This window comes from Cervus canadensis, chromosome 5 (genome assembly GCF_019320065.1).
Source record: "Cervus canadensis isolate Bull #8, Minnesota chromosome 5, ASM1932006v1, whole genome shotgun sequence".
NCBI classification, from domain to species: Eukaryota; Metazoa; Chordata; class Mammalia; order Artiodactyla; family Cervidae; genus Cervus; species Cervus canadensis.
The window spans coordinates 14,030,445-14,318,802 of NC_057390.1; the positions used below are offsets into that span (position 1 = coordinate 14,030,445).

General features: G+C 37.3%; 4 protein-coding genes across 15 annotated transcripts in view; 2 read left to right on the forward strand and 2 right to left on the reverse strand.

Annotated features, from left to right (window-relative positions):
- Positions 1-36,240: 36,240 nt before the first annotated feature.
- Positions 36,241-152,336, reverse strand: MEMO1 (mediator of cell motility 1). Of its 5 annotated transcripts, none has more exons than XM_043468260.1 (10): positions 152,319-152,336; positions 151,476-151,553; positions 101,494-101,575; positions 89,548-89,616; positions 82,565-82,677; positions 80,218-80,329; positions 56,514-56,656; positions 48,500-48,576; positions 38,332-38,436; positions 36,241-36,913 (listed from the first exon to the last, which is right to left on the reverse strand). In XM_043468260.1, the coding sequence occupies exons 2-10, from the start codon at positions 151,534-151,536 to the stop codon at positions 36,782-36,784; spliced, it is 894 nt and encodes a 297-aa protein (XP_043324195.1). In that variant the 5' UTR covers positions 151,537-151,553; positions 152,319-152,336; the 3' UTR covers positions 36,241-36,781. The 5 variants fall into 5 exon arrangements, 4 of the variants coding, with proteins under 4 accessions (XP_043324195.1, XP_043324196.1, XP_043324193.1 ...); XM_043468261.1 differs by lacking the exon at positions 152,319-152,336 and adding an exon at positions 152,248-152,310; XR_006269385.1 differs by lacking the exons at positions 36,241-36,913; positions 152,319-152,336 and adding an exon at positions 51,604-51,903 and having other exon boundaries at positions 38,391-38,436; positions 151,476-151,938.
- A 6,985-nt stretch (positions 152,337-159,321) lies between these two features.
- Positions 159,322-169,326, reverse strand: DPY30 (dpy-30 histone methyltransferase complex regulatory subunit). 3 transcript variants are annotated; one of them, XM_043468272.1, is made up of 5 exons: positions 169,228-169,326; positions 168,917-168,988; positions 168,784-168,831; positions 161,349-161,491; positions 159,322-159,680 (listed from the first exon to the last, which is right to left on the reverse strand). In XM_043468272.1, the coding sequence occupies exons 2-5, from the start codon at positions 168,950-168,952 to the stop codon at positions 159,608-159,610; spliced, it is 300 nt and encodes a 99-aa protein (XP_043324207.1). In that variant the 5' UTR covers positions 168,953-168,988; positions 169,228-169,326; the 3' UTR covers positions 159,322-159,607. The 3 variants fall into 3 exon arrangements, with proteins under 3 accessions (XP_043324207.1, XP_043324206.1, XP_043324205.1); XM_043468271.1 differs by lacking the exon at positions 169,228-169,326 and adding an exon at positions 169,089-169,165; XM_043468270.1 differs by lacking the exons at positions 159,322-159,680; positions 168,784-168,831; positions 168,917-168,988; positions 169,228-169,326 and adding an exon at positions 164,633-165,025 and having other exon boundaries at positions 161,452-161,491.
- An 18,639-nt stretch (positions 169,327-187,965) lies between these two features.
- On the forward strand, positions 187,966-239,782 carry SPAST (spastin). Of its 4 annotated transcripts, none has more exons than XM_043468262.1 (17): positions 187,966-188,698; positions 203,110-203,196; positions 204,905-204,988; positions 211,146-211,241; positions 214,114-214,295; positions 215,310-215,443; positions 215,758-215,851; positions 221,586-221,660; positions 222,605-222,676; positions 224,844-224,919; positions 225,206-225,297; positions 225,439-225,518; positions 227,505-227,547; positions 228,711-228,790; positions 231,375-231,445; positions 232,819-232,859; positions 238,395-239,782. In XM_043468262.1, exons 1-17 carry the CDS (start codon positions 188,290-188,292, stop codon positions 238,515-238,517), a joined length of 1,839 nt encoding a protein of 612 aa, XP_043324197.1. In that variant the 5' UTR covers positions 187,966-188,289; the 3' UTR covers positions 238,518-239,782. The 4 variants fall into 4 exon arrangements, with proteins under 4 accessions (XP_043324197.1, XP_043324198.1, XP_043324199.1 ...); XM_043468263.1 differs by having other exon boundaries at positions 203,113-203,196; XM_043468264.1 differs by lacking the exon at positions 211,146-211,241.
- A 9,486-nt stretch (positions 239,783-249,268) lies between these two features.
- SLC30A6 (solute carrier family 30 member 6) overlaps positions 249,269-288,358 on the forward strand; it is a 45,217-nt gene continuing 6,127 nt past the window's right edge. Inside the window, exons 1-13 of one of the 3 annotated variants that reach the window (XM_043468267.1) lie at positions 249,269-249,413; positions 253,443-253,529; positions 258,504-258,588; positions 259,565-259,607; positions 261,067-261,132; positions 266,841-266,921; positions 267,415-267,450; positions 268,153-268,247; positions 270,461-270,509; positions 270,821-270,940; positions 273,904-274,006; positions 274,921-274,968; positions 276,344-276,412. In XM_043468267.1, coding sequence (XP_043324202.1) covers positions 249,411-249,413; positions 253,443-253,529; positions 258,504-258,588; positions 259,565-259,607; positions 261,067-261,132; positions 266,841-266,921; positions 267,415-267,450; positions 268,153-268,247; positions 270,461-270,509; positions 270,821-270,940; positions 273,904-274,006; positions 274,921-274,968; positions 276,344-276,412 — 885 coding nt within the window. In that variant the 5' untranslated portion in view covers positions 249,269-249,410. Of the gene's footprint in view, positions 249,414-253,442; positions 253,530-258,398; positions 258,589-259,564; positions 259,608-261,066; positions 261,133-266,840; positions 266,922-267,414; positions 267,451-268,152; positions 268,248-270,460; positions 270,510-270,820; positions 270,941-273,903; positions 274,007-274,920; positions 274,969-276,343; positions 276,413-288,358 lie in introns of those variants that run through there. The other 2 variants (XM_043468268.1, XM_043468269.1) reach the window with 2 other exon arrangements.

Below are 288,358 nucleotides of genomic sequence, written 5' to 3' on the forward strand. Positions count from 1 at the left end.
ATTCATGTCAATGTATGACAAAAACCACTACAATATCGTAAAGTAATTAGCCTCCAACTAATAAAAATAAATGGAAAAAAAAAAGAATTATTGCTCTATGTCCATCAGTATCCAGCTGTTAAACTTTGGCTTTGTCTAAAAACTTACTTAGAAAAATTGCTAACAAGAGAATATGACTGTGTCATTTGTGTTGAAAAGAAAATAGGATTAGCTAAGAGAATATGAAGTACAACCCTTTAATTTACAGCAAAGTCTCTAGGTCTACTAAAACTAAAAGATAATATATGTAAGTTTATGAGTCTGTGAATGCAATTTTTAATAAATTTTTATTTATTAATAGAAGACAATCAAGAGTTTATGATAGATAGATGATAGATATCCAACTGTGTTCTTGTACAAACTGTAAAGTTAGGTGAATATGAGTAACCTGGAAAAGTTAGAAATAAACTGAATAAAACTAATGATGAAATGTTAAATACATATCAGTTGAATTCTGTTTCCAGCCCTATGGAATCAATAAAGGTCAGAAAAATTCCTTTTGTACTGAACATTTTTTTTTAAAAGCTGGAATATACATTATTCATGGCTGAGCTGAAAGGAGAGTAAGAGCATATTGAAAAGGCAGAAATAACTGTACAGTGAGGTAGCCCTAGAACCATACCTCTGCAGAGAAGCCGGAACAGCTCTCCAATTTTAGCTCTGAGATACAAAGCTGCTAACTCACCATTCCTATATTTAGTATAGTCTTTCAAGTGAGAATTATGTAATGTGACGGAAGTATAAACTAACACTACAGTGACAATCAAATGCAATATGTAAATGTATCAACTCAACATGTTGTACACCTTAAACTTATACAATGTTATATTTCAGTTATATCTCAGTTTTTAAAAGAAGAATTCTGGGTCACGTCTTCCACCATGTCTACTTCCATTTACTTTTAACAGGTAAAAAATGTACAGAATAATAAGGATTTCCTGGGACTTCCCTGGCGGTCCAGTGGCTAAGACTCCATGCTCCCAAATGCAGCGGGCCCAGGTTCAATCCCTGGTCAGGAAACTAGATCCCACACGCCACAACCAAGAGTTTGCATGCCACAACTAAAGATTCCACACACCACAATGAAGACTGAAGATCCTGTGTGCTGCAACTAAGACCCGGCACAGTCAACTAATTAATTAATTTAAAAGAAAGAGTTTCTTACATTTCAGTAAAGCTTTTTTGAAAATATTTGTTTCAAATGTCACTCTGATGACCCTGTGTAGTAGGTAAGGTAGAGATTATCATTATCTACATAGCTAGTAAGTAGTAAAGGCAGGATTCAAACACAGTTCTTCCTGAAAAATGACTCCAACACTTAAAGCCTAGATATGAGAAAATGTTAAGATCTTAGACAAAGAGAAGATTGTTTAAATTTCTGATATGCTGAGTTTATGGAGAGAGCAGGAGTCAAATAAGATAGGCAGATCTCTCATTTTCAACAGGCTGCCAGTCTGAAAGATAATTGGTGTATAGTGGCCTTAGCGAGTACATTCTTATATCCTTTTCCAGTTTTAGATCTGAATTTCCCAGATCTGCCTATGTATCTTTCTATTCCAAGCCAGTTAGGCTTAGATAGCCTCCAAATAAAACCAGTAGGCATTTTGTATACATGACTATTTGAAGCACAATGCTGACACCTAGTGTATTACCTGATTTTTTCTTTCATTATTTTCTACTTCATTCCTTCATTCCTCTCTCCCATCCTTCCTTCTTTCCCTCCTTCCTTCCTTCTTTCCTTCCTCCCTCCCTCCCTTCCTCCAAGAATGGCTACGAGGATATAGGCTTTTGCTTGTGGGTTTTTTTAGCTGCACCACGCAGCCTGTGGGATCCTAGTTCCCTAACCAGTGATTGAACCCTGCCCCCTGGCAGTGGAAGCCTGGAGTCCCAACCACTGGAATGCCAGGGAATTCTCTAGGGTATAGTTTAATAAAAACAAACATTTATTGAGAATTTACAACATATTTATCTTAATCAGCTACAAATAATTCTTTACCATCATCCCTATTTCATTAAAACAAAAGGCGGCAAGTGGGAGAAGTTAAGAGAGTTTAAATTTGATGGGGAAATTTCTTTCTGGTGACAAAAGGTCTCCTCACTTTAACTAACAGTTTCTCAGTTCTAGTTAGTTTCTTAATTAGTTCTAGTTAGTTAGTTTCTTAGTTCTAATTAGTTAATTTCCCATCCAGGGGAGACCAACCTGAAAATTACCTTGGACAGGACAGCTCCAATGGTAATCACAGTGGAACTCACGGCCATTCTTTCACATCAGATGCACCTTTTTTGTCAGATAATCAGGATAAGGAGATCAAGCCCTGAGCCTTTGGAGTGGGAGCACTGACTCCAAGACCCTAGACTACCAGAGAACTAACCCTAGGGAGTATCAAATAGTGAGAACTCACACAAACGAAACCACTTGAATACAAGACCCAGCATCACCCAACCATTGTCCTCTGCACCCTCTGCAGGACACCTCATCTAAACAACAAACAAAGCAAAAATACAAACCCAGTCATCAGCAGACCACCTCACTCAGCCTTGCCCATCAGAGGAAAAACAAATAAACAAACCAAAAACCAAAAACTCAGCACAAATCTCACCCTACACAAAGCTTACACAAACCACTGGACCAACCTTAGGAGGGTGGAAACCAAAAGGAAGAAATAATTCAACCTTCTTCAAGGAAAGAATTCAACTTTCCTTGAAGCCTGGGAAAAGGAGACCTCAAACACAGTAACTTTAAAATAAATAATGAAAAGGTAGAGAAATACTACACAAAAGAAGGAACAAACTAGAAACACAGAAGTCCAAATAAATGAAGAGAAAATGGGCAAACTACCTGAAAAAGAATTCAGAATAATGACAGTAAAGAGGATCAAAAGCCTTGAGAACAAAATGGAGAAAAATGCAAGAATCAATTAACAAAGACCTAGAAGAATTAAAGAATAAACATACAGAGACAAACAACACAGTTAATGAAATTAAAAATACTCTAGAAGGAATCAATAGCAGAATATCTGAAACAGAAGAATGAATCAGTGAGCTGGAAGATAAAATGGTAGAAATAACTTCTGAAGAGCAGAATAAAGTAAAAAGGATGAAAAGAACTAAAGATAGTCTCAGAGACCTCTGGGACAATAACAAACACACCAACATTCAAATTACAGGGGTCCCAGAAGAAGAGGAGGAAAAGAAAGGGTATGAGAAAATTTTTGAAGAGATTATAGTTGAAAATTTCCCCAACATGGAAAAGGAAATAGTCAATCAAGTCCAAGAGGCACAAAGAGTCCCATACAGAATAAACATGCCAAGACACATACTAATCAAGCTCACAAAGACTAAACACAAAGAAAGAATATTAAAAGCAGCAAGGGAGAAGCAACAAGTAACACACAAGGGAAACCCCATATGCCTAACAGCTGATCTCTCAGCAGAAACTCTGCAGGCCAGAAGGGAACTACAGGATATATTTAGTATACTGAAAGGGATAAATCTACAACCAAGATAACTGAACCCAGCAAGGTTCTCATTCAAAATCGATGGAAAAATTAAAAGCTTTTCAGACAAGCAAAAGTTAAGAGAATTCAGTACCACCAGACCAGTTTTACAACAAATGTTAAAGGGACTTATATAGTCAAGAAATACAAGAGAAGGAAAAAGACCTACAAAATCAACCCTGAACAATTAAGAAAATGGCAATAAGAACATATATACCAATAATTACTTTAAATGTAAATGGATTAAATGCTCCAAACAAAAGACACAGACTGGCTGAATGGATACAAAAACAAGACCCATATATATGCTGTCTATAAGAAACCCACTTCAGACCTCAAGACACATATAGACTGAAAGTGAGAGGATGGAAAAATATATTCCATGCAAGTGGGAAGCAAAAGAAAGCTGGAGTAGCAGTCTTCATATCAGACAAAACAGACCTTAAAATAAAGAATATTACAAGATAAGGAAGGACACTACATAATGATCAAGGGATCAATTTAAGAAGAAGACATAACAATTGTAAATATCTATGCACCCAACACAGGAGCATCTCAATAACAAGACAAACACTAAAAGACAAAAAAGGAGAAACTGACAGTAACACAATAATAGTAGGAGACTTTAAGACCCCACTCACACCAATGGACAGATCATCAAAACAGAAAATTAATAAGGAAACACAAGTCTTAAATGATATATTAGATGAGATGGATCTCGATATCTTCAGGAAATTCCATCCAAATGCAGAAGAATACACCTTCTTCTCAAGTGCACATGGAACATTCTCCAGGATAGACCACATCTTGGGTCATAAATCAAAACTCTTAAATTTAACCTTTCTTAAATTTAAGAAAATTGAAATTGTATCAAACATCTTCTCTGACCACAATGCTATGAGATTAGATATCAATTACAAGAAAAAAACTGTAAAAAACACAAACACATGGAGATTAAACAACACGCTTCTAAATAACCAACGGGTTACTGAAGAAATCAAAAGGGAAATCAAAAAACTTCTAGAAACAAATGATAATGAAAACACAACCCAAAACCTCTGGGATGCAGCAAAAGCAGTTCTAAGAGGAAACTTTATAGCTATACAATCCTATTTCAAGAAACAAGAAAAACATCAAATAGACAACCTAACTTTACACCTAAAACAACTGGAAAAAGAAGAACAAAAAAAAATCCCAAAATTAGTAGAAGGCAAGAAATCATAAAGATCTGAGCAGAAATAAATGAAAAAGAAATGAAAGGAACAATAGTAAAGATTAAAAAAAATTAAAAGCTGGTTCTTTAAGAAGATAAACAAAATTGACAAACTTTTAACCAGACTCATCAAGAAAAAAGAGAGAAGAATCAAATCAACAAAATCAGAAATGAAAAAGGAGAGGTTACAACAGACAATGCAGAAATAGAAAGGATAATAAGAGACTATTATGAACAACTATATGGCAATAAAATAGATAACCTGGAAGAAATGGACAGATTCTTAGAAAAGTTCAATCTTCTGAGACTGAACCAGGAAGAGTTAGAAATTATGAAAAACCTAATTACAAGCACTGAAATTGAAGCTGTGATCAGAAATCTCCCAAAAAACAAAAGCCCAAGACCAGAAGGCTTCACAGGAGAATTCTATCAAAATTTAGAGAAGAGCTAATGCCTATCCTTCTAAAATTCTTTCAAAAAATTGCAGAGGAAGGAACACTTCCAAACTCATTCTACGAGGCCACCATCACCCTAATACTAAAACCAGACAAAGACAACACAAAAAAAGAAAACTACAGGCCAATATCACTGGTGAACATGGAAGCAAAAATCCTAAACAAAATTTTAGCAAACAGAATTTGGCAACACATCAAAAAGCTCATACACCATGATCAAGCTGGGTTTATTCCAGGGATGCAAGGATTCTTCAGTATACACAAATCAATCAATGTGATACACCATATTAACAAATTGAAAGATAAAAACTATATGATAATCTCAATAGATGCAGAAAAAGCCTTTTGACGAAATTCAGCACCCGTTTATGATTAAAACTCTTCTAAAAATGGGCACAGAAGGAACCTACCTCAACATAGTAAAGGCCATATATGATTAGCCTACAGCAAACATTCTCAATGGTGAAAAACTTAATGCATCCCCCCTAAGATTAGGAACAAGACAAGGGTGTCCGCTTTTCCAACTATTATTCAACATAGTTCTGGAAGTCCTAGCTACAGCAATCAGAGAAGAAAAAGAAATAAAAGGAATCCAGATTAGAAAAGAAGAAGTAAATCTCTCACTGTTTGCAGATGACATGATACTGTACATAGAAAACCCTAAAGATAGTATCAGAAAATTACTAGAGCTAATCAGTGAATTTAGCAAAGTTGCAGGATACAAAATCAATACACAGAAATCACTAGCATTTCTATATACTAACAATGAAAAATCAGAAAGAGAAATTAAGGAATCAATCCCATTCACCATTGCAACAAAAAGAATTAAATATCTAGGAACAAACCTACCTAAGGAGACAAAAGAACTGTACACAAAAAATTATAAGACACTAATGAAAGAAATAAAAAATGACATAAACAGATGGAGAGATATTCCATGTTCCTGGATAGGAAGAATCAATACTGTAAAAATGACTATACTACCGAATGAAGTCTATAGATTCAATGCAATCCCTATCAAATTACCAATGGCATTTTTCACAGAACTAGAACAAAAAAATTTCACAATTCATGTGGAAACACAAAAGACCCCAACAGCCAAAGCAGTCTTGAGAAAGAAGAATGGAGCTGGAATAATCAACTGTCCTGACTTCACACTACACTACAAAGCTACAGTCATCAAGACAGTGTGGTACTGGCACAAAAACAGGAATATAGACCAATGGAACAAGATAGAAAGCCCAGAAATAAACCTATGCACCCATGGGTACCTTATTTTTTACAAAGGAGGCAAGAATATACAATGGGGCAAAGACAGTCTCTTCAATGAATGGTGCTGGGAAAACTGGACAGCTACATGTAAAAGAATGAAATTAGAACTCTTCCTAACACCATACACAAAGATAGCTCAAAATGGATTAAAGACCTAAATGTAAGACCAGAAACTATAAAACTCTTAGAGGAAAACATAGGCAGAACACTCGTTGACATAAATCAAAGCAAGATCCTCTATGACCCACCTCCTAGAGTAATGGAAATAAAAACAAAAGTAAACAAGTGGGACCTGATTAAACTTAAAAGCTTTTGCACAGCAAAGGAAACTATAAGCAAGGTGAAAGGACAACCCTCAGAATGGAAGAAAATAATAGCAAATGACAAAACTGATAAAGAATTAATTTCCAAAATATACAAGCAGCTCATACAACTCAATACCAGAAAAACAAACAACCCAATCAAAAAGTGGGAAAAAGACCTAAACAGACATTTCTCCAAAGAAGACATACAGATGACTCACAAACACATGAAAAGAAGCTCAACACTGCTCTTTATTAGAAACTGCAAATCAAAACTACAATGAGATATCACCTCACACCGGTCAGAATGGCCCTCATCAAAAAGTCTGCAAACAATAAATGCTGGAGAAGGAGTGGAGAAAAGGGAACATTCTTGCACTGTTAGTGGGAATGTAAATTGATACAGCCACTATGGAAGATGGTATAGAAATTCCTTAAAACACTAGGAATAAAACCACCATATGACCCAGCAACCCCACTCCTAGGCATATAACCTGAGGAAAACAAAATTGAAAAAGACACATGGATCCCATTGTTCACTGCAGCACTATTTACAATATCTAGAACACGGAAGCAACATAGATGTCCATTGACAGATGAATGGATAAAGAAGTTGTGGTACATATACACAATGGAATATTACTCAGCCATAAAAAGGAATGCATTTGAGTCAGTTCTAATGAGGTGGACGAACCTAGAACCTATTATACAGAGTGAAGTCAGAAAGAGAAAGATAAATATCATATTCCAACACATATATACGGAATCTAGAAAAATGGTACTGAAGAATTTATTTATGGGGCAACAGTGGAGAAACAGACATAGAGAATAGACTTATGGACATGCAGAGAGAGGAGGAGAGGGTGAGATGTGTGGAAAGAGTAACATGGAAACTTGCATTACCATGTGTAAAATAGATAGCCAATGGGAATTTTCTGTATGGCTCAGTAAACTCAAACAGGGGCTCTGTATCAACCTAGAGGGGTTGTTGGGGAGGGAGTTTCAAAAGGGAGGGAATATATGTATACCTATGGCTGATTCATATTGAGGTTTGACAGAAAACAACAAAATTCTGTAAAACAATTATCCTTCAATGAGACATAAATAAGTTTTTTTTTTTTTAGTTTCAATTTTATGACTGCACATGTTAGGATTCAAATGCAGATGTCTGACTCTGGAGCTGAAGCACTCAATAACTATTCTTAAAATGAGTTTTTAAAATAGATTGTTTCATTGGATGGTTAACTTACTTCATATGTTATTCACTTGGAGTACAAATTTACAACAGACTTCATTAAAGACTATTCATAAGAGTTGAGGCAGAAAATATGACAAATCTTAGTTCTTCTATAACAGGAAGTCAAGCCTAGAATCACCCAGGTCTGTTGCCCTTTCATTCTCCCTTTGAGGGCGTAAGAAGACTCATGGAGGCCTCCATGTAAGTTCTGGTTACCTCTGGTTTTTCAGAAAGGACAACACTTTATGCCATGAGCAATATACACTGTAGTATAGTTCCTGATAGGGAGAGCCTACATTTCCTCAGGTTAACTCATTTCTTCTAGACTGAGTACCACAAGAGGCCAGAACATATGCTTTCTCATTTTCAAAGGCATAAAACTTGGCATATAGTGGGTACTTGGTAATAATGTGCTAAATAATATTAATGAAAGGTTGAGATTCTGTTATTTCTTATTTCAAGTTATTTTCTTTGCGCCTTTTATTTAGAGTATCCATTTCTCTGAGTTCAGGTGCCTGGTGCTACAACAATGGTTCTAAGTACAATCTCCAAGTGAGCTGCTTAACTTGTCTCAAGAAAACAAGGTCCGCAGGACTCGAAATGTCTCCAACCAAAGACTTATTCAAGAGTTTATTTCCCTTTGCCGTCTCCTCTCCTCACAGTTCTGAAACTAACATGCATCAACTGTTCTAAAGCAGTGGGAATAAGATGGTTAGAGAAGTAACTGTTAACATGTGCAGTGTCAGGCTCTCCAGTTAATCTGATCAAGCATAACTTTGCTCCTTCTAGGGTTTCCCTTTCAACTTTCTTTGATGAGTCTGTCACTAAAAATCTCCGTAATTAAACTTGAAAAGAATCTGTCAAAATACTTCTAGCCTATTTCTTCTAGACTAGTTTTTATCCCTCCCCTCAGGTGTCTAGCATACAATGCATTCTTGATGAAAGTTTAGTACTAGAGGAAATAAAGCTACCATTGATCAAATACTTGGCACATACAAGTTCCTTGCTTAACAAAGCACATACATTATATCATTTCACAATACTAGGGAAAAAAACTGTCATTATTGCTTCAATTTTACAGATTAGGAAACACAATAAGAGAAATTAAGTAATTCATCCAAGGTCAGGCTCCAGAGTAATATCTGACTCAAAATCCAACACTTTACAACTACGAATCCCAAGTCCAAAACTCAGTGTTCCTTTTGTTCCTTTTGCATGAAAAAAACCAAGTCTTTCCTGTCAGGCCTGGACTTCAGTTTGAAACAGTTATCCAAACACCCATCTGAAAACAGCAGTGCTGACCTTTTACTTTACTAAAAATTACCTTTTGATACAGAATATCTCAAATACTCTGGATGCAGAATATCCCATAATCCTCTTTCTGGGAAACTCTGTAATAAATTCATCCAAATTAAAATGTGTGAGATTAATGACTATTGTTTACTTGATGTAAGGACCTTTAGATGAAGTAGAAATTTAGACCTGATTTAATACCATGTTATTTCTATTAACACAAAGTTGGACGAGTCCATATTCAACAGTTTTATCTCGTTTTCCAGAAAATCAAATTCATTTGTATCAGTAACTTACAGTCTGTTTCAGTAAAGTAAATGCCACTGTCTAAAAACTGTAGATATTAAAGGTACTCAGACTTTCCTAGTGGTCCAGTAGTTAAAAATCTGCTTTCTAATGAAGGTGATGCAGATTCGAACCCTAGATGGGCAACTAAGCCCACATGCGACGACTACTGAGCCCATGTGTCACAACTAGAGAGCCCATGAGTCAAAAGTAAGACCCAATGCAGTCAAATAAATAATTTTTTTTAAAAGACGGTATTTAACAGCTGATAGAGTAACATTACTTCCTTCAATGTGCTAAGCTACTTCACTCATATCTGACTCTTTGCGACTCCATGGACTGTAGCCCACCAGGCTCCTCTGTCCATGAGGTTTTCCAGGCAAGAATACTGGAGGGATTTGCCATTTCCTTCTCCAAGGGGTATTCCCGACCCAGGGATCGAACCTGCATCTCTTATGTCTCCTGCATTGATAGGCGGGTTCCTTACCACTAGCACCACCTGGGAACCCCCTCACTTCCCACAGGCTCCCAGTTATACACATTTTATAATCATTTCAGTAGTTTTCAAAATTCAGTGAGTAATTCTGACAGGAAGATGGCTAAGAGTTGGGTTTCCTAGACTATCCTCAAAGAATTCTAATTAATGGCTCAGGTTTGAAGCCTTTAAACACCTAAGGGAATTCTCTTTTAAGAATTTCACGACATTTAATTATACCAGTATATCAACAGTATTATCATTTCATCATGTAATCAATATTAGAACTATTGAGTTACTTTACATTTTGCACCAAGTCTTTGAGATATGGTATATATTTTACATTTACAAGATAGTACACATTAAATATTTATTTTATCTTGTAGTTGACTAACTATGTTGAGTTAGTTTTAGGTGTACAGCAATGTAATTCAGTTACACATACATGTTTCTACTCGTTTTCAAAATTCTTTTCCCATTTAGGTTATTACAGAATATGGAGCACAATTCCCTGAGCTGCACAGCCTTTGTTGGTTGTCTGTTTTAAATACAGCAGTGTGGACATGTCAATCCCAAACTCCAAGTCTGTCCCCACCCCACACCCTTCCCTTATGGTAACCATTAATTCATTCCCAAGTCTGTTAATCTGTTTCTGTTTTGTAAATAAAATATCTGGATGCAGAGTTCCAGAGAATAGCAAGGAGAGATAAGAAAGCCTTTTTTATGTGAACAAGGCAAAGAAATAGAGGAAAACAATAGAATGGGAAAGACTAGAGATCTTTTCAAGAAAATTAGAGATACCAAGGGAACATTTCATACAAAGATGGGCACAATATAGGACAGAAAAGGCATGGAGCTAAGAGAAGCAGAAGATATTAAGAAGAGGTGGCAAGAATACACAGAAGAACTATATAAAAAAGATGTTAATGATCCGGATAACCATGATGGTGTGATCATTCACCTAGAGCCAGAAATCCTGGACTGTGAAGTCATGTGGACCTTAGGAAGCATCACTATGAACAAAGCTAATGGAGGTGATAGAATTCCAGCTGAGCTATTTCAAATCCTAAAAAAAGGATACTGTTAAAGTGCTACACTCATTATGCCAGCAATTTGGAAAACTCAGCAGTGGCAAACGGACTGGAAAAGGTCAGTTTTCATTCCAATTCTAAAGAAAGGCAACGCCAAAGAATGTTCAAACTATGGCACAACTGCATTCATTTCACATGCTAGCAAAGCAATAGTTAAAATCCTTCAAGCTAAGCTTCAACAGTATGTGAATCAAGAACTTCCAGATGACAAGCTGGATTTAGAAAAGGCAGAGGAACCAGAGACCAAAGTGTCAACATCTGTTGGGTCATAGAAAAAGCAACAGAATTCGAGAAAAACATCTACTTCTGCTTCATTGACTACACTAAAGCCTTTGACTGTGTGGATCACAACAAACTGTGGGAAATGCTTCAAGAGATGGGAATACCAGACCACCTTACCTGCCTCCTGAGAAATCTGTATGTGGGTCAAGGAGCAAGTTAGAACCGGACATGGAACAACAGACTGCTTTAAAACTGGGAAAGAAGTACATCAAGGCTATATATTGTCACCCTGCTTGTTTAACTTATATGCAGAGTACATCATGTGAAATGCTGGGATGGATGAAGCACAAGCTGGAATCAAGATTGCTGGGAGAAATATCAATAGCCTCGGGTATGCAGATGACACCACCCTTATGGCAGAAAGCAAAGAGGAATTAAAGAGCCTCCTGATGAAGTTGAAAGAAGAAAATGAAAAGCTGGCTTAAACCTCAACATTCAAAAAACTAAAATCATGGAATGTGATCACATCACTTCATTGTAAATAGATGGGGAAACAATGGAAACAGTGACAGATTTTATTTTCTTGGGCTCCAAAATCACTGTGGATGGTGACTGCAGCCATGAAATTAAAAGACAGTTGCTCAGTGCTCGAGCCTGGTACACTGGGAAGACCCAGAGCAGTCGGGTGGAGAGGGAGGTGGGAGGGGGGATCGGGATGAGGAATACGTGTAAATCTATTGCTGGTTCGTGTTAATGTATGACAAAACCCACTGAAAAAATAAATTAATTAATTAATTTTAAAAAAATAAAGTGCAAAAAAAATAAATAAATAAAAAATAAAAAAAAAGACAGTTGCTTCTTGAAAGATAAGCAATGAAAAACCTAGATGACATATTAAAAAGCAGAGACATTATTTTGCCAAGAAAGGTCCATATAGTCAAAGCTATGGTTTTTCCAGTAGTCATGTACAGTTGTGAGTTGAACAGTAAAAAAATGTTGAGTGCTAAAGAATGATGCCTTTGAACTGTGGTGCTGGAGAAGACTCTTTCAGAGTCCTTGGATAGCAAGATCAAGCCAGTTTCAACCCTAAAGGAAATCAATCTTGAATATTCATTGGAAGGACTGATACTGAAGCTGAAGCTCCAATACTTTGGCCACCTGATGCAAAGAGCCAACTCATTGGAAAAGACCCTGATGTGGGGAAAGATTGAAGACAGGAGGAGAGGGGACAACAGAGGATGAGATGGTTGGATGGCATCACCAACTCAATGGACATGAGTTTGAGAAAGCTCTAGGATATGGTGAAGGACAGGGAAGCCTGGCATGCTGCAGTCCATTGGGTCACAGATTCGGACACAACTGATTGACTGAACAACAACATATATTTCCCTGGTGGCTCAGATGGTAAAGAATCCATCTGCAATGTGAGAGAACTGGGTTCAATCCCTGGGTTGGGAAGATCCCCTGGAGGACGGAATGGCAACCCACTCCAGTATTCTTGCCTGGAGAATCCCCATGAACAGACAAGCCTGTTTGGCTACAGTCCATGGGGTCCTAAAGAGTCGGACATGACTGAGGGACTAAGCGCAGCACATATAAGTGACATGATACTCCTCTTTCTCTGACTTCCTTCACTTATTATGATAATCTCCAAGTCCATCCACATAGCTGCAAAGGACACGATCATTCTTTTTAATGACTGAGTAATATTCCACTGTACATGAGCACCACAGTTTCTTTATCCATTCCTCTGTCGATGGACATTTAGGTTGCTTCTGTGTCTTGGCTACTGTGAATAATGCTGCAATGACCACTGAGGTATACATATCCTTTTGAACCATGTAATTCTCTTGAAATATGTCCCAGAGTAGGATTGCTGGGTCATATGGTAGCTCAATTTCTAGCTTCTTAAGGAACCTCCATACTATTTCCCATAGTGGCTATACCACTTTACAGTTCCACCAACAGTGTAAGAGGGCTCCCTTTTCTCCACACCCTCTCCAGCATTTATTGTTTGTGGACTTTTTGATGATGACCATTCTAACTGAGGCTTCCCTGGTGGTTCATATGGTAAAGAATCTGCCTGCAATGCAGGAGATCCAAGTTCAATCCCCTAGAAAAGGGAAGGGCTACCCACTCCAGTACTCCTGCCTGGAGAATTTCATGGACTGACATACCACAGACAGGCATTCTGACTGGTGTAAGATGATATCTCATTGTAGTTTGGATTTGCATTTCTCTAAATTAGTGATGCTGAGCATCTTTTCATGTGCGTCTTAGCCACCTGTATGTCTTCTTTGGAGAAATGTCTATTCAGGTTTTCTGCCCATTTTTAATTAGGTTGTTTTCCTGGTATTGAGCCACATGAGCTCTTTGCAAAATTTGGAGATTAACCCCTTGTCAGTCACATCATTTGCAAATTTCTCCCATTCTGTGGGCTTATTTTATGGTTTCCTTTGCTGTACAAAAGCTTTTAATTATGCCCTGTTTAGTTTTGCTTGTATTTCCATTACTCTATATTGTTGTGATTTATGTCAAAGAGTGTGCTGCCTATGTTTTCCTCTAAGAGTTTTATAGTATCCAGTCTTATATTTAGGTCTTTAATCCATTTTTAGTTTATTTTGTGTATGGGATGAACATCTAAGGTAATTCTAATGCAAATGGTCCTTAACCACATTTCAAAACTTTCAATTAAATGCTTGAAATTAAAAATTCAAGTAAATATTTGAAAAATGTTATACAGTAGTAAGTGAAAAAAATATATAATGGAGATATAAATATTTATGAAAACTTTATGCATTACTGCCCTCTGAGATGGAGGCCTTTAGTCACCTTATTCAAATTTTTGAAAGACTTGCCCCTTTTTTTTTTTGCCCAGCCAGGTAGCCAAGAGTTTGTTCTTTCCTGAAAGCTTGGTAGAAAAATTGGTATAATTATTTATAAGTAATATATTGGTCAAATGGTAAAACTTCCAACAGTAAGATGATTAAATTCTAGGGCTTTAATGTATCAATATAACATGGTGACTATAGTTAATAAGTGTATTGTATACTTGAAAATTGCTATAGAATTAGATCCTAAGTGTTCTCACTACAGACAAAAAAGGTAACTGCATGAAGTAATGAATGTATTAACTAACCTGTGGTATCATTTTGCAATATATACATGTATCAAATCATCATGTTGTACACCTTAAACTTACAGAATGTAATGTCAACTATATAGAGAGAAAGCTAGGGGAAAAAAACAAGAGATATTATTTTGCTGACAAAGATCTGTATAGTCAAAACTATGGTTTTCCCAGTAGTCATGTATGGATGTGAGAATTGGACCATAGAGAAGGCTGAGCGCTGAAGAATTGACACTTTCAAACTGTGGTGTTGGAGAAAACACTTGAGAGTCCCCTGGATAGCAAGGAGATCAAACCAGTCCATCCTAAAGGAAATCAGTCCTGAATACTCATTGGAAGGACTGATGCTGAAGCGCCAATACTCTGGCCTCCTGATGCAAAGAGCTGACTCACTGGAAAAGACCCTGAGGCAGGGAAAGATTGAAGGCAGAAGGGGACAACAGAGGATGAGATGGTTGGATGGCGTCACTGACTCAATGGCCATGAGTTTGAGCAAGCACCTGGAGATGGTGAAGGACAGGGAAGCCTGGTGTGTTGCAGTCCATGGCGTCCCAAAGAGTCAGACGTGACTGAGAGACTGAACAAGAAAAAACAAACTCTTCTTGGATACTGATTGAAAATTCATTGATGCAAAACATAAATTTGGTTATAATTAATCTTAATAATATTGAGGTTTTTAACTCAGTAATACGGCATATAACTCCATTAACTGGCATTAGTTTCACTAAGCATAAGTTTGGAATTTTGAGTATACCAATAATGTAAGATTTTTACAGTTTACTTCTAAGTAGTTTATGTTTTCTTTATTTTTTTAAGATCTATTTTTTGGCTGTGGTGTCTTCATTGTCTCACACAGGTTTTCTCTAGTTGTGATGAGCAGGGGCAGATTCTTAACCATTGGACCACCAGGGAAGTCCATGGTTTATGTTTTAATACTGCTTTGGGTGGTATCATCAACTTCAATTTCCAATCATTAATTACAAGTATGTAGAAATAAAATTGAATATTGTATATTAACTTTGAATACTGTAAGCTTGCTGAATTTATTATTCTCAATGAATTTTTAAAAATATTTTTAAGGATTTTCTAGACAATCATACAATTAACATAGAAAACAACTTCATTCTTTCCTTTGAGATCTGAATGCTCTTTGTACCTTACTGCACTGTTGAAAACCTCCAGTACAAAGATGAATAAAAATAATTAAAGCAGACATCCTTGTGTTATTCTCAATCTTGGGGGTAAAGTATTCAATCTTTCACCATCAGGTATGACATTAGCTGTAAGTTTACTGTAGACATCCTTTATTAAGCTGAGGAAGTTCTTAATCTATTCTTTGCTCATAGAAGACTTTTTATCTTACATGGGTATCAAATGTGTTTTCCACATCTATTAAAGTGTTTATATGATTTTCTTCTTTATTATGCCATGAGTTAAATTCTTTTTTTATTGTTGGTATAGTTTACACATATATTGATTTTAGGTATACAACATAGTAATTCAATATTTTATATAGTATAAAAATTTACAATGGTAATCTGTCACCATGCAAAGTTGTTACAGTCTTACTGACTGTATTCTCCACGTGTTAATCACTGTGACACTTCTCTTATAACTGAAGTTTGCATTTAATCCCTCTCATCTGTTTCATTCATTCCCCACACCACCTTCCTCTCTGGCAACCACGGTTCTCTGTATCCGAGTCTTTTTCTGTTTAGTTTTGTTTGTTCATTTGTTTTTTAGATTCCACATACAAATGAAATCACACAGTATTTATTTTTCTCTGACTGATTCTTAAATGTTAACTAAGCCTGCATTCCTGAGATAAAATACAGTCAGTCACCATAATAATATTTTCATGTTGTCAAACTCAATTTGTTAAAATTTTCTCAAGAATTTTTGTATCAGTGTTTATCAGGAATATTGGTTTGCCATTTTTCTATTACTGGGTTTTTCTGAAATTTTTTCAGTTGTATTTCGTCTTGGTTTGGTATCAGGATAATGCTGGACTCAAAACCTGGGGAATGTTCCTTATTTTATGTTCTATATTTTATATAGATTTATTTATATTCATTTATTTTTATTCATATATTTTATAACTGTTCTATATTTTATGAGTTTGTATGAAATTAGTATTGTTTCCTTCTTAAATGCTTGTTAGAATTTACTAGTGAAGTCATCTAATTAAGACAGAAGTTTCCTTTGTGGAAGGTATTTAACTTTACTTCCTTTAAAAGATGTCACTACTTTCCCAGTTATCTAGTTTCTTGAATGAGCTCTGGTAGGTGTGTCTACCCATTTCACCTAAGTTGTCAAGTTTATTGGCATAAAATTACAAGTTTCTTTAATTATTTTGATATCTAAATGGTCTGTAGTGATGTCCCCTCTGTCATTCTTACAAGTTATTCATGTCTTCACACTCTGACCTACTTGGATAGAAATATATCTATATTGCTTTTTCACAAAATCCATTTTGATTCCATTTATTTTTGTTTGTTTTCTGTATCACTGAGTCTGCTCTTATCTTTGCAGATAAGATCTTTATACTTTGGGTTAAATAGTATAAAGTACAATGTATCTATACTTTGTGTTACTTTGCTGTTTCTTTTCTAGTTTTGAAAAGTAGTTTAGATTATAAACTTGCAACCTTTTCTATTTTCTAAAAAAGCATTCAAATTTTTCTCTAAGCATTGCTTTAGCTATCATTCAGTCCAAAATATTTCTTGACTCAATATTTAAAAGCATGTTTTAAAATTTTAAAATATTTGAAGTTGGTCCAGAAACTTTATCATTAATTTTAGTCTAATTCTACTGTGATCAGAAAAAAAGATTTTTTAATGACTACCTTTAATCTACGTTTTTCATAGTTGTTTTGTCTTACGTGGTCTTTGTTCCTTTCCTCTTTCCCTAACTTCTTCTGGGTTCACCTGGTTCTTTTATTTCATTTTAATAATTCAACTTTGTTTGCATTATTGGTTAATCAGCTATAACTCTTCATTTTGTTATTTTGTCTTAGTAGTTGCTGGAGTTTACAACATATAGCCAATCTTCAAATAACATTATACCACTTCACACATACTGTAAGAATCTTACAAATGCATACTGCCCATTCCCCATTTTCACACTGATATTATTTTTAGACATTTTACTTCTATGTATGCTATTGGCCCCAAATACATTTCAGTTTTATTCTCTTGCTGGCTCTGATGAAGTTGCCATGTTCGGGAAGCCTAGACAACAAGGAACTTCTGGCCTGGCAGGAAGCTACAGATCTAAACTCTTAGTCCAACAACCCTAAAAGACTCAATCCTGCCAAAACCACACACATGAGCTTGGAAACAGACCTTCTTCAGTCAAGCTTTCAGATGAGACTCCAACCCTGAATGACACTTTGAATCCATATGAGATACCACCTATGAGGCAGATGACCAACCACTGAAGCTGTGCTCAGACTCCTACCCCACAGAAACTGTGAGATGATAAATAGGTTTAGCTTTAAATTATTACTTTTGTAGTAGTCAGTTATGCAGTCGTAAGTAACAATACATCCTAGTAGGATTACCTTGGACAAACATCATGGGTGTAGAACATTCAATTGAGTCAATGTTTCCCCCGCCAAGAAGCAAGTAACTATAAGCCAGAATACTCTAGCATTCTCGAGAAGACAACAGTATTGTCATGGCAAACTGATAAAGTGGCCTTATTTTAGGAGGTAAAAGATGAAAGTAACCTAGCCTAGGACTTCATTATAATATGTTTCCATTATCAAAAGATGATAAAGAAACACCTCAGGTAAACAAAACAACCGAGAAGATGATGAAATGGAAGCAGTCAGTGAAGAAATATGCAAGGATAAGAATGAATTAAGCCAAGGAAGAGTAGTTGGGGTTGATAGGTAAGGAAGTTGAAAATGATTTCAAGTACACAGAGAAAAATGAATACATACGTATTGTTAGGTAAAGTTATAAAGCTTCCCCTGGAGATCTTACAGAAATAAAGAACAGGTTATTCTCCACAACCCAGCTAAGCTCGATGCTTCCAGAATCTACATACCAATTCAAAACACCACAAAACAGTGATGTCACAAGTTTGAACACTCTCACTTGGCAAAAATATGAGAAGTAGCACTGAACAAGCACGGCCACGTGTCCTGATACTCCATAATGGAGAGAGTATGGGGTAGCAGATGCAGTCAAGACTATCCAAAGGAGTATTAACTACTTCGATTACTGCTGCTATAATCTTTGGTTGTTCAGACAGCTGTAGTATCTTGACTCAACAAATACTGTATACAGATTTAACATAAATTTAAATATCACAAGAAAATCTTCCATTTCACCCACAAGTTAACTCTGCCAGGAAGGTACTAAGGAAAACAAGTGAGTGAATAAATGGTCACCACTCAACCCTTTACTGTATAGCATGAAATATACTGTGCTAGAATACCAACAGGTTGTTACTACATTAACCACATAAATGTACTAAATCCCCCAAGGACCTTTAGAAGACTCAGCTTTTCTCAAATCAAACCACTGCAACCACAGTCTTGAAGAACCAGAACTTGTTTCACTTTTTAAGAGAAGCTTTAAGAACATAAAAAGAAAATACAGGAAAAAATACTATAGATAGCCTGAGTGGGTTCTTTAGTTTTTTTACATAGTCTAATTCCAGGTAACAGTCGTATTCCAGGTAAGTCTCACAGAGAGGAGTTTAACTCTTCAGAGTTCTAAGTAAACAAAAAAAAAAAAAATAACTTTACAAGGTTTTAAAAAAAATTTTTTTCTTGGCCAGTCATCGCTTTGGTTAAGGTCTTAACATAGAAGCACCATATAGCAATGGTATCAGCGAGATGACAAAATAGGAAGCCTTCCCCAACAAACACACCAATTCAACAATTTATGGATAAATCCCCCTTGTGACAAATTTAGAAACAAGCAGCAAAAATCCAAAACCAAACACTGGGGAGGAAAGGAGCAACAATAACTCTTATTCACTGCTGCTGAAAATGCAATAGGAACAGTAAAGTCACATATATTAAGCTAACCTTAAAAATTCATTCCAATATACAGTAGGTGCAGACAAGTACTACTTGATTCCACTTATACGAGGTACCTAGAATAGTCAAATTCGTAGAGTCAGAAAGTACCCTGCTAGATGCCAGGGGCCAGGGTGAGGGCAGGGGCTGGGAACTTAAGTGTTTAATGGGGACAGAATTTGTTTAGAAAAGTGAAAAATATGGGAAATGGATGATAGTGGAAATTGCACAAAAATGTGAATGTACTTAGTACTACTGAACTGTAGTTAAATGTGGTTAAAGTAGTATGTTTTATGTGATTTTTACCACAATAAAAAAAATTAAATAATAGTACAGTCACTTTGGAAAACAGTTTGGCAATTTCTTACAAAACTAAACACACCCTTACCAAACAATTCAGCAATCACACTACTTGGTACTTATCCAAATGAGCTGAAACCTTACATTCACACAAGAACCTTCACAAAGATGTGTATAGTAGCTTTATTCAAAATTGCTGAAACTTGGAAACAATCAAAATGTCTTTCAGTTGGTGAATGGATGAATGAACTGTGGTACATCCAGGCAATGGAATATTAGCACAAAAAAGTAGTGAGCTATAAAGCCATAAAATGACCTGAAGGAAACTTAAATGCACATTAGTAAGTGAAAGGCGCAAATTTGAAAATGTTATCATAGCTTATGATCCCAATGTATGACATTTTGGAAAAGGCAAAACTATGACAACAGTAAAAAGATCAGTGATGGTCAGGAGTATGCAGGATGGTGGAATGAAGGGAGAGGCATACAAGACTTTTTAGAGCAATGAAACTATTCTATATGATACTATAATGGTGGACACGTGTCATTACACGTCTATCAAAACCCACTGAAGGTACACTGCAATGCTGTAAACTGTGGGCTTTGAGTGAAATGTGTCCGTGCTGGTTCATGGATTTTAACAAATATACCGCTCTGACTCAGGCCATGATAGTGGGAATGGTTGTGCACATGTCAGGAAATGCGGTATACGGGAAGTCTGTACTTTCTCATCCATCTTTCTGTGAACCTAAAACTGCTCTGAAAGTCTATTTTAAAAAAAAAAATGAATCAACTTAAATTTCAAAGGTACACGTGATCTGACAAAAACCTAATTTATTAACTACTCCAACATGCTTCATATCCTTCTTAAGGCTTAAGGTGATCACTGAGGAGAATAAAAATCAGTATCTCACAAGTCGTGAAACAGTTACAGCAAGTGCCAAAGTGCTGGTAAGCAATCGCTACCCAGATATTAGCACAAGGACAGCAGCTGTCTGTGTACATGAATTCTGCTCAGCTTGTAGAAGACAAAGGTCTTCTCAGTTGACTGGCATACCTTATTCTAGGGGATCATCACATTGTATCCAAATTCATTCTGACTCAAAGCCTACTTTTGTATACTGTTTCCATTGTTATTCAGTACTTTCTATGTTGAGATCTGATCTATAATATAGCTTCAAACTGGCTGAATATTACAAGGTTATGTTATCATTTTCCATTACGAGGTATATAATACACTCATAAGGCTCATCGAATGCTTTTACCGAAAAAAAAAAAAATTATTTAAATGCCATGTGACATTTTAAAAGATGGAAAAAGGCATTTTAAGAGTGTTGCCAAGAAAGAACTGTTTAAGAACACTGTTATTTTAAAAGCACAGCTAAGTTTTAAAATGACATTACGTCCCTGAGAATCACAGCTGCAGATGCCTTGATTCCTGTGCCAGATTAAAGAACATCAATTAAAAAAAAAAAAATTAAGGACTTCAAAACAGCTATCTCATAAATTTTAATGAAGTAAAAGATTTTTCTATATTAAAATTACTAATTCATATTTCCCCAACTTTCACAGTGGTTCTAAGAAATTCAGCTGAAAAAACTTGGAAGTTTCTGCATTTTCAAAAACTGCATTTTTATACCAGTTATCAATTTTCACTGGTCTAGGAGTTTTCACACACATAATTCTCTAATGATTTAAGTAATCTGTATTGTGTTATATGGGCTTCCCTGGTGGCTCAGTGGTCAAGAATCCACCTGCCAATGCAGGAGACGCAGGTTAGATCTCTGGTTGGGAAGATCCCCTGGAGGAGGAAATGGTAACCCACTCCCAGTATTCTTGCCTGGGAAATCCTATGGACAAAGAAACCTGAAGGGCTACAGTCATGGGATGGCAAAACAGTCAGACGTGAGTTAGCAAATAAACTGTTACATTATCTGTAGGCCATCCATCAAGTTAATATTTTGACTATCCTGCTCAGAGAAGTAAGTTTAGGGTAAAGCAATCCCTCGTGGCTCAGTGGTAAAGAATCCACCTGCCAATGCACGAGACGCAGCTTCAATCCCTGGATCGGGAAGATTCCCTGGAGAAGGAAATGGCAACCCACTCTAGCATTCTTGCCAGAATTCTGTGGACACAGGAGCCATGGGGGCTACAGTTTACACAGTTAACGGACTAAACAACAATTACTCAAAAACTTTTGTTTTGAGGTATATTCTCTTTTGCTTCCCTCCCTCCAACACACTCCCAATATATACCACACAAAAGGCCTTGTGGCATTACCCTTAATAATGAATTCTACAGCTTCCCTGGTAGCTCAGATGGTAAAGAGTCTGCCTGCAATGCAGGAGACCCAGGTTCAATTCCTAGGTGGGAAGATCTCCTGAGAAGGGAATGACAACCCACTCTAGCATTCTTGCCTGGAGAACTCCACGGACAGAGGAGCCTGGTGGGCTACAGTTCACAGGGTCACAGAGTCAGAAACACCCACAACATACACCACACAAAAGGCCTTGTGGCATTACCCTTAACAATTCATTCTACAATCTCACTTTGAACTAAGAGAAATTTCTAAAGGAACTTCCCTAATCTTTTTAATTTTTCCTGGGCAGAACCTTAGCTACAACCATTCTTGACGAATCCTGTTTTCTTCACCAAACCTTCCCGTGACTGTGTGTTCTGTTATGCTCCAGAAGCACCCAACTTTTTCCCTGGGTCTGGTCTGACTCATGACTGTTTAGAACTAGCTACTGACTGAAACAAACGCACATCATCATCCTCCTAGAGATGGTTAGATACTAGAGAGAGTCACTCATCCACATGCTACTAGTCAAGCCTGACTTCTTCACCCTCCTATTTAAGTTTTCTTATATCTTACTCCAATTTTTATTTCAATTATATGTGACTCCTTACTCTTAATTTTTCTCTCCTTTTTCCATGGGTGGAGTCCAAAATCAAGCACAAAACTCTTAAAAATGTTTAAACCATGTGTAAGGACTCTGCAAAACGGGTAGGATAGCCATTCTTCTCTCATTGTACGTATGATGTCGTCCTGTAAGTGGATGGCAATAAGCAGTTTCAACTTCCAGAATTATTTTTTGTTTCTTTTTGAAAACCCAGTGGGGGGGTGGGGCGGGGCTTGCATTCTTGGGTCCCTTGAAACTGAAACTGTCCAAGAGGCAGTTTTTTGTTTTTTGTTTTTCCCAAGAGGCAGTTTTAAGTAGCCTGCCACCCTCAGGGCACTTCAAGGACAGTCGGCTGAAACACACATCCACCTTCCAGAGAAAGAGGCCTATTTGCTTGTCCTGTAACTTCAGCCTGAGGGGCAGGCTTCTGCCTGCCACGCATCTAGACTACAGAGGTCCTCCGGGAACAGGGTGTCATCTCTGCATTCTCCATCTGCTTGCTAGAGCTTTTGGGTATTTTCTAGAAAGGAGCTTATACACTCGTCTGGAGCACACATTTGTGCAACTGTTGCCTAGGGAACACCTCCAGATTGCCCAGCTCTGGTCTCCAACAGGGCTTATGCTTGCAGTCCCATGGGGTTGTGTATGTTTACATGCTTCAAAAGCTGCAGCCTGAGGGTTTGGCTCCCAACCAGCCTGAATCTAGGTGCTAAAATACTCTGCTTTGGGACACTGACAGGTCTTGGCACACCCTCAACTATTGGAGGTTATTAAAAATAAAATAGGCTACATGAACAGTTACAAAGGCTTGAGACATAAGAGTTAGGGCAGGGCTGAATGAAAAGGTTTATCTCTGACACAAGGCTATTCCTTCAAGACTTGGAAGAGATGGCCGGTTTATCTAATGCACAGCAATGAGCACAGATGGAACTGCACCACTGTCTAACACCATACACAGAAACTAACTCACAATGGATTAAAAATGCAAATGCAAGACCTCAAACCATAAAACTCCTAGAAGAAAACATACATGGTAACCTCCTTAACATCAATCTTAGCAATGACGTTTTGGATCTGATTCAAAAAGCAAAGACAACAAGAGCAGAAATAAACAAGTGGGACTCTATCACACTGAGAAGCTTCTGAGCAGCAATTAACAAAATGAAACGACAGCACCCAGAGCGGGAGAAAACACCTGAGAACCACGTAACGGGTAAGGGGCTAGTACCCAGAATACATAAAGAGCTCACACACCACAAGAGAAAAAAACCCAATTCAAAAATGGACAGAGAATGTGAACAGACATTTTTCCAAAGAATACATGCTCATGGCCAACAGGTATGTGAAAAGATGCTCAACATCACTAATCATCGGGGTGATGCAAATCAGAACTACAGTGAAACCACCTCACACCTAGCGGAATGGCTATTATCAAAAAAGTCAATAAATAAAAAGTGTTGGAAAGGACTTGGAGAAAAGGTAACACTCGTACACTATTGGAGGGGATTTAACTGGTGTAGTTACTATGAAACAGGTCTCCATCTTTCTGAGAAAGAGGCCAACTACTGTATGGAGTTTCCTCAAAAAATTAAAAATAGAACTCCCATATGATCTAGTAATTTCACTTCTGGGTATTTATTCCATTTAAAAAATGGAAACACTAACTGAAAAAGATATATGCACCTCTGTTCACTGCAGCATTATTTACAGTAGCCAAGATAGGAAAACAATCTAAGAATCCACCGATGTATGGATATGACATAATGACATAAGAGTATTATTATTCAGTCATTTTTAAAGTATAAAATCTTGCCAATTGCAACAATGTGGATGGACCTTGAGGACATTATTCTAAGTGAAATAAGTCAGAGAAAGGTATATAATGTAAGATCTAACTTAAAGGTGGAATCTAAAAAAAAAAAGAAACAAAAATTTAAGCTATAAAACATAAATAATAGAGGTGGTAATGTACAGTATAGTTACGATAGTTAATAAAAATGTACTACATATTTGAAAGCTGCTAAAAGCAAGATCTCAAATGACCTAATCACAAGGAAAAAAATTGTATTACTGTATGGTGACACGTTAACTAGACTTATTATGGAGATCATTTTGCAATGTATACTAATATAATTTGTCAGTTATACCTCAATCAAAAAAAGAAAAATGACATTCTTTCTAAGATAAAGGGAAAACAGAGACAAAAGATGAAAAATGACAAAACAGAAAAAGCTGTGTCCCTTCTGATATCATGTGATACAAGAAACTCCTATTTAAATGTTGTTTTAGGCTTGCAAAATTTGCCCTACTATACACAAAGGAACCCCATTCAAGAAGAAACTAAAAATCCATTTTTATTAATGATTTTTGGAGGTAAAACAACATATTTACATACATGTTTACAAACATTTGCATAAAATGATTTTTTCCCTTATTGTTTAAAAGACTGTTTTTCATTTGGCAAAAGATTAAAACATTAAATACCATAAGCAACGAAACCCAGTGACGTTATAAGTTATTGTTTCTTCCCTTTATCCTTTTCCCTATGTTCAATACACTTAAAGGTGACCCAAACTGACACTGATATTTAGAGGACAATGAACTACAGGAATATGACTCATGGTAAAACTGCCTTGTTAGGAGATAATGCTGAAGTTATGACTGCTAATTAAGAACATGAAACACAGTAATTGCATACTTACAGGGTCCTATTTTCCTTGCTGTATTTCACTGAAGGAAGGAGGAGAAACAGAAAAGGAGAGAGAGGGAAAAGGGGGAAGAAGAGGGTCATGCTGGCAGGATGCTATTTTGGGGGGCTGGAAAGCTCCTTGGAGGGAACCATAAAAAAAGCATCTGAGACATCCCCTACAATGGAAGAAAATGCCTAACACCATTCTTGCACACAAACATGGGCTGCTGGATATTATCTCCTGAGTTTCAGTCTTCATTAAAAAGTCACGGCTAAGGATACAAGAGGATGAATATATTACCTATGAACAGAAGTCACAGGTTTTGAGCTATCTTGAAAAAGTTTCTCCTGGGTAAAAGCAGCCTCTTCAGGTCTACAGAAGTAGGCTGTTGTCATTGTTGTTGTTTTTTAATATTTGGTGGGGGGTGGAGGGGGAATACAATAGAGAAAAAAGAAGGATGGATATAGATCCAGTATCTTTTCTCTTTTTACCAGCATCTTTTATCTTGGAGGCAATGTCTTTTTAAATGTTAGGAGATAATAAGCATTATAGAATTAAACCAGTAATACTACTATTGAACTCCTTGGTTGGGTCAACCAACTAAAAGGGGAAGAGAAACAGATAAATCTTGGCATTTACTGTTTTGTTGCCAAATACATGAAAGATACCCTTTTCCTAAATTGAAGACAAAATTTAGTTTGTCTTCAAGAGTTTAGTTTTTTTTTTAATATTTTGACTAACCATATTATTTTCCACTTATAAACTTCATTATCTTTATTTGAAAGATTATTATTTTTCAGTGAACATGATAAAATCCCCATGATCAATAATCTCTGTGTCTCTATTTTCTACACAATCCACCTACTGCTTTCTTGAGGGTGTTCCTAGGCTGATCTGCAAATAAGTACAAAATTTGGTAAAGGTTTATTCTTTAAGAATATTAAGTGCTATAAACTCTGTTACAAGAGAGGGAAGTTAATTATATCTTCCTGTCAGTACTGCTTATTTCAGGCACAAAGACTAAAATTCAGTGAAAATAACTCTACTGCCAAATATCCAGTTTTCCTAAAGTTGTAGAGAAGGCACTGGCAATGTAGACTTTTTTTTTTTAAGGAGGGGAAATAATAGGATAGAAATAACAAGAAAGGCTAAAAATTCAAGCCAGATAGCTTTTTGTTATCATATAGTATTAAAGTTAATACTCAGTTTGCTAAAAAATAATTTTTCTAACTCATTTTATATCAAGAGTCACTTCAATCATATATGAATTGGTCACAGAAACCTGAAGCTATTATGGACAAACATCACTTCAGTTAAAGAGGTATTTCAAGTGAGAGAAAAAAAAAAAGGAACATGTAGTTTTACCACATAAAAGCTATTATTGCACACTGAACCAAAGTTCAAGTAATAAACTAGCAATAGTTTAAATACTACATATTTACCTAAATTTCTATTAGCTAAAAAAAATTTTTTAATCTTCATTTTAAAAACAAGCTTAAATGAAGGCAGAAATTTAAAACAACACTTACTAATAAAGTAGAATCTATACATTACACTTAAAATGCAAATTAAAATCAAGTGATTTGGAATCCATTATTAATTCTAATGCATAAATACCTGGGTGGAAACTGACATCCTTTAGATATTCAATAACAAAACTCCATGCAGAACACCAAATCTAAATTTCAGCCTGTTTTAGTCCTAACAATTGGTTCGACTTTCCTCATTCAATAATGTGAACATTTAGCTAAAAATTACTTCTGTTAAGAGATAATAAATGTGAAGATTTTTTAAAAACAGTAAAAAATACAAATCAAGTACTGCGAGGTACAATATTTTCCTAACACAAAAGCAACTACCAGAATCAGAATCACAAAATTATCTGTGGCAATTATGGAGATCTACTCATTAAACAGAAATTTTAAAATATTTTAACTGTAAAATATGCATCATTATTTTATCCAAGCTAATTTTCTCAGACACTGTACCAAGTAAAACTTTGAAGAACAGAATAACGCTGTAAGGTTCATCAAATTAACTAACATCCAGAAATATAACATTGCTAAATACAAGTACTTAACATTAATGTAGGCAGGGAGCAATTTTTAAACCTTAAAAAAGTCAGGCTGTACTTAAAGACTCAGTATAGAGGTACTGTATAAGTGGCCTACTGGTGATGGAAAATATGTAAACTCTGAGGAGAGAAATTTTTCAAGCTTGTTTTGCATCAAGTTGTCATGAGACTGTTCACATTTAGCACAAGGAATCAGCTTCCAGTAAAGACTGTAAAAAGATATTCCACATTTTTTATCTAACATTCCTTATAGAAAATATTTGGTCTTTAGGAAATGAGAATGCCTTCTTGATACATTTTAAAACCATCTCTGGTTCTTATTCCAGATTTTCAACCTATCATACTGAGATATTTCAAATGTCAAAAGCCTTAACTGGATTTGATAAACCAGGTAGTTGTTGGGATATAACATGACTAAAAAGTAACATTTTTTTTTACATAATTGAGCTTATACTTATAAAATGAGTAAGATTGATTTTTTTTTTAAACAGTCGAGTTTATAATTATAAATGAATAGTTACTTGTATTCTTGCCTGGAGAATACCAAGGACAGAGGAGCCTAGTGGGCTATGGTCCACAGGGTTGCTAAGAGTCAGACACTTAGCAACTTACCACACATGCACAAGCTATTCTAGTATGCCACTGCAGAGATTTTGAGCAATTTCCACTTTAGACCAGCTTGAGGTATCCCAGGAGAAAGTCAGGCTTATTTTCCCCTGAACATATTTTCCCCCTAAACCATACTACCCAATTTAATCACCCAACTGACCTTCGATCATTTGTAACAGAAAAATGCAACCTCACAGGTCAATAAATGCCCTGTCCTATATTAAAAAGAACATGGCAGAATGTGAAGGTATCACACGCATCTACATTGAAGGAAAATACTCTGTATACACTAGTATTTTTGCTTAAAAAAAATATAAATGTTTAAAGATGTTACTTTACAGTAAGGATATCTAAAATATATTCTTTAAATATTTTGTTTTTCCTATGGAAAAATATTGTGCATGCTAATATTAGGATGCGCCTATAAACAGAACTATAAACTTTGTTAAATTCATGCATGTTCCATCACATAAATCAAATAGATAATACATTTCAGACACACAAACATAACTTTTACATGGGGAGAAAAAAAGATTGATAATATGTGCCTAAAATGAATACAAATCTCTCAAATCAATTTTCAAAAATCATATAAAAATCATTATTTCTAATTTTTTAAAAGGTATCAAAGAACTACAAAGATGTACTTAAACAATACACTGGACTTAATGTAGGGCTTGTTCAATTTAAAAATGCCCTATTCCTTAATCCTTAATAAATCAAAAAGTTTTTTACTGAACAAGTACCAAAGAACAACCTTTGGGGAAATTAGCCAGGGACTAAATTTATCCTTACAATCAATGTTTGGCAAGGCTAACCGTGGTCCCTGCTGGAGAATAAACCAAGTAAGAGATAAGAAAGTTGGATTCAAGTAGACTATAATCTGTAATTTTGGCTGAACCAAATTCCATGTTAATCCAATTTCTACCAAAATAGATAACCCACTGTGTCCTTATAAAGCATCTGGAAAATCAGGCTATAATTTTTTTTTTTAGAAGAAAAGAACAAACAGATCTAGTAGAAAGCTTTCCACATAAGACATTTACCTTGAATTTCTACTTAAAGAGTTTTTTACCTTGAATCTTTCCTTTGTTATGAAAGAAAGCTAAGGAAACACATTTGAACATGGACATGATTGTGAGACTAAAAAAGTCAGAATATTTAATACTTGTTTTTAATTTTATTCAAAGTAACTGCCTTTAAAAAAATCTTTCATATCTAATGAATATTGGTAATGACTTACTTTTCATATCAAACATGTTTTTTAGATGACCCCAGAAACTGACTCTGAGACAGGATTCAAAGGCAAGAATCTCATTTGGGAGGTAATGTCAGAAAACACTGATAAATGAATAGGAAGTGAGACAGAGGAGGAAGAAAATAAAGAATACTTATTTAACAGTCCAGTCTTCCTGCTGCTGAGGACAGTGAGGTCTAGCCCCACTGGAAACTCTAGGAAACATGCCTCGAAGTATTACCAGAAGGGTAAGGAAGCTGGAAAAATTATTCTCCAATTCCCATCCGATCTGCCCTGCATGTGGGTGAGAAAATCCCAGAGTCGCAGGTACTTGCAGGACACTTTCATGTGTGAACTGGAACGGTGGGAGTCAAGTGTCTGCTGCAAAGTCTCACCATCAGAAAGCCTCACATACAAATAAATTTCATTTTCTGTCATGATCTCATTACAAAGAAGGAGTGCATTTTTAATGATGAAAGCAATGGATCAGAATTTTGAGGTCTAAAAGTAAACCTCCCAGGAAAGAGAAGTCTGCAGTTATTAGGAATATTTTAATCCACCAAAAGAAATCTATTTTTGCCAGAATTAATCAAAATAGACCTTTACATAAATGATTCCCATTTTTACTGAAGCCACACATCCACATTACTATTTGAATTCAATGTGATATCTCAAAAAGTGAGCACCAAAAACAAAACATAGAGTAATATTATATAGTATAACATTTGTAACACACAGGACTAAAAATTAGAACTGAATTCTTACACTAGCTCTTGATACTAACTAGCCAAACAAATTTATATGTCATGCTATTTATATGGGCTTAGGATTCTCTCAGTAAAAATACAGCAATGTATGGCCTTCTTAAAGTTGAGATTAAAAGAAAAAGCCGTGAACATATTTTTTAAATTAAAAGTATAATATGTTAAATAATAGGGTATCTTTATTATTGTCATAAAAAGTCAAAGGTGGAAAGGCCCTTAGGAGTCATACTATTCACTTCTAGCACACATTAATAAAGAGATAACCTCTGCTCTAGGAAAGACTGTGGTATGTTCCAGCAAATCAGTACCAACTGACTGGCAAAGCTGAAAATGGATTCCCGTTCAAAGCTTCTAGCACCCCATAGCATCTTTCAATTGAGAGCTGGCTGGACATGTTATTGGGCAAACAGGTAAATAACACATAAGTAACAGTAAACACCATAGGATATTGTAAAACATGAGCCAAGAATCGTAGGCCAGTGGTTTCAAATTTATCAGATCACTTATATTACCATTCACTTCACTGGCATTACACAGAATTCAGGAATATAAAATTCTATCATCTTTTAAAAATTAGTAAGAAAGCTGGTTCCCACATCAAAACCTGAAAATGGAAAAAGCCAGTTAAAATTGTTTCCAATTAAAAGGCTTATGATTTCCAGTGCTTTAAAAAACACTTCATATAGAGAATGAAGTTTTTGTTCTCCTTGCTTTAAAAATTCATCAGAACTGAACAAATATCAATTGAAGCCTCTTAGGTACTGGATTCAAATGGATAAATCTTAAATGGGAAAAAAGACTTCTCAGAAAAAACTGCCATTTAAAAAACTGTTAAGGTAAGAATATTTTATTAAATCTAGTATTTAATTTTAAAACTTACAAAACTCAGCCTTGTCATGTATATGACGTCATTCATATATCACTCTAATTTTCTTGGTTTTCATCTTGCTTTAATACTTTTTCCTTAAGTGCATATAATATCACATTCAGTAATTCAGAGAATATTCTGGTGAAAAAATTAAAATATTTTCCAAAGTTTACACTGGTAGGTTTAAAGACCAAAACTGATATACATGGCCTTCAATAGGTTCTTCATGGTACTTGCTTTCTCTTTGGTTTCCTTATTAGGCTGATAGGAAAAAAAATAGGACTACATCTAGTAAAGTTACAAACCTCAATTTATACAGTATGAGATATGCATTTAAATATAATGTGTAATTTATAATGAAAAACCAACTGCATTGTATTATGGCTTTCAAAATCAGGACAACTGGCTTTAAACTTTTTTCTCATTATTTTTATAGGGTGATGGTCAAAATCTTGTATTAGAATTAAACACATACAAACAAATACTGCAAATGTGATACACCCTAGGTACAAACCATCTGGGACCACTAGAGAACCCTTGAACAAATGACAAATAAATCTAAAACTCTTAAGGTTCTTCACTCAGGACCCAGCAAACAGAACATGTTAATAAACTCATGGCAGGCAAACAAACTCCATCCACAACAGTGACTTTAAAAAAGCAGAGGTTCCAGTTACTAGCATTACTTTCATCAAAGGTATACAGCACGGTCAATGTGATACTGTGACATGTCACTCAGTAATATTTTGACATTAAAATAATATAACATAAAAGGGGCAAGCTATTTCAATACCCTTTTCTGCTACTGATACAGCTCTGTTTTGGATTAAAGCAGAACCTCTGCTTAGGAAAAGCTAAGTCACTTTTACTAATAAATAACATCAGTTTATAATCTCTGAAAGTCAGTGTTAAAAATCAAAATCAGTGTTTACTTAAAAATGATTTCCCTTAACAGTTCCCTTAACAGTTTTACACAAATGAATTAAGTTTCATATTTGTACTAATTCCGTTACCTGTTTTTCAGCTTGGTGATCCATAATTTCAGGTCTACACAGGTAATATGCCCCAGTGATGCTGATAGTATAGGGATTCTACTTTGAAAACCACTGATTTGGCTTCTGTTTGAATACTTTCAATGATTTTATGAGGACAGGGCTGATTTTCATTTAGAAGTTCTCATATGGAACCTTAAATGTGGAACCAGAAACTTTCATTTCTTATAATTAATTTGTCTACCTAAAATAAGACAGAACAATTCTATTCCTTCTTATACATGGCAGTCACTCAAATGTCTGAAGAAAAACCCCTCCAAAATAAATATCACCAATATCTTTGCATTCCACTCAAGCCTTTCTACATTCTGTCTGCCTTCCTATGAACACTACAGTTCATATCACTCTTGATATGTGGCACTTACAATTTAACACAATAATATAAAAGCTTTAGTCTTAGTATCAGAGTGCATGTGGTTTATTACATCCTCTAGTCAATAATAATTTTATAATTACAGTAGACCTTTCAGCAACTGTATCACAGCACTTTTCAACTGAAAAGTCTGTAGACTGATACTACCCCTTGATGAAGTTTTCAGTGATCCAGAGTAGATGAGAAAAGAGTAGTGGAGTAATTTTTTCATCAGTCATTCAACTTAAGTTTAACTCTCTTTTATTCTAAGTTTATGTTTTTCCTAAATATGGAGGGAGTCTGAGGGGGTTTTAAAATGATAGTGATGGAAGATAGTAGTTATTTTTCCAAAACCCTTTCACAATTTCTCTTAACTCTGGTCTAGTGTCCTAGAATATGAAGGTAAAAAGGTTTATCTGTAAAAGGTTTATCTTATCAGGTAAAAAACTACCATCTAGGTAGCCAAGTGCTTAGAATAATTTATATAATTTTCAACAACCAATTACAACCTCTATTCTTCACTCTTTTGATTAATTATGGCAGAAAGGAAAGTTCCTAATCAGCTCTAGCAAATAAAAGGACTTCAAAATGCTTTAACACTAGTTCCTAAGAGTTTCTAAGTTTCCCTTACCTACTTCCCACTTCTGTTTATAATCCTATAACAACATTCAAACTCAGCAACCGGACCAAATATGGAAAATTAAGAGAGGGTTGGGATGACAGAAACTCACAACCATCTGTTGCAGCTTAAAATTACTAACCATCTAGGACAGAAAACTATGACCAGTGGACCAAATTCAGCTCACTATCTTTTCTGTGAAAAGAATGTGTCAGTGAGGCACAGACACAATGACTTATTTCCACATTGTCTATGGCTGTGGCATAGACATATTTCCACAGTGGCAAAAGTGAATAGCTGGGAAGTAACTATATGGCCTGAAAACCCCAAAATATTTATTGTGTGGCCCTTTACACAAAAACATTTACCAACCTTTAATCTAGGATAGGGCTTACCTGGTGGGCGCAGTCGGTAAAGAATCTGCCTGCAACATAGAAAGCTACCTGCAGCACAGGAGACCTGGCTTCAATCCCTGGGTTGGCAAAATCCTCTGGAGAAGGAAATGTTCAACCCACTCCAGTATTCTTGCCTGGAAAATCCCACGGACAGAGGAGCCTGGCCAGCTACGGTCCACAGGGTCGCAAAGAGTTGGACACGACTGAAGTGACTTAGCATAGCAATGTACAGTTGGCCCTAAAAGACTAATTTTAATCTAGGATTAAAGTGTTTGCTACCAAAGAACAATATGAGATTTCCAACAATAACCGTTAACTAACTCAGGACATCTACTTTCTCTATTGGAATATCTAAAAGTTGGAATCTGAATGATCCTTTATTCTTACTCTGTTGCCATAAAGATTTGTTGCCCACCCAAGACAGAAAGCACTTACTTACCTGCTCACTGAGCTAAACTCTAACATACATTTCTCAAGGACTCACTATGAGAATAGTGAAGAATCCATAAATATACTGCTCTGTGCAATCTAAGGTTAAAAAAAAGTTGCTGCAAATAACTCAAAAGTATATTATAAAAAAGAAACTATAGAACTACATAAAATTTCCTTTACATTTTGTATTTCAAATAAAAACACTTTTAAAGGCACTTAAAGTAGGAAAGTTCAATAATTTAGGTAATATTAACTGCATTAAGTAATGCAAATTAATTTCCTTTTGTATTAAAAAAAAGATTTTCATGTATGCAGAGTTGAAATCAAAAGATAATACCTCCAATCCAATTCAATCATGTAGTTTTTTAAACGTTAAGTGACATCGGAATCTCTAAAGAGCAAAGTCACAACATCAAAGAACTTTGAAACTGTAAAGTGTTTAACAGACTACCTCAGTATTTTACAGTTAAAGTTTCAGTACAATATGAAATATTTATGGTGTGACAAACAATTAGTGGCAGAGGCAGAGCCAGAAACCAACACTTTGCTATCAGCTTGGAACTCTTTCTACTTTGTGACTAAGTAAGAAAGATAAGCTCATTCCAGAAAAAAGTAATATTGAAGTACTTTGGATATTTAAATGTACAGTAAACATATTCAGAGGGCTATAGCCCACTCAACCTAAAAACCCTCTTGTGTTTTTTTATTAATCAATCAACTATAAAATTATAGAAGGGAAAAAAATAATTCATTTATAAAGCCACTCCTAAAAGAAAGATCAAAAGAACAACCAACTATTTGCTTAACAAATTGTCAATGATTAGAAAAAATAGTAATAGTGGAGTAGGGGCGGTATGATGAGGACTTATATATTGCTAATTTGGTACAATCTTTCTGAAGAGTAACTTGGTCATGTTTTAAAGGGCTTTGAAAGTTCTCACCTAAATAGAACTAGTCTAATATAGAATTCAAATTTCACATACAAAGATGTCCATCCCACTATTTATAACTGTGAAATATTAGAAACAACCTAATATCCAAAGAGAGAACCGGTTCAGTTATGTTATATTCATACAATAGAATAATAGGCAGCCATTTTTAAAAATCACATTTTCAAAACATGGGGAAGTACTTATGATGGTAGGTTATAAAAAGCAGGGTATACAACTATATGGTCAGCAAAATCTCAATTTTGTTATTATGCACACACACAAACACAATACACACCCATACATATAAATAGCATAGACAAAGATTGAAAGGAAATACAAAAAATATTAACAGTGTTATCTCTGGATAGTGAGATTGCAGATAATTTTTTTCTCTTCTTTATACTTATCAATATTTTCTAAATTTTCTGTAATAATCATGTATTAGTCTTATATCCAGAAAACATTAAAAATTTACTCTGTAGTCAATTTTGAAATTTTTATGGTCTATATAATAAATAAGGAATAAATATTTACAATACTCAAAAGTATATCTGAGTGATGGGAAATAAATCAATAACATGTAAGAATATAATTTCCATACATGTATAGGTGGGTAATTTTGAATTCAAAAGATTACAGTATTTCATCTCAGTTCTTGAGTATAGAAAGTTGGTATTTAGTAAGTAAGAAATGCAAATCTTTAAATAAAATTGGTGCAAGGCATCTAAAAATTGTGCTATTCTGGCATAACATTGAAGATATAAATGCTCTCCAATGTGATATAAATACCCAGTGTTATATTAAAATAGGTATAATCTAGTACATACATCATGGCCAATAATTAACTAATTGAGTTACATTTTTTTTTTGCCAAAGTGACTAGGATTGATCTAGGCTAAAGAAATACAACACCATACCATTATTTTAGTTGGAAGAGCCGCACCAAAAATCATGACAAAAAACACTGCAGAACTATAAGAAAATCCAGTGGTTTTCTGTTATTATTAATGACTTCTTGCTAAAAATTCAAGTAAGACAGTCAAATTGCTTGGAGCACTAAAAAAGCATAGCAGCAGTGTATGGTCTGCAATGATTTGAGAAACACTAAGAACATTCTTCACTGTTTCCTCATTTGCAGACTACTGCCTATCAAACACTATCTGAGAATTACGGAACTACATCTGTGTTCTTTACCAATCTTGAATTTATATTGTATTATAATATAGTAATGACACAAAGTGATGTCACACATAAAAATGCAAACTGTATGTAATTTTAAAAACTTTAAAATATGACTCTATTATCTGTGATAAAAAAATCACATAAATATGTAAAATATAAAAATACATCCTAACATACTTTTACATAAGAACTAAAGTTTACCACTTTTAACATAAAAATTCAGAAATGAACTAATAAAAAACAATTTTTATATGTACCACAGAGCAATAAGTTTAAATCAGACTATTTCGAGTTGTGTAGCCCTTTATTAGCAACTAAAATAGAAGGTATCTGTTGTACAATATGGGTAGTAATTGACTATAACTGGAGAATTTTATATTCTATTACAGATCATTTATAAATGCAACTTCTTTATTAAAAAGCTTCCACCCTTTTTGTTTGTTTGTGTACAATTTGCAAAACTATTCTGAAAGCAGAGTATATGTGCACAAGTCTGCAAAGAGTGCAAATTAGGATATGGTAAATGCTTTACAAGTTACTTTCAAAAAACTGACTGCCACAACTGTGCCTTTACATTGCCTGTTTTTTTTTGATCAAAATATTTTGATGTCAGCGTTCCTTCCACTGCTCTAAACTATAAAGCATTTTTTTTAATGAGTTGAAATTAAGGAAGGACTACACCTACTAGAAAAGAAGAGAAGAAAGTTCTATTAGTTTGAGGTTTCAGAATCCCCCCAAACCAGGACCAGTATCTTGGTAAGGGTTAGGCTGGGACCCTGGACAGAGTGTGAGTATGTGCAGATGGCATTCCTGAGGATTCAGAGCTTCAGTGAACCGTGAGTGCTCCAGCTGCATAACTCACTGAACTGTCTTGCCAGTTTCTACACTGGCTGGACTGGGCATAATTCAAAAAGGAAAAACTCATATTCATTCCATTCTTCTGCAGCTCTGTGATAGCCTAGGAAAAGAAAAAAACTGGTTATGACAGACATCACATAAAAAAGTGAGCACTCTCTAAACACACTGGTAGCTTAACTTTGTTCACTTTACAAACGAAGCCTAGATCCCTCCCACTCTACGTTTCTTGGATTTCTCATCACCTCATTTAAATAGGAAAAAGAAAGAATTCTTTATTTCATTCTCTCAAAGAACATATCCTAATCTAGCTTCTTGATAAATACCAGTCATCTTCCACTCTCTCTCTCCCTGTATTTAATAAAGCCACTTAAAAAATAAAAAAATTTTAAAGCATAGTATCTTTCTCTCCATTCGCTAAACCAAACCTTGGCCACTTTTGTCTTGAAATGTTAAAGACTCTTTTCTTTGTCTGACATTGATTAAATTTTAAACGTATATAAATTAAGTACCAAATCTAAGAGGTATACCAGGAATTTAATCTAACTGTAAATTGGTTCATCATTTATTTTACTAAAATTTTACTTTGAAAAAAAAAAAAATTTTTACTTTGAAGTTTTATTTGACCCAATTCAAACTTTAGTAAATTAGTATAGATTAGTCTTGTTTAAATTTCAGAGATCAATTTAAGCCCTTAACAGGCTCTTAGAGTCAATACTGCTTAAGAGGAGGCCTTTCCTAAAAATCCACAATGTACTATCTTTCAAATTACAGTACAGTAACACTAGACCTTTAGGTTCCTAAGTAGTCTAGACTATTCTAGACTACATTACCAATTCCATTATTTCTCTGCCTCTCCAAACAATGAACCCATTATTCCTTCCTCTTCCCATTCCTGAGTACACATTTTCTTCTTTTTGAGTCTCACATTTTCTTCCAAGTCCAGTCTTATTAGGGAAAAAATTAATGTTATTATCTCTTTAGAAAATCCAGCTAACCAAAAACTTCTGCCTCTTTACCAGTCTTTAAATGAAATACTATTGTCTCCATTATAAGAAGAAAAAACAAACCATTTGTCTTGCTTTATTAAATTATCAATATCTAAAACTCAAGCACAGAATCTTCCATTTATTTTTTATGGAGTCAAGAACACTAAGCAAAACCCCAAAATTAGAAAGACCATATCTCTTGAAAGCTTACTTTGGTTTATATTTGTAAAAAGCATACTGGAACTGGCTAAGAGTCAAGGAGAAAAAAAATGGGTTTCAACTCTAAAAAACTCTGTATTTAAAAGAAAATCTTGGCCAGTCATACAGTGATAAATAACCTCAAATAACCAAAACAATAAAATTTAAATTATCTTAAAGGTACTAGAAAGAAAACTGACTACATATACCTAAAACTAAAGCTAATAAGCTGTCACAGATGGTATCAATTAAGATATTCTGAAACCTAGTAAGATTAAATGTTTTCTTTAAAAAAAAAAAAAACAAAAAACCAAGGCTTCCTAAGGATACTCACATTTAATAACACCCCAATGGGATGTCTTCCACATATAGTATTATGGTATTTCTTCAAGTAATTGCTAAAAGATACAGGATCTAATTGTTCTATAATACTCATACCCTAAAAAAAAAAAAAAAAAGAATGAAAGAAAAAAGGACAACTTATTATTTCCTAATTAAATTTAATTACATTTCAAAACAGCTACTTAAAGCTAATGATCATAATTTTTCAATAAAGAAAACACATTACTTAGTGAAGTTAATACTTCACTCATTCACCCAAGGTAATCTTATTATAGTCAACTCTCAACAATATACACATTTTATTAACAAAAACATTTAATCCCCAGTTTAGTTTTCTCTAACCTCCTGGGATGTTTCTACACCACCTTCCCCAGTTGTCACTCAGCTCACAAATCCTCAAACATTTCAGGATTTTATATTTTTCATATGTGTGTGTGTACACACAAGATTTATACAAGTAAACCTGTTGTGAAAATTTTCATACAAAATCTAAAATTAGATTTGATATATGGTTATTTTTCTCATGTCCATTATATTACTCATACCACTGACATAAATAATCAAGAGCCGATTATAATTTTACTATTTCCATTACATATACTTAAATATCAACAGTGTGTAAGGCATTTTAATTATCAGTAATTATTTAGGTATGTGATAAATGAGACCACAAACTAAGAAGAGTTAATATATTTTTAATCAATTTAAAGCTCATAACAGACTGATAAAAGCTTAAGCAAAATAGGTTTTTATAAACAAGCTGAAAAAATAAAAGTTCTCTCTCTCTTATTAACTAGAATGCTTTGTTTTCAAATTTTTAACTGAGAATCAAAATTTTTTAGACTACTATTGAAACAATCACTATGATTTGGAAATTTGTTTACACTTAATTCTGTATTCTGCAAATGCCTTCAAATGTGTTCATAATACATTGACATAGAGCAACTTTAACTCATCTGAATCAAGCAAATAAACCAATGATTCTAAACTCATCCATTTACTGACTACCTGACCTTATTTTCTTACCCAGGTAAAATACTTTATACTTATATTCAATAACTGGATTAATATCCTCTGGGAGAAATGTAAATTGTGGTTTAACTAATGAATCAAGTGACATAAACTGTGTGTTTTTTAATTGTATTTCAACATATTTTAACAAGCACAATGTAAAAGGATCTATGATAATCAGATGAACACTCATCTGGAAAATGATAGCAATTAGCAAGTGACATAGTACAAATATTGCAGTGGCAACATTTAAATCAAAATTTAATTTTATAAAGAATCTTTCTTGAGAATATCCAAGTTTTTCATAAACATTATCATATTTTTCTACAAATATATCTGAAAGATAAGCCTATGTGTGTGTAGTCAACTTCCAACTTCTTGCACATCAATTAGCCACTCTCAAATTTATCCACAACCAGTGTTTAATGCTAAGTTGGTTTTCTCCTGTCAACTAGGAGGCTTCCAGGTCAACATCCTCCTAGAGAGAAATATGAACTAATTTAAAAGTTAAACCTAAGATAAATGATTAGTATTATGATTTTTGTACACAGAAAATCACTCAATATGTTTCTAAACCAAATAATAATAGAGAGATGGAGTTATAAATCTCTTCCATAAATACGAATAATCAAGGTATAACTCCCTAAAGATGAAGAAACTATACATTAAAAAGGTTAAAAGTTTGTCTCTAAATTTCTAATCCTAGGCTCCTTCTCATTTACTTACTCTGCTTCATACAGAATAATGAGAAATATCAATAAATCTTTAATACTTGCACATAGCTACAAGTTGTATACATCTTAGAATTTTCAAAGCTCCTGGATGAAGTCAAGGACAGCTTACCCTAAATCAAATTCCACTTTGTAATAAATTATGTAACATTAAAGGTACAATGTGTACCTTAATATTAAAATCTCAAAGCACACTGTGAATAAATATATCACATTTATATATATTAACATGAATAATTAAAAGAGAAAACTAATGATCATATTTGTAGAAGACAAAGAATTCAAAGTGGCCAAGAAATTTCACAGAGAAAATATAAAATTATAATGTAAAGAAGACACTACTAAATAAAGTGTTCAAAATGAAGATACAATAGTTAAATTACAAAACAGAAAGCAAAAAATTGAGGTAATGGAAGTTAAGAGATTAAATTTAAAATTTTAATTCCCTGAAGTGCGTTATATACCTACCAGGGCAAGAATCAATTTTATTATATTCAATTCTCTGACAAATACAACAGTTAAGAGGTATGCCTTTTTACAAGTAAGGGATAGAGAGAAAAATTAAGGCATTGCTCATGAGTGAACCTCTCCAATTAGAAAATTCATAAAGTATGCAAAAACAACAAAAATGATCAGTAAAACTGCAAAATGGAACACCCACTAATTAACACAGAACAGTGACAAATACGCTTCTGTATATATTTATGTTTTGATTCTAACAATTTTAAAATTACTATTACCAAAATTCAAAGATAAAAAATGCTAGTTTGATGCTACTGCCCAAATTCCAAAAAGATGAAAAATAAAAGTGCTCCCCAAATATGCCTAAAGAACTCTTCTATTTCTTAAAATACTGGAAGAGATGATCAGTAAATCTAATGTCCAGGTGATGGAAAGCTTGTTAGGGCCTGGTATATTGAGAATTTGAACTTAATCTAATGTGATTAAGAACTTAATCTAATAGGAAGTAGTGAAGTGGGTCACTACCCATTCAGCTCTAAGATACAAAAAGACATTATAAACACCAATAGCCTATCCATCACAATGACCATACGGGTTTCTGAGGAATTTAGCAGTTTTGGCAAGAAATCCTCCGACTGAAAGCTAACTTCTTACCTTGAAGGGAAGAAAAGCGAAGGGAATCTATCGTTGTGCTGACTTTCCCAGGAATCAGTGAAAGTTTGTAATGTCAAAGCCTACATGGTCATCCTAAACTCAACAGGCAGCTACCTAGCAGAGCTGCAATTTCAGGACTCTAAGAGGCTTTCCCCTTTTTAAAAGTCTACCTATATATAATAAATTACTTAAATTTTACTTAATTTTAAATACTATTACCTATAAATAATCTCCCTCTAAAGAAACAAACACCAAAAAGAGTAGCAAAACATTTTTAGAAGTCTTTGAGAAATAAGAACTGAACCGTATCTTTCAATTATTAACACATAACTAAAACTATATTATCATATCATTAAGCCTGTGGCCTTATTTTTTAAAATAAGGATACATATTTATGTTGGAGAGATGGGTACACATTTAGGAAGATGAGGTAGGAAAAGGAAATATTTTCGTTTCTTTAAGATGTACCAAGATAAAATCTTATAATGAAAGAAATTTTAGAGGGGGAAAAAAACACTCTAAACACAGCAGTGCTAAGAACAAATGTACTAATAAATAGCTACCTTAAGGAAGATATTGTAAAACTAGAAGCAACTACTAAAGAAATGATCAGGCTAAGTTCAAGAGAAAGAAGTGTGAGGGGACAAATATGAACAATTTCACTTTCAAAAGACTAACAAGAAGAAAAGAAGTTAAAAGTTCAAAATAAATAAATAAAGTGACTATTATAAATCTGGAAGGAAAAGAAGATAAAAAGATGACTACAATGACACGTTCAGATTCTCTTTGCCAAATCATAAATGCCAATAGTCATAAGGAAACACTGGTCTACATCAAAAGCAGTACGGAAAAAGAACCTACAATCAAATATATATAAAATATGTATAAATGTGGCTGCTGTTTCATGTATGTAATCTAAAAGGTTCACAGAAATCAACATCTTAAAATGTGCTCTGCTTTGGTCACTATACAAACTGAAATTGCAACATACTAATTACCAAAAAACATGGCCAGTAGTTAGTAATATTGTAAGGCTTTCAGAATCTACATGTTACAACTAGTTAGTTTTTTCTTCCAAACTACAACATTTGAAAGATTCAGCTTGTTTTCCTATATATTTTTCTTTCCTTATGTGTTTTCTTCACATAATTAATTTCCAAGATATCCAAATGCTAGACATAAAATTTCTCCCATCAAAAATCAGCAATTTTTCTTTTGATTTTGGAGCCTAAAACTTTATTTTCTAACACTTTATTAACTACATTTAAAAAGACTTTTCTGATAACAAAAAAGCCACCAAAACTTAACATAACTTTCAAAAAAAAAACTATAATTTTATAATTTCTTACTTAAAAATAATCTTTTCACTCTATCAAACTTTCCAAAGGTATAATTACAATTCAGAATTGCTAACATTTTTGCAATACTTGTGTAGAAGTATTCTACTATATTCTGCTCTGAAAAGATTGATTTATAGAAATTATGGTATTAATTCTTAAATGAAAGAAATTATTTACAATATAAAATGATACTCATAAAAAGGAATATACTAGGATATTCACCATTTGGTCACATAAACCAATTAGGAAAACACACTGTGTAAGAGCTGGCTATTACACACTGTGTAATAGTGAGTGTATTGATATACATACATGTATAAAATCGTATATACATGAGTATATATATAGAGCTAACCATTCTTATTATTTTCATCCATTTATTCTAACTCCCAGAATGGATTTATAACTTGAATTAACAGCATGCAAATAAAAAAAAAGATCACTTAAGAGCCCTTTAAAAATTATATAGACATATATTACAGAAGTGTTTCAACAAATGGACCACAAAAATCAAGTTCAAGTCAAATGTTATATCAACTATTAAATTCAAGCATATTAAAATGAAGCAAATACTCAATTTTATTCCAAAATTCTATTCCAGGCTATTTAAATAAAATTTTTAAAGCTAACCTCCAATAATTTTGGACATGTAAAGTAAGGTAGATTCGGAATTCAACCTAAAAGCTTATTGGTTCTACTGAACAAAAATTTCTAAAACTTTCAAAGCTTAAGAAGTGAGCAGGAGAGGCAAAAATTTTCAGAAGTTACAAGAATCATGCCAATGGGTAAATGTGACTCTTTTCGCTCTTCTTCAAAGTAAGAAACTAGGGTCTAGTTATCCAACTAATCATACACATCAAGAAAGACAAACAAAGCTAGTCCTTTTAATATAACCTAAAAATCAACAAAGTTAGAAGGCAGGCTAAAAGAAATGTTAAGTATAGATGTTTGTAATATGCAACATACACACAGAACAACAAATAATAATATTTAAATATGTCCTCTATTCTAGAAAATTCCAAAGGATGCTATTATGTTCAGTAACTTCAGAGCACCAGGTAAAGCAATGTTTTAGGGAAAACATTTCCCTTGTGCTAAAAGCATCAATTCACTGATTGATGACTTCTTCCATTTGCAAAATTAAATGTTGTCAGAGTAAGAGTCCACAAATTATTTACATAGCTGAGTAGAAAACAAAGGGAAAGAAAATGAATAGGAAATTCTGTTCTATTTCAACAGATCAGGATCCATAATAGGCTAGCTCCAACTCACCTTCAAAGCTGGTTTTGGAATTAAGTTGTTGGGACTTTCTCCATACTATTAAAAGGGGATCCCCAGGGGCAGGTATGGGCAAGTCTATTTTGAGAAAGTTCCACAAGAGATTTCAGTTGTAAAGATGGGGTTGAGAACTACTACAGTAGACAATCCCATCTCTGCCTTGGCTTTGATTAACAACTACATGTTGAAAACTCCCAAACTTACTCCAAATCTCTCCTCTGAGCTCCAAACCAATACCGTTAATCCATTAGCAAAGCCCTGTTGAATACAAGAACTTAAATCTATGAACTTCTTTCCGTCTTCACTAATACCACCCTGGTTCAAATTATTAGCACATCTCTCCCCCAAACTCCTGCCAATGCCTACTGTTACTACTTCTGATTCTTTTGTAGAATCCATTCTCTATACAACCACAAAGCAACCTTTAAAATAATTATTTTTATTATTCCATCATTTCACTTGCCACTGTATTCACATAAATTTCCTATCCTGGAAGTTAAAGCCCTACATTATCTGATTCCCTGCCCACCTCTCTTACCTGAGCTGTATCATTCTTATCCCTCTCTCCTATACTCCTACAACCCTGACATTTTTCCCTTTCTTCTAACACATGAGCCTCTTCCCACCCTAAGGCTGTCACAATGGCAGTTCTGTCTAGAATGTTCTTCCCTCTGATCTACTTAGTTTGTTCCTTCTTATCATTTATACCTCAATTTAATGTTCCTCCTCAGGAAGTCTTTTTCCAAGCATTCAATCTAAAGCAGCCTAGATTTATACACTTTTTCAAAACCCTGTTAGTATTCTCTGCATAGCACACATCACTTTTGGAAACTAACTTATATACCATATCCTTAACTCTTTAAAAAATATATATATATATGTGTCTCCTCCAGATAGAATAAATTTTCTGTGAGATCAAATGAGCTTATTTATTGACTTATTTTCACCAGTGCCTAGAACTTTAAATGCACTCAAAAATAATTGGTGAAAAGAAAATCCAAATGCCTACTTGCCTGACATCTCCACTTGGATGCCTTGCTATTTGTTATAGCAAATATAACATATTCATAATATTTGAATTTATGATCACCCTACCTTGTAAAAAAACTAGTCCTATCTTCTCGTGATTCTGACCTAAGTGAACAGAACGAAGACATAATCAGCAGCATAAGCCACATAATTAAGAAACATCCTTTTCTTTTTAATTTTTAAAAGATTTTTTTATAAATTACATCCCATATACAATTATTACAAAGTACTAACTCTATTCCCCATGTTGTACAATACATCCTTATAAGCCTATCTTACACCCTATAGTTTATACCTCCCACTCCCCGACCTATGTTGCCTCTCACCTCCTCCCCACTGGTAACCACTAGCTTGTTCCCTATATCTGTGAGTCTGCCTCTTTTTTGTTGTATTCACTAATTTGCTGTATTTTCTGGAAGGAATTACCCTTGACACTTCCTTCTCCCCCAAGTTTTATCATCAGTTTGTCTCTAAAATACACTGGACACATCCACTCTGTCCCTCTCTTCCCCATCACCAACCCAACCAAATTACCATGTCTCACTTGGATTATCAAACTAGTCTACTCATTTCTCTTCCAGCCTCCATCCAACCCATTTGCTGCAGTACAGCTATACGATCTATTCACATACAATCTGCTTGATCACTTTCCTATTTGATATCCTTTAAACAGCCTGTTCTAGATTCTCTAGTCTAATTTCTCACTCTCTCTCATCTACTCAGCCATTGATCTGACAGATATACATACCGAGTACCACAAACAGGCTGATACAAAATAAAGATCTTGATCTCATGAAGCTTACAATCTAATAGAGGAGGTTTTCACCAACAAATCAACAAATAAAAAGTCACACAGTAATAAGTACTAAAAAGAAAAATAGAACAGGGTAAGGTTTTACACTGAGTGACTGAACAATAAAAGGTCTTAGAATGGTAGATTCCCAGATCGCTCAGTAGTAAGGAATCTGTCTGCCAATGCAGGTTCGATCCCTGGGTTGGAAAGATCTTCCCTAGAAGGGAAGATCCCCTGGAGGAGGAAATGGCAACCCATTCCAGTAGTCTTGCCTGGAAAAATCCCACGGACAGAGAAACCTAGCAGGCTAGAGTCCATAGGGCTGCAAAGAGTCAGACATGATTGAGCACATCATAGAAAGGTCTTAGAATAACTGTTTACCTCAGGGGCCAAGTGGGAAATTGTGGGCATATTCCTAGGTGCTCAGATGCTCCGTCATGTCCAACTCTTTGCAATCCTATAGCCTATAGCCCGCCAGGCTCCTCTGTCCAAGGAATTCTCCAGGCAAGAATACTGAGTGGGTTGCCATTTCCTATTTTAGGATATCTTCCCAATCCAGGGCATATTTCTGGGTTGTGTCAATAATCAGAAGATGCTACTGGGGGGTTTAGTGGGTGGCAACCAGGGATGCTGACTGTCCTGCAATACAGGACAGTCCCACACACAAAGAACTGTTCTTATCCCTTAATACTTTCGTATGTCCACATACGAGAAAAACCTATTTATAATTATCTACACTCTTAATACCATTTACATACAAACACAAAGAAGTTTTGCATGATTTTAATATACAATAGATTTCCCAAAAATAAACTATCATATAAAGTAAGGGAAAACTATACCTTGTTTAATTTACAGTTTTCCTAAGAGTTATTCACCATTTTAGAATTGGTGAATTATTCACTCACCAATGCAACTTGGTGATGTAAGTCACAAATATAAACATCTTTAAATAGACGTTTGTGTGTAGCTGTTGAATTAATGATACTCTGTAAGCATCTAACTACTCCACTGTCTCCTCCTCTAATACAGCTACCTGGGCATGTACATTATCAAATAAACATATATTAATTTACTATAAATTACTTTTATTTTTATTTCTTTCTCAGATTACAATTAGGGTATTTGTTTAATTATGTACACAGAAAGAATATATTCACCAACTCAAATCATTTGAAAAATATTTGCTGGGCCCCTACCTACATTTCAACAGCTAGTCTGAGCACTTTGGATACATTAGTAAACAAAACATATATCCTTACATAATAAATAAGTGAAATAGTTTCTTAGAGGAAAAGTAAGGTGGACTGTGGATGCTGAAAGGGTGGAGTGTAAGATGTGCCAGTAGGCCTCAGTGGGAGGGTGAAAACTGAGCAGTCATAAAGTAAGTGAGACAGTCCAGTGCAAAGGGCACAAGCTCTAAGCTAGGGCACATATATGGCATTACTGGGCAACAGTAAGGAGACCGGTGTGTCCATAATGCCTCCTAAACATCTTATGTCTCTATATTGTAATGGTTTCTTTTCTAAGTCTACTTGATGATGAGACTGTAAGATCGATTAAATCAGAGATCATGCTTCCTCTTCTTAGTATCTTCAATACTTCATATAGTATTAGAATATAGTAGACACTCAATAACCATTTGCTTTATGAAGAAAATAAATGACATAGAACCAGAAAAGTTTTCTGAGGCAACTGAGAACTAAACCTCAGAATAGCAAGATTAGAATAGTAGCCAGAAAAGAATTAATTGACCGACATGACAATATAATAAAGCAAAAAAAAAAGTCAGTGAATTAAAATTCAAACAAAATTTCAAAGGCAAAAATATTAGGCTATAATCGGATTTAAAGTAACATGATAAATTTAAATATGATAAAATCTCCTGAGTAACTGCATTTATTCCATTTGGCTTTTAATAAAATAATATTACTCAATATAATCTACTTATAGCTTCAGATCCAAAATCCTTACTAAAATGTCTTTCTACTTTAGACTAAATATTCTTATATTAAAACATATCCATAAAGCTTATCACAAACAGACTACAGAGTTAAAGGTTGATAAGAGTTTAAAGATAATTTAGAGACTAAGTCTCTCCAAGTCTCTCATCTTAAGAGATGACAAATTGAGGACTAGAAAATTGAAACAATCTGTTGAAGATCAGAGAAAATTAGTGATATATTTGCTAGATCTAATATTCCATTATGAGTCAATACCAAAATGATCTGCATGTCTCTAAAACATTAAATATTACCTAAAATATTAAATACTAAATAGTAAAGCAAGTACTCTGACCACCCTACCTCAAGGAAAACTTGAGGTTTTGACTCAATAATCTGCAGGATATTTTGACTGCAGATTTTGACAATATCTGCAGTTTTGACTGCAGGATCAATGTCTACTGTATTCCTGGGCTAGTAAAGAATACAATAATGTTTTAAAATTCTAATTTAAAACAAATCCAAATTCCATTTAAGAAAAACCCAAATGGCCAAAAAATAGAATTAAGTAATAAAATAAACTTAGAATTTACTATGTTGTCTCTGCTTAACAGTAAGTAATGGCAATAGTATCCTATTATCCCTAAAACCAAGACATTCCCCAAATAGTATCTAAAATCTGTATCTAATTATTCAAAGTATAATTAATCAAAATTAAGATGAAGGAAATCTCTACTAATAGAACAGGGATTATTTTATAATCAATATTACATGATTACAATATATATTTTGCACATTTAAAGATAGGGAAAGAATTATCAGCCCACTGTATACCTTAACATAATAAATCTTGAGTCACTAATCTGAAATTAAAGAAAAAAATCTTACAGCAGTAAAACCCCACACCTGAAGGACTTACCATTTTATCTAGATGTTCAATGGATCTATAAATCTCCCCCTGGGATTCATCATAGTAACTGTAACGGAACCTTTGACCTTGAAACAAATATCATGTACAAAATAAAATAGGGAAAAATTAGAAGCTAAAAAGAAAGCAAGCGCTTACCAAATAATTTCAGTTCTCATGGAAGGCAAAGCACAGCTTAAGCCTCTGAGAGAATGATTCCCAAGAGCCCTTGTACGAAAAATAAAAGGCATATTTGGGAAGGTAATAAAGAAATGATATATCATCAGTGTTTTACAAGGTTAAAAACTATTTCAAACTGTAAAACCTTAAAGTCACAATCAATACAAAAGACTAAGGAAAAACAGTTTAAAAGTTAGAAGCATTTGTTAAACATATCATATCGGTCTATAATGGAAAGTAAACCCAAAGAATATGATTCAAGAAAATCTGGCTTAAGAAACTATCTCAATATAACAAACCAACGAAAGCTTGGCTTTTGTTGTACAAATGCAAAGATTTAATCTCTACTACAGAAAAAAAAAAAGTCAGTCAGAGATATATGTGGCTTGTATAATTTTTATGATCTAAATTTTAAAAATTTATGTCACTGTTGCAAATGTTAGAAAACGATTAATACAAGTGCCTTTAAGTAGGATACACCAAAGTATAAATTTAACAAGTAGTTCTACTCTGACAATAAAATCTCAGTAAGGATACAAGCACAGAACAGTCAATGTTTAGTTATTCTCCAAAGAACAGAGAGGGTAAATGGAAGAAGTTTAAAAAGAGAGAAACAAAAGTCTCAGGAAGTGAATTTTGCTTCCTACTATAGTCATATAAAAGCCAAAAGTTAAACATATTCATAATTAATTACAGATTATTATTCAACTGATTATGTTGTATTTCAGATATATCAAAACTTGTTTTTCAGCAATGCCTTTATTTTCAAGAACTCATTATTTTTATATTCCTTATTTTCAAAGATGCACCAGAGTGCAATTCTGAAGGCATTAGAGTGCACTAACCATGCTCACACAGGCTATGCGTCTTGTACTGAAATTTTACAGCAAAGTTCACATAGCCAATTATTATCCTCGCATCTGAGAAGATGGGTTTCTTTGACTGGATAATTATGATTTTTAAGTTCTCTATTTATCTCACTAAAAAATATCATCTTATAGATCACGAGCTATGTAAAATTATAAAACCCTTTGGATATAGTTTTTCAGAGAAACCACACATCACAATTTTTAACATTTCATTAACTGTTGATGCTAATCATCTCTGATAGTCACCTTTCTACAATATACCATATTTCCTTAGCTTTCACATATTCACTTTTCACATACGTTAACATGTACAACTACTCAATGTGGCAGTTCTTATCCCCCCACTCCCCCACTGAGCACCATTATTAAATCAATATTGCATCTTACAATTCATGATATCCTAGAATCAAGTAATAGGGTTATGAGACAATTACCTGCATTTTGAATATTAACAACCTTTTCTGGTAAACACTGGAGATTACTGTATGTTGCTATAACTATCAGATCTATTACAGTCCTTGAACTAAAAAAATTCTTAAACAGTGACAACTCTATCACTCAGCATCTCTATATTAAACAATTCATCAGACATTTCCTTCAAAACTGAGAGTTAGGTACAGCTTTGTTTTTCTTTAAAGAATATATGTACTTACTCCTACCTAACACGCATTATATAATTTACCCTATTTTTCCTATTTGCCAGGTTGCTCTCAGAAGGTTCAAAGCCAAATCTAAAGTCTATCGTAATAACTTACTGATTCAATTCACTGGTACTAAATTTCTACTTTTATTTCAAAGTTCTTTTGATAAAGCTGCCCCACATCTTCTGTGAAATGAATAAACAATCAAATAAACAATCCTGGACAAGAAAATTCTAACTCACTGTCACTGTAATTAGAGTAATATTCTTGGATGAAATCAAGATGAATATTCTTTGAACCTGAGCTGCTTCAGGTTTATACTAACACATTCTCTTTTTCTTACTTCTGATGATAACTGTTAGTTTTAGTTGTCAAGAATCCCTGTTACTGGGACATTACTGTCTTATCTCAAGATGGCCACTCTCAAGTGCAGAGAAAAATGTGTGTACTTTGTGACATTTGCTATTCAAAAGTCTTTTCTACTTATTTTCAACTTTAGAGCTGCTGTTTCAAATTGCTGAAGTTGGTTAAACCTGCCCTAACCATATGTCAAAAGTGTAACTATTTTTTAAAATGCTATCTTATTCATATGGACCATTTTCAATGTAACTTTCACTTAAAAATTACTTCTGAGGACAGAAGTACACAGAATGTTTAAAATAAGTTAAAATACTAAATCAACATGTGATTTAATAAGAATGACAAAATACAAAGAAAATCAATGAGCAAATGTTTTAATATTTTGCTATCTACTTTTTGCTATGTTTTAGTAGCCATCTCGAATTTAGTAGCTGAAGAACTGAGTAGAAATATTTGATAAGCACTAAAGAATTTCCATTAAGAAGCTAAATTCACACTGCTATAGCTACTACATTGAAAAAAGTATCTTACTTGTAACAGCTCAAACTGTCTCATGATAATTTAATTATACAAACATTTCAAAATTACTTCAGTAATTCATTCTGGTCAACATACTTAAAGCATCAAATTTAAAGTAAATAGTTGCCATTATCCTAGCCTAAATGAATTAATATGTACATATGTATGTATGCATATACATGTGAATGCACATGAGTACACACACATAACAAGTTTACTTAAACACCCTTTGGAATTTGAATTCAAAAGATTTTTTTGCTTCTAATTATAAAAATAAAGTTTATCAAGATTTTATTTACTAAGAAATGAAAGAAACAACACTAACACAATACACTGCTCATTAATGCACCTTCAAATATTATTCATTTAAAAATATTATGATTTCATGTACCTCATGAGTTTTGTTTTACAGTATTTCTAACATTCAGTAAAGCTTATGCATCTAAAGTGAACAAACACGGTTGCCTATGCGCCTGGAGAACTGGACATGTGAACTTTTATATAAGTATGAATTAAGCATATCACATAGTAAGAGAAAATTACTTACCTGAAACTTATCCTTTCAGAAGGTACACTGGGAAAATGGATTCTTTGAGCCCCTGTTTCAACTCCAAGTATGAGCTTTCTAGCTTTAAGAGCCATTGACCCTGCCCCTAGGGGCAGCACAAGCTTTGGAACTCCCCTAGTGAGTATGTCAGTAGTTTCTTCAGGTGCCTTCCCTCAGTTCTTTTCAAATTCAAAAGATGAGAGGAAAAATAACCCAAGAAAAAAATCCTGTAAAGCAGAAACCTTACTCTTTGAGGGAAGGAGGGTAGCTCATTTGTGAATCCATTCCAGAGCACGCTTTCTGAGAAAAAGAAATACAGGTAAGTAATTTTCCCATCTCCAAAGGTGACTGGTGATTAATGAGTGGATTCACAGAGTGTGGAGAATAAGCTCCAGGGATGTCTGTTTAACACACAACAATCAACTAATGAGGACAAACATAACAATGAATGGTACAAGAACCAACACTACTTTTGAAATACCTCAAAACAAAAAATTTAAAAAAAGTATTAACTATCTCAACATTAAGCTATACACTAGATTGCAGAAATAAACAATGAGCTTGGAAAGTTGTTCTATAAAGCCCCCAAAAGATCAGTGAGTAAGACAGACTTCCAGACGTATGTCCAGGAAAAACTGTACTGTTATACATTTACTTAATCACTTTATATGTTTAAATATTTGAGTTCAACCTCACAACACCTGTGAGATAAGACTATTAGATCATTCTACACTAAGGACCTAAACTAGGGGCATTTAATTGAAATCACTACCAAAGAAAAAATGTTTCATAAAGAAAATATTATCTAAGTAGCATCAACTAAGTTATTCATTTTTATAAGCAAAATACTATAATCCTTTCATTCTGAAGTCTTAGTTATAATGTAAAATTATTGGCTTTATCTCAAACCCACAAAAGATCAAAACCCTAAATATGTGAAATCACTATGTACCAATATTTGAGAAGACAAATATGATATCTTGAATATCTTGAATGTTTCAGGAATTAGCTAACTTAAATCAATTTAAATATTTAGAATATAGTAATACCATCATGCCCAAGAGACTAACAACAGAAAGGGAGAAGAGTATGAATAATCATATACTAATACATATTAAACTAGAAATGCCGATTTTAATAAGTAGCATATATTTATTAAAAATTACATAAATATACAAATGCAAGTTTACAGATAAAAATCCAAACCTGCTGAAGTGACTGTAGTATAAACCTTATTCATATTTTAACAAAATAATTTATCATTAACTTTTACCAAATAAATTTACTGAAACTGATTTGAAATTAAAACTATCATTTAAAAGGAAAATTATTTAATAAATAGAAGTGTGAATCCACTTTAAAGAATCAACTTCTGTTAGATCCAGTTTCATTTAGAAACTTCTCAGAAGTTAACTGAAAATTATGTTAACAAAAGCTGTCAATAATCTAAATTTGAAAGTATAAAGTTCGGGATGATCAGGAAAAAGCAAGTATTAACAGAATATATGGAAAAGAGCAAAAATAAAACTCAGGAAAACAGAATATAAATTCTACTAACTAGAAAAACTAAAAAGTCCTGACAACAGACAAAATTCTCTATGATGGAGCCATCCAACAGGATGTGGAACTTGGTAAGCGCACAATGCATGGGGACAGCATTACTTAACCATGATAAAAGTCATACTAGCAGCAAATGTCCTTTCGCTTATGTTACTCTTCCTGATATTTAAACGTTATCAGAGAAACACCATTTTGGCCTCCTAAAAAGCAGGGAGATCCAAATGAGGGGACAGAAAGACAGGGCACAATAGAATCCAGGTTCCAAACTGTCCCTTTGCTTGTCTCATTCAAAAAGAAAAATTGAGAGTATTTTAATCTATTTTTTTCTTTCTCCAATGTCTCTCTCACGTGTAAACAAGAGCTAAGTGGAATCAGAAAGATGAACCTCTTTAAAGCAAACCACCCCTTTAAAAAAATAATTTTTATAATGGACATTGGCTAACAAATAAGGTTGACAAGGCAAAATCCTTCTAGTTACACACATATAGGTCTCTCAACTGTCTCTATCATCAAGTTTTTCATTTTATTTTTCACAGTATAAAAAGAGAAACAACCACTAGAAATAAAGATGTCGTAACTACCAGTACCCTAACATATTATTCAACAAAAACGAAAAAAAATTCCACTGTATATATCTGAGCAATTGGTCAACTGTACCATAATCAAATGACTCCTCTTAAAAAAAAAAAAAAACAGCTATTCAGAAATGTGAAGTGTGTTAAAAGCCTAACTCAATGAAACTTTTAAGATCTCTGAGTACTTGAGAAAATAAATCTTTCCTGTGAAATGATTTTGAATTCAGTGTTATCATTACTTAAGTATGATAAAATCAATCTGCATAGTATCATTAAAATAAGAAGAAACTAAGTATTGTAGTCATGAGAAAAGGCTAGATTTTTGAGCTGGAAATTACTGTTCATTCATATAGGAAAGAGGACCAATGCCACTAGAGCATGAATTTGAAAAATATGAAATTTAATTTAAGTAAACACAGTTTAATCCATAACTAGCCAATGATTCATATTATTTCAGTAGGCATGTAAAGGAGAAAAGGAAGCTTACTTTACAAGAGTGGCCGTCACCATTACAGTGTAGAAAGGAGTCTACCAATTTTGGAATAGTGTCCATGTAACTCTTTCCACCTACACCCAAACCTCCATCAAATTTCTTAACAAGAATTAGTACAGTGCTTTCCATAAGTACAAAATAAGCATTTAATTAGTATTATTAGCGACAGTTATACTGAAAAAATAAACACTTGGAAAGGTTCTATTACTTAACCACTAAATGTAAATATAAATATGTTTTAGTCTCTTGACAATTTCAATAGCTAACATTTACCAGACTTTGGAAAGTTTGACTTCTTTTTTGTAATTATAACCAGAAAATTCGATCCTGCAATTTAAATTCCAAAATTTTCAAGAAATCAGTAGATTAAGTGGCCTAAACAATTTTCTGAAGATGTAAATAGATATAAAACAAAATTTGTTTTTCTCTCTCAACATTCTACTTAAATACAGTAGTGGACTAGGATTTTCTTTATAATCATCAATGAGGTAAAAAGGATGAGTTCAAATAAAAGCAACATTAAAACATCTACTTGTCTTTTAAGTGGATTTATGCTGTGATTGTACTATACCAACCTTGAAGGAGAGTCTAGGCCCTGAAGAATACTATCATATCAGGGAAGTGAATTATTTAAGTCACGAAGTGATTTTAAACAATTCAAAGAGCCTTAAAAGTGAAGAGGAAGGGACACATGCTTTAGGAACTTTAAATTTCTAAAACATGCTTTATTCATAATGCTGAGAAAATTGCTTTCCCCCCAATAATGATACTCCCTTGTTTTATTACTAAACTTCAAAATCCCCAAGAAAAGAACCCCTTCAGATCTAAGTAATACACTTATATCCATAAAAAATAACTTCTGTCAAAGGTAGCAAACCAACTAGCAAATAGAATTTGTTATTAAAGAACCCTGAGAGCCTTTTAAGGAATTTGGCAAGGTAGCAGACAGAGCTACCTGAGTACCCTAAACTAGGGTTTTCAACCTCAGCACTATCGACATGTGGGCAAGATAATCTTGAACATTATAGGATGTTTACCTAACAGCTTTGCTGGACTCTACTCATTAGATGCCAATAGCATCCCCACCTCCTTCCCACTCCAGCTATGAGGACCAAAACTATCTCCAGTCTTTTCCAAATGTCTCCTGCGGAGATAATCAGCCCCAGCTGAGAAATCAGTGATAAAATATTTATCTATACCATTAGGGAGAATGGTTCTCTTGAACTGAAATCTCAAGGCCACACACAGTGTAGCGTGACGTAAGAGAAGAAGAAACCAGCCTATCCACGCCTGATAAATGGTGAATCAACTCTGGCAATCAATGACAACACATGTAAAGGCCAGGGCTCCCTAGAGCTCATTAAAGGTGTTTTTCTGGCCATTATGTAGCTTAAAATTTATGGTGTTGTGCCTTATGTTTTCACCATAATCAAAGAAACAACTGAAGAATGAACAGATATTGACATCCTTAAACCATTAAATCAATGAGTCAAAGAGTGTCCTAAAAGGAATAGGATTCAGAAACATTCTATCACAGTAATGGATAAACAGAACAAACTGTATCCAAAGAATTCAAGAAAAAAAAATTTAACTAAAAGAGGCATCCATAAACATCTCACTTCCTTTATGATCTATTCACTGTGACGCTTCCTTATTTTTTTTAATTCATAATAATAACAAAAATCTCTTCGAAGTTCTTTTCCTTATGAACCAGTGAAAACCACAGCGCTAGTAACTAACATGTTACAATCTCTGGAGGATACTTTGGAGGTATAATCTTTGGAGGCAACTATGAGCAAAACTTAAGCACCAAAGGCAAAAAAAGAAAGAAGAAAGGACTAATTACAAAAAAAAAAAAAAAAAAGAAGAAGAAAAGAAATGTGGAGCAAGACTGGCATAGCACACAGTGCTCTTCTTCGTTCCAAAGAACATTTGTTTTATCTGCCAAAAAACTAACTTCAGAGAATCTATCACACAGCTCTACCTAGAAATGAGATTAAAAGATCTTAACTCCTACTAACCTAAGTATCTAAGCAAGGATGCCCTCACAGTGTGAATCCAATTATACCAGTCGCCTTTGGAAATGTATCTATAATCCCCTATTACAACCTCATCCTTTTTAAATGACCAAGAGTTTTTCATTCACCTTTATATATTATTGCTAAAAGTGTAACTTGCCAAGGAAAGTGATAAATAACTGAAGATCAGAGCTTAGAAAGAAAAGATACCTTTAACCACAAGTACATAATCTCTACCATGAAATGTTAAAATCTAGAACTTACCCCAATGGCAGAAATCAGAAGAAACCACAAAGAGATTACTAGGATCCGCTAGGTATTTACTGAAGAGTTTTCCGAATTCCTGTTCTTTTGACTCACTCAGAGCTCCAACCAATACAGGAATAATGGTAAACTCATCCTTATGGCTTAAAGAAAACAGAAGAAAAAAAAAAGTCATTTAAAAAATATAATAAAAATAGGTTTCCAATGCTTGGCACTAAAAAATAGAACATTTATTAACAGTGGTATGGATAATATATATAATGTTGTTGAATCCTTAAAATCTATAAATTAATATTTAAAGAAAACCATTTAAAAATGAGGTACAGAATATTAAAAATATCTGTTTAAATTACAGAAATGTACAATAGTTCTTTAGGTAAAGGAGCTCGGTAAACAAAGCTATTTTACTACTAACAATATCATCAAATATAAAAGTAAGCTCATCAAACCACTATCATCAATCTTCTCAACTACCCACAAAAGCTACAATCATCTCTGCCCAATGCTTCTGCAGTTTAAAAGAGCATTAAATTCTTCCTTACTTAATTCTGATTGTAAACACCACCATTTCTGGCACTAGCTCTATAAACCTGCCAAGTGAGACCCACAAAACTTATCTTGGCTCCCAAAAGATTCACCAGCTGCACCTCACACCTAAACTAATTAAACAGATACAGGACAGTCTGAAGATACAACTCAAATTTCACTGGCATCTAGGATGGACATAGAATTCAAGGAAATAGGTATTAATTTCTGGCAGCAAGAAAAAGATACCACGCCCATCCACAATGTCTACAGCATATTTACACTTTTTCACTCTAGAGATTGAAAGAGTATGGAAAAGGAACAAAGCGAATTAAGAATAACCTGATGGGCTACAGAAACAGACCTTTAACATTTTCATGTGGTGAAATTTAACTTACATATATTCAGTACTATTTATATTCTAAATGACCCCAGAGTTGACATTTTAGAAACATGACTCATGCTTATCTGACTTGTTCTGAACAGAACTTAACAAAAAAAGAATCTTATAATATATGGTTTTTAATATGATCATTTGGCACTTAATTGATGTAGGACAAACAGAACTTATAGAAGGGTCTGTAAAAAAAAACAAAAAAAACTAGGTTTAAGTATTACCAAAATAAATGTTAGCTCAACTTCATAAAGCTAAATTCAGGGCACCCAAGCGCCTCCCCCAAAAAGGCCCCCTTACCCTTGTCAATTGCGAAATAAACAGATCATACAGATCTCCAGTCCCTCTGCAATGCAGGGGCTTCTTGGGCAGAATCTGCATCTATGGAGTAAGAAAAAAACAGGAAGCTGGCAGAGGAAGCTGCCATGGGATATCTCTTTCTATGATTCTTACCACTGTGCTTCACAACTGCGTGAATGAATAGGGGCTTTTCAGTAAGGTAAGAATGATTATCAAATGAAAGAAAAGAATTTGTACTCTAGCAAAAAATTCAAGAAGATTATGAGTTGTTCTAACTTCAAGTACTACCTACATAAATAAAAACACTAAGATCATTAAAATGACACAGTAGGGAAGCAGAGTATAAAAACAAGAAGTCAGAAGAAACAGGTTCAAGTACTATTTCTATCACATACAGACAAATGTTGAGTGCAGAGGTAAGTTACTAACCTAAAAATTTATCTTATTTATAAAATGATCATAATTACAATACCTAATTCATAAAACTGTTACAAAGTGAGGAATACTGTAAGCAAAGTACTTCGTCAATGTTGGTTTACCCTGGAGAAACATCACAAGTCTACTCTGTAAGAGCCACCTAACCTCAGTTTGAGCTATCTACACAGGGGTAAAAGTCTCATACTATTGAGAAATTCAACCTCTGAATCAAGATCATCCATCCACCTCTTTGCCATTTCGCTTTTCAAAAAATTATTGTTACTATTGTTCTCTATCCCCACAAAGCATAAATCTAAGAAGACAGCATTTGGCTTTGAAATGTGATATTCCTATAAAAAGTCCAGAATCCAAGTTGTGAAGCTGGTCTTCCCTAGCGAAGGAGTATAAAATTTCGCCCTCAAACAATTATAAAACTGAATAAACCTGTCCAAAAAACAACCATTTTGTGCTCTGAAAATCAAGCAAAGACCAAAAAATACAATAAGAAGAGTTAATTCCTGAAAAATACAATGAGTTTTTGAGAACAGTGCAAGTCTGGCATCTTACCAGGAACTGCCTCTATCCTCCTTCCTCCAACATTACGGTAAACGCAAGGTGAGGCTGGCCTCGCTATGAAAAACCAGCAGCTTTGCTGTTGAAAGAGGTTGACTTTGACTTGGGGCAGAGAGCAGAATACCCACACCCAGCAGGAAACAGAAAATCCTGCCACTTTTGTAGCCTGAAATGACCACACCATTTGAGGCAAGCCACAAACCTGAGGACTACCGAGAAATCTAACAGGGAGGTCCTGGGAAGGAGAGAGCCATATAGGGACAGGATAAATTCCCACGTTCTGAGAAGATGCCCTGGCTGAACAGGAGGCAGCACACGTGTGCAGGGGAGGTCCAGAAGGCTGAAGCCCCCCCAAGTGCCAGGGAGTCGGGAGGGTGGGAGCAAGCACAAAGGCCAGGGGAGACCACGGACAGCAAGCTCTTCCGCGTCCCTGGCTGCCTGGAAACAAGGATGTACACCAGCACAGGGAGGCCAGAGAAGACCCAAGAGAAAGCAGAGGAGGCAAACGTGAAGACTTCTAGTGTTCTCCCCAAAACAGTCACGGCCCACCAGCTCATGGTGAAAGCTATATAGGCTCGACTTCCAAACAAACAGTAGCTAGCACTAAGCAGTGTAGACACCAGCGTGAGCTCTAGAAAGTCGAGGTAAAAACGAGTAAGAATGTTTTAAAAGCTGAGGAGATGCATCAGTAGCCAAACCCTGTGACAAAGATTCTGCAGACAGAGTCTATGAAAGGTACTGTTTTTAACAAATGAGGGCTTCCCTGGTAGCTCAGCAGTAAAGAATCCACCTGTCAGAGCAGGAGGTGCCAGTTCAATAGCTGGTCCAGGAAGATCCTACATGCCTCAGAGCAACTAAGTCTGTGTGCCACAACTACTGAGCCTGTGCCCGGAAGCCTGGGAGCTGCAACTATTGAAGCCCGCACACCCCAGAGCCTATGCTCCACAAGACAAAACCACTGCAATGAGAAGCCCACACACCACAACAAACAGCAGCCCCTGTCTGCTGCAACTAGTAAAGCCACGAAGACCCAGCGCAGCCAAAAATAAATAAATGAGTGAATGAAACCACCACCACCATCATCTGAAGAAAAACATTAATAAAATTACAATAAAGTTGTTATAATATACTGTACTATGTAAAAGTTCAGTTTCAAGGAAAAAAAAATTCTGAGTCAAAGAACAAAGAAACTGTAACCCATTCCTGGGGGCAAGGAGAGAGCTAGCAGAAGTTGTACAAGTGGAATCAGACAGACAGATTTTAAGAGTTATGTGCTCACTCAGTTGTGTCCGACTCTTTGCAGCCCCATGGGCCGTAGCCTGCCAGGCTTCTCTGTCCATGTAATTTTCCAGGAAAGAATACTGGAGTGGGGTATCTTTTCCTACTCCAGGGGATCTTCCTGGCCCAGGAATTAAACCCACATCTACTACACTGGCAGGCAGATTCTTTACCACTAGCATCACCTGGGAAGCCCCTAAAGTTATTATAAACATATTCAAAGAAATAAAGGAAAGTATGCTTTTAAAAGTTTAATGTATACATATATACAATGACTACAGCAAATATCAACAAAGAAATGTAAAACATTAAAAAGAACCAAAGGAAAATTTTGGAATTGAAAACTATAACTGAAATGAAAAATTCACTATATGGTCTGAAGAGGAAAATCAATATTACATAAAGAATCAATAAAATTGAAGACAAAATAAGTTATCCAATCTGAAGAACAGAGGGAAAAAAATGAATACAGCACTGGAGACGGGTACACAACATCAAATACATGAGGATGCACACAATGCGGGTCCCACAAAAGTTACAGGAAAAAAGTTAGAAAAAATAATGGCTGAAAACTTCCCAAATTTCATGAAACATTTATCTAAAGATCAAAAACACTCAACAACCCAAATTAGCTAAGTATAAAAAGATTCCCAACTTAGATATAGCATAATGAACTGATGAAAACCAAAGACAAAGAGAAACTCGTGAAAGCAGCGAAAAGAAAATGACTCGTTAGCTACAGAACAGTCTTTTCAACAAACAGTATTGGGATAATTGCATAATCCATAGGACAAAAAGTGAAATCAGACCTTTACCTCGTACCATACACAAATTGGATCATCAATTCAGTTCAGTTCAGTCGCTCAGTCGTGTCTGACTCTTTGAGACCCCATGAATCACAGCACGCCAGGCCTCCCTATCCATGACCAACTCCTGGAGCTTACTCAAACTCATGCCCATCGAGTCGGTGATGCCATCCAGCCATTTCATCCTCGGTCATCCCCTTCTCCTCCTGCCCCCAATCCCTCCCAGCATCAGGGTCTTTTCCAATGAATCAACTCTTCGCATCAGGTGGCCAAAGTACTGGAGTTTCAGCTTCAACATCAGTCCTTCCAATGAACACCCAGGACTGATCTCCTGCAGTCCCTGCAGTCCAAGGGACTCTCAAGAGTCTTCTCCAACACCACAGTTCAAAAGCATCAATTCTTCAGCACTCAGCTTTCTTCACAGTCCAACTCTCACATCCATACACGACCACTGGAAAAACCATAGCCTTAACCAGACAGACCTCCGTTGGCAAAGTAATGTCTCTGCTTTTTAATATGCTGTCTAGGTTGGTCATAATTTCCTTCCAAGGAGTAAGCATCTTTTAATTTCATGCCTGCAGTCACCATCTGCAGTGATTTTGGAGCCCAAAAAAATAAAGTCTGACAGTTTCTACTGTCTCCCCATCTATTTCCCATGAGGTGATGGAACCAGATGCCATGATCTTAAGTTTCCTGAATGTTAAGCTTTAAGCCAACTTTTTCACTCTCCTCTTTCACTTTCATCAAGAGGCTCTTTAGTTCTTCTTCACTTTCTGCCATAAGGGTGGTGTCATCTGCATATCTGAGGTTATTGATATTTCTCCTAGCAGTCTTGATTCCAGTTTGTGCTTCTTCCAGCCCAGCGTTTCTCATGATGTACTCTGCATATAAGTTAAATAAGCAGGTTGACAATATACAGCCTTGACATACTCCTTTTCCTATTTGGAACTAGTCTGTTGTTCCATGTCCAGTTCTAACTGTTGCTTCCTGACCTGCATACAGGTTTCTCAAGAGGCAGGTCAGGTGGTCTGGTGTTCCCATCTCTTTCAGAATTTTCCACAGTTTGTGATCCACACAGTCAAAGGCGTTGGCATAGTCAACAAAGCAGAAACAGATGTTTTTCTGGAATTCTCTTGCTTTTTCGATGATCCAGCAGATGTTGGCAATTTGATCTCTGGTTCCTCTGCCTTTTCTAAAACCAGCTTGAACATCTGGAAGTTCACAGTTCATGTACTGCTGAGGCCTGGCTTGGAGAATTTTGAGCATTACTTTACTAGCGTGTGAGATGAGTGCAATTGTGCAGTAGTTTGAGCATTCTTTGGCATTGCCTTTCTTAGGGACTGGAATGAAAACGGACCTTTTCCAGTCCTGTGGCCACTGCTGAGTTTTCCAAATTTCCTGGCATGTTGAGTACAGCACTTTAACAGCATCATCTTTCAGGAGACACAACTATATTATAAGCTAAAATCGTAACACTTAGAGAACAGGGTTCAGCAAACATGTTTTGAAATGGGCCATACTTTAGATTTTCTGGGCTATACAATCTCTTTAGCAACTACGCAACTGTTACTGTAAAGAGAAAGCAGCCACAGTCAATAGGTAAATGAATGGGTGTGTCTATGCTCCGATAGAACATTACAATAACAAGCTGTTGGCTAGATATGGTCTGCAGGTTGTGTTTGCTGAGCATGTTCAAGAAGAGAAAATCTATGTAAGCCTAGATTAGGCAAAGATTTCTTGATACCAAAAGTGGAATCCATATAAGGAAAAAAAAAAAAGAAATTGAATTCATCAAGAACATTTGCTCTTCGATAAACACCATTAAGAAAACAAACAAGACATACCATGGGAAGAAATCTTTGCATATCAATAAAAAACTTATATCCAGAATACAAAAATCTCTCATAACTAAGTAAAAAGATAAATTTTCAAATTAAAACCAGGGCAAAATATATGAACAGACAATTCACAAAAGAAGATACACAAATGACTATCATATGAAAAGTTGCTCAACTCACAAGTCACTGCGGAGATGGCAAACTAAGACCACAGTCAGGTTACACTACACATCTGTCAGAAGGGTTGTAATGTAAAGACTGAAATTACCAGCTATTGGCCAGAATATGGAGAAACAGAACCCTCATGCTTTGTTCCCTAGAATATAAAATGCTGCTATCACCATGAAAAACACAGACTTATCATATGACTCAGCAATTCCATTCAAGCACCTATTCAAGGGAAATGGAAACATATATTCATATAAAGACTTGTAGAAGAATGTTTATAACATTATTCCTAATAGCCAAAAATGAAGATGATCCAAATGTCCATCAACTGGTGAATGGTTAAACAAAATGGGGCATATTCATACAATGGAATATCCATTTGGCAATAAAAAATGAATGAACCATTAATACACAGTGGAACCTGGATGAATCTGAAAAACAGTATGCTAAGTGAAAAAGGACCGACACATGTTGTATGATTCCATTTATTTAAAATTTCCAAAAAATACAAATCTACAGAGAAAGAAGGTAAATGGATACCTGAGGTTGAGAACAGAAGCACAAACTGCCCTCAAATGAACACAAGGTTTCTTTTTTGGGTGACAAAAAAGTTAAAATTAGACTGTGAGGGACTTCCCTAGTGGTCTAGTGGCTAAGACTCCATGTCCCCAATGCAGGGAGCCCAGGTTTGATCCCTGGTTAAGGAACTAGATCCCATATGCTGCAGCTAAAGATCCCACATGCTATAACTAAGATCCAGTGCAGCCAAATAAATAAATAAAAGTAAACAAAATATCCTTTTTTAAAAAACTAGATTTTGAAAATGTCTGCACTCTATAAATAACATCTGTCATCCATAAAAACAAGGTTAATAAAATCCACCTTACAAAATACCTATGAGCACTTTAGTAATACAGATTAAAGTTTTAGCCCTTCTTTTTCTGCCGTACGCTTTAACCCATGCTGCAGAAAATTGCTATATCCAAGATGTGTAACAAACAAAAAAACTTAAATCACAGAACCAATAGTGAAGTACTTTCCTTAAAAACAAAAAATATCACTCTATCACCAATGCTTTTACTGGTACAGAGTACAAAAAAGTCTAAACTCTAATGTAAAAATTCTAACATAAAAATGTGAATTCTGTAGCTAACACAGTTCTATAGTTAATGTTATAGTTGATAATACTATATGAACATCTGAAACTTGGTAAGTGTAGATTTTAAAAGTCCTCATCAGAAGAAAAATATGAATTCTAATATGAATATTCTAAGTGATAAGAAAATCATTTCAATGGCAGTTTTCACTAAATTAGTGGCATATAAATAACTGAAATCTTAAAAGTGATGACATTTTAAACTAGATCAAATACTGTATACAAATAGTTATTTGCTTATTCTTTCCATGGCATTTATTTGAATATTTTTCCTCTGAACAACATTGATGAACACGAGAATTTTCTTTTCTATACAAATCCTTCCAACTTCCCAAAGATTTTAGAAGCAGTCTAGAGCATCTCAGGTGAGAATTTTTTAAAAATCATAACTAAGCCAGTCAAAAGAAAAGCTATTCTTATCTCTAAGATGCTGAAGCTGTTGCCACAATAGCACTATATAATTTATTCTCCTCTCCTCTTTTAGATAGAAAATATTCACAGGGGGAAAAAAGAGGACAGAACATATATAGATAAATACTAAAAGTCTACTCTGATAGAAATAAAATATATTACAATCTTCTCAAATGTCTTATGGTACCTCTTGCTCATCCTTTTCATGGTCACAGAAACAAAAACTGTTCCATTACAATCAAATATGAAATTTTATTTATTTCGGAGATACTCCATGCTCTGTAATTCTAAAAAATGCTCTCTTCCTGATATACATGTACTAACCCAAATGAATCTTCTATGTTCATGAAAAAGAGAAACTGAGCAATATACAAAGAAAACATGTTTGTTCTAAGATCTCAATAAATGAAAATAAAAAAAAACCAAGATATATGCAGAAATACACAACCAGGAGTATGAAAGTCATAGGGTAAGAACACATGTGAAAATCACACCACTCTTGTGGCTGTCATTTAAGCTGGATGGGGGTAGAAAATCTCAGGCTGTTTTCCATGTCCACAGACAAGTCATTCCACTCTGTTAAAGAGTAACCACACAAGAGCATACCTTACTTTTCTCTGATGATCATTTTAAATAGTTGAAGACCTTGACTGAGGCCAAATCAGAAAGGAAAGAAGAATCTTAAGACCTAGTACAAACCTAAACTATAATAAGGGTTAAAATGGTATTCAGGTGAGTCAAAAATTCACAAAGTTGGAATGGCAATATGGCAGCCTGGAACTGGGGAAGTGGAAAGGGAATTCTGCAACTGGGTTAAATTCAGCAGATTTGTTGCTGAAATCTTTAGACAGGTCTATGGAGACTGGCCTTTGGGTAGCTAGCAACTTGGCTTCTGCAATGTTATTTAGATGGATTAAAGCTCTTTTTACCCACTTGGGACACAGTACCAGCTTGCCTACATTGTTCATAAATTATGTGATTATGACAAACACCTACTTTCCTTCTTGGAGTCTGGAATTTCAGTATAGCTGTGAGTAGTTACATAGGCAGAGTGTGTCTATATGACTAGCCCCTAACAAAAATCCTGGATTTAGAATCTTAAAGCAGGCGTCCCTGACCAGAAACACTGTACATGTGTTACAGTGCTGGAGGGACCACGTTCTGTTCAGCCCATCCCTATGGGAGGGAGAATGTTGGAAGCCTACATTTGGATTCCTCCATATTCTGCGTGACATGTCTTTTGTCCCTTGCTGGTCCTGCTGTGTATCACATTTTTTCTAATAAAACATAGTCATGATACATCTATGAGTCCTTCAAGTGAAGCTGGTCATGGAACCCTCAAAAAAGGTGTTAAAGGCACAGAGACAGAAAAAAATCATAATGTGGAGTTTCACGGAGCCCTATGTGGAAGAACTTGGCTAATCTTTTCCTCTTGATCAAAATCTCCTTCAACGACAGGGACACACATACAGATTAAATGCAGAATACTCTGAAGAACTTGGCTAATCTTTTCCTCTTGATCAAAATCTCCTTCAACGACAGGGACACACATACAGATTAAATGCAGAATACTCTGACTCACTGTGAGAAAGAATAAACTAGAAAGACCCAGAAAACATCAGGCAGAGCCAAAGAAACTGGGGAAAAAGAGAGGGAAAAGAGAGAAGGTAAACTGTCAATGACAACTAAAATTAACATTTAAGTCATTATAAATCTTTACTGCTTGATCAGGTAAGGGAATACAATGAGATTATCAAAATTAATTTCAAAAGGGTATACCTTTCTGAATTTCCACCCCGATAGGAAAAATAGTAAAAAAGATTTCACAAGGGCAGGCATATTTCAGGTACCAGAGAATCTTACTGAACTCTATTATCGAAACTCAACTGTTTGAAGCAAAACAGTACTACAATGAACTGGCCCAAGTTAGCTTTCAGAATTATGGTCATTCCAGTATTTTGATAGAAACATTCCAGTATTTTGATAGAAACAAGTCAACATTTCCATGCCCTATGCTCTCCTAAAATTATACCTGGTTTACATCAAAAAGAACATCTTGACCATCTCTGATAACTGTACACTCTTAGACGTTAAATGTATTTAAAATTATCTTCCTCTCCCACACAGAAATATTTACGAAGTATTCTTCATTCTCCCATAATCTGCTCAGTTTGCTATCCTATCCATCATTACTTTAGTTCAAAGCCTCCATGATTTCTAAACTATTTCTATCAGCCTCCTCCAACTCTAATCCATCCTTCACAGTACCATCATGCCATCAAAGGGGAATACTCTTACACTCAAGTTCTAATCATCTCCCTCTTTTTCTGAAGAACATTTACTAGCTCTATAACAATCATGGAATAAAATACAAATATCTTAAAATGACATTCAAGGTCCTTCATAATCCTGTCGCAACCAATCGTTCCAGCTTTCTAATCTTGGCCCTCTTTCTCTATGCCCCTACAAGGTTACCTATTCAATGTCTCCAGCCACATGGTGGTACCATATATGTGTGAAAGGTCAGGTAAGGTATATGATAACAAGTGGCAGAATCAATATCAAACTAACAACATTCATATCTGTGAAAAAGTTTTTCTACCTATGAAGGTCAAACAAAAGTCATCTAGAGACAGACCTCAGTTACTAAACCAGACTTCTGTAATTTCCACAAGCTAAGTCAAATAGGTTCCCGCTCTTAAAATTAGCCCTGGGTTTTCTGACTTATGCATTTTATATTTACAGTACTCTGTTTTCAACAAAAAAATCTGCCTCATTCTGTGAAAATTATAGCCATCCTCAAAGTCCACTCAAACATCATCTTCTTCATAATCCCCTAATTCAGCAATCACCTTCATCCCTTTTTTCTGTTTCTATAAACTCTTCAGTTGTATTTATTACATTTTGAATTAAATTATTTATTAATATACAGTTCTTATCTCTCCCACTGGACTATATGCTGAGGAAACACACAATATTTACTTGTTTGTGCATCACTCATTATTCCATGCACAATTAAGCAACTCTACTCATATCTGAAAAATTCAGATTAACCAAATTTTTTAATTTTGAAGGTTAAATTCAGTTCAGTCACTCAGTCATGTCTGACTCTTTGCAACCCCATGAACTGCAGCATGCCAGGCCTCCCTATCTATCACCAACTGCCGAAGTCTACCCAAACCCATATTCACTGAGTCAGTGATGCCATCCAACCATTCACCCTCTGTCGTCCCCTTCTCTTCCTGCCTTCAATCTTTCCTAGCATCAGGGTTTTTTACAATGAGTCAGCTTTTTCATCAGGCAGCCAAAGTACTGGAGTTTCAGCTTCAACATCAGTCCTTCCAATGAACACCCAGGACTGATTTCCTATAGGATGGACTGGTTGGATCTCCTTGCAGTCCAAGGGACTCTCAAGAGTCTTCTCCAACACCACAGTTCAAAAGCATCAATTCTTCAGCACTCAGCCTTCTTTATAGTCCAACTCTCACATCCATACATGACTACTGGAAAAACCATAACCTTGACTAGATGGACCTTTGTTGACAAAGGAATCTCTCTGCTTTTTAATATGCTGTCTAGGTTGGTCATAACTTTTCTTCTAAGGAGTAAGGATCTTTTAATTTCATGGCTGCAATCACCATTTGCAGTGATTTTGGAGCCCAAAAAAATAAAGGTAAATATCTTAAAAGCAATCAGATCTTTACATCAATAACTAGTAAAACTGGACAGGAAGGAATTACCACGATGGAGCCAAAATGAGTTTTGTTTACCAGCCTACTTAATTACTCCCTATAATAAAATACATTATTATTAATTTGTGATTAACAGAAACACTGGAAAAGGAAACATCTCTTGTGTGTTCTTGAGGAGGTGGCAAAGATAAAAGAAATCCTTTCTCTAACCCAAAATAACAAGTTTTAAATAATAAAATCAGAGCCATGAACTGGTAAAAAGTCTTTCAGAGAGAAGGAAAACGACATAGTTCATAAGCTTATATCGACACAAAAGAAAAGAAGCACATTAGAAAGGAATAAAAGAATATAAAATATCATCTTTGGTTTATTTCATTTTATTTTTCTTATTCTTAATTGATCTAACATAATGATTTGTTTAAAATAATTACAGCAATAATGTGATGAAAATTATAGTCTATGAATGATAACAATGTTATAAGGGATAAGAAAAAAAATTGTGAATACTGTAACATACCTGCATTGCATGAATCAGTACAGTGTTACTTGAAAGTATACTTGCATCAGTTGCAAATGTATGTTGCAAACTTTACAGCAACAACTAAAAAAGGTAAAAAGAAGTGTAACCTATGCTGAGAGGAAAGAAAATGAACTCATATTAAATGTTCAATTAAAATCAGAGGAAAAAGAAAAAGAGAGTAAGACAAGAAAGAACAAGAGCACTGAATAGAAAATGGTAAAAAATATAACAGATATTAATCCAACGATATCGATAATCTGTTAATAGGTGAGTGGAAAGGTAAGCTTTCATTTCAATCCCTAAGAAAGGCAATGCCAAAGAACGCTCAAACTACCGCACAATTGCACTCATCTCACCCGCTAGTAAGTAATGGTCAAAATTCTCCAAGTCAGGCTTCAGCAATACATGAACCGTGAACTTCCAGATGTTCAAACTGGATTTAGAAAAGGCAGAGGAACCCGAGATCAAATTGCCAACATCCGCTGGATCATCGAAAAAGCAAGAGAATTCCAGAAAGACATCTATTTCTGCTCTGTTGACTATGCCAAAGCCTTTGACTGTGTGGATCACAATAAAACGCTGGAAAATTCTGAAAGAGATGGACATACCAGACCACCTGACCTGCCTCTTGAGAAACCTGTCTGCAGGTCAGGAAGCAACAGTTAGAACTGGACATAGAACAACAGACTAGTACCAAATAGGAAAAGGAGTACATCAAGGCTGTGTATTATCACCCTGCTTATTTAACTTATATGCAGAGTACATCATGAGAAACGCTGGGCTGGAGGAAGCACAAGCTGGAATCAAGACTGCTGGGAGAAATATCAATAACCTCAGATATGCAGATGACACCACCCTTATTGCAGAAAGTGAAGAACTAAAGAGCCTCTTGATGAAAGTGAAAGAGGAGAGTGAAAAAGTTGGCTTAAAGCTCAACATTCAGAAAACTAACATCATGGCATCCGGTCCCATCACTTTATGGCAAATAGATGAGCAAACAGTGGAAACAGTGGCTGACTTTATTTTTTGGGGTCCCAAAATCACTGCAGATGGTGACTGCAGCCATGAAATTAAAAGGTGCTTACTCCTTGGAAGGAAAGTTATGACCAACCTAGATAGCATATTACAAAGCAGAGACATTCCTTTGTCAACAAAGGTCCGTCTAGTCAAGGCTATGGTTTTTCCAGTAGTCACGTATGGATGTGAGAGTTAGACTATAAAGAAAGCTGAGTGCAGGAGAATTGATGCTTTTGAACTGTGGTGTTGGAGAAGACTCTTGAGAATCCCTTGGACTGCAAGGAGATCCAACCAGCCCATCCTAAAGGAGATCAGTCCTGGGTGTTCATTGGAAGGACTGATGTTGAAGCTGAAACTCCAATATTTTGGTCACCTGATGAAAAGCTGACTCATTTGAAAAGACCCTGATGTTAGGAAAGACTGAGGGCAGGAGGAGAAGGGGATGACAGAGGATGAGATGGCTAGATGGCATCGCCGACTCAATGGACATGAGTTTGGGTAACCTCTGGGAGTTGGTGATGGACAGGGAGGCCTGGCGTGCTGCGGTTCATGGGGTTGCAAAGAGTTGGACATCACCGAGCCACTGAACTGAACTGAATCCAACGATATCAATAATCTTTTAATAGGTGAGTGGAAAGACTGACACAGCCATAAAATGGGCTATTATTAAACAACAAAGAAAAATAAGCTACCAAGCCATAAAAAGACTTGGAGGAATTTTGATAATATATTACTAAGTTCAAGAAATCAACCTGAAAAGGCTATATACTACATGATTCCAACTACACGATATTCCAGAAACTATACGGCTATGAAAACAATAAAAAGATCAGTAGTTACCAGGGGTTAGATGGATGTGGAGTGAAGAAAGAAGATAAATAGGTAGAGCACAGGGGATTTTTAGGACAGTAAAACTACTTTACATGGGACTATTAAAGGTAGACAGACATGAAATGAAGCATTTGGCAAAGCCATAGACTATACTAACACAAAGAGTGAATCTTAATTAAACTATGAACTTTATTTAATAATCACCTATCAATATTGGTTCCTCAATTTTAACAAATGTATTATACTAATATGAGATATTAAGTACAGGAAAAACTGTTCAGTTATTAGTAATTAATACCATAAAAGGCATTTGATAGTAGCTTTCTCACTCAGGGAACTCAAAAATATAATTAATAAGAATAAACACAAGAAATTACAAGAGTTAGGCTTAACAATCTGGATAAACTATACAAAATCAATATTTTTTAAAATATATTTAATGGTATAAGTACTGAAGTTGTCAAATCTTAACCACAGTGAATTTCTAAGATTGACTTGAACCTAAAACCTAAGATGAAAGATTTAAATACACTGTACTGTGCTTTTAAGCCATCCACGTTACAAAAATATTAGCAGTTAACAAAAAGTATCATATGGCTAAAAATATAATCATGTTTTTACAGCGAACATAAGTATTTTTACAGAGCCTTGTTTCTCAAACACTTCAAAAGTTACTAAAGAATTCTACTACTTATTTTGCACATTTTTCTGAACAAAAAATTATTAAAACTGAAGCAAAGGAATTGTTCTATATCTTGACGGTGTTGGATATTTAGAAATCTACATTTATCAATATTCATAGCTTTCTATGTTATAAAGAATACATCTTACAGTGACCCAAAAATCAATTAAAATTTTTAACTATAAACAAAGAATAAATGGGAATAATACAGAGAAAGGAATAAAAGGAGGGAAAGATAACAGCGTAAAATGCAAAGAAAAAGAAGTGGGATCATGTTGTTAATTTTAGGAGTGTGTGTTAGTCGCTCAGTCATGTCCAACTTTTTGCGACCCAATGCACTGTTGCCTACCAGGCTCCTCCATCCACGAGATTTTCCAGACAAGAATACCGGAGTGGGTTGCCATTTACTTCTCCAAATTTTAGGAGTAAATAGCTTTTTCAAGAGAGATGATTTCTACATATCCCAACTTAACAATATCTCTCAAATGCAATTATATATAATATTAAAAATTATGAACTTCAATAGTAAAGATAATATATGGAAAAAAGGATCAGAATAAAATGCTTAAGATATGACCTCCTGTTTACATTTTAATTACACAAAAATGTGTATGTATAAGTCATATATATATATATATACACACACACACAAAAAAAAAACATATATGCATACATATATGTTAGCATTTCCATAATAATCTTCACTGTCAGTAAACACTGCTGAGGAGAATAAAAGAGGCTTTCAGTGCTCATTGTGTACGCTTTTAAATCAGGTACACTCATTTTTTAAAAGTCAACAAATTTAACTGAGCAAGGACATTATGGGTCATTTTATTTTCTCTTCTATATTACTCATTGTTTTTTTTTTAAGAAAGCTCTAATGAATATCACTTCTAAATCTGCTTAATATAAGAGAATTATAAACAATACACTTAAGATTTTTTTTAGCCCATAATAATTTTCATAATAGTGAAAAATGAGGGAAAAGTTTTAAAATTAGTCAACTGAAGTACTACATAGTCATATACTGTAAAGTCCTATGTATACCCAATTAAAAGGAGTTTAAAAAAAAAAACATGTAAATAGGTTCATGACATAAAAAGCAGCTAATTAAAAAAATCTGATCTCATTTTTGGGAAATATTTAATGAAAGTATTACAGATAGATTGCTATTAATTTATTCAACAATTAATTACTGAGAGCCTGTTGTTTGCCAGGTACTGAGATGGGTACAGAAGATAGAGTAGACCAGTTGCCCTAGAGTAGGGAATGGGTTAGGGAAGTACTAGAGAAGGGAAACAGACATATATACACATACAAATAATCTCCCGAAGAGCTATTTAACTGCAGGGCTACCGTGGTGGGCTACCTACAAACATAATCAACAGGATTACTCCCACCTCCGAATGCTCATGCCACTCCTCCCATCAGGTACAGAGTCAATTCTTCCTCCCCTTGAATCCAGTCTTCCAATTTGCGTTGCCAAGTAAAATACAGCACAAGTGACAGATACTGTGCCACTCCCAAGCCTAAAGATTAAGGGGCCTAAAACTTCTACTTACTTTCTTGCTACCCTGACTTGCCATGTACTTCAGGATAGATGAGCAGGAAACGGAAACCAATTGTAAAGAAAGGCCCTGAAGAAAAGTAACAACAAGTGGAGATAGGACCAAGATGAGAACTAAGGTGCCTAGTAGACAACCTACATTACAGCCCCAGACAGAAAGTGAGAGCACCCTGGAACCTCTAGCCTAAGTCAACCTATCTTAACTGACAGCAAATGAAATAGAGATGACTGGTCACCACTCATCCCTGACCACAAATTTCTAGCCCAAAGAATCATAAGGAATACAAAAAAAGGTACTTTAAGGTGATATGCCATGCTACAACTGATAACTGAGACCAAAAATGGGTGCCTGGAAAAGTGTATTACTAAAAGAGACACCTAGAAAAGATAATATTGGCTTTGGGGACAAGAGATAGGTAGAAGGTGAAAGGGCAACAAGGAGCCTGAAAAGCAAACGAGCAGGAAGGACACTGCTAGAAGGGTTATCCATGTTGCTTCCTGGCGGAAAACAATTAGCACGTAACTGTCACATGACATGACTTAGAAGATGAGAGAATCTATAACTCTAACTAACATTACCCAACAAAATACTCAGTGCCAATGGCTTCTTCACAGCCAAATATGAGGAGATGTAAGAAGAAAAACATGAGCCAAAGAACTATAAGCACAATTTAAAAGAAATGTTTCTAACTAGCAGTTTCTTGGTTAAAAAATAACTATTTCTCATCACTAGCTCCTATAGACAGCCAAACACTGTCAAGCAAACAGCCTAAGGACAAAGACCAAATACAGAGTACTACCAAGAACATGGGCTCAGAATCATCAAATCAAAACCGCACCTGTAAAAGCCTGTGTTAGGACCGCAGGAAGACTTCAGACCATGCTTGCATATTCTCTCAAAGAGGTAAAAGGGCTTCTGAGAAATTACACAACCCACGTTAGTGGGCTCCAAGGTGGAGAGAATCCTATCTCAGTAAGAAAGTGGAGAGAATCGTGTCTCAGTTAAGAACTGTGGATGTAACTTTTGTCTAATGGAATGCACTTCTAATCTTATATATAGAAAACCCACAAAGTGGTTAATGGAGTTCTATCAGTTTGTACTAAAACAAAACACTATCTCAAATGAAAAGAGGCCTTTAGGTTTTTAAACTGTCACATAATGCAGAATAAAACTACTACTCAGATGCAAACAAAGCTCACTTCTTATGGAAAAGTAAAAAGGACTCAGAGAATAGAGCCAAGAGCCAGAAGGACCCAGCCAAGAGCTAAGAATAATACAGATCTTCCTCAACTTACAATGGGGTTAAGTCTAAATAAATCGATTATAAGTTGAAAATATATTTACTACACCTAACCTACTAAATACCATAGCTTAGCCTAGCCTACCTTAAGTGTGCTTACAACATTTTCAATAACCTGCAAATGGGCAAAATTATCTAAAACAAAGTGTATTTTATAATAAAGTGCTGAATCTCTCATGTAATTCATTGAATGTGCTATACTTAGTCGATCAGTCATGTCTGACTCTTTGCGACCCCATGGACTACAGCCCACCAGGCTTCTCCGTCCATGGGATTCTCCAGGCAAGAATACTGGAGAGGGTTGCCATGCCCTCCTCCAGGAGATCTTCCCAACCCAAGGATCAAACTCAGGTCTCCTGCACTGTAGGAGGATTCTTTACCAGCTGAGCTACCCAGGAAGCCCAAATTATTGAATACTGTACTGAAAATGAAAAACAGAATTGTTGTCTGAGTACAAAAGGATGTTTAAGTGTATTGGGTGTTCACCCTCATGATCACATGGCTGACTGGGAGCTGCGACTCCCTGCCACTGCCTGGAAACATGAGAGAGTATCATACATATTGCTAGCCTGGGAAAAGATCAAAATTCAAAGTACAGTTTCTACTTAATATGTATCACTTTCACACAATCAAAAAGCCAAAAAATCCAAAGTGGAGCCAGCATAAATTTGGAACCATCTGTAATGAATTACGAAACCACTATCAGAAGATAGAACCAAGCCATAATCAAGGACATTTTCTGTTTCCTGGTTAGATTTCAGAACTGCTTTAGAACAGAGACCACTACACGCTTTTCATTTTTCCACCCTCCAAGAGATCTCTTCAAGAAAATGAGAGATACCAAGGGAGCATTTCATGCAAAGAGGGGCTCAATAAAGGACAGAAATAGTATGGACCTAACAGAATCAGAAGATATTAAGAAGAGGTGGCAAGAATACACAGAAGAACTGTACAAAAAAGATCTTCACGACCCAGATCATCACAATGGTGTGATCACTCACCTAGAGCCAGACATCCTAGAATGTGAAATCCAGTGGGCCTTAGAAAGCATCACTATGAACAAAGCTAGTGGATGTGATGGAATTCCAGTTGAGCTATTTCAAATTCTAAAAGATGATGCTGTGAAAGGGCTGCACTCAATATGACAGCAAATTTGGAAAACTCAGCAGTGGCCACAGGACTGGAAAAGGTTCATTTTCATTCCAATCCCTAAGAAAGGCAATGCCAAAGAATGCTCAAACTACCACACAATTGCACTCATCTCACACGCTAGTAAAGTAATGCTCAAAATTCTCCAAGCCAGTCTTCAGCAATACGTGAACCGTGAACTTCCAGACATTCAAGCTGGTTTTAGAAAAGGCCGAGGAACCAGAGATCAAATTGCCAACATCTGCTGTATCATCAAAAAAGCAACAGAGTTTCAGAAAAACATCTATTTCTGCTTTGTTGACTATGCCAACGCCTTTGACTGTGTGGATCACAATAAACTGTGGAAAATTCTGAAAGAGATGGGAATACCCAACCACCTGATCTGCCTCTTGAGAAACCTATATGCAGGTCAGGAAGCAACAGTTAGAACTGGATATGGAACAACAGACTGGTTCCAAATAGGAAAAGGAGTATGTCAAAGCTGTCAAAGCTGTATATTGTCACCCTACTTATTTAACTTATTTGCAGTGTACATCATGAGAAACGCTGGGCTGGAGGAAGCACAAGCTAGAATCAAGATTGCTGGGAGAAGTATCGATAACCTCAGATATGCAGATGACACCACCCTTATGGCAGAAAGTGAAGAACTAAAGAGCCTCTTGATGAAAGTGAAAGAGGAGAGTGAAAAAGTTGGCTTAAAGCTCAACATTCAGAAAACTAACATCATGGCATCTGCTTCCATCACTTCACGGCATATAGATGGGGAAACAGTGGCTGACTTTATCTTTCTGAGCTCCAAAATCACTGCAGATGGTGATTGCAGCCATGAAATTAAAAGACGCTTACTCCTTGGAAGGAAAGTTATGACCAACCTAGATATCATATTAAAAAGCAGAGACATTCCTTTGTCAACAAAGGTCCGTCTAGTCAAGGCTATGGTTTTTCCAGTAGTCATTTACGGATGTGACAGTTGGACTATAAAGAAAGCTGAGTGCAGAAGAATTGATGCTTTTGAACTGTGGTGTTGGAGAAGACTCTTGAGAGTCCCTTGGACTGCAAGGAAATACAACCAGCCCATCCTAAAGGAGATCAGTCCTGGGTGTTCGTTGGAAGGACTGATGTTGAAGCTGAAACTCCAATACTTTGGCCACCTGATGCGAATAGCTGACTCATCTGAAAAGCCCCTGATGTTAGGAAAGATTGAGGGCAGGAGGAAAAGGGGACGACAGAGGATGAGATAGCTAGATGACATCACCGACTCAATGGACATGAGTTTGGGTAAACTCTGGGAGTTGGTGATGGACAGGGAGGCCTGGCATGCTGCGGTGCACTGGGTCGCAAAGAGTTAGACATGAATGAGCGACTGAACTGAACTGAATGTGATTAACTGTCTTTGTCTCAAAACTGTATACTAAAAGATGCTCAACATCACTCATTATTAGAGAAATGCAAATCAAAACCACAATGAGGTACCATTACACGCCAGTCAGGATGGCTGCTATCCAAAAGTCTACAAGCAATAAATGCTGGAGAGGGTCTGGAGAAAAGGGAACCCTCTTACACTGTTGGTGGGAATGCAAACTAGTACAGCCGCTATGGAAAACAGTGTGGAGATTTCTTAAAAAACTGGAAATAGAACTGCCATATGACCCAGCAATCCCACTTCTGGGCATACACACTGAGGAAACCAGATCTGAAAGAGACACGTGCACCCCAATGTTCATCGCAGCACTGTTTATAATAGCCAGGACATGGAAGCAACCTAGATGCCCATCAGCAGATGAATGGATAAGGAAGCTGTGGTACATATACACCATGGAATATTACTCAGCCGTCAAAAAGAATTCATTTGAACCAGTCCTAATGAGATGGATGAAACTGGAGCCCCTTATACAGAGTGAAGTAAGCCAGAAAGATAAAGAACATTACAGCATACTAACACATATATATGGAATTTAGAAAGATGGTAACGATAACCCTATATGCAAAACAGAAAAAGAGACACAGAAATACAGAACAGACTTTTGAACTCTGTGGGAGAATGTGAGGGTGGGATATTTCAAAAGAACAGCATGTATATTATCTATGGTGAAACAGATCACCAGCCCAGGTGGGATGCATGAGACAAGTGCTCGGGCCTGGTGCACTGGGAAGACCCAGAGGAATCGGGTGGAGAGGGAGGTGGGAGGGGGGATCGGGATGGGGAATACGTGTAAATCTATGGCTGATTCATATCAATGTATGACAAAAAAAAAAAAAAAAAAAATTTGTGGCCAAAAAAAAAAATAAATAAAGTCACAGAGGGGGTAAAAAAAAAAAACAAAAACTGTATACTAAGTATACTGGGGGGGAGGGGTGGACAATGGGGTATCCAAATCAAAAAGAGCTGTACCCAAGGAGCCTCATCCACAATCTAACCAAATTCAGATGATAAAATAATGAACTCTGAACCTGATGTCATAACTGGATGAGATTTCTGGGCATCTTAGGAGATGTCCTCCATGTTGGAGAAACATGAATTGTCCACCACAGAAAGAACTGTGGTAGTCCATCAACAAAGAAGCCTGCCAACACTTCCTCCTAATCCTGTATACATATGCTACTCCTCCCATCAAGAGGTGGTATCTATTTCTCCTTTGGGAAACAAAATGCAGTGGAAATGATGATATGCAGTTTTAGGCCTAGTCCTTAATAAGCCAAGAAATTTCTGGTTTTGTTGTATTACCCAGAATCACGATGTAAAGAAATCCAGACCATCCTTCTAGAGACAGGCCAAAAAGATAGAAAAGCCCTGGCTGATAAAAAAAAAAAAAAGAAAGAAAGAAACAGGCAATAGAGAACAAGTGAGGTATCTCAAGTAACAGTCAGCACTAAAGTCATCTTAAATCCTCAAGGCCTATTCCAATCATCTCAGTCAGTGTCTTGTGGACCACAGCAAGGTGTTCCCTACTCAAATTCCTGACCCCAAAATTGTGAGCAATAAAAGAGTTATGATTTTAAGTCATAAGTTTTGAGGCAATTTGTTATTCAGTCAAGGATAACTGATACAGGTAATGGTAGGCTAAGTGACACAAGCAGTGCTTGCAGCAAAGGTTACAAGGGAAAAGTACTAGGTACTTTTGAAAGAGTCAGTATTAGGGATCCTAATGTAATCTGAGAGATACGGAAGGTTTTCCTGAGAAGTGATATACTTAAAAGTGGTAATTTAATGTTATTTAATAGGGAGGAAATTACTAACGTAAATTTTGTTCACTGGTTTCAAATTTCTATTTTCCTACACTTCCACATTACACCTGCTTTACTTTTGAAATAACATTTTAGCCAGGAACAAACGTCTTTTACTGTCCTGTTGCAGTTGAAGAATGGGATGCTCTGATGACACTAGCATTTCAAAAAGTAAACAGGCTATACACCTTTAAAATTTTCTGAATAATTAGAATGTATTAAAACACAATTAACCTAAAATTGGTAAAGAATCCACCTGCAATGCAGGAGACCCCGGTTCAATTCCTGGGTGGGGAAGATCCGCTGAAGAAGGGAAAGGCTACCCACTCCAGTATTCTTGGGCTTCCCTTGTGGCTCAGCTGGTAAAGTATCCGCCTGCAATGCTAGAGACCTGTGTTCAATCCCTGGGTTGGGAAGATCCCCTGGAGAAGAAAATGGCTACCCACTTCAACACTCTGGCCTGGAGAATTCCTGGAGAATTATATGGGGTCGCAAAGAGTCGGACACGACTGAGCGACTTTCACTTTCACAACCTAAAATTACACTGCTTATAATTTAATATCACTCTATTTTTAAAAACTTCTTCAGCTTATGTAATCCCTTATAGCTATTTTTGTGAAAAGATGCAGACAACATGAGACTGAGAGAAATAAATAATACTTTGATAACAGAATTAAGAACAGAAATGACTCCCAACACTGCAATAATGGAATAAGACCAACATGAAAAAATTAAAATTAATTGAAGAGACATTCACTTTTTAGGGTTAAAAAGAAATCAACCACTGAAGTACAAGAGGAGAAAATAATCTAGTTTAACAGTGTAAAAAATCCTTGGGGTTTCAGCTGACCGCAAATATATCAGACAATGGTAAGTAAGCCATATCAGCATAAAAATTGTTAATCTCATATTTCATTAACACATTTAATTAACAAATATTTACTGCAAACCTAAGACGTACCACTTATTTTCCTAGGAGAATACAGTAATGAGGACCAGAGAAGGAATAATCTCACCATATTTAGAACTAATCAAACTAAAAACATATGTAGTATTAAGTCCATATGACGGAAATGGCTGAAAAACTTACAGATATGTGACCTTCAAAAGAAAAATGTTCTAATTTGAATACTGCCCTAAAGAAGAAAGCTCTTAAAACAATTCTTTCATTTTATCAAAATAATGACTACTATGTGACAGGCATTGTGCTAGGTACTGGGGTGTAAGTGGAAAACAGAATGCCCCTGTCTTCACTTGACTGACAGTCTAGTGAGCATGCTGTCCTCAAAGACCTTTTAGCAGGTACCAAGTAGTAATGTCAGCATTTTTTATAACAGAGATCTCTTTTATAAGAGATGTATGTTATATATAGATTATCTCACTATATATTACTATATAATAATTGCTTTTATAATAGAGATTCACATACCTTGATAAAGGCTGAAATAAATTACCTCCAAAGTTACTCCCAAATCTAAAATTTTATGATTACTTACTTGGAGCACTATACCATGAAAGAATGTAATTGTTATTCTGAGATAAATAGATATATAATGAATAAGATAACAGGCAAACCAATACATACAAACACATAGATAGACACATGTGTTTTCTTTTTAATATTTCTACCTAATAAAACAACCATGCCACTTCATACATTTAACCTTCATAGGCAAACTACTCAAAACCAACTTCAATCCACATTCAGAAAAATCTAATCTCAAATTCTTTATTTCACTGTAACAAGAATTTTTAAATCTCTTTATCCTAGTGATCATCTTACCCTAGTTAAAATAATTCCAAAGAAATTAATATCCATGATTTCTCTGGGATTTCTTATATTAATTAGTATACCTTTCCATGGCTTTAGCTGTATAAGGCAAATGCATTTCAATACTGTGTTCATCTTCATCTGTCTGCAGAGACATGCGTTCAAACATTCCTGTCTTCCATAGTTCTCCGTAAACTAGAGGTTTCAAAATATAGTAAAACAAATGTATTAATGTATATCCTTAAGCTGTAAGACTACCCAGTAACACAAAACTACATGCTTTGGCGAGAGACAAAAGTACCACGTAATATTTTCCTTTGGTTTTAGTTTTAAAAAAAGGAAAAAACAACTAGCTTCTTATATAAGACAAAACAGTCAGACACGTAATGATTTTCGTATGTTACACAGTTACATAAAAAATAATAATTTAAATTTTCATCAGGTCCTTTCATTATATCTAAAATCACCTCTAAGTTTAAGGTTTTCCTTGACCTTAATCAACCAGTAGATAATAACAAGAACGGTTGATCAAAACTCCTACTGAAATATGGAAAAATCCCCGTCTACTTCCTCATGAGGTTTAATAATACAGTTTTTGAGTTCTGTTTTATTTTTAAATAAAATGTATAGGATTATTGTTTTACACCTCACGTTTTGTTATACCAAGAACAGAAAATTCCTATTGAAAATGCTATTGTCCTCAACATTAAGAATTAAACTTGTCAGGTAGACTGGAATATAAATTTACCACAGTACCATGCCTTAATCTTAAATTTTTAAAATGGTTTAGCAATTCAGACCCTTCTGATGGATTATACTTAAAACCAGATATTATATAGCAAGAAAATAATGAAATTTAATATGTTAAAAAAGACACAAGAGTATTTTTATTTTATCATTGAACAGAACCAGCATTTTTAAAACTACATCCTTAAATGGGTTTACCAATATCAAAGAAAGAAACAAATAACTGTATGACTTTTCTTCTATGAAACTGTATCTGATTAAAAATTCTCATTGTTAGGCTACCCAAAACCAAAATTTTCTGAATGCTCTAACAAGGTTTTACACATTAAGTGTGACCCAGAGGGTGGATGAAGGTAGTAAAAAGGTACAAACTTCCAGTAATAAAATCAATAAGTACTGGGGATGTTATGTACAACATGACAAATATAATGAACACTGCCGAATGTTATACCTTAAAGCTGTTGAGAGTAAATCCTAAGAGTTCTCATCACAAGGCAGAAATATTTTTTTGTTTCTTTAATTTTGTATCTATATGAGATGACATTCACTAAACTTATCATTTCATGATATATGAAGTCAAATTACTGCATCATACTTTAAAATTTATTGTGCCGTATGTCAATTATATCTCAATAAAACTGGAAAAAAAAATAAAAATTTTAAAAGCATTTTAAAAATTTAAGTTACATACCCTAAAGCCATTCCAGGGAGTAAGGTTAGAAATATTCCAGTTTTGTTAATAAGCTATATCCTAACAACAAAATTTAAGCCTAAAGTTTAAGAAGAGATGCCCATTTCCTTTGCAAACAACTTCTTTCATTCCACAAAAGAATTTGCTGAAAAATTTCTTAAAACAATAAACACTCAACATAATTAAAATATAATTTGATGAACTGGAAGGATATACACCAAGTTCATGAATGTGGTTACTTTTGGGAATGTGGGAATGTAAAGTGAGTTCAGTTGAGAGGAAAGTCTGAGTCAAGTGTGAATGATAAGTACATGAGTGTTTGTTATAGAAGTTTCCATATTGTTTGGCATTTTAAAAATTATGTTTACCCATTCCTCCAAAAATACTATTAAAAGTCAGAAAAAGTTTTACTTTACACATTCAATGTACAAAATGAGACACAACTAAATAAAAAATGTGGTGCCTGGAATCTTATTTTAAAAATCAAAATAACAGGTATGTTTTATAAATAAAATACACTTAAGATTTATGTAGCACTTTTCTTGCTGCGTTTCACAACTACAGTCTCATTTTTCCCCATAAAAACCATAAACAAGGAAATAAAATCATTATCCTCATTATCCATTTACAGTGAGGGAATTGTTACACAGAGAGGAAGACTAACATGCCCAAAATCTTTCAACAAGTTGTTGTGGGTACCAATTTCTTTTCTGATGGTACAATGAGTACATGGTACTTCCCTGATTATAAATATAACCACTACAGTTCAGAGACTAATGAATCTACAGATTTTTGTGGCTGGCAGAAAAACTGCAGTTGTCTTTTAGGCATATGGAAGATTTTCTTAGTTTTTGTTTTTTGCAGATTAGTTACAACAAATTTTCTTTTTAAAATTCAAATATTACAAAAGTAATACTTTTAATTTAAAATAAATTCATAATTCCTATTTTTTAAAACTTTGTTTACAAGCTTTAAGAGTTCTATATACTTACTCTTTTGGTCAATACGAAGGTCATACAGAGGTGTTCTATATATATCCACACTGGAAAGTGCACATCGAGAAAGGGGCACATGATGAGAAGGCCCAAGGATGAAAATTCTCCGGCTAGGAGATATACAACAAAAAACACAGGACAATTGCACTTCTACACAAACTTTATTAAATAAAAAGAAAAATAGTGATTTTTAAAAATTACGTGTAATACTGTTTTCCTTCTTGATTTCATCACCTACTGTTACATGTTAAACTGTGTTCCCTTGATATCATACATAAAGTCCACCCCCCTGTACCTTAAAATGGAATCTATTTGGAGATAAGGTCTCTGAAGAGGTGCGTAACTTAAAGTCATTACGGTGAGGCCTGAATTCAACATGACTGGTGTCCTGACAAGAAGAGGAAGAGACACCAAGGGCGCACACATGTAAAATGGTGACTGACCACACGAAGAGACGTCAGGAAGACAGCCATCTGCAAGCCAAGGAAGGGGCCGCCTAAGAAGCCAACCCTGTCAACACCTTCATCTTGGACTCTTCCATCATCCAGAACGAAGAGAAAATAAATTTCTGCTGTTCTAATCACCTAGTTTATGGTGTTTTTTTATGGCAGCACTAGCAAACTAGTGTACCTGATGATTTGCTTCTCAATTAATTAAGTTCAATTCCTTATCTCTGTCTTTCTGTTGACAGGGCTTTAAAAGAACCATGTTCAATACCTGGAAATACCAGTTACTAATTATCCACAGTAAACCAACTGACTATGCTTAAAATCGCCTCTGTATTCACAATGGCTAGAACACAGGTTTTCAATAGCTACATTAATTACATTCTAAATATTCCAGCTATTAAATAAAATCTCAAACCTATAACACATCCTAAACTTACTTACAACTTTAATAAAACGACATAACAGTATAAAGTCTGAAAATCCAAGGTATCACTACAAAGAATTACTCAGATAAAGCTATTTCCATATTTCTTCCATGTCAGAGAAGAAAGGCATCTTGTTGAGAAGAATTCAGTGTAATAAGCTTTCTCTGTTCCTATTCAAGTAGAAGTCATTCTCAAAAACAAAGAAACATAATTATGTGTTCTTTGCACTATAGGCTAAAGAAAAGAATGGAGCTAACTTGTAGCCTAAATCTTTACAATCCCTTTATCTTAAACATCAAGATTAAAATGGACGAATTCTCATTTTATCTCAAACAGCTCTACGATCTGAATTCCAAAACTCTCCATTTTCTCTATTCTCCCAGATTTATATGAACAAAACTTTCCCCACCACACACACACTCACAGACAGGAAACTGTAAGAAAAAAGAATATATATATGTAAGCTATATACCTAGAAAATTAAGAGCTACTCATTGCTCAATTAAGGGACAAACACTCAAAGACTGAGACACCAGAGCTCTATCTGCTTCACATCAAAAACTTGCAGGACAAGGAATGTGTGCTATATTGCAAAGTCTTTATTTTTATAAAATTCTATTACAGGTAAAAAAAATTAACCTATGGTTGGGTGTGTCTTACTTGCTATCTGAGGTGTTGGGAGGGTTGAGGGAGATAGGAAAGATGTGGGTAAGGAAAAGGTGATTCAATTTAGTCCCAAAATCTCCTCAAGAAACTGCAATCCTCAAAATGTCACTCACAGCAGACATGTTAAGACCACAAGGCATTTCTAGTCAGAAACATAATCCCTTTTCTCACCTCCCCTGCTAATACTCACTTCCTGTCATCATCTCTATGATCAAATCAGTAACATTTAAGGGAAAAAAAAATCAAATCCACAGATTCCTAAATGAACAAAAAGATATCACTATGTTCTCATACCTTAATGGCATATAAATAACACCACACTTTTTAAAATTAAAGTCTAATGTGGGACATAAATAATGGTATATCTGAGTGTTTAGGAAACTTGCTTAAGGATAGGTACTATATTGGGGTGGCAAAAAAATTCATTTGGGTTTTTCCACAGGACGTAAGCAGAAAACTCTAACAAACTTTTTGGCCAACCCAGTATGAATTAAGAATTAAGTAAGAAAAGAAAAGCATGTTTATGATTGAGGAATGTATTTCTAAGAAAAGAGGACTAGAATACTTAAAATCAGAGCACTCCTGGAAATTCAGGATAATTAAAACATGAAATGACTTTTATAATATCAATTGAGGCACAAATATATTTCATAGGTAAGTGTAACAAGGTTCTTCTGACAGAGACTAAAATTTGAGTATTATTTCAGAAATAAAGACCCGAGGTCAGAAAGTCTAACTGCTTCCTCTAATCTAATACATGGCTATTCACCTTGCTTGGGTTTCCATCAGACCCAACCGAGATGAAAAGATAAAGCCTAGGGCGGAAAAGAGCTCCCATCAGTCTGAATTATCCAGCTGGGTACCCCAAGGGTTGAAACTCACCCAAAAGCAACATAGTGAATGAAGTTCTACATTTAGTTAAGAGAGATACCAGGAGAAAAAAGAGATTTAAGTCCCATCAATACAAAACCCTTAAAAGTGATATACCAAAAAACAAACCAAAAAAGGCTAGGTATTGTTGAAAAGAAGGAAAAACAAAGTACACACTCAATGAGCACTAACCTCAGACTGAATTTCTGTGTTACCTATATGCTAAAAGACAATTAGTAGCATAAGTAAAAAACAACATCTTTTCTCTTTCTTCCCCCCTAGATTGCTAGGCCCATAAAACACCTAAGCCATACACATATTTTGGAGAGAAATGGATAATACAGGCATTGGAAGTAATGCCACTTTCTCTCCCTTTAATTAGTTACATGGTGCTTTGTTGTAAAGGGGTTACTTTTAAAATATCCGCATATAATCAATCACTGTTACCATACATATAAAGGAAATCTTTAATAGGAAAAAATAGGAAAAAATCAGTAGGCATTCTTTCAGAAATAATGTAGTTTACATATAATAACACCTCCAGAGAATCAACATTTGTGGAGTTACCAAGAGAGTAGAGTAGTCTGTGCACTCAACACAAGAGTTACCTAAGTGCCTGTTCTCACAGTCAACTACTCAACACAAGAGTTACCTAAGTGCCTGTTCTCACAGTCAACTATTTATACTAAATAATGGAACGCAAGTAATTTTTTTAATTTTTCATAGTAAGTGGAGATATTTTAACTGAAGAATAAAATGTCATGTGGCCCCAAAGAAGATTCCTTTTGGCTCTCTTTTTCTGTCCTGCAAGGTGTTCTGAAAGATACTAATCAAAATCACTATCTAAGTAACATTCTGAGTTTCAGTTTTTAAAAGTTTTACTAATAGGAAAAAACTTTGCAACTATAAATAAGGGAAAGAACTTAATGTATCACTTTAAAAATTCCTTAAACAGCCAGAGTACTCTTTCTAAAACATGAATCAGATCATATCACTCTCCTGCTTAAAACATCTTTCAAAGGTTTTTCATGGTCAGAGGATAAAACCCAAAATCCTTAAAACAGGTTCTAAAGTCTCAAATGAACCGGTCCCTTCAGTGTGATTCTCCCCCACTTAGATCACAGTACTTTATGCACACTGGTCTTCTTTGCAGTGCCCTGATGACAAGGATACCTTTGCCTATTTCAAAGCTTTTTCACATGGCTGGCTTTTTGCTGGCTTAAAGATCATCTCCCCAGAGATGCTGTCTCCAATACCTTATCCACAATATAAATCCAATCACCTTGAATTATAGCAGTTCTCAAAGTGTGAACTGTGGATTCCTCAATACCCTTTCAAAGAGTTCACAAAATCACAACTATTTTCATAATAATACAAAGAAGTTATCTGCCTTTGCAATGTGTTAATATTTGCACTTGTGGTACAAAAGTGGGACTGTGTAAACTGCGGGCTACAATAAAGAAAATGGAATCAAAATGTACTAGTAGTTATGTATTCTTCACCTTCACCCATGATGTTTTTTTTAAAGCCTGTTTCATTTAATTTCATCAAACGCTGAACTCTGAATACAGTTTTATTAAAATATGCTGTATGACAAAATGCATTCAACTTGTGGTGATAAATGCACACAGCACCTCTACAACATACAGAAGCATGTCTCAAGGAAAGAGCATTTGTGTGCTTTTGAGTTATGAGCTGAAGTAGACACTTTCCCCATGGAACACAATTTTTAGTTTTGTGGTTATTCCAACTTAGCTAACTGGCAGAAATTTTCTAGAAAACAAACAAAATGAGCCTGACACTTCATAGAAAACATTTGACTTATTTGTTGCCAATGATAAAACTAAAACTTTTAGGTGAAAGTTAGGACTTTTGCAAAACTTATATCACTGTGAGACTGACAGCTTCCCAATAATTAAAAATATTTCTAATGAAATTGATGGTGATATTAACAAATGTGATTTTTTTTTTACATTGTATGATGAAATGTCAACATTTGAAAGACCTGCCTAACTCAATGAACAAGTTATTTTCTAAACGTCATGTAAGATATCTAAAAACCATGCCTTCAAATCCTACACACAAAAGATGATCCTGGTTGACATGTAGAGAATGGGAAAGTAAGAATCGAAGCTAGTGGTATCAAGTTCAACCTTCTCTCTTGGACTGTTATTTTTTCTCTATACTTATTATTCCCAAAAGCATGTGTTCTCTACTTTCTCAAAGGACTCTGAAGACATTGCAAATCTCAGGGAGGGCCACTTTCAAGAGAATACAACTGTAACTGTCAATGATTATAACACTCAGACCTTCAAATTTATTTATTCAGAATTCAATTCCAATATACTAACTACAAGAATAAGGTGATCGCTCACATCATCCATCATTTGTCTTTCTTTTTACTGATCGCCTTTATTATCACCTTCTCAGTCCTTGACTCTCTTTCCCTTTTACCATTTTTTCCCTTCCATTCTTACTGTCAACTTATTTAACACACAATTTCCACTTATATCAATATACACTCTCTATGTACTCCTAGGTCAAATAAATTCCAGGGTACATCATCAAAAAAATTCTGCCAAACAGAAAAAGTTTTGGAAAAAGCTGTTATATGAACTCGCCTTGATTATAAATGGTTCACAAACCAGGGTCAAATAAAGGATGTTTCTAAAAAGCTTTACAATCTAATTTCTACTTCACTCTTATTCATGAAACAAGTTAAAATTATACATTAAATATGTATTATGAAATATCTGTTAAAGATGCTCCTCAAATCACCTGGCAATATTATAGTCTATTTATTATTAAAAATTTACTAAAAATAACTTTCAATAAAGGCCTGATAAAATGTGCAGGACAAACATACTACATAAAAACCAAAGAGAGCAGCTTTTTTAATAATTTGAACAAACTACTCAAAGGCAAAGAAGTAGGCCGAGGGCAAGATTCTCTTTTTAAACTCATGGCTACTGTGAGTTACTTCTACATCTCACCACAAGTGATTATACTTCATCTATGCTAGTACAGGTCTAACCAATCAATCAACATCTGACAGAATTAAAAGTTTCCAGCAGAAATTTTTGAAATTTCACAAGTTTCTTATTTTAGAGAGTGGTATACTAAGCTTTTTAAAGTTCACAAGTTTTTCATTTTATAGAGTACTATATGACTCAGTCTCAATTTGCCAGGAAGATTTTTTTAAGCTAATTTCAGAGCTGTCATTAAATTATTATGAGATAGTATACTTCAAACACCATATTAAATTCACTGTCAGATTCTAAAATAATTCAGGTACCTTTTCCTGTCAATGAGAAATTATTCTTCATTCATTAACCAGAATTTAACAAGTACAATAAAAAATTTTCAATTATAAAGTGATTAAAACAGAACAAAGGGCTTTGGATTTTTCTTTAAAAAGTGTTCAGGTTTTCAAAGAAAATTTTAAAAAGCAAACTATTTAACTGGTAATGTTCCTGGACCCACTTCCACTGAGTGCATTCATGGGGGCAGGAGAGGGGCACACTCAGTTCTGACAGTATCTACCTTGAGACAACATCAGATTCCACAGGTTAAGGGTTCAGTCCGACAAGAATGTCCCCACAGCCATCCCCTACCTCAGATGCCAGTCTCGAGCCCAGGCTGTCACTAAGGCTTTACAGATTAGCGATTCCAACAACCACCTCCCTGAATTTCAATTCAGATGCCAATCGTAAGTCCAGGTTATTACCTGTACTTCTGACAGACTGATAACAAGTCAAAGGTTCCCATGACCCCCTCCTTGGGTTCAATTTATTTGCCAGAGCGGCTTACAAAACTCAGAAAAACATTTCACTTACTAGATCATTGGTTTATTATAGAAAGATGTAACTCAGTAACAGCCAGATGGAAGAGATGCAAAGGGCAAGGTAAGGGGAAAGAGCCAGGAATTTCCATGCCCTCTCCAGGCAGGTCATTCTCCCTAAATCTCCACAAGTTCACCAAGCCAGAAGCTCTCCAAAGCCTAACCTTTGGGGGTTTAATCAAGATAGTGATTGATTCAACCTCCAGGCTCTCTCCCCTCCCCAGAGGAGGTCAGGAAGTGGGAAAGAAAATTCCAACCTTCTAAACACAGGTTGAATACTCTGGCAACCAGTCCCCATTCTTAGATGGGGTCCAAAAGTCACTTCATTAACATACAAGAAACCTTTTTTGTCAATGTCACCACTTAGGAAAGTCCAACGGTTTGGAGAACTATAGAAGAAGACTAAATACATATGTGAAATATATTTTGATCATCTAAATGACCAAATATATATTTCTTACAAAATCACAATAGTGTACTAACCATCTAACATTTCCAGAACTAAATATTTTACCATCAAAGGGAAGGTAATAACCAAATGTTCAGATAATGAAAAACAGTATTAAAGCTTTTTATAACCTATATATGTTATAATCAAATTGATAAAGTCAAATTCTTAATGAAATCAAATATATAATAAACATGTAAAACAAATTACTTCAGTGACAAAGCAAGTATGATATAATCTCCAATCACCTAATCAAAATGGAATCTAGCTATATTACTTACGTAATAGATGGATCCACTTGTTTGTAAGCATGAGCAGCACAAGACCCACAGTACGTATACCCTGCATGGCTACAAAACAAAAAAATGTTTAACTTAATGATCAGATTCAAAAGCAAATCATTCTGGGAGAAAAATAACTTCTGAAAGAAATATAGTAATTATGGTAAACATAACAGAATTATGTGTATAGATTAAAAAGCAATGTAGGGAATGATGCAACTTCTAGAATAGCACAGGGAACACATCATTGTTCTGTGTTCCAATTTTAAATGTTAAAAAGTATTTTGTAATTTTTTTTTTCTGATCTGAAGGAGAATTAGATTTGAAATTTTCTAGGCTTATCTGAAATTGCTAATGTAACACTAAGGGGCTTCCCAGGTGGGGTCAGTGGTAAAGAATCCGACTGCTAACGCAGGAGATGAGAGAGACTCAGGTCCGATGCGTGGGTTGGGATCCCCTGGAGAAGGGCACTGCAACCCACTCCAGTATTCTTGCCTGGGGAATCCCAGCGAGAGAGGAGCCTGGCAGGCTATAGTCCACAAGGTCACAAAAAGTTGGACACAACTGAAGCGACTTAACACGCAATGTAACACTAATAATAATACATGAGTTTTTAACATTCCTGTTCAATACCATCAACAGACTATTACATACACAAAAACAGTAAGATCAAAAGCAAGTCAAATCAGAGCAAAACAAATACCCTATAAGAAACAGCTCATGTCCCTCTGCATATGTAGAGGTAAGAGAACTGACCTGGCCTTTTATGTATTATGCCTTTTCATTTTCTCTCACTATTACGCATTCTATCCTTCTCACCCTCTGGTCTTAGCTTTACATTGGTTCTCTGATCACCCATACAATGACTTCGTTTCAGAACTTCAATTTTCTTTCTTGACTCAAGTTATGTGAGTCTAGAAATATTTTCTTTAATGCTTCTAGTGTGTGGCCAGTAAATGTTTAACAAATGGCCTTACAGGGAAAAAAAAATGTATACATATGTACAGAAGCTAAATTTTATTGAAATAAAAAGATATATATCACACAATTTACAAGCAATGAAAAAATATGTAATATCCTTTACTGCAAATTCCGCACAGGCAATTGACTGTCCCAGAATGCTTTCCCTGATTTTAGCTGACCTCTTTAATCATTAGCCAAATAATGACTGCAAATGACAAGAGTGAAACAATGAAGACATATGTCTGAATTTCACTCATTCAACAACTTGAAAAATGTCTTTGTTTATTAGACAGTAGTTTTTTAAATACTGGAAAGCATATTTCCTTCCTCATTTCTTTGTGCTAGTCACAATTGTAAAGCTTATAGACATAACATAATTTAAAGTTTAACCTGCATTATTAACCTTTCCCCATTTCTTGAGTATAGACATATAATCAACAAAAAATAAAGTCCTGATTTGTAGCAATCTGCCTATTAATGTGGAGTAAAAATCATTCCCATCATGGCCAATTTCAAGATGCATAGTAAACTGAAAAGACAAAACACAAGACTGGGAGAAAATATTTGTAAAGCATAAATCTGATAATGGATTTATATCTAAATATATAAAGAAAAAGCAAATATCTGATAAAAGATTTGTATCTGGTATACAAAGAAATTTCAAAATAACATAATGCTTTAAAAAGACACAGGTAACTATTTTACAAGACAAAAAGAATTCTGAAGACTGGTTGCACAATAATGTGAATGCACTTAAAACTACTATACAAATGGTTAAAAATCCTTACAATGGTAAATTTTATGTTACGTATATTTTATTATGATTTTTTTTAATTTTTAAGTAGAAAAATATCTGAACAGATAATTTCAAAAAGAACACATGGGATGGCAAAAAAGCATACAAGAGAAGGCTCTACATCAGTTAGTCATTAAGGAGAGGCAAATTAAAACAATGAGCTACCACTATACACCCACTAGAATAAGCTAAAATAAAATGAGTGACCATACCAAGTGAGGCAAGGATGCAGAACTGAAACTCAGTCTGTACTTGTGGAAATGCAAAATGGTACAACTACTCTGGAAAAAATGGTTTGGCAATTTCTTTTAAAAAAAAACAAAAACAGCTAAGCATACTTCTGCCATATAACTCCTGCCAGCTATTCCACTCCTAAAAAAAAAAAAAAAAAAAAATTATGTGCACACAAAGATTTATACTCCAATATGCACCCCATTTTTATTTGCAATAGCCAAAAACAGAAACAGTCAACCATCCCTCAAAAGGTGAACTGATAAACAAATTTAAAAATATCCATACAACAAAGTAACTTTTCAGCAGTAAAAAGGAACAAACTATTAACACACTCAAAATAATTATGCTTAAAAAAAGGAATGGCAAAATAAAGAAAAATAAATATGCTGTGTGAGAGAAGACAGACAAAAGCTTCATACTATATGATTCCATTTAAATAATTCTATAATTAAAAATGTTTAATTTTGAAAAAATATACACATATATGTGTGTGTAAAACTGAGTCACTCTGCTGTAGAGCAGAGACTGACACAATACTGTAAATCAGCTATACTGAAATTAAAAAATAAAAATAAATAATTCTAAAAAATAAAAACTACAGTGACAGAAAGGAAATTAGTGGATGTAGGAGGGTGGGGACGGGGCAGAGAGGTAAAGAAGGCACAAGGAAACTTCTGAAGATGAGGAGTATGTTCACTGTCTTAATTGTGGTAACGATTTCACAGGTATATACATATTTCAAACTTATATATAAAACTATACACTTTATATGCAGCTGAATGTTAATCATACTCCAATAGAGCTGTTTTAAAAATGGTACTCATCTTAACTAAACACAGAAAAAGAGAGTCACATAAGTCAGTCACAGTCATACAAGATAGCAATGTGCTTGCTTAATTAGGACTAAAGTAACATGGGACACATGCTAAGCACGCTGTACTCACTGAAGGCTTTACTAATCAGATTAATGGTGGTCACTCCATTCTCACATCTCTGTCAAGGGAGCCTATCAAGCTGCCTCCATATACCAATATTCTCACAACCCAGTTCTAATCTTAGCCAGAAGGTAATATAAATTGTCCTGCGGCTCAGCAAACTCAGTTTTGCTGTCATCCTGTACTAATCTTGACACTCTAGACTAACCAGGGGCTCTATTTGATCCAATTATAACCCCCATCTTTCAATGCCCAAGACACCAATACCAACTGCTTCAGATTCTTAACACCTGTTCCTCATCTTAACACTACTGGTTCCTTCCAATCAATTCAGAAATACACTGTCTTGCCCTGCCATGTGGACCTTAAAATTCATCTGATCCATCCGGACCTGTCCTGGTCCGTCTCAAACGTGAATGACATTCAGATTTTCAACACTGCTTTGCTCTTAGTTGTCACTCACTTAACATTCCTCCACCTCTCAATTCTTATATCTTAAACTGGTCTTTTCTTCTTAGATCTGCTTTTCAGACCTTAAGTTACTACCTGCTCTTCGTGAATTTAAAGGCCCTGAACCCCAATCTATGCTCCAATCTCTAAATCAACCTGTCTTTCTGAGTCTCTCCCAGTTTTACCAATGCTGTTACTACTCAAGCTTAGTTCTTTTTTTAAAATATATGTATTTTAACTTTTTATCACAACTCAGTGATTAAACAACATAGCCGATTAACAATGCTGTGATGTTTCAGATGCATAGGAAAATGACTCAGCCATACATATACATGTACCCATTCTTCCCCAAACTCCCCTCCTATCCAAGCTGCCACATAACACTGAGCAGAATCGCATGTGCTATACAGTAGGTCCTTGTTGGCTATCCATTTTAAATATAGCAGTGTGTATATATTAATCCCAAACTCCCTAACTATCCCTTCTCCCAACTGAACATCTTTTCATGTACCTCTTGGCCATCTGTATGTATTCTTTGGAGAAATGTCTATTTAGGTCTTCTGCCCTTTTTTTGATTAGGCTGTGTGTTTTGATGATATTGAGGCGCATAAACTACTTGTAGATTTTGGAGACTAATCCCTTGTCAGTCAAATCATTTGCAAATATTTTCTCCTATTCTGTGGGCTGTCTTTTCGTACTGTTTATGGTCTCCTTTGCGGTGCAAAAGCTTTTGAATTTAAATAGGTCCCATTTGTTTATTTATTTCTTTTATTTCCATTATTGTGGGAGATAGATTGAAAGAGAGATTGCTGCAATTTATGTCAGAGAGTATTCTGTCTATGTTTTCCTCTAGGAGTTTTATAGTGTCTGGTCTCACATTTAGGCCTTTAATCCATTTTGAGCTTATTTTTATGTACAGAGTTAAAGAATAGTTTCACTTTTTTACATGTAGCTGTCCAGTTTTCCCAGCACTATTTATTAAAAAGGCTTGTCTTTACTCCATTGTATAATCTTGCCTCCTTTGTCATATGTTAATTCGCTTTAAGTGTGTGGGTTTTTAAATGCCAGACTTCTTAGAAACACTAGATTCTTGAAGAACAGGTAGGACAGAAATAGTAAGAGAAGACGTGTAAGGGCATGCAGGAAGGGAATAAAGGCTGAAGGCAAAACATGAGCAAATGTCCAAATGTATGATGTAAATGAGAAAACATGAAATTGGCCTGAATGCAATAAGAGAGTAGTACTAAGACAGAATGAGACTCTGACTCATTATCAAGTCTGGACTTAATAAAACAAGTTTCTGAAAAACTGATGTATGCTCTTGAGCAGGGAAGTGACCATGTGAAACTGTTATCGTGTACTGAAAAACACAACCACAAAGGACATTAGGGACAGAAGTGTTACATGAAGCTCTCTTGGAAACTGTGGTTTGAGGTAGTAATGTCATGGTCTAGAATGGTGTCAGTGTCAGTAGGAAATGAGAAATCAATGCACTAGAGTCTAAAAAGAAAAACTGACATGTCTTAGGGACCAAGTAGGAGGAGGAAAAAGAGGACAGTTATGATTAACGGTGATAACTAACATCTACTAAGTGCTTACCACATGTCAGGCAATCTTCTATGTCAAAGCATTTCTTTTAATCCTAACAACTTCTGAGATAGGAGTTACTATTCTTCTCTTTCTATAGGTGAAGAAACTAAAGCAGAAAGGTTAAGAAACTTGCTCAAGGTCATACAGATAGTAAGTGGTACTCCAGAATTCAAAGCCAGGCAGTAGAGCGCCAGAACCCATTCTTAACCACCAAAGGAGACCTTCACATATTTGAAGGAAAAAGGGGAAGAGTCCGTGGAGTCGGAAAAGTAAATGTCTTAACAACTGAAGAATACTTCCAGAATCATATATCCTTTAAGACTACAGGGAAAGATCACAGCTTTGATAACATGATTAACTAAGGTAAACTTGTTTCATAATAAGAACTCAGAATTCACGGTTTTAGTCCTTTCTGAAGCTGAAGGCTTGAAATTATGCTTGAACTGAAAGACAAAACAGTGGCAAAGAAAGAGAAGTCTTAACCTGGATAAAGAACACATTGCAGTGTATCTTTTTTTTAAAAATCATGCAGTATACCATCCCTCTTATCCCCCATAGTAAGGAACTCTACTTATATGAAAGGACTAAGATCACAGTCAAAGAAGAGAATATCTATTACTTTCCTTTATCCTGGCCCAGATATATGGTAAAGAATAAAGTCATAGTAATTATCATCAATTCTCACCAGTGATTCTCTGTCCCTAGACCCTTCTCTTGCTAATAGAATCTAATTCTACATGTATGTAGAAAGAGGTTCCATTAAGAGATCACACACACAATAAAGAAGACTTTGCTAAGGGAATGACTATTTTCTTTTGTGCATGACAGCCAGAAAAGTAATGAAAATTTACACTCTACAGATATTTGACTATGCATCATAAAAGTGTGTCCAAGTCAGTCTTTTTAAAGTTTTTAAAATCCTTAATACAAAGACATCCTGCTAGCAGTTACAGGTCACTCTGATTCTTAATGTAACCTCTCATGAAAACAAATACAGAATTATACTCTAATATCTATGATCTGTCATTAGGCTAAAGCTATGCCTCTAAAAACTGATTCTTCTTTTAATGCAGAGTACTTCTGTTTCTCCCTTTACACCTACATAGTAGACCCTTTATATCAGCGAGTCCAGTTCCTAACCTACCAGAATTTGTGCCCCTTACAGAGCTGCTATTAAATGAGGATGCAACATCACTGTCCATGATCATTCACTGGTTAAGTGACAGTTTTCCATACAGCGACCTTGCAGTGTGATATAACTTAAATTCCTACATCAGGAAAATTACCAATCACTACATGGACTTTCACTTGTATCAACCATGAATGCCAAGAGTCTACAAGTATTCTATGAGAGGATAGAATATTCAAATCTACAAATATTCAAAGAGGATATAGGGAATCATAAAAGAACACTTATTTGACTTCAACAAAGTCAGAATCTAGTAGTCCTAGTTCTACTCAACAGCAGCAAAAAATGCAAAATAAAGACCGCACTAGATGAAATGAGAAGACTGGACCAGATAAAATGAGACCTCCTTTTTAAGAGATTTAAGAAAAGTTTGCAACCTTAAGTTATGATCTACAAACCTAGAATCTAAAGTTAAAAACCCCTGTGAACATACACACTACTATATATAAAAGAGACAGCTAATAACAACCTGTTGCAGAGCACAGGGAACTCTACACAATACTCTATAATGACCTTCATGGGAAAAGAATCTTTAATAAAAAAGAGTGAATATGTATATACATAACTGATTCACTTTACTGTGCACCCGAAACTAACACAACATTGTAAATTAACTACACGCCAACAAAAATTTGAAAAAACAAAACAAAAAAAACCAACACCGGTGAGCATACAGGATCAAGCTGAGGGACAACTAGCCCCAAACAGTTCACAGAAGCAGCAACCCCCATACTGCCCTCTCAATTTTATTCTGCTGCACCTAACTTTGTATTCTTTTCTTTCATAGGCACGGCTCCATGGCCCTAAAGAGTCCTGCTTCAATAAAAAATATCAGTAGATTGTTATACCCAAAAAATATCCAGGTAAAACAGCCACTATTCAGGATATTTTATTTTTACAATTGGAACTTCACAAATATTAAGTAAACAGTGTTAAGAGCTAAAAAGTCAAGTAAGAATAAACTAACCACAATGTTGCATATTGAGTTTCTTTTACTGCTAGAGTATATATGATTTGAGACACTGCCATGAATAGTCTACCACTTAATATTACCAAGGACTGCATATCTCTAGGAAATTAAATTAACTAGATAATTTATTAAGATTCACTGTCTCATGATATACACTGGTAAAGCGCTATATAGGTATGCTTCACTATATACAACCTGGTCTTCTATATAAATGTTTCTTGGCTTTCAAATTTTTCAAACTGGTTTTTACACTAAAGGTAATACATGTCCATAGTAAAAAAAAAAAAGAAAAAAGAAAAAGTCAAACAATGAAAAAAGGTACAGAATGAAAAGTAAAAGTATCCTTTATTCCATACTATTCCTACTAGATTAGCCACTAAGAAATCAAACTCTAACAGACTTTTCTGGTGGTCTAGTGGGTAAGACTCTATGCTGTCAATGTAGAATATGCCATGTTGTGTAGCCAAAAAATTTAAAAAAAAAAAAAAAATCAACTCTATTGTAAATGTCTGGTGGGAGCCTTCAATAGCCACTGTCTGTGCATGCGTGCTAAGTCACTTCAGTAGTGCCAGACTCTTTGCAACGCTATGGACTGTAGTCCACCAGGCTCTCTGTCCATGGGATTCCCCAGGAGAGAATACTGGAGTGGGTTGCCATTCCCTCCTCCAGGGGATCTTTCCGACTCAGGGATTGAACCCGAGTCTCTTATGTCTCCTGCACTGGAGGCAGGGTCTATGCTTTACAGCAAAATACAGCTTCATCATGTAAATTAAGCCCCTTCCACAATCATCGGCTTTTATTTTTATATTCAGTAAGAGGTTTCTTAAGTGATGCATACCTGTACAGCTCCATTTTAAGGGTTGCTGAGTTATTCAAGAATACTGCAAGATAAACAATTCTGGCATCAAAGTATCTGGCAGTCATGGCAGGAAGGCTTTTGGAACTCCTAGTTCATGAGATCATTTCAATATATATCCCTGGGCCACATACTGTCTCCTGTGCCTTAAGTAACCTGTAGTTCTGTTTCAATCAAAGGATAAGGATATTTTTTAGTCAAATTCTTTTGAATCCTTCTCCCAAATGTGCCTGCTTATATGTCACATAGATTAGAATTCTTTAAGACTGATCAACAGTTAGTTTACATGTCAATATTCTTCTAATAATGTCAATAATAAATGACATTATTCTATTTAATCTAAATCAATATAAAAAGGACCAAACGTTAAAGCATTTTTGAAAGTGTGCTACTTAGGTTCTGGGTTTGCTTTTTTAAGGTTCCCCTTGTATGATTTATTCTTATAAAGGCACAGTCTAAGAAAAGGTGGTCCCAGAGAGCTAGAATTTCTAAAATTTTAAAAATATGTTTTTTATTTTAAATAAATACAGAAATCTTAAAATTTTAAGTTGTCTAACTACTATATAAGTATGTTCTTACAAAGACCTTTTTGTGCCTGTGTCATGTCCGACTCTGACCCCATAGACTTTAGCCACAGCCACGCTCTTCTATCCGTGAGATTTTTTCAGCAAGAATACTGAAGCAGGTTGCCATTTACTCCTCCAGGGGATCTTCCCAACCCAGGGATCAAACCCAAGTCTCCTGTGTCTCCTGCATTGGCAGGCAGATTCTTTGCAATTGAGCCACCTGAAAAGCCCTTTGTGCCTATTTAACAATAAAATATTTGTTATTGCTTTTCTACCTTGAAAAAAAAAAGGTAACTCTGGAAAGGTTACCTCTGGAAACCATATAATAAGATGAACTTAACTATATTTAAAGTTTTCATATACTAACAAAGTAGAAATTATTTATATATAAGCATTAACTACAAAGTCACCATGTGGCAGAAACATGCACACCAAAGCCAAAACTATTTTCAACATTCATTTTGAAACCTCAGGTAACTTAGAAATCTTTTACAAATCAAAGTATTTGTAACTCAGGCCCAAATATCTCATTTTCCAGGCCACTTCCAAAGATTTCAACTTAAAACTAACTACAAGAAGGAAACAAGCATAGCTAGTTTTTCATGAATAACTAACCTCTAATTTTATGTTGACTCAGTTCAGTTCCCACATTTAGAACAGGTTTTATCTAGGAAGTTAGTATACCATAATAGTCAAATATCAGCATAGAAATGGGAATGACAATAGGACATATATTATGAGATACTATATAAAAAGATGATTACTAATCCATCGTTTCTCACCCAACCAAGGATCTCATTTATACAAACTTCCCAACTTATCCTTGCATCAATTTTTCTCTACTGGACTGTGTCATCAACATTATAAACACTTTAATAATTCTCACTTTAAACTGCACCATATTCCCATTGCCCTATTTCCTTGATTTATAGCAAAATTTCTCCCAAAAAAACTGTCTATATTCACTGTCTTTATTTCCCTCCTTGATTCTTTCTTGAACCCACTCCAACTGTGCTTTCATCCCTAACACTCCACAGAAATTGTTCTTACTAAAATAACCAGCCATCTCCACAGTATCCAATTATCAATTATCAGTCTGCATCTTATTTGACCTACTGGCAGAATTTGACACACCTGATCATCTTCTCCTCCCTGACACACTTTCATCCTTTTACTTCCCAGAAACATCACTCACTCTTGGTTTTCCTCCTTCTTCCCTGGTCCTCCTTCAAAATCTCCTTTGCAAATATTCATCTTCATCCTCACCTCTAAATAAAGTTGGCTTGCCTAAGGGCTTAGTCTTTGAACTTCTCCTATTTTACTCCCTAGGCAACTAAGTTCAATTAGACTTTAAGTGCAATAAGTTACACACTTAACTGTGTTAAGTGTGATATACCAACACAGCCTAGCCCTTCTTCCCTGTACTCCAGATTCACACATTTAGCTGCCCATTTGAAATCCCCACCTGGATACCTAGCAGGCATCTCAACATTAACACAGGGAGAATAAAATGATAGATTCTATACAAACACTTAAAATTCCACTCCCCACCTCCACCCTTGTTTTTTCCTTTAATTAATACAAACACAATTCCATCCTTTCAATTTCACAAGCCAAAACTTAAGTCATCCATGACTTTTTCTTCTATTTTATTGGCCCTACCTTCAAAAATACCCAGAATATACTGCTTCTCATCACCTCCACCACTAGCTCCCAGCCAAAGCCATTATGTCATCTCTTTTTGGTACTAGAGTAATAAGCCTCCTAAACAGATTCCTTTCCTCCACAAAACAAAAAGTCCAGACCACAGCAAGAATAATCCTCTGCAAACCTAAGTCAGATGGTATTACTTTTCTGCTCAAAGCTTCTCCTTACTTGCCATATAACTTGGAATGAAAACCAAAGCTTCTATGATCTCCCACGAAGCCTCCTCACAATCAAACCCCCCCTGCCGATCTCAGCCACTACTCTTCCCCACACATATGCCTCTCCAGCGACACTGGCCTTGCTTTTCCTCAAACACACTAAGCATATTCTGTCCCAGAGCCTCTGTCCTTGCTGCTTCTCAACCTAAACTCTTTCCTGGGTATCTGCATAACTCCTCTCTCACATCATTTAGGCTCAATTGCTACTTAACAGGGAGAGTTTTTCTTATTATTCTATATAAACTAGCAACTCCCAACCCATGCAGTCACTCTCAATCCTCTTATCTGCTTCATTTTTCTTAGCGCCCAACAGCACTTGACACAGAATTATTATTTACTGTCTGCATTCCCCACATACTAAAAGGCAAGCACTATGAGTAGTGATTTCAATTTATTCAAAGAGCAGCACAAAGAAGAGCACCTAGCATCTAGCCTGATAAACATCTGCTGAGTGACAAAATGAGTAATAGCAAGTCACTGTGCTAAAAGTTTCATAAAGATTAGCTCATGTAATCGTTAGAAAAACTATATGAAGGTAATATCATGATTCTAACTTTACCAGTAAGACAAAGGCACAAGAGATTAAATAACTTGTATGTCACACAGTTGGTAAGTAGTGTAGTCAACTTCTGAATCTTTTAAATGAGATCAAGTTAGATCTCATTTAACTAAATGTTTGGCACACAAAATACGTAACATTTATGTAATACTTATTATGTGCCTAACATTAATGTAAGTTCTGTATGTGTATTTACTTGTTAATTCTCATAGTGTTTAATAAGTGGTTACTATTATTATTTTCACTATTTATTATTTATCAAGTTACCAACCTGAACTTGAGAAGCCACATAAAAGATGCTGCTATGAGAGAAATAGCAGAAACTCCAACATTTACCAAATCAAAATTAATTGAATTCATACCATATAAACAGTTAACTGTGTTTGTTAGCTTGTAATTCTCAAAAAGTCCTCTAACAAAGACAATAGATTGCCTTCTAATAGGCAATAGACTGCCTTCATTTAAAAAAAATCTACCCATCCTCTAAAATCCTGGCTGCTATTCCATATTGCATTAAACATTATGTTTAATACACTTTTATTTGTAAGTTTAAAATTATGTGATTAAAGTAGATCTTCTTAATGTTTAAAATAGAACTTACTCATTTGTACCAAATACTATTGCAATCACCAAGCTTACCTAATGTTTAAACTGTTTCAACTAATGTTTAACTGTTTTAAAAGCCAGTTTTATTACCAAAAATAAAATTTGAAACTTCTGCATCTGAGAAAATAGTCAATTCCTTTATCCTTGAGTTAAAGTGAAAGCCACAGCAATCATGAAATTTAGTGACTATAACGTCTTCGTTTCAACACAGCATTTGATTTTTAATTTTTAATTCAATCCATAGATATTCATCCTTTATTAATAATCAACACATGAAAGATTCTGGGTAAAGACCCTTAAAACTTACGGTGCAATAATGGCTCTAGCAGGCCTTTTTGTAGACTGTACTTGTGAAAGCCAACCTTCTAGCTGGGCATTCAGCTGCGGTCCTATAAAAAGAGAAAGAGGGAAACTGCAGTGAGTAAAGCAACACAGCACCAATAACCATGCAGGACACAAAGTCCTCACTGAACTTATCTGGGACTAAAACAGCTTAATGGGCAGTGGATCATCATTTTAGATGTTAATGTCTGAAACTTAACCAATTATAAAGTTTCCAGGAGCAAGCCATATGACAAAGACAAGTACTGATTAAACAAAATTTGCTTTAATCCATCAACTTATTTATTTACAACCATCTTCGTTCGAGAACACCACCTCTTCCTCAATCCAAGGTACTGATCAAACAAAATAAAACAACAAACAGAAAACAACAGTATATGAAAAGAAAATAACTGAATATTTCTGGAGCACCAAAACCTGCCTTAATCACTAAAATCACATCCATAGTGTGATCATTACAATACTCAATGACTGTTTCTGCCATCCACGCCAGCCCCTATTCCCATATCATATCAATAACCAGGAACTATACCACCTCAAAAATCTCAGGTTCAGGCATCCCACTCTCTTTACTTCCTATCATTCCAGTTTACTCTAAAAGTCTGTTGGAGTCATTTTGCCAACAGTCCTTCATCCTCTCTTCTCCACTTCTTATACCTATCCTGAGATTTGATGATCCATCACTATAATCATTTCCTTGCCTGCGGCCTCCTCCTTTGTTCCCCTCTTCCTCCATCATAGTCAAATCATAATTAAAACCAGCATTCCACCTAACATGGCATCTCCACCTGAATAGCTGAATAAGACTGCAAAGAAATACAACCATAAGAACTTTGAAATTATCTTCATAAATTTCAGTAGACCCTTAGGAGACAAAGCTCAGAAATCATACCACAATAACCTAGTGAATTTGCTCCTCCATCTTTAAGATAAAGAATTACTTCATATAGCTTTTCCTTTTATCTTAAACTGTCATCCCCTCCCCATTCCCAGCAGATGATCAACCTTTTCACTTTGTTAAAGAAAAACAAGCAGCAGCAGAATACCCAACCATCCCGGTTTGCTCAGGACTTCGCCAGTTTTAGCATTGGAAGTCTGGTGTCCTGGGAACTCTCTAAGTCCCAGGCAAACCTGAATGTCTAGTTACCCTAAACTCAGAAGAGAACTACTCTTCCTCTTTTCCTGCTCCTAACAAAAGAAAAACAAACTACTTCTGCACTGGGTCCCAATTTGTCTTCCTTATTCAAAGACTCTGCTCTTCCAACTATCCTTTTCTCCCGCCCTAACTTGTCCCTTTGTATGAGAACATTATAATCGGCATGCAAATTTAAATTTTTTTAATTAAGAAAAAAGAAACACTAAACAAGCCTCTAACCAGCAACTCAGGACCATCTTTCTCAAGGACCCAGTAGCCATCTCTTTGAAATGTGATCATCAAGGATAGGAGCCTAACTTCAGAGGGTCACCTAGCCCCAAGTTGCTAAATTACTTTCTATCATAAAAATACATAAGTTTATTTTTCCTTTGGATAAAGCAACTAGCTAATCCATTATGGTCACCCTGATTACCAAGCAAATTTAGAATGAACTATGTGTGACAAATAGTTGCTGTCAAGTCCTCTTTCTTGAGCACTACTTATTATTTATCCTAAGAATATGCATGTAATGGATTTTACCTGCTTAACTATATAAAAGGATAAGTGTTCTTTAGGTCTTTGCAATCTCTTAGCAGACAGCTGGTGATGTACATCATATTCAAGCTTACTACTTGTCAAAAATAAAATTGTTTCCTTTCTCAGAATTTTTATACTTATTGAAAAAGTTCTTAAATTTAGATATGAATTTTCATAGCACTCGTGTTTATGTAAAAACAAAAGCAAAATGAATTCAAAATATTCTTAAAATTTTTTTCATATTCACAATCTGATTTCTAAATTTCTTTTTAACTCAGTCATCAATGACCCTGTTTTTCCATATCATCCTCTGTACCATTTAAGGAAGTAGTGATGTGATATTTCTTTTTAAAATGCTCCTCTACTGCCTCAGAATTCTCCTTCAAGCAACTGAAACACATTGTTCAAGTTGTGATGCTACACCTTTCCTGATGTTACCAAACCAAAAGGTATCACCAGAAAGTGCAACTAACAGGTTTCGGAAGACAACACAGGCATGTTCATCTCTTCCTTAAAAGATATGTTACCTGAAACACCAATGGGTTGCATTATCTAGTCATACCAACAGGATTAATTATTGAGTTTGGGTATATGTAGGCAGTGATAACCATTTCACAACTGACAATGATTTAAAGATGCCACTGATTGCAAAACACATTTCAATTTCAGAAATATTAAAATCTGGGGAAATCTACATCTTTAAATCAGTGAAATATAGTAGCACTGTGAAAACCACACTCTCCACAATGTTCTGGTATTTTTATTTCAATGGAGAACAGTGAAAAAAATCATCTAAGACTAGCATCTGGGAATGCTTCTCACTGTAACCAAAACTGTTTCTCAAAAGGCTTACTGAATATAATCATCTCATTTAATTTAAAAAGTAACATTTCAGCAGTTCTCCCCAAATCCTTTCCCTCCCTACTGTTGTCTTACCTTGATCATATACTTAGAATTTATTGCTATACTTTTTACAAAACTAAGTATCTTATTTTTAGATACATCTCAAGGGGTGCTATTTGTTTTTATGTATCTACGACAAGACTCCTCACACAGAAAATAACATGCCCTTAGGAACAGAAGAACTGTCTCAGGGAATCTGACCCCAAGCCCATCCAGAGCAGTACTATAGCAAACCATAAACACAGAAACATCTTCTCCTTTATACAAACCTCAAAGGGTCAGACCAAATCCAAATATCTTGGATTCTTTACTACCCACTAAAATTACAAACATAAGAATTTGTTGATAATTTTTGCTAAATTCTGTAGTTCAGAATACAATTCATCAGGGCAAATAACTATCCAGTGAACAATCTTCAGTGCATACCATCCAACTCACATCTAGCCAATCACATTCCTGCCCACTCATACAGTCTTCCAAAAATTTTCATATAGTTAATACCAATTCTGCTGGATTTCATACCTAAAAGGGATTCAAAATTTGAAGGATCACAGTGTACTCCTCTCTTGAGGTGATTTACAAAACCATAATCTGAATAATGGGTTCAGCACTGATTCCTTTAAGAGTCTCTTAACTTGGAATCACTATTCTGAATCTATTTATAAACAAATTTCCTATCCCTATCAAATGTTGCCACTGAATTCCTTGAGAGTGCATGGTTATAGTATCTCACCTCAACTCTTGTTAAACATCAACATCTTGATTTATGTCTGCTATTTCTTCATTATAAAAAAAAAATATGGGGAACACATATAAAGACAAGGGTAAAACAATAATCCTATAATTATAAAAAACACCAAAATTAATATTTTCCAACTTTTCTGCTAGTCTTTAAAATGATAGACAATTCTGTAAACTGCTTCTATTTAAATAACAGTACATAGGTATTTTCCTATATTACAGACACTTAAACATTTTATAGTTAAATAAGTAAATGGATCACTGGTTTCCTTAAATATTACTCTAATATGTTTAGATTATTTTCCAAGTTTTTGTGCAGTTATAAATAATTCTGTAACACAAATCTCTATTTTCATATTTTAAATTATCTCCTTTGGAGATTCTCAGAATGGAATTACTATGTAAATTAATGTGAATCTTTTTAAGATTTCAAAACATGTATTAAAAATGTTATCCAAAATTGCATCCCTTCATAATTATGCACCATGCATGAACAACACCTGTTTTACCATACCCTCACCTCATTTCTCTCATCTGATAAAAATTAAAATTTAATGCCTGACCTCAATTATATTTGGCATTTCAAAATAAATCATTCTATTTCTTCAAAGCAATTAAAATGACTAAAATATATATATACTGACTCTTAAGACATGTATTTTCTACTTAGACCATGGAATAGCAACATGATTGTTAATAACGGATAACTTGTGACTGGCAGGAGTACTTGCGGTTTAGCAAACAATTACTATCTGCTGGCCTTTACAGTCATTGCTGCTGTTCAGTCACCCAGTTGAGTCCGACTCTTTGCAACCCCACGGACTGCAGCATGCCAGGCCTTCCTGTCCCTCACCATCTCCCAAAGTTTGACCAAGTTCATGTTCACTGCATCGGTGATGCCGTCCAGCCATCTCAACCTCTGACGCCCTCTTCTCCTTTTGCCCTTGATCTTTCCCAGCATCAGGGAATTTTCCAATTATTTGTCTGTGCACATCAGATGACCAAAATACTGCAGCTTCAGCTTCAGCATCAGTCATTCCAGTAAATATTCAGGGTTGATTCTCCCTTAAGATCGACTGGTTTGATCTCCTTGCTGTCCGAGGGACTTTCAGGAATCTTCTCCAGCACCACAGCTCGAAGGCATCAATTCTTCTGTGCTCCGCCTTCTTTATGGTCCAGCTCTCACAACCGTACGGGACTACTGGGAAGACCATACCCTTGACTATATGGACCTTGGTCAGCAAAGTAATGTCTCTGCTTTTCAAAATACTGTCTAGGTTTGCATTGTAACTTGCTTACAGCTATCCTTGGATTTGGGTCAAAATGATCTTCCCACTAGAAATAACAGCCAGTGGAGAAAAGTTGGTTAGTTGTATAGTGTCCAGTGAAGAATATTACTGTCTTAATTTTGCAATATACTGTGTTTGCTGGTGCTATTTTTATACAGTGAAGCAACAGCCTTGCAGGAGAATAAACAATTTAATAATAAAATATTCAACTTCTTAAAAAACAAAAAAAATACCGTCTAGGGTTTGTCATTGCTTTCCTGCCAAGAAGCAATCATCTTCTGTTTTCAAGGCTGCAGTCACCATCCAGAGAGATTTTAGAGCCCAGGAAGAGGAAATTTGTCACTACTTCCACCTTTTCCCCTTCCATCTGCCATCCAGTAACAGGGCTGGATGACAGGATCTTAGTTTTTTTAATACTTAGTCTTAAGCCAGCTCTTTCGCTCTGCTCCTTCACCCTTATCAAGAGGCTCTTCAGCTCCTCTGCTTTCAGCAATTAAGAGTGGTATCATCCGCATATCTTAGATTGTTGATGTTTCTCCTGCCTATCTTGATTCCGGCTTGTAATTCATTCAGCCCAGCATTTCTAATGATATGTTCAGCATATAGGTTAAACAAACAGGGTGACAGCAGACAGCCCTGTCATACTCCTTTCTTGATCTTGAACCAATAAGTTGTTCCACACAGGGTGCTAACTGTTGTTTCTTGACCCGCATACAGGCTTCTCAGAAGACAGGTAAGATGGTCTGGTATTCCCATCTCTCTAACAGCTTTCCACAGTTTGTCATGATCCACACAGTCAAAGGCTTTAGCGAAGTTGATGAAACAGAGATAGATGTTTTTCTGAAATTCCCTTGCTTTCTCTTTAACTCAGGGAATGTTGGCAATTTGATCTCTAGCTGTTCTTCCTTCTCTAAACCCATTTGGACATCTGGAAGCTCTTGGTTCACGTAATGATGAATAGCCTAGCATGCAAGATTTACTAGCGTGGGAGATGAGTGCAACTGTCCGATGGTTAGCACATTCTTTGTAACTACCCTTCTTGGGAATTGGGATAAGGATTGACCTTTTCCAGTTCTGTGGCCACTCCTAAGTTTCCAGATTTGCTGACATAATGAATGCAAAACCTTGATGGCATCATCTTTAGGGATTTGAGTGGTTCTGCTGGAATTTCATCACACCCACTAGCTTTATTAACAGCAGTGCTTCTTAAGGCCCACCTGACTTCGCACTCCAGAATGTCTAGCTCTGAGTGACTAACCACACTATCATAGTAATCCAGTTCATTAAGATCTTTTTTACACAATTCTTCCATGTATTCATTCTATCTCTTCTTGATCTCTTCAGCATATACTAGGCCTCCACCATTTTTACCCTTTATTGTGTCCAAGTTATCCATTAGACCAGTCACAAGTTATCCATTACTGAAGTTTAGCAAACAGCTACCATCTACTGGCCCTTACAGGAGACAGGTCAAATTCAAAACCAAGCCTATTATGTTGCTGCTGCTGCTGCTGCTGCGAAGTCACTTCAGTCGTGTCCAATTCTGTGAGACCCCATAGACGGCAGCCCACCAGGCTCCACCGTGCCTGGGATTCTCCAGGCAGGAACACTGGAGTGGGTTGCCATTTCCTTCTCCAGTGCATGAAGGTGAAAAGTGAAAGTGAAGTCGCTCAGTCGTGTCTGACTCTTCGCGACCCCATGGACTGCAGCCTACCAGGCTCCTCCGTCCATGGGATTTTCCAGGCGAGAGTACTGGAGTGGGGTGCCATTGCCTTCTCCGGCCTATTATGTTGTATTATGCTAAAACTTTAAGTCACTCACAATCATAAATACTTTCATATTCTCCTACCATTAAATCTTTTTAAATAATGGGGTTTTTTTAACCTTTTAGTAAAAATAATTCCTTCTCCTATAATAGTCAAAAAGTGGTCTACAGACCAGAATATCAATGTGTTTATTTTAAAAAAAGAGATCACTATGTCACCACAATCTCTGGGGATGGTACCTACAGCTTTTAACAAACTTTTAACAAACTCTCAGGTAACTGTGATACACACTAAAATGTGGGGGCCACTGCCATAAAGGCATTCATGTGCACAAGAACATGCTATATGAATGAGTATATGAATGAACACAGCTAACATAACAGACTCTTGGTTATAAACTGTTTTCATTACATAAATAAATCACATAATCTATAAATTAACAATATAAAAATGCATGAATTTTTGTCTCTAAACTACTTGAATCCATAAGTGATCCACTATTCCTTAAAATATGCATAAGTTTATTTTTAATAGTGTTTCTAACCTTTCACTTCAATCAATGCCTCACCAGCTTTTCCAGTCAAACAACCCTCATGACAAAGGAAAATAAACTCAAGATTCATAGAAACTGGATGATAAACAAACTCTTTTACATCTTCTTAGTCCAAAAATTTATGTGAATGTAATAAACTAAGTGATAATACAATATACATAGTAATTTCAAACTCCCATGCTCATACCTGTGATTTAAATGGAGGCCCTAAGAAGATACACCACATTTACCCTCTAACACCAGGGTCAGTACTCTAATTAGGAAACATGAATCAGAATCATAAAAAGCAAGAAGCTAAAGCGGTACAAACGCTTAAAGTTGAGTCCACAATACTTCTTTGATGCATATCTAACCAGGACTTGTTATTTCCTCCCAACTGCAACTAACATTTTTTTTAAATGTTTCTTTGGGTTACAACCAACCAGTTGCTACTACCCAATCTGGATAATTTGATACCAAATGCAAACACACAATTTATGGGAAAATAAAACAAGTCTGTCTGAGTGGAAAGAATCAGAAATAGGATAAGACTTTCCACACAAGGAAACAATTTTCAGGTAACTGCTCAAAATAAGTTTCTGATACCAATGGTCAAGATAACAAAATAGGAAGACATGAAGTTCTCATCTCCTAACAGGTCAGGGCTTGAGCCTAAGCCCCTCTGGTGGTGGTGGTTATTGCACACTCAGTCATGTCCGACTCTGCCACCCCATGGACTGCAGCACACCAGGCTTCCCTGTCCTTCACCATCTCCCAGGGCTTGCTCAAACTCATGTCCATTGAGTCAGTGATGCCATCCAACCATCTTGTCTTCTGTCGTCCCCTTCTCCTCCTCCCATCAATCTTTCCCAGCATCAGGGCCTTTCTAATGAGTTGGCTCTTTGCATCAGGTAGGTCAAAGTATCTGAGCTTTAGCTTCAGCATCAGTCCTCCCAATGAATATTCAGAACTGATTTCCTTTAGGACTGACTGGTTTGATCTCCTTGCTGTCCAAAGGTTTCTCAAGAGTCTTCTCCAACACCACAGTTCAAAAGCATCTGTTCTTTGGTGCTCAGCCTCCTTTACGGTCCAAGCCCCTGTGGTAGGAGCACCAAGTCCAAGCTGCTGAACTTACAGAGTACTTCAACCCTAAGAAATATGAATCCATGTGAGCTCTTCCAAAGGTCCCCATCTCAGCACCAAGACCCAGTTCTACCAACTGCTTCCAAACTCCAGTGCTAGACACCTCAGGCCAAGCAATCAATAAGACAGGAACACAGCCCCACCCACCAACCAAAATGAGATGACAGAGAAATATGTTACCAATGAAGGAGCAAGCTAAAAACCTATAAGAACAAATAAATGAAGAGGACTAGGCAATCTACCTGAAAAAGAATTCAGAGTAATATTAACAAAGATGATCCATAAACTCAGAAATAGAATATGGAGGTACAGATTGAGAAAATATAAGAAATGTTTACAAGGGCCTAGAAGAATAAAGAACAAACAAATGGTGATGAAAACACTAACCAAAATGAAAAATACACTAGAAGGAATCAACAGCAGAATAACTGAGGCAGGAGAACGAATAAGTAAGCTGGAAGACAGGATGGTGGAAATAACTGCCAAAGAGCAGAGTAAAGAAAAAACAATGAAAAGAAATGAGGACAGTCTCAGAGACGTCTGGGACAACATTAAATGCACCAATCTTTGAATTATACAGGTTCCAGAAGAAAAAGAGAGTCTGAGGAAATATTTGAAGAGATTATAGGTGGGAAAACTTTCTTAATATGGGAAAGGATATCAGAAAGGCCAGAAAGAACTGGCAAGATATATTTAAAGTGATGAAAGGGAAAAACTTACAATCAAGATTACTCTACCCAGCAAGGATAACATTCAGATTCAATGAAGAAACTAAAAACTTTACAGATACGCAAAAGTTAAAATAATTTAGTGCCACCAAACCAGCTTTACAGCAAATGCTAAAGGAACTTCTCTGGGTGGGAAACACAAGAGAAGAAAAAAGACCTATAAAAACAAACCCAAAACAATTAAGAAAATGGTAATAAGAATATACATATAGGTAATTATCTTAAATGTGAATGGATTAAATACTTCAAACAAAAAACACAGACTGGCTGAATGGATACAAAAACAAGACCCATTATGTGATGTCTACAAGACACCCACTTCAGATTTAGGGACATACACAGACTAAATGTGAGTGGGTGGAAAAAATATATTCCATGCAAATGGAAGTCAAAAGAAAGCTGGAGTAGCAACACTCAAATCAGACAAAAAAACTTTAAAATAAAGACCGTTAGTAATGCAAGAGGCAAGGAAGGACACTACATAATGATCAAGGGATCAATCTAAGGAGAAGGTGTAACAATTATAAACATTTATGCACCCAACATAGGAGCACTTCAATACATAAGGCAAATGCTAACAGTCAAAAAGAGGAAATCAACAGTAACACAGTAATAGTAGGGAACTTTAACACCCTCATTTATACCAAAGGACAGATCATCCAGACAGAAAATTAATCAGAAAATATAAGCTTTAAGTGACACATTAGACCAGATAAACATAATTAATATATATAGGACATTCCATTTGAAAGCTGCAGAATATACTTTCTTCTCAAGTGCACATGGAACATTCTTCAGGAGATCACATCTTCAGTCACAAATCAAGCCTTGGTAAATTTGAGAAAACTGAAACAGTATTAAATACCTCTTCCAATCACAATTCTATGAGATTGGAAATTATAGGGGAAAAAAAAAACTGTAAGAACACAAAAACGAGCAGGCTGAACAACATGCTGCTAAATACCCAAGAGATCACTGAAGAAATCAAAGAGGAAATCAAAAAATACCTAGAGGGACTTCCCTGGTGTTTCAGCGATTAAGAATCTATCTGCCAATGCAAGGGACACAGGTTTAATCCGTAGTCCAGGAAGATCCCACATTCTTCGGAGAAATGAAACCCATACACCACAACTACTGAGCCCAAACACGACAACTACTGAAGCCCGTGAGCTCCCGAGCCTGCATGCTGCAACTACTACGTGTGCGCAAGCACACATGCCGAGAGCCTGTGCCCCACAACAAGAGAAGCCTCCTCAATGAGGCCTGTGCACCACAATGAAGAGGGGCCCTGCTCGCCAAAACTACGGAAAGACCATTCGCAGCAACAAAGACCCAGCACAGTCAAAAGTAAAACAAAGAAATAAAACAATTTTTTAAATCTTCCAATAAACAAAAGTCCTGGACTAGATGGCTTCACAGGTAAATTCTATCAAACATTTAGAGAAAAACTAATAACACCATCCATCTCAAACTCTTCTAAAACAAATTGCAGAGGAAGGAACACTCCCAAACTCATTGGACAAGGCCACCATTACCCTAATACCAAAAGCAGAAAAAGATATCACAAAAAAAGAAAATTACAGACCAATATCACTGATGAACACAGAAAAATTCTCAACAAAATATTAACAAATTGAATTCCAGAACATATTAAAAAGGATCATATACCATGATCAAGAGGAATTTATCACAGGAACACAAGGATTCTTCAATATACACAAATCAATCAATATGACACTCCATATTAACATATTCTTGACCAGAGACACATTAATACATCTTTTGTTACCCGAATGTTATTGACCAGAGACGTTATCAATACATTTTTAGTGATTGATACAATTAACATCACCATGCCAAGCTATTAGAGCTTAAAACTGACCAAAAGTTCATTATACAACTTGTGATTGTTATTATCATTCACATTCTGTTCATTCCCTTAGGTTTTGGTTCCAACCTTTTGTACACTATAAACGCAAGTTTATTACTGTAAAATTTTCAAAACTGATAAATCACAAAATTCTGAGTGAAGAATATTTCTGTGAGTTTTATGCAGATACTTTCTCTGATGAACCTACCCCAATACAGTAAGTACCATATACAGAAAATCCACAGCAAACATCATTCTCAGTGGTGAAAAACTAAAAGCATTTGCTCTAAGGTCAGGAATAAGACAAGGATGCCCACTCTCATCACTATTATTCAACATAGTTTGGAAGTCCTAGCTATGCCAATCAAGGGAAAAAAAGAAATAAAAGGAATCCAAAATGGAAAAGAGAAACTAAAACTGTCACCGTCTGCAGATGACATGATATTCACGCCAAGAAAATCTTAAAGATGCCACTAGAAAACTACTGGTGCTAATCAGTGAATTTGGTAAAGTTGCAGGATACAAAATTAATGCACAGAAATCTTTTCCACTCCTATAGACTAGCAATGAAAGGTCAGAAAGAGAAATTAAGGAAATAATCCCATTTATTTACCATTGCAACAAAGAGAATAAAATACCTAGGAATAAACGTTCCCAAGGAGGCAAAACACCTGTCCTCAGAAAACTATCAGTATAAGACACTGATGAAACAGATCAAAGATGACGCATACAGACAATGAGATACACCACGTTCTCGGATCTGTTTTCATATTCCAAATGAAAACGACATGTAAAAAAGCTTATAAACACTAAACCAAACAAATCATTGTTAAACCTAAAACAATATCTACATTACTAATCTACGTTAGAATAAATAAACCCAAATTGTTGAGAACTGCTATTTGACCAATAAAATATGTATCAGAGGGTTGGGATACATATATGTGGACCAATCTGACAATACTTCCCTGTTACCAAGAAGGGATTTCCCCCTTTTACTTTACTTCCCTACGTTTGACTGTTGCTGTTTAGTCACTAGATCATATTTGAATCTTTTGTGACCCCACGGATTGTAGTCTGCCAGGTGCCTCTGTCCATGGGATTTCCCAGGCAAGAATACTAGAGTGGGTTGCCATTTCCTTCTCCAGGGGATCTTCTGACCCAGGGATCAAACCTGTGTCTCCTGCATTGGCAAGTGGATTCTTTACCACTGAGCCACCAGGGAAGTCTTCCTAGACTTGATATCTATTATCAAATTTCTGGTAGATAGAATCAAAGAATAGAGAAACAATCTAGAAAAGAATGGTCCAGAAAAGAGAACATTAAGCACTTTAGTAGTATTTTTTTCAGTTTTTTATTGAAGTACAGTTGATTTTAGTATCTTTGTTTTTATAATTTTTCTCCCTGAAAATGCAACACCTTCAACAGTTTGTTTTTTCTTTTTTTCTTTTTTTTGTCTATCAGGTACTTGAGTTATTGTCCACTCTGACTTCTTCAGCAATCATGTACCAGACAATCTAGATAAGTCATTATTACTTTTTTTTGTCATTATTACTTTTTGAAGTAATTATTGATAATCTACCACAATTTTTGTTTTTGTACTTTTGCTGTGACATGTTTGAGGCCTCTTTCCTTTTTTCACAATTGTTGGTACTGCATGTGCCAGCTCATCAATCTAAAGACTGTTTCTTATTTTGCAACCATAAGATGCAAACAAAAAGAATCTCAGTAAGTTTTTCCTTGATAACTAGCCAAGAAAACATGCCTAATGTGAACAGAGATGGGCATGCCACGTATCAGATAAGAAGAAAAGAAAAAGATAATTGGTCAGAAAAGCCATCAAAATAAAAGGCTTTCTAAGGAGTTCTGAGACTGATGATTTAGGTTAAAACTAAGTTTGGAAACGAATGGACATGGTTGAGCAAGAAAGTTAAGGTACATGTGTGCATCCACTCTGCCAAACACTTTCCATATCATTTGAACTGTTTTCATCTAACTGCCTAATACTGAAACAAACCTGTTAATCTAAAAGCTACCCATATTGAAGAATACCTGGTTTAAACCAAAGTGGAACCTCTCCCATTCCCAGATCAAACCAGAAAAGTTCTGAGAGCCTCACAGCCATGCTCAGGCATTAGCTCCTTTAAGAGGCCTTAGATAATGTCCCTGGCACTTTCTTTTAAATTATAGCCACTACAAAAACTCTATTAAAGAAATAAAAAACGTTCTTTCAAACCCCTCTACACTTAGCCAATTTGAAAGACATACAGATAACTACTCAACCAATCAATTCTATAAACCAACATTTCCCAAATTTTGTCAGAAAAATTAGAATACAGACCTTTGTGCCTAAATAAATTGGAAAGGGTGAGTGAAAGAATCGATCACGACTAAACTTGGGGGGTAGATGAACGACAGTACCACTATCAGTGACAGAATTAAGACCATGAAGTTTGTTCCAAGATGAAGACTTTGACTCAGACACACCGAGTTTTTGGAGACAATAAGGCAACAGATAAAAACATCCAACTGGTAAAGAATAAGAGTCTTAACTGCAGAAAAAAAGGACAGGAACAGATTTTGGAGTCATCTCATTACGGTGGTGAAGTATGAACGTGTACATATCAATGCTGACAACACAAACGTTAAAAAACTGAGTCTTAGGACAGAGGCATGAGTACGCAGCTGAGCCAGCAAAGGTGGGCAAGGAGATCAACACAAGACTGGGGGAGACAAAGTACGCAGAAAGCAAACCTTCAGGACGACTAGCAGAATCTAATCCAATAGTCTGTAATGAACAAGCATGATGGGAACCAAAAAATGCCAAGCAACATATTTGGTGACTCTGAGAAATCAGTGATCTCAGAACAATTAGTGTCCAGTGCTTGGGAGTAAAACCTGCATATACAAGTAGTTACAGACAAGATGAATTACAAGAAAATGGAGTCATCAAATGAAAACACTCCAAGAAGATCTGAAAGCAACTATCATTGCCTTCTTTTTCATCACTTCTAGGTCTCCTAATTTGAAGTCTCCAACACTTCAAATACATCAATTTACCCACTTTATGAAATATAACCTTAACCTATAGGCATTAGCAATCATATTTTTATACGTCTCAATAAACAAAGCCATCTATTAATGTCATGGGAAAGTCAACATTTGAGTATGCTTTTGGAATATTATCCAAAATAGATAGCAAAAATTTTTGGAAGATAAACAGTTCTAAGACTTTTTTCTACATATTCACATTTAAACATGAATTACAGGTTTACAATCCTGTAGCTAGTTCTATAGAAATTCAAGCCAACATTTCATATTAAAAAGGAGAGTGATAATTAAAATTACTAACATTTAATATAGGTAACATAGCTTTCATCTAAGAACATAAAAGCAACGTTTAAACATCCATTAATGCTGACCACACAATCCTGCATGCTCCAGGAGCATACAAGCATCAACATGTTTAAAATCTACCCTAATGACACATAAAATAGTTTAAAACATTTGTGATTAATATTCAATAATGACAATAAATAGGAATATAACAACCGAAGTTATTCTGGATAAAATACTTCAGACTAAAAGTAAATCTTCTGAATGTGAACTTTAGTAACTGTCATTCAGAAAGTTAAGAAAAGGACCAGACCAAAATCTGCCTGCCAATGTAGGAGACATGGGTTTGATCCTTGGTCCGGGAGGATCAAGTTGCCACAGAGCAACTAAGCCCTTGCGCCACAAGTATGAAGCCCACGTAAATCATGCCTGCAAACCACAACTACTGAGCCTGGGAACCACAACTACTGAAGCCCGCGCATGCCTAGAGCTTCGCGTGCCTAGAGCCTGTGCTCTGCGACGAGAAGCCACCACAATCAGAAGCCCACACACTGCAACCAAAAGGAGCCCCTGCTTACTGCAACTGGAGAAAGCCCAAGCAAAGCAACAAAGATCCCATGCAGTCAAAAGAAATAAATAAAAAAGGCTTTTTTAAAAAAAAAAGGAAAACATTTGTTAAGTAAACACCATGAACAAGGTAACAAATGCAACAAAAGTATACTGTTTTCATTTACTTTTTTTTTTTCATTTATTTTTATTAGTTGGAGGCTAATTACTTTACAATATTGTGGTGGTTTTTGTCATACATTGACATGAATCAGCCACTTGTAAAAGAATGAAACTAGAACACTTTCTAACACCATACACAAAAATAAACTCAAAATGGATTAAAGATCTAAATGTAAGACCAGAAACTATAAAACTCCTAGAGGAGAACATAGGCAAAACACTCTCCGACATAAATCACAGCAGGATCCTCTATGACCCACCTCCCAGAATAATGGAAATAAAAGCAAAAATAAACAAATGGGACCTAATGAAACTTAAAAACTTTTGCACAACAAAGGAAAACTATAAGCAAGGTGAAAAGACAGCCCTCAGATTGGGAGAAAATAATAGCAAACAAAGCAACAGACAAAGGATTAATTTCATTTACTTTAGATACACTCGATGTTCACTTCAAAAAGAGACAAGAAAAGAACTGCAAACGAGGAGGACAGGAAAAACAGGGAGTTCCCTGGTGCTCCAGTGACCGACAGACTTTGCACTCCCAAAGCAGGGGACCTGGGTTCCATCCTTAGTCTAGGAGCTGATCCCCACATGCCTCAACTAAGACCTGGAAGAGCCAAATAAATAAAGGAATATTTTTTAAAGATTAAAAAAGGAGGAGTACAGGAAAAACCAGAGCTTATAGTGTACCGGAGATATCAAGTGGATTTCATGCAAAATAGGCATGATAAAGGACAGGAACAGTAAGGACCTAACAGAAGCATAAGAGATTAAGAAGAGGTGGCCAGAATACACAGAAGAGCTATACAAAAAAGGTCTTTTTTTATATTATTTTAATTGGAGGCTAATTACTTTACAATATTGTAGTGGTTTTTGCCATACATTGACATGAATCAGCCATGGGTGTACATGTGTTCCCCATCCTGACCCTCCTTCACACCTCCCTCCCCATCCCATCCCTCAGGGTCATCCCAGTGCACCAGCCCTGAGCACCCTGTCTCATGCATCGAACCTGGACTGGCGATCTGTTTCACATGTGATAATATACATGTTTCAATGCTATTCTCTCAAATCATCCCACCCTCGCCTTCTCCCAGAGTCCAAAAGTCTGTTCTTTACATCTGTGTCTCTTCTGCTGTCTCAAATATAGGGTCATCGTTACCATCTTAATGACCCAGATAACCACAGTGGTGTGGTCACTCATCTACAGCCAGACATCCTGGAGTGTGAAGTCAAGTGGGCCTTAGGAAGCATGACTACAAAAGAAGCTAGTGGAGGTGATGGAATTCCAGCTGAGCGATTTAAAAGCCTAAGTAGCTGTTAAAGTGCTGCGTTCAATGTGTCGGAAAATTTGGAAAATTCAGCAGTGGCCACAGGACTGGAAAAGGTCAGTTTTCTTTCCAATGCCAAAGAATGTTCAAGCTACCATACAACTGCACTCATTTCATATGATAGTAAGGTTATACTTAAAATCCTTCAAGCTAGGCTTTAGCAGTATGTGAACCAAGAACTTCCAGATGTACAAACTGGGTTTAGAAAAGGCAGAGGAACCAGAGATCAAATTGCCAACATCTGTTGGATGATAGAAAAAGCAAGGGAATTTCAGAAAAACATCTACCTCCGCTTCACTGACTACACTAAAGCCTTTGACTGTGTGGATCACAACACACTATGGATCATTCTTAAAGAGATGGAAACACCAGACCATCTTAACCTATCTCCTGAGAAACCTGTATGCAAGTCAGGAAGCAGCAGGTAGAACTGGACATGGAACAACAGACTGGTTCCAAATTGAGAAAGGAGTATGTCAAGGCTGTATACTGTCACCCCGCTTATTTTATACGCAGAGCACATCATGCGAAAGGCCAGCCTGGATGAATCACAAGCTGGAGTCAAGACTGCTGGGAGAAATATCAACAACCTCAGACATGCGGATGATACCACTCTAATAAAAAGCCCCTTGATGAAGGCGAAAGAGAAGAATGAAACAGCTGGCTTAAAACTCAACATTCAAAAAACTAAGATTACGGCATCTGGTCCCATCACCTCATGGCAAACAGACGGGGTAAAAGTAGAAACAGTGACAGATTTCATGTTCTTGGGCTCCAAAATCACTGCAGATGGTGACTGCAGCCATAAAATTAAAAGACACTTGCTCCTTTGAAGAAATGCTATGACAAACCTAGACAGTGTATTAAAAAGTAAAGACATCACTTTGTCAACAAATGTCTGTATAGTCAAAGCTATGGTTTTTCCAGGAGTTACGTACAGATGTGGGAGTTGGACCATAAAGAAGGCTGAGCACCGAAGAACTGATGCTTTTAAACCGTGGTGCTGGAGAAGACTCTTGAGAATCCCTTGGACTACAAAGAGATCAAACCAGTCAATCCTAAAGGAAATCAACTCTGAATATTCATTGGAAGGACTGATGCTGAAGCTGAAACTCCAATAATTTGGCCACCTGATGCGAAGGGCATCAATGGGAAAAGACTCTGATGCTGGAAAAGATTGAGGGCAGAAGAAGGGAGCAACAGAGGAAGAGATGGCTGGATGGCATCATCGACTCAATGGACATGAGTCTGAGCAAACTCCAAGAAGGTAGTGAAGGACAGGGAAGCCTGGCATGCTGCAGTCCACGTGGTCCCAGAGAGTCAGACACGACTTAGCTACTGAACACCACAATGTGACAGGCACAGTACTGGGTTCCTTAGAATGTTATTCTTGGTTAACTGTCATAGTAATCATATCACATAGTTATTATCTCTAGCTTACAAGTAAATTTAAAAAACAAAGTTTCCCTGGGACTTTCTGGGTAGTCCAGTGGTTAAGACTCTGTGCTTCCACTGCAAGGGGCATGGGTTCAATCCCTGGTTGGGGAACTAAGATCCAAGGTGCCACATGGCATGATCAAAAAAATATGTTTGCTCAAGTTAATACAGCTAATAAATGGCAACGTCAAGAACTTTGAGTCATACTGGTCTGTCTCTGAACGCCGCCGCATACTGCCAAATCTGAATGCAAGTGATCCAGGTGAGCCCTAGCTTTCCTACAGAGCTAAGCCTCAATTTCCTCTTCTGTAAAATGAAAAGGGTAAACTCAATTATGTCTGTAGTTCCAGGTTACTGAAATATACTAAGAGGTAGATACTTAGGTTGATGCTTACGGAAGATAATTATCAATTATTTCTATGTATGCATTTTACTAGGTATAACTACATGCCATCAGCTTTCATTCCGTACTTTCCTCAAATGTTATATCAGAAACTAAGGAAGATCAAGGTAGGAATGACAGGACAGACAGACTCTTTCCCAAAAGTGAGAAAATGAAGACAATTAAGTAACACCGAAGAAAATTTAATTACTCTTAAGAAATTATACCTTTCTTTTTTTATTTATTTTTAATTGGAGGATAACTGCTTTAGTTCCCCAACCAGGGATTGAACCCAAGCCACTACAGTGAAAGCACCTAACCACTCAACTGCCAAGGAATTCCCTACAAAGCCTCTCAAAGTAAAGCTTTGCGAAGTATGAATCTCAATGTATTTTCATCATTAAAAGAATCATCAGATGGCACTTATTAATTGATAACATTATTTAGAAGACTTTGCTACTTTACTTCAATTTTGTTTAGGAGAAGATCTGGGCTCCTTGGGAAAACGGTGTATTTCACACCTGGGACAGGAAATGTAAAATTAAGCCTGGAACATCTCACACCAGATGTAATGGTTAATTTAGTATGTCACCTAGACTGAATCATGGGGTGCCAGACCTTTGGTCAAACATTATTCTGGGTACATCTGTGATGGTGTTTCTAGAAGAGATTAACATCTGAATCTGCAGACTGAGTAAAGCAGATTACCGTGCCTAATTATGGGTGAGTCCCATCCAATCAGTTGAAGGCTGACCCTTCCAAAGGAAGAGGGAATTCTACATCAAGCCTTCAGGTCTGGCTCCCCCTGGGTCTTGAGTTTACTGAACTCTCAACTGGAACTACACCCATCACCCTTCCTAGGTCTCCAGCTTGCCTACTGTAGATCGTGGGATTTGTCAGTCTCCAAAGCTGTGTGATCAAGTTCATTATAAGAAGTCTCTTTCTACAGATATAGAGATAAAGATAGAGATATATCCTGATATATTCTATTGGTTGTGTTTCTCTGAAGAATACAGACTAATACACCAGAAAGCAGGAAAGTCATCAAAGACTATTAAGGCCATGTCAAAAGGATTCAAGAACTAGAGGCTCCCACTGGCTAAAGATGAGACAACCTGAGTATCTTTTAAATCTGTGCGTTTCCAATGACACATGAAGAAATTTGCCAGTTACCTTTGGATATTGCTAGGGAACCAATTCATTATTTTGATAACTGGTAAATAAAGAAAAATAATCAAGCATTTTTCATCCTACTTCTATATGAACTGTTCCTTTGGATAGCCAAAAAAATCAAGGATAGAAAGTATTCCTTTAAAGTATTAGAGATAATAAATGAAGGTAGAATGATAAAAATATCACCACTTTACAAGTCCTAACACATTAATAAATCTAAACGATGATCACAGATGACTACCAAAATCACCAAAAAGAAGACAACCAGACATTTCTTACTTCCTGACAAAACAAGAACTCAGGGAACATGATACTGAAGGAGAAGAACAAAGTTGGAGGGCTAAGGATTGACACTACCCAATTCCAAGACTTAACACATAGACACAATAATCAAAACAGTGTAGTATTGATCAAAGAAGAAACTGAGTAATGGAATAGAATGGAGAACCCAGAAAAGGACCCTCATGCATACTGTCACCTGATCTTTGACAAAGGAACAGAGGCAATACAACAGAGAAAAGATAATCTGAATTTTTAACAAATGGTGGTGGAACAACTGGACAACCAGGGGTTATACGGTAAATCTCTGTTCCTTCTGTTCAATTTTGCTATGAACCTAAAAGTGTTGAAAACAAACCCTATTTTTAAAGAAAACAGTAAAATAAATGTTTAATACATAAGAGACATATCAGCTAATTGAAATGTATGGCCCTTATTTAAATCCAAACTTAAAAACAGTTTTAAAAGAAATTATGAGCAATCCCACCCCTGGGCATAAACACCAAGGAAACCAGATCTGAAAGAGACAGGTGTACCCCAATGTTCATCGCAGCACTGCTTATAACAGCCAGGACATGGAAGCAACCTAGATGCTCATGAGCAGACGAATGAATAAGAAAGCTGTGGTACATATACACAATGGAATATTACTCAGCCATTAAAAAGAATACATTTGAATCCGTTCTAATGAGGTGGATGAAACTGGAGCCCATTATACAGAGTGAAGTAAGCCAGAAAGGTAAACATCAATACAGTATACTAACACATATAATTGGAATTTAGAAAGATGGTAACGATAACCCTATATGCAAGACAGAAAAAGAGACACAGATGTATAGAACAGACTTTTGGATTCTATGGGAGAAGGCGAGGGTGGGATGATCTGAAAGAATAGTATTGAAACATGTATATTATCAAGTGTGAAACAGATCGCCAGCCCAGGTTGGATGCATGAGACAAGTGCTCGGGGCTGATGCACTGGGATGACCCAGAGGGATGGGATGGGGAGGGAGGTGGGAGCGGGGCTCAGGATGGGGAACACACGTAAATCCATGGCTGATTCATGTCAATGTATGGCAAAAACCACTACAATATTGTAAAGTAATTAGCCTCCAACTAATAAAAATAAAGGAAAAAAAATTAAAATAAAAGAAATTATGGGGGCTTCCCTGGTGGCTCAGCGGTAAACAATTCACCTACCAATGCAGGAGACATGGATTTGGTCCCTGACCCAGGGAAATCCCACACGCCACAGAGCACCTAAGCCCAGGCATCACGACGACGGAGGCCGTGCACGAGCGCCCGGGGCTGCACCCACGGCAGCCCTCGCGCTCAAGCCCGTGCTCCTCCAGAGAAGCCGCCGCGCAGCACACACCACGGCGGACAGCGCCCCTCACTGCAACCGGACAGAAGCCTGCACAGCGACGAAGACCACCACAGCCTCCCCAAACAAGACAAAGACTAAAAAGAAATGAGGACAGGACAATGTGAGCAGAAACTGGGCATGACGGAATTAGGGTTTTCTAACAGTGATAGTATTAGTACGGGTATGTTTTAAATTTTTTAAAAATAGCTTTCTGTCTTTTAGAGATGTATACTGAAATGTCTACAGATGACATGATATGCTGGGATGTGTGTTAAAGAAATGGGGGATGAAACACACAGGCAATGGGCTAATAAATTTGTAGTTCCATGTTGTGTGTTGTTAATCATTCAGTCAAGTCTGACTCTTTGTGACCCCATAGACTGTAGCCCGCCAGTCCTCTGTCCATGGAATTCTCCAGGCAAGAATACTGGAGTGGGTTGCCATTTCCTCCTCCAGGGAATCTTCCTGACCCAGGGATCGAACCCATATCTCCTGCATTGTGGGCAGATTCTTTACTGTCTGAGCTGTAGGTAAATGAAAATTCATTATATTGTTCACTTCATTAAAATCAAAGATTTTTAGAGCTAGAAAGAACTTTAGAAATCAGAGCACCATAAACATGAGTGAAAGAAAAGGAGACAAAGCCAGAAAGACCTGAACTTATGTGACCTGAACTTTCTGACTTTCCTTTTCTATAGAGATGAGGATAAAACACTTGCCTTCCAGAGGTGGTTTAACATTAGATGGAATAACATATACAAAAACATGTGTTTCCTTAAAGCCAACTCTCTTAACCCTTTCTTTCCTAAAGTATTAAACAAACATTAGCTCAACTGGTCCAATCTCATTTAAAAAGTGAGAAAAAAAAAATCTCCAAATTCCACATGCAGTTAGCTCCTCTTTTCTAACAATACCATCTCTTCATGGGCAATAAGCTTTGTATAAATACAGGATAATGCAGGACTTCATTCTATAAAGGAAGATGAAAAATAATGAATACTAAATTGTTTTGTAGTTATCGGCCCAATTTCATTAAATGAAACTGCCATGTAGAAATGTTAACAGGTCCCAATCATTTGGTAATCAACAGTAACTACTTCTAATAAAAACATAATTCCTAAGTAAAACTTTATGGTTTTTTTAATGTGTTGGTGTTTAGCAGAGTTATAAAATTTTTGCTTTGTTGTTTATGTATGTTCTGAAAACAGTTATTGTGAAATCACTCTCTGACCTCTGTTCTCAAATATTATCTTGGAGAGCCACTTGAGGCCTCAGAACAGTGAGGGGCTGCCGAGGAGGACTAGCTAATAGGAATCAAATTCAGGAATGCTAACCAAGTATCAAGGGTCCTGCCTCTATGTCTCAATCCCTGGTCCAAGAGCCATATTCAAGAGAACTGCTGATGTAATTAATAAAAATTCAGACACCGCCCGCCCCCACCAAAGCCTAACTCAAAAAGACTAAATCAGAGTATATAGGAAAATATCAAGCCTAAACCTAGCAGATGAAAGCACTTCATTGCAGATTATTCTATTTCTTCCTATTATCCTTAAATATCTTTCCCCTGGCCAACTCGTGAAACGACCTTACCTCATTCAAACAGCTCTAGGTCTCTCACCTTTGAGTATCTGATTCTGTCTCACTTGGCCACAGGGTGCATCTGCAGACCTGAGCTCTCCTGGCTTCCATTAACACCAGGGGGCCCAGGGCTACCCACACCCCAGCAGGGCAGACTGCAGACAGCGTCTACCCTGGTTCCACTGATTCTGCTCAGAACTCTCTCTTACTGATCTCCTGACCTGCAAGTCTGAATACTGCACTGCCTGCTACCCTATTAGTATTGGCAGATTTCCATCTCCTGGTAGCAAAGAAAGTGAAAGTGAAGTCACTCACTGGTGTCTGACTCTTTGTGACCCCATGGACTGTAACCTGCAAGGCTCCTCCGTCCATGGGATTCTCCAGGCAAGAATACTGGAGTGGGGTGTAATGGCCTTCTCCTGGTAGCAAACCTTCCATTTATTTGGCTCTGCTTTGTTAAGAGACCAAACTGCAGTGTGATAAATCCTCCAAGTGCCTCAGATTAATTACAAAGGAGGCCTTCTCCTCCTCTTTCACTTTTTATCTCATTGATTACAAAACTTCCTTCAACTTCATATTCTTACATTCCAAACTCTATGCTTCCCCCAGAATTCTTGACAAACTCTTTTGTTTCACAATTTAATCTCTATTTGTGTTTTTTGTTTTCATCCTAATTTTACTGTCAATGTCCATAGTAGAATTTTAGATAGTAAATACATTCTCTCTCTAAACAGGACATTTCTATTCCAGGTTTTTAACGTTTTTTCATCATCTAGAAAAACTGAGAGTCCTGGTTCAATTTACAGTATATTCATAATAATAAAATTTTAAATTTTAAACTAAAAAAAAATTGGAAAAATATGGGTTTGTAAACTACTAAAAAATGTAAAATACCAATTTGACTTGATCTTATATGCATATTTTCACTAATATTTATTAATAATGTCTACTTTAGATAAATGTTATAAATAATTCAATACCATCTACCTTTTACATAGGAAAAGCTAGTTATTAGATCCAGTTAGCCATTTAAGACTGTATTAATTACATAGGAAGCTTCCTGGGAGGATTCCCAATACCCAATATTTCAGCAGAAAGTTCTGTGAAACCACCACCTGTACCAAGTTCCTGAACATCCTCAGAATCCCCAAAGAAAACCCTGTACCTACTAAGCAATGACTCCTCATCCCCACCTACTGTCAGCCACCAATCTGCTTTCTGTCTCTGCGGGTTCACCTCATTGGGATATTTCATGTACATGAAACTGTAAAATTTGTGACAGTTTAAAACGGCTAATTTTATGTTATATAAAATTTACCTCAATAAAACAAAGATAATTTAGACAAATCTTCATTCACAGTCTGATAAAAATGAAGCCAGTAGATCTGAAAGTGCTAATGATTCCCCCTCCTCCTCTAACTCCAATGTTTTGTACCTGCTTAATGTCACAGAGGGCTTCCCTCCTAGCTCAGCTGGTAAAGAATCCTCCCGCAATGCAGAAGATCCCGGTTCAACTCCTGGGTTGGGAAGACCTGCTGGTGAAGGCACAGGCTACCCACTCCATTATTCTTGGGATTCCCTAGTGGCTCAGTTAGGAAAGAATCCAGCTGCAATGAGGGAGATCTGGGTTCCATCCCTGGGTTGGGAAGATCCCCTGGAGAAGGGAAAGGCTACCCACTCCAGCATTCTGGTCTGAAGAATTCCATGGAGTCTATAGTACACGGGGTCGCAGAGTCAGACATGACTGAGTGACTTTCACTTTCAATGCCACAGACATCCATAAAATATACACCTTGCTCTGCAATACTAAATAAGGGCACTTTTTACATTTGGGCAGTTTTTTGTTTTTGGTTTTTGTTTTTGCCGCACCGCACAGCATGCAGGATCTTTGTTACCTAACCAAGGATGGATCTGTGCTCCCTGTAGTGGAAGTTCGGAGTCTTAACCCCTAGACCACCAGGGAAGTTCCGACTCACTACGTTTTTGCCTGGTACTCAACAAAGAAGCAAGGTCAGTATATCACGTCGTTTGCAGCAAACAATTTAAATATGTGAAAATTAGTTTCAATTAACATGATACTGGTTGGAAAACTATATTTTGTTTTCATATTCAAGACATAACTTTTAAAAAATTACATATACCTAACAAGATGATTTATGTAACAGATACTTACAAATCCATTATGCACCTTTTTAATGACTCAAATTGGCTTCTAAGTAAAAATTAAAATATATGAACACATTTGTTTTCTCATGGCTTCAACATCTCTATAAATTCAGCATTTCAAAGTACAAAATACCAATAAACTGATAAAAAAATTTATGGACAGATGTAGAATACCAAAATCTAAGTTAACTCAATCTTGTGTTCATAACCACATGTCACCACGAAAAACAAAACAATGGTCATGAGTGATAGAAATGGATAGTGAAAAATTAAAAGTTCTAAGAGGTACACTGAGTTTTCTTAAACCAGAACAAGAACACCACTAAAAAAAAAAATTTTAATAAAGTTTTGCCCATTTAGACAGTCAGCAGCAGGAAAGTAAAACTAATGTAAAAAACAAACACCAGCACATTTGGTGAGTTTAATGACTACTAAATTATGCATTCTCGTGGGACAACACTCCCTTTAACCAGATCAAGTTGGGATTTGAGGAAAATCCTCAACTTCATATCCGAGTGACAGAGAGAGGAGTCAGCAGGCAACGCATATACGACAGGGTCTTACTGAGGCCAGTTAGGTGAAAGCCTAAACACCTAAACCCATGGAGGAGATGCCACCCATATTTAAAGAACACTTAGCTTACACATCCTTTAGTGGTTATCCAGAAAAGGGCAGTAGTGACCTAGTTCCATTTCTTCCCCACCCCCTATGTGGGCTGCGTGCTAAAAAAACAAACTGGTTTTGCCTAGAAACAAACTGTCTCTGGAGAAGGAAAAGAAGCAAGTACACTGCAATGATGAGCTGAGAAAGGAGTCTAGACTCCAAAACATGTTTAAATATGGTAGAAATAAAAAATGCTGAAAATAATGTAAAAAAATACACACTGTAACAACCTAGCATTAGTGGTCACATTTCTAAAACTTACTAAACATATATATTCACATACTAAGATTATGAAAAGACAACTGAAGAAAACAACCCAGTGTCCAAAAAGTTGGATTATACATGCAAACCACTTTCTCTTTAAATGGCCCATAAAATGAAAAGAGGGTTAAGTTTAACGTCCATCTGGACTTTTTTTTTTTTTTTTTGGCTGCACCATACATCTTAATCTTAGTTCCCTGACCAAGGATTGAATCTGAGGCCACAGCAGTGAAAAGTACAGAGTTCCAACCACTGGACCGTCAGGGAACCCCCTCCATCTAGACTATAATATAGCTAATTTCAACTACTTTTAACAAATATTTCTCCTAAAATTAGTGCTCCTCAATTGAACACTTTATAGGAGAAAGATAAAGTGGCAACTGAGGAAGCAAATTCTCAGTTTAAAAATTTTAAATACTTCAAAGTAGAAAAACACTAAAGAAGTCAAAAGTTCCCTCATGTATATTCCAAATTTAGAAAGTATAAGTCAAAGCTATAAAGACTATATTTTTAAAACCAATGTAAGTTATTCAAGAAAACTGCTTTGAAATATCAATAACTAAATATATCAAATGTCAAGGGAATACCCAATTCTAACTACTCACAATATTAATTACTATAAGCATATTCTTGCTATTTATACACACCAACACAAAATACATTTGGTTTTTCTTTCAGAGTTTCAACCTCTCATTTCTTGATGAAATTAAACACCAAAATCATCCAAAAGAATATAAAATTTCAGATTATAAACTTAAGCTATATAATGAGATAAGATAAACAAAATGAAAATGTTTATTAAAAAACATTACTAATACTGCCATGTATAACTTTTTATCCTCTTTTTCAGTAGGCAAACAATTATTGAGCTTCTTATGTGTATAAAACACTAACTACATAAATGTATCGGTCACAGCCACTTCCATCAAATGGCTTATCTAGTTGGGGAAACAGCTAAACCAAACAAGGTAGGATATACACAATGCCTAGGGAGGGATTAAAAAGTTCTGAAGAAGAAAAAATGCTGGGAAGAAAATGGACTTAAGTGTTAACATAGAACCACAGGAGAAGACAGCAGGGTATCTCCAAGCAGAAGGAAACTATGAACAAAATCACAGAAGTGAAAACGGCAATTCCAGCTGCTTCAAACAAAAGCCTGCACAGTTGAAAAGGGGAGAGCTAGAATGGGTGACCCCTTAAGGCCTACATAAAGGAGTTAGCTTGTTATCCAGATAGACAGAAAATGGGTAGCTACTGAAAGTTCTCCTGCTTAAAGATATGTTTTAATTAAAAGAGCTACATATCAAAACATGTGTACATGTGTGGGTGCTCAGTTGTGTCCAACTCTGAGACACCATGAACTGCAGCCTGCCAGGCTCCTCTGTCCATGGAATTTTCCAGGCAAGAATACTGGAGTGGGCAGCCCTTTCCTTTTCCAGGGGATCTTCTCTACCCAAGGATAAAACACGCGTCTCCTGCATCTTCTGCACTGGCAGGCAGATTCTTTACCACTGAGTCACCCATGGTCACTGTACAATTTATGCACCATGCATGGCTAACACTTTACACATTTGGAGGTTTTTAATGATTATTTTTATCTTTATTGATATTACACTCTGAAACTCCACAAAATAAAACTTGTTTTAAAAGGTAATTACTTCCTAATATTTTATTTTCAAATGAATATATGTTTAATAATCTAGAATATTCATTTATAAAAAACCTTGTATGGGAAGCAATATGGAACAGCGGATAAGAGCTCCAACTGTGGAGCTAACGGGTCAGAACACAATCACAAACTTCATAATCTCAAAGAACCTAACACTCAGCTTCTTCATGTGCTTGTCATATTAAAAGAGAAGTGCAAGTGCAAATGCCTGACATATAGTAAGGACTCAATAAATGTTGATTAATAGTCATTAAGCCAAATCCAGAAGCCCTACTTTTATTAGAGGCTGGCTCATTTGAACTTCGGTGAGGGTTCATTTGCACTTATTTTCTATTCCCCAAAATTCTTAGTATAAAGCTACGATGTATTTCATAAATACTTCCTTATTAACTGGTATATAGAACCCAACTGTTACTATATTAGATGATGGGCAAACTGGTAGACAGACTGTATCTAAGTCCATAACCCAAAATACCTTAACTCAGTTACTTAAAGTGTTAGTTGCTCAGTCGTGTCTGACTTTTTACGACCCCATGGACGAAAGCCTGCCAGGTTCCTTTGTCCATGGAATTCTCCAGGCAAGAGTCCTAGAGTTGATAGCCATTCCCTTCTCCAGGGGGTCTTTCGAACCCAGGTCTAATGCATTACAGGCAGATTCTTTACCACCTGGGACAACAGAGAAGCTCCAATTACTTAAAAACAGCACTTTAAAATTTAAAGAAAATTGAAAGCTGGTGATTAAACTATACTGAGATTAACATTCCAATGCCAATGTAAATTACCAGTGAAATCTTGAAATATTTTAAGGACTTTTTTTTATTTTTAAATCATGGCTCTTCATTCAATATTTGTTTTATTATAAACATTTTAATGCTTGATCAAAATTTTTTGAGTTCTATCTGCCTTCACATGGATTCCCATTATAATTAGGATAAAACGCAAACCAATTTACCAGCCCTCTAAGACTCTACATGATGTGGTCCTACTCTCCCTCTCCGACCCTCTTCACTGTATTTCAGCCATATATAGTCTAACTAGAAATCTCTCCCCTCAGGAACTTCACAGCATTCAACATTTCAACTTATTTACCTCTGCAGAAAGACCTCTTCTAATCCCCATGCGTAGCTATTTCACGTCTACTCACTTCGTCAGTACCTCTTCACTACAGTCCAGTGCAGAGACAAACAGTAACAAGTATGGCTACAAATGGCATAATGCCAAGTAACCTTTCCAATCTGGTCACAATTGACCAGAACAGGAATGGGCGTCTAGAGCCAACAAGAGGCCATTCTTAGGCTGGCCAACAGCTGATAAAGCAGCCTCAGGAGACAAAGAATTCTACACAAAGCGGAGATGGAGACTACATCACTGAACAGTCAGCTCCGTGCCTTCTACCTCTTACAGCTTATTTATTTAGAACTGAGGTACAGTTGATTTACAATATTGTGTTAGTTTCAGGTATACGGCAAAGTGATTCAGGTCTTTTTTTTTTTCAGGTTATTTTCCATTATAGATTACTACGATACTGAATATTGTTCCCTGTGTTTTACAGTAAATTCTTGCTGCTTCTCTATTTTACATACAGTCAGTCATCTGTATCTGTCAATCCCATACTCCTCATTTATCACTCCCCCTCCCTTCTCCTTTGCTAACAGTAAGCTTGTTTTCTATGTCTGTGAGTCTGCTTGCTTTGTATATAGATTTATTTGTATTACTTTTTAGATTGCACATATAAGTGATGTCATATAAATTTGTCTTTTTCTGTATGACTTACTTAAGAATAACATTTTCTAGGTTCAACAGTGTTGCCTCAAATAGTAATGTTTCATTCTTTTTCATGGCCAAGTAATATTCCATTTTGCACACAGCCATTTGGGTTGTTTCCATATCTTAATCACCATAACTAGCGCTGCTATAAACACCAGGGTGCATGTATCTTTCTGAATTATAGTTAACACCATAAAACTCTTAGAAGACATCATAGGCAAAACATTCTTGGATATAAATCACAGCAACACTTTATTAGATCAGTCTCTCAAGGCAAAAGAAATAAAAGCAAAAATAAACAAATAAAACTTCATCAAACTTAAAAGCTTTTGCACAGCAAAGGAAACATCAACAAAACATTAAGACAACCTATGAAATGAGAAACAGTATTTGGAAATGAAGGGCCCAACAAGGGCTTAATTTCCAAAATATTCAAACAGCTCATATAACTCAATATCAAGAAGAAAAAAAAAATCATGAAATGGGCAGATGACCTAAATAGACATTTCTCTAATGAAGATACACAGATTACCAAGAGGCACATGAAAAGATGCTCAACACTGCTAATTCTCAGAGAAATGCAAATCAAAACTACAATGAGGTATCACCTCCCATCTGTCAAAATGGCCATCAGTTATAAATAAGTTCTGGGGATCTAATATACAGCTATAGTTAACAATACTATATTGTATACTTGAAAATTGCTGAAAGAGTAGATCTTAAGTGTTCTTACCAAAAAAGGATGTGGTAATTATGTGAGATGACAGAGTGTTACCCTTCTGTGGAAATTATTTCACAACATACAAGAGCATCAAACCATCATGTTGTACATCTTAAACTTACACAATGTTATATGTCAATTATGATTCAATAAAGATGGAGGAAAAAAAGGAACTATGTCATGTACTTTTCTATTTCCAAACCCTAAAAAAAAAAGCTATAATGCTGAAAGTCATAATGTGTCTGTCGTGGTCCGAGCACGGGTTGGAAAAGAGTTTCCAGACACGAGGCAGAATGAAAGAAGAATAAAGTTTATTAGAGTGGGTAGGGGAGAGTCACTGCCAGCACAGCAAGGCGGGTTCCAGATAGTCAGGGAGAGCCGACAGTGAAAGACAGTGATTCATTTTTATACCCTGGGGGTAAGGAACGGGGCAGGGGTCTCACAGGTCATTTGTTGACTGGATGAGGCATGTATACTGGGGAGGAGGAAGAGTAGGGCAAATACCTTCTCCCTATGGGGTAGGAGGGGAGATAGGTTATACTGTTCCATTAATAGTTACAACATGGGGGAGGGAAGGATGATAAGGGTCTGGTTTTTCATTCCTGCATTCCAAGACCCTCCTTGGTTTTATCTGCTCTTTCGTCCTTGGGTCACCACATTATCTAAAATGACTTATTGGATGGTTATAAAGAGCAAAAGCTTTCTTTTATTTACATATGTATTTTAAATTAGCGATTTCCCTGGTGGCTCAGATGGTAAAGCATCTGCCTACAATGCGGGAGACCCAGGTTCAAACTCTGGGTCGGGAAGATCTCCTGGAGAAGGAAATGGTGCCCAACTCCAGTACTCTTGCCTGGAAAATCCCATGGACAGAGGAGCCTGGTAGTCTACAGTCCACGGGGTTACAAAGAGTCAGACACAACTAAGCGACTTCACTTTCACTTTATTTTAAATCAGAAAACACTGTTGTTCCCTCTTATATTAGTTTTAACAACTGTTTAAATCACATTTATGAAGAGAAATGTCTAATCCACAGGCAATTTTATAAACCAGAAACCGTAATCTGTGATATTTAACTTAAAAACTAGTAGAACAAAGTTATTCACATAAAGTCCTTAATTTATTAATATAACCATTACTTTTATTTATTAAGTTAAAGTCATTTCTTGTATGATCAGATACTTTTCTTCCATATATTCTTTTCATTCATTCATTCACCTATTTGTTTGATAAATCTTATAAAATGTCTACTCTATGCCATACTATTTCTGGTATTAGTGCTGTAAAGACAACAATAAACAAGACAGGTGGGTCTATGTTCTCATGGAGCATATATTCTAGAGAAGGGAAGCAAACAGTAAACAAGTAAACAAATACAGTAACTTCAAACTGTGAGGAATGCTATGAAAGAAACAGACTATTTCATTGCCACTTTATGTGCAGTAAAGGAAGGATAAGTAAAAATGACAGGAAAGGCACCCCAAGCATGTGACAACTGAATTGCAACCTGAATGAAGAAGAAGAAGAAAAGCAGCAAGAAAAGAGCTGGAGGAAGAGACTTCCAGGAAGAACGAACAACAAGAACAAAGGCCCTGAGGTTAGGAACCAGGAGGAAAAAGGATCGGTTTCATGAATCCTAAAATATAGTGAACAAAGGAGAGAATGACAAAAGATAAGGAGGACAGCCAGGCATAAGCCACATCATGCAGGTTATCTAAAATCAGAAGCTTAGAAACAAGAGGAAATCCCCAAAGCAGCAATCATTAAGCAGTACAGCCATATCATCTGACTTAAATATTCTTAAGTTCTAAATACTTAACTAAGTATACTACAAAATATAATGAAAGACATAATTTAAGGCTAACTCTGTCATCATATATTTAACATTTAGCAAGTTGGTGTCAGACAAATGAGAGTAATAATCTAGTCAGATTAGTCATTCACTCACTCATAAAGCATTTAGCGAGTTCCTGCTCTGTGCCAGACACTTCTCTGGGTGCTAGAAATACAAACATGATAGTGGTGATGTCATCTTCCACTCTGAGCAGTAAATACAAAACTAATAATGGTGATGTCATCCTCTACTTTGAGCAACCCAGTTTTCTTGTATTAGAACCAACTCTGGTGTGCCGACATCAAGGAAGAAAAAAAAAGCAAACATCTGGGTCCCACATATCAGCAAATCTAACTCAAAAGTTTTATGGTAATCCCTCACCACACTTTGAAAAACAGAAGTGAGGAAGTTTATCAAAATTACATGTAATCTATAAATTACATCTCCCCATTTTCCTTGAGCCATTATAATTAGTAGAAGGAGTATGTAAGATGGCATTGGGTGTGCTGGGGTGTGTGTGTGTGCGACTAGTAGAAGGTGTAATAGTAATAGGGTGTGGTGGGTGGGTGGGTGTGTGTGGGGGTGTGTGTGTGTGTGTGTGTGTTGGGAGGTTTAATCATAATTGCCAAGGAAGAAGTAAGAATTTCTGCAAACCAGCAATTCTCAAAGTCCAAGACCCTTTCAAAAGGTCCATCAAGTCAAAACCATTTCAAAATACTAAAAACATTGTTTGTTTGTTTCACTGTATTGGCACTCATTGGGATTCACTTACTGGCAATGACCGATGGTTCAAAAGTAATGGTAGACGCCTTAGCATTAGCATCAGACAGAGGCTGAGATGGCTGGATGGCATCACCGACGCGATGGGCACGAGTTTGAGTAAACTCCGGGAGCTGGTGATGGACAGGGAGGCCTGGCGTGCTGCGATTCATGGGGTCGCAAAGAGTCAGACACGACTGAGCGACTGAACTGAATACCAGTAGTCATTACATTCTTCACCACCCCACACTAACCACTATTCAAAAAAAGTTTCATTCAAAAATACCTTTGATCGCAGATGAAGATAAACTTCCAAACTCATTCTATGAGGCCACCATCACCCTAATTCCAAAACCAGACAAAGATGCCACAAAAAAAGAAAACTACAGGCCAATATCACTGATGAACATAGATGCAAAAATCCTTAACAAAATTCTAGCAAACAGAATCCAACAACATATTAAAAAAATCATACACCATGACCAAGTGGGCTTTATCCCAGGAATGCAAGGATTCTTTAATATCCGCAAATCAATCAATGTAATACACCACATTAACAAATTGAAAGATAAAAACCATATGATTATATGATTATCAATAGATGCAGAGAAAGCCTTTGACAAAATTCAACACTCATTTATGATTAAAACTCTCCAGAAAGCAGGAATAGAAGGAACATACCTCAACATAATTAAAGCTATATATGACAAACCCACAGCAAGCATCACCCTCAATGGTGAAAAATTGAAAGCATTTCCCCTAAAATCAGGAACAAGACAAGGGTGCCCACTCTCACCACTACTGTTCAACATAGTGTTGGAAGTTTTGGCCACAGCAATCAGAGCAGAAAAAGAAGTAAAAGGAATCCAGATAGGAAAAGAAGAAGTGAAACTCTCACTGTTTGCAGATGACATGATCCTCTACATAGAAAACCCTAAAGACTCTTCCAGAAAATTACTAGAGCTAATCAATGAATATAGTAAAGTTGCAGGATATAAAATTAACACACAGAAATCCCTTGCATTCCTATATACTAACAATGAAAAAACAGAAAGAGAAATTAAGGAAACAATACCATTCACCATTGCAACAAAAAGAATAAAATACTTAGGAGTATATCTACCTAAAGAAACAAAAGACCTATACATAGAAAACTATAAAACACTGATGAAAGAAATCAAAGAGGACACAAACAGATGGAGAAACATACCGTGTTCATGGATTGGAAGAATCAATATTGTCAAAATGGCTATTCTACCCAAAGCAATCTATAGATTCAATGCAATCCCTATCAAGCTACCAACGGTATTTTTCACAGAACTAGAACAAATAATTTCACAATTTGTATGGAAATACAAAAAACCTCGAATAGCCAAAGTAATCTTGAGAAAGAAGAATGGAACTGGAGGAATCAACCTGCCTGACTTCAGACTCTACTACAAAGCCACAGTCATCAAGACAGTATGGTACTGGCACAAAGACAGAAATATAGATCAATGGAACAGAATAGAAAGCCCAGAGATAAATCCACGAACCTATGGACACCTTATCTTTGACAAAGGAGGCAAGGATATACAATGGAAAAAAGACAACCTCTTTAACAAGTGGTGCTGGGAAAACTGGTCAACCACTTGTAAAAGAATGAAACTAGAACACTTTCTAACACCATACACAAAAATAAACTCAAAATGGATTAAAGATCTAAATGTAAGACCAGAAACTATAAAACTCCTAGAGGAGAACATAGGCAAAACACTCTCCGACATAAATCACAGCAAGATCCTCTATGACCCACCTCCCAGAATATTGGAAATAAAAGCAAAACTAAACAAATGGGACCTAATGAAACTTAAAAGCTTTTGCACTACAAAGGAAACTATAAGTAAGGTGAAAAGACAGCCCTCAGATTGGGAGAAAATAATAGCAAATGAAGAAACAGACAAAGGATTAATCTCAAAAATATACAAGCAACTCCTGAAACTCAATTCCAGAAAAATAAATGACCCAATCAAAAAATGGGCCAAAGAACTAAACAGACATTTCTCCAAAGAAGACATACAGATGGCTAACAAACACATGAAAAGATGCTCAACATCACTCATTATAGAGAAATGCAAATCAAAACCACAATGAGGTACCATTACACGCCAGTCAGGATGGCTGCTATCCAAAAGTCTACAAGCAATAAATGCTGGAGAGGGTCTGGAGAAAAGGGAACCCTCTTACACTGTTGGTGGGAATGCAAACTAGTACAGCCACTATGGAAAACAGTGTGGAGATTTCTTAAAAAACTGGAAATAGAACTGCCATATGACCCAGCAATCCCACTTCTGGGCATACACACTGAGGAAACCAGATCTGAAAGAGACACGTGCACCCCAATGTTCATCGCAGCACTGTTTATAATAGCCAGGACATGGAAGCAACCTTAGATGCCCATCAGCAGATGAATGGATAAGGAAGCTGTGGTACATATACACCATGGAATATTACTCAGCCATTAAAAAGAATTCATTTGAATCAGTTCTAATGAGATGGACGAAACTGGAGCCCATTATAGAGTGAAGTAAGCCAGAAAGATAAAGAACATTACAGCATACTAACACATATATATGGAATTTAGAAAGATGGTAACGATAACCCTATATGCAAAACAGAAAAAGAGACACAGAGGTACAGAACAGACTTTTGAACTCAGTGGGAGAAGGTGAGGGTGGGATGTTTCGAAAGAACAGCATGTATATTATCTATGGTGAAACAGATCACCAGGCCAGGTGGGATGCATGAGACAAGTGCTCGGGCCTGGTGCACTGGGAAGACCCAGAGGAATCGGGTGGAGAGGGAGGTGGGAGGGGGGGATCGGGATGGGGAATACATGTAACTCTATGGCTGATTCATGTCAATGTATGACAAAACCCACTGAAATGTTGTGAAGTAATTAGCCTCCAACTAATAAAAAAACAAAAAAACCTTTGATCGAACCGTAGCTACAAACATACACGTTTTATAAAATCTCTAGCCTTGACTACACACTTCTTTAATACTCTGTGTTGAATGGTTGTCCCAGGGCACTTACACAACTGCACTGCAAGCCATGTTTTTATAGAAAATTATTTTTCTTGAAAGAACAATTCATAGACAAATGGTTACTTAATCTTGGGTATTTAGCAGATATTTCCTTGAAATAACATCAAGGAAAACAACTGTCAATATCTATTGCTAACTACAAAATTCGAGCTTTGAGAAAAGCAGAATTTTGCAAACTTGTTTCTGCCACTGTAGATTTAAAAGCTTCCTACTTTATCACTTTTCTGATGAGTACATGAAATTAACAAACGTGATTCTTTAACAATGAATAATGAAATGTGTAAACACTCGTAAGAACTGCATAACCCAAGGAACAAATATTTTCCAAATGATTAATGCAAGGGGTTAAAAAATCCTGCGTGGATGGAAACATTCAAAGTGGAGGACAGACCAACTGATCTTGAAAACATCATTTCACTGCCATGATTTCAAATTTCACACTGCAATAAAATCTTTCTGAAACTAGAGTTCACCATCAAGGAGCACACCGTTTTGATTTTGCTGACAGTTTTACAGGTATGTTAAAAATGTGTAACTGATTGTATGTGAACTATGTGTCTGTAAAAGTTTAAAAAGTAATAAACTACCACTTGAGTTTTTGTATAGCATCAAAGAATAGCCACAATTATCTGAACAGTCTATTAAAATACTCTGTTCTTTTCTAACTATATGTCTGTAGGAGACCAGAATTTCCTCATGTGCTTCAAGTAAAATAACATTAGTGAATGCAGTAACAGATATGAGAATACAGCTGTTTTCTATTAAGCTAGACATTAAATATATTTGCAAAAATGTTAATAAATGTCAATCTCCTTATACCTGAAACTAACACAACACTGTAAATCAACTATGCTCCAATAAAATTTTCTTAAAAATGCTACTTATGTTAACATGGAATGGACTTATTGTTGTTATTTTAAATGAATAAATATTTCTATAAGTTCCTCAGTTTCAATTTCTAATGTGATAGGTATTAATAGACACAATCCACAAAAAAAACAAGTTCTGTGAGGTTATCAATAATTTTGAAAAAAAAATCTGTTGTAATATGAAAGTACTGAAAGTGTTAGCCACTCAGTCATGTCCAACTCTTTGCGACCTCATGGACTGTAGCTCACCAGGCTGCTCAGTCCATGGGATTTTCTTTTAAATATTTTTATTTATTTGGCTGCACTGGGTCTTAGTTGTGGCATGTGGGATCTAGTTCCCTGACCAGGGGTCAAACCTGGAGCCCCTGCATTGGGAGCACAGAATCTTAGCCACTGAACCACCAGGGAAGTCCCTGTCCAGGGGATTTTTCCAGCGAGGATACTGGAGGGGGTTGCCATTTCCTTCTCCAGGCCATCTTCCCAACCCAAGGATAGAACCCGAATCTCCAGCACTGCAGGCAGATTCTTTACTGTCTGGGTCACTAAAAAGATCTTCAACTATTAAAAGTGTAAGTACAAAAAGGTAAAGACAAAAATATGAGAGACTGGCATTTTACACTTTAGCTTCCAGTCGCTGAAAAGGGGGAGAAAATGATTGCATGTCCATATGTGCCTGTATATGCATGAACACTGGGAACTCAAGAATCCGATAAAGGGAAGCTGAATATGGGGTACACAAAAAGGCACCAGAATGAGACTTCTCAATGAATTATCTTTAATCTTTAAAACACACAAAATGTATTTTAAAACTTTTAATTTATAGTCTAATTTAAAGAACATAATCCTAAAGCCAGTATTAAGCCATAATTCAAATGCCTTTTCAATTTCTAGGTTGCTCAGAAAACAAAAAAATTTAACCTTTTTTCCCACCTCTCTGAAGCAAAACAGCATCACTAGCAACTATTAATAAATACTTATGCCAGAAGAATAAGTATCTGATTTCTCGAATGAAAAGGGAATTTTTTAAACCTATAAATTAATCCATCACCTAAAAGAAACAGTAAAGAATAAAGTAATTATTAAGAAAATACTGGGAGTTCCCTGGTGATCTAGTGGTTAGGATTCAGGACTTTTCACTGCCTTGGTTCCACTTCAAACCCTGGCCAGGGAACTGAGATTCCACAAGTCGCACAGTGTGGAAAAGAAAGGAAGAAAGAAAGAGAAATATTCAGGTGAAACCATGAAATCAGCAGTTATTTTAATTCTTATATACTTCAAAGATGTCACTGATAGAATTAAAAGCAAAATTAGATATTGTACAAGAAAAAAAAAATCAGTGAACTTGGAAGATAAAGCAAAAGAACTTATCCAAAAGTAAGCAGAGAGAAAAAAAAGAATTCTCAGTGAACTGTGGTTCAATATTAAGCTATCTAACATACTTTTGTTTGGAGTCTAGAAAACAAAGGAAGTGAAAAAGAAAAACATCTGAGATGATAATGATGACTGTTTTTCCAAATTTGCTGCAAACTACAGCCCACACATCTTGAGAAACCTGACAAATCCGAAACAGGACTAAATTCAAAGAAAATTATTCAAAGGCACATGATAACAGACTAGCAGGAAAATGGTAATAACTTTTAAAATCTTAAAGTAACCAGATGAAAAAAAGACACCCTGTATTCAGAGGAACAAATATTTAAAAATCACAGAATTCTCAGAATCTGTGCAAGCCAAAATACAACAGAACATTTATAAAATGCTAAAAGAAGTAATATCAACATAATTCAATACCTACCAAACTAATTTTCAAAAACAGAGTAAAAAAAAGCTACAGAAATCAGGGACTTCCCTGGTGGTCCAGCAGCTAAGATTCTGTGCTCCCAATGCAGGGGGCCCAGGTTCCATCGCTGGTCAGAGAATTAGATTCCACATGCCAGAACTAAGACCCCCCACAGCCCAATAAATATTACCAAAAAAAAAAAGCTACAGAAATCAAAACAGTATGGTTGTGCATATTCCCTCGTGGTCCACTGGTTAGAAACCCACACTTTCACTGCCAAGGGTGCAGATTCGATCCCTGGTTGGAAAACTAACATCCTGCAAGTCGTGAGACAGTCAAAAAAAAAAAAAAACACACAAATAAATAAAATAGAAGATTACGGTAGTGACATAGGACAGACAGAAAGACCAATGGCACAGAACTAAGAATCCAGAAATAAACCTAAAAATCTATGAACTATTGATTTGAATTTTCAATAGGTAAAGAATAATCTCTTCAACAAACAGTGTTGAGACAGCTAGACTATCCACAAGCAAAAGAATGAAATTGATTGTAACCCACTCCATTTATAAAACTTATATCAAAATGGATCAACAACCTAAATGTTAAAACTAAAACTCTCAGAATACAGAGGCAAATCTTCACAACCTTGGATTTGCCAATGGTTTTCTAGATATAATATCAAAGCATCAGTAACAAACAAACAAAAAAAAAAAAGACAATACTAAATTTTGCAAAATTAAAAACTATACGTGAAAGAATATTTTCAAGAAACTAAAAAGACAATCTGTAGGATGGGAGAAAATTCCAGCAAATCATATATCTGATAAAGGATTTCTTTCCAGAATATTACAGATATTACAAACTCTTACAGATCAACAACAACAAAAAAGCAAACAACCCAATTCAAAAATGGGCAAAGGACCTGAAAAGATACTTCTCCAAAGATGATTACAGATGGCCAATAAGCACATGAAAAGGTGTTTAACATAATTAGTCATTAGAAAAATACAAATCAAAACCATAATGATACAAACTCAGTCTTTAGGATGGTCATTACCAAAAAAAAAAAAAAAGGAAAATAACAAGTGTTGTCAAGGTTGTGGAAAAAAATGGAACCCCCACCCACTGCTGGTAGAAATGTAAAATGGTGCAACTGCTGTGGAAATCAGTTTGGTGTTTTCTCAAAAAGTTAAACACGGCATTACTATAAAGTGAAGTTGCTCAGTCATGTCTGACTCTTTGCGACCCTATGGACTGTAGCCTACAAGGCTCCTCTGTCATATGGGATTTTCCATGAGTACTGGAGTGGGTTGCCATTTCCTTCTCCAGGGGATCTTCCCAACCCAGGGATCAAACTACATGACCCAGCAATTCTACTTCTAGATAGATATAAAAAATAACTAACAGCAAGACTCAAGCAGATACTTGTACACCAACATTCACAGCAGTGTCATTCACAAAAGTCAACCGGTAGAAATAACCGAAATATCTGTCAACAGATAAATGAATAAGTAAACTATGGTATATCATACAACGGATAGTACTCAGCTTTAAAAACGAATTCTGATAACATGCTACAACATAAATGAACTCTGAAAACATGCCAAGTTAAATAAATCAGACATAAAAGGACAAATACTGTATGAATTCACTTAAATGCACCAAGGTTATGCACCAAGGCAAAATCATAAAGAAAAAAGAGTGGTTGCCAAGGCTGAAGGAAGGAGTCAACAGGGAGTTAACTGCTTAATCCGTACAAACTTCCAGTTGGGAAAGATGAAGACATTCTAGAAATGGATGCTGGAGATGGTTGTAAATAACACAAATGTACTGATTTCAGAAAAGTATACACTTAGAAATTATTTTGTTACATATATTCTACCACAATTTTTTTAAGTGTCTTTGTATACCTGGGGCCTTGCCAGATAGTTTATGCCAACAATGTGACTTACTGTGAACTCCTATTTTTGTTCTCCTGCTAACCTGGGCCACACTGTATCAGTATGACCTCTGCAGGAGACAGGAGGGCTGGAGACTGAGTAGCTAGTCACAAAAGTGCCCCATGCCTACAGACTGACCCTCAATAAAAACCTGGGTACCAAGGCCGGCTGAGCTTCCCTGGTTGGCAGTATTTCACGCTTGCTGTCACGCAACACTGAGAGGACAACTGGACACTCATGCCTGGGTTCTCCTGGACTCCGCCGGATGTACTCTTCCTCACTTTAACCTGTGTTCTTTCTCTGAAGTATAACAGCTTTGACGCTTCTAACAAGTCATCAAACCTGAAGGTGGTCCTGGTGACCCTTGACACACATGGAAAGCATATAACATGTAAGTATTAACCACAGGAAGCTGGACCGGCTTCATTAACACAAAACAAGGAACACTTCAAAGTGAGAAATATTACCAGACAGAAGAGGAACATATACTGTGCTGCTCAATTCACCAAGAAAGTCTAACTCCTAACAGGTATATCAGAAAACAGATTCAAAAAACTTGAAACAACAAATCAACAAAACTAAAAGAAAAAAATAGTTGGAATTTTAATACTCCTCTCAGGAGTGGACAGACAAAAAAGGAAAATCAATAGGAATGTGAGAAGATTTAAATACAACAACCTAACTTAACCTAATTAATATTTAGAGCGCATTCTACCCCACAACTACAGAAAACATACATTATTTTCAAACAAACACAGAACACTCACCAAGACAGACCATGTAATGAGCCATAAAACAAGTCCATTGTTAGATGTCTGAGCCCAAGGGAGAAAAACAGATGCATCATTTCCTAAACTTATCTGACCATAAACCCTTTCTGCAAAGGCATCTCCAAGGACTATTGTTTCTCAGAACACTTTGGGAAAACCTAGCCCATTCATTTTCAATGTCTCCCCCTAAGTCTCCTCCTAACTGTGACTAATAAGAGAGTCAATAAATAACATACTTTCCTTGACTACCAAGCCAGGATTAGTTAACACTTTGTTGCTAACCACTTTGTTAGTTAACAACTTTGTTGTTCAGTTGCTCGGTCCTGTCCGACTCTTTGCAACCCCATGGACTGCTGCTTGCCAGGCCTCCCTGTCCCTCACTATTTCCCGGAGCTTGCTCAAACTCATGTCCATGGAGTCAGTGATGCCGTCCAACCATCTCATCCTCTGTCGTCCCCTTCTCCTCCTGCCTTCAATCTTTCCCAGCATCAGGGTCTTTTCCAATGAGTCGGCTCTTCCCATCAGGTGGCCAGAGTACTGGAGTTTCAGCATCAGTCCTTCCAATGAATACTCAGGGTTGATTTCCTTTAGGACTGACTGATTTGATCTCCTTGCAGTCCAAGGGACTCTCAAGAATCTTCTCCAGCACCACAGTTTGAAGGCATCAATTCTTCGGTGCTCAGCCTTTCTTACTGCCCAGCTTTCACACCCATACACGGAGTACATCATGAAGTACATGCAAAGGTCCTAAGGCAGGTGTAAGCTTGACATATTTGGGAAACAGGAAGGGGGCCTGAATGGCTGGACCAGCATAAGGTAAACAACAAGCAATACAAGATAAAATGAGAAAGTTGAGCAGAGGTCAAAGCATGTAAAACCTTCTAAGTCTTGGCAAGGATTTTTAAGTATGATTTTAAATATTAATATGATAGGATTTTTAGAAAAGAATATTATCTTATTTACATTTTTAAAACGATCTCTCAGGCTGTTGTGTGAAGAATAGAATGGGAACTAGGCAACCAGTTAGGAAGCTCTGGGAGCAGGGTAAGAGATGGCTAAGACCAGAGTCGCTTAAACCAGATTAAATGTGCTTGTCTAAGAAAAAAACTATATAAATTGTGTTGAGATGCCTTAAAGCATTTTCCCTATTTGGCTCCCAGGACACCTCCTCCTCACCAGAAGCTCCATCTATCTTCCCATGATAACCCTCACCTTCTCAACCTCTTCAAGTGACGATTGTTCTAAGGCTCACTCACAAACCTCTTTTTTTCTGACCACCTTGATTCCTACAGTAATCTCATCCAAACACTTGGCTTCAAATATTATCTGCATGCATGCTCACACGCTCAGTCGTGTTCAACTCTTTGCAACCCCATCGACTGTAGCCGGTCAGGCTCCTCTGTCCCTGGAACTTTCCAGGCAAGAATACTAGAGTGAGTTGCCATTTCCTCCTCCACTGAATCTTCTCAACCCAGGGACTGAACCCATGCTCCCGCCATCTCCTGCATTACTAGGCGAATTCTTGACTGCTGAGCCATTTAACATGATGATAATTCCCTATCTTATATCTCCACACTAGGCGTCTCCCCTACACTCCAGACTCACATATTCACTTAACTATAAACATCTCAAACTTAACAGACCAAAATTAAGCTTCTAACCTTCCCCCTCCAAACCTGTTTCTCTTCCTTATCTCAGATAACAGCAACTCCATTATTGCAATCTCAGGGATAAACCTTAGAGCTATCCATGACTCTTCTCTGCCTCTCTTCTCTCACTTTGAGTATGTCAGCAAATCCTTTGGACTCTACCGTCAAAATATATCCAGTAATCAAACAAACAAAAAAAAAATATATCCAGTCATCAACCGCTTCCTATTCACCTTCAAGCTATTACTCAATCCATCACCATCTGTGAGATGGAGGCTGCTTCCCTCTTAAGTGCTGGTGCAGCCCGTGCCACTGTTTTCACCGCGCCCCAACTCGAGTCTACTCTTAACACGGCAGTCAAGCAGCTCGAGTGAGCCTAAATTAGACCCCGTCACCAACTGCTCAAAACTCTCCAGTGGCCCTCTCACTCCAGTCCTCACCCTGGCCCTCCAGACCCAATGCCATCTGACCACAACACCTTTGTGCCTCTACTCCAGCTATCTTATTCCTCTCTTAACCTCATATCAAACCACCCCGTCACTTCATTCTAGTTGCAATGACCTTCCTGCATTCCTCAAATACTCCAGGCCTGCTCCAGCCACAGTACCTTAGAACCTGCTGTACCTCTGACCTGAAATTATATAGAATGCAAGGCTTGTTCTTTCACCTACTTCATCTTCACTCAAACGTAGGTCCAGTGAAGTCAATCCTTTCCTTGCCATTTAAAATTTCTCCCATTCCTTAACATTCCTCATGCGTCAGCTCTGCTTTATTTGCTTTGTAATTCTCCAAAGCACTTTCCTCTATCTAACATACTTTATGTTTTACTTACCTTATTTATAACCTGTCTCCAACCAGAATATAAACTCTAGAGAGATTCTGTCTGTTTCATTTTCCACTATGCACCTAGTCCCTAGAGTACCTTTCAGACAGAACTGAGTTTGTCCAATACTGACAAATATGTTAAATAAAGCCTCTACAGAAGTGTCAAGTTTTGTTAGGTCCAAATTCAAATCCTAGATTTGATTAATCCTAGGTTAATTAAATTCTACCAATTCTTTTGTCAGTTTTTATACCATATCAATAATATTCAATATTCCTGTTTTTACTCATGCTTTTATATTTACCTGACAATTATAGAGGTGCTTACTGATTCCAAATAGCTCAACTTCTTACTTACTCTAGCATTACTATAATTAGAAAGAATACTAGGCTTCAGCAAGAAGTCCTAGGTTCAAATTCTAGCTCTACCACTTAACAGTAGATGACTCAGGCAATTTAGTTTCCTTCAAGTCTTAGTTTCTCATGAATAAAATAGCAAAGTGGGGGTGGATCAAAGACCCGCCCACCCTACCTGTCCTACATCTAATCATAAGATTATTGTGAACATAAAAAATGTATGAGACAATGCTTTACAAACCATAAATGATATATAAGTGCCAGTTAAATGCAAATATTGTAGTATAAGAAAAACCTGACTGCAACAGAAAAGCTCAGTGTTTGGGAAAGCATACCTCCTCGCTCCTAGCTTTGGGGTCAGACTGGCTCTTCCACTTACTTTCTATACCTTAAACAACTTAAACGAGTTTCTCACACTCTCTGAGTCATGGTTTCCACATCCATAAATGCAGATAATACCAAACTTGTAGCAGCCTTTTGAAGATTAGAGGTTACATATACATATATGTAAATGCAACTACAGAATACATTTAATAAATGACATCTTTACTTGGTGTCTTGATTTTCTTTAAAATGGACAAAAACCCAAAAGTAGATAATATAAACTACACTATGGAGGTAGGGAGATTTTTGACTTGGAACCTGCACGTGAAAGGACAATGGAGAAAGTGAGAGGTAGTTAAGCAATAATCTCAAGTTTACCTAAGAAATTTGTTCTCTTTCTTGCCCTTCTCCAAGATAAAATAACAGGATGAAGAAGAAAGAAAGACCATCATACAGAAAAACCATATTAATAATCTAAAAAAGCTCATTTCAAAACTAAATACTATATAGTATTTTCTCTTCAAAGGAGAATGTATTTGTTTCTCACACACCAAGATATATTTTGACACTCTAGAACTCAAGATACAAGCAATAAAAAAAGGTTGTGGTTCTCCAACAATAGAACCCTGATATAATTCTATTAAATATATTCCTGAAATACGACAGAAAGAATTAAAACAACTTAAAAAAGCAAACTGCTATTAAGATATAGCAAACAAACTTTTCAAGAATGCTTTATGAAATCATTATATTTCCTTACTTCTATGACACTAGTGATTATAAGCTATAACAACCAATTTCCAGGGGGGAAATACTCCCACATTATATATACACTTAAGATATAAAATATACCAATTTCAGAAAACATTAAAATGTAATATATCCCTCAGAGATGTTGAAAATGTTCTATTCCTTGAGCTAGGGGATACTTACAGAGTATGTTATATTTCTGGATATTTCTGGCTATTCATCAAAGTATACCCCCATTTTGCACACTCATTTATACTTTATTTTTTTAATACTTTTTCTATATGTACATTTCAAAATAAATCTCTGTAACCTACCAAAACCATACAGATACAGCTATCAAGCAGATGAATTACTGATCTTACTAAGAAAGGTGAAAAGAAAGCTTTTAAAAGAAAACATAGGAAAGTTAATTTCATGACACTAAGGTAGGTAGAGATTTCATAAACGGAAACAAAAGAACACTAACCAATTGTTAACCAGACTTCTTTACAATGAAGAACTTTAGGGTCACAAAGACAGTAAGATCCTGAAAAAGCTACAGAATAGAAGATATCTGCAATACTCCTATCTAAAAAGACTATATCCAATATACATAAAGAACTACATCAGTATGGAAAAAGTAAATACCCTAGTAGAAAAGGGGCAAAAGACTTAACAGACACTTCACAAAAGCAGAAGTTCAAATGGCTAATAAACATGGGGTCCCTAATAAAAAAAAGATGCTCAATTTCAACAGTCATCAGGAAAATAAAAACTACAATCAATGTCACTACACACCCTTCCAGACATAACTAAAAATAAAAATACCAAGTGTTGGCAAAGATGTGGAACAACTGGAACTCTCTCACACACTGCTGAGGGGAGTGTAAGTTTATGAAACCACTTGGCAGAACTTCAGCAAAATCTACTAAAAATGAATATATCATAGCCATAACTATGACCTAATAATTCCACTTAAGGTATATACCCAACAAAAATGCATATATGTGTTCATCAGGAAATAAGAGTACAAAAATTTTCAAAGCAGCAAAACTGTATGTAAATGTCCATCAACAGTAGAATGGAAAAACTGTGGTTTACTCATAGAATAGAATAAACAAACCACAGTAAAACATGAATTAATCTCATAAACATAATGTTGAACAAAAGAAGCTCAAACAAGATATATTACATGATTCCTTTAACACAGAGTTCAAAAACAGACAAAACTTCCCTATGGTGTTAGAATACAAGGAACACAGTGCAGGTTGAGAATTCCAATACTGACATTTGCTGAGCTGGCTGCTACTTACAATGATATGCCTATTTTGTGAAACTTTAACTAGCTGTACACGTCTATGTATGTCATAGTTCTTTAAAAATCTTATATTAAATACAGTCCCCCCAGCTAGTGAATCAAGATTTCTAATCCTTTTCTACCAAGATTCTTCACCTACACCATGCTCAAAGACTTAACTAGCAATGGTCCTATATCACCCCCAATGCTCCTAGAGATTCAGACATCAATATCTTTGTCCAAGTCTCCTATATGACAAGTTCTTTAACGTTCACTTGTTCAGATACTTACTGAATATCTACTAAGTTGTACAAAACCAGAGCTGAGAACTTAGGGTATTAAAAAATTAGTAGAAAGTGATCCCTGGCTTCTAGTTCATCATCTTACAAAAGACCACACGCACAGATAACAAGGTAAAAGTACAGAGATAAACAGAGCAACGCAAAGGAACACCAAAAACAGACAGCGGGAGGAAAGGCATCAGGGTAGGCTAAGAGATGCTAACATCTGAGTCCTTAAAACATTAGAAGTTATCCTGGTGAAGTGCATTCCAACAGAGGAAACAGCTTGAATAAAAACACAGTGATAAGAAACAGCATAGTGTATTTAAAGAAACAATGAACAGCTGTTAGACATTGCTTAAGAGTAGTAAAAGGGAGAACTAGGATGGGATTGGGGGAAGTGGCAAGAGATAGAAAGATGCCAAGTCATGAAAGGACTTAGACCTTATCCAACAGGCAAGATGGGCCAGTAAGGTTTATGCAAAGAAATTATGTGGTCAGAGAGATTATCCAGGGAGCAATGCAGAACACAGACTTAAGGGGAATCAAGCTGGCAGAAAGAACGGCAGTTAGGAGAGAGTTACAACTGTCCAGACAGAAGATAAGGGAGGGCCTGAAACAATCAAATGAAAGATACAACACACCCAGAAACAAATACAGAGTACAGTCATCATGCTGCTGATCAAGAGGTCACATTGAGAACCACTAACATACACTATGTGTCAACGATTTTTTTTCTGTAGGCCAATAAATAGTAAAAACTTTAGGCTTTACAAGCCACATACAGTCTCTACTGCACTTCTTGGTTTTGTTTTTTTAAACCCTCTAAAAATTAAAAACCATACTTCACCAGTGGACTTTACCAAAAAAAAAAAAAAAAAGGTCACAGGCTGGATTTGGACAGCAGGCACTGTGAGTTTGCTGATCCCTGCTGTACATCAGTAAAGAAGTGAGGATTAACCGTCCTATGAGATTAATTTTCCTAAAATGTTTCTTGTGTATCAGTCCCCCACTCAGAAACTTCTGCACTGGTCCTGACTGCCCATTGCGTAAGTGAAATTCCTATGAATGCACAGGCACCTACACCCTAGCTTCAACCAGGTCCCTGAACCACACCCCTGTGAGAAGCGTCCATTCTTATTAAACTGACCTACTTATACTCACCTGCCTCTGTATCTTTGTGGTGTTCCCCAACGTACTTTCCCCTTTCCAAAGCTACCCAAACACCCTTCCCTTCCAAGCATAATTCAAATCCTTTGAAGTGATTCCACCCTCCTCCTAGCTCCTAGAAGCACTGCTTCAATTTATCTGATATTTACTTGCTGTCTTGAGTTACTACTTACTTCAAATGATCTTCCTGGAGGGCAGGGAATACTTGATACGTCTATCAGTGGATCTAGCATATAGCAAGGTGTAAATTAAAATGAAGATGTGTGTTATATATACAAAACACATATATGTATGTACACACTTTTCTTTCTGAACTAGCTATATAAATGAAGCAAATTTTATTTATCTCTTTTATCAATAATTGAACACTTTAATTCTACAGACACAATCATTTGAATGCTGTAGGAACTACAGAATGACAATCCAAAAGCACATGTCTCCTATTATATGCTTTTAGGGCTAGTTTAAGGGAACAACAATAACACAAGTAAAATTTTTCCAATGGTCAGTGTTACCAATCTAGGTACACTGGGGTCTAGGGATCACTAGATTAAGTCAAAATTTACTTATATTTTTAATCATTGTTAAAACATGAAATCAGCTTTTAAAACTAAATTGCTTTAAATTCACCCTTAATTATTACTTAAGTCACACACACACAAGCGACACATGGTCTGAATTTTTTTTAACAATAAACTTCTCCATGACAACTCACATTACCAAAATGACATTGATTTCATTCAGGATTTAGAGAAATAAGAATATAGTTTAAAAAAAAATTTTAAGTTGTCCATTTTAGTTCACTATTGATAGTTTTAAGAACACAATGTCTTGAGCTAGATTAAAGAATTCTTACATTAAGAAGATTATTGAAGTAGTCTTTTCAAGTCTGCAGTGTGAACTATGCCTTATTTTACTATGAAAAGAATGTTCAAGAACCTATAAAAATTGCTCTGGAATCATTTGCCCACATTTCAATGCAAACTACAAAAGAAGTTTAAAACACTTTTGAAAGGTACAGAAGACAAATTAACCAAAAGATGGTCATGAAAGTGAAAACTGAGACTCTGTAGCGCTTCAGAATACACTGAAGAAAAAACGTTCAGTGACTTACAACCCTGAAAAGACTATTATTCATTGATAAATGTAATAGTAATAGTGCAGTGATTGGAGGGCAAACCCAGGAGCCAGCGACTCCCATTCCTGTTCTGCCACTGGTCTGTACAGAATCATGGGCACATCTGCATAAACTGAACAAGAAAAGCTTAGCTGACATTCTAGGTTGTGAGACCTGATGAAATATTTATGAAGTACTTTGGGACCATGAGGGAAGCCACTGTAACCATGAAAAGTCATCTGCTTAACGCAAAACTACAGCTACCTGTTAGGCCTGCAAATCCTTTGTGTCTTCTTAACACAGGAAATTTTCAGTGAGTCAGTAAAGTGCATGCATTTAATGAGAGAGCTTAACAACCTCAGAGAAATGAATTATCTTGCAAATCTTTGTCTTCTCACAAACCATGTCACTGTCCAACCCAACTATTTGCAAAGGAAAACATGATCTGCCTCACATTAGAGTTGGGTCTCCTTATTGATAAGCCAATACCAAATGACTGAAAATTCAGGAATCACAATGAAACTTTGTCAACTTAACAGAAATGTCACTCCAGAAAGTAATCCCCCAAAACAGTCGTTCCAAGCAGAGCTTTACTAAAGGGAAAGTCCCTACACTCTCTTACATAAAGAGCTCTAAAATGTTTTTGGACAGAGTCGACAGAAGATTAAATTCACTCAAAACCTGACCCACCGCGTTCGTTATTTCCAGCACCTGCTCGGTGTTGAGGCTTGAGAGGCTGCTCAGGAAAAGCGCTGATGCCACCTCCAGCTGCCCCTTTCGTGAATGACAGTAACAATGAAAACACTGACAAAAGAGCTGGGAGGCCACCCCAAGCCCCTGCTTACCAGTACTCCTACCCTACCCCCAACGGGCTGAGCTGCAAATCCCAGAAAAGGGCCTCCTCTCCCAGATCTCCCAAGCCCAGACCTTGCCTCCAGTCTGGCAAGTGAAAAAGTACTACCCTTCACTCCTCTCGAAACGGCAAAGCACCTGAAGAGGTGCGGGGAAATGCGGCCTCCCGTTCTCAACTGTCGGGGGAGGAGGGGTGGAGAGGGCGAAGGCTGCCTGGCAGGAGGCGGGCGGGCAGAGCCCGGGTGCACCCCGGAGGCTGAGAACTCCCCGGGTCGCGCGGGCGCCGTTCGGGGAGGAGAGGAGAGGAGACGGGAGGGGAGGGGAGGGGAGAGGAGAGGAGACGAGAGGAGGAAGGCGCGTCCCTCCCGCGGCCGGAGGGTCGCGCGGAGGAAGCGGGGCTCGGGCGCCGGGTGAGCAGTCCTCCCCAGGGTGGCTGCGGCCGGCCACCCGCTTCCCTGGAGCCGGAGGAGGCGACGAGGAGGCTCGGTCGGGTAGCACATTCTTTGCCCAAGCCGGGTCCCAAGGGAGGGCGCAGGCTGCCGAGGAGGCAACTCTCCCTCTCGCCCAACTCCCGGCAGAGCGTGAGGGTGGCCGGCCCCGGGCTGCCCGGCAGGATGCCGCCCGGGTGGGGGAGGCGGCGAGGCCGGCCTCCGGCCCGCTCCCTCCCCACGCGGTCCGCGGCCGGCGGCCGTCCGCGCCCTCGTCCCTCCCGCCGCCGCGCGGGGCCGGGCCGCCGACCTCGGCCGGCCGGGCGCCGGGCCAGGCGGCGGCAGCGGCGGGCGGGCCGGCCGGCCTGGGGCCCTACCTGAGGCTGTGTACCAGCTCCCGGCGTGACTGGCTTCCCGGCAGACCACTCGGTTGGACATCTTGGTGCCTGTGCCGCCTATGGTGCACGAGGATGAATGAGGAGGCGGCGGCGGCGGCGGCGGCAGGAGCGGCTCCGCGAGGGGACGAGACACCGCGGGCCCAGCCCAGGAGGAGGCGGCAGCGGGGAGGGGATCGGCCCGGCCCAGGAGGAGGAGGAAGAGGAGGAGGCGGCGGCCCCGGAGGAGGAGGAGGAGATGGCAGCCGGGGCGGTGGCGGCGGCGGCGGCAACAATCACCACAAACTCGGGCGGCCGCCGGAAGACGGGGCCCGCGGCGGCCTCACGCCGAAGCTCGGAGAGCCGTGGCCCCGGCCCCCGGAGTCGCCGCTGCTCCCCAGCCGGGGCTGGTTCCGCCGAGCCGCCCCCACGGCCCCCTCCCTTCCCGGTCGGCCTCCCCGAGCCACCGCCGGTGACCCCACCCCCGTGACTCCACGCCCGCCCCCTCCCCCCACCCCCAGCGGGACTCCCCGCACCCACCCCCACCCCCGGCCGGGCCCTCCTGCCCGCCCGGCTGCCGGCCCGCCGGCCCCGCCCCGCTCCTCCTCCGGCCGCGCGGCGAGGTTAACGGCGGACACCGGACAGGCCAGACGGCATCTGGGGTCGGGCGGCCCCGCGAGGAAGCGGCGGCGGCTGCGGCTCTGCGCACACAAAAGCCCAGGGCCGGGGCCTGAACCGGGGAAGGCAGCCTCGAGCAGAGCCAACGCTTCCTTACTCGCCACTCTAACGGGTCCTGCCCACTGAGCATGCCCAGCAGCCGCTGCCAGGCCCGCCGAGGAATCTCACCGTGCGCGCTCCGCTCTCCGGGGTTTAGCGGCAGCAGAGGCGGGGAGGGGGAGGGGGAGGGCGCGGGGAGCAGGACGCAGCCGCAGGGCAAGCCCCCTCCCCCAACCAACTTCCTTAAACCGGGAGCACCGAGGGCTCTACGGTGCAGCTTTCCACGTGGAAAGTCCCCTGTCTTCCCCGCCACACGCAGGAACCCTTAGTGGGTGCTCACCCTCCAAGGTTTCACTCCTAGGCACGCAAGTCTGTGGCCACGTTGGGAAATTCATTTGTAGAAGCAGGTGTGCCTGCGGTGCGGCAAACGGTGCTGTTGCTTCACCGGGCCACCCTTACCACCTAATCGTGGTATTTGTCTTGTTTCGATTTATGTTTATGGAAGTGCATATCTTAACTCTGTACCTGGGCTACAATGTGACATAGCTAGCCTCAGTTATTCTCATCTATAAAATGGGCATAACAATACTCGAGGTGTGTCCCTAGGGTTATGAGTTAATAAACATAAAGAGCCTAATAGATGGCCTTCCCTTATAACTCAGTTGGTAAAGACTTTGCCTGCAGTGCAGGAGACCCGGGTTTGATTCCTGGGTTGGGAGGATCCCCTGGAGAAGGAAATGGCCCCCCAATCCAGTAATCTTGACTGGAGAATCCCATGGACAGAGGAGCCTGGCAGGCCAGCTACAGCCCATGGGGTTGCAAGAGTCAGACACGACTTAGCGACTAACCCCCCAAACATTATTTCTAACCCTCAATTATCTTTTAAATCCCACCGCAAGTGTCAGAAAGAATTACATTAAAATTATATAATAATCACAGTAAAGTAGAATATCTTGGACCTCCAAGAAAATGTTATGGAGTAGACCATTCCAAAACTAGGAAGAGAGTAAGAGCAAATCGCATGCCTTCAATGATAGACTTGGAATTAAAACTATAACATTGTTATATCTGAAATTCACACTAAACAGATCCGTGGTAGAGGCCAAAGCAAACAACTGTGCTTAATTTTCAAGTTTTCCTAGTGTCATAGTAATAGAATTTTTTTTTCCAGGTACTACACTTTCTATTCTCACCTTTTTGACTTTAAGTTCCATGGATCTTGCTTGAGATCCCAGTCCTGGTCAATTACTGGAACATCTCTGACTTTCACACCTTTTTATACACTTTTTAAGCTGGAAAAAAGAAAAAGAAAAAAACCTCCACTCTATATAGTTCTGTATTCAATTTTTAACCCTCTCACTTCACCGCTAACCTGCTCAAATATTGGAGGGTGGGGGTACACATAACAAGTAGTCAATCTAGGGATAACAGAAAAAGGAGGGCTGAAGCCGATTCCCTGGTACTCTTTCTGAAGTGACAAAACGCGGTGATAACTGATGAAATTGTAAACACTTCATTGTAAATTCCAAGAAAAGGAAATAGTTGATATGGTTTCTATGGTGTGAGAACATTGATTGCTCTGTCACTCATCAGCTGTGTGATTATGGATATCTAGTAATTTAACCTTTTCAACCCTGTTATCTGTGAAATGCAAACAGCAGTCATATTTAACTGCCTGTGAGAATCACTAAGTAAGGCACCTGAAAACAACTTATAAACTGTTCTTTGTAAATGTTTGTGTTCTCATTATCCTCTGCTCCTAATAACAATCCTAGGTCTCATTCCAAACTAGTAATCTAATCCAAAATTAAGCATCCTCCCTATTAAAATGCTCAGTTGGAGGCTTCTTTCCTCAAAGGATTTTTCTTACTGATCAAACTCAGGAAAGACCACAATGCCAAGTGAAGTCAAATGTTAGAGGATCTTCTATTATCTCTAGAATGCTCAATATATCCCATTATTACTCCTCTTGTCCATCTTATTCTGGCTACTTTATTCAAGGATAAACTCTTGAAAGAGATGTTGAAACTGCTCACTTAGCCCCAGCCTCTAAATTAAGGAAGATCCATAAAATGGAAACTACTTGATATCCTAGAAGCCTGTTTGGCAATACTGTACACTTCATATTAACAATTCCATTATATCCACCAAGGATTTGGGTTTGACACTCCATAAACATCATCCAAAGTAAAGGGCAAGGAGGAAATCTTCGTTAATAGTCTTCATGAAGCACAGACTTCAACAAATATGACACCTAGAGCCCAACATCAATAACTATCTTCTGAAATAGCATGTCAGAGAGTCACTGCATCAGTCTGTACTAACAAGTAGAAACAAACACAGTATCTGTCAATGATACTTGTTAATTTAGGATATATCCATATGTATGCACCCTTTAAAAACAATAAGGTGCTCTCATATACTGGTATGGAAAGAGTGCCAAAAAGAAATGCAAAAAGCAAATTGCAGAACAATGTGTAAGGTTATGATATCATTTGTGTAAAACCAAATACTTCTCACACACTTGCATATACGTGGGATACCTCTAGAAGGATACAACAAACTGCTAACAGTCGGTGTACATCTTTGTGTATCTTTTGAACTTTGTGCCATATATGTATACTACCTATACCCCAAAATAAGGAATTTATTAGGCTTGATTTTTGGAGCTCATATGGCAGTATTAAACTGACCATTTTTAAATCTTATACACAACTGGGCTTCCCTTGTGGCTCAGCTGGTAAAGAATCCACCTGCAATGCAGGAGACCCGGGTTTGATCCCTGGGTTGGGAAGATCCCCTGGAGAAGAGAAAAGCTACCCATTCCAGTATTCTGACCTAGAGAATTCCATGAACTGTATAGTCCATGGAGTTGCAAAGAGTCAGACAGGACTGAGCAACTTTCACTTTCACTTTGTACACAACTGCTAGATTGAGGGGCCCTCTAATTACTGAAGTTCTTTACCAGAAAAATACTCTAGAATCCCACAGGGTTTTGAAAAAATGAAGTTTGAGAGAAGAGTTTAGCATAAGGATGCTCTTTTGATTTCAGTTAACACTATAACCTAGTATCAGTTGACTTAGCCCTTTTCTTCTTTAGAAACCATTCTTCATAAGGAATATTTACTAAACCCTTACTATGTACCTGACACTAGGCTAAATCTTTACATATTAAATGATTCCCACAAGATGAAAACTTGTTCATTTCCAATTTTTTGGAGTAAATTTTGTACATCGAGCTTTCTACAAATCTGTTATTTAGGATTAACAAACAGAGAAACTGAGTCAAAAGATTTAAAGTGTCTAAAGGCTGACGAGTTTTCTTATGAAGAAAATTCTTATTCATTACTGACTGCCTCCTTTAGCTTCGGTGATCTATTTCCCTAGATCACCTACTTTAAATCCAGAGATTTTAAGCAAGCGGATTCTCAGAAGTAGTCATTTACACCATCCATCTTTTTCCCCTTGTTGTTATAGTTAGACATATGTATCAGGCCTATTTGTTAATACCTTTTTGGAATCCAGTCCAGGAACATACCTGGCTACAATATTTAATGCAGTCCCTACAACCATTCTATCATGTTGCTAATGGGAGGTTATCAATCTTAAAATCTCCTATGGTGTATGTGTGCGCTCAGTTGTGTCTGAGTCTTTGTGACCCCTTGGACTGTAGCCCACCAGGCTCCTCTGTCCATGGGATTTCCCAGGCAAGAATACTGAAGTGGGTTGCCAATTCCTACTCTAGGGGATCTTCCTGACCCAGGGATTGAATCTGCGTCACCTGTGTCCCCTGCATTACAGTTGGCTTCTTGACCCACTGAGCCACCTGGAAAGCCCAAAATCTCCTATACCTTTTCCTAAATGAGATTTATTTAAACAAAGGTTCAATATTCTCCCCATAGGCTCATCAGAATTAGGAAGACAGTTTAGTTTCCTTCTATTAAAACTTTTATTTTTTTTGGTCCCAGCACGTGGGAATCTTAAATTCCCTGACCGGGATTAAACCTGTGCCCTCGGCAGTGAAAGCATGGAGTCCTAACCACTAGACCAACAGGGAAGTCCCTGTTTTTCCAATTTAAGGCCTCTGTATCCTCCAGGAGTCTATTCCTGATTTACTATACTGGTCCTCTCACTTATCCACCTTTTTTAAGAAGTTCACTCTATAGGATATAGTACTTTTACTCTATTATTGTAAAATGTTTCCTAAACATTATCTTCCTAATCAAAGGGTAGGAATTGTTTCTATAGTAAAATTGTCAGCTACACATGAAATACCTCCTCAAAGTATAACAGAAGCTTGCTTAAGTGATTCCTATTTAACCAGCTTACTTGAGTAAAGCGATGTTCTCCATCTCCATAGAAAATACACTGAACCATGTCCACCACAAGCTGAATTCTTAAAACTGGTAGATTACACTTAGGAAATTCAGAGTGTTACAACTCTTCTCCCAGGTGTGTGCGCATCACTAACAAGGCTTAATCACGTTCTCCAACCTATTTATACCAGATGTACAAGGTACTGCCATTACATAATTTAATAAAATATTACATAAGCCAATGAAATAGAAATACATAATGCAAAAGGTATTAGTACAAAAATTAGGTGAAATGCTTTGGACTCAATAAAAACAACTGTCAAATAAGAGGCAGATAAGATGACCAAAGGCAGGAGAAAAAACTCATGAAGAAAGGATCATTATACACTTAATGCCTTAAGGTGTTAAGATCTTATGTCTAAGATCTTACTCTACTTTCAAAAAATCTGAAACTGCATATATTATAGGAGTGGTGTGTGGAAGAAATACAGAATTCCAATCAAAGAACCCATACCCAGAGCAATGGCTGAAATCAAAAATATTACCAATAATAAAGATTTAAAAAAAAAAAAAACTATCCAGTGTCTTTTATGATTCCTTATTATGATCCCTTTTAATCTACCAACCAGATAAGAGGGCTTCTATTGTACACACATAAAGACAAACTGATTTTTTTCCCAAGGAAAAATTTTAAGCACACCTGAGGGCAATACAGCATTAAGGGGAGGGAGCCAATACAGCATTAAGCTCGGTTTGAATCTCTGCCCTGAACTTACTTCCCCTGTAACTTTAAGCAAGTTAATTCAATCTCACTTTTCTCATCTAAAAGTGAGTTATTAAACCTCCATCATAGTGTTTTGAGGATTAAATGACAATTCATGCATTTAGAATGGTGCTTGGCATATGGTACGTGATAAGCAGGATGTGCAATGCCAGCAAAAGACACCCCTATTCTCAGCCCTTACTGAAAAAGGTATCAATTTTAAGATTGAATAATTTAAGCCCTATCTTGAAGATAACTCAATAGAACACTAAAAGTAATGCAGTGCTAGGGGGAGTACTGAATTACTTCTAAGTAGTCAGACAGGACTAAGCGACTTCACTTTTACTTTTCACTTTCACGCATTGGAGAAGGAAATGGCAACCCACTCGTGTTCTTGCCTGGAGAATCCCAGGGACGGCGGAGCCTGGTGGGCTGCCGTCCATGGGGTCGCACAGAGTCGGACACGACTGAAGCGACTTAGCAGCAGCAGCAGCAGTCGCTAACCAAAGGTGCTATGAGAATGCCATAGAGTTTTTCTCAAATTGAGAAGCCCAGGCTCTATCCCAGTTGCATCAGGCTCTCCAGGGTCCAGGAATGCATAGAGATATATAACAGATCTAATTTCTATTTACACTTTTAATATATTTATGTATATATTTATATATGAAAAGTTTCACAAGTGGCTCTGATGTGAATCGCTGATGGACTGTTAAAACTATATTTTAATAAGACTACCCAATTAGTACTTACTCAAATACGAAAATAGCACTTAAAAAAAAGGCAGATTAACATATTAGTCAAGTCACCAAAATAAATTTAGTGAAATTAACACTTGCAAAAACTATAAGTAGTGTATGAGTCCAGTATTTCCAGGTTTATCCCATTCAGACCTATCAACCCACATAGATACATCAAAACCATATCACCTCCCCAAGCGTCACTCCTTTTTTGCTATATTAAAGAGAACTTTAATAAGTTTTTGCTGTATAAAGAGAACTAGAAAACATACCATGGCAGCATTACACTTCTAACTCTGCCTTCACATGTTTAGCTTGGAGGCATGTCTCTAACATGCTTCCAAAGCAGGGTTTCTCAACTTTAGCACTACTGACATTTTGAGCTGGATGATTTGGGGGGGATGCGTGGGACACCCAGGTTGTCTGTGCATTAAGATATTTAGCAGTGTGCCTGGCAATTATCCACTAGATGCCAGTAGAATCTCACCTTACTCCAGTTATGACACCAAAATGTTTCTGGACATCCCCTAGTGTCCCTTGGGAAAGGAGGGGAGACAGGTATGAAATCACTCCCAGTTAAGAAACCAGTGCTCTAGTGAATGTTCTTCCTGCCTGGCTCTCTGCAGACAATTTTCTCTTTACTGAGCTAGCGCATTATCTCAATTTCTTCATACAGGACAAAGTGAGCAGACCTGAAAGAAAAAAAAGGACTAGCTTTTTAATTGCAAAAAGCAGCAGTATGCTAACTAGTCCAAGAACTTCTCACTTAGCTATCAGCAACACATTGGTAGAACTGGGTCTCAATGCCCATTCAAACACTTACCAGCTGTGTAGCCTTGAGCAAGTCACTTAACCTCTCCCAATCAGTTTCATCTGCAAAATCGGAATAGCAAGATCTACTACTTTGCAGAGTTGCTACATTAGAGATAATTTAAATAAAATAGCTCTGTGCCTAACACATAGTAGAACTATAATAAATGATATCTACTATTATATTAATACCATAAAGGTTGATAGCACTGAAGGATATTGTACACCCTCTGCAGTACTTATAACAGCACTCCAAATTTATTGTGCGTTAGAATCACCAATGACATTTTTTAAAAACTGAAGATGCCCAAATCCTATTCTCTGAGAGATCCAGGAACAACACTAGAAAAACTGGCTGAGAGTTTTTTATATTCTAATTGACTTTGGTGTATTTTCACACTGTTGTAAAACTCTGCAGCATGTTAAGACACATGGGAGCAAGACACATGAAAACAATTGAATCGCATAAAATATTTGCCATAAGAACAAAAACTACTATAAAATAATGATGTTTTAACAGTTTATTTTGAAGGTCATTTTAAAAACAAAGTTAAAGACACTCTGAAAAAAAAATTGCACGGAACACACTCATTAAATAAGTTTGTGATTAAATCAATAAGGGAAATGATGTCTTCTTCTGCAACTCCGAAGTAAGTTCTGTTGTCCTGAAGGTTCTTATTTTTCCAAAAAGGGTGGGGTGGGGTGGGGTGGGGGGAATCATGGCAATTAAAGCTGCCTCTTAATCATGTAAATCTACAGTAGAAACCAAATTTTTCTGTTCTTCCCAATAAGTCAGTTTCGATCTTCAAACTGTGCCTTGTTTTTTAAAAGATATGATGCTAGAAATTCAATGGGATTTGGTGGTCTGTAAGGGAAAAGAAATCCAAATTTTAGAAATTTACATTCTAGATGCGTTAAATGTATTGTTCCATAAAATCTCTTTTCTTTTGGCTGCGCCATATGGGATATGAGATCTTAGTTCCTGGACTAGGCATTGAATCTGTGCCCCCTGCACTGGAAGCACAGAGTCTTAACCCACTGGATTGCCAGGAAGTCCCTTAAACATATTTTAAAATGAAGCAGTGGGTAGGAGGCGGAGCTGGAAGAATGCGGTCAAAAGGTACAGAATTCCAATTGTAAGTACAAAGGATGTAATGTACAACATGATCATAGGTGACACTGCTATATGATATACAAGAAAGTTGTTAGAAGAGTAGATCCTAAGAGCTCTCATAACAAAAAGATGTTTTCTTTTTTTTCCATTGTATCTATGTATGAGATAATGGATGTTAACTAAACCTATGCGGTAAACCATCATGCTGTATACTTTAAACAGTGATGTATATTTTTCTCAATAAAACAAAAAAAATTTTAATAAAATGTTATTTCACATTTATCACCTTTACATATGTACTTTTTGCTGATAAAACAGGTCCAAAGATGAAAAGTTGGGGGACCATATATTTTAAACTCCATTATAAAAAAGCATATTTAGAACTGATTTACAACAATCTCTAAACATTCTCTTAGCACTTTAAACAGCCTTTTGAGCTAACTAGACAGAGACAATACTTGTTACATAATAATTTGATGGATTATTTTGCTAAAATGCCTTACAATAAATGCAAAAACTTGCATTTATTAATAGAATATTACTTTAAAACTTTTTCAAATTTTAGGCTTCTAGAATTTAAAGTAATATTTAGAATTTCCAATATACTGGAAATTTTACAGTGTTCATTATTAGTCTGTTGAGAAAAATATCCAGGCAAGAATAATGGAGTGGGTTGCCATTTCCTTCTCCAGGGGATCTTCCCCACCCAGAGACTGAACCCACATCTCCCATTTCTCCTGCATTGGAGGGAAGGTTCTTTACCACTACACCACCTGGAAGCCAGTTACACCCAATAAATATTGACTAATGTAACTTACAAAAAAACTTTCTTATTGATTTACTTATACAAAAATAATTTAGGTAGAATTACCAGGGAAAAAAACATGTACATAACAGAGAAAAAATTGTAATCTTGCTAACAAAAAAAATGTAAATTAAAACAACTTCATAAAAAAACTTCATAACACACATGTAGTTAAGGCTATGATGACACTGGAAGAATCTCAAGGATAAACTTTTCAATGGAAATATATTATTATGGGTCAAACACCATAAAAATAGTCATCTCATTTGAAATAGTAAACCAACTCTTGGGTGTTTATCATAAGGAAGTAATGAAACAAAAACAAAAAGAAATGAAAGCAGTAATAAAGGAAATTGGACCTAAATGTTCAAAAACGAGATATAAAATTACACGTATACCATGATTACAAATATGCACATGATCTAAGACTAGTAGAAAAATACAATGTCTGAACTGAGGTTATGTCTGACTTCTTTTTAAAGAATCTTTAGTATCTAGAAGTTTCTTATACAGTAAAAGAAATAACTACACATAACTAATGATATTTCAACCAGGGAAGTTTTTATTTTGCTTTCTCTGGTAAGCCCATTTGCAGACAGACACTATTATCTTACCTTTCCTTTGCAAGTACAGCAAGTCCTTGTAATAAGATAGGCACAACTGTCTGATCCAGATAGGCACGAGTTGGCAAAGACTGGAGATCCACTTTCTGTTTTGATGACTTTTCTGCGTTAATTTTCTCATTTTCTACTATCCTCTAGAGAATTCAAAAAAACATGCATAAATATTAAAACTGCAAATCTCTCTGCCAAAATAAAATCAGACCCATTTCTAAATGTCACTCAAGAATTTTCTGAAGGCACCATTATATCTCATCCTTTTAACATCGTATCTCCATATCCTACACTTACTTTCTCTCTTTGCCTTTTTTAGGAGCAAAAATAAGTACTTTTTCTTTGAGAATACCTTCTTACAGTGTGCTTCAAAAAAAATCTGGACATGACACTAAGTAGCACAGAATCACAGTGAGAAAACTAGTCCTGTTTCAATTTTTTCATCACAGATAATATCAAGGACAAAGTCTCAGTTTGATACTAACATGTCTCTAACACTTCTGTAACACTTGCTAACCTCCCTTCTTAAGACAGGGAACAGGTTTAAGGCTCAGAGGCTTCAACAGGCAACAGAGTCTAGCTAAAATTTATTACCTGTTTTGTAGTCTCTGTTTTGTATTTCCTGTTTTCATTTTTATAGTTACCTCTACCACAATGAGAATGCTTTTCCATTTATATTTCTTTTTAAAATAAATGCATCTGATTTTTTTTAAGTAAATTTAAGGAAAAATATTAAGTAAAAATAGCCAAAAAACAGAAGACATGACTAATATGGGAAAGATCATTACTGTGATATTTAAATAATGTTTAGAAAATGATGACTTATACTTCCTTCACCTAAGAATCCCCATGTGAAAACTTGAGTCTTTCATATAGATTCATCTGATATCCAGAGTATCAAAAATGGCTTTACTAAAAGCTGTGCCTTCTGAAAATCTACCATTTCAGAAATTTAGAAATAAGTGGCTATCTCAAAAGACGAAACACTATTAAGAGCACTTTTATTTAAAGAACTTTTGTTCCAATCATACTAGAACTGGATATAAATGAGTCAATAATTATAAAAACAATTTTTCTGTACTTAATTTTTTTAAAGAAAATTTTATTTTGTAAAAACTGAGAAAAAACTTTAAGCATATAACATACATACCGTGCTTTTCAAAACATTTGCCAGAACTATCGGATAACTTGTCTAATTTTGCTTATGATTTTTCAGTCTAATTTTTGGACATAATAAAAATAATTATATACACTAATGAATGGAATAGCTATTTTATTTGCCCATGAATTAAGAAACTTTCTTGTTCATCAGTAAATTGCAACAAATATATGATAAAAACTAGTCATTTACACGACATCCCAATACCTTAACAAAAAACAGCAATACCTAAGCAACTCTAATAGATCCTATAATAAGGTCCTTGACAAGTTCTCTCATTTATATCATTTAAACATTCACTAAATACTTATTATGTACTGTAATGCTTAATTTTAGTAAAGTCAAAAATCCTAAATTAATCTAAAAAAATTTACAGCTGACCCCTGAACAACATGAAGGTTTGGGGCACTAACCCGTTCTGCCCAGCCAAAAACCCACCTATAACTTACAGTTGGCTCCTCCATATCTGCAGTTCTATATCTACAGTTCTACATCCTTGGGTTCAACCAACTGGAAATCATGCGGTACTACAGTATTTACTATTGGAAAAAATCCACATTTAAGTGGACCCACGCAGTTCAAACCTGTGGGTCAAACATATATCCAGACTAACACACACACTCATAAGAGATGAAGCTTTTAAGAGTGTAGAACAGTGACCACAAAAATGGGAAAAAGTCAGGTGAATCCTATGATTGCCAGGATTACTGCATCCTGCCTGGAGAACTTACAATGATACCCAAGAAGAAGGAACCAAGCAGAGCCCTGCAGTCTCCCCAAGCTGAGAAGACAGAGTTGAATAATTAGAGAGACCAAGGGAACTAGAAATCGCAGAGCAGAGTGCTAAGAGGACAATTTCACAGAAGGGGGTTGATCAGAAAGAGAGGAAGAGACTGTCTCCCAGTCTTCAGGTGAGTACTAGTCAGAGCATGAGTGTGAGAGAACTACCCAAGGCCGGAAGAAAACCACTTGGAAGAAGCACATGGCACAATCCCTGGAGCTCACACAGGCCAGGAGTAGTTCAGCATCCCATGACCCAGAATGAAAACCTCATGACACATGAAGCATTGGGCAGAATACACAAGGGAGAAATTAAGCATGAACTAAAGGCTAGTCGGTTAGCCACTCAGTCCTGTCTGACTCTTTGTGACCCCATGGAGTGTAGGCTCCTCTGTTCATGGAATTCTCCAGGCAAGAAAACTGGAGTGGGTTGCCAAAGGCTAATCTGGTCCCATCTAAAAAAGCTTAAAGGCAAACTTCAAAAGGATCAAAATGTTTCCAAATAACTTGACCATGTCCCAGAACAAAGCTCAAGAAGGTTTGAAGAAATGCAAAAAAAATGCACCAGCACCCAGCAAAGTGCATAGTGCAAAGCCTTCAGTCAAAATTGCCAGACAGACAAAGAAGCAGGAAAAAACTACCCATGATGAAGAGAAAAACCAATTCACAGAAACAGACTCAGGAATGATACAGATAGCATTGGAAATGCCATTAAGTTAGTTATTATAATATATTCCATATGTTTAAGAAGACAAGAGGAAAGAATGAGTAAATCAAGCTAACAAAATACTTGAAAATATTTGAAGAAATGTCTGAATTTTCAAATATCATTAAAACTCTAAATGCAAAGATCCAAGAAACTCAATCCTAAGCACAAGATTAAAACAAAAAATTATGCCAAGACACATCAAAATCAAGTATCTAAAACTAGTAATAAATAAAATCTTAAAAGCACAAAGAGAAGACATTTAAATACGGAGGAGCAAAGAGAGGAGTGATAGAACACTTTTCATCAGAAACAACATCAGCCAGAAGACAGTGAAGCCTATCTACACTCAGCAAATATACCTCAAAACAAAGGCAAAATAATTATACCTTTTTAGACATTCAGAACCTTAAAGAATTCCTTCCCATCAGACCTCCACTACAAGAAACGTTCAAGAAAACCCTTCAGGAGGATGGGAAATGATGCCAGATGGGAAGCTGGATCTACACAAAAGGCTGGAGAACCCAGAAACGATAACTATAAGGGTAAACATGACTCCTTCCTCTTAATGTTTAAATCTCTTTTAAAAAGAGATAATTAGACAGAAGTGAAGGGAGCACTTCTGGGCTCCACAATCACCTGGAGCAGGTGGCGTTAGGTTGACCCTGCTGGGCCTCTTTCTGCAGTTCCGCCTTTGGTCTTTCTGGAAATCTTGCTGGTGCCAGACAGCATCCCAGACGTGTGTGAGGGACTCCAATAGTGCATAAATTCCCCAAAAGGCCCCCAAGGGGCAGGCACAGTGCAATTCTTGACGGCCAATGAACTGAAGACAACAATGTGGCTTTCTGGCTTGTCCAGTTTACTGTCCTGTTTGCTTGTTCTGCCTCTTGCTGGGTTGCGTGAAGCGGCAAGCTGTTACCAACGTGCTTTGCTGGCAAGTGCTCTGACCAGGGCTCTGAGGCTGCACCAAAGACGACTTCGCTTCCAGTTACGCAGAGCATTCCTGGCCCGAGCTTTGTTAGGGGACTGCTGGTGCTACCTGTTGTATTCACTCATCTTTGTCAATTCCTCCCGTGACAATGAATATGCTCCCCGTCTTGTTATTCTCTTGGCTTCAAGCTGCCACATACTGGAAAAAGGCACTTAGTGTAAAGGGTTCAAATAGTTTCTCTCTACTGAGACCTCTCTTCCATAAATTAAGCACTAATCAACAGAATATTCTGAAATTCATTGTTTGTCATTAAATAATCTTGATGCCTGCTACAGTTTTTACGCTTTTTTAGTAACCAAGAAAGTTTGCTCCAGCTTTTTATATACTATAGACTCCTCAATACCGCTCTCAAAGAATTGAGGGCTGTTGTTGAGTATCTAATAATGAAACCTGCTTGCCCAGGGTTTGTGAGAAGACTCTGTCTTCAGAGCATTGCCTTGATGAGCAGATTAGCAAGAACAGTTGCATAGTTTAACATCCAGCTAAGTTATATGTAATCTAAATGAGTATTATTAGCAGCTGGTACTTCTGTTAGAGATGGTTAATTCCAGGTGTAAAACTGACCTCAATGCAATTTACAGAAATGCATCTCAAAAGAAAAATAATCCTTTTCCCAGAATGCTAAATCAAACTTTTAAATACTGAGGAACTTTACTGTACTGTGTTGTTAATGGTTAAGTAAGTTTAAATCTTATGACAAATGCATCAAAAGTTCTTTAGACTGGTGTGCCTTAATCATGAAGTACACCTATTTCTCTTTTAAAAATAGCTATAAAGTTTGTTTTCATCTAATTGGTAACCTTAATTTGTATCTGGCATGAGTTGATTACGGTAATATTAACGTGTAAATTCAGCATATTTTAAGACAGTATTCTTTTGCCATTCAGTAATTTTAGGTGATTTTAAGAACACTTCCCACTGTGTTTAATTTCAAATTTTTTCTGAACCAACCAAGTGCTCCTTGGTTAGGACATATTTATTTTGGATATATCATTAAAATAGGAATTCTATATGTATCTTATGCTATGATCCTCCAAATTTTTATTTTCATAATTACTTCTATGGCTTCGAATTTTTTTTTTTAAAGGTCCCACTGTAAGCTTGTCTGTTAGCCAACTGGGTAAATATCTGTGGTCACCTAGCATTTTACATTAGAGAGCAGTAGTCAAGACAGTTTTCCTTTCAGAGACCACTGAGTTAACATTTCTCAAATACGAAATCCTCCTTTTTTTAGAAATGTGCACACACAGGTTTTAGTAGTTTACAGAATTACTTAGATCAGATTCTTGACTGACAGTTTTCTCAGTTTCCTAAGCCTAAATTTTCACAATTACAGCAGTGCAGACACCTTTTGAAAGGCATGCAACTGAAGATTTAGCATATGACTAAACTTGGTATCTGTTTTAAAATAATAATGAAGATTATGTATACTCACCCATCAAATCTGATTTAAAAGATTTAATAGAAAGGTTTATATGTAAGGTTATTGATTGGGAATGGGGCCAGAGGAGGAATTAAAGGGTAAACAGTATAGATTTCTATTTTGCAATGCAGAGACAAGTTTGGGGGAATTGGATGTATAATCCAACTGTGATTGAGTTGTATGTTTAATACACTTGTTGAGCTTCCATCAACTCCTTTATAAAATTCATTCTGATCTTTATTACTGCTGCATGATCAGAACTGCTTAAAACATTGCAAAATGCTAATACTGAGTAATGTAACGGTTTTTGTAACCAGTTTTCTTCTGTGTATGTGACCTGGATTTCTCAAATACACTCAGTGACTTATCAGTAACATCAGTTTTCTTTTTATTCAACTTTTTGATCCACAGAAATATGATAGTTACTTGATAGCTCAACTGTAACCAGCTATTTTTGTAATTTTGAAATCTTTATCTACTAAGTTAGAGAAGCCCATTAATATACAGTTGACTGTGGAGGGGGCAGAGACTCATTATCATTATGTAATCTGATGGTTTTAAAAATTAAATTTTCTAGAGCAATAAAGTAACTATAATGTTAAGTAAACAATTTAAAAAATTTAAAATGAAAAAGATAATTGATTTTTTAAAGAAAAAATAAAAACAATCAATTGCAGGATTTATAACATATGCAGAAATATAATATGTGATAACAATAGTATAAAGGCCTGGAGAGAGAAAATGGAAGGATACTGTTGTAAGGTCCTTATACCATCCATGAAAAGATACCACTTGGAGGTAAACTGTGGGAAGTTAAACTTCTGCACAAGTCCTAAAGCAACCACCAAAAAAATTATATGCCAATAATGGAAATAAAATGGAATTCTAGAAAGAAAAGCAGCAGCTGTAGAACAGTGATTTCCAGACTTTGAGATATCACAAACAAGTAAATTAACAATAACATATTGAAAGAAGGGACTAACATAAGGTTGTTAACTCTATTTTACCAAGTAAAACTTCATAAACAAACATAATTATTATTTTACTATCACCATTAACTCATAAAAGAACAGGCATTTTAAAATTATGGAAGCAAGAAAACCAATCACCAAAGAATGTAGCATCATCATTCATTCACTCCACTTTCCTTTTTTCTCACTGTACTATGGAAATTGGTCTGAAGGTTTGAAAAAATGTATTTGGTATCACTGTATCATGGCTCTACCTCCAAATACAAGCACCAACAGGAAAAGACTGCACTGATGCCTAAAAACAATCCTCTTAAATGACTAAAACACTAAGTGGCATAGAGTATCTTCATCTGATTCAGCGTAGCAGTTCAATTAAAAACTGCATCATGAAGATCCAAATTCTCTTAACCCTGATATCAAACCAATAAATAATCCTGGCAATTTACAGGCACAGAGAAGTCACTCCACATGACAGGGAATTCTGGAGTTGCTCAAGATCAGCAATATAATTTAATCCCACCTCAAAAATGTCAGCCTGCCTAGGTTTAAAACACAGTTCACTTTCTTCCTGGTGAACTTAGACAAGTTAAGTCAACTTCTCTGAGCCTTGCAAGACAGAAAATACACAAAAGTTACTTAGCGCTAATACTAGTAGCCATTACTATTATTATTGTACTTGGAAATGCTCCTGCCCTCATTTATCCAAACTTTATTACTGATGTTTTTCTTTCCCCCATAAAACACACACACCTTCTCTATATTCCTAACCAATCCCACCTAGCTCTGGTTAATTCAACTGTTCTAGCATTTATTCTTTCACTTACAAAGTAACCTCTTCTTTTAGAGAGTAACCTCTTAATACCTGCAGGAAAAGCTTTATAAAAGCATACCTCCTTTTGTATACGGTTTTGCACATGTACTGTCTGAATTCAGATAACCATGTAAGGCAAAAACAGTGTCTACCACCTGTGTTATAGCTTCCAATGTCTCCTGCTAATGAACTCTGCAAAGATATCAACCTTGACTAAATGTTGACTTCACCAGCACACTACCCGCTACAACAACAATGGGTTTCCTAACTGTAATGTGCAGTTTTTCCACTGCAATATTCCAGCAGAACATAAACAGCCACCAAGCAAAACGATTCTGACAATCTCCGTTAGCAATATATGTTTCTTTCTCTATATCATTTTCAAAGTTCAACCTCTGGACTCAGCTAATATGTACGTCTACATACCACGAAGCATTAGTGCTGCTAATAAAATTAGCTGCCCATAATGTGACACTCCTTGGTTCATGATGATAAAAGTTTTCCCTTGTGCAAAGCAACCTAGCAAAAATGGATCCCAAGTTTCTGCAGCTCTTAAGAGACGAAAGGATATGGCATAGGAACTGGGCAAGTTACCTCGACGTTGTCTGTGAGACCATATTCAGAGTGGGGATTTTCTGCGACCTAGAAAACAAAACACAAGTCACAGAGGCATCACCCACTCTTCCTTGCTGCACACTGCCACCCTAAATCCAGGGCCTCCTAGTACCTGCGTCTGTCCCTCCAGCATCTGCTCTGGCTCCATGGCGGACCCTGCAAGTCACACTCCCCGGATACCAGTCTTGGAAAACAAGAAAAACCGTGAGTTACCCGGGAGATTTGAAGAATGAAGACGCCAGGATGGAGCCCAACCCAGTCCCGACCCCGCCCCTCACCCCCACCTGGGCGCGGGAGCACCACGAGCTGCAGAGGAGCAGGATGGGACAGTCCACGACCGGGCGCCCGCATCAGGTCCGGTAGCTCCGCGGTACTCCCCAGAACCTAGAAGAGGTGGGGGGAAGGGGAAAGGGAGCTGATTACCCGCGCCCAAGCCGCTCGTTCCTAGGAGCCCTGCACCGCGCCACGAACTCCCAGCACAAACCGCTTCCGCCGTAAGTGGCGGATGTCGCACGGCTGCCGCGCCTGCGCAGAACTGCACAGCCGGGCCCGAGCTAGGAAGGACCGGGAGGGCTTGTAAGTATAACGTGCAGTCTGCGATAAGCAGCGTCCTGGCTAAGGTGTGACCCGCAGTCTGCGAAACAATCGTTCCTTGACCTGCCTACGCCGAGCAGCCGCCACCCCACCTGCAGACCCAGTGAATAGACCAGCTGTCAGGGGTTCGGCCCGGCCATCCCTCGGTGCTGCCTGAAATCTGCCGAAGCGCTTCTCCGCGGAACCAAAAAACTTGCTGAATAATTCTTACGAAAAAAATCTCAGACCGAAACTCAACAAGCCGGGAAAGAATATCAGTTCAGTTCAGTCACTCAGTCCTGTCCGACTATTTGCGACCCCATGGACTGCAGCACGCCAGGCTTCCTTGTCCATCACCAAATCCCAGAATTTACTCAAACTCGTGTCCATTGAGTCGGTAACCATCCAACCATCTCATCCTCTGTCGCCCCTTCTTCTCCTGCCTTCAATCTTTCCTAGCACCAGGGTCTTTTAAAATGAGTCAGTTCTTCGCATCAGGTGGCCAAAGTATTGGAGTTTCAGCTTCAGCATCAGTCCTTCCAATGAACATTCAGGACTGATTGCCTTTAGGATGAACTGCTTGGATCTCCTTGCAGTCCAAGGGACTCTCAAGAGTCTTCTCCAACACCACAGTTCAAAAGCATCAATTCTTCAGCGCTCAGCTTTCTTTATAATCCAATTCTCACGTCCATACGTGATTACTGGAAAAACTATAGCTTTGACTAGATGGACCTTTGTTGGCAAAGTAATGTTTCTGCTTTGTAATATGCTATTTAGGTTGGTCAGAACTTTTCTTCCAAGGAGCAAGTGTCTTTAATTTCATGGCTGTAGTCACCATCTGCAATGATTTTGGAGGCCAAAAAAATAAAGTTTGTCACGGTTTCCACTGTTTCCCCATCTATTTGCCATGAAGTGATGGGACCCGATGCCATGATCTTAGTTTTCTGAATGTTGAGTTTTAAGCAAACTTTTTCACTCTCCTCTTTCACTTTCATCAAGAGACTCTTTAGTTCTTCACTTTCTGCCATAAGGGTGGTGTCATCTGCATATCTGAGGTTATTGATACTTCTCCTGGCAATCTTGATTCCAGTTTGTGCTTCATCCAGCCCAGCGTTTCTCATGATGTACTCTGCATATAAGTTAAATAAGCAGGGTGACAATACACAGCCTTGACGTACTGCTTCCTGGTTTGGAACTAGTCTGTTGTTCCATGTCCAGTTCTAACTGTTGCTTCCTGACCTGCATACAGGTTTGTCAGGAGACAGGTCAGGTGGTCTGGTGTTCCCATCTATTGAAGAATTTTCCACAGTTTGTTGTGGTCCACACAGTCAAAGGCTTTGGTATAGTCAATAAAGCAGAAGTAGATGTTTTTCTGGAACTCTCTTGCTTTGTTGATGATCCAGCAGATGTTGGCAATTTGATCTCTGGTTCCTCTGCCTTTTCTAAAACCAGCTTGAACATCTGGAAGTTCACGGTTCAGGTATTGCTGAAGCCTGGCTTGGAGAATTTTCAGCTTGGAGAACTTTGAAAGCATGTGAGATTAGTGCAACTGTGCGGTAGTTTGGGCATTCTCTGGACTTGCCTTTCTTTGGGATTGGAATGAAAAATGACTTTTTCCAGTCCTGTGGCCACTGCTGAGTTTTCCAAATTTGCTGGCATATTGAGTGCACCACTTTCACAGCATCCTCGTTTAGAATTTGAAATAGTTCAACTGGAATTCCATCACCTCCACTGGCTTTCTTCATAGGGATGCTTCCTAAGGCCCACTTGACTTTGCATTCCAGGATGTCTGGCTCTAGGTGAATGATCACACCATCGTGATTAACTGGGTTGTGAAGATCTTTTTGTACAATTCTTCTGTGTATTCTTGCCACCTCTTCTTAATATCTTTTGCTTCTGTTAGGTCCATACCATTTCTGTCCTTTATTGTACCCATCTTTGCATGAAATGTTCCCTTGGTATCTCTAACTTTCCTGAAGAGATATCTAGTCTTTCCCATTCTATTGTTTTCCTCTGTTTCTTTGCATTTATCGCTGAGGAAGACTTTCTAATCTCTCCTTGCTATTCTTTGGAACTCTCCATTCAAATAAGTATATCTTTCCTTTTCTCCTTTGCCTTTAGCTTCTTTTCTTTTCTCCGCTATTTTTTTTTTTTATTTTTTAGTTCTCCCACTTTATTGCTCCCAACCCATCTCCCTCCACCCTCGTGCACACATGCTCAGTCATGTAACCCCATGGACTGCAGCCCGCCAGGCTCCTCTGTCCATGGACTTTTCCAGGAAAGAATACTGGAATGGGTTGCCATTTCCTTCTCCAATTCTCCGCTATTTGTAAGGGCTCCTCAGACAACAATTCTGCGTTTTTGCATTTCTTTTTCTTAGTCTTGATCACTGCCTCCTGTACAGTGTCACCAACCTCCATCTATAGTTCTTCAGGCACTCTGTCTACCAGATCGAATCCCTTGAATCTAGTTGTCACTCCCACTGTATAACCCTAAAGGATCTGATTTAGGTCATACCTGAATGGTCTAGTGGTTTTTCCCACTTTCTTCAATTTAAGTCTGAATTTGGCAATAAGGAGTTCATGATCTAGCCACAGTCAGCTCCCAGTCTTGTTTTTGCTTACTGTTTAGAGCTTCTCCATCTTTGGCTTCAAAGAATATAGTCAATCTGATTTTGGTATTGAACATCTGGTGATATCCATGTGTAGAGTCTTCTCTTGTGTTGTTGGAAGAGGGTGTTTGCTATGACCAGTGCATTCTCTTCACAAAACTCTATTAGCCTTTGCCCTGCTTCATTCTGTACTCCAAGGCCAAATTTGCCTGTTACTCCAGGTATTTCTTGACTTCTGACTTTTGCATCCCAGTCCCCCATAATGAAAAGGACATCTTTTTTGGGTGTTAGTTCTAGAAGGTCTTGTAGGTCTTCATAGAACCGTTCAACTTCAGCTTCTTCAGCATTACTGGTCGGGGCATAGACTTGGATTACTGTGATATTGAATGGTTTGCCTTGGGAATGAACAGAGATCATTCTGTCGTTTTTGAGATTGCATCCAAGTACTGCATTTCAGACTCTTTTGTTGACTATGATGGCTACTCCATTTATTCTAAGGGATTTTTGCCCACAGTAGTAGATATAATAGTCATCTGAGTTAAATTCACACACTCCAGTCCATTTTAGTTCGCTGATTCCTAACATGTCAATGTTGACTGTTGCCATCTCCTGTTTGACCACTTCCAGTTTGCCTTGATTCATGGGCCTAACATTCCAGGTTCCTATGCAATATTGCTCTTTACAGCATCGGTCTATACTTCCATTACCAGTCACATCCACAACTGGGTGTTATTTTTGCTTTGGTTCCATCTCTTCATTCTTTCTGGAGTTAGTTCTACACTGATATCCAGTAGCATATTGCGCACCTACTGACCTGGAGAGTTCATCTTTCACTGTCCTATCTTTTTGCCTTTTCATACTGTTCATGGGATCCTCAAGGCAAGAATACTGAAGTGGTTTCCCATTTGCTTCTCCAGTGGACCACGTTTTGTCAGAACTCTCCACCATGACCTGTCGGTCTTGGGTCAGACCTGATATGACCTGGTTGCACCAGATATAAGCTGGTGGTAGTTAATCCCACCTGAATTGCATGACGGCTATGCAGTGGGACAGGAGAGGTTTTCCCAAAGGAAAACCTTAGAATGACTAGGAAGAGGGAAGAAAGGGAATGAATTTGAAGAGTTAGCCAAAAAACATTCACTATCGTGTATTCAGAAAGGAGTTCATACTCATTAGAAGCTTACGACAAAAGTAATGGAATGACAAAAGACTGACACAGCAGTTATACGTCTGGGATTTTATCCCATAGATCACAAGGATACAAAGATCCTATACCACAGTTTTTAGTAGCAGAAGATTGGGAATAGATTAAATTATGATATCTCAATACAGGGGACAACTGTGCAGCCATTGGAAAGAATGAGGTATATCTACGGTGCTGTTGTTGTTCAATTGCTAAGTCATGTCCAACTCTTTGTGACTATTTGGACTATCACCTGCCAGGCTCCTCTGGCCTCCACTGTTTCCTGGGGTTTGCTCAGTTTCACATCCATTGAGTCAGTGATGCTATCTAATGTCTCATCCTCTGTCATCCCCTTCTCCTCCTCCCCTCAATCTTTCCCAGCATCAGGGGCTTTTCCAGTGATGCGACTGTTCACATAAGGTGGCCAAAGCGTTGGAGCGTCAGTGCTTCCAGTAAAGATTCAGGGTTGATTTCCTTTAGGATTGACTAGTTTGATCTCCTTGCAGTCCAAGGGACTGTCAAGAGTCTTCTCCAGGACCATAATTTAAAAGCATCGATTCTTTAGCACACAGCCTTCTTTATGGTCCAACTCTCATATCTGTATGTGACTACTGGAAAAACCATAGCTTTGACTATATGCACCTTGTTTGGCAAAGTGATGTCTGCTTTTTAATATGGTGTCTAGATTTGTCATAGCTATATACATCTATATCTATAGGTACTGGCATGTTAAAAATATTCACAACAACAACAAAAAAAATTCACAACATAATTTTATCTGAAAACACATGTTGTAGGAAATCTGTGTAGTGAGATCTGGTTTTTTTTTTCGTATGTACATACTTGTATATGCATAGAAAAAAGCCTGGAGAGATGTACAATAGACTATTAATAATGGTTACCTGTGGAGAGTGAAAATGTGGAAGGTAAATAAGTCGTTGCTTTCTACAAACTTTTTTTTTTCTACAAACTTTTATATTGTTTGAGGGTTTTTTTGTTGTTTTTTTTTTACCAAAGGCATGAATTTGTTTTAAAATTAAAAGGCCAGGAACATGTTCACCCCTGCCATCTCCAATCACACTGAGGACCACCTGATGCAGAAGAGAAAGAGAAAGCCCCATCACACCTATGAATAGCAAACAGGTAAAACACCACTAATAACAGCAACAGTCAGTTTAGTCGCTCAGTCGTGTCCAATTCTTTGCAACCCCATGAACCACAGCACGCCAGGCCTCCCTGTCCATCACCAACTCCCGGAGTCCACTCAAACTCATGTCCATTGAGTTGGTGAGGCCATCCAACCAACTCAACCCCAGTCATCCCCTTCTCCTCCTGCCCTCAATCTTTCCCAGCATCAGGATCTTTTCAAATGAGTCAGCTCTTCACATCAGGTGGCCAAAGTATTAGAGTTTCAGCTTCAAAATCAGTCCTACCAATGAACACCCAGGACTGATCTCCTTTAGGATGGACTGATTAGACCTCCTTGCAGTCCAAGGGACTTTCAGGAGTCTTCTCCAACACTACTGGTAAAAGCATCAATTCTTCGGCACTCAGCTTTCTTTATAGTCCAACTCTCACATCCATACATGACCACTGGAAAAACCATAGCTTTGACTAGATGGACCTTTGTTGACAAAGTAATGTCTCTACATTTTAATATGCTGTCTAGGTTGGTCATAACTTTCCTTCCAAGGAGTAAGCAACAGGGAAATATACAAATGCACCGGCAGAAAAAAAATTAAAAGGCCAGGAATTTTCCTGGTGGTTCAGTGGTTAAGACTCTGCACTTCCACTATAGGCAGCACGGATTCAGTCCCTGGTATAGGAACTAAGATCCCGCATGCCACAGGGAACAAATGGGAAAAAAAAAAAAAGAGGCCAAAAATAATTAGATAAATTTTTTTAATTGGAATATATGTCACTTTATTGTATGTACCACAAGCAATAATGAGGAGAATATTTACACGAGTAATGAGTCTCATTGTTTATATGATAGCACTAAAAAAAAAAAACTTCCAGTTCATTCTTCCCTTTATCCTCCTATTTATGGGGCATCTGCAGGAAAGAGTTAACACAGCAGGCCTGAGACTGCTGGCTTTAGAAAGGCCTGCTTGAAAGGCTGGCTTGTGTCTGGGCGTTTGAATAGTAAGCTGTTTCCTACACCGATAAACGGGGTCACAATGGCTCAGCGGTGAAGAATCCACCTGCCAGTGCAGGAGACGTGGGTTTGGTCCCTGTGTCAAGAAGATCCTCTAGAGCAGGAAATGGCAACCCACTCCAGTATTCTTGTCTGGGAAACCCCATGGACAAAGCAGCCTGGTGGGCTACAGTCCATGGGTTTGCAAAACAGTCAGACATGACTTAGCGACTAAACAACAACACTGATACAGAACTTTCCCTGTATGATGAGAGTGGCTCACTGAGTCTAAAATGTTTGTGCAGACAACATGGTTTATGTTGGTTTATGTTAAGCACCTGCTTTCCTTTGAGGAGTCGGGACTTTTGGTATGTGTTAGGCAGAGGATGACCACATGATCAGCAGGACTGAATTTCTGTTGAGTGTACCTGATAGACAGCACTTCACACATACTGTCAGATCTCACTGCTGGTGGAACGGTGTCCTGTGTGACTCAACTGAGAGAAGGCTCTTGGAAGTTGACGTTGGGTTTCCTCTAGACTTTGCCCATGTGCCTTTTCCCTTGCTGATTTTGCTTTGTATCCTTCTGCTGTAATAAATCAGAGCTGCAAGTAAGACTCTATTCTGAGTTGTATGAGTGAGTGAGTGAAAGTCTCTCAGTCATGTCCGACTGAGTCATGTTGGACTGTAGCCCAACAAGCTCCTCTGTCCATGGAGTTCTCCAGGAAAGAATACTGGAGTGGGTAGCCATTCCCTTCTCCAAGGGGTCTTCCTAACCCAGGGACCGAATGTAGGTCTCCTGCACTGCAGGCAGATTCTTTACCATCTGAGCCATCAGAGAAATTGAATTGTGTGAGTACTTCTAGTAAATCACCAAACCTGGGGGTAAACGTGGAGATCTTCCACTCTTGGAGAGTTTAAGATAAATAATAAAGTACAGTGCCTGCCCTCATAAATTTGTATTCTAGTTCAGCTGGATCAGACATTTAAATATCAATATAAGATAACTGATTACAGATGAATGCTAGCATTAATTCTGAAGGCGTTCACATAAAGTTGAGATAAATGCAAGCAGGTATCCTTGGAGCAAGCTGGACCAAAGAATAATTATTTAGGCAAAGCAGGGAGGAATGGAGCCAAGGGGACATAATTCCAACTAACATAATTTCACTGATGAAGAAATTAAATGGAGGAACTCAGGTATCCTTGCAAAAATATGTTGTAAGAATATGTGTTGGAGAAGACTTGAGAGTCCCTTAGGACTGCGAGGAGATCAAACCAGCCAATCTTAAAGGAAATCAATCCTGAATATTCATTGGAAGGACTGTTGCTGCAGGTGAAGCTCCAAAACTTTGGCCACCTGATGCGAAGAGCTGACTCATTAGAAAAGATCTGGACGTTGGGAAAGTTTGAAGGCAGCAGGAGAAGGGGATGACAGAGGACGAAATAGTTGGATGCCATTACCAACTCAATGCACATGAGTTTGGGCAAGTTCTGGGAGATGGTGAAGGGCAGGGAAGCCTGGTGTGCTACAGTCCATGGGGTGGCAAAGAGTGGGACACAACTAAGCGCCTGAACAACAACAAATACTAGAATATAGGAATTGAGGACTTCCCTGGTGGTCCAGCAGTTAAAGCATCTGCCTGCCAATGCAGGGAACATGGGTTCAGTCCCTGTTCTGGGAAGATTCCACATGCCTTGGGCAGCTAAGCCTCTGTGCCACAACTACTGAAACCCTCGCACCACAGCTAGGGAACAGCCCCTGCTTGCTGTGACTAGAAAAAGCCTATGCACAGCACCAAAGACCCATTGCAGCCAAAAATAAATAAGTAAATAATTTTACAAACAGTATAGGAATCAAGCTTATCTGATAAGATGAGAAGAATCTCAAGGATAATGAAGAATTTCTGAAACTACAATAGAAACCACTCTGGGAAACAGACAACTTCTTTTATGTGCCCTAACATTCGTCCAGTGCTAACAATTCCCATTGGTCTCCTTTTCATGTATGTCAGAGTAAATGCCTTGCCCGTCATAAACATAGAAATGTAACATATTTACATACCCAAGTATTTTCTTTAGAGTGATGACTGAATATACCTTCTGTAATTTGAACTGCCATTCTACCGCATTCATTTAATATCCTGTGCTAACTGACTCTGCTCTGCCTCCATAGCCTCACAGCTTTAAAAACTGAGCTGAGGAAATTAGGTAACAAATTATACTGTTAAACCTACTACTATTTCAAAACCATGAGCTCATCCACACTTTCCCTAGCAACAAATCCTCTGCAAACAAGAGAATCTCAAACTGGTGCCTCAGTGTTGTTTTGGTTTGTTTGTTTTCAAATTTTGAGCCAACATCTCCTGAGCAATAAATTTCACATAAAAATTCAGAATTCTGGTCTCTCTTTAAATGTTTTAAAACTTTGCCAACAGAGGCACACAGATCTGAAAGGCAAAGAGCTGGAGCCGAGCAACAGCTGTCACATCTAATAAGGCAATGCTACTCTTTAATTTCTCAAAATATTTTTAAGAATTTATTTATTTTTCAAAATCTTTATTATTCACATCATATACACATTTTTGAATTCCACATCCACACATGGAATTTATATATATATGTCTGACCACTGTTGCTACTTGCTATTGAAGTTTTTTAGCCATGTATTGGACTGTAAACTTGCTCTTATTCCCTACTGTGTCCTGGCACCTTCCTCATCACCTGGCAGGTTGTCTGTGTTTAATATGTTTGTTGAACAAATGAATGAATAAATATATGTCACAATGTGGGGAAATGATTAATTGTCCATAACTATGTTTTGGCAACCCACTCCAATATGCTTGCCTGGAAAATCCCATGGACGGAGGAGCCTGGTAGGCTACAGTCCATGGGGTCACAAGGAGTCAGACATGACTGAGTGATTTTACTTTCTTTCTTTCATGTTTTTGCCTATAAACATAGCTATAGGATAAAAATTCCCTAATTGTTTCTCTACTCTTGCCATTCCTTATCTCCAGCCGTGTTTAATGTTTCTCTCTTACATTTTCTGCCTTTTTCAAAATCAGTTATCTCTTCTCTTGGTTCTAGGTGCACCACTTCATTTTACTTTTTTTTTTATTATGAATTGAAAAGAAATCCTTAATAAGTGTCATAGGTCCCTACTTTAAATAATTCAGCATCATTCAAACTGAAGGTTGGGGAATTTCTTAGAAGGAGATTTACAATATATATACTAAAAAAACAACTATTAAGTGGTAATCTCTTTCTAAATAAATTAATGGGTTAAAGTGATAAAGTGACCAAATGTCCTGGATTAGTTCGCACAGTACTCAGATCCTCCTTTTTGTCCTGGTGAAACTGGCCCAGATTCCCTTCAAGATTAAGTGTCCTGCAAGTTCTTGCCATTTGAAAATGGGGAAGTTGTCACACGATAGAGTAAATGGCTGAGAAGGTTAGTATCTTCCGTCCAGGATGATTATAAAGCCAGGGTAATAGCTAAGTGGGCTTCCCAGGTGGTCAGTGGTGAAGAATCTGCCTGCCAATGCAGGAGGCCTGGGTTCAATCCCTGAGTCAGGAAGATCCCCTGGAGAAGCAAATGGCAATCCATTCCAGTATTCTTACCTGGGAAATCCCAGGGACAGAGGAGACTGGTGGACTACAGCCCAAGGGGTCACAAAGAGTCAGACATGACTTAGCAACTAAACAGCATCAGCAATATCCAGGCATTATTTTTCTTGAGACAAGTTTTAAAAGATATTAATTCAGAAAATGGATATGACTGGGATATAATTCCAAGAGGCAGAAGATGTGGACTGAGATTATTGAAAATTCAGATCCCAGTAGAGTATAAATTCTGGAATGGCATTGTACATGTAACAGACAGAAACAAAATTTACTGAGCCTTCTTACATTGCAGGTATTATGCAGGAGGTTTTAGATGTATTCTTTTATTTTATAATTTAATTCTTATTCTACCCATTTTACAGATGAGTTAAAGGACTTGATCCATATCATACAACCAATAAGTGACAGAACCAAAACACCAACCTGTCTTTCTCTCAAGCCCATATTTTTACCAAACCAAAAAAAAAAAAAAAAAAGGAAAGGTATAGAAAAGCAGTCAATGTTAAGAACAACTGGATAGCAGAGATCTAGCAAGTGGGAGTCAAGAGGCCAAAAACCCAATACCTGGAGGCTCAGGAATGAACGATCACTCTTGTTCCAGGGGCTAGTGACATATTTATTTCAAGATTAATAAAATATAAACAGTCTTTATAAAAACGTTTTTCTTTGGAGGCCTAGATTTTAAACTTAAAACCCTAAAGTAGCATGTGTCATTAATTAATATGTGATGTTGGGCAACTAACAGGCTGTTAGGAGCCTCAAATTCCTTATTTTGAAAATGGAGGCAATAAGGCTTAAAATAGTGGTGATTGACTACAACAATCAAGTTAACCTGCTTAGCCTAGAATATGGGTTCAATAAATGTTAGCTAGTAGTAGTAGTCATCATCATTATTACTGTTGTTGTCATCTCCTTAAACTTAAGTATGTTACTGTACGTCATGATTGAAACTAGGAATGTTTTGATGACTCAGCAAAATGGCTGGGAAATGCTTTCCTTGATGAGCAATCCATCTTAAGCTCTAATCTGAAATCGAGGTAAAAGGAAATTCTACATACAATCACTGTGGTAGATTACTTGCAAAGATGGCCACAATAATTCCTTTCATCCATACATGTACACTTCTTCGCAATGTGACTTTGCTACTACTCCATTGAGATGTGGAATTTATTTTCCCATCTCTTCCATTGAGGTTGGCCATATGACTTGCTTTGATAATAGAATGCAGCAGAAATTACATTATGCAACTTTGAAATTTAGGCTTAAAGAGGATTTACTTCTTCCTTTCATGCTCTCTTGGAAGCCAGACGCTATATAAAGAAGCATGGTGGGACTTCCCAGGTGGTGTAGTGAATAAGAAACTGCCTGCCAATGCAGGCGACATGGGTTCAGTCCCTGGTCGGGAAGATTTCACATGCGGTGGAAGCCCACAAAACTACTGAGCCCGCATTCTAGGGCCTATGAGCCGCAACTACTAAGCCTGTGTGCCTAGAGCCTGTGGTTGGCAACAAAAGAAGCCACTACAATGAGAAGCTCACTTTGAAATGAAGAGTAGCCCCCTCTCACTTCAACTAGAGAAAGACCATGCAAAGCAAGGAAAATCCAGTGTAGCCAAAATAAATAAATTAATTAAAAAATAAATAAATTAATTAAAAGTTACAAAGAAAAAAAGAGAGATATGGAATATTCTGCAGGCGATACATGCCCCAGCCAATGGCCACCACCAGCATCTGGACATGTGAATGAAGATAGCTACGCCATCCAGCCCCAGTCAAGCCTGTAGTAGATTACTGCATTCATATATATGAACCCAGGCAAGGCCAGCAAAAGAACCACCCTGCCAAACTCAGTCCAAGTTGCTGACTTACAGAACTGTGAGTAAATAAATGGTTATCTTAAGTCAGTAAGTTTTGGAGTGGTTAATTACACAGCAACAGAAAGTGAAGGTTGCTCAGTCATGTCAGTCTCTTTGCAACCCCATAGACTATACAGTCCATGGAATTCTCCAGGCAAGAATACTGGAGTGGGTAATCATTTCCTTCTCCAGGGGATCTTCCCAACCCAGGGATTGGACCCAGGTCTCCCACATTGCAGGTGGATTCTTTACCAGCTGAGCTACCAGGGAAGCCCATAGCAACAGATATCTACAACAATTACCATATTTGAATTGTTTTTCAAAATATTAATATTTATTAAATGAGTACCATAAGCAAGGCATCAGGCTAGGTGCAGAAAGTGAACCAAAATGTGTAAAGTTTGGCCACTGCCTTGCATTTATAAACTATATCAGGAGGTAATAAAGTATTTAAATAACACAAACTATACATTAGAAGAACCACAGGGTAACACAACCATATTGTTATAAGAATTAAAAAAAATAATTTCTGCTGGAAGTAGTAAGGGGAGGATTTATCAAGAAGATAACATTAGAGCCTTAGCCTTGAAGGATTTTGATGGTGGAAGTAGGAGGAAAATCAATTCTAAAAGAAATAAAAATGACCTGAGGATAACTGTGGTCCTGGGAAAGAGCAAAGAGTGCTCAGAAACTTGTCAGTATTTTATTTTACTTGGATTATAATATATGTATAGATGTGGGAGAACTCCTTCAACAAATACCCAGCTGCAACTTCATTCCAGGCACTTGCTACTACTCTGTTATGTAACAGGTATGGAAGTTGAACTACAGACGTGGAGGCCGGCCGAGCCACTAGTACAAGAAGGTGGCGGAACAGGGATTTGAATGCAAGTAGTCTGACTCCAGAACCACTCTACTATTGTGCCGTGTCTTGGCTAAGTTAAGAAGTTAGTTACTTAGGGGGAAAAAAAAAAAATTGGCACCAAACTAAATACCCTTCAACAGTTGCAGTGAAAACAAATACACTAAAGCTATACAAACCAACAAGAAGGAATCTCAAATACTTAATATTTATTTATATTTTTGGCTGTGCTGGGTCTTTATTGCTGTGCATGGGCATTCTCTAGTTGCGGCAAGTGGGAACAAGCCTTCCTGTGGTGCGCATTCTTCTCCTTGTGGTGGCTTCTCTTGTTGCAGAGCACAGGCTCTAGGCACACAGGCTTCAGTAATTGTGGTCCAAGGGCTCTAGAGCACAGACTCAGTAGATATGGGATCGTCCTGGATCCGGGATTGAACCTGTGCCCCCTGCATTGGCAGGCGAATTCTCAGCCACTGTACCACCAGGGAAGTCCTCAAACACTTAATATTGAACAGAAAAATCAAATTAAGAAGAATATGTGCAACACGATTACATCTGTATTAGGTAAAAGCCAGGCAACTACATAACATGTTTATACATGTTAATGTTTACATGAAACTAAAATGAAAAGGAGAAAAACGATGAGTACAAAATTCAGCATACCCCCTTACCCATCATGCACTGCACGTTCCTGGGGAACCTGGTGCTAAACCATTCGCAGACAACCTGCTTCTGGGTCGGGGTTTCATACATAGCAGAACAGCTCCCTTGCTTCAATCTATTGAAAGTCAGCCCTCGACACAAGGGTTTGTAAAAAGTGAAGAGATTTTTTTTTTTTTTACTTTTTTTTTTAGAGGAAAAGAATTCTTTTCTTTTTTAAGAAACATTTTTTTAAACAAAATTTTTAAAAAAGAAAGAAAATAAACAAAATTCAGATAAGTTCTCTGGCATTCCAGTGGTTAAGACTCCATGCTTCCACTGCAAGGGGCACAGGTTTGATTTCTGACCAAGGAGTTAAGATCCCAAAGGTCATATGGCATTAAAAAAACCACAAAACCCAAAATTCAGATTAGTGTCTTCCTCTGGAGGGAAGAAAAGAGATTGAAATTAGGGAGGGGAATCACAGAGTGATTCAAAGAACAGGTTACATTAGTTTTTCTTAAAATAGAAGCTGTTTATTTTTTCTTTAAATAATATATATGTTATACAGTCATTTCTCTGTTCCCCAATACCAAAAGCCAGGCATGCTCAAGTCTATTACATAAAATGACATAGTATTTGTTTATTAATATAATATAATCACATTCTTGTGTTGTTGGAAGAGGGTGTTTGCTATGATCAGTATGTTCTCTTGGTATGTTCTCTTGGTAAAACTCTGTTAGCCTTTGTCCTGCTTCACGTTGTACTCCAAGGCCAAACTTGCCTGTTGCTCCAGGTATCTCTTGACTTCCTACTCTTGCATGCCAGCCCCCTATGAAGAAAAGGACATCTTTTTTTTTGGTGTTAGTGCTAGAAGGTCCTGTAGGTCTTCATAGAACCATTCAACTTTAGCTTCTTCAGCGTTAGTGGTTGGGGGCATAGACTTGGATTACTGTGATATTGAATGGTTTGTCTCGGAAATGAACCGAGATCATTCTGTCATTTTTCAGACTGCAATCAAGTACTGCATTTTGGATTTCTTTGTTGACTATGATGACTATGGCTATGATTATTTCTTCTAAGGGATTCTTGCCCACAATAGTAGATATAATGGTCATTTGAATTAAATTCTCCCATTCCTGTCCATTTTGGTTCATTGATTCCTAAAATGTCAGTATTCACTCTTGCCATCTCCTGTTTGACCACTTCCAATTTACCTTGATTCATGGACCTAACATTCCAGGTTCCTATGCAGAAGCACTGATACTTTTGAACTGTGGTGCTGGAGAAGACTCTTGAAAGTCCCTTGGATAGCATGGAGATCAAACCAGTCAATCCTAAAGGAAATCAACCCTGAATATTCACTGGAACAACTGATGTTGAATGTGAAACTCCAATACTTTGGCCACCTGATGTGAAGAGCTGACTCATTGGAAAAGACCCTGATGCTGGGAAAGACTGAAGGAAGGAGGAGAAAGGGAGGACAGAGGATGAGATGGTTGGATGGCATCACCCACTCAATGGACATGAGTTTGAGCAAACTCTAGGAGATGGTGGAGGACAGGGGAGCCTGGCGATCTGCAGTCCATGGGGTTGCATAGAGTCAGACACGACTGAATGACTGAACAACTCACATTCTACCATATACTTGAAATAATCTCTAGATCACTTACAACACCTAATACAACATAATTATTATGTAAATAGTGGCAGGCCATGTGGCAAATTCAAATTTTGCTTTCTGGAACTTTCTGATTTTTCAAATATTTTCCACCTGCTATTGGTTGCATTTGGATGCAGAACAACGGATATATCATATATTACATGATAAATGCATAAATCAATTTTCACACAACAGAACACCACAGGGTTCAAAAGAGAGACTTCAGGAATTGAATTAATCAGATGTGAAAGAGAGAGGGCATTTCAGAATGAGGAACTGGCAGAGGCACAGAGGCAGGAAAAGGGGTGGGGAGTAGTAAGAGGAAAACAGGGAGTAGGTCATTTTTGCAATAGCCTATATTTGCAAGAGTGTAGTGGTGCACAAAAGTTAGGTAAAGATGTGGCCAGAATGTGGAGTTTCTTGGAAGCATTTGTAAACCTTTAACTGTAAATGATGAAGTCTTTATATCAATCAGGATTCCTTAGTTTGGGACAACAAGAAACAACTACGGCTAACCCAAGTAAAAAGAGAAAGAGAAGAGACAAAAAGAAAAAAAAATAGGGTGATCGATGGAGAGAGAAAAAGAGAGACAAGGGGAAGGAGAAAGGGAGTGTGAGAAAGAAAAGAGAAAAACAGAGAAACAGATTCAACAGTTTTGAGATAGGTTATCAGGTAAGTGACCAGCCCAGGAACCTGGTAGTTCTGAGCATCTCAATGATATGAACTGATAGAGCAGCTCTTCAGAGCACTCAGTTCTTAACTTACTTCCTATCTCAGTGTATCTCCATGCAAGATTCCAGTTTCTAGGACAGTATGGGTAACCTGGCTCTTCCCTAGTGTTTCCCCTCTGTGACCTAGGAGGCAAGGTTCTGTGCTTGCAGCTCAGGATAATACTAGCAGCAGAGGTCATTCTCCAAAGGAAGGGACGTCCAGCAGATTTTGAAAAACAGAAAAAAACAAAAGTCCAGTCCGGATTCCTGAGGAAGTATGGAATGACTACTATGCAAAACCTAAAAATTTCCTTATTGAAATTAATTCTTCAGATTAGATATCTAGTTAAGTTCATTTCAGTCGCTTAGTCATGTATGATTCTTTGCGACCCCATGGATTGCAGCACGCCAGGCCTCCCTGTCCATCACCAACTCCCGGAGCTTACTCAAACTCATGCCCATTGAGTCGGTGATGCCATCCAACCATCTCATCCTCTGTCGTCCTCTTCTCCTCCCGCCTTCCATCTTTCCCAGCACCAGTGTCTTTTCAAATCAGTCAGCTCTCTGCATCAGGTGGCCAAAGTATTGGAGTTTCATCATCAGCTTCAGCATCAGTCCTTCTAATGAACACCCAGTACTGATCTCCTTTAGGATGGACTGGTTGGATCTCCTTGCAGTCCAAGGGACTCTCAAGAGTCTTCTTCAACACCACAGTTCAAAAGCATCAATTCTTCGGCGCTCAGCTTTCTTTATAGTCCAACTCTCACATCCATACATGATTACTGGAAAAACCATAGCTTTGACTAGAGGGACCTGTGTTGACAAAGTAATGTCTCTGATTTTTAATATGCTGTCTGAAAGTGAAAGTGAAAGTGAAGTCGCTCAGTTATGTCCAACTCTTTGCAACTCCATGAACTGTAGCCTACTAGGCTCCTCCGTCCATGGGATTTTCCAGGCAAGAGTACTGGAATGGGTTGCCATTTCCTTCTCCAGGGGATCTTCCCGACCCAGGGATCGAACCCGGGTCTCCCGCATTGTAGGCAGACGTTTTTACTGTCTCAGCCACCCGGGAAGCCCAATATGCTGTCTAGGTTGGTCATCAATACGTACCAAATTAATTAAATCTCTCAAATCGATTATTTCATCCCAATGAACTAACATTTTCGTTTTCAGTGATCTGATGTTTTGAGTGTCCCTAGAGGAAAACAATAGAATGGGAAAGACTAGATATCTCTTCAAGATAATTAGAGATACCAAGGGAGCATTTCACGCAAATATGGGCTCAATAAAAGACAGAAATGGTAGGGACCTAACAGAAGCAGAAGATATTAAGAAGAGGTGGCAAGAATACACAGAAGAACTGTACAAAAAAGATCTTCATTACACAGATAATCACGATGATGTGATCACTCACCTAGAGCCAGACATCCTGGAATCTGAAGTCAAGTGGGCCTTAGGAAGCATCACTGTGAACAAAGCCAGTGGAGGTGATGGAATTCCAGTTGAACTATTTCAAATCCTAAAAGAGGATGCTGTGAAAGTGGTGCACTCAATATGCCAGCAAATTTGGAAAGCTCAGCATGGCCAGAGGACTGGAAAAGGTCATTTTTCATTCTAATCTCAAAGAAAGGCAATGCCAAAGAATGCTCAAACTACCACACAATCTACCACACAAACTACCACTCATCTCACATGCTAGTAAAGTAATGCCCCAAATTCTCCAAGCCAGGCTTCAGCAATATGTGAACAGTGAACTTCCAGATGTTCAAGCTGGATTTAGAAAAGGCAGAGGAACCAGAGATCAAATTGCCAACAAATGCTGGATCATCAAAAGAGCAAGAGAGTTTCAGAAAAACATCTATTTCTGCTTTATTGACTATGCTAAAGCCTTTGACTGTGTGGATCACAATAAACTGTGGAAAATTCTTCAATAGATGGGAATAGCAGACCACCTGACCTGCCTCTTGAGAAACCTGTATACAGGTCAAGAAGCAACAGTTAGAACTGGACATGGAACAACAGACTGGTTCCAAATAGGAAAAGGAGTACATCAAGGCTGTATATTGTCACCCTGCTTATTTAACTTATATGTAGACTACATCATGAGAAACACTGGGCTGGAAGAAGCACAAGCTGGAATCAAGGTTGCCGGGAGAAATATCAATAACCTCAGATATGCAGATGACACCACCTTATGGCAGAAAGTGAAAAAGAACTAAAGAGCCTCTTGATGAAAGTGAAAGAGGAGAGTGAAAAAGTTGGCTTAAAGCTCAACATTCAGAAAACTAAGATCATGGCATCGAGTCTCATCATTTCATGGCAAATAGATGGAGAAACAGTGGAAACAGTGGCTGACTTTATTTTTCTGGGCTCCAAAATCACTGCAGATGGTGATTGCAGCCATGAAATTAAAAGATGCTTACTCCTTGGAAGGAAACTTATGACCAACCTAGACAGCATATTAAAAAGCAGAAACATTACTTTGTCAACAAAGGTCTGTCTAGTAAGGCTATGGTTTTTCCAGGGTTCATGTATGGATGTGAGAATTGGACTATAAAGAAAGCTGAGCACAGAAGAATTGATGCTTTTGAACTGTGGTGTTGGAGAAGACTCTTGGACCGCAAGGAGATCCAACCAGTCCAGCCTAAAGGAGATCAGTCCTGAGTGTTCATTGGTAGGACTGATTTTGAAGCTGAAATTCCAATACTTTGGCCACCTGAAGCGAAGAGCTGACTCATTGGAAAAGACCGATGCTGGGAAAGATTGAGGGCAGGAGGAGAAGGGGAGGACAGAGGATTAGATGGTTGAATGGCATCACCGACTCATGGACATGGGTTTGGGTGGACTCAGGGAGTTGGTGATGGACAAGGAGGCCTGGTGTGCTGCGGTTCATGGGGTCGCTAAGAGTCTGACACGGCTGAGCGACTGGACTGAACTGAACTGAACCTCAATCTTCTCAGATAATAATTGCTGGATTGGACCCATTACTTTTGCGGTGAAACTGGGATCAACCATTCCTTGTGGAAGACTGGCAGAAAATGCTGAAAGAAATATAAGAAAACGATGACATCGCAAGTCCTGCGAACTAGCCGAGGGACCCCAAGCTGCAGCGGTCCCTTTCTTGAGTTGACGGTCTAGGTGCCCTGATTTCGAGCTGCCAGGGTCGGCGAAATCGATTGAGCTACGGGTCCCTAATGGCTAAGTAGGCCGAACTGCACACTGGGAAGTGTAGTTCCGCGGGGGAACGGACGGAATGGCGAGCGGCGCACACGCGCACAAGGAGCTCAGGGCAACAAAGACGGCGACGTGCGCGCACGCGCCGGAGAAAGAGTCGGAAGGGTTGCGCTTGCGCTCCCGGCCGCCGCTCTGAGCTACCGAGCCGCCGAGAGGACAGAGAGAGGGAGGGGCAGGAGCCACCGACCGGCGGAGGAGGAGAAGGGTTGTGCTCCTGGACGAGCAAGGAGAAAGGGGCGGGGCCGGCGAGCAGCGCGCGGAGGTGCACAGCTCCTGGGACCGAGGGGCGCGCGAGGGTCTGTGGCCCTTGCCGTCCCAGTGGCCGCCGCCGTCGCTTGGCCGCCGTCGGTCTGCGGGAGGCGGGTTATGGCGGCGGCGGCAGTGGGAGCTGTGAATGAATTCTCCGGGTGGACGAGGGAAGAAGAAAGGCTCCGGCGGCCCCAGCAGCCCGGTGCCTCCCAGGCCTCCGCCCCCCTGCCTGGCCCGCTCCCGTCCCGCCCCCAAGCCGGCCCCTCCGCCCCAATCGCCGCATAAGCGAAACCTGTACTACTTCTCTTACCCGCTGTTCGTAGGCTTCGCGCTGCTGCGTCTGGTCGCCTTCCACCTGGGGCTCCTCTTCGTGTGGCTCTGCCAGCGCTTCTCCCGCGCCCTCATGGCCGCCAAGAGGAGCTCCGGGGCCGCGCCGGCCTCGGCCTCACCCCCGGCACCGGTGCCAGGCGGGGAGGCCGAGCGCGTCCGAGCGTTCCACAAACAGGCCTTCGAGTACATCTCCGTCGCCCTGCGCATCGATGAGGACGAGAAAGGTAAGTGGGGAGTTGGCGGGAGGGGGCGGCGGCGCCGGGAAGAAAGCGGTGGGGTCTTCGAGGGAGGGCAACACCTGCGTCCTTTTCCTGCCAGAGCCAGCGGGCACCCCCGGAACTGATCTGCCCTGCGAGCCTGCTTGCTCGGGGTTAGACCTTCACCTTCATCCAGTTGAAAACCTCTCCCTTTTCAGGCACCCTAGCCGCCGACTTTGTTTCAGATACTAGCCTACACCTACATTTCTGCATGACCCGAGTCCCTGTGAGACATCTAGACGTGCTGCTGACAGTTGTCCTAGAGTGACCACACAGATCCTTTCTAGCGTTGTAAACAGTGAGTGGCTTGCTCTGAGCCAGGTTTCCAAAAGGTTTTGATATCGAAGAAGCTGTTCCTTGTTACAGGCTTTTAGTGAAAGCAGAGTACTGTGGTGTCAGAAAAAGAACAAATGGTTACTTAATTTTGAAAGGAACAGCTGCATATGATTACAGCTGAATTTGCACTATTTTTTAAGTTTCATAACAGTTATTTTTGTCAGTATAATGACTTTTAAGTATTTTCAATAAAATTCTGTGTTAGTATAAAACTTTTGCTAATGGTTGATTTGATCTCATCTAAATGAATATTCCAAATATTCCATTCAGAATTTCTAAATTGAAATATTGAGTGAATAGGATTAGTGTATACATACTATTTTACAGTAAAATGTGAAGATTTCCGTTTCTGGATGAAAGCAAGGGTACCACAGTCTTCAGATTTCTTTTAAACTAACATTCTTTTTTTTTTTTTTAGTCTTTTTATATGCCGGGCACTATTTTCTTGGCTTTGCATGTGTAATCTGTTTAATCCTCACCACTACCCCCTGAGGTGAAGATACTGTTAGTTTCAGTATTTTACAGATGAACAAACTGAGGTTCAGAAGGTGAAGCAGGTCGTTTGAAATCTATGCTGATTGCTAATGAAAAATTTTTGTGGAAGATAATAAATGAAAGTATAACATTTTGAAAATCCCTCCTCTCATCCCTAACTCCAGTTTGCTGAGATCTTTTGCCTCTAACTCCTCATTTGCATTCATTAGTATTAAAAAAAAGCAATCTACAGTTCATTTGTAGTGTTTCCAGTGCTGACTCCACAAACTTACAGATTTTCTGTTTCGTTGAAATCTATTTCCTTTGTGGGGCCTTGGACTGGGAAGTAGGATATGAGGAAGGAGGCCGGTATTCATGGGTTTGGAGTGAAAGGACAGAGAGGAGGTTTCAGAAAGTTGAATAAAGGAGGCACATTTAAGAAAAGAATACTGTGTGTTTTTGGAGGGAAATTTTTTATTAACTACTTTATTCCCACCTCTAAGGAAGATCCAAGATCACTTAGGAGGATGAAGAAGCATATACCATTATCCCTTTCTAGAGAAGCACTGTTTTATTGCACTATTTTATTATAATAGAGTCCTCTGAAGTTTACTAATCTAGGTCAAAAGTTGCATAGAGGGATAAATTTGAGGGTAGATCATTTGTTGTATTTGAAAAGAGAATGCCAGTACAACACAAGGAAATTTTGTTAACACTGAGTGATGGGAGTTGGGAGGTAGCAAAAGAGATCAACGAATACTTAGGCTTTAAAAGAAGGTCCTAGACTCTTAAAGAGAAATCAGTTCCATGTGAGGGGTAAGTGATGGAAGTGGAATTCAGACCTTGGGTTTCATGCTGGTGATTTATCTTTGGGCATCACATATATGCCTCTATTATATTTAAGTCCTCTTAAAATATTTAAATATTTTCAGCAATCTATGTACCACATATTTCACTCTCTTTCAACAATAATGTTTCTATTTGAAAGTTTTGCTTTATTTATATTTTCGTTTCTAAAGTGGACATCAGAATAGGCAGTGATAACTCTTTAGTTTGAGTTCTACAACTGCTGCATTATATTCCAAAGGAAATTGGTTCAAACTGAAGCAAATTAGTTATATTCATTTTCCTTTGAAAGTGAAGTAAAACTGAGTTTACATTGTTGTGGTTCTCTTTTATCTCAGATTTTCCCTTGAGCATATTGAAATTTTTTATATTTTAACCTCAATTCCATAGATGCAAGAGTTCACATTTGAGGTCTGTTTGCCTCTCCGGCATCCGTGACAATACAGAACTTAATTCCAGGAGAATTTCATTCTCTCTCTTTCCTCCTGCATCAAAATATATATGAACAAATAGAAATGAATTGAATAGATAGTCTTCACAAGTTTCCTGACTCTCTGGTTAGCCCCTGAATCATTAAGGAGCTAGTAATGTCCTGCATTCCCTTTCCCTTGATAACTTGACTTAGTTTATAAATATACCGAAAGCCACTTTAGTCCAGCAGGTGAAGTGGGCTATTTCAGACTGTCATGATGTTAGGTAATTGACACATTTGGTGCCTTTAAATAATAAAGGCCAAATTAAATCTTATTGTAACAAAGTAATATGTAAATGTTATTTATGTGGTGACTATTTTGAATTTTATTTTTTTATGGCATACTTAACTGTGATGCTGAACTTTCATAAAGGCCTAGGTTATCTAAAACTATGCTATTTTGATTAGAAAGGAATAGCACAGCAAATTCTATTCACCTAATAAAAGATTATGTGAAGTTTGTTCATTAAAGCATTTATTGAATATCAGTTAATTTGCTCAGCTCTGCATTCTAGTTGTTAACTTGAGAGAAAATTACTTCCTCTCCAGTGAGATGTGTTAAGACGTTTCTTGTGTGATTAATAAATGTGTGTATTCTTTAAAAAATGTGTGTATTCTTTCATATATATTATGTATCCTTCATTTTTTCCCAAGAAGTTAAATGATTTGTGGATATTTTATTTATTGTTGAACATCTTTGGAAAACTGATAACCTATGATGTCCACTGTATATCTGGAGAAACTGGAATTTAAAGAGTGAACGCACAGTAGTAGAATTAGGAGCAGAGTTGAGGTGAACAGATTCATAATTTCATACTTTTATTTTATTCTAAGCAGGTTCTCTATTGTGTAATTCCAAGGCCCCCTTGGAATACTTGGGGAAGAAAAGGAGGTTGTAATAGTGGTCCTTTGGATTAACCAGAACATGAACTAACATGCTTTGCATGGCTTCTGCAGGTAGACAGGTAGACACGCTTGCAATCTCCTGAGTAGTACTGATGCTCTAGGTGTGGTTCAATTACCTCAGATATGTAGGACCTGACAGATAGCAAGGGCCCAGTGTGTTTTATGAGAGAGAGAGAGAGTCAGTTTGTCAAGATAAGACAGGGCTGCATGCCGCATCTGTCAACAAGGATAGAATTATCTAAATAAAATCCTTTTCTGTTTATTTCTAGTCAGTTTATATTTAAAAGAGGTTTTTTTTTTTTAACTACTGTATAATTTTATAATTTCATATAGCCCAACACTGTTCTTTATTTAAAACACACACAAAATACTTGCTTATCCACATCTATTTTCAGAAGGTGAAGCTAGAGAGTAGAAATCAGAAGTATCAGAGCTAGAGATCTGGTATATTTTCTTTTACTTTGAAAGGATTGATTTCAGGCAATTTTTTTGTGCCTAATTTCTGCTTTAAATGATTAGAACAAGGAAAGAATTATTCTGGTGGATTGACATTCTGAAAATATCATACTTTTCCCAGAGAATAACATTACTTTTTATTAAATATGCAATAAACATTTCATATTTCTTTGGAAGAATAGGGAGTGACATTTGCACTAAAGACCAAAAAGCAGCCATTCTTAGGAACTTCCTCCCTTGTTCTGTTTTTAGGGGTTTTTTTTTAATGATAGTTTATATCCTTCCTCATGTAAAATACAGTTCACCCTGTAAAACTCACCTGGTAACTAGATTCCTAAGATTATTGTTACTCATCCTGATGACAGTTGTCAGTAAATAAGTATTAAATTACCAAAGAAGGATCTTTCCTAACCCTTCTTGCCTTTTTTCCACTAGCTTATTCTCTGTGCTCTACCCAATAATAGTTGGATTTTTCAATCTAGCAAAGTATAGATTCTCTGTTTTTCTACTAATTTTCCTCTCTCTTGACCTATATAATAGCAGTGAAGGTATTAATAAGCTGACCTAGCTTTTTTTTTTTTACTCTTGCTTTGTGAATTAACAACTGCTCATTCTCGATACCCTGTAGAATAAAACATCTTTGAGCACACTCAAACTCAGCAATTTGTTCTGGTAAACGAGGAAAGAAAAATGTCAAAATTGAGGTTTTCTTGGGACTAATAAATGTTTTACAGCCATATAGATATAGCATCGACAGATTATGCTTATTCACATTTTCCTGCTCTTTTGCAGATATTTTATGCTGAAGTGGAGATATTTTGTGCTTAACTGTTGTTGTTCTTAAGTGATTATGCCAGTGCCTTTCAGTGAACGATCACTAGAACACACACCTGTGGCTTACAAAGTGGGACGTATTACTTATTGTAGCCAAGAGAACACACACCGTGGGGAACCATCCCTTATCTCAGGAAAAGGCAACTAGAAAGAATGTACAGAATTTGGGCTTGTACTCAGTGATTTTTGAGGAGGAGTTACAGAAGCAAGGTTTTGCTCTGGATTGGATGCTTTCAGGAATTGTGGATCATTCTGTAATCAAGTTTTTAAAATTTGATACAGAAGGGGAGACTAGAGTGAGGATGAAGCTCTGGTTGGTTGAGAGGCACTCATTAGCCCAAAGAGAAGAATATTTGATATTTCTTGGGCAGTGTTCATGTTTTGTGTGTTTTTAGACATGATTGCAAAGTAGTTTTGTTTTTGTCTTCATTCATCATGATTACAGAGTGGACCTGTCTGATATTCTATGAAATTGTTTATATTCAGTATAACACCAAGGCACAGTTGTAATGTCAGATCATTTCCTTGTTACACTAAGGCTTAGTTGATGGTACTAGCTCCTGAATGTCAGGGGCTGCTTTTCGTTGTCTCAGCTTTGAGGGTCTAATTTCATCCTTTTTAAATTGCGGTGCCTCTTACCCAAATTGACATTTGAATTCTAACTGTACAGGATCCTGGGCAAGTTACTGTTACACTGAGATAATGTTTGTGAAATACTCAGTACTTGTGCATAGTAGATCCTCAGAAAATAGGAGCTACTTTTATTATTAATTTTACAGTTCTTTTAAGGTTACAGCCTCTAGAGGTTATGCTTGAACATTGTTAAACCTTGATATCTAGTTTTTATTATCCTCCTTTTAGGAAACAGCAGTCTAAATGTGATTTGGGGAAGAAGGAAAATTATCTAAAGAGTGATATAAAAATATATTTGTTAATTATGACTCTTAGTTCAGAAAAAACAAATGGAAGTCTCTTCTTAGCCTCACTTAGTATCCTAGCTTTTTATTACAAAAGAGATAAAATGAATTTTTTGTTCTTATGTATGTACTCATAGATGAATGCATACTTTTTTTAGGATTGCTTGATTGATTTTTGGTTATGCTGGATCTTCATTGTTGCATGGGCTTTTCTCTAAGTGTGGCCAGTGGGGGCTACTCTCTAGTTGTGGTGCATGGGCTTTTCTCATTGTGGTGACTTCTCTTGTTGCAAAGCACAGGCTCTAGGGAGCTCCGGCTTCAGTAGTTGGAGCACATGGGCTCAGTATTTGTGTCTCCCAGGCTCTAAAGCACAGGCTCAATTTGCGGTACAGAGGTTTAGTTGCTCCAAGGCATGTGGTATCTCACCGGATCAAGGATCGAACCTGTGTCTCTTGCATTGACAGAAGGATTTTTTTTTTTTTTTTTTTTTGCACCGCTGAACCACCTGGGAAGCCCAGAATGCAAGCTCTTGATAGACAGTTTGGAAAATACCAATAATGCACGAAAGTTAAAATTATCCACCATCCATCCATAGTAAATACAAAAGATTTTTAAAGAAAATAAGTTGAAATTCTTAAGGTTAAAGAAAATGTCCAAAACTGTAATGATTTCTTTACATGGGGTTGAAAACCTTTCCAGTTAAATGGGGAAAAAAATAAACCTTCATTTCAGAAATAAACCTTGATGTTTGAACATGAAAGCAAATATGGCCTTTTTGCTGAATTAAAATAATAAAAAGAATCCTTTCTGTAATAGTGAACTATGAGAGAATGAACCTGGTAGCTGTCAGTCTGATGCTTCATGGCCTCTATAGTTCATTGTGGATTAGCACACATTAAAATCTACTGTAAGGTCTTTAAAGATTCCTGTTACTTTCAAATGTGACACTTGCAAGCTGCTAGCAGAAAATTGTGTAGGAAAATGGATATACTTATTTCCTGGAGTTGTTTGTAGAATGTTGCTTAAGAAGGACTAAATAGATGAGTAAAAACAGTGGGCTTTAAGAGCAACAATACAACTGTGCATACAGTTCTGCAGTAGAAGGATTTATATTTATCAATAAGTTTACTAAGTATGCCAAAAGTAATTTTTACATATCTCTTTTATTAAAATATTATCCCATGCCCTGTTTCATTTGATCTTTGCCACACGGAGTTAGGTAGAAGAAGTGTCATCTTGTTTTTAGGTAAGGAGACTAAAGCTCAGAGAGATTGCCTGACTTTGCCAAAGTCAGAGAGCTCTTAAATGATGGAGCAAGGACTTAAATCTCTATCTTCTAACTCTTCTAACTAGTTAGAAGTTGCAAACTGACATCCTCTCTACCCAAGCTGCTCTTGTTTTGATCTTCTCAGTGGCAGTCTGGGTACTACTAACATGTGAAGAAAAAGATGCAATAGATAATTCACAAATTAGTCCAGTATTCTTATCTTTATTTAAAGATGGATATCATCAGTATTTTTGTTGCTTGTACGGTAACACACATCAAAAATTAAAATAATGCATGAATATAGAAAGTGAAAATCTTCTGTAATCTTATCCTTAGACGATTACTGATAAGTTTCCTGACTTTGTCTATTACATAAACATAAATATTTATTCATTAGAAGAAAATGAATCATGTTGCCTAGAAACTGATCTGTAACCTTTTTAACTTAATGTGTGGGGACTCTCCATTTCAAAATACTTAATCTTCAAATACAAAAAAAAACTTGTATTTTTTTTTTCAGTTTTAAGTACACTTTTATCAAAGTGTACATGAAGTACACACTTTGTGTATTGCTTAATGAATTATTAAGCTGAACATAGCAGTTTGAAACCTCACCAGGTCAAAAAATAGAATATTGCTCTGGAAGCCTGCCTTTCTCATCCTCCCTTCTGCTCACCACCTTTCCACACCCTGCACAAAGGTATCTTTGGTTCCTACTTCTTACACCATAAATCAGCTTAATAAATGAAATCATACAGTTGACATTCTTTTTGTGTATGGCTGCTTTTGCTGAATATTATGCTTGTCAGGGTGCTTCCCTGGTGGCTCAGATGGTTAAGAATCTACCTGCAGTGCAGGAGACCTGGGTCCCATCCCTAGGTTGGGAGGATCCCTAGAGAAGAGAATGGCAACCCACTCCAGTATTCTTGCCTGGAGAATTCCATGGACAGAAGAGCCTGGTGGGCTACAGTCCATGGGGTTGCAAAGAGTCAGACACTACTAAGCGACTTTCACTTCACTTCATGCTTGTCCAATCTTTGAGGTTACTTTTGGCAGTAATTACTCATTTTCATTGCTGTGTACAAGGGGTCAGCAAACTGCCTGTGATTGGTCATTTAGTAATTTTTTTTATTGTGGTAAAACATAGATAACAAAACTTGCCATTTTAATGATTTAAAGTGTGGGAATCAGTGGCATTAAATACATTCACAGGGAACTCTGGCAGTCCAGTGGTTAAGACTCCTTGCTTCCACTACAGGACGCATGGTTCAATCCTTGGTCGGGGAACTAAGATCCTGCATGCCACATGGCCAAAAAAAAAAAAAGAAAAATACATTCACGGTATTGTGCAACCATTAGCACTATCCGTTTTTAGAGCTTTACATCCTCCCAAACCAAAACTCAGTACCCATTGAACAATAACTCCTCATTTCCCCTTCTCTATTCTTTCCTTGTCCCAGTCCCTGATAGCCTCTGTTTTGCTTTCTGTCTGTGATTTTGCCAATTCTGGGTACCTCATATAAGTGGAATCACATAGTATCTGTCCTTTCGTGTCTGACACTTCACGTAGCATTTCGGCATCTATAAGCAATGCTGAGGCATGTAACAAATTTCATTCCTTTTTTAGTCTGAATAATATTCCATTGTATGTGTATGCCATGTTTTGTTTATCCATTCATTTGCTACTGGATATTTGGGTTGTTTCTATCTATTGTTGATAATGCTGCTCTAGGGACTTCCCTGGTGGTCTAGCAGCTAAAGTTCCATATTTCCAGTGCAGGTGGCATGGATTTGATCACTGGTCTGGGAATTAAGAGCTTGTATGCTATAAGGCATAGCTAAAAAAAATGGTATTATAAATATTGGTATACAAGTTTCTGAGCCCCTTTTTCAGTGCTTTTGAGTATCCACGTAGGAGTAGACTTGTGGGATCATATGTTAATTATTATGTTTAATTTTTTGAGGGACTGCCAAATTGCTTTCCACAGCAGCCTTGCATTTTTACATTTCCAGCACCAGTGCACAAGGGTTTCTAATTTCTCCACATTGGTTAGTTTCAAGGTTTGTTTACTTTGTAAAATAATGGCCATGCTAATTAATGTGAAGTGGTATCACATCATAGTTTTGATTTGCATTTCTGTAATGACTTATGATGTTGAGCATCTCTTCATGTGCTTATTGTCCATTTGCATATCTTCTTGGGAAAAATATCTATTAAAGTTCTTTGCCCATTTTTGCATTCATTTTTAAGAACTTATTTATGGCTTCGCAGGGTCTTTGTTGCTGCACATGGGCTTTCTCTAGGTGCAGCAAGTCGGGAGTCACTCTCTAGTTGTGAGTGGGTGGGCTTCTCATTGCAGTGGTTTCTCTTGCTGCTGAGCCTGGGCTCTGGGTGCTCGGACTTGAGTAGTTCAGTACTTGGGCTCGGTTGTTGTGACTCCCGGGCTCTGGAACACAGGCTCAGTAGTTGTGGCGCATGGGCTTAGGTCTCCTCAGGGTGTAAGATCTTTCCAGAGCGGGGACTGAACCCGTGTCCCCTGCATTGGGAGGAGGATTCTTGACCACCGAACCACCAGGGAAGCCCTCATTTGTTGTTGTTGTTGTTGAAGTGTTGAGTAAATACTTCAAGTGCTCTTTCACAACTATTCAACACTCCTCTATAGGGGGTGTGATCCAGTAAAGCTTCATATAGAAAAACAGGCAGCTGACTGTATTTGACCCTTGGGCCACTGTTGTTCATAGATTATGTACTTCCTAGAGTATGAGCCATACTGTGTGTGTAGTTCAGATTATTGGCTAATAGTTTCAGCTACAACTGCAACCATTGATTGTAAGCGTCTGCCATCCCATTCTTCTTTTGATTTGATGTAGTCTTGTTGGTTGAGTTTGAATGTTATTGGGGCCCATATAGGAGAGAGGGAGATGTATAAGGGAAACCAAGAACTGCTGAAGGCCTTTTGTGTGCTGGAGATCATTGTAAGTTTTGATTTTTCTGCCGTGATTTAGTCAAAAGGGGGAATTCCCTGGCGGTTCCATGGATGGGACTTGATGCTTTCACTGCCGGGACCTGAGTTCAGTCACTGGCTAGGGAACTAAAATCCTACAAGCTGTGTGACGTGTCCAAAAAGAAAAATATATATAAAAAATTTAGTCAGTAGGGTGGTCATCGAAGGTTATAGGCTGTAGATTCCCCTAACTTAAGGGATTTAAGTGATTTGAGTGTTGGTGTCAGTCTGTATGCAAGCTAGCCTTTTTCACTGATGTAAAGGCCCAATCAAAATCTAGGAATCTTTGCCACTAATTCTCCTGGGCATGCCCTGGAATTCATTTTTTGTCAACTTAGTTCCACGAGTCTGGTCACATTCGCATTCAGAATTGATGACAGGCTTCCCCGGTAGCTCAGCTAGTAAAGAATCTGCCTGCAAATGTGGAAGACCCTGGTTTGATTCCTGGATCTGGAAGATCTGGCGAAGGGATAGACAACCCGCTCCAGTATTCTTGGGCTTTTCTGGTGACTCAGCTGGTAAAGAATCCGCCTGCAATGCAGGAGACTTGGGTTCAGTCCCTCGGTTGAGGAGATCCCCTGGAGAAGGGGACAACTACCCACTCCAGTGTTCTTGCGTGGAGAATTCCTTGGACTTGAGAAGCCCAGCAGGCTACAGTCCATGGGGTCTTAAAGAGTCAGATACGACTGAGCGACTTTCACTTCACTTAAAGCAGAGACGTGCCCCAGATGGTAGACTCAGCTCTTTAGCGTTTCTCTTTTTCATATTTTGGTAATTTTCAAAATAACCATCCTAATGGGCCTAAAATGATCTCTCCTTCCAAATTTTGGTAATGTTCACTGTTTTGAAAACTCTCTGATCCCTTCAAACGGATGTTTTTAAAATATTTTTTCTAGTTTTTCTTTTCTAATCTTATTCTTGTAATCACAATTTTAGCTCTGGTATTACTATCCAACTCAGAATAATTGTTCTTGTATCTAAATGTTAGAGTATTGCACTGTTAATTATTGAGGTATAATTTACATACAGTAAAGCTTGCCTTTTTTAGGGATCTGTGTAGTTCAGTGAGTTTTGACAAGCAGTTGTGTAAATTGTCACTACAGTCAGCGTGTGGAATGTTCTGTCGCCGCAGAAGCCCCTTGGGTCTCTCTCTAGGCCCCTTTGCCCTCCCCTCAGCCACTGGCCGTCAGCAGTCTGCTCTGTCAGTCACTGGAGCCTGTCCTGTAGGTGGCGTCATGCGGTGTGTAGCCTCTGTGTCAGCCTCTTTTCACTTAGCATGTTTTGAGATTCATCTCTGTTCCTACATGCATCAGTATTTTGTTCCTTTTTATTGCTGAGTAGTATTCTGTGTATGGTTGTACCCTAATTTGTTAATCTGTTCACGAGATGATGGACATCTGGGTTTTTTCCAGTTTTTAGCTTTTATGAATAAAGTTGGTGAACATTCATGTACAGGTCTTTGATGTTTTAATTTTTTAGGGTAAATATGTAGAAGAAGAGCTAAATCACGTGGTAAGAATATGTTAATGTTATGAGGAACTACCAGACTCTTCCAAAATGGCCGTTTGATTTTATAGTCACCCCTGCAAATGTATGAGAAATTCATTATACTTTGTCTTGTAATTTTTCCCATTCAAAATTAAAATCTTATAGTTTTGTAGTTCCCTAATAGCTAATGATGTTGAACATCATTTCTTGTGCTCTCTTCTTTGGTAAAGTGTATGTTTTGATCTTTTGCACACTATTTTTTAATAACTTTAAAATATCATTGTAAGAGTTCTGTATATATTCTGGTTACAAGACCTTTATTAGACATATTGTTTGCAAATATTTTCTCCCTGTCGGTTTGTGGCTTGTCTTTATATTGTCAACTCTGTCTTTTGAAGGGCAGGAGCTTTTAATTTTTATGAAGTCTGGTTTATCAATTTTTCTTGTTAAGGTTTGTAATTGGCCTAAAGCCAAGATCACAAAGAATTTTGTCTGTTTTCTTTTATAAATTTTATATTTTTAGGTTTTACATTTAGGTCTATAACCCATTTTAAGTTAATTTTTGTATGTCATGTGAAGTTTTTTTGCTTATAGATACCTGTTATTCCAATGTCGTTTTTTTTAAAAAGTTCTTTCTCCTTTGAATTACCTTGTCATCTTTGTCAAAGTCTGATCAGTAATGTCTATATGGGTCTATTTCTGTATTTCTGTCCCATTGATTTATACATCTCTCCTTTCTCCAGTGATCTTGTGCTTTTAGATAAGAGATAATCTATGCATTTTCATTTTCTACTATCATACTGACATCCGAGATTCAAATAAGGCAGTAAATCAACTTCCTATTAACCAAAGACTATTAGGTAATTGAGTATAATTATTGAGCATGTGAGTTTATTTGTACAGAATTAGTCATTTCACTTGCCTCTGTGTAATGTGATAAAATTTCTTAAAAGATTTTGTTCAGATGTTGCCAGTGAGAACAGTCATACACTGTTAATAGGAATATAAATTGGTCTAAGCACTTTCAAAAACCATTTTGTTGATTTCCGGTTAGTGGAGAGTATGTGATGAACCTGTGATTCATCAATTCTACTTCTTAAGCATATGTGTATATACTCTAGAGAAACTGACACATGTATATAAAGGGACAGGTACAAGACTGTTTACTCTAACATTATTTGAAATACTGGAAAACTGGAAACCTACATATCTTTTCATAGGAAATAGTTAAACTATAGGATAGGATACTATACAGAAGTCAAAATAAATGAACGGGATCTCTATATAGTCACATAGATCTCAGAAACAATGTATATGTTTAAATTAAAGTGATAGAAATAAAATAGGAACAATAGAAAAAATGTGCAAGTAAGATAGACACTCAGTAATACTGATTTCTGGGAAGGAAAGGAGCATGGAAATGGGAAGAGGAGCAACAAAGAACTTTTCTGTTGTATCTGTTAAATTGCACTTTATTTTTAAAATTCTAAAGCAAATGTGACATTATTATCAATATTCCTACCACTCAGAATGCAAATACTATTTTACTGATTTTTGTCGTTTGCTTCTTTTTTAAATTATAAAACCAAAAATGTAAACAGATTCTTTTAACAAAAAACTGGAAAGTAAGCATCTACATAGTTTGAATTGACTTAAGTGCTTAATAATTTCTTCATGTGTCATTATCAAGTACTTATCGAGCACTTATTCTGGATCAGGCACTGTAAAATACTAATGGCCCCATAGTAAGTGAGGAAGTACCCTACGGGGCCGAATCTAGTTAGTGATTTACTTGAGAGCGGGCGGAGGCAGGTGGTCGGAGGTACACACTGATAAGGGGACAGCATTTCTTTTTTTGAAAAGTGTTTGACTTATTTATGGCTGTACTGGGTCTTCATTCTTGAGCAGGCTTTTCTCTAGCTGCGGTGAGTGGGGGCCACCCACTAGGTGTGGTGCACAGACTTCTCGCTGCAGAGGCTTCTCTTGTGAAGCTTGGGCTTTAGGCGCCTGGGCTTCAGGAGTTGCAGCACTTGGGCTCAGTTGTTGAGGCTTCTGAGCTCTAGAACACAGGCTCAGTAGCTGTGGCCACAGGCTTAGTTGCTCCACAGCAGGTGGGACCTTCCTGGGTCAGGGATCAAACCCACGTCTCCTGAACTGGCAGAGGGATTCCCCACCACTGAGCCACCAGCGAGGCCCAGCAGCATTTCTTAGTTATTGTGTGTGATGTTTTTAATAAGACTTCATCTATTCTTTGTTATCAAGAGAGTCATGGTATTTTATTGATGATGACATTTCAAATTATATTGAAGAATAGCATGGGAATTTTTAATTAAATAGGGACATGAGTTGGGAAAAACGAAAAGCAGTTCTTATGGATGATTTCCACCTTTGCTTTACTGTGTCTCTGTATTAGCCACTTATGAGGTGTTGCAGATTCTAAGGACCAGGAAATTAATTTTAAAAACCAATGAAATTTGCATATACTTGTTACCACTTTAAAGAAATATTCTACACATATTTTGATCATGCTGAATTTTTAGGTCCTTTTGGAGCTTAATTTTGAATCAAGAATAAATGTCATGTTTCAGAGAAAATAGAAATGTGTTACTAAATGGCCACACTTGCGACCTTTCATGCCAGTTCTCATGGTACTGTCATTTGTTAAATAAAAACTAACTCTTGAAAGGATCGCCCAACAATGAACATGTTACATCATATTTGAATACAGTTAGGTTAAACAGTGCTTATTTTTTCTCATTATTATTGAAATCATGTTTATGTTTTCTAACAATATATATTTTAAAAACCATTTATCTAAAGTAAAATCTTGAGGAGTAAAGTTTATTTCTCTAACACACTATTACAGTGGTTTTAAGCATTAATATCATGAGATAATAAACAACAAAAGACTCTCCGCTCTGAGACTGAGAAACATTGACTATGTATTCCTCTCTTGCAGAGCCACTTATTCATTAGGATGCTAAAGTACTAAGAAGTCACAGAGTAACAGTTTTCAAGCTTACTTGTTCACAACCCCCCCCCCTTTTTTTTTTCCTGTGTATCTCCTAAAAAGAGCATGCTTTCGGAAATGTTTAGTGTATTCTTAGGTTCGGCTTCCCTGGTGGCTCAGACAGTAGAGAATCTGTCTGCAGTCCAGGAGACGCAGATCTTCCCAGATCCTCTGGCTCAGGAAGATCTCCTGCAGAAGGAAATGGCAAGTCACTTCAGGATTCTTGCCTGGAGAATCCCATGGACAGAGGAGGCTGGTGGGCTACACAGTCCGTGGGGTCACACAGAGTCAGACCCGACTAAAGCAACTTAGCGCATGCACACAGACACACATACGATTTATACAAATTATTATTTTTATTTTAAAGTAGGACAAAAGGACCAAGCTGTGGAATGGTATAAGAAAGGTATTGAAGAACTAGAAAAAGGAATAGCTGTCGTAGTTACAGGACAAGGTAAGGTTGTATTTACATTTATTTAGTGGCATCCCAAATTATATTCACATGATTGCCCTGATTTCAGATATGTTTATCTAAATAAAAGTATTTAACAGATTTTTAAATGTTACTGTTAATCTTTCTAGACTTACAGTTAATGCTTTATTACCTGTGCTAAAAATGAAGTTATGATCAAATATGCTTAAACTTGATTGCCTATAGCAGTAAGATAAAAAATAGTATATTACTTGTGTCCTCCCTGGAACCAATGATTCATGATATTTTAACCCTATTTGTAGCCCTGTCTTTGAAACCTCATCCTTTCCTCGCTGTCAAGACAGGGAAGGAGTAGTTAATCCACAGATCCCCCTTTTGCACTGTGGGTAATGCTTGACTGCATGTTAGAATATGAGCTGTAATGTTTTTTTGATTTACACATGACCTTTTAAAATAAAAGTCGTTATTTTTCCTCTTTTCTGTCACATCAAATTAAAAATCAGAGTCTAATATTGTTGTTAAATATATAGAAAACAATTTTTGCACACACACTGTGTACCAAAGCATCATTTTATGTGCTTCATACTTATCATCTCTTTTAATTTCACCACAGCCCTACACTCTGAAGCTGCTACTGTTATTCTTATTTTTCAAATTAAAAACTTAAGTGGGAAGAAGTTAAGTAACTTCCCTGAGGTCTCATAGGCATGAAGAGGTAGAGTCAGGATTTGAACTCAGGCAGTCTGGCTTCAAAACCTGAATTTGTAAATACTGTACGTGAATATTTGTGATATGTCACACTATTAAATAAGTAAAGTACTTTGGCTATCATAGCTCTAATAAATTCAGAAGCAGAAATTATAATACATGGGCTAAGAATCTTAGCCTTAGGGATCAATCCACCCAATAGATATTTTATCTGGCTGACTGATTCTGTAATTTATATCAGGTAATCTCCAATAACTACAATGTGTTCAATATTTACCATGATTTTTTCTGTCTCCTTTTTATTTTGACTATTTCTCTAGCTACTGGTCTCCTATATATGAGAGAGCAGAACAAGTAAACATGGGAGGTTGGGTCTTGGAGACTTTCATGAGTTTATGAGCATCACTTTATAAATTATGTACAAAATATATTTACTATTTTTTGTCAAATGTGTAGAAGAAGAGGTCAAAGAAAATGAGTTAGTTATGAGAAAAATATTTCATTGAATTGAAGATGCTTTCGAATGTACCACTGAGAAAAAAATGTCAGTTAAACTATTAACACATTCTCTTTTTATCACATAGAATTTGAATTTTAACCTTATTCAATTTGCTGTCTTGATCTTATTTAGATATAGCTGTAATAGAAATATTAATATCCATAACCAAATTTTTGTATGCAGAGGCAGTGATAAGCTGTGTTGTGACTGCAGTCTGGCTGATAGCATTAGTAGGTTGGCACTGGTGTTAAAACACTTCCCAACTTCAGAGATTTTTAAATGTAGGGAAAAAATATGTCTCATAACCCATGAAATCCATGAAATGCCACACTAAGTCTGATACTATCATAAGGAACTATAACTGATTTTTTTAAAGATATTATTTGAAAATGATATTTTCTTAATTTCTTTATAAAGACAATGACTTCTCTTGAGATTAGTTGTTATGATAACTTATCTTGAAGCAGTATTAGTAGGTAAATATAGATATTTTAATTATTTTTTTCTGCTTTTTCTTTTCAGGCGAACAGTGTGAAAGAGCTAGACGCCTTCAAGCTAAAATGATGACTAATTTAGTTATGGCCAAGGACCGTTTACAACTATTAGGTATCAATTAATGAATTGTGTAACTGCAATGAGATGCATTTGAAATCTGTGTTTAGTGAAATTCTAAATGTAGTTAGAAATAAATCAGTGATCACACTGGATCAATGATCAAACAAGAACACACTTGAAAATATGTTCTAGTCTTTTTTTAAACTCATGAAAATTTCTAAAATACAGAAAAGAACATATTGAACTAATTATCTATCACTCAACTTTGGTAATTATCAGTTTATCATTGGCCTTGATTCAAGATTGGCAAACTATAGCCTATGGACTCAGTTCAGTTCACTGCCTGTTTTTATAAGTTGGCACAAAGCTCCTCTCATTTCTTTGTATAATATCTGATTGCTTTTGTGCTGCAGTGACAGAACTGAGGAGTTGATACAGAGATCATGTAGCCTGCAAAGCCTCTTAATATATAACTTTTGAAAATATTTTAATATTTACTCTCTGGCTCTTTACAAAAAATGTTTGCAAACCCCAGTTTATATCCCTGCCCACTTCCCCCAGCTTCATATTACTATTTTGAAACTATTTCTTGATATCTTTTTATTTCATTTATCAATATCTTATATTGTATCTCAAAAGATAAAGATGCTTTAAAAATGAAATTCCCAAAGTGAGAAGAAGAATGTACCTTCTTATGTTTCCCTTCTTCCCTTATCTCCTGTGTACCATTTGTATTTTTCACTTTGCTTTGTACTTGGAACCTTCAAAAAGAAAACTCATTTCATTGTAGGTAATGAAGGTAATGATTCCTCCTTCTGAGGAAGCTGTATTAAGTGGGGTCGTGGACATGACCGCTGGGGGGAAAAAATTGCCAAAATACCATTATCACACCTAAAAAAAATAGTTCTTTTAATAACAAACATAAAAGTAATAGCCGAAGGTGGTCAGTTTCTAGATTTAATACACACTGTGCAGTCAGTATCTCATAATTTAATAACTGCTACTATATTTTTTATAATTTAATTGTTTGAATCCAGATCTCAAGCAGATCCATACTATATGTCTTTTTTAATATACACATCTGTTTTTTTCTTTTTCTTGCGATTTATTTATGAACCAAATCTTTGCCACATAGTTTTTCCTATAGTCTATATTTTGCTGCATGTATATCCATGTTATCTTTTAATATATTCTTGTCCTCCCTATAAATTGATATGAATATAGAGCCTTAATTGGATTGAAAGTAGCTTTTTATTTCTTAATGATAAGACTGCTTGATAGGTGGTTTTGTGTTTATCCATCAGTAGTTCTTAATGATGTTAGTAGCAGTTGAAGGCTTGTGCTCAGTGACACTGTAATTGTCATTCTTTCTGTGTTTATCAGTTGGAAAAGGACTAATGAGAAACTCCTCATTTTCTATTTGATGGTATAGGCTTTAAAAATATGTTACGGTAAATCTACCTTTCAAACAAGGGGGAACTAAAACCCACCCTTCTTGGATGGTTGGTTCTACCACAGCTTGAAGTGGTATAGGTAGTATAGAAACTTGGCAAACAGGCGGACTTTACTTGTTGCTCTGCGACTGTGATAAGTTATTTAGCATGTCTCAGTCTTTTTTTATTTCATTTGTAACATGAGGCTGATAGATAATTATTGTCTCACCATATTTGTGACCAATGAATTGTTGAGTAAGCAAGTGCTCAGAAATGCTGGGTTTTGTTCATCTCCTTACCTGTGTGTAATCACCACCCCTGCTTTTGAGTAGATATATATACATTTGTATTTTACTCATTCAGTCATTCATCCATTCATTCTTACATGGTCTGTTGTGTTTATAAATTTTCCCCCCACATTGTTGAAAAAGAAGCCCTTACTGTTTTCAGATAGCTAACAAGACAGTGTTCCCCTGGCTCCTGTGGCTGACAGGGTTCGCCTTCTTAAGTGAGGGTTACTATGTTATAGTATATCAAGGGTTGTTGTAGTAAAATAATTTCCTAGTTGTTCTAATTGGTCCCTTCTATGTGTTTTAGCTGTAACACCTTGTAGTATATATACAGAGTATCAATATATGTGATGTAGATTGTTTGATTATGGAACATTTTATAACCTGTTACAAATTGAACAATAGCTGGTTTTTAATCTTTTATTGTAAGTTGTGATATGGTAAAACATTAGAAGCAGCTCATCAGTTTGTAGACCTGTCTTTAAATGCAGCTTTGTAATTTTTTGTGTGTTATTAGAAGAATGGACAAAAAGGATATATAATAATATAACATGAAGCTAGGTATTAATAGAATTAATATTTGAATGCTGTTGTTGTCTATTATCAAAAATATGATATGTCCATTCATGAACGACGTTACTTTAAAAATGAGAGGGTGGAATAGAAGACATCATCAACATATTCCTGTCTTCTGAGAACGCAGAATGTCTGGGAGTTATATACAAAAGACAGTGAAGATGAAGTGTGCAAAAGTGCACAATAGAGTGTATTTGAGCATCGTGTGCTATTTAAAAAACGGAGCTTTTCAGAGGTGGGAGGGCTGATTGGTATCCAATTAGGATGGAGAATGATACTGGGAGTTCCCCATACAGACTGGTTTGAGAGGATATATCTTCTCTGATAGAGATGGGGAAGAGTTCCTATGTATTATGTATCTTTAACTTAGTCAAAGTGAACTTAGAGCAAAGGTTAAGTGTAAAACCTGCTATAAATAGAAAGGTAATTTTGGCACTGGCTTCTTGGTATACTTGGCAGTTGCCCTTTTAAAAAAATGTAGCTTTATTCAGTGTCCAGTTATTGAATCCTTACTCTGTACCAGATACAGTGCCAAGGGATATAAACTGAATTTATTTCTTAACTTGGGAAATACTTATTGGGTGCTTATCATATTGTAATAGAACATAGACAAGGATCCCTGTGGCATAGAGTTTATGTTCTAGCAGGAGGAATAATGACAGTAGGCAGTAGACATACAGAATAAACAAGTTATACCATGTGTTAGATGGTGATAAATACATGGAGAAAAGAAAGCATAAAATACAGTACAAGGGTTTAGGAGTAGATGGGAGGTGGTCTGAATTTTTAGCTTTAAATAGGATGGTCAGGGTATGCCTCTTTGAGAAGCTGACGTCAGTTAATCTTGCAAGTGCCTGGGAGGAGAATGTCTGTGGAGAAGTAAGAGCTGATGCAAAGTCTTAAGAAAATACATCTGACATGTTTGAGTTTCCCTGGTGACTCAGATGGTAAAGAACCCGCCTGCAATTCAGGAGACCTGGGTTCAATCTCTGGGTTGGGAAGACCCCCTTGAGAAGGAAATGGCAACCCACTCCAGTATTCCTGCCTGGAGAATCCTCATGGACAGAGGAGCCTGGCAGGCTGCAGTCCATGGGGTGGCAAAGAGTTGGACATAACTGAGCACAGAGCAGAGACCAGTGTGCCGGAGCAAGGAGAATATAGTAGAGATCAAAGAGCTGATGGTGGAGGTGGGGAGGGGAGGGTCTGGACAACAGGCAGGGCTTTAGAGGGCACTATGAAGATTTGAGCTTTTACCACGTGTGAAGTGGGGGTGCAGTTATAAGGATTTTTAGGAAAGTACTGACATCATCTGACCTCAGTATAAAAAGGATCCCTGGTTGTGATGTTGCAAGAGTATAAGTAAGACAACTGTTATGGTAAGCCAGGGGGAAAATGGAGTCTTGGACTAGGGTGATACCAGGAGTAACCATCAGGTGAATTAGTATTGTATTTGAAGGTTGAGCAAACAGATTTACCGATAGATTGGATGAAATATTCTTCTGTTTAAGGCTCTTGTTGATACAGTTGAGGAGGCATAAATAGATAAATCATCACTGCAGGATGGAGATACATATGTATTTTGTGGAGATGGGAAAACACATGTCTGAGAAGTCTTTGTGGAAGAAGTAAAACCTGAAATGGGGTTTTAAAGAGATAAATAAAAGTTATTAATGTTTGGGAGTAAGGATATTCCGGGAGGAACTAACAGCATGAACATAGACTGAGGGACCAGGAAAACCATGGTGCTGATGGAGATGTGAATTTGGGATAGCTCAGGCGTGAGAAGTGTAGGCAGACAGGTCGTGGCAGACCTTGCTGGTCACGTCAAGGACTTCAGTGCCTATCTGTGGGTAGCAGGAGGCTGCTAAAGGGTTTTAAGTCCACCAGTTATGTGGTAAGATTTCCCTTCTAAGTAGATCACTGAGATGATTATGTGGGGGTTGCCCATGAGGGGATCAAGAAGCAAGGTGACTTGTTTTATGTTAAATCATTGGTTAATCTGTATGACCTTTAGTCATTCTAAAAGGAAGCATTAAACTAATTTTACTTTCTTAAAAAAAAAAAAATGAACTGGAACAGATCCGCATTAGTGTGTCCTGCTATTGTATATGTGTGCGTTTTCACACATGTAAATGTAAACCCTACAAACAAGTTCTGTGGTTTTTTATTCTTTGTTATCAGAACTAAGGATTTGTTTCTGTTTCTTTTTGCTATATAATGAATGTTTACCTGACCTTTTTGTTAACATTGAAGAGAATGTTGAAGAGAGTGTTAATTGATAAATAAGACATTTACAAATCAGTTTTTTCTAATTTATGTCTTTAACAACACAAATAGTTTCTTTCTCAGTATGGTGATTTGAAGAGTATTGTCTTTGAGAAAAATCGGATGACCTATCTGTTAACTAACAACAATAAAAGGGCTCCAAGATATATTATATCAACCAGTTCTAGGATACAAAAGCTTTGTGCTTTGTGCAGAGAGGGTAGCTGCTATTTAACCTGTCCCAAAGGCGTGTGTGTTTGTGTGTGTGTGTGTGTGTGTGTGTGTGTGTGTGTCATAAACCAAGCATAGCGCCTGCTTGTCTGACCTTAGAAGTGAAAGTTTAAGAGAGTTAGTATATATGTGCTACGCTTCGTTGACTTCTTAGTACTGGAGATGAGAATCAGTAATGAGAGACGTCCCTGGCAGTCCGGTGGCTAAGACTCTGTGCTCCCAATGAGGAGGGCCTGGGTTCAGTCCCTGTTCAGGGAACTGGATCCCACATGCCTCAACTAAGGGTTCACATGCTGCAGCTAAGATCCTGCAGAGCCAAATAAGTAAATAAAAATAAATAAATAAATAAAAGAATCAGTAATGATAACTTGGAGTATTTCAGTAAAATAAATATGGTCAAAATTTCACCCATATAAATGAAGCCCAGGTAGGTCCTTTATGTATTACCTTATTTAATCCTTGAGACCCTTGGAAAACTGATGCTGAAGCAAGTTCATACTAGTGAATGCGTGGTGGAGCAAGGTGGTCATCAGTTAGCAATATGGGGTGACTTGACTGGGGAAAGAGGGCAGCTGTGACGTAGGGTGGCGAGAAAGTTCAAACCGCTACACTCTGGGGTTCAGGTCCTAGATATAGAGAGCCAGATCTTGAGAGGATTACATTGTTATTTGAACTGGGAGGGGAGGGGTAGGATTGAAATAATCCTTTAAAATCTCTGATTAATTTAAAAATAGATACTATATGCACATGCCAAAATTTTTGAGAAGTTGGAAAAGCATCCATCCCATACTATGTTCCAGCTACTCATTTCCCCTCCCCAGAGGCAGCTAGTATTTACCAGTTTCTCTGGGTGTTTTTTAGAGAGAATTTTTATATATACAAATATACATGTGTGTTTAAATAAGTGGTAGGGTACTGTACACACAGTTCTGCAGCTTGCTTTTTCCTTTCTGCTTTATTGCATTTCTTTTTTGCTGATGAGATGTCCTTTTTTTTTTTTTTAAATCTTTCCAGATCCTAGCCAACTCACAGCCCACTTTCTCTGTAAAGTCTTCTTGATGTTCTCTTTCTAACTCCATCCTGTTCTCCAAATACAATGATTTGGATGTATTAGATATTCAGGAAATGTTTACTGGTGATGGTAGTGTTATAGAATTGCCTCGGGTTACCAGACCTGAATAATGCATATTTTGAACATAGTCATTCACTTGTTTATTTCTGTTGCTATTTTAATGTCTGAGTTTTTTGCTAATTAGTTATGTTGTTAAAGATAATTTTATATAAATGCAAAATCCTTTGCTATATAACTTTTTAACACCTTGAATCATTTTTAATTTTCACATAAACATTTTTTATTATGTTGTTCCCTGTTTGTTTATTTTATTCTTTTTTACACCCCCCTCTGTTGCATAGAGAAGCTGCAACCAAGTTTGCAATTTTCCAAGTCACAAACGGACGTCTATAATGACAGTACTAACTTGACATGCCGTAATGGACATCTCCAGTCAGGTGGGTTTAGGTTAACTAACATGTCAAATAATAAAGCTTGCATGCAAAGTAGAGTCCTGCTTAACCTGGTAATGCTGACTTGATTTTACAGTGATAGATTCGATTGGTTTTTGTTTGCACAGGGCTGTGTAGAAAATACAGCATCCTTGTCATTCATGGTATGTAAACATGTAACAAATAGGTGTAGCGATTCTCAACATGTTATATTTGCATATTTTACAGCCTCCAAGTTTTGAGATGATAAAATGTGAAGGTTCGTTTTCCTAAATTATTAAGATGTTCTTTTGTTTCTATTTTATTTTGAGCTTTGGTGTTTTTTCCTATGGGTACCTATACCAGGGTTTTTATAAAGCAGTGTTTTTTTGAGACAGTAATTTTAATTTTTTTATCATATACCAGTTTTCAATGCATATACATTTCTTTTATACAATGAATGAGTAATCATAACCCCTGTTCGAAAAAGTTTGAAGCTGAGTTCACATAGTGAGGAGAAACATTAGAGTACTATTATTACTATGAGTTAAATTTGTTCTCCATAAGCTTTGAGCATCACATCAGCTCCTATAGAAAATTATATGTTTTTTTGTCTTGTTTTGTTTGGGTGGAAGGAATCTTCATTTCCTAGGTTCTCTGACATCTTGTCTAGTTTTATTGGTAACTTTTTCAGAATTAGTTCTATGTCCAGTGCTTAAACTTTATTAAAGTAAATATTACTTTGTTCAAATTGTAACAGAAAACTTGCAGTAGAGACCATAAGAAAACTGCTTTCTACATGCATATGTAATAAAAAGTTTAAAGATTTCTTGTTTTTTAAATTTTTATTTAAAACTTTTATTTAAATCATTTATATGTAACTGATCTACAATGTTATATTAGGTCCAGGTGTGCAGCATAGTGGATCAGTTATACACATATCCACTCTTTTTTAGATCCTTTTTCCGTGTAGGCCGTTACAGAACATTGAATGGAGTTCGCTACGCTGCGCACTAAGTTCTCATTAGCTGTCTCCTTTATACATAGCAGTGTGTATGCGTCAGTCCCAGTCTCTGTTTATCCCTCCCCGCCCCTACCGACTGGTGAGGACAAGTCTGCTTTCTACATCTGTAACTCAATTTCCATTTTTCCTCCCCTCAAGCTGTCTGATTTTTTTTTTTTTCCTTGCTCTCTAGCTTCACATTATAGGTTCTTGCTCTTTTCTGTGCTTTTTAACTAAAAGACCTACTTTAATATTTCTTTTAATGAAGTTTTGTAGATAGTAAACTCTCTCAGCCTAGTGTCTGCAAATACCCTCATTCTTACTTGGCTGTTCACCTGAATATCGAATAGATGAAAGTTAACATTGTTTTTTCCTCCAGCATTTTGAGCACACTCAGTTGCCTGCTGATCTTTGTTATTTTTATGAGAAGCCTGCTATCATCGTCACAGTTCCTTGTAAAAACCTTATCCATTTATAATCTTAGGACTGTACATTTTCTGTTTGTAGAAATTCTTCTCCAGTCTCCTTTTTTCCGTTTGAAATGAGTGATAAATACTTACCACCCTAGACAGATCTTGCTTTTATTCACACTTTGGCTTTTAATTGTCATTCTCTTCTGGATTGCTTTCCTGGTTTTTCCTATAGAGTCATTATCCTTTAGTTCCTTGAACAAATGGTACAGAACGTTTTTTTTTTTTTATTGGAAAAGAACCCTTGGTTATTTTACTGTACTTTAAAAATTTTTTTATTTTTTTCACCACACTGTGTGGCATGTGGGATCTTAGTTTCCCAATCAGGGATTAAACCCATGCCCCCTACACTGGAAGCAAGTTCCCTTGTTTGTAGTTTCCTTAAGCCGTATTAAGGGATATTACGACAAAGCAACGATAAGGCTTTTGTCTTTAAGCTAGTCTTTTCTCTAGGCTACTCTAATTTGCTGACTGATTTAACAGTGAACATTGCTGTTAATAAACTGATGTTTGTTATGTAGTATATGAAAATATTATTTAGAAGTGGTGAGATTTGAACATTTAAAATGTATAATTGATGTAGAAGAGCAGAGTAGGTAGGTCATGTGACCTTTTAGACTTAATAGAAAATATCGTATACTTGTTCATTTATATGTGCACGCATGCATGCCCAGTCATGTCTGACTCTTTGCCACCCCTTGGACTGTAGCCTGCTAGGGTCCTCTGCCATAGGATTCTCTAGGCAGGAATACTGAATGAGTAGTCTTCCCGACCCAGGGATGGAACCCACATCTCCTGTGTCTCCTTGCATTGGCAGATGGATTCTTTATCATTGAGCCACCTGGTAACATAGATATAGCACGAAATACTTGGCATATTAACCACAGCTTTTTACTGTTTAAATTAAAATTACCTGTTAAAACTCATCTGGTGGCACAGATTGGATTTTCATTCTGTTTTGTAGTCTTAAAAGTTTGGAATGATGTGCTATTTGTCCCCACCCCCACCCCCATACAGCCTAAAGGCACCCCTAGTGCCTTTACTACATTTTGTTTCTTTAATTTTTGGCAACTTTTAAATAAAACAAAAAAGAAAAAAATTTTGGCAGCTTTATTTTCTTGGTACCTTTTTTGTATCCTCCTCCTGCCCCCACAAATAGTTATTTCTTTTTATGACAAGTACATATTTCTTAAAAGAAAATTATACACTAGGAAAAGGAAAAGGCTAAATACTCATAATCTTGTCCACACCCAGTAACAATCGTTATGAACACTTTAGTATATATTCTGACTGAAGTCTTATTTTGAGATACTGCTGAAATAAAAATAATATTATTAGCTTTCAAATTTGTACTGGTCCTTACATTAACTTTTATAATGTTTAACCAGAATTTTCTGACCATGATGACTTTATTTTTCCTTGATAGAAAGTGGAGCTGTTCCAAAGAGAAAAGATCCGTTAACACATGCTAGTAATTCACTGCCTCGTTCAAAAACAGTTATGAAAACTGGACCCACAGGTCTTTCAGGCCACCATAGAGCACCTAGTTGCAGTGGTTTATCCATGGTTTCTGGAGTGAGACAAGGACCTGCAGCTGCCACACATAAGGTATTTTGAGACAGTAACTTCAGTTGCTATGCTGTTGCAAACAAAATTTTTAACATGATAATACTTGCTTAAATTTATTATAAGTACTTTGTAATACCTTAAGAGAATTGATAAGTTTCCACAAAGTTGAATGATTTCTTTTCCTTTTTTATATTTAGATTTATAAAAATCTAAGTAGGAACTTCCCTGGTGGTCCAGTGGCTAAAACTCTGCACTTCCAAGCCAGGGGACCTAGGTTCGATCCCTGGTTAGGGATCTAGATCCTGCATGCTGCAACTAAAAGATACTACATGCTGCAGTGAAAACCCAGTACTGCCAAACAGTAAATAAACAGAATTTTTAAAAATAAAGTAAAAAGAATAAAAAATAAAATCTAAGTAGCAGAGGCAACTTGCTACTAAAAAGCAAATCTTTTTTTTTTCCTCTATTATCTTTGAAAGAAATCTCTCTAACTAGGTGTTTTTAGCAGTAAGTTTCTTTATCCAGTCTGTAGTCTTTTTTTCCCTAATTTTATTTTATTTCTTTATTTGACTGTGCCATGAAGTGTGGCTTACCATATCAGTTCCTGAACCAGGAACTGAACCCAGGCCTTCAGCAGTGAAAGCAGGGAGTTCCAAGCACTAGACCGCCAGGAAATTCCCTATAGGTCATTTTAAATTTGTTTTTGTATAATTATGTAAATGTACATAAATGTTTTATAACATTAAACATACATAGAGTTTTGTTACAGTTCTAACAAATATCAAAATTATGTGAGTGTGTTGTCATAGAGAGCCTTTTTATTTCATAGTAAGTAAATCTCTGGATAAAATCTTCTATAAATCCACTTCATGCCAAATGTAGTTCTATAGAGAATGCCATTTTATCTTGGAGTAAATATACAATTTGGGGATTTTTATGTCCATTTTTTGCTACTTTTATCCCTTTAATTCTGTGAACATTAAAGTTAACTCACATGTGAAAGTTGCAAACATTATGTTGTGTTTTCACATCAAAATTTTGTGTCCTTCCAAGAGTACACCAAAAACAAGTAGAACAAATAAACCTTCTACCCCTACGACTGCTGCTCGTAAAAAGAAAGACTTGAAGAATTTTAGGAATGTGGACAGCAACCTTGCTAACCTTATAATGAATGAAATTGTGGACAAGTAAGTATTGTCATCTAAAGTGTTTTATGAAAAAATAAAAAATAAAAATAAAGTGTTTTATGGAGTTTAAACATTTTTTATTGGCAAAATATATCATAAGTAAAATGGATAATAAATACCTTGTCTAATTTACATATTTAATTTTTATGATGGTTTTCAGTTACTGTAAATGAGAAAGCCATTGCTTTACTGATTTAACTATAGTTTCACTCCTGGTTAACATAAAAATGTCTACATTACATAGAGCTTAAAATTAATATTACAATAACTGAAGAATATTTCTGTGTGTAGTTAACTGAAATTCTGTTTCTTAGTGGAACAGCTGTTAAATTTGATGATATAGCTGGTCAAGAGCTGGCAAAACAAGCATTGCAAGAAATTGTTATTCTTCCTTCTCTGAGGCCTGAGGTAAGGACTTTATATTGTCATTTTTTTATAGCATCATCCATTACTGAATCCATAGTATCAGTAAATAATGAGCTACACTAGAGTGATTAATTCATTTAACAGTAGGTTTGATTTTTTTTTTTTTAAAGGAAAAATCATTAGCAGTTGATGTTGACTATAATGGTAACTAGTTGCCAATCCATTTGTAATTAAGTTTATAGGAAAAATAGGTAACAGGCAATAATTTTATATTAAGGTAAGAGAGATTTAAAATTAAGACACAGAAATCATACTGGAGAAAAGAGAAATTAAGATGAAGTTATTTAAAAGAATTATTTTGAAGATATTAAGTGATCAAAGTAAGTGAAGAGCTGGTAAGTGATGGATAGGGGCCTAACCTTCCATCCCATAATTTTTTAACTCACTGAAGAAGTTAGGTAATCTTGCAGTTGATAATAAATATTTAATTTTCCATATTTGGCATTGTTTTGGATCTTCACAATTCACAGATTTCGTATTTGATGTTGTTCTGAAAAAATTGCAAGAAATAAATCTGAGGATCCAGTCTGGGCCAGCTGTTTCTCTTCCTCCTGAGCTTTCAAGTCTTTGTGGACTTGTTTACAAAATCTCGTGAACATAGATGTTATGTGGCACGTTATTATGAATACACTCTTACACGAACGTGTAAAGGTTGTGTGGCCCTATTTTTCTGTAGTCTCTGTCATTCTCGTACTACCTTCGTGGTGTTTGTAACTCGTGAGTACCAACTATACTGAAATTTATTATTTGTTGATTCTGCTTTCTTTTACCTCTTGCTCATTCTAAGAAGCAGTGTGCAGGAAATCACTGGTTTAATATACTAATTGAATATTCTTAATACTCAATAAAATAAATTATTAAGGTGGAAAGCATTTGTCTTTATAGTAGCCAAATTTGTCTCTTCTACCACCTCAGGCCACACTTTGAAGAAACATATGATGGTTTGTATTTTGGGCTAACTTTTTCCCTGGGGTTGTATATAAGAGTAGTAAATGCAGCAGACTGAGTATAGACCAAAAAATGCTTGTTGAAAGGATTCATGCAACCATAGACCTGAAAAGGATCTTAGCAGTCATTTAGTCCATTTGTTGCCAAAGAAACTAGTCCTGAGACCTAAATTTCTTTCTCTACATTTTAGTTAAGTGGTGGATCAGTCTCAAGTATGGGCTTTATTATTAATGATGTGCTTCTTAGGGTACAAAAATATATCTAAAATTGTAAAGATAGTAAGGAAATATCTGAACTGTGTTAGAAGTCATTCAGCTTCTGCTCTATGCACAACTTTAAGGAGCACATCTAAAGTGGAGAGTAAGGTCAAACAGCATATGAATTTACATTTAGGAATATTTCCATGGTAGGACCATACTATTTGAAAAAACTGGGATTTCAAAGTTGAATAACCTAAGCTTGGGCGGGGCAGAAGCCTTAGTAAACGTACTAAATTGGAACTTGAGGAGGAACAGCATCTGAGGTAGAGCCCGATCTCAGGATTTGGACCATTTGTCTCTTTATCTCTGCACCTGCCAATTTGAACATTTTTATAATTCTTGTTAAGATTCCCAAGAAAGAGAATATGATTGTCCTAGCTCATCTTTTCACAGTAGACTGTGAAAGGGATCATGGGTCAGAGTTTATTTCATAAAGCACCTTTATTGTGCAACAGATCAGCTTTAGTCTTAATTCTCCACAGTGGGGAGCTTGCATGGATCACAATGGGGACATTGTTAGGCTAGATTGAAAAGTTGGGTATGACAGGCATCGTGATGAATTTATTCATTTTTTTACGGTGCTAGAATTTTTATTTCATCTTAAAAACACAGAAGCAAAAAAAAATAAATAAAAATAAAAACACAGAAGCATAATTAAGTTTTGTTTTTGTTCAGTCACTCAGTCACGTCTGACTCTTTTCGACGCCATGGACTACAGTACGCCAGGCTTCCCTGTCCTTCACCATCTTCCAGAGTTTGTTCAAACTCATGTCCGTTGAGTCAGTGATGCTGTCCACCCATCTCGACCTCTGTCATCCCCTACTCCTCCTGCCTTCAGTCTTTCCCAGCATCAGGGTCTTTTCCAGTGAGGCACTTCTTCACATCTGGTGGCCAGAGTGCTAGAGCTTCAGCATCAGTCCTTCCCATGAATATTCAGGATTGATTTCCTATAGGATTATAGACTAGACTGGTTAGATCTGCTTGCGGTCTAAGGGACTCTCAAGAGTCTTCTCCAACACCACAGTTCAAAAGCATCAATTTTTCGGTGCTCAGCCTTATTTATGGTCCAGCTCTCACATCTGTATATTGGAAAAACCATAGTTTTTACTATACAGACTGTTGTTGGCAAAGTAATGTCTCTGCTTTTTAATATACTGTCTAGGTTTATCATAGCGTCTCTTCCAAGGAGCAGGCGTCTTTTAATTTCATGGCTGCAGTCACCATCTACAGTGATTTTGGAGCCCAAGAAAATAAAGTCTGTTACTGTTTCCATTGTTTCGCCATCTATTTGCCCATGAAGTGATGGGACCCAATGCCATGATCTTAGTTTTTGAATGTTGAGTTTGAAGCCGGGTTTTTTCACTCTCCTCTTTCACCTTCATCAAGAGGCTCTCCGTTTCCTCTTCGCTTTCTGCTATTAGGGTGGTGTCATCTGCATATGTGACGTTATTGATATTTCTCCTAGCTATCTTGATTTTGACTTGTGCTTCACCTAGCCCGGCATTTTGCATGATGTACTCTGCATGTAAGTTAAATAAGCAGCGTGACAGTATACAGCCTTGACATACTCCTTCCCCAATTTTGAACCAGTCCATTGTTCCATGTCCAGTTCTAACTGTTGCTTCTTGATCTGCATACAGATTTCTCAGAAGGTAGGTCAAGGTGGTTTGGTATTCCCATCTCATTAAGAATCTTCCACAGTTTTTTGTGATCCACACAGTCAAAGGCTTTAGCATAGTCAGTGAAGCAGAAGTAGGTGTTTTTCTGGAATAGCCTTGCTTTATCCATGATCTAATGGACGTTGGCAATTAGATCTCGGGTTCCTCTGCATTTTCTAAATCCAGCCTGTATATCTGGAAGTTCTCGGTTCACATACTGTTGAAACCTAGCTTGAAGGATTTTTGAGCATTACCTTGCTATCATATGAAGTGAGTGCAGTAGTGCGGTACTTTGAACATTCTTTGGCATTGCCCTTTGGGATTGGAATGAACACTGACCTTTTCCAGTCCTGTGGCCACTTGCTGAATTTTCCATATTTGCTGGCGTATTGAGTGCAGCACTTTAACAGCATCATCTTTTAGGATTTGAAATAGCTCAACTGGAATTCTGTCACTTCCACTAACTTTGTTCTTAGTGTTGCCGCCTAAGTCCACTTGACTTCATGATGTAACTGCATTCATAAAAACATGAAATGTTTTTATGCCTGGCGTACTGTAGTCCACGGCGTCGAAAAGAGTCAGACGTGACTGAGTGACTGAACAAAAACAAAACTTAATTATGCTTCCGTGTTTTTATGAAATGCAGTTTTTATGAAATATGGATATATCTTTCATTTTCTTCTTTTCCTTTCACTTCTTTTCTCAGCTATTTTTAAGTCCTTCTCAACAACAGTAATTAAGTTACTCAACACTAAAAGTGGCTTGAAGGAGATAAATAATATTAAAAATACATTCTTGAGTTAATTTTTTCTCAGAATTACTTAAAGCAAATACTTTAACCTTTGTTCATTCGAGATAGTTTTCAGTAGTTAAATGTATAAGCAAGCTATGGTATATCTGTAATAATGAAATATTATTCAGCACTAAAAAGAAATGAGCTATCAATCCATGAAAATACACAGAGGAACATTAAGTACATATTGCTAAGTCAAGACAATCTTAAAAGGCTAATACTGTATGATTCCAACTAGAATTACTATGGAGACAGTAAAAAGATCAGTGGTTGCCAAGCATTCATGGGGAGGACGGGAAGGTTAAATAGACGGTGGAGAAGGTAGTTTTTAGGGTAGTGAAACTGTTCTATATGAAACTAATGTAAATATTTGACACAAATAGTGGACCCTAATGTAAACCATGAAGTTACCTTAATAATAATGTATCAGTATTCATCAGCTGTATTAAATGTACCATACCAATGCAAGATGTTAATAATAGGGGAAGTGGGGGAGGTGAGGAGTTACATGGAAACTGTTCTTTCCATTAAATTTTCTGTAAACCTTAGCCCACTCAAATAAAATTTTGTCTCTGAGTTGAATATCAGTTACTTCGTATGGTTCAGCTTAAAAGTACATACACTTTGACTGTTCAGTAAAATGTTACCAGGTGGGTCTTCACCCTTCATGCCTGCCCTGCCTGGTGTCCTTGCATTTGGCAACTATTGTTTAATGTGTCTAGAGAAGAAAGCATCTGCCTCCTTTTGTTGTGGAAGAGCAGTGCCTGCCGCGTGCTCTTGGCCTGGGCAGGAGCGTGGTTTCCGTGGTTCGTCACACAGGCTTTCAGTCAGTTCCCTGTTTTTGGCCAACTGCCTTACTAGTGCTTTCTCCCAAACCTGATTCCTCCAATTCCAGAGCTTTTCCAGGGGTTTTTGTTCATTTCAGCTTGCTCCTGGTATCTGTGTATCCCTTCACAAGCAGGCGCTTAGGTTTAGCTCCCTCAACTCCATTAAATAATTTACCACACTTTATCAATTTACCATCTACAAAATTTGTGTCCTCTGTTTCCTTTTGTAATTTTTTTTTTGAAAATTTATTTTTTCATTCATTTACTATTATTTTGGTGAGATTTCTAAAAGAAGTGGAGAAACTTTCTTTGTTCAGTATGTCTTGTTTAATGAGCCTGCTTTGTTTTTTAACTGTATTTTAAAAATGTGTTTAATTTTTATCTTGGCCGTACTGGGTCTCTGTTGCTGCACGAGGGGGCTTTCTGGTTGTAGTGTGCGGGGACTACTCTCTGGTTGTGGGGCACGGGCGTCTCGCGGTGGCGGCCCCCTGCCGTGGGGCACGGGCGTCTCGCGGTGGCGGCCCCCTGCCGTGGGGCACCGGCGTCTCGCGGTGGCGGCCCCCTGCCGTGGGGCACGGGCGTCTCGCGGTGGCGGCCCCCTGCCGTGGGGCACGGGCGTCTCGCGGTGGCGGCCCCCTGCCGTGGGGCACGGGCTCTCGCGGCGGCGGCCCCCCGCCGTGGGGCACGGGCTCTCGCGGCGGCGGCCCCCCGCCGTGGGGCACGGGCTCTCGCGGTGGCGGCCCCCCGCCGTGGGGCACGGGCGTCTCGCGGTGGCGGCCCCCTGCCGTGGGGCACGGGCTCTCGCGGTGGCGGCCCCCTGCCGTGGGGCACGGGCTCTGGGGTGCACAGGGTCAGCTGTTGCAGCCGGCGGGCTCAGGAGTTGCGCTTCTCGAGCAGTGGCCTCACAGCCTGTGGCGTCTTCCCAGACCTGTGTCTGAACTTGTGTCCCCTGCATCGGCAGGCGGATTCTTAACCACCGGACCACCGGGGAAGCTCAGTTGCTTTCAATTTGATCAATAGGAATTTGGTTTTATTTCCCTTTGTTTTCTTCTGTTTTTGGTAATTATAGTAATTTATTGATTATATGTTCTCTTTAGAGCTCTGGGCAACTCTCTTTGGGAGGATGCTACTGATAACAAATAATACTTTTTAGATCACAATTAATACTCAATATGTCTGGAAAAAGTGTCTCCAGAATCACAGTTGTGAACTAAAGTATGTATTTTTAAGTTGTTCACAGGGCTTAGGGCTCCTGCCAGAGGCTTGTTACTCTTTGGTCCACCTGGAAATGGGAAAACAATGCTGGTAAGAATTCTTTTTAAATTGGTATGTTCTATTGAGATATTAAGAGTATAATATGAATAAAAGAAACATTTCATTGTCACTGAATCTGTTATTTATGATTTGCTTTTTGTGTTACATACCTTCTCCGTCCCCGTCCCTCCCCTCCCCCCACACTGCACATCTTGGGGATCTTAGTTTTCAGATCAGGGTTGAATCCAGGGTCATGGGAGTGAGAGCACTCAGTACTAACCACTGAACCGCCAGGGAACTCCCAGGTTTTAAGCTAGTTCTTAATGATGAAGAGAGGGGAAAACCACATATGTTATCTCCAGTATTAGTTTGGTGCTGGGAACAGTATAATTTTCATTGTTTTCCCAAGTTAAATATTAAAATTTTGCCCTGGAAGAGTTTACCTTACTATATTGAGTATCTTCCTAATCTCTGATTTTTTTTTTTTTCTATTTTAGCAGGTTTATTAAAATAAAATAATCAGCCTGATACAGATTTCTTCTTTTCTTTTTTTCTAATTGAGGCATAACTGACATACAACAGATTGTTTTTTTCTATATCGTTTTGCCAGAAGTTTTTGCTAGGATCTGAATACCTCTTTTCCTGCATGACTCTGCTACAGGGAAACTAAATAGGGAAAGAGTAACTTTTTCCTTTAGCTGTTTATCTTTCTCTAACCAGTTATCTTCTATAACTGGGAAGAGAATAACACACCCTTCTTTTTTTTTCAACCTCTCCCTTTGACATCTCTCTTAGAGATAAGAGAGTGAGAAGAAGCACAGCTCCTCCTGCACCTTTTCCTCATTGCTGAGAAGGAAATACATTGATTGCTATTTGTTGAAAATTGTGTCATACCTTATGTTTTTAGGAAATGTTTTCTAGAAATTAAGTTGATCACATGTGGTTATCTTTTTAAAGCAATTGAACTAATATATTTACCCTTCTGATTTTTAAAGGCTAAAGCAGTAGCTGCAGAATCTAATGCAACCTTCTTTAATATAAGTGCTGCAAGTTTAACTTCAAAATATGTGAGTGTTCTTTTTCCAGTATTGTCATGCTTTAAGTTACTGTCTAAATGTTACTGTGTTAAGAATCAATGGCAATAACATTACACAAAGATGTTTTTCTATGAGTTTTATATCTATTACTTACATATTATTTAAATATCTATTTTTTACTCTTCAAAGTAGAAGGTTACGTGCATTTGTTAGGCTCGTTTAAAAGTGAAATTTTTCTGTGAGATTTGTTTGTTAGGGTTGTGTATTAAAGTACCACAGACTGGGTGGCTTGAACAATAGAAATTTGGAGGCTAGAAGTACAAGATCAGGTAGTGGCAGAGGTCTCAGTTTTGTAAAGTAATTAAAAGTAACTATATAGTGATACTTTTCCTGGTTAAGTTCTGTTTCCTGTGTGAAATTTTACAAGTAAAACTGTTGTTGCAGTGGGCTACCTATATTATGCACATACCACAGCAGAGAACACTGTCCTGGAAGTTAGGAGGTGGGGATGCCAGCCTAACTTAGGTACAGAACTGGCCTTAAGAAAGTATCACTTTAGGTTTTACTTCCTTTATAAAGTGGCTTTTTTTAAAATGTATTTGCTTATTTTTGACTAGGCTGGGTCTTCATTGACGCGTGCAGGCTTTCTCTAGTTGTGGTGAGCAGGCACTGCTCTCTTGTTGGGAGGCACAGGCTTCTCACGGTGGTGGCTTCTCTCCTTGCGGAGCACGGGCTCGTAGCTGTGCCCCTCAGGCTTAGTTGTTCCCACAGCATGTGGAATCTTCCCAGATCAGGGTTTGAACCCAGGTTCCCTGCACTGAGAGGTGGACTCACCCACTGGATCACCAGGGAAATCTTACAATGTTGAAGTCATAAGAGGTGATCTCTTGCGGTTCCTTCTGGCTCTGAGAATATTTGTTTTGCAGAATCTAAATCTGAGGCTTTTCCTTTTTTTTTTTAAATTTAATTTTCAATAAAAAGAATAAATGCCACCTAGAGGACAAAGTAGTTTTTGTAGTAGACTACTGCAAACCTCATGACCCTTTCGAAGCATAGATGCTTTGGTGTATAGAATGGCTTTAGTATAGTATTCAAGCCCCTGATAATGTCTTAAGGAGTGTTCATAGACCACCTGGGCTACCTAGAAATGCTTTGACATTTATTGACAGTGGTATTGTGAGAATGGATTTTCAAGATGTTTTTAGTAGAGCAAGTTTTGTTTAGGAGTTCAGTTCAGTCGCTCAGTCGTGTCCAACTCTTTGCGACCCCATGAACCGCAGCACACCAGGCCTCCCTGTCCATCACCAACTCCCAGAGTCCACCCAAACTCATGTCCATTGAGTCGGTGATGCCATCCAACCATCTCATCCTCTTTTGTCCCCTTCTCCTCCTGCCCTCAATCTTTCCCAGCATCAGGGTCTTTTCCAGTGAGTCAGCTCTTCGCATCAGGTAACCGAAGTATTGGAGTTTCAGCTTCAACATCAGTCCTTCCAATGAACACCCAGGACTGATCTCCTTTAGGATGGACTGGTTGGATCTCCTTGCAGTCCAAGGGACTCTCAAGAGTCTTCTCCAACACCACAGTTGAAAAGCATCAATTCTTTGGTGCTCAGCTTTCTTTATAGTCCAACTCTCACATCCGTACATGACCACTGAAAAAACCATAGCCTTGACTAGACGGACCTTTGTTGACAAAGTAATGTCTCTGCTGTTTAATATGCTGTCTAGGATGGTCATAACTTTCCTTCCAAGGAGTAAGCGTCTTTTCATTTCATGGCTGCAATCACCATCTGCAGTGATTTTGGAGCACGTTCCAATTTACGTGCTTCTATAAATACACCCTGCAGCCTAAGGAATATTGCTGCATCCCTCTGTCCTCTGGTGTTCCCTCTTCTCAGTAGTTACACCCCAATCTCAAGTCTTAGGAATGCATAGTGAAACAAGACAGAGATATATTTTGTTTTTTTAAAGTACTCACCAGATTCTCTTGAATAATAAATAAGTAGTCTATTTACTAATATTATAAGGAACAATCAATAACCCCCCTCACCCCTGTTCTTTAAACCAAATCTTTGGTTGCTGTAAAGAAAGAGAAGTTAAATTCCTAGGTGCTAGATTTTCAGTAGTGAAATTATAAAAGCTGGAAGGAACAATCTTGCATTTTATGGGTTTAACAGTGTACAATGCCTTATTTTAGGTGGGAGAAGGAGAGAAATTGGTGAGAGCTCTTTTTGCCGTGGCTCGAGAACTTCAACCTTCCATAATTTTTATAGGTAAGAACATGTCTTCCAACAGCTTAGTTGAACATTTGTAAAATTTCCTTCTCCCAAATGTGAGGGAATGATAGGAAAGATTATTCAGAAGTAAAAAGTTTTCTAAAATTTTTATTGAAGTATAGTTGCAGAAGTAAAAAGTTTTTAAAAAGCACAAGGTTAAAGACTATCCAACAAATTGAGTAGGATACATTATATTAAAAACCTAAATAATAAACTAGGTTAATCTCAGATAACTCATGTAGCTTGGGTTTTAATTAAAGTTTCATCCTTGTATTTCCTCTAGATGAAGTTGATAGCCTTTTGTGTGAAAGAAGAGAAGGAGAACATGATGCTAGCAGACGTCTAAAAACTGAATTTCTAATAGAATTTGATGGTGTACGTATTGATTATGATATTTTTATGTGGTAACATTTTAGTGTATGTATTTTCCAATTGAATGGCCCAAATTAGAAATAGACAACTTCATTGTGTTTTTCTTTATTACTTTAAAAGTATTGAAAAAAATTTGACTTATAGGTACAGTCTGCTGGAGATGACAGAGTGCTTGTAATGGGTGCAACTAACAGGCCACAAGAGCTTGATGAAGCTGTCCTCAGGTAGGGAAATTTATGTGGAAACGCACGCACTTATTACAGATTATTTACTCCTTCATTCGTCTCGCATATTTTTTGTCTCGTTCATTCTCAGTGTGAAGACTAAACTCATTGTTTTCCTCTCTATATCCATCTTCTGGCCTCTTGTTAGTAAACAAAACTTTTGAGGACAGGACCAGCATATCACGAAAACTGTTTTTAACTTTGTGGTTTTAGGCAAATTGCTTATTTCTTCTCAGTTGGATTAAAGTATCTTAAAACTCCAAAACTGATTGTTACCCTGCTAACACAGTTCATGGGAGCTGCATTCTCTCTTCTCATGTGTTTGAGCAAATGTGTTCCCTTTCTACTGGGACAGTTTGACTCAACATAAAATTGTTGGACCTCCCATTCTTTTCCTGAGGAATTTGTAGCATTGCCTGTTGTTTCTAGGACTGGATGTTGCAGGGTGAAAGTCTGAAGCCAGCCTGCTTTTTATTCACGTTTACGGGTTAACTCAGTGGGGTTAGTGTCTAATCTCCTTTCTACTACTACTGTTACTTTTGTGACCTTTGTTTCTGTGGTGGTTTTTGTTTTCTTTTTTGTTGCTTTCCTGTTCTTTGCAATCCCATTTTTCATCTTCTGTTGTCTTTCTTCTTTGAACCTTTCTATCTCATTGAGCTCTTATTTCATAGGAGCCTTTTTTTTTTTCATTAAATTATTTTCTTGGAGAGACATTTAGTCACAATTTTAATTTGCTTTATGGCAAAATCCTCTTGTGAATGTTCTTCATTTTATCTATTTTATGTTTACTGTATTCTTTCCACTATTTTTTGGTACTGTTTTTTAGAATCAGTCCTATGCTTTTGTCTGTTTTGCCTATTTTATTTGAATAAGGGGAGTTTTCTTGGAGAACCTAATTTTGGAAGGATGTTGTAGAAGAGCTAGAAAAGTAAGATAACAAGGCAAATATCTTGAATTGTCCTATATACCCTAGACTGGTGGGCAGTCTCCTTGACTCACAACAAAGCCCCACCTGGTAAAGATGTGTACGTGTATGTAAATAAGAGATTGGGCCGATTTAGTCTTCTTCAACTGAAAAAGATTGGCCATTTCAAGACAGCTTGTCCTCTTGCCAGACTGACTGATGTCCTCTTACAAAGATGTTGTGTCTTTGAGTTTCTTTTTTCAGCCTCATCTCCCTTGTCATTCCTTTACCACTGATTAGGGTCACATGGTCTGCAGAGCCAGTCCTCATGTGCTTGTTTAAATGTGGGGAGGTTAGTTTTATTGCCCCTCAGAGTGTTCTCTGTCTCCTCTGGAAAACTGCTCTGACAACCGAGTCTGGAATTTGCAGTGGCAGGTCCTGTCTGTATTCACTTTCGTCAGTGTAATTTTCACTGCCCTAGGCATGCCTTCTTCATACGTTTCAGTTCCGTAAGCATTGCCTAGTTTGCTGATGATGGAGTTTACATTTCTGTTTCTGTTGTTCTTGTTGGTTTTAGTTGTTTTCAGTTTCAAGGAGATAGCAGAGATCTGTTTCTGCAACTTCTTATATCAGATATTTTGTTTTAAAGTGTTAACTACTGTTAAAAAATACAGATACACGAATGGTTAACTTAGTTCTGACAATACTGAGGATTTTTAGACAGTAACTAGAATTTTTTAATTTTATTGGAGTTTAGTTGATGTACAGTGTTCTGTCAGGCCCAGGTGTACGGCGGAGTGCATCAGTTACACACACACATGTATCCACTCTCTTTTAGGTGCTTTTCCCATGTAGGTCATTACGGAGTATTGGGTAGTCTTCCCTGTGGTATACACAGTAGATCCTTATTAGTTATCTATTTTATATATTTAACCAGAATGTTTTAAAGGGGTGACTTTTTACACTGATGACTACTAAAATGTATTCACATGCTTTGAGCATTATACTTAAAGCTTTGTTTTTGTTATTTGCTATTTAAATTCAAAACTGTATTTCTGAGATTGCTTGAATCCTTTTTTTAGGCGTTTTACCAAACGGGTTTATGTGTCTTTGCCAAATGAGGAGGTATGTATCCATGTTTGAACTTTTTAATTTTAGGCAGAAACAAGACCTACCATTTAACATTATTACGTCTTGTGGTACATGGTACAGCTGCACTGGAAAGTTTGGCAGTTTCTTAAAAAGATAAACTTACCGTAAGACCCCGTGGGCTTCCCAGGTGGCGCAGTGCTAAAGAATCTGCCTGCCAACGCAGGAGACGCAGAAGATGCAGTTCAATCTCTGGGTCAGGAAGATCCCCTGGAGGAGGAAATGGCAACCCACTCCAGTATTCTTGCCTGGAGAAATCCCATGGACAGAGGAGCCTGGAAGGCTGCAGTCCATAGGGTCGCAAAGAATCAGACACGACTTAGCAACTGAGCATGCATGTAAGACTCTAAAATTTTATTCATAAGATTCTACTCAAGAAATGAAAACATATATCTATACAGACATGTACAAGAATTTTTACAACAGCATTATAAATAATAGCCAAGAACTGCAAAAAATCTAGTCATCAATTGGTGAATAGATAAACAAACGTGGTTATTCCTTTTATTGCTAAATGGTATCATACCATTCCATATATGGTACTTTCACATACTGTAATATGGATGGACCTTAAAAACATTTTATTAAGTGAGGGATGCCAGATGCAAAAGATTACCTATTATATGATTCCATTTATATGAAGTGTCTAAAAAAAGGCTATTCCCAGAAACATAAAGTAGAGTGTGGTTAGCTAAGGCTTTGGGTGGAAGTCAGAATTAATTGCAAACAGACACAGATTAGCTTTTTGGAGTGATAGAAATGTTCTAAAATTGGATTATGGTGATGGTTACACAACTCTAATCTTATTAAAAGTCACTGAATTATAGACTTAAAGTGGGTGAGAGTCCATACTATATGAATCCATAGCTTTAAATTGTGGTTGTCTACCTCAGACCCTTAACATCCTTGGTGGTAGCAGCAGCTATTTGCTTATTAGTGCTTTATTTGGATTAGTTTTTACTCTTTTAGGAACTGTCAAAAAATTGTTATTTTAATAAATACAAGTGAGACTGTAAAAGGTAGAGTGTTTTGTGTAAAATCATAGAGCTTCTAAATGAGAGTTAGGATTTGAACCTAACTCCTGGGTATTTTATTAAGCCAACTCTTAGGACTGATAATTCTTTAATATTTCTTTTCAGACACGACTACTTTTATTAAAAAATCTATTATGTAAACAAGGAAGCCCATTGACCCAAAAAGAACTAGCTCAACTTGCTAGGTGAGTGATTTGATTTCGTCTATCCTGCAGCTTTTCTTTATTTTTAAGAAGTCTTTTTTCTGTTTTGTTTAAAGTAAGCTCATGTCTGAAACGAGTAATTTATCTGAAAACTTGTTTCATTCTCTACTTCCTTTATCTTCTCACTTATCTCATTTTCTTATGTATGATACCTAAATTTCATTTTCTAAATCCTCTGGAAGACATGACCTATTAGCTATTTGCTAATGATGGTACTATATTTTTTTTATAAACTTAAGTTGTATTAAAATAATTGTTCAGATGTAAAACATTGCATATTTGCCCACACCAACAGGTATTTTCACTTAAACTTGTTCTTTTGTATTACACATAATTTTTTTTAAACTTTGACATCTTCAACTTTTTTTATAAGCAGTATATTAAGTAGAAACTGAATATAGGAGATACACTCATGCATTTTTAGTCATTGGAAAAAACTGAAAAAGTAATTTAAAATATTCAACAAGAATGTGAATAGCTAGTATTATTAGTAAAAACTCTTGAGTTCCCAGATACCTATGAAAAAAGAACAAATTCAGTACTTGGAAATATTGAGAGCCGCCTTTGTTATTCCAGTAAAAAATCCACTAATAATGTTTCTGCAGTTACTTAACAGAGTGCATGATAAGTAAATGTTTTTTTCCTGTTCTATTTTCCTCCTCCTCTTGACTTCCCTAGTTCTTAGCTCCCTTTAATAATCTCTTGGCTGCCCAGGCGTTCCCACTGTGGCATCCCATTCAGGTGTACCTCTTTTTGCCAATGTCTTCTACCCCAGACCCTTCCTTCACCCTGTCTGTCCTATAGGGTGTCCTACAGATGAAGAAATCTTCCTCGATTGCCCCTCATTCCATCAAGGCAGTTCTTGGTCTAGATAGAGACTCATTAATCTATAGAGAAGTAATTGCAGTTATGTGTCAGTTGGCCAGCACTGGTTTATAGATGTGACCTTTCCTGGGCACATATTTACAACTTAATGGAGTCTCCTGGAGATGCAGCATACCTTAATCTAAAGGAATGGTTCTATTTCCTAATGCCATACACAAAGATAAACTCAAAATGCATTAAAGACCTAAATGTAAGACAAGAAACTATAAAATTCTGAGAGGAAAACATAGGCAGAACAGTTGACGACATAATAAATCAAAACAAGATCCTCTATGACCCACCTCCTAGAGTAATGGAAATAAAAGCAAAAATAAACAAGTGGGCCCTAATTAAATTTAAAAGCTTTTGCATTGCAAAGGAAACTATAAACATGGTGAAAAGAAAAGCCTCAAAATGGGAGAAAATAATAGCACATGAAACAACTGAAAAGATTAATTTCCAAAATATACAAGAAGCTCAAACAACTCAATACCAGAAAAACAAACAACCCAATCAAAAAGTGGGAAAAAGTCCCTTAACAGACATTTCTCCAAAGAAGACATACAGATGGCTAACAAACCCATGAAAAAATGCTCAACATCGCTCATTATTAAGAGAAATGCACATCAAAACCACAATGAGATACCCCCTGACACCGGTCAGAATGGCTATCATCAAAAAGTCTATAAACAATAAATGCTGGAGAGGGTGTGGAGAAAAGGGAAGTCTCTTGCACTGTTGGAAATGTAAATTGATACAGCCACTATGGAAGATGGTATGGCAGTTCCTTAAAAAGCTAGGAATAAAACCACCATATGACCCAGCAATCCCACTCCTAGGCATATACCCTGAGGAAACAGAAATTGAAAAAGACACATGTACTCCAATGTTCATTGCAGCACTATTTACAATAGCTAGAACATGGAAGCAACCTAGATGTCCATCAACAGGTGAATGGATAAGGAATCTATGGTACATATACACAATGGAATATTACTCAGCCATAAAAAGGGGATGTATTTGGGTCAGTTCTAATGAAGTGGATGAACCTGGAGCCTACTATACAGAGTGAAGTAAGTCAGAGAAATATAAATATCACATACTACCCATACATATGGAGTCTAGAAAGATGGTACTGATGAGTTTATTTATAGGGCAGCAGTGGAGAAACAGACATAGAGAACAGACTTACGGACATGGGGTGGGGGAGGAAGGAGAGGGTGAGATGTATGGAAAGAGTAACATGGAAACTTAGAATGCCGTATGTGGGCATAGATAGCCAGTGGGAATTTGCTCTATGACTTGGGGAACTCGAACAGGGGCTCTGTGGCAATCTAGAGGGGTGGGATGGGGAGGGAGGTGGGAGGGAGTTTCATGAGGGCGGGGGGACGTATGTATACCTAAGGCTGATTCATGTTGATATTTGGCAGAGAACAAAATTCTGTAAAGCAATTATCCTTCAATTAAAATTAATTAAAAAATAAAAAGGGAATGGTTCTAATGGTGAAAATTTGAGGCATTACAAGGAACCAGTAAGTTGTTTTGTTTTTAGTGAGTGGGCCTTCCTGTGCCCTTAAAAATCAAATCACGTAGCTGTCTGCTTGATGACAAAGGTAAGCTAGGGTTTTACCCTCTTATTATGTGGTGATTTTAAATCTGGAAAGGTAAAAATAAGTTGCTCTTTCTTCCTTCTCATTCTCAGAATGACCGATGGATACTCAGGCAGTGACCTAACAGCTTTGGCAAAGGATGCAGCACTGGGTCCTATCAGAGGTAGGAATTCCAAAGCTTTAAACATTTAGAACTGTTTGTTATACCATTCAGAAGTTTAAGAAGTCCTTATTGAGAGGTCTCTTTTATTCGTTGGAAAGCAGTAAAGCTGAATCAGTGGAAAACTTCATTAAACTTGATACAGAGTTTCTAGACTTAAGGTTAAGTAACCTCTCTGAGAAAAGCTTTAGATTCATTGGCCACATATGCTCTCTGTAGCATATTCTGCTGCTGCTGTTGATACTGCTTTTGCTGTTTCTTTTTCCTCTTCCTTTTCCTGCTCTTCATTCTCCTCCTTCATGCCCCCCCCCCTTTTTTTTCCCACAACACAGAAAATGTGAAATCATTCTTAGTTCACAGACCATATAAGGACAGTCCATGGATCATTGTACCATGAATCTTGTTCTAGACAGCAGACTTTGCAACTTGATAGTAGGTTAGCAGCAAAAAAAAAAAAAAAAAACCCTCAAGAATAAGAGAGCTTTTTTAAGCAAGTGAAAAAGAATAATAAAGGGAAAATGTTCTTATCTATTTTATGGTTCTTTTCAGTTCAGTATTCTAATGTCACTTGAAATTAATGTATGTAAGGAAACTTATATAAATAGATGTTTTTACTTTTATCATTATATGTTATCTTTTGAAAAATTGCAGCAGAGTATATCATTCATTGCTTTGTTTGATTCTGAAGTACCACATCTGTCATTGTTGGGTTATGTTAAACTCAGGATGATAATCACTCTAGAGTAGATGTTCTCAGCTGCTTTTCCACAGGCAGCATGGGAAGTGGACGGGAGATGCACCCAGGTTTGCACTCCGATTACTGGCTATGATGGCAAAATAGAACATGGAACATGCAACTTCAAATCTCTCTCTCACAGTCAAACAGACTACTAGTTAAGAACTGCTGCTTTAGAGAGTAATAAATATAACCTTGAGAATATATTTTGAAACTCTGGGTAAGGCATTTTAGTCAAGCTTTCATTATGCTGGAGGTGTAACATCTTGTTCAGATACTGAACTCAGAAACATTAGCTAATGTATAAATCGTTTGTATTTTGGGGGATATGTTAGCTATTCTGGGGGAAAAAAAAGTTGTTGGCTTAAAACAACTAATGACTTTTGTAAAGAAGTTGCATTATTTTAAGTTTACTTTTAGATTTATAGATTCTATTGTTCTTGAGCAATATATGAAGAAACCGATGCTTTCCTAGGAAAGAATATTAGTCTAAGCATTTATAAATTGTATGTGGTCTTATTATTAATCTGTTTTTCTCAATATAATTTATATTGAACATGTACTTTTAGATTATTGAACTTTGTTAATTTAAACTTGGAAGTCTTTTTTTCTCTAAGTGGCTCATTTTTATATTTTACAGAACTGAAACCAGAACAAGTGAAGAATATGTCTGCCAGTGAGGTAAATTGTTTTATAATTATCTTTCTTTTGTCTGGTCCTGTAGATTGTAAGATGTATCTTTTGTCTGGATTTTTCCAGTTTGATTAGAAACCGGAAAAAAATTACTTTTGCTTCATTTCAAAATATGGAGGACTGTCAAATGACGGTCTCCTTTGGTAATGCACAAAATATATTATACATAATCATTAAATCATTTTCTGTCAAATCATTATATAAATACTAAACAAAACAAACAGGCAACTTGAGAATTTTATACACTGTAAAGATGGCATATAACAGGTAATGTTTGTTTTCTTTCTTATAAAAGCAATACAGTTTCCATTATGACATAATTTGTTACATCTTAAAAGTATGGTAGGTCCCCTTATGAGATGCTGAAGCATTACTTTTGAAAAAAAATTGCCTGCAAAATATAGAATTGGATATGCAGAATGATCATAACTATGTAATCAGACATTTTAAATCAGATTTAAATTATGTAACTTACTTCTCGGAGCTCAGATAGCACCTGAGTACTAACCAAAGAGACTTCATTCTTGGCATAGAACAGAGACTAGAACTCCACTGGAGTTCAAGTGTGAACTCAAAAAAAAAAAAAAAACCCAACAAAAACCCCCAGAGACGTGGACTGGAGGCTGGCAAGGGTTTTGCACATTGCAGACAATCCTGTCCAAGTATTAATAGTGAAATCTTAATACAGAGAATGAGTGTACTTGAGTATGAGTACATTTTGGCAGTCCTTTTTCTTCAAGCTTCCAGGTAAATTTGAGGTTATTATCTTCAGGCATCTTGTGCATAGTGGTTAACCAGCTACATTGCTAAGAAAGCCTTCACACTTCTTGCAACCACCCTTTTCCATTGCAACAGTCTAGTTTACCTGGAGTGTATGTGACATGAATGAAGCTTTTTAGGAATAAAGAATTCCACATGTCATATATTTTGGTGTTTAGCTATGATTACCTTTAAAATTCACATTTAAAGTATAGTTTCATGTTCCTCTTATCTGACTCATTATTTTGATTCCCTATATTTCTAACTTAAAAAAAATATATTAGTACTAAGTGTCCTGAGGGCTTTTTTGCTTATGTATAAATTATTAACACTATCCCATCAATATATTATTTTTTAAATGTTTTTTTAGCATAAACCTAATATGTGCTTTTCTATCCAAAAAGTAAGCACTGTGCATGAATTATTTCTTTCCCACACACCACTCTCCCTGCCTTGGACTCAGGACAGGTAAACCTGGTATTTCATGTATATACCCTGGCCTCCCTAAATGAAAATTGAAGAAAGGTCTATTGGGTGACACTTTTGGCCTCTGTCTTGGTCCTGTGAACAGACCATAAAGAATGAAGGAGCTAATCAAGGCCATAAGTAATGAACTACAACCATCAGCTGGCAAATGATTTTTAGTAAGAAGTTGTCTACTAATTCTTAATCAACTTCTGCAAAATCCACTGAGCCCCATGTCTGCAAGTATTCCTCCCTCTATCTCAAGTGCCTCGGCCCTGGCATTTTCTGTGAATAAGAAAACCCACTCCAGTATTCTTGCCTGGAGAATTCCATAGACAGAGGAGCCTGGCAGGCCCCAGTCCATAGGGTCACAAAGAGTCAGACACCACTGAGCAACTAACACTTTCACTTTTTCACTTTCAACCATTCGCAAGCCCACTAAAAACCTATAAATGGATGCTTGGATATACCTTCATTAGTACCTTATACTAATTTTATGAAAGCAAGTGGGTGGCTTAGGGAATAGGAGAAATTCTTAGGAATCTGTCCATAATTATTTCATGAGAAACCTGTTTTCTGTTGATAGTGGATTTATTAAGCTTTATGTTTTACCCATCCTGAGAATTATACATACAACTAAACTTTAACATTTTTCTTCTTCATTGAACAAACTGAACATAAATATAGTTCCCATTTTACTTGAAGAATAAATTGAGTCTGTCTTCTTTTTTTAGTAACTCTTCTAGAGTCATGATTTTAAAACAAGGTAATTTTGTGGCAATAGGTATCTATTACCATATAACAAAACTTGCCACAAAATTTAGCAGCTTAAATCACATGTGTTTATTATCTTACATTTTCACAGAGAAAGGAATATGGGCACAGTTTAGCTGAATCCTCCACTTCAAACTCTCTGAGGGCTGTAGTCAAGGCATTGGTCTAGGGTTTCTTACAAAGCTGTAATCAGGATGTTGTCTGGGGCTATAGTCATTATAAGGCTTAAACTAGAAAGATCTGCTTCCAGGCTCACGTGTTTTTTTGTGTTTTGTGGGTTGGTTTTTTTTGTTTTTTTTTTTTGCCAGATTAATTTCCTCTTGTGTTGTTGGCCTGAAAGCCTCAGTTTTCTCTGTTTATTGGCTGGAAGCCACCTTCTGTTCCTTGTCACATAGGCCTCTCCAACATAGTAGTTTGCTTCATCAAAGCCAGTGAGCCAGGAAGAGAATAGAGAGTGCCAGCAGGATGGAAGTCATAGTCTTGATGACCTAATCATGGAAGTCACATCTCAGCACGTTTGCTGTAGTCTGTTCTTCAGTCCAGTCTACACTCAGGGGAGAGGATTACACAAGGGCATATATAACAAGAGATGGAATCATTAGGAGACATAGCAGGAGATACCTGCCATGTCTGTAAATCAATTTAATTTTATGTTTAATGGGTCACACTTGGCCAGCAAAATCTGCTTTTGTATTAAGATGAGCCCTCTCAACTCTACTTTAGAACTCTGAAAAACGTTGTTGCTTTCTGGGAGCAAGGCACACCTTGAAATTGCCTATCCCAAGACTAGAATCAGCAACTTTAGGAACCTGGGTTCATTTTAATGGAGAATAATTTAAAGACTGTGTGTCAAAATGCATACTGCTTTGTTTTTATTAGTTTGGATGTTAAGTTAGCCTATTCCAATGACAGCCTAAAAATACAAATTTTTTAAAATATCATGAATTCATTCTAACAGAGTACATTTATTTCAGGATTACAGTGTAACATATCTACTTGAATTGTATCTTGTATTTTTAAAATATGTAAGCCATTTCATTATTTTAAACTAAATTTTGTCTATTTGGCTGTGTTGGGTCTTCGAGGTGGCACGTGGATCTTCCTTGCATCCTGTGGGATCTTGCATGGTGGTACACAGACTCTCTAGTTGTGGTTTGCGGGCTCTCTAGTTGTGGCACGTGGGCTCCAGACTACGCAGGCTTTAGTAGTTGCTCTGCAGCATATGGGATCTTAGTTCCCTAACCAGGGATCGAATCTGTGTCCCCTGCTTTAAAGGTGGATTCTTAACCTCTGGACCACCAGAGAAGTCCCTAAATTTTAGATAGCAGTACTAAAACTTAAAACTACTGAATTATAAAAAAATAACATGATAGTACTTTTTTGTGATCATTCCACTAATAATGTGTGTCATTGTTACACACATTGTTACATTGTTAAAGTTTTTGCTTCTACTGTATACTTTTATGCAATTTATTTTTAACCTAATGGTCTTAATAATTTGGTAACAGCTTTTAGCTATTAGTCCTGGCTTATGAGTTGATGTTTATAAAGCACTGAAAGTCTGGCAACAGTGAATACTGCATAAAAAAAGTGAAAGTGTTAGGCACTTAGTCATGGTCGACTCTTTGCAACCCCATGGACTGTAGCTCATCAGGCTCCTCTGCCCATGGAATTCTACTGTATAGGTATCCATTAAATAACTGACCTGGGTCTCCTGCAATGCAGGCAGATTCTTTACCATCTGAGCCACCAGGGAAGCCCTAATTTAAAAATACATAAATACTAAATAATGGCAACCTTTTATAGAGATCAAGGAAATCCATTCTATTTTCTTACTAATTTTCTTAATCTATGCAATGTTGATATTAGAGAGGATATGAAGAAGTTAGATTGGGTTTTTTATAAGTAATAAAAAGAATATATGCAATCTAGATGTCTATCAACAAATGAATAGATAAAGAAGTTGTATACATATATACAATGGAATATTACTCAGCCATAAAAAGAAACGAATTTGAGTCAGTTCTAGTGAGGTAGATGAACCTAGAGGCTGTTTTACAGAGTTAAGTAAGTCAGAAAGAGAATAACAAATACCATGTGTTAATGCATACGTATGAAATCTAGAAAAATGGTACTGATGAACCTATTTGTAGGGCAGTAATAGAGACATAGACATGGAGAACAGACTTGTGTACCACAGCAGGGGAAGGAGAGGATGGGACAAATTGAGAGGGTAGCACTGAAACATATTCATTACCACACGTAAGTGGTAGCCAGTGGGAATGCGCCATATGACGCAGGGAGCTTGACTTGGTGCTAGAGGGCTGGGAGGTGGGAAGGAGGTTCAAGAGGAGGGGACATATGTATACCTATGGCTGATGTATGTATGTATGTATGATGTATGTATGTTGATGTATGGCAGAAACTAACAACATTACAAAGCAGTTATCCTCCAATTAAAAGTAAATTTTAGGACTTCCCAGGTGGCGCAGTGGATGAGAATCCACCTGCCAATGCAGAGGACATGGGTTTGATTCCTGGCCCAGGAAGATTCCACATGCTGCGGAGCAACTAAGCCTGTGTGTCACAACTACTGAAATCTGCATGCTCCAGGGCCTGCAAGAGTAGCCCCCACTCTCCGTAACTAGAGAAAGCCCTCACGCACCACTGAAGACCCAGCGCAGCCATAAATAAATAAAATTTAAAATAAATTTTTTAAATGTAAATTAAAAAAAATACAGATAAGTATCAGCTGAAGTTTTGTCTCCAGTTCTTATTTGGGTGCAAAATATACATGTAAATATGTGATAATTTTTAATTGACCACTTTGTGCCAGATTCCATTTTATCTTTTAAAAACTTAGGTATTTATTAACTCATTTTTGTTTTACTCTATATTCTCAAAACCAATTAAAAATCTCAGAAAATAAGACCAAATTAATACAAAAATGTATTAAAAGCAATAATAATAAAATTTTAGACATAAGCATCCTCCATGTTGTATTAAGAGCAATATTTCCTTCAGAGTCCCATGTGCATCTTGTAAACTCTTTTTCCTTTTCTGAGAAACAGTAATTTAGCTAGAGTATGCTTGTGGTGAGTGAGACTTGAGAATGTAAAATTTCATGAAACCATGCAGAAGAAAAATTGGAAGGAGATAACCCAAATAGTGGTTGTATATCTGAGTAGTGGGATTGTGTTTATTTGTTCTAATTGTGAATATTTTGTCTAGTTTTCTGTAATGATTGTGTTTTGTTTTTATAGTGGGAAAATACTGTGACTTAAAATGTTAATACCTAAGAAGCCAAACACATGAAATGAAAGTATATTATTTGGTAGGATTTCTTAAATAGGAAACTTGCCTAATATATAATAATATGTAAAATAAGATGATTGGCATGATTTTCTAAGAATACGTCTACATATATTTTAACATTAACAAACAAAGCATAAATTTTAGCCACCATTGGGTCGGCTGTTGTATATGTGATAATCATTTGTATTGTGTGCTTTTTTTTATATCTAGATGAGAAATATTCGATTATCTGACTTCACCGAATCCTTAAAAAAGATAAAACGCAGTGTGAGCCCTCAAACCTTAGAAGCATACATACGTTGGAACAAGGACTTTGGAGATACCACTGTGTAAGCCTGCAGAATGTTTACTTTTCAAGAGAAAAACATAACATCTTCGATGAATAGTTTTATCAGCTACGGAAAGTCAGCCTAAGTTTACAGGACTTTTCAGAGTCTTACAATTACTTGTGCACCCCAGAAGATGAACCATAAAATAAATTTAAATAAAGTATACAATGCAAATAGAATATTTTTGTTTAAGGCCTTCTTGCCTTGATGGTCACGGATATCCCAATGGGCACTGTAAGTCAAAACACAACAAAAACGGAATCTGGTCGTCTTTACCAACATAATCGTAATGTAAATAGTAATTTGTATATTATGTTGCAGATGAAAGTATTCCAGAGACAGTGAATGGTAGAAGACAAAAGAGCCTTTGGTGGTTTGTCTTCTGACATCTTTTCTTAAAATAGTCATTTTTCCTGTTTTCATTTCCTACTGTTGTCTTTACTATGGGTGATTGGAATGCCGAACACTGTTTTTTTTTTTTTTTCTTTTTACAAATTGTGTGCCAAATGAAACTTTTTCCTATGTAACAGTAGTAGGAAAAAGAATTTTGAAGGTTTTTTTCTTCTTCATACATCTACATACGTTAAAAATGTTTTCTTTTCACTTTTTATTTTTTCTACTACCTTTCTACCAAACAATTTGGAAAGCAATACGATAGTAACAAAACAAAACAAATCTAGTGAAAGGAGGAGAAATTTTGAAGTTTTCAGATACTCTGTCATCATACAACATGTAGACCAGTCCTCCTGTGACCTGTAGTATTTTTTTTCTAGTATGTTTGTCAGAGATCTATTGTAGACTGTTAACTTATTCCTAATGGAATTTATTTTCTGCTAGAATTATTCTAATATTTAAGAAAGCCAATTTTAACCACTGTGAAAGTGGTTCCTGTGCAAGAGAAGGGAAATACTGGGAACGAAGACATTTCTAATTTATTGCTTATTACTTTCTTACTGTTTACAGGATAATTACAAGCCAGTGGATCTACCATGTTTTATTAATCCTTCCAATGAAACTTTAAAAAATTACTGAATTTTTATACATTGCATACATTTTATAGGTTTCTTGTGCTCACTTTGTTAACTAAAAAGTTTTAGTCTGTTAATCTGCCTTTTGTTCCCCAAAAATGTACAGTAATTCCATTTCTTGTTTGTATGTGTGGGTTTTTGTTATAAAAATGTCCTTGTAGGAAGTAGAGACTCATATCATGGCCTTCTAAATATTGTAATAAAGGCAAATGGATATTTGCCATTAGTTTACTGGTTAAAAGTTTGTTTACAGAAATCGTCTTTGGTGCTTTTATGTAAAATGTCATGGGTGGAAAGAATAATTTTATAGTGGTAACAAATATTTCTTTTTTAGGAAAAATATCTTTGGTTTTGAGAAAATATATTAAAGTTAACTTGCCCTCACTGGATAAGAATTTTATAATGAAGACGTACATTCTTCTTAACTTCACTCTTTCTTATCTTAAAGATTTATCTAAATATAGAAGATGTATGATTACATGCTGTTTGTAGCTATAACTTAAATCATGTCTCCTCTAATCATAGAACTCCCTGGATAATAAAAATGAGGGTTGAGATAAATAGAAAAAAAATTTTTAAGCCCAAACCGTGATATTTTAGGTCATGAGTAGGATCTTTTTAAGGTCTCAAACACTATAGTATCCATTATAAAATACTGATAATGAAAGATGATGAAAATATACATGATAAGAATGGTGAACATCCCAAATTAAAACATTTTCAATAAAGCTCATAAAATTTCATTTTTTAATTTTCATTTGGAAAAAGATTATTGATAACTGGTAGGTTGTATTAAAAGTCCACGTGCTTTAAACTTACAACTTTTAAACTACAAACTCCTTTAAAATTGTCATAATATTATATACATTAATTGTAGCTCATTTATTGGGAAAAGTTTTAGATAACAGACCTCACATGTTACATAAAAAATTAATATTGTCATAAACATTGAGTCAGAATTATATTACTGTATGCACATCCATGTATGGAAGTTAATTTCCTGACCAAGTCTGAAATTGAACTTAGTGCCAGAGAACAATTTTCTTTGACTTACATTACCTAAGTTTTATTTTAAGCTGTGTTTCTCTCATAGAAGGGCCATAAAAGTAGAGTAATTATATGGTAGGACGTGTAAGGTTTTGGTTTGATCTTTTTCAATTAAGATAGAAGTTGCTGAGGATTTCCGAAAGAATATTAGACTCAGATTGTGACCTTGTAGGTTGTGCACTGAGCTCTGTACCATATTATTTAGTGAAAGGTAATGTTTGAACCTTCGTGTGCTCTTCATGTTACTGTGGCAGAGTTTTGTAGACTAAATGAAACCTTTCTGATGTACTGGACTTTGAGCCAATGGAAAGAATCAGTACTATCTTTCCAGATATCTTAAGGGTAAAAGCTTATTCTAAGACAGTCTGCCAAATGAGGTTATTAGGTTTCTGACTTGTAAATATGCTTTGTGCTTGGAAAGAATTGGAGGAAAAGGAGATACTAGAACTCTAATTTAATATACAGCAGTCTTTGTTTATAGTGTAAAATTCATTATATTTTGTACAAAAAACTAATTCTTTTGGTAGAATGAACCATTTACAGTTTGTTTTTGGACTTTGAGTCAAAGGATTTTCCTTTAAATGCTTGTCTCAGTTTTACTCTGGTCTTTTGTACTTTTCTTCAGAAGAAATGAATTAAAAGATTCAGCTGCATAAGTGGGTTTTTATCCTAATGGATTGGAAATAAATTATAAACTTTATTTTGCCTTTAATTTATTTGAAACTTTTTGAGATTTCAGAGGTTGTAGTCTGGTATTGAAGGAGTAGCTTGTATTGAACTGACTCTTGCCAATAACAATTACAAACTCTGAACAAAATATAAAAAGCTGTGATTAGAAGACTAGAGAGCAGTCAAAAATGGGCAAAAACAACACAAGATCATATACTAGAAGAGATACACATTAACTAGGTTTCACCATGAGAGCAACTTGCAACATCTGCAGTGTGCTTCGAAATAGAATTCAAGGAGCATGTGGCAGTCTTAATGGGCTGAGGAGTCATTTTGTGCTTCTAGAACAGTTTGAAATTGGGAGGGAAATTTTGAAAAGGAGAGATCTAAGTCCCCAAATCTGCCTGCAAATTCTTTTCAAATGCTTGTTGGATTCTGAAATTACATCTGTGCAGTGTGACAGTCAGGAAGAATCCAGGAGAAAGCAGTAGTTGAAATCCAAAGAGTAGTTGTAGCAGTTGCTGGACGAATAGAGTTTGAAATTCAGATTCCAATAAGAGGGGTTTTAGTAAACACTTCTGGTTCTCCATTGACACCCGAAAAGGGCCATGGCTGAGGAGGAAGGACAGTCCATCCTAGAACTAAGGGCTGTACTTTAGAACTCTGGGCATAGCTAGAAGAAACTCGCTGAAACAAAGCTGTAAAATCAGGCTTTCACAACATCAAGGTTATTCTTTAGTAATTTAACAGCTAGCCAGAATGAAACATTGTTAAAACAGGATCCAGAGCCTTTACAACATGTCAATTTCACAAAGCCCAGCAAAAATAATAAACATACAAAGAAAAATTATATGATCCATAATCAACAGAAAATCTATAGAAGCAGAAACACAGATGACTACCTTGGAATTAACAGAAAATTATTTCTTAACAGCTTTAAAATACATTAAAAAAGTTACAAGGGAAAAGGATGGATTAATAGATTAGGATTCTTAGCAGAAAAATAGAAACTGAAAACCAAGTAGAAAGTCTGTGATTATAAATTATGAAATGAATGACAGTGTCTGAAATTTTAAAAATCACTGGGTGGGCTTAACAGTAAACTGGGTGCATCAGAGATAAGAAAACAGGAAGGCAGTTAATATAATTATCAAAGTGAAGCACAGAGAAAGAAAGAAACATTTCAGACCTGTGGGACAGAGTCAGTCTAATGTACATGTACTTTGACATCCAAAAGGACAGTACAGGCAGAGAATGGGGCAACAGAAATATTTGAAGCAGTAATGCCTGGGATTTCCCAAAATTGTTGTAAGACATGAACTTACAGGTCCAAGAAGTTCAGTGAACTCCAAGCAGAATCAATTCAACAAAGATCACATCTGAGTACATCCTTTGCAAAACACACACACATGCACAAAACCAAATCAATTAAAATAAATATCAAAAGCAGCCAGCAAAGGGAATTACACTTGAATAAAGCAAAAATGGTGCATAACTTTATTTGAAAAAATGGAATCCAGGAAATGATGGAGTGACATTTTTAAAGTGTAAAAACTATACAATACTATGTAAAAAAAAGGTGAACACTGGACCTACTGTGTAGCATAGGAAACTATATTCAATATCTTACAATAACATATCATCAAAAAGAATCTGAAAGAATATATAACTGAAATCACTTGACTATACACCTGAAACATGACGTTGTTCAGTTGATTAATCGTGTCTGATTCATTGCAACCCCATGGACTGCAGCACAATAGGCTTCCCTGTACTTCACCATCTCCCAGAGTTTGCTCAAACTCATGTCCATTGAGTTGGTGGTGCCCTCCAACCATCTCATCAACAACACTGGAACTCAACTATACATCAATTTAAAAAATAAGTGCAAAAATAAAAGTTAACCTAAAATTTTGTGTTCAGTTTAGTCGCTCAGTCGTGTCCGACTCTGTGACCTCATGAATCGCAGCACGCCAGGCCTCCCTGTCCAACACCAACTCCCGGAGCTTACTCAAACTCATGTCCATCAAGTTGGTGATGCCATCCAGCCATCTCATTCTCCGTCGTCCCCTTCTCCTTGTGCCCCCAATCCCTCCCAGCATCAGGGTCTTTTCCAATGAGTCAACTCTTCCCATGAGGTGGCCAAAGTATTGGAGTTTCAGCTTCAGCATCAGTCCTTCCAATGAACACCCAGGACTGATCTCCTTTGGGATGGACTGGTTGGATCTCCTTGCAGTCCAAGGGGCTCTTAAGAGTCTTCTCCAACACCACAGTTCAAAAGCATCAATTGTTTGGCGCTCAGCTTTCTTTGCAGTCCAACTCACATCCATACATGACCACTGGAAAAACCATAGCCTTGACTAGACGGACCTTTGTTGGCAAAGTAATGTCTGCTTTTTAATATGCTATCTAGGTTGGTCATAACTTTCCTTCCAAGGAGTAAGTGTCTTAATTTCATGGCTGCAATCACCATCTGCAGTGATTTGGGGACCCAAAAAAATAAAGTCTGTCACTGTTCCCATTGTTTCCCCATCTATTTGCCATGAAGTGATGGGACCAGATGCCATGATCTTAGTTTTTTGAATGTTGTTTTAAGCCAGCTTTTTTCACTCTCCTCTTTCACCTTCATCAAGAGGCTCTTTAGTTCTTCACTTTCTGCCATAAGGGTGGTATAATCTACATATCTGAGGTTATTGATATTTCTCCTGGCAATCTTGATTCCAGCTTGTGCTTCATCCAGCCTGGCATTTCGCATGATGTACTCTGCATATAAGTTAAATAAGCAGGGTGACAATATACAGCCTTGACGTACTCCTTTTCCTATTTGGAACCAGTCTGTTGTTCCATGTCCAGTTCTAACTGTTGCTTCTTGACCTGTATACAGGTTTCTCAGGAGGCAGGTAAGGTGGTCTGGTATTCCCATCTCTTTAAGAATTTTCCACAATTTGTTGTGATCCACACAGTCAAAGGCTTTAGCATAGTCATTGAAACAGAAGTAGATGTTTTTCTGGAATTTGCTTGCTCTTTCTATGATCCAGTGGCTGTTGGCAATTTGATCTTTGGCTCCTCTGCCTTTTCTAAATCCAGTTTGAACATCGAGAAGTTCTTGGTTCATGTACATTGAAACCTCACTTGGAGAATTTTGAGCATTACTTTGCTAGCATGTGAAATGAGTGAAATTGTGTGGTAGTTTGAACATTCTTTGGCATTGGAATGAAAACTGACCTTTTACAGTCCTGTGGCCACTGCTGAGTTTTCCAAATATGCTGGCATATTGAGTGCAGCACTTTCACAGCATCATCTTTCAGGATTTGAACTAGCTCAGCTGGAATTCTATCACCTTCCACCAGCTTGCTCATAGTGATGCTTCCTAAGGCCCACTTGACTTCGCACTTCAGGATGTCTGATTCTAGGTGACTGATCACACCATCCTGGTTATCTGGGTCATTATCTCTTGTATAGTTCTTCTGTGTATTCTTGCCACCTCTTCTTAATATCTTCTGCCTCTGTTAGGTTCATACCATTTCTGTCCTTTATTGTGCCCATCTTTGCATGAAATGTTCCCTTGCTATCTCTGGTATTCTTGAAGAGATCTTCTTTCCCACTCTATTGTTTTTCTCTATTTCTTCACATTGATCATTTAGGAAGGCTTTCTCATTTCTCCTTGCTATTCTTTGGAACTCTGCATTCAGATGGATATATCTTTCCTTTTCTCCTTTGCCTTTCGCGTCTCTTCTTTTCTCAGGTATTTGTAAGGCCTCCTCAGACAACCATTTTGTGTTTTTGCATTTCTTTTTCTTGGGGATGGTTTTGATCACTGCCTCCTATACAATGGGGTTTCCCTTGTGGCTCAGCTGGTAAAGAATCTGCCTTCTATGCAGGAGACCTGGGTTTGATTCCTGGGTTAGGAAGATCTCCTGAAAAAGGGAAAGGCTACCCACCACAGTATTCTGGCCTGGAGAATTTCATGGACTGTATCATGGGGTCACAAAGTCAGACCCAACTAAGCGGCTTTCACTTTCACTTCGCTTTCACTCCCGTAGAGTAATATGAACCCCCATCCATAGTTCACACACTCTATCAGTTCTAATCCTTTCAATCTATTTGTCACTTCCACTGTATAATCTTAATGGATTTGATTTAGGTCACACCTGGAAATGATATATCTGTCAGTAAATACAAAAGATAAGTTTTCCTTTATGTTTCTAAATACCTATCAGTTGTTTAAAAAAAAAAGCTTACAGTGTGTGATATTTATAATATATGTAGAAGTAAAGTATATAAAAGTAATAGCACAAAGAATGGGAGAGGACAGTAAATCGAATTATGTTGAAAGAAGGTTATTGTACATAAAGTTGTATAGTATTAAGGCAGACTGATGATCGTGCATCTCTCACCCAGCAAAGGGAACAAGAGTATGGGGCAAAGTCCAGAGGAAACCAAAGACTGGCTCCGAAGAGTCCTCTCCCAATGGAGTTACACAGGATGTGCTTAATTCCTCCAGCTTTGTTATGACATCTGTGAAAACATTAGGCCTATCCCCGTTAGGCACAGTGAACCATTATCAGTTAGGGAATAGTGGGAACCCTCCCCCAAATCCAAGTTCCCAGATGCCAACTATGGGCCAAATTGGCAAGGCCTTTCAAAGGATAGCAATCCCAGCCCTGCTATTTTAGTTCTTTTTTACACCGTCGTTCAGGGCAGGCTTTGCAATGAGGAAAAGCAACATATGTGGGGTGTCATAGACCAAGTGGGATGAGGAGGATGTCTACAAATAATGGACACTTATTCTGAGGAAGTCATTCATATGGGTGGGGGCAATCTGGAATGAGGAATAAATTCTCAAGAACAGAGAGGTGTTATATGGGGCAACGGTGTCAGCACAGATGACAAACTGCTTACATACAGGAGACTTGATCAAACAAGTCAATGTACATTAACCCCACTGGAACCGTGCCTCTCACTGTTGCAGAGAGGAGTTATGAATACAAAAGAATGAAACATGTATGGTTGGGTTGGAATTGGATTTAAGAATATGAATTCATAATTTAAGACATACAAAAGCAGATGAAGAAATGTAGATGTAAATATGTGTCTGTGTGTGTATACACATATTCTCTATTTCTTTGCATTGAGAAAGCCTTGGAGTAATTACACCCCAAAAGCAATGAGCACACATATCACTCCTGTCTTCTAAGTTCTCCACTGTCTTAGTCTGTTCAACCTGCCATATTTTTAGGTGGCTTTTTTGTGTTTTCTTTGGTACATGGCATGTGGGATCTTAGTGCCCCTGAGCAGGGATCAAACCTGCAGCCCCTTCAGAGATAGCATGGAGCCTTAACAACTAGACTGCCAGGAAAGTCCCTTTATTTCCGTCTTTGTGCTTGCTTTTAGTTTAGTTTGCTCTTTTTCTAGTTTCTTAAAGTGGAAGGTTAGGTTATTGAGATTTTTCTTATTTTTTCAATATAGGCATTTACAGCTATAAATTTCCTTCCAAGGACTGCTTCTGCTGCATTCAGTAAGTTTCAGTATGTTGTTTTAATTTTCATTCATTTCAATGGATTTTCGAAGTTCTCTTGTGATTTCTTCCTTGTCCCATTGACTAAGAATATGCTTCTTTTAATTTCCACCAGATGGAAATTGGATGGTGTATTCCGGACATGTGTTAGATCTACTAGGTATATAGAGTTGTTCAAGTCTTCAGTTTCACTGTGATCTTTTGTGTAGTTGTTTCCTATGATTTTATACCAATTACTCGATTCCCTGTACTAGAGTCTTCTTTTCTCCTTAAAATAGCTTGAGAAATTTCTTTTTACTACCTCTAAACCATGTTACACTCATCAATAAGGAATTAGTTAACTATATTGATACCCAGATAGCACAGTGATAAAGAGTCCACCTGCCAATGCAGGAGACATGGGTTTGATCTCTGGGTAGGGAATATCCCTGGAGGAGGGAATGGCAAACCTGCTCCAGTATTCTTGCCTGGAAAATTCCATAGAGAGAGGAGCCTGGTGGGCTACAGTCATGTGTTTGCAGAGTCAAACTTGACAGTGACTGTGCACATCCACACATGTGCACAACACATACACACAATTGATATTAAGGCACATGCCTATGACTGAATCCTCTAAGGCACTAAAACTATAATCTAGAAAAATTAAGACATGAGAAAAAGTCACAGTACATCCTCACATGAAGTAGGCAAACTATAAAGAATAGGTACTGTCTGATTTCAGTTTTGTTAAAATACAAAAGACTGGAAAGAAACGTCAAGAATCAAAAATGAATTGCTCAGTGTAAGTGAAGCAGTAATATTCTAATTTGCCTTCTCCATGCTAATCTTATCCAAGAGTAGCAAGTACAGGATAGCTGGTAAGGCTTTAAAACTAGGTTGTACAGAATTCCAGTTCCACCCGAGTAGTTGTTTGACCCTGACACACAATTTTCCAAGCAAGAGCTAATAACAGTACCTGTATCAAAAGGATGCTGTGCTTAGCAGTTCAGTCCTGTTGGACTCTTTGTGACCCCATGCACTGTAGCCCATCAGGCTCCTCCATCTATGGGGATTCTCCAGGCAAGAATACTGAGTGGGTTGCCATGCCCTCCTCCAGGGGAATCTTCCCAACCTGGGAATCGAACCCAGGTTTCCCGCATTGCAGCAGATTCTTTACCATCTGAGCCACCAAGGAAGCCCAAGAATCCTGGAGTTGGCAATCTATCCCTTTTCCGGCGGAACTTGCCGACACAGGAATCAAACAGGGCTCTCCTGTATTTGCAGACGGTTTGTTTACCAACTGAGCTACTGAGTAAGCCCAAAAGGATAATATAAGGATTAAATGAGCTAATACACTTTAAGTCCTTAGTGCCTACTACATAAGTGCTTTAATAAATGTTAGCCATTATCTTCCAACTACAATCCATTATGCATACTACAGCCAAAATGTAGCAGGCCACTCCATTGTAAAAACTGTCCCCTGGCTTCCTGTCTCACTCAAGGGGAAAAAAAAAAAAGCAAGCTCTTTAACCCTGATTAGAAATTTCTGCTTGATCTGGCCCCTATTTACCACTTCTATATTCTCTTCATTTCTTCCCCTCAAGGACAATGCTCCAGACACACTACCTTCTTTCAGCTCTTAAAACACACTTACTTGAGTTTTGCACTACTTATCCTGCCTGCAAAAATCTTCACAAAAAGACTTGTCATTTGAAAGTCAAATTTAATCTTCTTCGAGCTTTCTGTGACTACCTTTTGTGTGTGTGTGTGTGTGTGTGTGTGTGTGACTACCTTTTAAAATCAGTGACTCAGTTACTCTCTACTATTACTCGTTTTCTAAATGGCACTACTTACCCATATAGTTAAACAATCTCCTCCTCCCTAATTGTTTTGCCTCTTCTTACTAGAGAATCTGGAGAAGGAAATGGCAACCCACTCCAGTAATTTTTGCCTGTAAAATCACATGGACAGATGAGGCTGGCGGGCTACAGTCCATGGGGTCGCAAGAGTTAGACACGACTTAGCTACTTAACCACGACCACAAGAGTATCCTTTTCATGAGAACGGTACCTGATACACACGTGTTCCATATTCAATTTTTGCTGAATGAATTACATTTCAATGTGTTTTATTTTCCTTTTTAAAGTAAAATCAATCCTATATAATTTAAGTAGTATTTTAGGGATTACCACATAATACTCTGTCATTAGTCGGCCTGAGCAACAGCTACTTTGGCAAACTAAGTATGTCTCTGGGTAAGTTTCTCGATCCTGTTTCCTCACTTGAAAAATGGGAATGCTACCTATTTCATAAGGTATTGCAAAAATTAAAAAACAACATAGATCAAAGCGCTTCAAGACTCAAAGAAATTCTTCTAGTTACAAACAAACAAATTGCTCCTTAAACCTAAAGACCTCAGTTGGCAAATCTGCACCAAGACCTCCGCCAGCTTGGAAGAGTCGCTCTAGCCGCCGCCTTCGCCTCTATAGAACGCAGGGGCAGCCGGGAAGTGGGGCTGGACCAGGAGGCCAGTGCACGCACTTCCGCCCCCCGTGTCGCTTGCAACCAATCGGCCTCTGATGTCCACGCCCCTTCCGCTCCAGGAAACTACCAGCTCCCAGAGCGTCTTCCGGTGGGAGCTGTGCCGCTCCTTATCATGGTGAGTTGGCCAGGGGCGTGAGGGTTTCTTTTGTGATTCCTCTTATCCTCTCTGGTTCCGAAGCGGCCTAGAAATGCTTCAGCTGCCCAGAGGAGGGTTCGTCAGAATTATGCTCGAGGTCCCCGGAAGGAGTCTCTAGCGTCCGAGAGAGTGCACTCAGAGCTCTGATGCCCCCTCGCTCCCTCACCCGGTTCCTTTGCCTCTCGGGACCCCGGCATCGCTCCAGACCGACATTTCGGCTCTGATGAGTGTATGACTCCTCCCTGCCGTGATATTCTTGATATAGAAATAAAAGTCTTTGCTAGTGTCAGTAACCACAACACCGACAAAAGATCTGAAAACAAGTCCACAGCAGCAACGACCGTATTAGTGATGCTTACAGCAATGATGATAGCGTTGCATTAATGAACAGCATGATTAATAGGCCATTGAAGCTGACGCCTCACTCTCCAAATTCGTTTTATTGAGTGCAGTCTTTCGTTCCTCTTTCTCCAGCTTTCTTGGTGCGTTTGTAGATCCCAGTATACCTTAGGGCTTTAGCAATGTGGTGTTTAAGTTTTGTTAGACAAGTTAGTTATTTTATTCTTTCATAAATCAAGTATATAGCGTTCTGAATTTTATCTAAGGGTAAGCAGTGGGTTGTGATTTCAGTGTCAAAAGAGGTACATACCATTTTATCAGAAAAATGTATGGATCTCTTGTTGATAGCCTGTATATGACAGAACGACCATGTTTCTGTGTCTAAAGATTGTCATTCCGTTTTTTCCTTGAGTGGATATGGTGGGAAAATGTCTTATTTATCTACTTAAATATTTTCTAAATTTCCTGTAATGTTTCCTTTAAACATGCAGAAAGTAGGTAAAAGTTTACTCTTTTGGCTGACCAAATAGCCTCTGTGTTCAACATCAGAACATTCACCACTCTGTAGCAGAGTTAAGTTTCTGAAACTTGACCATATCAGTCCCTTGCTTAAAATTCTTCCTTTTTTTTTTTCTTTAGCCCACAAGCTAAAGACCTGTTTAGTATGGCAAGCAAAGACATCTGTAACCTAGCTTCTTAGGTTTGCAGGTTTTTTTCACGCATACATACATATATCCATATTCCAGCTACCCCGAACAGCTTGCAGATTGTGCTCCAAGAATTAGACCTTTGCACTGAATTAATATATGCTGTTCTATCTGCCAGAATCATTCTCCATCCCTTAGGTGTCCTTTAGTCTCTTCCCTGAGCTTTCTGTCATGTCTCAAGGTCCTATTAAGTGCCTCCTTTAGGCTCCTATGAGGCTGCTTTTTACCAGTGACATCTGTAGCCCTTACCAGACTGTCTTATGACTGTGTATTTACTTGCTTGTCTTTCTCACTTCCTAGGCTATAAGCTCTTTAAGAGCAGAACCTATGTATTCACTGTCATTTTCCCAGAGTCTTTTGTACAGTGCCTGGCCCAGAGGAAGTTTTTAATAAATATCTGTTTCACAGAATGATGAATAAGTAACCTTGGCAGTAAATTTTTATGTTTGAAACGTTAGTAATAAGGGAAATATTAGCATTTAAGTTTTATTTTAAAAATTGCCCATTATTTATTATTAACAACATATTATGTGGAAAGCATAGTGCTATCTTAGAAAATGTTGGGAAATATAGCCCTTGTCATTGGTGAAGTTACTGAAAATGAAATTACCATGCAAGATGACAACATGAAGGCTAGCCTGTGGTGAATTACAAAGCAAGTGGCATTAAAAAAAAAAAAAAAAACTGTCGTTTAAATAAACTAATATGGCTTCTTGCAGGAAGTGAACCAGTGAACCGAGTACTTTGTCCCTTTATCCCAGTCTCTTAGTCTGCTGTTCATTACTCTCTTCTGTGTGAGGAAACAGAGAGGTCAGATAACTTGCTAAGTGCTACAGGGCTATTAGTGCCTGGGTTAGACCAGTCTGACCTTTTCACTCTAGAATTATCGATATGATCATGAGACAAGGAGTATACCAGTATAGTGGAAATTGAGGAGAGCCGTTTTTCTGAGGAGAGCAATTTCCTCAATAGTGGAAATTGAGCAAGAAAAAAAATGGAAAGAAACAGGCTAACTCACCGAACACATTGAGTTCCAGGTTGTAAAATTTGGTATTTATTCCCATAGCAGTGGAGAGCCAATATAATTTTAGAAAGCGTGACATTAAGATTAGGGTATTTGTAATTGTTCCTCCACTATCAGAATGGCATCAGAAATGGATGTATGCCTTTTAGAAACCTTATTGATTGTCTTAACCTGAAACTTAAAGTAACTGAAATAGTTTTAAATGAGCTAGAAGTTAGAAGATATTCAAGGATACCAGTAGTAAGCAGAATTTGTCTTTGGGACCAAAATATCCCACACATAATTCTTTAAGAATAAAGTATGTTTGTTAACATTAACATTTATTAACATCTCAGATAAAAAAATAACATATTGTTCCTTTTCAACTGAATTGGCTTAGCAGAGCCTTAGGTTATTCACATACACTGATCTTTATTTGGGTATCAAAATTGGTAATACCTTTTTCTTGGTGCTTTATTTTTACATTTTAAAGTATATCTTAACTTTTTATTGTGTAAACTTTCAAACATGCAGAAAATTAGGGAGAATATCATAAAGTCCCCATGTAGCCGTAACCTGGCCTCCACAGTTACCAACATTTTGCTGTTTTTGTTATGCCACATTTATAGCACTCACCCTATTTTCTGCCTTCGCTGAGTCTCAACATAATGCAACTAATGACACGTCAAACTTAAAGAAATGGAATATATCATTTTATAGCTACTGAGATGTTTCTAAATGCTAACTGTAGGCAAATCATACTTCTGCTTGAATTGGATCTGAAACTTCACATTTTTAATCTGTTAACTCCCATTTCCTCTGCTGTTTGTGAAGAGTCAGTGTTTGAGTCAAATTGGCCAACTTTAATGAGATAGAAATGCCGTGTGATCTAGTGATTGTGGCCTTTACCATCTAGGAGAATGTTTTGTTAAAGTTGAAATCCAAATATTCAAGTGCGTGGCACTTAGTAGTCAAGGTATTGCGTATGACCCGTTGAAAATTTTGAAGGATATTTTTTCTCTAGGAACAATTACTTTACCTTTGTAGTAACAAAGATTTTCAGTTTATTTTTCTAGGGTTTTCTTTCTTTTGGTAGATTATTTCCATCTTGAAAGTATATAGAAAATGTATCAGCATTTTTCCTTTAAAACTTCTTGATTTTATGTCCTATTAACAAAAGTCTTCTCCACATCCAAGGTTATAAAATTATACATCCATGAGTTTCTTCAACATTCTATTGTTTTATATTTGAAAACTTAGATTGAGAAGTATAATAAGGACCCATCTTTGCATTTTTCCAAATACCATTTATTGAATAACCCATACTTTCTCCTACTAATGTTGGATACTACCTTACTTTCAGGCTAATTTCCTATATGTAGTTGAGCTCTTCTTTATGTTAAGGCTTTCTTACATTGTTTCCTGAACTTGAGTGGCAAATCCCTCTGTGGTCACCACTGCCCTGTTCTTTCTCTGCTAGGACTGCAAACTAGCAGGGACCATGGAAGCTAGCTAGGATGTCACATACTTTGAATGCCTAAGAGAGAAACTCAGAGGTTTGACTCTAATAATAGTTGCCAAACCTTTCCTATATAAAGCTTCAATTAGGTAAATGGTATAATTTCTTGGAAATTAGAGCTACTTGGAAACTGCTTTGCCGGTTCAAAATTGCCTAGGCAGTCTATTTTAAAGCAGAGTTTTTGGTCCTGAGCTAAAATTCCTAGGTTATGAATTCTTGCTCAGATGTTACTAGCATTGTGTACTTAGTTTACTAAAAATTATTTCCACCACATAGGTTATTGTGAATCTTAAATAGATAAATACATGTAAAGTGTCTAGACTAATTGCTTGGCATGTATCAAGCATTGAAGAAGTGTTAGTTGTGATTTACTATATCATAGGAATGCAGAAGCTTAGGTACTTAAATGCTGATTTGTATACTTTTTGTTTACTTTAAAGGGGACAATTCATCTCTTTAGAAAACCACAAAGATCTTTTTTTGGCAAGTTATTACAGGAATTTAGACTTGTAGCAGCTGATCGAAGGGTAAGTTATTTTTATTTCTTAATCCTAATTTTAATTATTGTATCAACAATATTATAAAGTTGAAAAAGGTAATTTTTAAGACAGATATAAATCACTCTCAATTCATCACAGTGTTTTCATTTTTTTTGTTGGATAAGTAATTTGTTAATGTAAAATCACAGCACTTTAGTATACAGTTGTTATGCCTGGGAGGAAACTCGACTTCGATTAGTTTTTTTTTCTGATTTTAAAGAGTTTTGAAGAAAAATTGGTGATTGCCTTATGTTGTTAGTTTTTTAACAAATTAAGTGGATGTGGTCTGAAGCCATGTTTTCTCATTTTGAATGTAAGGCAGAAAACAAGTTTTCTCTTTAAGTTAAACTTTGAGACTATAAATAAATAATCGGTACCCATTTTGGTCACCCATGTAGGCTTTCTAGTTATTATTCTGTTTTCATTGTTCTCATTACTGTCTCATTTATACTGTAAGTTCCTTGAGGGTAGTGACTATGTGTCTCTTGCTCACATTTTTAATAAAAGTATAAAATAAAATTTTAAATAACGCTAGCTTTATGTAACATAATAAGCAGAAGCAATGATATTGACCATGTCTTGTGATACTAAACTAAAGACTTCTTTTCTTTGTTTTTTACCCTTTTATCTCCTGTTTATAAAACCTTGGGATATAATCAGATGTCAGTAATTCTAGTATTTGGAAATACTCTCACCTCTAGATGTTAAACTTCAAGAAGCAAGGGTAGGGAACTAACTCACCTACTTCTTATGTATCTAGTCCATTTAGGATGCTCTCTTGAGAACAGACAGTTATGATGTTGATGGAAAACAACTCTATTGCATAAGTAAGCAGGGAGTTCTTTAAGTACGCTTCAGTGAAGCACAGTATACCACAGAATAGGTAGTAGGAACAAAACTGATACAGGAACACCTGGATTATACAGATAACCTCTATCATAATTTAAATCTGAAGAGATACACCTGGCTCACTGCTATTCATTACTTCTCCTGCCTTAGTTCTTAGTGATTTCATATTTCATGTGAAAGATCCTTACCTCTCAGTTCCTCACCACAAATCTTGTCCTGTGTCCCTCTCAACTGTCCACTGCTGTGATCACACCATGCTGCTGCTGCTGTTCCCCCGCTAAGTCATGTCCGACGCTTCTGTGACCCTGTGAAGCCCACTGTATGCCTATGTCCAAGACATTTCCCAGGCAAAAATACTGGAGTGGATTGCCGTTTCCTTCTCCAGGGAATCTTCCTGACTCAGGGATCGAACCCGCGACTCCTGCTTGGCAGGCAGATTCTTTACCACTGAGCCACTAAGGAAGCCCGTTCATGCCATACACTTTATCCTTCACAATAACTATCCTCCCATTGTCTCAGTTATAAGCATTTTACTCATCAGTCACCATCTCTCGTCTTCCCAGTTCCCGTCTCTTGCTGGGACCTCCAGTTCATTGACTCTACTGCGTTTTCACTGTTTTTCACGTCTCATCGTCAGTTGCTTGCTTATCAATTTAGATTCTCTGGTTCATCATTTTCATTTTCTTGCACATGCCTTCAACTCCTTTGTTCCCATCTTCTGTCTATCATACTTTATTGGTAAATCCTTAACTTTATTAAGTCCAGTCTACTCTGTACCTCATGCAAGCAACTGAGTGTAGCCTTAAACACAAAACTGTACTGTCTGGTCTTACTTTGTATTTTTTTTTTTTTTGCCATGCCATGCCACGTGTGGGATCTTAGTTCCCCAACCAGAGACTGAACCTGTGCCCCCTTCAGTGGAAGCACAGATTCTTAACCACTGGTCCACCAGAGAATCCCCTGGTCTCATTTTAATTTCATGATCAAGTATGCCATTAGTGCTGCCCGTACTGTATCTTCCTAGTTTTTTCAGTTTCCCACGTTCTTAAATGACAGTTTTATACCATTTTCTTTCACTTCTATCCTCAAACTCCCCAAACCTTGTTCATCCTCACTCTAACCTGTTGGATCTTGCTTCCTGTTTCTCTGAAGGAAAAGACGAAATCAGAAAACTTCTGCATCCTGTCATTAGCACATCTGCTAGCACATCTGCCAACATTCTGCCTTCCCTCCCATTTCTTCGAATGAACTGTCTGATCTGCTCCCTAAGGCCAGCCGCTCCGTTGTTGCCTTACTCAGAGCCAGTGTTCCTAGAACCATTCTTCTCTTGCATTGTTGTTCCTTCTTTAATCTTTCTCCTTCTTGCATCATAATTACGTGCCATAAATACCACTGTAGCTGCTGCTTCCTTTCTCTGCTTGCTTTTGAAGCAAAACTGTTTAGAATTGTTTTTACTTTCTTTGTTTAGTTTCTCTTCTCCCTGTTTCTGTTAAGCAAAACCAGCCTAACTCTAGTCCCCACTTATCCACAGAAACTGCTTTTACAAGTAACCTGATAACCTCTGTGTTGCCAAAAGCAATGGTCATCCTCATTTCCCATCTTATTTGGCCTTCAATGGCATTTGAATCAGTCTTCCTCCTTAAAGCATTTTATTCACTTGAACTCTGAACTGCCACCCTTGTTTTTCCTCCTGCTTACTTCTTGGAAGTGTGAATGTATTAGACACTCAGTCATGTCCGACTCTTTGTGACCCCATGGACTGTAGCCTGCCAGGCTCCTCTATCCATGGGATTCTCTGAGCAAGAATACTAGAGTGGGTTGCTGTGCCCTCCTCCAGGGGATCTTCCTGACCCAGGGATCGAACCCACGTCTCTTATGTCTCCTGCATTGGCAGGCAGGTTCTTACCACTAGTGCCACCTGGCGGGGGGGAGGGGCACTTACTTATTAGTCTTTATTTTAAGTCTCCTTTGTTCTTCTCCTCCCATCTTTCTGACTTCTGAGTTTGGAGTGTCCCAGGACTTACAGAACTCTGGCCTCTCTTGTTTGCCTCATTCCATCTTGGTGACACTTTCACTACCATATGCTGATGACCCTGTATTTATATTTCGGCCTCTACCTTCTTCCCTACCTTCAATTCCTATGTATAATGGCCTTCTCAACATTTTCACCCAAATATCTAATAGCAATCTCAAATTTAGTTAAGATCAAACCTGAACTTTGATTTTCTATCACTTCTTCACCACATGGCTCAGGCCAGAAACCTTAGAGTCACCTTTACCCCTCTCTTTCCTTCACTCCTCACAGCTGTTTTATAAGTAATTCTTGCCGGCTCTATCCTCATAATACCCAGAATCTGACTCTTCTAACACCCACCTTCAAAGCTACCATCATTCCCCACATGGTTTATTGCAAGCACATTCTAAATGGTCTTCCCACTTTCATCCTTGCCCCAGTATAGTATATTCTAGGTTGAGAAGCTGAATGAGCTTTTTAAAATGAAAGCTAAGTCACTGTTCCATCTCATCTGGACTACATCCCAGCTCTTTTCCCGGCATACATGACACTAAATGTAGCCCCAGACTTCCGCTCACCTCTCTTGTCTAGCTGTCCTCAGCCCCTCTTTTATCTCAAAGTATTTGCACTGTGGTTCCTGTTTTCTCTCTGAGATGTCTGGATGCTTAGCATCTTGGCCTCTTTCAGATTTCTGGTGACATGTCATCTCATCAGAGAGCTCTTTTCTGATCACCCTATCTGAAGAGCAGCTCTTTAATCTTCCCTGACTGTGTTCTGACTATGCTTTTTCTTCCTAGCACTCATCACCGCCTGACTTTATATATTTGCTTCTTGTCTGTCACCCCACCTGGATTATAAGGTCCATGTTTCATTCACTGCTGTATCTCCTGTGCCTCAAATAGTATCTGTTACAAAATAGATACTCAAATGTTTGTTGACTAACAGCTTGACTTGGCCTTAGAACAGCATGTGTTACATGCTTTATCTGCCTTTCTGACTGTTACTGAATCCCTGTCCTGACTAGGCCCCATGTCCAGTCATGTCCTCATTAGGCTTACAGCCCCTCATCCTGTTAACCTGTCATACCAGTTCTCAAGTTTCTAACATCCCCATGTCACCTGCTCTTCTGGTTTTGCTCCTCCTTGAGGAGCAAGTTCGAGAATGGTGTCTCCCATAAATTCATGCTGGTAATTGTTCTTCTTCTCTGCCTTATGATTTCTGTCTCCTGAGTTACCTTCTTATCCTTCTCACTTCTGGTGGTGGTCTTCCTTTCTAGACCTACAGCTTTCATCTGTATTCTAAAACCATCCTATCCCATACCTTACTTGACCTTAGCAATTATATATTTAAACTTAAAATCTCCAAATAACAACCTTTCCACTATTTCATCTCTACTTTGAAACAAGTGTTGGTCTCCCTATGTAGGGATTGGAGCAGAACAAAGTAAAAAACAATTCACTTGATCTCATCTTCCTTTATTTAGAATGCTATTCTTCCTTCCTCTGACTAAATCCTAGCTGTTTCAAGGTGTATCTCAAATTCTCCCTTTTCTGTGAACTTCTAAACTGTGGTAATCTCCTTCTTTAGCAGTCCTGTTTCTTATGACTTATTTGGTAAATAACCAAGCATTGTTCTGTTTTTGGTGGGTGGATGGGCAGGGTAACTTTATTTTGATGTAATTGCAAACTTACAGAAAAGTTATAAGATTAGTATAAGGAATTCCCTTATACCCTTTATTCAGATTCATCAGTTGCTTTATATTTTGCCCCATTTGTTTTATCAGTTTCCATATACATGTTTATAGAGTCAAAATTATATTCAAATGTCATCGTATTTTCTCAACTATTTGAGAATTTATATGTCAGAATTTTTTTTTCTCTTGAATAATTCCCCTTCTCAAATTATCCTTTTAGGTTTATATATTATAATAATAACTTGGTTGATGATTTTTTTTGGAAGTTTTAGAAACTGTAACCCTCTGTTTTTAAAAACAGGTTGTACTTATTCCTTTGAATATTAGAGTATGAATCACAAAACTTGAGTGGACCCAAAGAAGTTTATCAGTGTTGCACAAATAAGAATGGTTTTCCTTTTCACAGTCCTGGAAGATATTGCTCTTTGGTGCAATAAACTTAACATGTACTGGCTTCCTGCTAATGTGGTGCAGCTCCACTAACAGTATAGGTATGTCACTGTTCTTATTTTTATAGAGTTAATTATTAATTTCACTTTTATTGTTCTCATTTTAAATAAAGGTATGTCTTCCTTAACATAGAATATATTATTCTGAAATATAACTTTAAAGATTTAAATGAGGGAATGTATTCCAAAAGTATCTTGTTATGTTCTGTTTTGGCCCTGTCGCTTGGCATGTGGGATGTTAATTCCCCAACCAGGGGTTGATCCCCTGCTCCCTGCGGTGGCAGTGTGGAGTCTTAACTGGGACTGCCAGGGAAGTCCCCCAAAAGTACCTTGTAAACTATAAAATTTGGTTCAATTGCTAGGAATTATTTAAAATGAGCTTCTTCAAAAAATTTAAATCTATTTGAAAAACGGAGATTTCTTTCTATTTTTTGACTGAGATGTAGTTGATTTATGTTATTATATTAGTTTCAGGCGAACAGCATAGTGATTCAGTATTTTTATAGATTATACTCCACTCAGAATCACTATAGGGACTTCCCTTGGTGAGGAAGCTATATATGAATGCATTTGATTTCATATATAAGTGATACCGTATAGTATTTGTCTTTCTCTGACTTATTTCCCCAAGCAGAATATACTCTAGGGTTCATCCATGTTGCTGCAAATGGCAAAATTCATTCTTTTTTATGAATGAGTAGTATTCCTTCCAGCATATGTGTCTGTTGATGGACACTTGGGTTGCTTCCATATCTTGGCTACTTTAAATACTGCTGCTGTGAACATTGGTTGCATGTATCTTTTTGTGAGGTATTTTTAGTGTGATAGATTAGTTCTTCAATTTATATAGTGTTTAAATAAGATTTTGAGGTTTATTGAGTTTTCCTTAAAAAGTAAAACCTCTTAATATCTTTCTTGTGTTTTTAAAAACCTCTTATATTTTTATGTATCATTATTTGTTGTATTTCCTAACTATGGATTCAGTAACATTTCAATCAGTCTTTCTGTTGTTTTGCAGCTTTAACTGCCTATACTTACCTGACCATTTTTGATCTTTTTAGGTAAGTTTTTTTTTTTTTTTTTTTTTAGGTAAGTTTTAAAAACTCTCCTTAATGTTTTGAAGCTTATACAGAATTTGTCATCAACTATACTTCATTTAAAAAAAAAGAGAGAGATGTCCGAAGACTTCCCCGTTGTTTTACTCCTGACCTTAATTCATGGTTATATGGGTGTTTTGTTTTTTTTTTTTCTATTTGTTAAAATGTACATATGTGCTTTATGCACATTTCTGTATAAATGTCCTATTTTCAATAAAACAATAAAAATAAAAGAAGAGTTTATTGCACTGAATTTATGAAGTTTTAAGTAAAGGAAAGTAGTCTGTGAAATAAGTAAAATTATCAACATGGATCATGTATACAAATAAACACAATTAGAAGATATGCTGGAAAAAGATATCCCATTTACATAGCAACAGAAAAATACCCAGACATTAGGTCAGTTGCCTACCTATAGATGAGTCAGCTGTGACCAGGGAGCAGGAACATATAAGAGCATACCAGTTCCCACTGGAACTGTGTAGATGGGAAAAGAAATGAGGGATATTAACAACTGCAAAGCATGTATGTGATTGTGAGATCGAGAGACAGCCTGTCGGCTCCTGCTTTTGGGGACCTTTCGTATTTCCCGTGTGTGTGTACAGACGTGACCGAGCGACTCTTTGAGACCCCATGGACTGTAGCCTGCCAGGCTTCTCTGTCCATGGGGATTCTCCAGGCAAGAATACTGGAGTGGGTTGCCATGCCCTCCTCCAGAGGATCTTTCCAACCCGAGATCAAACCCAGGTCTCCCGCATTGTAGGCGGATTCTTTACCGTCTGAGCCACCAGGGAAGCCCCATGTTTCCAATAAAGATTGCAAAGTGCTTGGACAATGATGTCTCCAATATCTGTGCCATAGGTGTGTTATGAGGATGTCTTTTCATCAGTCACATAACTAAATCTTCTTGATGAATCTAAAACAGATAGTTGTTACCTGAATTTCACACTGTAGTAAATTGTTTTAGAGTGAATTTCCACTATACTTGGAAAGCAACCATAACTTTACCTCATCTAGAATATTGTCAAGGTCTTATTAATATTTAGTTTAGCTTTTAACATAGATTAAATAAAGTTTATCAAAGTTGAAATGTTTATGCCTAGAATCAAGTAAATATTGTTATTGTGTTATTTTTTGCAGGCTTAGTTACCATTTAGGTTGGATAACTTACTGAGTAGAGGAAGTATGAGTTTAAAGTATTCTATTTAACTGTCTTAATGGTGTATCATAACTTCTGTTTCTCCCCATGTTAAAACTCACAGTTAGGGTGTTTATTGTGATTAGATTATAAATTATTAGAATAATTTATTAGTCTGTGAACACTGTTAACTTTTAGCAACTTAGGTATTCTGAAAGCTAAATTTCTTTCTGTATGTCCTCTAGCTCTCGTTCTAATGCTGAATTTATTTGCCTTTTTACTTAGTTTGATAACTTGTTTAATAAGTTACTGGGTGATGATGAGGAAACCTAGCCCTGCGTATTCATTTGGGTAAGTTCAATTTACTTTATTTTCTGCTGACTTATTGCTATTAAAATTAGTAGTTAAACTACTAAAGAGCTAGCTTGAATATTTCTAGAAAATAAACATTGCCTGTTTAGTGTGATAGTAATAAATAGTAAAAGTAGATTTTAAAAAGCATCTTCTAAGAGGATTCTAGATAAGAAACATAGGTGTTTAAAATTAAATCATATTGAAGTAAAATGTTCACATTAGGTTCTTTGCTATTTTACAAAACAAATTTTAACATAAAATGTTCATTTTAAGGTCTTTGATACTTTGGTAATTTTTTATTTCAGTTAGAGAAAGTACAAAGGATTTTCATGTATGTATCTTCTAGATGTTAAAGTAAGTGGGATACATTTTCACATTAATGCAGTGGTAGAGATGTATTTTTATCATAAGACTAGATTTGTGACAGCAACAGACTGACAAAGATTTTGATATTTCTGTGTCTCTAGTTTAGAAATTGCTGAAAGCTGGAAAGTGATCTTTTATATCAGAGGATTTTTAAAAAAAAAAACTTATTCCTTTATTTAGCTGTGCCAAGTCTTAGTTGCAGTATTTGGGATCTAGTTCCCTGACCAGGGATTGAACTCAGGGCACCTGCATTGGGAGTGTGGAGTCTTAGCCACTGAACCACCAGGGAAGTCCTGGATTTTTTTATTATATTAGAAAAAGAAATGAATTCCCTTCAGATGCAAGGAAAGAACTAGAAAGAAAAACTTAACCTTGGTGAAGAAACTGCTGAACCAGACTTAACCTTTCTTTTCCATACCATTCATTGGGATTATATTCTTTTGAACAAAATCAGGTTTTATTTACTTAAATAATAGGACAGAATGAACATGAAATTTTAATGCAAAATGAAGATATTTATGTGTCACTGAAATTTGATAGAGTTGGACTGTTACTATGATAATCATTTGTAAGGAATAGATATCTGTATATGGAAATCTTAACTCTTGAGTCAGGCTTTTGGTGGTGACAGAAATCCAACTCAAACTAATTTGGGAGGGAAATGATAATGTACTTTTTCAAAGTGTGGGAAGACCAAGGTGAGCTGGCATAGGGACACTCAGGACATTGTCTTTCTCTCACCTCAGTGGCCTGCTTTTCTCTGCACGTCAGGTTCGGGTTCTCAGACCACTTTTCTCCACTCTGCTGCAATGATAACTTCTAGCAAGACTTGGAACCTTCTCACCTTCCTCCTAGAGAGGAAAGGACTCTTCCCCAGCTCTAGTTTCGAAAATCATGAGAAAGAGCTGTTGGTTTGTCCACCTTGGTATAGATGTTAGTCTTTTTAGTTCAGCTCCTATGGCCAGGATACAAGGTTTAATAAAGACATGACAGCTCCCATTTTGGTCTCATTGCTTAGAGAATAGGAAACGAGAGAGCAATTAAATATAATTACAGTCAGTTGCATAGCTTGAAGTATCATCTATATCTGGTAATTCCAAAATTCAGTTCTGCAGCACTGAGATTTATCTCATGTCAGTGTTCCTTTCATGCCAGCTTCACATGGATGCCTAATTGATGTCTTAAATTCAAGCTAAATTTCCTGTTTTGTTTTCTTTCCCCAAAATCTGTTCCTCTGAAGTTTTTCCCATCTTAGTAAATACACAGCCACTTAGTTGCTCAGGCAAAATCCTCAATTATTCTCTCATCACCCACATTTATCCATCAGGGGATTATGTCAGGATAATTTACAAACACATCCAGAATCTGCCTCTGCCCCCATTTCTATCTCCAGTACTACCATCGTAACCAAGCTACCTTCATTTCTTGCCGTCGTCAACATCCTGCATCCTAATCCTAACTAGTCCGCATACTTCTGCTTTTACCAACCCTTGTAGTCCATTCTCTGTGAAGCAACCAATGTTTGGGTTTTTTTTAAGCCTAAGTCATGCTATCATTCTACTCCTTAAAAGCATCCAGTTGTTTCCTATCATATAATAAAATCCTGATTCCTTTCCCTTGCTTATAAAGGCTTTGTATGACTTAGACCCAGCCAATTTCTTTTCAAGTTACCATTGTCATGCCCTCTGTCTTTGTGTCTATAATTTGAATATAACTTATTCTTGCTTTAGGATCTTTATACAGACTCTTCTCTTTCCTTGAGTTGCTCTTCACCTGTTTCTTTCAAGATAAGCCCAGTTTTGTTATTCCAGTCTTAATATTACCAAGTGCTAATATCATTAAGTGACTGGGTCCAATTTAAAATGAATTCTAAAATAGATTACCTAGTTAGTCTCTTGTCACATCAGACTGGACTTCCCTGGTGGCTCAGACGGTAAAGATTCTGTCTGCAATGCAGGAGGCCCAGGTTCAATCCCTAGGTTGGGAAGATCCCCTAGAAAAGGGAATGGCAACCCACTCCCAGTCTTCTTGCCTGGAGAATTCCATGGACAGAGGAGCCTGGCAGGCTGCAACCCAGTCCATGGGGTTGCAGACAGTCGGACACGACTGAGTGACTAACACTACGCATCAGACTACTATAATTCTCTGTATAGAACTTATCAGTTATTTGGCTTTTTGTCTTCCCCTTTAAAATATAAATTTCTTGGTAGCACTGGCTGTTATCTTATTCTTTTCTTATATCCTTGTACAGTTCGATGAATTTTAACAGATAAATACACTTGTATAACTACTATCTGAATCATGATATAAACCATTATAAATTCCCCCAAAGCCTCCATTAATGACTTAAGGTTGAGTCAGAGTCAAACGCTGACAAAAGTAACCAGTATTCTGATTGCTGTCATTGCAGATTATTGTTGCCAGTTTTGAAATCATATAAATGGGATTGTAATATGTATCATCATATAGCAGTAATTCATTCTTGTTCTTTGCTCTAATATTCCAATATACCAACATACATTTATATGTTCAACTATTGAAAGAAATTTAGGTAATTTTTAGCTTTTTGTTATTATGAGTAAAACTACATATGCTCATTTTGTACTTTTTTTGGGTATACACATGTGCTCATTTATGTTGGGCATATGTCTTTGAGTGAAGTTACTGTCACAGGACTTGCATATATTCATCATTAGAAGATAGGATAATACCAAGCAGTTTTCCAGAGTGGTTTTGCATTTCTGCTGTATACATTTCCGCTGGCAGTGTATCTGAGTTCCAGTCGCTTCATGTCCTTACCAACTGTTGGTATCGCCTGTTTTTAAAGGCCATTCTAGGATGTGCAGTGGTATCTCATTGTAGGTTTAAGTTATCTTCTTGATGAATATTGGAACACTTTTTCTTATGTTTATTAGCCATTCAGATTACCCCTTTGCTGAAATGCTTGTTAAAGTGTTTTATCCATTTTTAGACTGGGTTGCTTATTTTTTCTTACTGATCCATAGTTCTTTCTCTTTCATTCTCTTAAAGCTATCTTCTGATGCATGGAAAGTTTTTAATTTCAATGATCAATTCAGTTTATCAGTCTTTTCCTTTATGGTTAGTACTTTTTGTGTACTTGTCAAGAAATCTTAGCCCAAGATCATGAGATAGTCTTCCCTGTCATTAGAAGTTTTACAATTTGACCTTTCACATATAGGCTTAAAAATCAAACTAGAATTTGGTTTTTGTATATGGTTTGAAGTAGAGGTCAAGGCACATTGGTTTCTATACAGCTATTCAATTTGATAAAACATTAATTGAATCAAGGTTTTTATTGCTTTTATGTGCTACTTTTTCATTAATCAAGTAACCATGTGTATGTTGGTCTGTGTCTGGATTTTCCTTTCTCTTCAAGGTGTATTTGTCTGTCTTTGCATTAGTTCTATCCTGTGTTAATTACTGTAGTTTGAAATCTTGTAGTGGTATACTGTAGTGGAAATCTTCCTACTTTGTTCTTTAGACCTTTGCTTTCCTTCACCTTTTATTTCCATGTGTGCCTGTTAGTGTCAGCTTATCAATATCTACAGATAACGTTGCTGCATTTACATAGTTTTTTCATACTCTCCTATAACCCTCTTTTTTTTCATTTACTTCCTTTCATGTCAGTAAATACATTTGTTATATTTTTAATAATACATAATGGTTTTTTGTTGATTCCAACATTTTTTTATTACCAATAACAATGTGATGTATATCCTTAATTATTTTATTATTTCCTGAATTTTGTACCTCCTGGAATTAAACCAGCTGATTTGAGGAGAAAAAAGTAATGTGATGAACATCCTTAATTATTTATTATCTTTTCTGAACATAATTATTTCCTTGAGAAATTTTAGTGTATGTACATGCTACAAGTGTTGAATGCCATTAAACTATGTATAGTGGTAAAAACCAAGATAAGTAAGACAGCAGTCCATGGCCTCTAGCTGATAGTTTAGGGATAATAAGACATATTCAATTAACTACAATTATATGTAGATGTGACAGGCAGTATCAGTTCAGTTCAGTCGCTCAGTCATGTCTGACTCTTTGCGACCCCATGAACCGCAGCACACCAGACCTCCCTGCCCATCATCAACTCCTGGAGTTTACTCAAACCCATGTCAGTTGAGTCGGTGATGCCATCCAACCATCTCATCCTCCGTCGTCCACTTTTCCTCCTGCCTTCAATCTTTCCCAGCATCAGGGTCTTTTCTAAGGAGTCAGCTCTTCGCATGAGGTGGCCAAAGTATTGGAGTTTCAGCTTCAACATCAGTCCTTCCAGTGAACACCCAGGACTGATCTCCTTTAGGGTGGACTGGTTGGATCTCCTTGCAGTCCAAGGGACTCTCAAGAGTCTTCTCCAACACCACAGTTTCAAAACATCAATTCTTTGGTGCTCAGCTTTCTTTATAGTCCAACTCTCACATCCATACATGACTACTGGAAAAACCATAGTCTTGACTAGATGGACCTTTGTTGGCAAAGTAATGTCTGCTTTTTAATATGCTATCTAGGCTGGTCATAACTTTCCTTCCAAGGAGTAAGCGTCTTTTAATTTCATGGCTACATTCACCGTCTGCAGTGATTTTGGAGCCCAGAAAAATAAAGTCAGCCACTGTTTCCACTGTTTCCCCATCTATTTGCCATGAAGTGATGGGACCGGATGCCATGATCTTAGTTTTCTGAATGTTGAGCTTTAAGCCAACTTTTTCACTCTCCTCTTTATAATAGTGGTTAAAACAAAATGGAGTTACAGATAAATAGCCTGGAGACAAAGATTGAGAAGATGCAAGAAATGTTTAATAAGGACCTAGAAGAAATAAAAAAGAGTCAATAGTGGTTAAAGTCATGAATGCTAGAGCCAAAGTGTCTGAGTTTGAAAATCTCTGACTCTTCCACTTGCTAGCTATATGACTCTGAACAGTTACTGTTCCTCTTGGGCTTCAAGTTCTTTATCTCTTACTTATTTATTTTTTTAAAGTGGATAGAATAACCCTCATAAGGATTTAGATGAGGTAATGTGTTAAGTACTTTGACTGGTATCTAACATAAGATGGGTCAATTAAGTGTTAGCTGTTATTATGATAATGAATATTTCTAGAGAATAAAAGCCATAGAGAATATATGTTGTATAAATAGGCACTCTTTCTAAAATCTAAGGTACTCACTGTTTATTATCATTCTAGACACTAGACTTTTTAAACAGTGTTTGGCTTATAGTAGTTAGAATTGTAGTGAGTGAGTAAATGTGTTTTAGAGATGCTAGTTTGTGAATTGAAAAAATTATGCTAATTTAATTAATTTTCCAATTTCAGATTTGAAAGATTAGAAGTCCTGGCTGTATTTGCCTCCACAGTCTTGGCACAGTTGGGAGCTCTCTTTATTTTAAAAGAAAGGTACATTCGTGTACGATGTTACTGTCACTGCAAATTCTACCTCTGCTACCTTTGGACTATGAAAGAATCCAGTGAGACATTCTGGTTAAAAGGGTATACAAATTAATATGAGCAATGCTGGAGATTTGATAATACAGTTTTTTCATGTTTCAGACTTTTCTCCCTCTTTATACCCTTCTTTTATTACCTTTGATACTACTAAGTCCAGTCATAAGTAGATGTGACTAAAAGGAAGAGATTCAGTCAGACATGTTTTAATGCTTAGTATAAACCCAAAAGCAGGTTTGTTAGAGAAAGATTAGACATTGCACCTTGAGGATAATTTGTGGCTCTGCTTGTCTCATCACTGCTTCTGCTGCTGCTGCTAAGTCACTTCAACTAGTAATCAACAGGTCATATTTAAAAGTTTTGTGAATTTATTAGATTAATTATGTATTTAATAAACTTTTTAAACTTGATTATTTAATACATTAACATTATTTCTTTCTTTTAGCGCAGAACGCTTTTTGGAGCAGCCTGAGATACACACGTAAGATTCTGCTTTTGACATATAACATACTATTAAGTTTGATTCCCAGTGATTAATTGGTGTATTATGAAATAGTGATTACTTTGGCCCATACTAGAGTTCAGAGTGTCATAATATATATTTCAAAAGCAAACTCCCCAAATCCAAAGACTCCTTCTTTTCACCCTTAACTGTTCCCAAGCCCCTGCGTTTTTATACTGAACAGAAAGGCCTCTCCAGTGTGATGTCGGGTCGCTGAGTATTTCCAAACCCAGGTGAACATGCTAAACCAGCCCTGTCTTGTCTTCTATAATTTGGATCCCCCCAATCTTTTAGTACCACCTCTAGAAGAGATGGAAATGTTATTATCTATGACATAGTTGCTAACTCTGTGGACCTATTCTGATCAGTTTCATTCAGGGCAGTTTGACTTAACCAGCAGACTATAAACCAAATATCTGTAGCATTTCTAAAAATTTATAACAGCAATTACCTGTAAGAAGATACTGTTAATGCTAAGGGTCTTTTTTGGAGGGATGGGGATCCCATGTAAGATGGAGCAACCATGCAGAACATGGGTCATGGAGCTAGAAACCAAGTTCAAATTCTGAATCTGCAAATACTGAAGCAGACCACTCTGCTTCCTCATCTCCTAGTCTCACTACATGCTGAAATTACATTTTAATATTACCAAGAAAAAAATAACAGTGTTATTCTTTTTAGGGGAAGATTATTAGTTGGTACTTTTGTGGCTCTTTCCTTCAACTTGTTCACAATGCTTTCAATTCGGAATAAACCTTTTGCTTATGTTTCTGAAGGTATGTTTTTGTTTACTATGAATAAAAATCCAATTAATTTCTCATAACAACAAGTCTTTTGCTTGTTTCATTAATTCATAAATCAATGAGAAAGTGTATCCTGAGGAAAAGAGGACTACCTACCCCTAAAGTTCTAAAGTCTTCAGAAAATTATGAAGCAGAAAATTAAGAAATAGAATCTAACTTTTTAAGCTTTAACATATTCCTTAAAAACAAGCAGAAATGACATATTAAATTACATGAGATAAAAAATTATATTTACCAGATAACATGAATGAAATTTTAAGTGTATAAACTACCTAAGAACGCATTTTAGAAGCATCAGTGTACATAGACTAGTTGATGTGCTCATTGCAAATAATTGTATTTTGTTAATTAACTTCGTTCCCAGGAACACTCTGGGACGATGATGGGTGGGCATTTATTTGAAAGTAGCCAAATTTTAGTCCTTTTGATAAATTCTTTTACTTTCGAGTCTTTAAAAGTTCAGGTAGAATTTTTCATGTTAGTGGTCTAAGTTATTGACGTTTTTCACTAATTTCAGTGTTTTGGCATCCTACTCCCCCACGCCAGGTTAACCAGGTTGGACGCTGGGGGAGTTTTACCTCGCTTTACACTGAGGCAAAAACAAAGGTGGGCTGTGTACACACACCTGCACTGCGAAGGAAGAAGAGGGGAGGTCTTTTTAAGTCACACTGACTTGGATAGCAAGATAACCAGGGGAAGAAAGCTTTCTGAAATACCCATTCAAGCTTAAACAACTTCCTAAGTGTCATGAAGTATGAGTTGTATTTTATGAATTAGAGTTTAAGAATTACTGCATAAACTAGAAAATTAAATAATGATATTTATGATCATCAGAGTTATTTTGAAAAAACTTTATTAAAATACTGTTATACTCATTCTTGAAATTTTAAGATGGTACAAAGATTTAGAAACTATGTTTCCCTGAAGAGTAGAAAGATACAAGAAGGAAACAGTACTGGTAATCTCATGAGCCAGAGATAATGTCTATTAACATGTCTGTTTTGTTCCTTTATTTTTTGTTCTGTGCACATATGTATATTTTTTTACATACTTAGAATTGGATCAGTTAAAAATTTTATGTTTGGCTTTTTTCATTCAACTTTTCATCTTGAATATTGCCTGTCATTAAATAATCTTTGAAAAATAATTTTTGAATGCTTGCATAACATTTTGTCATGAATATTTTAAAAAACTAGTCTACTGTACATTTTCAACTTTTCCTTTTAGCTGTAACCACCTTTTTTCTATCAAATTTCTTGTATGCATTTCTAATCTTCTCAGAGAAAAAATTATAAATGGGTTAAAGATACAGTATTTGTTTAAGTGTTTGATATATTTTGCCAGGTTTATTTCCAGAAAAATCATCTAGTTTGTATTTTTATTAGCTGGAAATAAAAGTTTGCAGAAGCATCAAGATTTACAACATGAGTTGAAATTTGAGTGAAAAATAGTTTAAAGCACTTTCTGCCAGGCACTGTGCTCAATATTTATACAGAACCCATTTAATTCCTCCTATAACCATATAAGATAAATCATTTTACTCTCCTCACTTTACACTGAGGCACTGGGAGATTTAGTCACTTGTCTCAGGCTATATATCTAGTCAAGGGCAGGGTTGAGGTTGAAGCCAGATATTCTGGCATCAGAGTCTGCTTTAACTGCTGTTCTGGGCCACTTTTTATATGGCTTGCCAATCTTTTCTACATCATGGTGCATATAAATGAGAATTTCTGTAGCACCCTGGGGTAAATGTAAGAGTATGCTTGCACCTGGAGGCTACATGTCCCGGGTCAGTCCCTGACTGGCATCTGCATGTAGCCAGATACCTGGCCTCTCTGAGAGCTAAGAGAGTTAGTAATTGGTGAACCTGCAACTCATTCTCAACACACTGGTTAGGAAGCTGTGCTTTGCAGTATAATAAGCCTTTAAAGCTTCAAATTAATAGTAACGATGACATATGTAAGTTCATTGATTCCATCAGATCAGCTATGTACTGTAGTTGAAACTACTTTTCATTTAGTATCCTAAAGGCATAAAAAAGAAAAAAGTTCTAGATATAATGTATCCCTTTGTAGTGTTACATAGCCATCATGAAATTTATTTTTTAAATTTAAGAATCAAGTATTTCTGGTAATCTAATAATTGTTTCTGGTAATTTTGATAATTTAAGTATTTTCTTTTTAAAGCTGCTAGTACGAGTTGGCTTCAAGAGCATGTTGCAGACCTTAGTCGAAGGTGAGATGTTTGGGGTTTCATAAAATTCATATTGTTAAAGGAATGCACAGGAAGCACATCTGTTATGGGAACTTAACATTATTCATTGCCGAGGTTACTAAATGAATCTCACAGATCAGATTCTTCTTTTTCCTTCACTTTTTCTTATTTTTTAATTGATGATACAAAAGAGAACTTTACAAGTGAGAGATTTGTTCCCAAATCCTCTTTGTTAAACAATTTATGATACTAAAATACAAGTCATCTTTTATACAGTTTTCATTATTATTACATAAGTTTTACTAAAGAATACTCTTTTTGTTTTTTCTTAGCGTGTGTGGAATTATTCCAGGACTTAGCAGTATCTTCCTTCCCCGAATGAATCCATTTGTTTTGATTGATCTTGCTGGAGCATTTGCTCTTTGTATTACTTATATGCTAATTGAAATTAAGTAAGTATTTTTTATTGCTCTCAAATGGATTTCTGTTCCTGGGGCCTGATTTTTAATGCATGATGATTAAGTTTATAGCATGTTTATGACCTGTGCTACTTTGGTCGAGTCTTGTCCTCAAGTGTCTTCATCTGAAAAATTAAGGGGATTGGATTCAATAAGAAATCTTCACTACAATCTATAATGCAGATAGGAAAGCTATTTAAATTCCCTTCTGCTGGCCAGATGAGTGAAACAGAGAAGAGGAGAGTAAGAGACACATCAATCACAGCTACTGTTGCTGAATGAGGAAAGAGGAGTAGATGTGAACCGATTTTTTTTTAAAAAGCAAGCCTATTAAGAAACAGTCTTTAGCAAGCTTAAGTTTAATGCTATAACATTATTCTTTGACTCCCTACCCTTTTGCCTTTTTCTATCTTTGTGTGATTCCTTCACTTTATTTCTAGCCCAGATCTCTGTTGAATTCCAAAAAGCAATCTTCTGTTCATGTCCACCTTGACTGAACCTGTTTTCCCCATCCCGTAAACTGCTTTTATCTGTATTTCCTGTGAGAGTGAGTGCTACTACCATTCACTTGCTACTATGCATTCTGCTTTTTTTTTTGCTCGTTTCAATTTTATTTATTTATGTATGGCTGCACTGGGTCTTTATTGCTTCGTAGGCTTTTCTCTGGTTGTGGTGAGTGGGGCCTAGTTGTGGTGCTCAGGCCTCTCATTGCAGTGGCGTCTCTTGTTGTGGCGCATGGGCTCTAGGGTGCACGGGCTTCAGTAGTTGCGGCTCATAGGCTCAGCAGTCGCGGTGCATGGTCTTAGTTCTTCTGCAGCATGTGGGATCACCCTGGATCAGGGGTCAAACCCATGTCTCCTGCATCGGCAGACAGATTCTTTACCCCTGAACCACCAGGGAAGCCCTGCTTTCCACTTTTAAATTGTACAAAAAACATACATAAAATAAGTTTACCATTTTAGCCATTTTCAAACATACAGTTTAGTATGTTCACAGGCATTAGGTACATTCACTTTATTGTACAACCATCATCATGATTCATCTACAGAACTTTTTTATCTTCCCCAGCTGAACCTGTACCCATTAAATAACTTTGACCCATCAGCCTCCTTCCAGCCCTTGGCAACCACTATTCCACTTTCTGTGGCTATGAAGTATTCTGAGTATTTGATTTAAATGAAATAATATGTATTTGTCCTTTTGTATCTGGCTTATTTCACTTAGCATAATGTCCTCAAGGTCCATCCATGTCAGAAATGGCAGGATTTCCTTCTTAGGACTGAATAATATTCCATTAGTGTACATATTTATGTGTATATATATATATATATGTATATATGCCACATGGGGTGTCCCTGATAGCTCAGTTGGTAAAGAATCCACCTGCAATGCAGGAGACCCCAGTTTAATTTCTGGGAAGATCTGCTGGAGAAGGGATAGGCTACCCACTCCATTATTCTTGGGCTTCCCTCATGGCTCAGCTGGTAAAGAATCCACCTGCAGTGCAGGAGACCTGGGTTCGATCCCTGGAGAAGGGAAAGGCTACCCACTCCGGTATTCTGGCCTGGAGAATTACGTGGACTGTATAGTCCTTGGGGTCGCAAAGAGTCAGACATGACTGAGCGACTTGCACTTTCACTTTCTGTGTGCCACATTTTTACTTTATCCATTTGTCAACAAGCATGTAGGTTGTTTCCATGTCTTGGCTGTTGTAAATGATAGTCTTGTCTCCTACTCTTCTTTAATCTTTCCTTTTAATTTTTATCTTTCCCTTCTTCCCATTCTGTTCCCTAAATTGAGGGCTTCATCATCATTTCCTTGACCTAATTAGAATAGTCTTCTGATCTCAAAATTTTTCTTCTCACACATCTTTAGTTACCTGCTATTTTGCTACTGAAGTGATCATTAAAAGTTGCAAATCTAGACATAATATTTTCCTGTTTCAAAATCCTCTTCTTTGTATACTTAACAAAATTAAAAGTTGTTAGTATGATGAAGCCTCTACCAACCTTACTAGCCATCCATCTGCCTATACTTAACTGTTCATAGTTTCTTCACTGCATTAGGGTTTTCATGCCCTTGCACATTCTGCTTTCACTGTCTACAATATCTTGCCCCCATCATCTTGGCCATCTTTGAAGTTTCAGATCAGATGTCACCTCTTTTTTATTTAGCCTTTCTGGATTATCCTACCCCTGTAGGCTCACCACTCCTTTGTGCAGCCATGATACCCTGTAGGACTTCTCCTTTGTACTCAAAGTCATTTCTTGTCTTTTTCACATGGGTGTTTCCTTCCATTTCAAAGGCAGGAACTATGTCTTTACTCGTGTTTCTATTCCCAGCTTACAGGAAAAAGTGAAAAAGAGGACATGATGAGCTTGTAACCTTCGGCGTTTTTGGTCTCTCTTGTTAGTAGACCTGGGAACTACTGATGAGCTACTGATTCAGCCCCAGTGTTTACTGTCACAAGTTCTTAAGAATCTCACCTTATGAAATTCCTGGGGAATTTGAAATTTTTTAATACTAATTATTGGAAAGTTACTGTTTACAGCAAATTGATAGAATCACAGATGAATTCCATTGGTCTTTATCAGAAATTACTAGTCAAAAAAAAAAAGAAATTACTAGTTAAAGGTTTTTATTTGTTGCAGCAAATAAATATATACGACATATTTGCACTTGACAAGTAGATTAAAAGTACATTGTGGGGAAATATATATTTTTCTTCATCATCTCTCTTCACACTAATTAACATAATTATTAGTTATTTTCCCTTAAACTTTGGCAAGAGAGGATTCTGAAAACTTTCTTTTTTCCTTTGAGATGCTCTCATTGCAGTAGTGGTCAGCTGTGGTAAAATAGTCCTGTTGCTTGAGATAATTAAAGTTTGGTGGATTAAATTGTAGGAAGCCTAGTGAAGGATACATTTAAGATTTAGAATTGTTTTTTCTTTTTAGTAATTATTTTGCTGTAGACACTGCGTCAGCCATTGCCATTGCTCTGATGACATTTGGCACCATGTATCCCATGAGCGTGTACAGTGGGAAAGTATTACTCCAGGTAATGGTCGTCTTTCAGTATGCATGCTTAAAATTAGCTATGTTCTTTTACCAAATTATAAAAATAAATGTGTTCTTCTGCCAGATTATGAAATTTTTAGCTACTGGAGGGTCCTGTTGGAGATGAAGCCAAACAATAACCTCTGAAATTTGTGTAGTAAAAACCAGATGAAATTATATTGGTGTACAAAATAGATACAAATGAGTCTTCATATATTTATATATAAGACAAGAGCATAAATGAGAAACGTCTCTAATAATATTTCAAGTAAAAACAATATTAGTTATAATCTCTTTAGATACTTATTTTCCCCTCATAAATGTGTTTTGGCTATTATATAATCCAGTTATGATTGTTTTCTTATTTCCTGTCCTTGAATTAGTGAGACTTCTAAATTTCAAACTTAAAAAACAAGAAATCACTCCTTATTGAAACAATAGGAACACCTGTAGACAGCACCTGACTAGAAAGATGGTTTCCCAGGACAGGTGAATATATAGGCAGTGCTTCTCCCTATGCCTTTTCCACATATCTTTTCTAAAATGTATGGGTTGTATCTCCCTCTCCAGAAGCAACAATAACAATAAAATATTAGTTTACTAGTGCTATGTCTTATACGAAGTTTTACTTTCTTAAAGATTTTTTTGTTGATTTGTTGCTTCTTTAAGGCTTATTTGGTTACAGAAATAGCAGCTTCTTTGTAAGATAAGAAATAAGCCTGGGTGGATTCCTGATGTTGCTTTATAAGTGAGTCAGTTGAAACCTCTCTTTCCTAAACCATGTGAAGGCACTTGTGAAACAAAGCCAAGGCTGGTATAAAATGCATGGTTTTTTTTTTACTGTCAGGATCACTGTTGCAAAAGTTTTTTCTCTCTCTAGAATTCATGTTCTATTTTACTTTTTTTCCCCCCCAGACAACACCACCCCATGTTATTGGTCAGTTGGACAAACTTATCAGAGAGGTAAGATGAAATAATAAATAAAATCATTTAAATTTATGATTGGAGAATTCAAAGAGTGGGTACAAATAATTTCAAGCTCTTTCTAGAATTTTAGGGAAGTTTATGTAACATAGTGACAAAAATAGAGAAATTTGACCACTTGCTCAGTCTGGGAGCCAGATTCACTTGAAATAAACGTAGAAGGTAATTGTCTAAAGACCACACTGTTTGTTATAAAGAGCTATGAATTGTATGAAAGTGAAGTAGCTCAGTCGTGTCCAACTCTTTGTGACCCCATGGACTATAGCCTACCACGCTCCTCTGTCCATGGGATTTTCTAGGCAAGAGTACTGGAGTGGGTTGCCATTTCCTTCTCCAGAGGATCTTCCCGACCCAGGTGTCAAACTCAGGTCTCCCGCATTGTAGGCAGATGCTTTACCAACTGAACCACCAGGGAAGCCTGAGTTGTATGAGTCTATATTCAAACCTGGGCTTCCCAGGTGACTCAGTGGTAAAGAATCCAACTGCCAATGCAGGAGACACAGGAGATGCAGCTTTGATCCCTGGGTCGGGAGGATCCCCTGGAGGAGGAAGTGGCAACCCACTCCATTCTTGCTGGGGAAATTCCATTGACGGAGGAGGCTATAGTCCATGGGATCACAAAGAGTCGGACAAGACTGAGCACGCACACACACAAAGCATATTCAAACTTAGGATTTTGATTAAGTCAGAGGCCATGTTTACATGGTGATTGCTTCACTACATAGTAAGTTTTGATTCTGTATTGTTATAAAATTCCACCTGTTAACTAATGAAGGAATAAGATAATCAAATTATTTGAATGTTGAGAGTAAGTAAAACTATTGGTTGTCACTATCACAGAGGCCACTTTGATCAATGTAGTTGACCACTTGTCTCAGCTACTCAGTCTATGCCACTGTACCAATGGGCTACACATTGTCCTTGGAGTTTCCTTTTGGTTCAAATCCAAATAACATCCTGTGTTGTACAGAAATGTATTGAAAGAGAATCCAGAGAAAAAAATGATTGAGAAGACAATAATTCTGATACTCAAGTACTAGATATAAACATACTGTATTAATAAAATGAAAAGAACTACACACTGTTGAACAAGGTGTGGGTGAGGAAAGTAAAGACCTACTTCTAGAGAGGTTGGTGCAGATAAGAAACTGGGAAAAGAAAAAAAGACCCTGGCTCAGTATGGAACAAGAAGAAATGATATCTTGAGTGAATGGTATGGCACTTCTTTTGGCTAACGAGTGTCTTCATGCAGGGTTTGACCATGTCATTCCTAGGTGTAGAGCAAGTCCATAATTTGACTGAGTTGTTTTGGATATGTCAAATACAGAAACCCTATTTCTATGTTTTTGATTAGGTATCTACCTTGGATGGAGTTTTGGAAGTCCGAAATGAGCATTTTTGGACCCTAGGTTTTGGCTCATTGGTATGCTTTCTATGTATTACTTTAGTTATATTTTAAACCATAGTTTATAATTTTTAGTCTCTTTACCAGCTCCCTCATGACTCAGCTGGTAAAGAATCTGCCTGCAATGTGGGAGACATGGATTCGATCCCTGGGTTGGGAAGATCCCCTGAAGAAGAGAAAGGCTACCCACACCGGTATTTTGGCCTGGAGAAATTCCATGGACTATATATATTACTTTAGTTATAATTTAAAACATAGTTTATAATTTTTAAAACTGAAAAAAGTGTTTCTTTAAAATTTTTATAGATCCTTTGATTCCCATTTCTTTTCAATAGAGTAAAATATGTAGATGTGTTCAGTAGCCTAATTGAGATTAATTAAGGGATGTTTTTCTTCATTTTTTTCCTTTCAAATTAAATGATCTTAATACTGGGCTGTTCAAAAGAGAAAAATCTATAGTCAGGCATTCCTAAATATGAAAATGTTGCAAAACTAAAATGTGCAATTACTTTCTTTTTTATTGCAGTTCTGATTTTGGAGATTTTTGCTGAATATTTTAAAGAGTTATAATAATAGCTGCTTCAGCATAAAATTCCATCTTTTTCTAATCCACTTTTGACCTCATTACCAGAGATTTTGTTATGGCATGACTTTATTCCTATGTCAAGAAAGTGCCCAGAAAAAAAAATTGAAACAACCATAATCCTATCATGCGAAGAAAACTGCCATTGATTTTTTGGTGTTAATACTTACATACTTAAACTCTTTAGAAAATGAGGTCATACTGTTTTATAATTTGTTCTTTTCACTTAATATATCATAAACAGTTCTCCTTGTTATTGAATATTACTCTTCTACAGTACCAGTATAAAAAAAAATAGGATTTGACTTTTGTAACATAGATTTTAGAGGCAGATTAGGGTTGGTCCAACAGCTCAATGATATCACTACATTGCAGTCTATAGTTCAGACTTATACTCTTTTAGTGGAAAAATGGTTACTTCATCTCTCCCTTCCCCTTCTCTTCCCCTCTCTCACTCATTATTTTGGATATCTAAAACTCATTCTCTAGTAAATTCTTCAGGAAAAAGGCCCTTGCAAACAATATTCCCTGAATTTTTGCATGTTGAAAACAGTTGTGAACATTATTGAAAATCATTTGGCTGGATGTAACATCCTGAGCAGATATTTTATTTTCTTGAGTTTCTTACCTCTGGCATAAGGCATTACTGTGATAAGCCCTGATGACTCATAGTCTCATTTTTTCCCCTTGATATGTGGCTTGATCTTTTTACCTGTATGCCTAAAGTATTTTTTTTTAAGTCCAGTAATTTTAATAGAATGTGTCTTGGTGTTGATGGTCAGTTATTTCAGGGATGCAATATATCTTTCTATAATATTATTTCAAAAACAGTTCTTTAGAATTTTCAAGAAAGTTTTCTTTAATTAAAGTTCTTAATATTCTCTTCTCTTGCTTTGATTTTCTTCTTTGGAAATGCCTATTATAAGCATGGTGGAGCTTTACCTTTCTTTCATATTTGTTATTGTCTTTCAGTTACTTGTTAACTCAATTTCCTTTGATTTTTAAAACTTCTCTTTTTATCTTTTTTTTTTTCATAATATACCTGTATGTTTATTGCTTTTCTAGCTTAATCTTTGTTTCAGAAATTAGGGGAGTGGGCATGCTGCACGACTTGCCAGATCTTGGTTCCCTGACCAGAGATGGAACCCACGCCCACAGCAGTGAAAGGGCCAAGTCCTAACCACTGGACCACTAGGGAATTCCCTGAAAAAAAATGTTTTTTCATGTGTTTCTAATTGCCACTCCATTTCTAGTTTTTTATTTTGATTTATATTCTTCTTAATCAATTCAAAAATTGATTTGAAAAAGAAAGTCATAGTTCTCATCAGTTTTGTAGGTAAATCTTTCCGATCTTTTATAATCTATTCTGTATTCTCCTTTTTTCTTATAATAACTATGTGTGGGATTTGGATTCAGTTCTTTTCTTTTGCTCCTTTTTATGTGAAATTCGTTTTCCTGAATTTTAAAATAAAAAATGGTTTAAGGTAGTGTGTCTAAATCATGGTTCTAGAGCTCCCTCTTCTGATGAGTCTGTGAAATGTTTTTTTTGGTCCTCCTGGTTCCTTCTTTAGCCTGTTTCTACTCTGCTGCTCAATTTAGATTCTCTTCCCAGCTGTTTCTTCTTAATGTGGGGCTTTGTGCTGGAAGAGAGCTTTGCTTGGTTACTTTTGAGAGCTCACAGGGTCATACTACTCCAGTTCTTCCTATCTTATTGCAGACCCAGTTTATTTATCTGGTATTGAAATGTGCGAAACACCTTCCAGTTCCCAGCTGCCTTTCTCAAATTCACTGTCCTAGATTTCCATGAAGAGCTAGTTACCTATTGTGAGGTTTTTAGGTCAATCAGATGCCCTATTGTGTCCCTCCTCCACAGACGCTGATACCTTAGAGGTCTTACAGTTTGTATTTGGGTTTTCTTAGGGTGTTGTGTTATCTCTCTTTTTTTGGTGGGGGGGGGGGGTAGGTGTTGTCCATAGGTTTTTGAATGTGTTATCTTAGTTTCTGTTTTTATGGGAATATTCGGGGCATTTCAAAAAATGCTACCAATACTTCTGTCTTTCAAGAATCCTAGCATAATTCATAATGACTGCAGAATTTTACAATATATGAATATACCATTTTTTATTTAATCAGTCCTCTAATATATAAGTTGTTTTTTTTTTCTTAGCTGTACTGTACGGCATACAGGATCTTAGCTCCCCAACCAGGGATCAAACCCATACCCAGTGCAGTAGACGCATAGAGTTTTAACCACTGGAGCACAGGGAAGTCCCCCAAGGACATTTTTTAATTGGGGACTGGGGGGGGGTTTTGTTGTTGAGTTGAATGAATAATTTTGTGTCTTCATCAGACATACTGTTTGCAAGTATCTTCTCCCATTCAGTAGGCTGCCTTTGATGGTTTCCTTCACTGCAAAAGCTTTTTAGTTTGATGAGGTCCCATTTGCTTATTTTTGCTTCTGTGGCCCTTGCCTGAAGAGACAGATCAAAAAAATACTGCAAAGGCTGATGTCAAGGAGCTTATTACTGCTTGTGTTTTCTTAAGTTTACTCGTGTACATGGTACGGGAAAATGTTCTAGTTTTGTTCTTTTGCATGTAGCTATCCAGCTTTCCCAGCACCACTTGTTGAAGGAGCTGTCTCTTCCCCTTTGTATTTTCTGCCTCCTTCATTGTAGACTAATTGACCTTATGTGTGTGGATCTATTTCTGGGTTCTCTGTTCTGTTCCATTGATCTGTGTGTCTGGTTTGTGCCAGTACTGTACTATTTTGATTACTATAATTTTTGTAGTATAGTTTTGTCGGGAGAGTGTGTAATTTCCTTGGTTCTGTCTCACCACAGCAAAAATTTGAAGCAGTGGACCAGTGTTACTGCTCAGTTACAGCTCAGTTTTATTTGGCAAGCAAAGGAAAATACATCCTTGAGGTGGGAGGATGGGCCAACTCAAAAGAAGAGAGGGTCTCAATTTTGGCTCCTTTTTTAATCGTCTTTCTCCCCCCGCTGAACCTGCCCCATGTAAATTGGGCTAGCCAGGAGTGCTGTTTGTTTCACCTGAGGTTCTCACTCTGGTCCTCGGACCTTCCCTTGTTCTATTTTTGCGGGCTTTTTCCTTTCTTTGTCTTTTAGCCACCACTGTTTTGGACTCCTTTTCCCTATTCTAGCTACCTAACATTGCCCCAAGAGATGGGAGGCCCATTTCTTTGGGAATAGGGGCATCAAGGTCTCTTTGGCCACTTGCTGCTGAGCTGGGATGGTGAGGGGCATTGGGCCTCCCCCTCTCGCTAGTCTCAAGTCTCAGCGTCCTTATAGCAGTATCCATCTAAGGGTGAGTGATGTTTTCCATGGTCAGGTGTAGTTTTATATATCCTTGTTGAACTGGCACCACATGTTGTAGCTTGTTGACCTGGGCAGAGACAAAATGGGTTAGACAATTGATAATACATGGAGCAATCATGAGCAGCATCAATATGGTGATAACAGGGATTAGTAGGAGCATTAACCAACTCCAAATTCCCCCTCGCCGGGAGAAGGAGCCCCCAAAGAGAGATTGGAGCCACCCCAAGAACTCTCTAGCTCATTCTTTGAGATCCTGTACAAGATGTTTTTTTGAGGACTGTGTTTTTCTTGAGGACTGTGAGACTTTCTTTAACTTAGCTGGAGCTATTTACCCAGAAACAATATGTCTCATTCAAGATGGCTCAATTCCCTCCTTGTTGAGGGATCAGGAGATCTGTCTCCTGTCTTTTTTGGAGTATAACCTCTGCCAAGCTGTGTTGGCTCTTTAGAGCTATCTTGAGAAATCTTATCCCCAGAAACTTGATTTTGGGGGTGTTTATTAGAATGACCCTCATTTGTAGTCCTGAATAGGTATCTGAGATCTCCCAGGGGCTCACAGGTATATTGAACATCCTCTTCTGTTTTCTTCCATGACTTGACTCGTGAGTAGTTGAATCCAGGAGTCGTGTCCTGGTACCTTGACTGCTGTGGGGATAGAAAGTATTACAGGGTAGGGGCCCTTCCATGTGGGCTGGAGTTGAGCCTTTGGGGACCCACCTTTCCAGACTTTAATTAGGACTTGAGTCCCTGGAGCATTTAGTGGTGACTCTTTAGAATCTTTTGGGTCCTGGTTGACACCCCACAAAACGTATATCTTGTTGGAATTGCCCAATGGCCATGGTATAAGACTGGAGGATTTGAGCCTCTGGATCTAGGAGGAGGTCACTGACATAAACAGAAGGTTTCCCATATAGCATCTCATAAGGACTAAGACCAACCTGTCCCTTAGGGGCAATACGGGTGCAGAGGAGAGCTATTGGTAAAGCCTCCTTCCATCCCAGGGAGGTCTCCTGGGTTATCTTTATCACTGATTTTAAGAATTGGTTGGCTCTCTCTACTTTTCTTGAAGACTGAGGCTCCCAGGCACAATGGAGATAATAAGTAATGCCCAATGTTTTAGAGACCCCTTGGGTGACCTTAGAAGTAAATGATGTCCTATTGTCACTTTGTAATGACCCGGGAAGGCCAAATCTCAGAATTTCATGGAGCAGTTTTTTTTTTACCACCTCCTCAGCCTTTAATCCAACCTGCGACTGTATCTATCATGACTAGTAGGTATTTATACCCTTGAAAAACTGGCATCTAGGTGAAGTCCACCTGCCAGTCCTTTGCTGGGTAGGTCCTATGCTGTTAGACAGGCTGGGCCAGTTGGGGTCTTCAAGCTCCTTGGGGGTTGTTTAATTGGCCAGTGAGACAAGAGGAGACCCATTTGCCTTACAGTTGTTTGGAGGCCTATTCCTCTGAAGGACCTTTCTAGTAATCTTTGGAGGACCTTCTCTCCTAAATGAGTGGTGGCATGTAAGGAGTTAACCAACTTCCATTGGAGGTTCCCAGGCAGAAAAAGGAGTCCTTCCTTTTGGAACCACCCCATATGATCTTCTTGAAAGCCCTCACTCTTAGCTTTAAGAATCTCACCTTCAGTATATGAAAGATTTTCTGGCAAATTAGTCTGTGGAACTAAGGTGGCCACCCCTATTAAGTCATGGTTCTGTAACGCTGCTCTCTTAGCTGCCTGATCAGCTGCTCGGTTCCCTCATGCCACTTCTGTGCTCCCTTTTTGGTGTCCTTTACAGTGGGAGACTGAAACCTCAGTGGGCAGATGGACTGCCTCCAAGAGCCTAAGGATTTTATCACCGTATTTGATAGGGGACACTTGGGTGGTCAAGTGGCCTCTTTCTTTCCAAACAGCAACATGTGCGTGTAGCACCAGAAAGGCATACTTGGAGTCAGTGTAAATGGTTCCTCTTTTTCCTTTTCCCAGCTCTAAAGCTCGAGTCAGGGCCATGAGCTCAGCCATGAGCTCAGCTAATTGGACTGAAGTACCTGGTAGCAAAGGTTTGGCTTCTGTGGTCTCAAAATTGGAGACTACTGCATATCCAGCTCTTCTTTTTCCATCCAAGACAAAGCTGCTTCCATCACTGTACCAAATTTCCTCAAGATTGGTCAGAGGACCTTCTGACAATCCCTCTCAGGGTTTTGTCTAGTGGTCCAGTGTTTCCAGGCAAGAGTGAAAAGGGAGAGAGTCCTCAGGGGTAGGTAGGAGGGTAGCTGGGTTAAGAATCTCACAAGGGAATGTAGTCAGGCCTGGATTTTCCATCAGCATTACTTGATATTTGAGAATCCTTTGATCAGACATCCATAAATGGTCTTTTCCATTCAAGAGTTGTTTCACTTGGTGGCTGGTAAAAATAGTTTTCCCCCAGAAGAGAGTTTTAAAGCATCTTCTGTCAGGACTGCAATAGCTGCAAGATTTCGAAGGCAGGGAGGCCAGCCTCGGGCAGTTGGTTCAAGCCTCTTGAATAAGCAAGCTACAGGCTGGGGCTCAGGTCCCAACCTTTGAGTTAACACTCCAAGGCTCTTCCTTCTTTTTTGTGGACATAAAGTTGGAATGCTTTTTCTAGCTCTGGCAACCTCAAGGTGGGTGCTTGAGTTAAGGCTTGTTTTAGTGTAGTCTCTGCCTTCTTTTGAGGAGTTTCCCATATCAATGGGATTGAATCATCCTGTTCCTTCAAGCTTTCATATAAGGGCTGGGCAATTAAACCATAGTTGGGTATTCAGATTCTACAATACCCAGTTAGCCCCAGGAAAGGTTACAGTTGTTTTCGAGTTGTGGGGGAGGGCAGCTGGAGGATTCCTTGTACTCGATCAGAGGACAGCCTGCTGGACCCATGTGTAATCTGAACTCCCAGGTAAGTGACCTTTGTCTCAATCATCTGTGCCTTAGCACAGGAGACTTTATATCCCCTCTCTGCCAAAAAGTTTAGGACCTGAATTGCATGTTGTTGGGCATTTTCCTCATCTGGAGAGCAGATTAGTAGGTCATCTATATATTGTAGTAGTTTCTCATTAAGTCCCAGGTCCAGATCTAGGAGATCCCAGCAAAGAGCCTGCCCAAACAGGTAGGGGCTGTCTCTGAACCCCTTAGGTAATACTGTCCCAAGTCATCTGTTGGTATTTTTCTCCTGGAGGTTCCCACTCGAAGGTAAAAAGATACTGGGATTCTTTAGGCAGTGGTGTGCAAAAGAATTCATCCTTGAGATCCAAGACTGTAAACCACTTGGCACTGGGTGGGATTTCTCCCAAGATTACATTGGGATTGGGTACTGTGGGATGGAGGGGGGCTATAGCTTCATTTATGATCTGGAGATCTTGAACTGTTTGCCAGGTCCCATCCTTTTTCTTTACAGGGAGGATTGGGATGTTACATGGTGAATTGGTGGGGACTGATAGCCCACAGGCAAGGAATTTATTTATTAGAGGCTGTAGTCCATCCTGAGCTTCTCTTCTGAGATGGTGTTGTTTCTGGTTTGGAAACCGAGTGGGATCTTGGAGGACAGTGATGACCAGTTCAGCTTGGTGGGCTCATCCAGGAGTCCCCTGGTCCCACACCTGGTGGTTAATTTTGTCCTCCCATGGTTTTTGGTCTCTCCCTATTGGAGAGGGTGTAATGGGTTCCTCAGTAGTAACCAGAAGCTGTAGGGCTCGGGGGCTGAAAAGCTTCCCATCACAAAGGTGGTCCCCAGTTTAGTGAGTATATCTCTTCCCAATAAGGGGTTAGGACACTCAGGGACCACCAGAAACTGGTGGGAAAATATTTGTCTATCCCAGCAACAAAGAAGTGCTCGAGTGAATCTTTTTGTAATTGTTTTTCCTGTAGCACCCAAAATGGTACAGGTTTGGGAGGAGAAGGCTCCAGAGTAGGAGGTCAGGACAGAGTAGGTAGCCCCTGTGCCAACCAAGAAATTCTCGGACCTATCTGCCACATCGAGTTGCACCCTTGGCTCCAGCCCCGTGATGGTTATCTGTGACAGGCGGGCTGGCTGGAGTGGGCTGCTTCAGTCCTGTTGAACTACCATGAGGGAAAGCCTGGCACTTGACCTTGAGGCTCTTGGGTTTCAAGGGCAGTGTGCCACGCAATGTACCGATTTATGGCATTTGTAGCAAGCCATTTTAGGAGACTTGTCAAGATTTGGACACTCTTTGGCCCAGTGTCCTGCCTGTCTACAGATTAGGCATTTGCCTTGTGCCTTGTCCTTTAAGGATTTGGGGTTTGCCATAGGACTTCCCTGGAGGGCAGCCAGCATCTGGGCATGCCTTGTCTCTTTCCTTTTCTCCCTTTCCTGGGCCTTGGCCTCCCTCTCCTGTTGTTCTCTGTTATAAAATGTATTGGGGGCTAGAGTCTGGTGGCTGGAGTCTGGACCATCTCATCTAAAGAGGCAGCAGGGTCCTCCTGCTGTAGCTGTTGTAACTTTATCCTGATGTCTGATGCACACTGGGACAGGAATTTGTCCTTTAAAATCACCTGTCCCTCGTAAGAGTCTAAGTCCAGATTGGTAAGTAGGGTTCCTGTTGGGCTCCTGAGTTATTGCTGACCCCTGGGCATAGCTGATTACTTTTGGCTGGGCTGCTTTTAGTCCTGTGTTTACACAGATCAGAAAATGATCCCTTTCCCAGTTGTGCTCAGGGTCATTATAATTCCAATTAGGATCTGAAGAGGGAACCACAGTTTCCCCCACTGTGTATTTATCGCTTGACATGTGAAGCCCTGTAGCATACCTTTGGGCTTCCTTTAAGACCCTAGCATACTTAGGGTCAGATAAAGTTTGACTAAATATGACCATGATGTCCTTCCACGTCAAGTCAAAGGCCAAGGTAATGTGTTGGAATGTATCACATTCCAATATATCTATATATTTACTGGGTCATCAGTATAGCTTCCCAGGTCTTGTTTGATCTGAGAGAGAGAAGGGCTTATGAACCTGGACTGGCCTGAATTCTTCAGTTTCAACTAAGGGACATACTCTAGTTGGCTTTTGTGGAGGGGTTGCTCCCGGATATGGGGGCACATTTGGATAGAAGGAAGAAGCACCAGGCAACTTGGGAGCCTTGGGAGGTGAGCCTTCACAGGGGGCTTCCTTCTTTTGGTTGTCTGTGCCTAACACCATTTGCCTGGTAGGCTCACTTTTAGGCCATACAACAATCCCATACTTAACACAGAGTTCCTTCATATCTCTTAATCAGAAGGAAATTTGGGCATAGGGGATCTCTGTCTGTTTCCCTTATCTTTTGCAGAGTAAGTCTAGCTGCAGGATGGCATTGTAATTTAAACTCCCATCCTCAGGCCAGTGTTCCTTATCCCCCAGATGATACCGTGGCCACTCAGTGGCACAAAAGAATTTTAAGTTACTTCTCCTTAGAGTTTGAGGATTCGAAGAGCTTCCATTTATCAAGAATGCATCTCAGGGGCATCTGTTGGGAAGTGGATTGCTTATTTTCCATCTTAAAGACAGTGATGACAGAGAGGAAAAGAAAAAAAAACCCAAAAAACTAATAGGCCTCCTTCTATTTTTATGGGTGGACTTCCTTAGGGGTCAGTCTTTCTGAAGCCTGTCCTACTCAGTATTGTTGCAACCTGAGAACTGGGTGTCCCCAGGTCAGGGTGCAGATCCCCTGCAGGCTGAATTGTGACAGACTCCAGGAGATTGAATTCCTGGGCAGGTCAAGGCAGGTTGGCCTCCTGAGAATTTGGTCCCTGGGCAGGTCAAGACGTGTCGACCTCCTGGGACCCCTGAACTGGTGGATCCCCAAGCAGGTTGAGGTGTGATAACCTCCCAAGGACCAAATCCCTAGTAGGCAGGTCGAGGTAGGTCAACCTCCTGGGACACCTAGCTGGGCTTGGGCATCCCCAAGGTCTCCAGCGTGACCAGTGCTAGGTAGGATTAAGGGGTTGTAATCTTAACTCATTGCTGGTTTATCCACCACAGATAGGAATAGATATCATGATGTAAAGCAATCCAAGCCTGTGCCCTGAAACTGGGAACCTGATGAAACAGCCATCAGCCTTATCCTCTTATTGCTCTGAGGGAATGTAAGTCCCTGATTTCTTCCCTCAGTCCTCCATATGAGCTGTTTAGGGTGTTTCCAATGGTAAACATTCATTGTCATAGACTTACTTTAGGTAATTAAAGAAGTAATGACAAAGGAGTGAATTATCTTGACCTGTTAGGGGCATTAAGAGTATTTTAATAATAAGTGGGGTGGAGCTATGTTATCTACAAAGGGGCAGAGTCCTGGCTGTAGGAGTTAGTAAGTGGTTTAAGAACAAATTGATAAGAGGCAATAGACTAGATGTTACATAAAAGTGGAGTGTAGATTTGATCTGGGGTTATGTTTGTAACTTTAGGACAAGGGTGGTAAGGATTTGGGCCCAAATGGCCTGCAGGGCTAACTCCCAAAGTGGCAGACACTATCCTTGGAAGCCCAGTTGCCCTTGAAGGGATACCACCAACAGAGGGACTTCTAGCTGGCATTGTGTGCCTGTCACCTGCCATAGCAGGTTCACTGAGAGATGCTGCTGTTGCACATTTTGTAGGAAACATGGAAGATGAAGGCCTAACTATCTACAGGGATTAGATATTATATAGTATTTCCCTCCCGAGGGCCGGCTATTTTCTGGTTGTCTCTCCAGAAGGTAGTAGAAACAACATAGTGGGCGCAGACAGGGCTCAGGAAAAGAGCAAGAAAGAGGATTGAAGGGGGCAGGGTACAACTGTGAAAGAATGAGGTAGCCCAAGGGCATAACATAAACCGATTAAAATTAAATAGGTCCAAGACAAGTCAAATTTAACTAAACCTTGATTCTCAATCTGCAAGCTTAATGACATACCCAGAGGCACCAGGACAGTTCCAAGGCACTATCAAGAGACCAAGGAGTGGATGGTTCTCCAATTGTTGGAATGATCCTCCCTCTTCAGCATAAGAAATCACACACTCTGGACGGTGCATCTCTCTAATCCGAACAAATCTACCTCTTACCTATTGCTGTGTCTTTCTCTGAATTTTTTGCAGTGAGACATCAAGAGCCTGAGCTTCATTAGGTCCTGAAACCAGGCACCCTGGGTTTTGGCTGAACTTAAGTCCCAGTCCTGGGTATTCATTGGAAGGACTGATGCTGAAGCTGAAACTCCAGTACTTTGGCCACCTCATGCCAAGAGTTGACTCATTGGAAAAGACCCTGATGCTGGGAGGGATTGGGGGCAGGAGGAGAAGGGGAGGACAGAGGATGAGATGGCTGGATGGCATCACCAATTCGATGGGCAGCTCCAGAAGTTGGTGATGGACAGGGGGGCCTGGCGTGCTGTGATTCATGGGGTCGCAAAGAGTCGGACACGACTGAGCGACTGAACTGAAGTCCCAGTCGGATATGACTGAGTGACTAAGCATAGCACAGAGTCCTTGCCGTGTGAGTTTGAGTCCCAATCTTAGGTAAACAGTTTCAAACACAACTTTCAGAAATGGAAAGATGATGAACTGCCCAATACTTTGTAAGCAGTGGCATAGATGGAGAGAGGAGCTGAAGGACGGGAGAAAAAAGCAGTGGGGAAAACATGCCGAGGAATCCCCTTCATAACCTGCTGGAAAATCTGGTAAATACCTGACCTCCGTTCACAGTTTTTATTGGCCTGATCCTTGGCACAAAAAAGATTAAGGACAGAAGAACCCCCACCTGCTTAGGCAACAGCTACTAAGGTGCAGCAGATAGTAGAGCCTTTGGGACACACTGGGGACTAGCCCCTGCCAGAGTCCCTCAGTTGCACCCACTGCCATTCATGGTGTTCTGGGAAACAAGAAATTAGAGATTGTAAAGGAATTTAGATTTTGTTAGCCATATGTCCTTCCAGCCATCAGAGCAAAGACCTCCTACCTTAACCGGAGGTCTTCTGAAATCTGAGACTGAGTTTCGTGATCTTTCTGCCGAGCTTACTTTTGCTGTCCTGGTTTCCAGCACGCTAGGCTTGTTGTCACTGCCACTGTGCTGGGTTTTCT

What these genes read in the sequence shown, in the direction of transcription:
- MEMO1 (XM_043468260.1), bottom strand. Translation starts at nt 151,536, where the DNA reads ATGTCCAACCGAGTGGTCTGCCGGGAAGCCAGTCACGCCGGGAGCTGG. An exon ending in GCTAGAGCCATTATTGCACC is followed by an intron (nt 89,617 to 101,493) that starts GTAAGTTTTAAG and finishes TTTGTTTTGTAG; the next exon opens with CCATGCAGGGTATACGTACT. An exon ending in TTCTGATTTCTGCCATTGGG is followed by an intron (nt 48,577 to 56,513) that starts GTAAGTTCTAGA and finishes ATTTGTTTCAAG; the next exon opens with GTCAAAGGTTCCGTTACAGT.
- DPY30 (XM_043468270.1), bottom strand. Translation starts at nt 164,994, where the DNA reads ATGCTCTGCGTAACTGGAAGCGAAGTCGTCTTTGGTGCAGCCTCAGAG.
- SPAST (XM_043468262.1), top strand. Translation starts at nt 188,290, where the DNA reads ATGAATTCTCCGGGTGGACGAGGGAAGAAGAAAGGCTCCGGCGGCCCC. An exon ending in TTCTAATAGAATTTGATGGT is followed by an intron (nt 225,298 to 225,438) that starts GTACGTATTGAT and finishes TTTGACTTATAG; the next exon opens with GTACAGTCTGCTGGAGATGA. An exon ending in AGCACTGGGTCCTATCAGAG is followed by an intron (nt 231,446 to 232,818) that starts GTAGGAATTCCA and finishes TATATTTTACAG; the next exon opens with AACTGAAACCAGAACAAGTG.